The sequence below is a fragment of the Culex quinquefasciatus genome, chromosome 2 (genome assembly GCF_015732765.1).
Source record: "Culex quinquefasciatus strain JHB chromosome 2, VPISU_Cqui_1.0_pri_paternal, whole genome shotgun sequence".
NCBI classification, from domain to species: Eukaryota; Metazoa; Arthropoda; class Insecta; order Diptera; family Culicidae; genus Culex; species Culex quinquefasciatus.
In genome coordinates this window covers 209,476,077-209,686,076 of record NC_051862.1, presented here as the reverse complement: position 1 = coordinate 209,686,076, position 210,000 = coordinate 209,476,077, and the positions used below count along the sequence as shown (strand labels likewise).

At 35.0% G+C, this 210,000-nt stretch overlaps 8 protein-coding genes across 8 annotated transcripts; 3 read left to right on the top strand and 5 right to left on the bottom strand.

Annotated features, from left to right (window-relative positions):
- Nucleotides 1-5,815: 5,815 nt before the first annotated feature.
- LOC119766616 (potassium voltage-gated channel protein Shaw-like) lies at nucleotides 5,816-180,661 on the bottom strand. The gene is made up of 13 exons (XM_038251566.1): nucleotides 180,102-180,661; nucleotides 101,563-101,625; nucleotides 94,386-94,821; nucleotides 63,352-63,501; nucleotides 59,943-60,075; nucleotides 53,858-54,037; nucleotides 52,958-53,359; nucleotides 38,505-38,801; nucleotides 31,101-31,310; nucleotides 16,844-17,021; nucleotides 6,800-6,895; nucleotides 6,562-6,669; nucleotides 5,816-6,504 (listed from the first exon to the last, which is right to left on the bottom strand). Exons 3-13 carry the CDS (start codon nucleotides 94,427-94,429, stop codon nucleotides 6,260-6,262), a joined length of 2,043 nt encoding a protein of 680 aa, XP_038107494.1. The 5' UTR covers nucleotides 94,430-94,821; nucleotides 101,563-101,625; nucleotides 180,102-180,661; the 3' UTR covers nucleotides 5,816-6,259.
- LOC6053610 (endochitinase At2g43610) lies at nucleotides 77,723-78,410 on the bottom strand. The gene has a single exon (XM_001869631.2). The coding sequence runs from the start codon at nucleotides 78,374-78,376 to the stop codon at nucleotides 77,771-77,773; it is 606 nt and encodes a 201-aa protein (XP_001869666.2). The 5' UTR covers nucleotides 78,377-78,410; the 3' UTR covers nucleotides 77,723-77,770.
- LOC6054050 (chitinase 5) lies at nucleotides 83,643-84,531 on the bottom strand. Its single transcript, XM_038251569.1, has one exon. The coding sequence runs from the start codon at nucleotides 84,473-84,475 to the stop codon at nucleotides 83,876-83,878; it is 600 nt and encodes a 199-aa protein (XP_038107497.1). The 5' UTR covers nucleotides 84,476-84,531; the 3' UTR covers nucleotides 83,643-83,875.
- Nucleotides 115,636-117,849, bottom strand: LOC119766485 (trypsin-4-like). The gene is made up of 3 exons (XM_038251058.1): nucleotides 117,394-117,849; nucleotides 116,154-117,351; nucleotides 115,636-116,096 (listed from the first exon to the last, which is right to left on the bottom strand). The coding sequence occupies exons 1-2, from the start codon at nucleotides 117,847-117,849 to the stop codon at nucleotides 116,827-116,829; spliced, it is 981 nt and encodes a 326-aa protein (XP_038106986.1). The 3' UTR covers nucleotides 115,636-116,096; nucleotides 116,154-116,826.
- LOC6053607 (transmembrane protease serine 9) lies at nucleotides 117,955-120,889 on the bottom strand. The gene is made up of 3 exons (XM_038251564.1): nucleotides 120,367-120,889; nucleotides 118,618-120,313; nucleotides 117,955-118,562 (listed from the first exon to the last, which is right to left on the bottom strand). The coding sequence occupies exons 1-3, from the start codon at nucleotides 120,419-120,421 to the stop codon at nucleotides 117,959-117,961; spliced, it is 2,355 nt and encodes a 784-aa protein (XP_038107492.1). The 5' UTR covers nucleotides 120,422-120,889; the 3' UTR covers nucleotides 117,955-117,958.
- Nucleotides 121,127-122,466, top strand: LOC119766484 (serine protease gd-like). The gene is made up of 2 exons (XM_038251057.1): nucleotides 121,127-122,312; nucleotides 122,413-122,466. Exons 1-2 carry the CDS (start codon nucleotides 121,335-121,337, stop codon nucleotides 122,464-122,466), a joined length of 1,032 nt encoding a protein of 343 aa, XP_038106985.1. The 5' UTR covers nucleotides 121,127-121,334.
- LOC6053608 lies at nucleotides 122,177-123,669 on the top strand. The gene is made up of 2 exons (XM_038251567.1): nucleotides 122,177-122,965; nucleotides 123,024-123,669. Exons 1-2 carry the CDS (start codon nucleotides 122,505-122,507, stop codon nucleotides 123,562-123,564), a joined length of 1,002 nt encoding a protein of 333 aa, XP_038107495.1. The 5' UTR covers nucleotides 122,177-122,504; the 3' UTR covers nucleotides 123,565-123,669.
- LOC119766615 lies at nucleotides 128,975-131,158 on the top strand. The gene is made up of 2 exons (XM_038251565.1): nucleotides 128,975-130,510; nucleotides 130,567-131,158. The coding sequence occupies exons 1-2, from the start codon at nucleotides 128,994-128,996 to the stop codon at nucleotides 131,111-131,113; spliced, it is 2,064 nt and encodes a 687-aa protein (XP_038107493.1). The 5' UTR covers nucleotides 128,975-128,993; the 3' UTR covers nucleotides 131,114-131,158.
- Nucleotides 180,662-210,000: the final 29,339 nt, after the last annotated feature.

Genomic DNA, 210,000 nt, shown 5'->3' with positions numbered 1-210,000 from the left:
GTTCCTTTAGTTCCTTTAGTTCCTTTAGTTCCTTTAGTTCCTTTAGTTCCTTTAGTTCCTTTAGTTCCTTTAGTTCCTTTAGTTCCTCTTGTTCCTTTAGTTCCTTTAGTTACTTTAGTTACTTTAGTTCCTTTAGTTGCTTTAGTTCCTTTATTTCCTTTAGTTCCTTTAGTTCCTTTAGTTCCTCTAGTTCCTTTAGTTCCTTTAGTCCCTTTAGTTCCTTTAGTTCCTTTAGTTCCTTTAGTTCCTTTAGTTCCATTAGTTCCTTTTATTCCTTAAGTCCATTTAGCTCCTTTAATTCCTTTAGTTCCTTTAGATCCTTTAGTTCCTTTTGTTCCTTTAGTTCCTTTAGATCCTTTAGATCCTTTAGTTCCTTTAGTTTCTTTAGTTCCTTTAATTCCTTTAGTTGTTTTAATTCCTTTAGTTCCTTTAGTTCCTGTAGTTCCTTTAGTTCCATTAGTTCCTTTAGTTCCTTAAGTTCCTTAAGTTCCTTTAGTTCCTTAAGTTCCTTTAGTTCCTTTAGTTCCTTTAGTTCCTTTAGTTCCTTTAGTTCCTTTAGTTCCTTTAGTTCCTTTAGTTGCTTTAGTTCTTTAGTTCCTTTAGTTCCTTTAGTTCCTTTAGTTCCTTTAGTTCCTTTAGTTCCTTTAGTTCCTTTAGTTCCTTTAGTTCCTTTAGTTCCTTTAGTTCCTTTAGTTCCTTTAGTTCCTTTAGTTCCTTTAGTTCCTTTAGTTCCTTTAGTTCCTTTAGTTCCTTTAGTTGCTTTAGTTCTTTAGTTCCTTTAGTTCCTTTAGTTCCTTTAGTTCCTTTAGTTCCTTTAGTTCCTTTAGTTCCTTTAGTTCCTTTAGTTCCTTTAGTTCCTTTAGTTCCTTTAGTTCCTTTAGTTGCTTTAGTTCCTTTAGTTCCTTTAGTTCCTTTAGTTCCTTTAGTTCCTTTAGTTCCTTTAGTTCCTTTAGTTCCATTAGTTCCTTTTATTCCTTAAGTCCATTTAGCTCCTTTAATTCCTTTAGTTCCTTTAGATCCTTTAGTTCCTTTTGTTCCTTTAGTTCCTTTAGATCCTTTAGATCCTTTAGTTCCTTTAGTTTCTTTAGTTCCTTTAGTTCCTTTGGTTCCATTAGTTCCTTTATTTCCTTTATTTCCTTTAGTTCCTTTAGTTCCTTTAGTTCCTTTAGTTCCTTTATTTCCTTTATTTCCTTTAGTTCCTTTAGTTCCTTTAGTTCCTTTGGTTCCATTAGTTCCTTTAGTTCCTTTAGTTCTTTTTTTCCTTTAGTTCCTTTAGTTGTTTTAATTCCTTTAGTTCCTTTAGTTTCTTTGTTTCTTTAGTACCTTTAGTTCTTCATGTTCTTTAAGTTTCTTCATATTTTTTTTATTTTACATTATTTATTTTTATTTTTCCCCCTATTTAAGAACTGAGATGTTGGCATCCTTGAATCAAACTTTTTTTTCAGATAGACTTATATGAAGTACATACTAACAAATTTATAGATACTCACCACTCTGTTGGAATAAATCTGCAGGAAGGTAAGGTGGTTTTATCTGCATTTTGAATAAGAGAAATTACAGATTATATCCCAGATAAAGGATGATTTATTGGGTTTCATCCCCAATCCACAAGCTACAAAGCCGGAAAATCTTTTCGGAAAAGTCACCCTCGCCAATTGTTTTCAAAATTTACCCTCCAACAAGTCCAACAAACAACCGCCCCCCACAAACAAAAAAAAATAACTTCTTCAAAACACGAAATCCAACCAACTCGAAATTTTCCCCCGTCAAAACAACATTCCCGGAATGTCAATTGCAGTGTGACCGCGTAAACTTAACTTGCAAATTGGAAAACCAACTCACCACCACAGTCTACAACAAGGATTTCCCCCCTCTCATTGAAGTGAAAAGCTTCTTGATAAGAGAGTCCAACCCTCCTCAAAAAAAAATTAAATCCCTTTTAGCTGGCAAATTCGTGAATCCAACCAACTTCGAAAGTCATTATCTTGCCTGCAGCTTGGGGGAGGGCTTCTTCACTTTTTTTGTTGGCGCCAATTTTAATCGAATTAGCATTCAAATGGGGACGAAATCCTTGGAATCGAACCGAACTTGCTCAAAAATGCAAATTTCTGCAGTCGAGTTCAAAGCTGATTTGGGACTTTCTCATTGACTTTCACCGAAAAAAAGGAGGGAATTATTTTGATTCGATGAAATCTGTTTTATTTGGCTGGTTAAAAAATTTCTTCCATGACATCGTAACTTTACAGTAAACATCTTTGTCTTGCCCAGTGTTAATTGTGTTCTGCTATGTCGTAATAGAGTAGGTAATAATAATGATCTTCGCTGGTGAAGTAATAGGTTTGAAATCATCTTAAAAAATCTCTCTTCTTGTGGCATCCACGGATAAGTTCACTTTTCGTTCACTTAGTTTTTTGTATCTACAAAATTGTTCACCATTTCTCTAGGCTAGTTATCATAGTACTTCGATTAACAGTGGTACGTTTCATTCCCAGTGGGTACAATTTTTTGCTTTGTCTCAACCAGTTCGATGACAATTCCTTTGTGATCGATACATTTAGGTTTCGTTACCAAATAACAGACGATTCGAGAGTTCTTTTACTTCTTAACAATTTTCTTAGAATGGAGAGCTTTGATAAGTGAAATGATTGTAAATATTTGACTGTTTAAACTCTTTCTAGTAACTCATAGCTGTACACAACAAAACTTTTTAGATAGAACATTTGTGTAAATTTCACAAATTCTCTTTTTTAAAGAACATGACAGACGTTTTCATTTAAAGTTGGGTTGATATCCACGTTTATGTAGTTAATTTAAAACTGTCTCAGGTAAGTTTAGGATTAAAAACAAACTGGATGGATAAAATTTGTTATAAGAAAAAAAAAATCAAACTCATCAACATCAACTCAGTGTTTTTCAATTTAACCCTAAAATTTGGAAACGCAAAAAAAAAACATTTATTTTCGACCACATCAAACGTTATATATCATATTCGAAAGCTATTTGCCAAGCTATCGTCACATAAAAAATCAACAATATTTTCGTGATATAAAAATAAACCTCGTTTTTCTAGTGTAGTTTTCTTTCGGTATCTTAGCATCCTTTGGTCAATGTTTCATTACGTTCCGAGCAAATAAATAGGGAATTTTCTTATCTTTTTGGAAGAAAATATTATCAGAGATTATATTATATATGATAAGGGCTAAAAAATTTCCGCGATTTCACGGATGCTGCGTCATTCGTAAAGTTTGCCTATGACCGTGAAATTTCGTAAATTCCGTGAAATGCCGTGAAATTCTTATTCATTTATTAACAAAATGTCCCAAGGGCATTTGAACATTGAGTTTTTTATTTAAGCAAACCTCAAGATTTTAAACAGGCTTTTTGAAACTCATTTTCGAAAATATTTGTCAATTGCAATGCTCTACAAAAAGTATCAGCGAAATTAACTTTGGTTGTAACATGCTTTGGATAATTAAATTGGGATGTTCAAAACATGTAATACATGATTTTTTCTTTTCTTTTTTTCTTAACATTTTACAAAGAATGTGAAAGAACGATATTCAAAACTGCAGGAAAAAAAAAAACGCAGAGCAGCTGAGCTATTTATTTTTCAATATCTGTAAAATGTATATGAATAAAAATTGGCAAGTGGCAGGGAAAGTCTGAAAACAATTCTATACATAAATAAAGTTTTTTTTATACTGTTCGAAATTTTTTAAAGCACTTTGCCACATTTTATAATTTTCCCACACATTTTGCCTAAATTTTGGCTGAATTTTTTGAAAAACTCAAATTTGTTGTTTCCTAAAAATCATTTTAAAAAAAATTAATATCTCTTTAATAACAAATTTTACTTTCCTCTGAAAAATGTAACGCACCGAACTGACTGATGATCGAATAAAATCGGGGTGACAAGCATGATATATGATTTATAGATCAGAGATTAAAATCAAAAATATAATATTTTTTAATGTTTCTACGGTTTTCAATAATTATGATTTAATCTGAAAAATGGCATCACTTGCACATGAATTTTGACCATCTTGTGCCATAGTTCAAAAATTTATTCAAAAATCAGATAACTGAATAAATTCTTCAAAAAAAAAAAAAAAGAAAAAAAAGACGACGACGAAACAATATTTCTTCAAAGGAAAGAAAAATTAAAAAAGGTCATTTTTTGTAGTTTGACTTTTAACGGGTACTTTGTCATAGATCAGAAAAATTCCTTGTCGAGATTTTTTAAAATTTTAGTAACTTTTTGTATAAAAAGCTGCCAAAATTGTATGAAAACTTGTAAAGACGAACTAATTATGAAAAATAACTTTTGTGGTTATAGAAAAAGTACACACAAAGTTTCATCATTACAAAAAAATATTAATAAATGTAGTCGGAAGTCTCAGAAAATTACTCTCGTAACATAGATAAATAATATTTTTTACAGTTTCTACTGTCTAAAGATATTCTAAATACTGTGAAACGGAAACTTTTGTTTAAATTTTTATGTATTTATTGAAATTTTATAATCTTCTATTTTTGCTCAGCAAATTTTATCAAATAAAATATACATAAATTCAAAGGAAGTAACTGCTAATTATGTACTATTAAAAAATGAAAGAAGATGAAATTTGCATAAAAATCTTGAACAACAGAATAAAATAAAATATGAAATATGATTCATATGAATATAATAGTAGTTTATGCAACAAGTTGCAAAAAGAGGATTTTTTCAGCACGAGTCGTACATTTATCCAACGAGGTTCACCAAGTTGGATAAATACGAAGAGTGCTGAAAAAATCAAGTTTTGCAACGAGTTCCATACAACATTTTTTTTGCAATTCCAAAAAACACACACTGAGTGAAATTTTATGTCAAATTTTCATGTATTTTGTCAATAAATCGTTTTAATAAAAAAAAATGTTGAAAAGTGTAACTTTTCGAAACAAGTGCTGAAAAGTTCAACTTTTCAGCACCCATTTGAGTGCTGAAAAGTTGAACTTTTCAGCATTTATTTTGAAATGTGTTGCTATTCGATTCTGTTATTTTGGATACAGAAAAGTAGGCTATTTCGTCGTTCAAGAATGACAGGAAAAGTAAATAGTGGCACGACGGAATTCCAGAAAATAAATTAGACAATTGTTTATAAATTCACACCTATGCTTAAAAATGACTAGTGCACAGCGAGAAAAAAAAACTAAGGTCTAAAACAACAAATAAATTTATCAAAATTAGATTTACAGAAACCCTGAACAATCATAGCACAACTTATGTTCAAAATGAATTTCCCAAACTATGATAAAAAAAAATATATAAGCATTGAAGCAGAAAAATCAGATTTAAACTTCTTTAAAACTAGTTGAACTTCATTTCGTGTTTAATACATTTGAGAGGAATGGTCTCTTTTTACTTTTTTGCAAACTACTGTTTAAAATTGATATTTAAAAAAAAAAACTCAATAACTATTTGAAACTTTTCGCAACAGCCACACTCATTTGGTTCGGATGTTAGAGCATTTGGTCCAAAATTAAGATTATAATATTTTACATTTTCAACGATACAATTTGCGAAAATTTTTATCAAATAATCAAAATTCTATACCAAAGTGCATGAAAAGAGCTAAGACAAAAGCCACAAAAGGTAATAAAAGGTTAAACGATGGTTGAGAACCGGCTAGAATGCGTGAGTGCTTTGCTTTAGTAGGTCTAAAATAGGGTTAACTACCCTACAATAAAGATCTTCGACAAAATTTCACTATTGATCAAAACTTAATGTTGAATACTTCAAAACTTGTTCTATTAAAATATTTTACTCAACAAACAACAATTTGATGATATTTTGTTTAACAAAAATGATTTCAAAGTATCAATTATCTCCAGTCTAAGCATATATTACTTATCACTATACTTTTTTTAAGATACTTATTATGTTAGTTGGCAATAAGTACAAATCTTTATCTACACTTATAAGCATATTAAAACGATTCGCTAGAGGACGCTTTTGTATGACAAAAACATTTAATTTTACCTCTATTTTTAAGTGTTTACTTTTTACTCATTTCATTCGTCCTTTTATTCACAATCTGCCTCCAAATATCCAACAGTTTTTAAAGCTTTTACTTGGTTTCTTTGACTAGAAAAAAAAAACTCGCCCTCAAAACACACTAAACATTCGCATCTAACCCTGCCTCCGTTCCACGCAACATCAAGTTGGCACAAATCAGCTGCAAGCTCCTAACCTCAACGCCAACTCCCAAACCATTCCTCAAACTTCATCCCCCGAGGGCGTATCGTGGCCATCGTTGAACGACGTGGGCGTCGAGATGGCGCTGTCGTTGTGCAGCGTCACTTTGGGCTCCAAAATGACTTCCTCCGGGGCCGCCGGACATGGAACCGGTGCTGGACTCGGCATCGTCGCCAGCGTGGACGTCAAACCAAAGCCGCCGGTCAGTCCCGATCCTCCCAGCGTAGATTCCATCGGGTTTCGGTTGGAGTCCCTTCGATCCATTGCTGAAACAGAGGGAGATTGTGGCAAATATTCTAGCGTGAAATTCTGACGGTTCTTACTCAGCGGAACCAGCAACTTGGGTTGTAATGGAAGCAATAAATCCACGTTTCCGGTCGTGGGCTGCCGCGGCTGGAGGGAGTTGAGCGCGGGGACATTAATGAAGTCACCTGGGTTGGGAAGAGAGACACACGTAAGATGAAAGCCGAAATTTTATCTGATTAATTAGCGATGGTTAATCACACACTGACACACAAGCACACTCTCAAAGGGAGGGAGGCTCGTCGTCGTTGTCCGTACCTTGCTGCATGATGGAGGGGGGCTTGAGGACGGCCAGCCCCGGTACAGAGGGACCCTGCAGGGTGAGACCTATCACGTTTACGCCGTTCACGTGGCCTTTGGGAGGGAGGGAGAGAAAAGTAGAGTGGATTAATGGAATGAGATATTGTAATCAATGCGATGGAGAATGACAAGGTTGGTCATCAAGAAGGGAGTTGTAAAAAAGAATTTGCTATTGTGGATAAGGTTGTTCAAATAGCTGTTTTTTTTTAATCTCCAGATCTGTTTCGATGTATGCAAGCTCAGTTAATAAGAATCACAGGATGTTCTTCAAAATGCTTTTTTTAACAAATAATTATTTATTTCGTTAGTTGATAGCTAAGTTCACTCAGATCAATCATCAATGACATCGCAAATTGATTTTTTTAACACGATTTAAATTAGAATTAAAAAAAAGATGAATGTCAGAAAAAAAATGCATAAGGAATCAACTGTTAATAATTTTGTTGTGCTAAATTAATCTGCATATTTTGTTTATTAATTTGTACTGAAGTTTGTACTTAGTAGTTCTTAGAATTTTTGATTAGAATTTTTTCGAAATCTTCTAATTTCTGTTTTTTGTTTGGATGAAACTTTGTCCATGAATACCCTATGTCCGAAGAAGCCAGTTTTCGTTACAAGTCACCAAAAAATTTTGCGGAATGTTCGTACAAAATGGTCATTCAAAATATGTATCTTGAGAAGCGATTTCGTGACTGATTAGGTGCTTTCGATCAAATTATAGGTTATGTTGAGGATTTTTTTGATTTTCCATTTTTCATGAGAACAGCGGTTCTCAACCCTGTTGTTTAATTCAAGCTTCTTTTTTTACATTACAAATTTTTATGAAAGAAACCTAAAGCTTTTAGAAAAAAATGTTCTGTAACCGTAGCTCGGGTGATAATAATAGAATTTTAATCAACTATGGTTGAAAGGGTAAGTCTTCTTCTAGAGTTGATAGAAAACGTGTGTAACGTCCATGTACTTTTCTTCATATCTGTTTTTATGTTTCAATAGGGCGTTCAATAAAAGTTGATTTATAAATTGTTATTTGGTTTGATCTCCAAGATTATTAAAAAAATGAATCAAATGTGTGCAAATTAAAATTACTTATTTTTTTTTCATTTAGACCATATTCAATATTTAATATTTATCTTTTGAAATTATCAAGGAATTTAGTGATATCAAACTCTTTATCATTAAGATTTTCATTGCATATTTTCATTTGAATTTTACAAACTTTCCTCCCATGAATTTGTATGATATTTTTATCTGGAATTAAATTGTAAATTCATGACCAATAGTGTTTGGCGGAAGAATTTGTGTGGGCATTGCTATTAATGTTTGATTCTTTTACCCAATATTTTGTTATTTCAGATTTAAAATTTATATCTAAAAGAAATCATGAGATTTTGACCCAGTGAACCGTTTTCAAGTTGTAACATTCTTCACTAAAAAAGTGAATCCTTTTATATTTCTTTAAAAATGTCATGGTTGAAAAAATGTTTTACTACTTTCATTTATGAAAATTTTTGATCCATTCTTTTGTTGCTGCAGATACAGATCACGTAAAATATAAAAAAAAATGATAATTTTGAGGAAAAATCTTGATTGCATTTATGTTTCAATAATTAAATTACTGAAATAAAAAAAACAATTCAAAATTTATATTTTTGTAAAGCTAATAGGAAAGTAATTTAAGGTAAGAACAAACAAAAGTAAAAACATGAAACTTGAGATACTATTGGCAACATTTAGAATGTTATTATTCCCACATTTTAAACAATAAATTAATGGAAAATTAAACAAACATATTAAAAATAAAAATTTAATCCGTAAAATGTCATTGAAATTGCATTTTAAAGCATTAATTTTTTATATACTGGATGTTTGAATAATGGATAGTTTAAAGAAAATATTGCCATATTTTTTTACTCCAAATAAATATAATGTTTTTCCTCTCAATTGGGCCATTGCAAATATTTTTGAAAAATTTGAGAATTTTGAAAAAAATGCGTTTAAAAGCAAAGCATTACAATAATTTTGGTTCATTGAAAAAAAAAAACTTTAAAAGGAAAAAAAAACATACAAAATTTCACTTTGTCTGCTATCCATAATGCAAATTTTTAAAATTTCAGTATTTTCGAGAAACTACAGTTTTTGGAAAAAAATTGAGAATTTCTGAATAATTTTTTTTTAAAGCATTCACAATTCCGCTTCGTTTAATACTTTGAAAATCATAGAAAAAATTTAGTATTTTCAAAAAATTACGGTATTTTGTGAACAATTTTGAGCATTTATACTTTGAAACTTACATTTTCAAAAAATATATTCTTAGTGAAAGCATTGAGAATATAACATGATATCTTTAAATTGAATAAATTTTAGAGATATTAAAAAAAAAGTGTGATCGTCCATCATCGGCGGTAAAATTGACAATACTATTATCGACGATAATTTTATCGAAAAAAGAAAAGGTTCTTATGTCTTATATTTAGAAAATAATTTGAATACATTTTAAGAATAAATTTATTTTTGAAAACTTTTTAACATGTTTTTTGAAAAATAATTTTATTTATTTTAAGCGATTTGACAATAATCATTTTGATTATTTGTTTTTTTTCAAATCTGTGTTATACGTTTTGATCAAGAATTACTACATCAGACATTTTTCACAAAATCACTATTTTTAAAAGTCAAATAACAAAGGGGCGTAAAAAAATACTGACAAAATTTTGAGTTTTTATTCGAAAACCATATCAAGAACGATTGTCAATTAAACACTGTTGTTCTGTTCCACTTATTCATGTAATTTTAATCAAATTAAAACATACACACTTTTGAATTATGCATCTCCAGATCAGAAAAAGACGTTTGAAAAGTTTTAATAAAAATGAATATTTTGATAATTAAATTATTTTACTTTTCCTAAATTTTTGATAGTATCATAACTGTAGTTTTGTTTGAAGCAAATCGCAATATTTTTTATTTCGTGATTTCGAGAATATGGCACCAAATTTGAAATTCAAAATTTGTGAATGGTTGCAATTATTTGTTGAATGTTATGTCTTTCGACTCTGACAAAAGTCGAGGAGGAAGCAGTATAAAAAATACAGGCGAATTCAAACTGTTTTAAAATTCATTTAACACCAGTCCCGTTGTTTTGCAACACCAAGATTTAAAAAAAATCTAAGTTTTGACAAACATTTATTTGTGAAAAAATAAACTTTTTGTGGTGCATTAGCGTGATCCGTTTTGCTAAAAGTTTCACGAATCTTTCTGATTTTTTTTATCAATTGTGCTGGCAAATAGGCTGATAACCGAAATTCGAGCTAAACCCATGCAAGGAAACCCATCTGCTAGGAGTTTCATGTTTTTATTATTAAAAAAATGATCAAAACATATATTTAACTATTTAATCAAAGTATTCATTTTGAGGGACAAAACAAACCCTTGTGATAATTTTAAGCAAAATCGGTGAATATTTGATGATTTTGTAAAACAAATCACCCTAATCGTACATGTACATCGAAATTCAACAATATTTCAAAATATAAACTAGCCCAAATTTGATAATCAAAGCAGGAAAATGCATTTCAAATTGTTTTTAGTTGATTGGACATCCAGTTCCATTGAAATTTTGAATTATAGAAAAAAAAAATGCTCCTTATTTTTTTAGGTTGATTGAAAGCCATAACCGAAATTCTTAAATAAACATTAAATTCCATGAAAAAAAAGAGTTGCTGTCCATGCCAAGGAAATCAACAATTAAAACAACAATATCCAAGTGATACAAAACCAAAACATTCACTTCAAAGCCGTGCCTGATTTTCTCAGAATCTCTCCAATTTGCCCCCACACTCTAATGAGTACATTTCTTCCAGGGTCGAGTGCCCACAAGCAGCACAAAACACTTGAGGTTAAGTTTCTGACTTGTTTTTTTTTCTCGTTCCTTCAACTGATATGTTTCCCTCTGAATGGACGCCGTTTGCGAGCGCTCATTACCTGTACGCTTGGGGTGCAACTTTTTTGTTTACGACCTCCAAATAAGGGGGCACGTGCTAAAAAAGCACAAAAGTAACTTGCTCCGTTTCCATTTCGCACACTTGAACACAAACCTGCCCTCGACCATGTGTTGCTTCTCAGGAGGGAGAGAGAAAAGTTATTCAAGTTCTACAAATGGAGTAACATGAGTTAATGGGAAACTTTTTCGCATTTGTTACATTCCGTGTTTGGAACTTTGAAAAATGGAAAGAAATGCAATAAAATGCTAAAGAAAGACAAAAAAAAAATGTAATACTTTTTCCACATTCCACTAAAGGAGAAAAAAGTCTCAAGGTACGTTAATGCTTTCCTGCAGCTTTCGTGTGCACACAAAAGAAACCCAAAACTCGTTGACTAGAGTAGCTTTTTGCTAATAGTTTACCGACGATAATTTACTGCTAATGGTTCGCGTTGTAACTGGCTATCTTGTTGGCCCTGTTGTAGGATTACTGCACTACTCAACACAGCAGTACATGTGAAGTACGGTGAAAGTGAAGCCCACTGTGAAGGAGTGCAAATGTCAAACGGAAACCCGATGTGGTTTTGTGGCAGGTGAAAGTTTTTCCAAGTTGAGAGGTAGGACGGATAACGGCATAAACTAAGCATTTTCTTGGTAAAACAATGGGCAGTTTAGGGGGAAAGTGACACAGCGTTTTTTGGACTAGTTTGGAAAGTTTGTTACTTAAACCGCACGCTACTGTTAAAGTTGGCAGACATGTTTATTCAAGAACAAGTTTTGAAAGGGACTCTTTGTTGAAACATGTACTCATGAGTATTTCGAGGGTAAACCTGAATTTTAAAATGCGAAAACGTCTAAAAACATTTTGTCTTTTAGATAAAATGTTAGGGTTTGAAGCTGATATCAAGAAAAGAAAAACTTTGTTTGCGAACTAGGCAAGACTCAAACCATTGGGCGTTTGATAGTATGATTTCGCTTTACAAACAGTTTTGTGGCATGGCAAAATGTGTTAAGGTAAAAAAGTAATTTACGCATAAAAAAACCTTTAGAGCTCAAAAGGTTAGAGTCTTGGCTTTTTGGAACGAAAAAAAAATATGAGCCTTGACTTGCAATTTCCAAGAAATTTTGAAAATAAACTGTGATTTTTTCGCTTTTTACACATAAAATCCCCAAAATTGATTGTCCTCCAGGTTTCAAAACAAAACAATAAATTACTCTGCTTATTATTTTGTGAATTCTATCTAAACATACAGCAATTCCCCACGAAAACAGCATGGAAAAAAACAAAAGTGCTCGGATCGGGCTCAACATTTTTCTGGGGGTTCCCTGGCCGAAATAATTAGACCCGTATTTTTTTGTTTGGCCATTAGGGTGACCTACGCCGTGTTAGGGTGGTCTAAAAAATGGCCATTTTCGTCGATTTTCGCAAAACCACTTTTTCGAAAATCATAACTCCTCGCCATTCTAACCGATTTTAATTGTCTTATACGCAAATGAAAGGTGATAAGTTGACCTTTCAAAGAAAATAATAAGAAGTTTCAAAATCTAGTCTAACATATGAAAAGGCGTATGAAACTTTAAAATGTCGTTTTGACAGTGTCTGGACCAAAGAGCCTATGTCTGGAAATATTTTATCGGATTTTCCGGACATTTTTACATACCAAAAATGGGAGGAGTTCATTAACAGGATTCCGAGATATGATTTTTTGAAAATAAAATCCGTGTTTTTTGACGCACCGCGCGCAAAAACCGGAGAATGACGAAATTGGCAAAAAAATCAACTTTTTTCACTAAAACTGCGATAACTTTAAAATTTCAGTGATGACCTATAGATGTCTGGGTACCAAAAGTTGCGTCTTTTAATTACAAAAATTTTGGTACCCAGACATCTATAGGTCATCGCTGAAATTTTAAAAATATCGCAGTTTTATTGAAAAAAGTTGATTTTTTGCCAATTTCGTCATTCTCCGGTTTTTGCGCGCGGTGCGTCAAAAAACACGGATTTCATTTTCAAAAAATCATATCTCGGAATCCTGTGAATGAACTCCTCCCATTTTTTAGTATGTTAAGTAAAAATGTCCGGAAAATCCGATAAAAATATTTCCAGACATAGGTTTTTTGGTCCAGACACTGTCAAAACGACATTTTAAAGTTTCATACGCCCTTTTCATATGTTAGGCTAGATTTTTGAAACTTCTTATTATTTTTCTTTGAAAGGCCAACTTATCACCTTTCATTTGCGTATAAGACAATTAAAATCGGTTAAAATGGCGAGAAGTTATGATTTTTCGAAAAAAGTGGTTTTTGCGAAAATCGACGAAAATGGCCATTTTTTAGACCACCCTAACACGGCGTAGGTCACCCTAATGGCCAAACAAAAAAATACGGGTCTAATTATTTCGGCCAGGGAACCCCCAGAAAAATGTTGAGCGCGATCCGAGAACTTTTGTTTTTTTCCATGCTGTTTTCGTGGGGAATTGCTGCATAGTTAGATGAGACAAAAGATTGATAGTTTCAACTACAGAGAAACCTCTTTTTTATAATTTGACGATTGCTCTGGAACGATGCAACATTTTTGCAATCTTTTAAAAGCAATTTGTAGGTTTTGTTCAGATCTACAAAACGCTTTTTGAAGCATGCAAAAATATCGTTTTAGAGACAATCGACGAAACAAAAAGCGTAACGTAACCACATAAAAATAGGGTTTTCTGAATTTAACTGAGATTTTGCAGATTTGTGTAAAAACGGCTGATTTCAAAGGAAAATCAAAGGCAACCTAAAGTTGAGAATTGGTGAATTGAATGAATACAAAAATTTTCAAACTTTAAAAATCCATTAAGGCTTAAAGCCTTATAAATTATAAATATACAGCAATTCCATTTGAAAAGAGCCTAAACCAAAAAAAAAGTTCTCCGATCGGGCTCAAAATTTTTCTGGGGGTTCCTTGGCCAAAGTAATTAGACCCGTATTTTTTTGTTTGGCCATTAGGGTGGCCTACATCGTGCTAGGTGGTTCAAAAATGGCAATTTTCGTCATTTTCGCAAAACCACTTTTTCTAAAAATCATATCTCCGCGCCATTTCATCCGATTTTAGCTGTCTTAGACGCAAAGAAAGGTGATGAGTTTGCTATTTGGGAAAATAGTAAAGTTCCAAAATCTAGCTTAACTATTGAAAAGTCGTATGAAAACTTAATGGCGTTTTGTGTGTCTGGACCAAAGAGCCTATGTCATATTTATCGGATTCCTCGAAAATTTCACATAACATATCAAAATTGGCGATGTCGAACCGTACGTTTTGGAGATACGATTTTTGAAAATAAAACTGCAGCGACGCGCCACGCGCAAAAACGGAAAATGACGAAATCGGCAAAATCAACTTTTTCACTAAAACTGCGATAACTTTAAAATTTCAGCGATGACCTATACATGTCTGGGTACCAAAATTTTCGTAATTGAGAGACGCAACTTTGGTACCATAACATCTATAGGTCATTGCTGAAATTTTAAAGTTATCGCAGTTTTAGTGGAAAAGTTGATTTTGCCGATTTCGTCATTTTCCCGTTTTTGCGCGTGGCGCGTCGAAAACGCAGTTTTTTTTTCAAAAATCATATCTCGAAACGTACGGTTCGACATCGCCAATTTTGATATGTTATGTGAAATTTTCCGAGGAATCCGATAAAATATTTTCAGACATAGGCTCTTTGGTCCAGACACGGTCAAAACGCCATTTTAAGTTTTCATACGACTTTTCAATAGTTAAGCTAGATTTTGGAACTTTTACTATTTTTCCCAAATAGCCAAACTCATCACCTTTCTTTTGCGTCTAAGACAGCTAAAATCGGATGAAATGGCGCGGAGATATGATTTTTAGAAAAAAGTGGTTTTTGCGAAAAATGACGAAAATTGCCATTTTTTGAACCACCCTAGCACGATGTAGGCCACCCTAATGGCCAAACAAAAAAAATACGGGTCTAATTATTTTGGCCAAGGAACCCCCAGAAAAATTTTGAGCCCGATCGGAGAACTTTTTTTTTGGTTTAGGCTCTTTTCAAATGGAATTGCTGTATAAATACATTTATACAGCAGTTCCATATGGAAGTTTAAGAAAAAAAAATTCCTTGGCCGAAATAATTCGACCCGTATTTTTTTGTTTGGCCATTAGGGTGGCCAACGCCGTGTAAGGGTGGTCCGAAAAATGGCCATTTTCGTCGATTTTCACAAAAACCACTTTTTTCAAAAAATCATAACTTCGCTCCATTTCAACCGATTTTAGCTGTCTTGGGTGCAAATGAAAGATGATAAGTTTGACTTCCAAGAAAAAAAATGTGGAGTTTCAAAAATCTAGCCTAAAATTTGAAAAAGTCTTATGAAAACATCAATTGCCGTTTTGACGGTGTCTGGACCAACGAGCATATATCTGAAAATATATTTAACGGATTCCTCGAACAATTTTACATAACAAATCAAAAATTGGGCGAGGTTCATCAACAGGATTCAAAGATACGATATTTTGAAAATAAAATCCAGGGTTTTCAACACGCCGCGCGCAAAAACGAGAAATTGACGAAATCAGCAAAAAATCAACTATTTTCACTAAAACTGCGATAACTCGAGAATTTCAGCGATGACCTATACATGTTAGGGTACCAAAAGTTGCGTATTTCAATTACAAAAGTGTTGGTACCCTAACATGCATAGATTATCGCTGAAATTCTTGAGTTATCGCAGTTTTAGTGAAAAAAGTTGATTTTTTTTGCAGATTTCGTCAATTCCTCGTTTCTGCGCGCGGCGCGTCAAAAAACCCGGATTTTATTTTCAAAAATCATTCCTTTGAATCCTGTTAATGAACCGTCCGAGGAATCCGTTAAAAATATTTTAAGATATAGGCTCTTTGGTGCAGACACCGTCAAAACGGCAATTGATGTTTTCATAAGACTTTTTCAAATGTTAGGCTAGATTTTTGAAACTCTACATGTTTTTTTTTCTGGGAAGTCAAACTTATCATCATGTATTTGGTTTTTTTGAAAATCGATGAAAATGGCCATTTTTCGGACTACCCTAACACGGCGTTGGCTACCCTAATGGGCTAACAAAAAAATACGGGTCTAATAGGGGGATGGCGTCGCTATTTTTAGACCACGTTTTCCACTTTTTCTCATCGAAACCGACTACTTTATCGACTTCATTTTGCTGGGCGAGATAGGAAGCTGTCTATTTTTAGACGATGACTCAGCACTTTTCCACTCTTGCACTTAAAAAAACCAGGTGGCAGCACGATGTAACGCCACGTCCCTATTATATTGGCCAAGGAACCCCCAGAAAAAAATTGAGCCAAATCGAAGCACTTTTATTTTTTTTCTTTAACTTTCATATGGAACTGCTGTATGTATTATATCAGAGACTAAAACCGTAAGTTTCTCTATGCAATGAAACCTCATTTTATGCGAAGGCGTTACGCTTTTTATTTTGTCGATTTCTCGAAAACCGTGGAATATTCTTGCAAGCCTCAAATTTAGTATTGGTTTTGGGTTATGGGTTATGGGTTTTGGGTTTTGGGTTTTGGGTCTTGGGTTTTGGGTCTTGGGTCTTGGGTTTTGGGTTTTGGTTTTGGTTTTGGTTTTGGTTTTGGTTTTGTTAACAAGTGTTTTTGAACTCAAGCAGATTCAAAATGATAAAAAGACGGGTTCAACAATATTTATGCAATTTATAGATATTCTTCTTTTTATAAGATTTGTAGAGTTTTTTTTAAATTTGAACTTCCTTGTTTTGAATAAGTTTTCTTATCGTTTTAATTTTAAGATTAAGCTTTTCCCATTTGAACATAATTCTATATCATTATGTTTTGTTTTAACACGAACTTTTTATTACCTCCATTAAATAAAAGATAATATACCTTTGTCCTAAGCTGAAATAAAAAGCATTCTTCAGATTATCCAAAGGCTCAAGCTTTTATCTAAAGCTCTTTTCCCTTTCGCCCTATCCTGGAAAAGTTTTCCCAATTACACAAAAGCTCCTCTACTCACCGATTTTCGCCCCGCCGAAAGCGTCCTTAAAGATGGCCGGGTGGCCCGTCGGGTGGGTGGTGGCGTGCTGGTGCTTCATCGCGTTCATCCGCCGGTTCGCCACCCCAACGTCCCGCTTCCGCCGGGGTTGCTCCACGGGCAGCACCCGTCGGCGCTTCTTCGGCAGCTTGGAGCGGGCCTGCAAAAGACGAGAAATTGTTTAGGAGGGGGATCGGAAGGAAAGAACCGTATAAACCACTGTTCGGAACGAGACTTTCACATTTTTTCTTTCGAGGTTAGGTATGATGTCGGGAAGGAAAAATCGAGAGAGGAAAAAAAGGTGAAATAAATAAAATATACTAACAAAATGTATGAGCGCTGGCCCGGCGTATTCAAATTGTGTGAAAACGAGCGATCAGATTAAAAACGGTTCAACCGTTGAGGCAGGACCAAGAAACAAAAAAAGGTGAAAGCAAAGACAAACCTTCATTTTCCCTCCCCTTCCCCACCCGGCGGTCTAAATTGTGTGGAAAATTTAAATACCAAATCTCCCCCCTCTGTGAAGGAAAGCCGCCGGGTCTGGGAGAGGTCTACCAGCAAAGGTCTAACCGAACCGTCTGCCGCCGTCTTTTTGGGTATTCACAGGATGGCCCAGGTGGCTAGTCGCGTACGTGGGAGGATCGGTTCCGCGTTGAAGTTCGTTTAATTTACGAGCTCAAGTTTTTTCTTCGGTGTTTTGCTTGCTTGTGGCAGGAGGAACTAGTTAGACAAGGGTGATGTTCATTTTGAAAAAGGTTCTTGTTGGGTAAATGGGGCTTGTTGTTTATAAATTAACTTGAGAAAGAGTAGAGAAAAATCTATTGGGATTCGATTTGAGCTGTATCGCGAACGTTAATAATAAATTTATTTCAGTTATAGTTAAGCAATAAAGGCTTCTACTACCCTAACATATTTGAAATGCATTTGAAAGGAATTTTTGAATCTCCGAAATTTTAAATTTTGATAAACTTATTGAATAGAAATCGAAAATCAAAACAGCTGAAATGATTTTTCATTTAACCATTTTTGATCGATCGATAAAAAAATGGATGAAGTTTTTTTTTAATCATTTCCTATTTTTTCTTCAGTTGATGATGTTTCCTTAATCAGAAGTTATTTGACCGAACAATAACAAATAACAAAAAACAAAAAACAAAAAACAAAAAACAAAAAACAAAAAACAAAAAACAAAAAACAAAAAACAAAAAACAAAGAACAAAAAACAAAAAACAAAAAACAAAAAACAAAAAACAAAAAACAAAAAACAAAAAACAAAAAACAAAAACAAAAAACAAAAACAAAACAAAAACAAAAAACAAAAACAAAAAACAAAAACAAAAACAAAAACAAAAACAAAAACAAAAACAAAAACAAAAAACAAAACAAAAACAAAAAACAAAAAAAACAAAAAACAAAAACAAAAACAAAAAACAAAAACAAAAACAAAAAACAAAAACAAAAACAAAAACAAAAACAAAAACAAAAAACAAAAAACAAAAAACAAAAAACAAAAAACAAAAACAAAAAACAAAAAACAAAAAACAAAAACAAAAACAAAAACAAAAACAAAAACAAAAAACAAAAACAAAAACAAAAACAAAAAACAAAAACAAAAACAAAAAACAAAAACAAAAACAAAAACAAAAACAAAAACAAAAACAAAAAACAAAAACAAAAACAAAAAACAAAAACAAAAACAAAAAACAAAAACAAAAAACAAAAACAAAAAACAAAAACAAAAACAAAAAACAAAAAACAAAAACAAAAACAAAACAAAAACAAAAACAAAAACAAAAAACAAAAAACAAAAAACAAAAAACAAAAAACAAAAAACAAAAAACAAAAAACAAAAAACAAAAAACAAAAAACAAAAAACAAAAAACAAAAAACAAAAAACAAAAAACAAAAAACAAAAAACAATAAACAGAAACAAAAAGCTAAAAACAAAAAAAACAAAATAAATCAAATGTGGTGTGCAAAGAATAAAAATTGATTCGTTGGCGCAGGATAAAAGCTTTTATTGGTTGGTTGCATTGCCTTAATTTACAAAAAGCTTTGTAATATGAATCACATAAATTAAGTTTTGTGGTAATTACTCTGAAAATTGCTTTCTTGAAAACTTATGTTACAACTTTTTCCGACAGTATAATTGATCAAGTTCAAAACCAGTCCATCCCGCCCACAATTTAATCCCCTTGATAAGGGTTAACCTCGATTTTGGCCAAGGTTGGCTGGTTAAAACAAGCGAATGGGGCCACCAACCAACCGAATCCTGCTGCTGCTGCTATTGTTTATTTGGCCCGATGACTCCGTTCGGTGAAGACTTTGCGGTTACTTAATCGATTGTTCTGCTCGGAGAAGGATGGAATTAATTATCGTGGTGGGAGGAAAAAGGTTCCGATGAGATAAACATCTCCTGCAACCTCACATTTCTAGCATTTACTCAAGCGGGTGTTGAAACTGTTGATCCTTTTCTGGTGTTTAAAGTTTTTCCTTGTGAAGCTAAAGTTTTAAGTTGGCTTCATACATGATCCTTTCAGAAAGTTTTTTAAAGTGTGCAATTAGCAAATATGCAAGCTCACTCTTCTCTCAAGTTTGTCAAACTTTCTAAACGACGATAAATCCTCTGAAAAAGCTCATCCAGCAGTCTCTGCCAAAAGCATCCCCAACACGGATTGCAATTACTCATCCTTTTTCTTGGCCCTGCCCGAAGAAGAAGTTATCTGCTATCCCTTTCCTCAGGCAGTTCAACTCAAAACCAGAAACGATTTGCACAAAACTTTCAAATTTTCACCCTTAAAAAGTTTTCCCTGGGGGGCAGACGAGAGCTCCCAATCTGCTTTAAGGATTTTGCAGGATTAGAAGCAAATTTTCCGTTCTCTGGGTGCCATTGTGGCGAAGAGAAGAGAAACTTCAGCCCAAACTTAACAGACGGTTGCAGTAGCAGCCTAATGAAAGTGCATTTTGCTATTGAAATTGTTAGTTCAGAGTTATTTCATGCACTGTTGCAAATTCAGAGTCAATTGAGTGTTTCCCTTAAGAATAAGCTTTTTCGTTCATTTTATTACCTGAAACTTTGCCACTCTTTGTCACTGCTCCGAAATCACAAACTTTTCACGAGTCTCGTAAAATTAAACCACGAATCAACTCAGCCGTATAAATCACTCAAAACTCGAGCGAGAGACATCGCCGGCATCGAAAGTAGAACGTTAAAGTTTACAGCCCCTTCAAGAAAAAGAAAAAAAAGCAAGAACATCCCAGTCCCAAGTGCAGTGGGCCAAAGACAAAGTTCCCTGCTTGTCTGTGGTCACCACAGAAAGTTTCGTTTCGGGAAAAAGTGAAAGAAGAAAACAAAGTTTTTCCCGCCTTTTTCCGGCTTGATTGATGGTGAAAAACACGTGTTTCTTGGGGACATGAAATTTAGAGTCTTCTGTCTTCTGGAGGGATAGGTGGAAGAAGATGACTTCACCTTGGGGTAGGGTTTTTTTGCGGGAAGGCATTTTCGCCAGCAATCGAAAGTGAAGGCGAGTGAAGAATTTTGTGACGACAAAAGTTTTAAAACAATGTTAGTCATAAGCGGAATTGAGATTCCGGGCTGGAAAAATATGCAAACCAGATAAATGGGCATGAAATTGTGCGGATATTGAATGTATAAAAGTCGACTACCACGATAGGCTGTTTTAAATTTTAACTCAAAGTTTAAGTTTCTTTGCTTTGATCGAAATCAAAAGGGGAAGAAAAATGAAAAAGAACTACATTTTGAATATAATACGCAATTTCCAAATTTGCAATAAAAGTAGCACAAAAAGATTTAAACAAAAATAAAAACCCGATTTCAGAGGTGAAATAGAGCCTGAACCAAAACCGGAAATGGATTTTATTTATTTTTTTTTATTTGGCTCAAACTTTGTGGGGACCTTCCCTATGACCAATGAAGCTATTTTGTGTCATTGGTTCACCCATACAAGTCTCCATACAATTTTGGCTGCTGTCCATACAAAAATGGTACGTAAGGGACCATCCATAAACCACGTGGACACTTTTTATGAAATCTCGTACCTCGCCCCCTCGTGGACAATTTCCCATACAAAAAAAAAATTGTATGGAGCGTGGACAATCGCCATACCCCCCCCCCCCTTAATTGTCTACGTGCTTTATCGATGGCGCCTAAATATTCAAACAGCTGTAACTTTTGAGTAAATTTTCGGATCAATTTGGTCTCTTCGGCAAAGTTGTAGGTATTGTTGAAAAAGAAAGAGGGACACGAAAAAAAAATTACGGATTTTTTTATAATTTTTTTTTTCACAAAAACTCAATTTCCGAATATACGTATTTTTTTATTTTCGAGATTTTTTGAAATGTTTTAGGGGACAAAAACCCGCAACTTTTGAGCCATAGAGAAACATGGTCAAAAAATCTGCCGCCGAGTTATGATTTTTTGAAAAAAATGTGATTTTTGGAAAATAAATGAAATTTTATGCAAAATCAAATTTCACGTAATTATTTAATGTAAAATTAAATTTCCAATCGAAAAGTACTCTACAGATTTTTTGATAATGGGCTCTGTTTTCAAGATATAGCCACTAGGGTGTAATATCAAAATCGATTTTCCAGCACAGCAATTTTTCAGTTCCTTTTGGGGTCCTAAACAACTCCCCAAAGTTTGGGCACGATTGGTTTAGTCCTCACTTTGCGCAAAGGGATTCAATTTTCCATATAAATTTGTATGGGAAAAACCATTTTTTTGGATTTTGATATTTATAAAATCCACGTTTCACGCTGTACTAAAACCGGATTCATATTCGGATGCTCTGGAAGGTGCTCTACAACTTTCCCGAAGAGAGTATGGTGCTAACAGCGTGTTCAAAACTCGTCTAAAACGTGTTTTTTGCTCGAAAATCACGTTTTAGACGAGTTTTGAGGACGCTGTATCTTCTTTCAGGGACATGCTACCACCATACTCTTTTCGGGAAAGTTGTAGAGCACCTTCCAGAGCATCCGAATATGAATCCGGTTTTAGTACAGCGTGAAACGTGGATTTTATAAATATCAAAATCCAAAAAAATGGTTTTTCCCATACAAATTTATATGGAAAATTGAATCGCTTTGCGCAAAGTGAGGACTAAACCAATCGTTCCCAAACTTGGGGGAGTTGTTTCGGACCCCAAATGTAACTGAAAAATTGCTGTGCTCGCTAAATTTGGACAACTTTATTTTTTTCCATCCAACCATATTACACCCTAATAGCCACCGAAAGTTTGATTTTAGCGAAATATTTGCAGTTTTTCGTTTTTTTTTAAATAGTGACCATGAGTGACCATTTCTAAAAAAATATTTTTTTAGATGTTAAGAATTTGACATTGAAGATTGGAGCTCTGGTTGCTGAGATACAGCGGCTTAAAGAAAAATAAACATGAAAATTGAAGTTTTCTAAGTCTCACCCAAACAACCCACCATTTTCTAATGCCGATATCTCCGCAACTAAATTCGTAAAATTTTCCGATTGTTTCGAAAAAAATATTTTGAAAAAAAAATTAAGACTTACTTTTTAAAAGAGCCAAACATTGAAGAAAGTGGATTTAGTGGCATATTTCTTTAACTAATGTTAGGGACCATCCACAAACTAGTAGGTCACTTTTTGGGAAATCTCAACCCCCACCCCTCATGGACAAATTTCCATACAAAAATAAAAAAAAACTTTTTTATATGGAGTGTGGACAATGGCCATAACATGATTGATATTTTGTAAATTTTTGGAAGCAGAGCAAATGTCAAAATTAGGCTTAGTGATTTTTCACGCTTGAAAATTGCAAATTTCACGGGGGCCTCTATTTCAGAACATTAAATTTCACGCAAATTTCGTGGAGCGTGAAAAATGTTAAAATAACTCTGAAAATCTTTTGTTTAAATAACTGAAACTACTTTTCATGCTTCATTATATATTATTCTTCAATAAACTAAAACAATCTTCACTAAATTAAATCATCAATTTTTGAACGTGACACAACAAAATCTCCTAATTTTCAAAAAAGTTTTCATCTTTTTTATGGATGGGCTATATAAATATAAATTTTGAAACAGAATGTAGGGCATACGTATTCTTATTTACTGAACTGCTTTTTTTAATATTCGACTAATAAAGCTAAGTTTTCGCTGATTCACTCCTGTTATACATCATTTTACATTTTATTTAATTTCATATCAGAACAAGATTTAACTATCTTGTAAGGCCTAAATGAGTAAAATAATTTGAACTTTCTGTGACTTTTAGCACATTTAAAATAATTTTCAAGGTTTTCATCACACGTTTCAAAAACTAAATGTTAAAGCAATAGGCAAAAGTAATCTTATTTGTAGCGAAATCGAAATTTTTATTCAAAATGTGACAATAAAACAATAAAAATAGTTTTTTTACTTTCACGGGAATAATTCACACAAATTTAATCAGGACTCAGAAAAAACGGCAATTTCAAAGACAAAAAATACTCTGAATTTTTTTATTAAGTTTTCGATTGCAATCTTATAAAATTTACTTAAATAGTCTTTATGGATGAAATATTGTTTGTGTTGATATTAAAAAAAAATTGAGAAATTGATAAATTTCACGAATTTCACGCCGTCCACGAAATCGTCAAAAATCACTAATCCTATATTAGTAATTCAACCGAGGTATTCACTCCCTTAAATCTACAGTAGTTCATAAGATTATGTTTATTCCTATTTGAGTTTGATAAATTATTTTGAGAAAAATCCGCGAAAATCGTGAAATTTCACTAACCCTAGTAATAATGTATAAAGCAGAGGTGGGCAGAAAAATAGCGAGCCGCTCAAAGAGCCGGTTCTTTAAAAAGAGCGAACGAATCATGGCTCACAGAAAAAAAGAGTCGCGGTTCTTGTTGAAACTCCGAGAACTTAATCATCATATTTCGTTGTTGGGGGTCTATCCCAAATTTCTTATTCAAATATATTGAAAGACTCAAAATAGCATTGATGCCCATATTTGAACACCATTTAAAAGTTTTCAAACTCGTATTTATCAGCTTCCTAGTTTTGAAATTCTAAAAATAAATAATTTTTCAAACAAAATAACTAAAATTCCATTGTACATTCAACCGTAAATGGATTATTACTCGATTATAAATTTGAGCATTTCAAAATGTCTAACTTCGAAAATTTAACCAAAATATGACAAAAAATTAATTCCTCTTGCCCGATTAAACTTTAGGATTTATCGACATATAAGATTTCATCAGAAAGTAGAAAATAATTCCAAGAATAAAAAATTCCAAGAATATTTTCTCCAAATACCAGCATATGTTCAATTTAAGCAAAAATAAACACAATTTCAAAAATTAAGAAAAAAAATCTGAAAAATCCAAGATTTAGGGGAAATATACCCATTTTAATCACTCTAAGCCGTTTGACCAATTCTCATCACTTTTGTCGTTTTTCGCTATTAAATCAACATTTTCAGATGTGCCAACAATGGAGAGTTGCTTGCTCACTTTTATTTGAGCTATTTATTGCTTTGGAACAGTCAAAAACACTTTATTAAAGCTGTAATTCATGATCAAAGTGCTGATAGGCCGATAATAGAAATAGGCTGAAAAAGGGTATAGTTCCCCTAAGTATTGGTGCCATTCAAACCGCCATCGGGAGCGAATGACCCATAGGGTTATAGTTCCCCCAATAAAATCAACAACAACAACAACAACAACAACAACAAACCACCATATTTTTATTGAAGAGCGAAAGAGCCGTCTAAAAGAGCCTTCCCACCTCTAGTAGAAGTATTTCTTGATACTTTTTTCTGGAAATTATTGAAGGTTGGGCTTGAAATCTATAATTTGTTTTTTTTTGGAAATCACATTAAATATTATCATGTTATGAATCGATTGGTAGGACATCGAAAGACTTCCCAAATGATTTTAAAAGTTTGAAGATCTTGCAACATTGGCTCAGGTTATACAGACTTGATTGTTATTTTTTTACTTTTTTGAAGACGGATCTCACTTATCTGTACGAAAAATGCGCCAGAGACATCATTCAACCTATCATTGGATTGGTTATCCAAATGAGTTCTAAAGATCGATGATCTGGCAACTCTGTCAATAATTGTTGATACTAGATCTTAATTGGACTGAGTTGTTAGATTTTTTGCGAATTTTTTATCCAATATTTAGTTTAGGATTTAGTTTTATTCAATTAAAAACATTTTAAAATAAATTCAAACGAATATTTAAAAAATTTTACAGGAAGATACATTGTGAGATACATCACTGATCACTGATTTGTGTCCTTTTGATTGCACTTCTGAGCTCGTTGAATTGTTTAGCCATCTAATTATTTGAGACAACTTTGAACAAAAAGCGACATAAATTTTTAAAAATATTAACAGCGGCCTAGTGAACTCAGTGTTGACCCGAGCAGATGGAAATAACTTGGGAATAACATTTTTTGATATTTAAAAATACTAGGCAAATAACATTTTATGTTATTTATAACAAGATTTGTTATTCGTCGTTATGAATTTTTGGTATTAGATTGTTATTGTAATAACAGACTAATAACATTTTTAGTTATTCTTCGAACAAAACTTTGTTATTATTTTTTTGTTATTTAACAACTATTCCGATCATCCCAATAACAGTTGGCGGTATTCTTCCATAACAAAAAATGTTATTCCAAAGTTGTTTTGGCTTTCAACCAATATCAGACCAATAACAAATTTTGTTATGCTAACATAAACTTATGGGTAATTCTCTACCAACTCACACGAAATCGGGAAAAGTTGCCCCGACCCCTCTTCGATTTGCGTGAAACTTTGTCTTAAAGGGTAACTTTTGTCCCTGATCACGAATCCGAGGTCCGTTTTTTGATATCTCGTGACGGAGGGGCGGTACGACCCCTTTCATTTTTGAACATGCGAAAAAGAGGTGTTTTTCAATAATTTGCAGCCTGAAACGGTGATGAGATAGAAATTTGGTGTCAAAGGGACTTTTACGATTTGATGGCGTACTCAAAATTCCGAAAAAACGTATTTTTCATCGAAAAAAAACACTAAAAAAGTTTTAAAAAATATCCCATTTTCCGTTACTCGACAGTAAATTTGTTTTGAACATGTCATTTTTTGGCAAATTTAATATACTTTTCGAATCTGCATTGACCCAGAAGAGTCGTTTTTTCATTTAGAACAAAAATTTTCATTTTAAAATTTCGTGTTTTTTCTAACTTTGCAGGGTAATTTTTCAGAGTGTAACAATGTCGAACAAAGTTGTAGAGCAGACAATTACAAAAATTTTGATATATAGACATAAGGGGTTTGCTTATACACATCTCGAGTTATCGCGATTTTACGAAAAAAAGTTTTGAAAAAGTTACTTTTTGCGTTTCTCTTTGTTTCGTCGTCCGTGTCTGTCGCGGGTGACCATGAACGGCCATGATCGATGACGACCAACTTTGTCAAAACTTTTTTTCGTAAAATCGCAATAACTCGTGATGTTTATAAGCAAACCCCTTATGTCTGCATATCAAAATTTTTGTAATTGTCTGCTCTACAACTTTGTAAAACATTGTTACACTCTAAAAAATAACCCTGCAAAGTTAGAAAAAACACGAAATTTTAAAATGAAAAATTTTGTTCTAAATGAAAAAATGACCCTTCTGGGTCAATGTAGATTCGAAAAGTACATTAAATTTCCCATAAAATGAAATGTTCCAAAAATTTTTACAGACGAGTAACGGAAAATGGGAGAATTTTTAAAACTTTTTTAGTGTTTTTTTGATGAAAAATATGTTTTTTCGGAATTTCAAATCGGGCGTCTAATTTTACATAAAAGTCCCTTTGACACCAAATTTCTATCTCATCACCGTTTCAGGCTGCAAATTATTGAAAACACCTCTTTTTTCGCATGTTCAAAAATGGAAGCGGTCATATTATCCCTCCGTCACGAGATATCAAAAAACGGACCTCGGATTCGTGATCAGGGACAAAAGTTACCCCTTAGGACAAAGTTTCACGCAAATCGAAGAGGGGCAACTACTGTGTGAGTTGGCGGAGAATTACCCTTATGCAAAAATGGATTTTACAAGAAGAATCCATAACAATTTTTGTTATTTTAACAGTGTTTGTTATTAAATGGCATGATCGGGGAATTTTACCTATAAATTTCATATTACTTTGCTATTTTTTAATGTTATACAATAATTTTGAAAACAAGATAATCGGCATTTCAAGTCGCTACTGGAAAAAAGCCTCCATTAACATTTTCCTCAAACAAAAACGACTAAAAAAGACCAGCGTCAGTCAGTCAGTTGGTTGTGTTCCACCGTGGGCAGACCAGGGCTTGGTGTCGTTTCCATTCATTAACGGTTATGGCATAAATTAGAGCCCACGAAAGCAAGCAAGGTACTTCAGCCATTTCTGCCGCCGGAGGAGGAACCGGCCTGGATAATGAACTGAGTTGTACAAGGTTTGCTTCCTCGTTGAGGTACACAGTCACTGTTCAGGAGCGGAATGTTTAATACTTGAGAATGCAGAAAGGATAGTTGGCCACAAGCTCGCAAGCTCGCGAAAGGATGGTGCATCTTAATTGTGGAATCCTGCAAAAGAATGTCGGCGGGTAATTCACGCCTCGAGGAGCGTGGAATTCAGTTTACAAGATTGGTTGAAGCCGTGAAAGGTCGTCTTGTGGAGTACGGTTTTATGAAAGCTGGGAAAAGTTCAAATGTTAAGGGTGCAGCTCACCCACGCTAAAGTGTAATAAAATGGGTCTACGGTCATGTCGGTGAGGAAAACATTGAGGGATAAGTACTAGAAAGGTCAGCGTGATGTTTTGAGTGGGAGAAAAATAACAAGCAAAATTGATTGAACATCCAACTTAAGCACTTTAATCTTGATTGAAATTCCTGCTCAAAATCTGCGGATTACTCTGCGACACATTTTCCGAATAAAAGTGTTCCGCAGTAATTTCATCTATGCCCAGCCCTTCCCGGTAAAACCAAATACCACATAAAAAACAACAACACAGTACCAACATACAGCTTCATACAGGTCGGCAAACAGCTCACTTTCCGCCGAAAGGCAGAGGCTGCGAATGCCCACACACACGGAAAATCCCCGAAAGTTTCCTCAACCAAGATGTTTGGTCTTTTTCAGCCTCTCACATAAAAGGCAGGAAAAACACAATTACAGCCCAGCGTGAAAAATGCTTCTCCCTCCACAAACAAAGTTGGCAGCACCCCACATTAGGCTTCCCCTGCCCGAAAAAAATGTGTTCTCCAACAATGCCCGCCGGTGAAAGGTGAGAGGGCTTTTTCTGCGAGCAAAAGCAAGGAGCAATTTTCACAAACAACAATAACAAAGCGAAACGAATTAGGTGTGGAAAGACTGGGGGCGCACTGGGAGGAGGGAGGAAAAAGTAATTGATGGGTGGGAAATGTACTTTTCCAGCCCTCTTTTGGGGTGGGATTCTGAAGATGCAATATGCTTCGCATATATGCAAAGTGCATCCTTCTGTTGAATAAGAGATGATGCAAGAGAAAATGGGATTAGCTTTGTTGTTGAAATTATTTCAGAATTTATGATTTAATTTAAAGAAAGCATAACTCGACAACGTAACCAAGGCTAGAAGAAGTTTCCTGGAAAAATATCTAAACTTGATACAGATTATCCACATTGAATTGATTTATGGAAATTTATACCAAAAATTACACTTGGATAGGTAACATTCCCAAACGAGTTCTCTTTCCCGCGCATTCTGGCACAAAAAAGCTCGCACCCCACGTGAAAGCAAATCAGAAATTCATTACTTAATGAATATCTAACAAGATTCGAATCGAACCGAGTGCGAGCGCATGTTCTGCTTCTATTTTTCCCAGCAGATTTATGGGGTTTCACCGCTTCTGCGGAGCAAGAAAAAATCAAGCTTTACGAAACAGCACTTCTTCACTGCTCCCTCGAGAAGGTGCGGAAGGAAATCACATAACGTCTGATGCACACGTGCGATTTGCAGCTGGTTCCACAAGTCATCATATCAGCACCGGCGTGGAGCGCTTTTTCTGAAAAGGTCTCATTTTTTGGAAATTTACTCGATTTCATGTAAATAAAAACTATATAAACAAAAAAATTAAGAAATGCAAATATGAAATAATTTTGACTCAATTCAACGCAATTTCAGACAGTTGAAGACAATTAAAGAAAATTGAAGACAATTGAAGACAATTGAAGATAATTGAAGACAATTGAAAACAATTGAAGACAATTGAAGGAAATTAAAGACATTTGAAGACAGTTGAAAACAATTGAAGACAACCGAAGACAATTGAAGACAATTGAAGACAATTGGAGACAATTAAAGAAAATTGAAGACAATTGAAGACAGTTGAGGACAATTGAGACAATTTAAGACAGTTTAAGGCATTTAAGACAATAAAAGACAATTTAAGACAATTTAAGACAATTTAAGACAATTGAAGATAATTGAAGACAATTGAAGACACTTGAAGACAATTGAAGACAACCGAAGACAACCGAAGACAATTGAAGACAATTGAAGACAATTTAAGACAATTGATGGCAATTAAAAACAATTGAAGACAATTGAAGACAATTGAAAACAATTGAAGACAATTGAAGACAATTGAAGACAGTTGAAGATAATTGAAGACAATTGAAGACAGTTGAGGACAGTTGAGACAATTTAAGACAGTTGAAGGCATTTAAGACAATAAAAGACAATTCAAGACAATTGAAGACAATTGAACACAATTGAAGACAATTGAAGACAATTGAAGACAATTGAAGACAATTGAAGACAATTGAATACAGTTGAAGACAATTGAAGACAATTGAAGACAGTTGAGGACAATTGAGACAATTGAAAAAAGTTGAAGGCATTTGAAAAAAATTCAGGACAATTGAAGACAATTGTCTTGTTCCACAAGTTTTCTTGTTCAACCCCACGAAGGTGAATAAAATGCACTTCAATCCAATCGCGCTCCACTCCTTGCAACAAAGTAAAACCTTCCTTGTTGCGCAAAGATCTATGCTTTTAAAATTGTATAATCACATTATCGTTGCGAGACCCACGTCGCCAGGGTGCGGCTTCAGAGTATCGTACGGAAAACAGCAAATCTCAGCTCGAGTCACTTCTGGGTTTCGCTGGTATGAATTTTTCAAATGCCACACACACACACCGTGGCAAAAGCTGCCAAAATTGGACGATTTTATTTGTTTCGCACAGATAAAAGCGAAATCCTGCTCGTTTTCGGAGCGAACAAAGTGAGATGGAAATAAATTGCTTTTCTTGGGGTGACTCGAGCAAAAGTAGCTGCTGAATGAACTGTGTGTGCTATGAATACTCGCGCGCAGCTTCATTCAATAAAAAATTAAAATAAAATTATTTGACTGGGAGGGGGCGGCGGCGGGGGCACTCTGAAGTGAGAATGTCGCGTTGAATGTCACAAGTCACGAGCTGTCGAAGTGGGAAATGTGATGTAAAATTCAGTAGCAATTGAATTGGCAGTTTGACTGCGGGTTTATTTGTGGAGCTTTCTGTTTTGGAAAATTTGCAGCAAAACAGGATCACGAAATTTAAGAAGAGCATTTTCTTATTTATGTTGCTGGCTTGAATTGTCTTCAGTTTTTTTTTCGACTATAATTGATTTCTACTTTTCTCAATCGATCTCAAATTACTTTTTATATTTGTTTTCAATTGTCTCCAATTGTCTTCAATTGTCTTCAATTGTCTTCAATTGTCTTCAACTGTCTTCAATTGTTGTCAATTTTCTTCAATTGTTTTCAATTGTCTTCAATTGTCTTCAATTGTCTTCAATTGTCTTCAATTGTCTTCAATTGTCTTCAATTGTCTTCAATTGTCTTCAATTGCCTTCAATTGTCTTCAATTGTCTTCAACTGTCTTCAACTGTTTTAACTTTTCTCACATTCCGTGGAATGCAATCGTGCTTTAGTTTGCAACCCTGAAAAACTTCTCAACGACGACAATCATCGAACAAAGGATCCGGAAAACTTGCTTCCCATTGTTACAACATGTCAATCCACTTTCCTCAACTTTCAACGCGAACGTGAATGTGTGTCACGCTGCAGCAGAATGCAGATGTACGTAACAATGTAATTTCCCAGAATGTGTGAACAGTAAAGGAAACTTTTTCCCCATGAAGAGGACTCGTTCCACAATTCAAGTCACGTGACCCACCAAAATGCAAAAACCGAACTTACCTGCGTGTGCGAGTAGAACATGGAGAAGTTGCTGACGATGACGGGCACGGGCAGGGCGATGGTCAGCACGCCGGCCAGGGCGCACAGCGCCCCCACGAACATGCCGACGTACGTCTTGGGGGCCATGTCGCCGTACCCGACGGTGGTCATCGTGACGATGGCCCACCACAGCCCCAACGGGATACTCTTGAACTGGTTGTCCGGATTGTCCTGGTGGTGGTGGTGGCGATGGGAAGAGAAGAAGAGGAAAAAACGATAAGCTTTTGCTCGGCGTCAATCGAGAAAGTGCTGGTTGTTACGTAATGGAGCCTGGACTTCTTGGAAATTGGACCATAAATCTTAAATTGCTTTTAACTGTCTTAAATTGTTTTAAATTATCTTAACTTGTCTAAAATTGTCTAAAATTGTCTTAACTTGTCTTAACTAGTCTTAAATTGTCTTTAACTGTCTTAAATTGTTTAAAGTTGTCTGAAGTTGGCTGAAGTTGTCTGAAGTTGTCTTAAATTATCTTTAAATGTCCTAAATTGTCTGAAATTGTCTTAAATTGTCTTAAATTGTCTTCAATTATTGTCTTAATTTGTCCTAAATTGTTTAAATTGTCTTAAATTGTCTTAAATTGTCTTAAATTTTCTTAAATTATCTTAAATTGTCTTAAATTGTCTTAAATTGTCTTAAATTGTCTTCAATTGTCTTAAATTGTCTTAAATTCTCTTAAATTATCTTAAATTATCTTAAATTTTAAATTGTCTAAAACTGTATTCAATTGTTTTCAATTGTCTTCAATTGTCTGAAATTGTCTTAACTTGTCTTAACTAGTCTTAAATTGTCTTTAACTGTCTTAAATTGTCTTAAAATGTCTGAAGTTGTCTAAAGTTGTCTGAAGTTGTCTGAAGTTGTGTTAAATTGTCTTTAATTGTCCTAAATTGTCTGAAATTGTCTTAAATTGTCTTAAATCGTCTGAAATTATCTTAAATTGTCTTAAATTGTCCTTAATTGTTTGAATTGTTTTAAATTGTCTTAAATTTTCTTAAATTGTCTTGAATTGTCTATCCGGCGCCATCGCTCCGTGCCGTACTCAAACAGTTAAGAGCCCAGGGCGGCGAAATCCTTGTAGTTAAAAGGAAGACACTAGTGGTTGGTAATAGCAATGGTGGCCGACAGCTGTAAAGTAAACTTCGTTTTTTTGTCTTAAATTGTCTTTAATTGTCCTAAATTGTCTTAAAGTGTCTTAAATTGTCTTAAATTTTCTTAAGTTATCTTAAATTGTCTTAAATTGTCTTCAATTGTCTTAAATTATCTTAAATTGTCTTAAATTGTCTTAAATTGTCTTAAATTGTCTTCAATTGTCTTAAATTATCTTCAATTGTCTTAAATTGTCTTAAATTGTCTTAAATAATCTTAAATTTTAAATTGTCTAAAATTGTCTTCAATTGTCTGAAATTGTCTTAACTTGTCTTAACTAGTCTTAAATTGTCTTTAACTGTCTTAAATTGTCTTAAAATGTCTGAAGTTGTTTAGAGTTGTCTGAAGTTGTCTGAAGTTGTGTTAAATTGTCTTTATTTGTCCTAAATTGTTTGAAATTGTCTTAAATTGTCTTAAATTGTCTTAAATTGTCTTAAATTGTTTTAAATTGTCTTAAATTGTCTTAAATTGTCTTAAATTGTCTTAAATTGTCTTCAATTGTCTTCAATTGTCTTCAATTGTCTTAAATTGTCTTAAATTGTCTTAAATTGTCTTAAATTGTCTTAAATTGTCCTAAATTGTTCAAATTGTCTGAAAATGTCTTAAATTGTCTAAAATTGTTTTAAATTGTCTTAAATTGTCTTTAATTGTACTAAACTGTCTTGAATTGTCTCTGCTTCAATTTCGTATTTTTGTTGTTTTGATTGCTTGATAATTTTGAATATCTTGATTGTTTTGATTGATTTTATTGTTTTGATTGTTTTGATTGTTTTGATTTTTTATTGTTTTGATGTTTTGTTCTGTTCAGATTTTAACACATCCAAATTCTCTCACATGAGTATTTACAAGATGATTAATGGACCCAGTTACGACGGCTTGTGCCCGAAATCGGGGCCAAATTTTGGAGGTGTGTTTCGATGTTGTGATGGATGTCCGTCCGTCTGACCGATCAACCGGGAGCTACAACCCGGAAGACACAATCTGGATCAAAACTAACGGGCTGCGAGGCAGGTAATCAATCTTGAAATGATTGAGAGGTAATTTCCCGGCGCTGACAAGTGAGGGCAGGATGCTGTACTTTGATTGAGTTGTCGTGTTTTTACGGAGTAGAAAATGTCGGGTTATTGATCTTTTTGTAAAGGAGTATCAAGGTTATCAAATTTTGAATTTTCCAAATGAAAGCTTGAAATGTTTCATCCACATTCTATAATCTAATTTGCTTTTCTAACTCGTTCAAGCAATAAATCAGAAATAATCTACGAGGACTCAATTCAGCATACTAATTAGATAATTTGCATCCATTTTACTGTTCGCTTTGTTATTTTGTTCTAATTGAATGCATCCCACCTTTGCCGCGTCGGAAATCAAAGCAAATTTAACTCGAATCATTAAAATTAATAGACCTGCTTTCAAAACTTCGCGCTAGCCTTCCATCGGCTCCAAAATTGGAGTAGGATGAGGTAAATTATGGACAAAAGCGAAAATTCAACTTCACCCAAAATGGCACCCCACCGAAGGTGAAGTAAAATCAGAATTGGTAACGAGCCTTTGTTTTCCCTTTTGTGGAAAACATTTTCAGAGCTCCTGAAAAGGGATGAAAATCGGGTGGAAAATTTTGCACCAAACTTTCGCCTCATTTTCCTCCGCTCTAAATTGGGTGTTTTTGTGCCTACTCGAGCTTGCCCAAATCGGGGCCAGTGTTACAAATTGTGAATTACGGATCGGACGATGAATAATTTGATCAAAAGTCCGACCTCCGGAGAGGGGCTCCTCCCCCATCAAAATGGCACGCTGCGTCGTATTTCACTAATGTTTAGTTAGGGTTTCAAAGGGTTGAGCTTTTTTTATAACCATCCCCCTTTACTGGGTGAGTGCCATCTGTAACTGGCAGATTTTTGGCTTGCTTAATGCTGATGCTGCATGCCTAATCTGGCACGAAATTTAAATTAATTTTGTTTATCACTTTAATCGTGGACTTGGCTTGTCACTTAAACTGAGCTCTTTAAACACAAGGAAGCTAGCAACCAGAGAGGGATGTTGAATTCCAAAATCAATTATGCAAAAAATATGTTTTGAGCACTAACAAAACTTTTATGATTAATGACTCACTTGCAGGTTAAAGTCCAGTGCCGGAAAAAAAACTCCTCGCAATGTCAAGCAAAGTTTATGACTCCTAAAGCGCATAAAAAGGTCAACCTTGAACTTAACACAGGCATGATTTTCCTAGCTTTGAAAACAAAGAAGCACTTTCAAATATGGTGACCTCATAACACGCGGCTATTTAGGAGAGGGAAAGGTCATTTTGCCAAGAAGGACAGGCCTCCTGTTGTGAGATAAGATGGCTTTTAGGAAATTATAAACGAGTGTTGTGATGTTTTAAGATGCTGTTTTACCGTGAAAGTTAATATTTGTTTTTGACTTGAATTTATGTAATTTTTGTAAGATTGGGTAGACCTAGATAACAAATTTACCTTTTATTTATTTTTATTTGTATGTGTCTGAACGTCGATGAACTTTTCAATCAAATTGATTAAAATTTCTCGGAAACTTAAAAATTCAAATATCTTAATCTTTTTGCACAAATTTAGCAGCAATTTTAAATTATATTCAAAAGGCATCTTGTACGCCTGAGAATACACAGTTAAATAACATTTTATGGTTGAAGGTTGAAAATATGATAGTTCTCTCATTTTTGTATAATTTTACCTAAAATAATATGTACAATGTGTAGAGCGTTCAATTTCCCGTCCCGGGAATTCCAAGGATTTTCCGAAAAAAAAAAATATTTCCAGTTTCCCGGGAAATTTGAAAGTTTCCCGGGAATTCCCGAAATTCAAGTGGAAGCATAAAAAAAAACGAAACTATTGGCACTACGCCACCCGGGGCATGGCCTTCCTCTAACGTGGGATTTCTGCTCCAGCGCCTCTGACGAGACAGGAGAAAACGGGACCGACGTTTTACTTCACCATCCGATAGAAGCTCAGTGGATAAGGCGGGAATCGAACCCGCGTCTCATAGCATCATCGGGATCGGCAGCCGAAGCCGCTACCCCTGCGCCACGAGACCCACTCAAGTGAAAGCATACAGTTTCTTAATTTAAGAAACTGTATGCAAGTGGAAGCATACAGTTTCTTAATTTTTTAATACCAGTATTTTGAAAATGCTCTAAAAAAAATAATGAAAAAACTGATTTATTTTATTTTGTTTAATGATATTCATTGTTAAGTTCAAATAGGTACATATCAGAATATCACAAATTTTGATATAAACATTTATTTCTGATGAAATTAATTTCTGAAGCAATTGGGCTGAAACCAGTATGACTTGTTTTGAAAAAGATATTTGTCATGAAAAACTTAATTTCTGAAAGTTAATTTTTTTTTCATTTCAAATGTATGGGTCAAACCACACTCTCTCAAGCAAATTAAAAAGAATTGAGATTTTTGAGTATGGATTCATTTTACTCACTTGATAAAAAATACTCCCCATTTTGAAAAAAAATATTCATTTTCTTGGAGCTGTATAATTTTTTACATGAAACAAGCAGTTAATTGATCTCCACACTTATTTTAACCGTTTAAGTCGCTGTCCTTTACATTTTTTGTATAATATTAATCAGAAACAAGTTCAGAAACAATTTTCAATATGTTTAATTTTTTTTTGTTGAAAATTTCCCGTTTCCTGGGAAATTTGTAACCTCGGGAAATTGGACGCTCTAACAATCCAACAGAAACTGAAGAAAATTTCACTAAAATATTTTTTTCCACAATCTTTTAATCATTACAAAGATTTTTTTGGATTTTAATAATATAAATTCAATGTTTCATTCCTCTTGTCAAAAGAAGATTTTTTGTGATTCAATATTTCATTTATTGTCATTTAAAAAAAAGTATTCCCAAAACCATTTTCATTAATCCGTTTCTTTTTAGATATCAAAAATTTGATTTAAAAGACTTATGACTTTTTTTTAAGTTGACGAATTTCAGATTTTTTTAAAATCTAAAATGACGTTATAGAATTTTGATATTTTTTTTTGTGATTCTATATTTTTTTGTGAAGATTTGATTATCTGAAGTGAACTTCTCGAATGCATTAAAATTTCGATATCAACCCAACATATGACCAAAAATCGATATTTCGACACTTTGGCTCAATTCTGGAGCTGATTCCGATTCAGTGGGCAAAATTCCAAGGAAAAGCAAATAGTTGAACAATTTTCAATTTTTTTAAGTGAGGTCTCGTACACTTTTCTCTTGAAAATTAGACATTTTCAAATAAATATATTTCGTGTTTAAGGAAAAATAACCCTGAGATTTTTCTAACCGTTTAAATGCAAGCTGGTGCTTAAAATTTAGCTTCAGCCTTTTCGAGATATTTATGTTTTAAAATTTCATCTCTTTTTTACCTTTAAAGGGTTCCAATTTTTGAACCTTTAGTCTAAATTGACTTTTCAAGAAACGAAAATGTTTATTTTTTAGAGCTTTAAAAGTGCGCCGAATATCACTTTTAACTCGCTCTTAAAGTTTTTTCTGACTTGAAACTGATTTTCCCGGTTTGTTCAAATGCTTTCTTTAATTTTGGTTGCAGAAAGCATAGATTGCGAGATTAAATTTTGGTGCTTTTTGGAAGACATAAAAAATCCCCAAAATATTACTGAAAAGTTATAACTTTAAGAATCACCCTAGTCATGAATCACCCTCATTTAAAATCATATAAAAAGTTGCCCCTTTGCATTTGCAACAACTCTTTCGAAGACGCTCAAGCTCCAAAACTTCAATTTTTTCGGAAATTAATTTCCACTTTATTTTGCGATCTGGACCCATGTGCAATGCCTATGGATAATCAAGTCTGGGCTGTAAAGGCATTTTGAGATGGATTTTTTTGTTTTTTTTTCTATATTTTATATTTTTGTGCTCTATTTATTTCATTTAGTATCATGAATAATATTTCAAAAGGGCAGACTAGTAGTTCAAATTTGAATTATGGAAAGATGCAGAAAATTTTGCAATTTTTTTAAACAGAAAAAAATCGATTAATTTTTTTCCCGGCTTTAAAAATGGGGGCGATTTTTAGTGGCATTGAGTAAAAAAATAATAATATTAAATATGTAGGAAAAAGCCAATTTTGAAAAGATGCAAGTGGTTATGCTACACATGGCCAATAGGTAAAAGTACTTTAAATCTTTTTAAATTATAAATTAAATTTTTTCATTGATTTGTTACAATAACAACCTGGGTTTCCATGGGTTTCCATGCTCAAACTTGTACAGATTGGTCAGATTTGTAAATTACACCGTCGGAACTCTCCTGAGAACATCGGCCAATTTTCAGGTTATGGCCAATATTCAACCAAATGAGTTCCATCCTATTTTCAATTTTGTATTCCTGTTCCACCGAAAATCGGCAAAAAGTTTTTTGTGGTTGCTTTATGTGTAATTATAGTTATCATCTTTTTTTGTTTAAAAAAATGTCTGAAAAAACCGTTAAATGCCAATCTGAATCGATATTTATAACAAATAACTTACATTTTACATTCAGGTTATTTTTTGAACATTGAAACATATTTTTTTAAATAATTTTGAATTCAAAAGAAATACAATCGCATGTTAAATGGATTTAATGTTTAAAACAGAAAAAAAATGTTTTGTAAATGTTTCCCACAAAATTAGTGGATGCATGGATTATGCTAGGAAAAAGGGGTTCAAAATTTAAAAATAATCCATAGTGCATAGTTTAACATTACAAAGGAAATGTTTTTAAATTTGTTTAACAAAAAAAAAATCGACCAATTAAGGAAGAAAATAGTTTGCATTTTCAACAGATTTTTGGATCTAATTGCTCAAATTGAAAGTTTAACATAAACAGATTTTTTTTTTCATTTTTAAATCACAATTAACTGAATTAACATGTTTTTAACCTTGTAAGCTGTCGGCTTCACGCAATTGCACTTACATGACACATTTCAATTCCCAACAATAAACAACAACGTCTCCTCTTCCAGAGTTGAGCTTGATTGATAGATCTTTCCGTGTCTACAAGACATTGAATTTCGGGTGGAGCATCCTCCAAGTGATTTATGTCCTTCGTGGGAGCACGTGATTTCCGTTTTTTTTTCGTTCACCCTTTTTTCGGGCTGTATTCCGAAGCTTGTCTGAGACCCCACCGAAAAAATCCTTGTTGACACGAAACAATTTGTCACACTTCCTGCCCTTAAGACTCTTACCTGCAGCTTCTCGGCGTAGTACACGAGGCTGGCGAAGACGACGATGCCCAGGACGAGAAAAAACACCAGCAGCGTGAGCTCCCGGGCCGAGGCCTTGAACGTGTGGATCAGAATCCGGAGGCCGGGTGAGTGGCGCGTCAGCTTGAACAGGCGCAATATCCGGACGATGGAGAACGCCTCGAGCAGGCCCGTCTGCTCACCCATCCGCTGGCACACGTCCGTGTAGAAGCTGAGCGTCGCGGCCAGGTCGATGATGTTGACCGGGGATCGGATGAACACGAAGATGTTGGGGGCGACCTGGAAGGACGGATGGGAAGGAAGGAAAGTCGAGATTGAGCAAATTTATTCTGCCAGTTTGCGAGCGCGAGTACACGTAATTTATGCAGCATCGTCGGGGGACATCCTCCGAGGGCTATTTCAACACAATTATGAATCTCGGAAATAAATTGTCCACTGATCATAGCAGGTTCTGCGGAAATCGCTGAATTGGCAGTGGGAAGATGATGTATTTATTTTTTTTCAAATTACATCTATAAGTTGCTTTATATGAGTGATCCCGGGCAGACGGTAATAACAAAATTCATGCCATTTCAATAACAAATTCTGTTAAAATAACAAAAAGTGTTATGAAATCTTCCTGAAAAATCCATTTTTGCATAATGGTTTAATAACGGTTTATGTTATCATAACAAAATTTGTTATTGGTCTGATATTGGTTGAAAGCCAAAACAACTTTGTAATAACATTTTTTGTTATGGAAGAATAACTCCAACTGTTATTGGGATGATCGGATTAGTTGCTAAAATAACAAAAATTAATAACAAAGATTTGTTCGAAGAATAACTAAAAATGTTATAAGTCTGTTATTACAATAACATTCCAATAACAAAAAAATCATAACGACGAATAACAAATCTTGTTATAAATAACGTAAAATGTTATTGGCCTAGTATTTTCAAATATCAAAAAATGTTATTCCCATGTTATTTCCGTCTGCTCGGGATTTTCATAATTTGTTAATTTTATATTTGTTTGTTTAATAGTAGTGATGAGTAATTTTGTAAGACAACGAACAATTATTTTATTTTTTTGATTCTTTTGAATTGGATGATACATTGCAAGTGGGTAATTCTCTACCAACTCACACGAAATCGGGAAAAGTTGCCCCGACCCCTCTTCGATTTGCGTGAAACTTTGTCCTAAGGGGTAACTTTTGTCCCTGATCACGAAACCGAGGTCCGTTTTTGATATCTCGTGACGGAGGGCGGTACGACCCTTCCATTTTTGAACATGCGAAAATGAGGTGTTTTCAATAATTTGCAGCCTGAAACGGTGATGAGATAGAATTTGGTGTCAAAGGACTTTTATGTAAAATTAGACGCCCGATTTGATGGCGTACTCAGAATTCGAAAAACGTATTTTCATCGAAAAAACACTAAAAGTTTTAAAATTCTCCATTTTCCGTTACTCGACTGTAAAATTTGGAACATGTCATTTTATGGGAAATTTAATGTACTTTTCGAATCTACATTGTCCCAGAAGGGTCATTTTTTCATTTAGAACAAAATTTTTCATTTTAAAATTTCGTGTTTTTTCTAACTTTGCAGGGTTATTTTTTAGAGTGTAACAATGTTTTACAAAGTTGTAGAGCAGACAATTACAAAAATTTTGATATATAGACATAAGGGGTTTGCTAATAAACATCACGAGTTATCGCGATTTTACGAAAAAAAGTTTTGAAAAAGTTACTTTTTGCGTTTCTCTTTGTTTCGTCGTCCGTGTCTGTCGCGGGTGACCATGAACGGCCATGATCGATGACGACCAACTTTTTCAAAACTTTTTTTCGTAGAATCGCGATAACTCGTGATGTTTATTAGCAAACCCCTTATGTCTATATATCAAAATTTTTGTAATTGTCTGCTCTACAACTTTGTAAAACATTGTTACACTCTAAAAAATAACCCTGCAAAGTTAGAAAAAACACGAAATTTTAAAATGAAAAATTTTGTTCTAAATGAAAAAATGACCCTTCTGGGACAATGTAGATTCGAAAAGTACATTAAATTTCCCATAAAATGACATGTTCCAAAATTTTTTACAGTCGAGTAACGGAAAATGGGAGAATTTTTAAAACTTTTTTAGTGTTTTTTTCGATGAAAAATAGGTTTTTTCGGAATTCTGAGTACGCCATCAAATCGGGCGTCTAATTTTACATAAAAGTCCCTTTGACACCAAATTTCTATCTCATCACCGTTTCAGGCTGCAAATTATTGAAAAACACCTCTTTTTTCACATGTTCAAAAATGGAAGGGGTCGTACCGCCCCTCCGTCACGAGATATCAAAAAACGGACCTCGGATTCGTGATCAGGGACTAAAGTTACCCCTTAGGACAAAGTTTCACGCAAATCGAAGAGGGGTCGGGGCAACTGCTGTGTGAGTTGGCGGAGAATTACCCAAGTACTTTTTTTTGTATGACCAATGAAGTCATTTTGCAACATGTGATCGATCATACAAATTTGAATTCAATTAGTATCTTGAAACCAGATTAACTGAACGATTTGCTGTCTTCGACAGAGTTAACTGTAAGTATTGTTTATGACATCTTTTAAAAATTGTTGAAAAACATTACATACTTTTTTTTAATTCGACTTTTCTCACAAAAAGTGGATTGCGCAAATCAAACATTAAGCATAAGCATAGGTGCCCACCCGCAGTTGCTACTCCGTTATTGACCAGGACCTCCAGAAGTTACATCCACGAGCCGTGGAAGATAAGTGGGAGCTATCTTTCCTCGCTTCGCAACTTCTCAAAGGCCCCTATCATGCTGATCAATACCGGCGCCGGCCACGACCAGTGGTAGGGTCACGGGGAAGTGGATGGGAATGTTAGTCCGATACTTGAGTGATAGAGACCGCCCAATCGACTGCTTCTCCGACAAAGTATCACATGAGTTTTGAGGGGGTTAGTAGATGGGTATGAGGTCAGGATTCACGAGTGGCAGTGATGTGACCATGAGCATTTTGTTTATCGGTTGAAATTTTAAATCTTAGGCAGCCGGCTGCGGAAAGATAAATAATTGATTATTTAAAAAGTTTGTTTTAATCGAACGCGTGCCAACCGAGCGGTAGTGCTATGGGCTGGACTTATCAGTATATTTTTACTGTTGGTACAATTAAGATAACGTGAGCAAATGTCAAAAATAGTAGATGAGTTAATACTAAAGCTGCCAGTTGGAATAAATTATTACGATCAACGAATATAAACGAAAAGAAAACAGGACACCACGTAACCGATTGTAATGAAATTAAAACAATAACTTAAACGAACTTAACTGGTGGCGTGCCTTCCTATCAACGATGATAAAAGAAGGACTTATAAATTTAAAATATAAAAAGACTCCAAAAAATACGTTGCATAGTAACCGCGAAGTCCCGCTACTCACAATCGAATCCGAAAGATAGCTATCTAGAATTTTAAATATAGTATTAATTCGACCGCGATCCTCCAGAAATTCTTCGTCGGCGTGTCTTCCGATCAACGGTGATGTAAGAAGGGCTTTATTCATTAAAATGATTTTATATCATAAGCCTTAAAACATATTCGTCGGCGTGCCTTCCGATCATCGATTATATAGAAAGGACTTAATCCAGCAATACGACTTGCTTGTCTCGAAAAAAAAAGAATTCGGATCGTTTCTATCGAAAACTATGTAAAGAGAACAAAAATAAACTCATTGGCCAACGAACGCGCGAACTAAAAATAAAGAAAAAAGAAGAAGAAGAAGAAGAAGAAGACCAATCACCCCATGCACACAAATAGCGACACAAAAGAGATGGACAATAACACGAAAAAACAGGACTGCGCGTCCACACAGGCACCGCACTCGATTGCGCAAATCAAACATTTTTTCGAAAATCTTATATTATGAAATGTTTTAGATGACAAAAAATGTGATTTTTTTAAATATGACCGTGGTCAAAATTTATTTGGCAGTGTTGTCAATTTTTCAAAAAAAATCTAGAGTTTTTTAAAGACATGGGAAATTATTTTTGAGTTCTTTCATGATGAAAAATCAAATTTGTAAACGAGTCATTTGAAAATTTTGAAATAATTTCTTAAATTTATTTGGCGATGTAGAGAAAATCTCGTTTTTCATGTTTAGTTTACTTTCAGATTTATTTCGATCTGATTTACTGATCTCTTCAAATATAAATGCTTCAACAGATAGTTAAGCTTGGTCATTACTTTTTCAGATGAAAAACGAGGTTGTTGACAATTCAATTATAGAGATTTGATATCGATAGATTTATCGTCATCATCGAAACGATAATGATTATCTATCGTTATCATTATCATTTTTGAAATAAATTCTTATCCTAACAAATCATTTCAAATTTTCATTGCTTTCACTCGGAATTTGTATTTTTGATAAAGTATAATTTCTCAAAAAAATAAACAAAATACCATATTTTTTGGAAGTTGTCATCAATCTTAGTTTAATTGGGTTTGAGTTTTATTAGAGTTTTTTTTAATTTTTGCAAAGTATTCAAATCTTTACAAAAGACCGTATCATTTTGAAAAGTACTCAAACTTTCATAATTTGCAATATGGGTATCAAACGAAGCAAAATTGTGTATGAGTTTTCGCTGTATACATTTTTTTATTTTATAAAATACTCAAATATTAAAAATTTACCGTTTTTTTTATAAAATACTCGAAATTTCATAATTTGCAATATGGTTACCATTCGAAATTATTTTTTTCATGAATTTTCACTTTATTAGAGGTTTGTTTGTTTAATACTCTTGTTTACACAAAATACCGTATTTAAAAAAAAAATCAAATTTCATTGATAATAATGACATTTCCAAAATATGGTATTCTGTGAAATTTTAGTGAGTTAAAACAAAAAATAGTTTAGTGAAAATATGCAACATGCAAAATTTCGCTTTGTTGGATACTAACATTGCAAAGTATGGATATTGTAGCGTTTTCAAAAAAGTACGGTAATTTGTGAGTTTTGTTTCAAAACATTTAAATAAATAAAAAATGCCTACATAATTTCGCTTCGTTTGACACTCATATTGCAATTTATGAAAAATGCGAGTATTTTCTGTAAGGCGTCATCCATAAAGTATGTCACGCTAAAATGGCCAAAATTAACCCCCCCACTTTGTAACACAAGGTTGAACCCCCTTCAAAAAGTACGTCACATTTTGCCAGGCCCCGCTACCTTGTTTTCGATGGAATTTTTTTATTGTTTTTATATCTTAAAACTCTCATAATTTTGGCATTTTTTGCATTTTTAATATAAAAAAAATAAGTTAAATTATTCTAACTATTCATTTTTTAGCATAAACATTGCGATAAAAAAACGATATAAATAATAGTAAGCAAACAATTTTAGAAAAGAGGATTTAATTTAATTGTGTACATTTCAAATTAATATTATGCAATCATTGAAAAGCCTAGCGTGACGTTCTAATCTTGCAAACGCCCCCTACCCCCTTCGTCACATCTTGTCACACCTTGGGTAACCCCCTCCCCCTAAGAGCGTACGTACTTTATGGATGACGCCTAAAACAGCTTTTTATTGAAATCTGAGCATTTCACAAGGAAATAAAAATAAAGCGAAAATGAAAAAAATGGAGTACTGTAGACGAATACGGTAATTTGAAAAGATACAATTTTGTGAAAATTTAAGAATTCCACAAAAAAAGTTAAGTAAATAGAGGTTATAAATAAAAAAGTGATAATGTATACAAAATACATATTGCAAATTATTAAAAAAAATCGGTATTTAAAAAAAACACGGTACTTTGTAAAAATTTAGTGTTTCACTAAAGAACCTGTAAAAGTTCCAATGTTTGTAACATTTTTGAATTTCACTTGCGTATTGCAAATCTTGAAAATTTTAGTAGTTTCGAAGAAATGTGGTATTTTGTGAAAATTTTAGTATTTTGCAAAATAAAACTCTGATAAAGTGAAAATGCAAATTATGAATATTTGAGTATTGTAGGAAAAATAATTATGCTGTGAAAAATTGAGAATTTCACTAAACAAAATTCATAGTGATAGCATTATAAATTCAACTTGATATGGTCTAATTAAGTCAATTATAAGACATTAACAAATGAGCTATTTTTCATAGATTTATCGTTCCGGCGATAATGTAGCAGTCCACTTGATAAAAAAGTAACGTCATCAACAAAAAAAAATGATCCTGAGATTGTACTTGTTTTAATCAAGAATTTTTTAAAATGGTAATTTTGCGCATCCATTTTTGAGTGTGATTGGTCAAATAAAAATGGGTTGTTACTTTTTAAGCAATACAAAAAAAAACATTTCCCAAGACACAAAATCAATCAGCAATTCCGTTCACAAGATATAGATTTATGAATATTTTAATGGATTTTTTTTTTCATGGAAAGCGACCAAAATTGCATGCAAACTGAAAGAACTAGTTATGCAAAATGTCTTCTTCGGTTTTAGAAAAAGTACACATAAAAATTTGATCTTATTCAAAAAAATAAAATAAAAAATTCTAGAGAATTGCTCTATTTTTAAACACTTTTTAAATGGAGAAGATTCTAAATAAACATAAAATTTTGCAACACATGCCATTATTCTCGATCTATTAATCATTTTTAACTTTTTTAGTAATTCAAATTCAGATTGAAAAGGTTAGCAGCGTTGAAACCCCACGTGTGACCGAAAAACATAAAACAACAAATCAAGCAATCATGAAAGACCGCGGGAACTGTGAAGTGGCAAGCAAAGGGTAACTTTGTGGTCACTAAAGAGGGACGATAAATTTAAATAAAACAATTTGCCACTCATTCACCCCTTTTTTGTGGGTGTGGCTATAAAGCGAGAAGTCATTCGTTTGGTTAGGATTTTTCCCACTGACCGCATTTAGGGTGAAAGTCACACGTTTCAAGCGAACAAATTTTGTCGCATAAAAACACAGTCGTGTGACAACACATTGGTCCCCATCCCTTGTAGTTCAAAGACTCAAGCAGCGCAGGCAGAGTGATGTGAGGAACGTGCCCAGACCAAATGCCCTTTAAAATCATTACCCGGGGAAATGGTCACCGTCGCCGGATTGTCGTCCAGGGCGCACAGCAGGCAGATTCGTGGAGCCATGTCGTAGGTTTTGAAATGTGGTGACTTTTTTTTTGAGTTTTTGAGTTCTTAGCAAGAATTCCGAGTATTGAGATTTCCTGAAATTTGCTCAACTTCAAGCTCCTCCACTACAGTAGGTACACCCACACACACAGGTCGTAAAGCACGCAGTTTGACGACGCATAAAAGTTTCACCGGGGATCACTTCATCATCTGCTCGGGATGTTAATCCGGGTTTGTGTCGTCGTGTCACACGTGGTTGTTATCCCGCAAGACTCTCCAGGTACGAGTCGTAAAAGTGACTCCGGAATGACAGTTACGGCGCGTGAAGAAGACCGAAGACCTGCCCGAGAGCTGAGTTACGACATTGCTGAAGGGTGTGGGAGTGTGTGTGTGGTATAAACGATTTATGATTATTTTATGCTGCCGACGTCGGGACGAGGATTCACTTTTCGGAAGCTAGAAGATGTTCAGGTTCTGGATATGTAGAGGTATGGTAAAAGATAGGCAGATAAACGGGTTTTGCAAGCAGGGAAGATTTCGACAAACGACAGCCTGACTGGGGTTATTGAATTATTGAATTTTATGGTGATAGTTGCCGGCGGTGTGATGGGTTGAGGTGTATGCCAAGATGATAAAATTGGATTTCATCCGGATTTAATGGACTGAATTAGGTCTGGCAGTATATTTAAGAACACTATAAAATTATTCTGATGGGGCATTAGGTAATGCATTAAGATAAAATGGCAGAAATCCACCTTGATTTAGTTCTTCCGATTGTTGGAAACGAGTGTTGTTAGAAGTATTCCTTATCAACTTAATTACGACAATTAAAACATGGAATTAAAATCTTGCATTTTTTTTTATTTCATAGCTAACTTAGCAATAATACCAACTAATTTGCATTGCAATTTGCAAACTTTTTTTTTGCAAACTTTTAGACAAAACTACCTTTTCTGTATAATGCTCAAAGTTGTGTTAGGTCATGAATAAACCTCCACCCACAGAAGCCACTCAGGAGTCACAACCTCAAACGGGCAAAGTGTTGAATTGAGCCACCGCAAACACTAGTTAGTGACCATTGCAGATGGGATACCATCCCATGTTCAACAACTAAACCCCTCACACACACACACTCTGATAACAATCAACCATGCTAACGAGGTTGAACGATGTGGTTGACCTTTTCCGGGATTCAGTTGGGGGTGTTGTCTCAGTGACGGGGGGAGGTGTCATCTCTGAACTATGTGTTTTGTGTAGAAACCGGCGCGAGAGCGAGATGGAAACCACTTGACTTGGTATGATGAATTTAATGAACCTTAATTATAACCAACGCAGCAGCAGCATCGCACAAAAGGAGTCACCCCCTTGAAGTGTCTGTGGGGAAGGTCGGTCGCAGGATAGTAACCCCATATTCATTAGCTATAAATTCATTATGAGAATCGCTGGTGTTTGAGTGCATCATAATCACCACTCCCCCGAGCTCTCTTGTTCAGGGTGGTCGGTGAAGGAACAGTGAGTTTATCAAACTTGCAATGAATTGTGCTGAACGACGACGACGAGGCGTCACTAATGTGCCGTGGTGCCACCACCCACCACCATCATAATTAGTTTGGATTTATGGTCATGACCTGAATGGCCCTTCAAACGGATGATGACGGCTGAGTTGGTTTGAAGTACAGTGAATCAGCGTGCCATCGATATCGGTTCAATGGACACACACACGCGTGGGTCAACAAAGGATGCCACGGTGTTTGATAGAATAATGCAATAATGTCGGTGAAGATGATTGCATACATTTCATTGTGTACTGCGAGCTCTTGATTGGGCTTTGTTTTGAATAATTTAAATTTTGTAATTTAGTAAACCTGGATATCAACATGCAGGGTAAACAATTAATATGGCATTATTTTTGGAATTTTTCATTATTCCTCAATGAAAAAGTTTATTTCTTAGATAGATTATAAATTGATTAGATAAGATTATATAGATTATAATTAATCAAAACTGTTGCTCAGAGATATATAACATAAATTAATGATATTATTATTATTATCAATATAATCTAATATAATATAATCTTATTTAATCAATTTCTAATCTTCTAAATAAATAAACTTGTTCTTTGAGAAATAGTGAAAAATTTAAAAAAATGTACCATTTTAATTGTTAACCCTCCATGTTATGAGATTCAGTAGTATTTTTCAAACACTCAATAAGTTTTAAAAATTTTCCCATTTACCGTTACTTACTGTAAAATGTTTTGGAACATGTCATTTTTAGGAAATTTAATGTACTTTTCGGATCTACATTGACTTAGGGGGGTATTTTTTTCAATTTGAACAAATTTTTTCATTTTAAAATTTCGTGCTTTTTTCTAACTTTACAGGAATATTTTTTAGAGTAAATAAGGTTCTGCAAAGTTGTAGAGCAGACAATTACAAAAATTTTGATTTATAAACTTAAGTAGCTTGCTCATAAACATCACGAGTTATCGCGATTGTACGAAAAAAAAAAGTTTTGAAAAAAATACGCATGTTCAAAAATGAAAGGGGTCGTACCGCTCCTCCATCACGAGTTATCAAAAAACGGACCTCAGATTCGTGATCAGGGGCAAAAGTTACCCCTAAGGACTAAGTTTCACGCAAATAGAAGAGGAGTTGGGGCAACTTTTCCCGATGTCGTTTGAGTTGGTAGAGAATTACCCTATTATTTGAGCACAGTGCGATCGAAAAATTTAGTGTAGAGATCAGGGCTGCGGAGTCGAGTCATATTTCAAGTGACTCCGACTCCGGCTTTCTGAGTTAGGACGACTTCGACTCCGGCTCCGACTTTCCACAAATTGTTGACTCCGGCTCCGACTCCGACTCCGGCCTACCAACTCTAGCCGACTCCGTCTCCAGCTTTCCAAAAAAAATTTACTCCGGCTCCGACTCCGACTCCGACTCCAACACCTAATCTGTTTTTAAATATAAAAAAAACGCATTTTCACCAAAACAATTTTCTGAGTAAATTTGAATTTTGTTGTTTGAAAAATTGGAACATTTAATTTAACTACTTTAAATTTAAATTCATTTTTTTAAGTTAAGAAGCTAGCTACACTGATTTTCAACAATTTTTTTTTCAGCAAATTTTCATTTACTGAAAATTTTAGTAGTGCAGATTTCAGTAAATTTAAGAGAAATTGGTGTGCAGTAACTATCAAATTTACCCTGGTTTTGAAATAAACAATTTTCAAAGTTACTATTTTTAAAGCTTTTTTGAATTTATTTGAGAAGACGTACATGGACATTGTGTGATCCAGCCCAGTATACACTTGAAACATACAAATCATGAGAACATTCTAATATTCTAATTATTTGATTAAATTCAATTCTATCAATTATATCACCCCGATTTAAGGCATTTGCATATACGAGGCATAAGAGCATCGGTTTATCTGTATTAAAAAAAAAAAATTGCAACTTATTTTCGATATTTTTTGTCATTTTGACATGTTTTCAGCACGACACTTTGATTTGTTTTTATTTACATTCAAAATGAGCATGTCGATAATGTTTTAAAAACATAATTATTTTTGTTAAAAACTGATAGTGAGCTTTCCAATCACAATGAAAATGCTTCGAAAACATCATGGTATCTGATAAATATCTTAAACCAAAAAATAAATTAATCAAAAAAATGTCAACGCAGTACACGCAATTCAATGAATAATTTAAAAATACCAAGAAAATCGTAAATTATATTAAATTTTTTGACAACTCCGACTCTGGGTCTATCAGAAATTTACGACTCCGACTCTAGCTCATACAATTTAGCCAACTTCGACTCTGATTCCGACTCCAGCTATTAGAGTTTTGACGACTCCGACTCCGTCTCCGGCTTCAGGTCCCCAAAAAGACCCGACTCCACCAACTCCGGCTCCGACTCCGACTTCGACTCCACAGCACTGGTAGAGATTTAGTTTGGCTTTGTTTAATGTCATAAAAATCCAACTTCGGATAATCGAGTCTTATTCAACATCAAAAATAAACACCTTGTATTATTTTGTCTTTAAAATTGATTATTAAAAAACTGATTACTAAGCAAAGACGGTAAACCTCGTTGGATAAATGTACGACGCGTGCTGAAAAAATCTTCTTTATGCAACATATTGCATAAACTACTACTTTGAGATCCAATTTTGAAGGGTAGGTGACATAAAGTATAGAAAATATTGTGAAAGGCCTGAATTTTATTTAAAAATTGTTTTTTTGATTCAAAAAGTTGATTTGATCATACCAAGATTTTCCTTCCACATATTTCTCACCCAATGTCAAGGTCGCATGTTTCATCTCACCAGAACCGTCCAGTTCCCCTTCCCTTTCTTCGGACGACGACGGTTAAACAGACGAATGGGGCACCCCAAAGTGACAAGGTTTCAGGGCGCAAACGAATTGGAAAATTGAATGAAGCTCGTTTGCGCTGCTCCTCGGGGGGATGACCCTGGTATGTCTGCTTGTTCTTCTAGCACAAGATCGGAACCCGTGCAGGAATGTTTCCAGGGTTGGAATGCATGCATGGATCTCTGCTTGCAGTTGTTCAACTAACACAGTGATAAAGCCATATTTTATAGGAAAAACAACTTATAACAGTTTTCAACATGTTTATACTGTGCATGATGTTGATACCACGCTGTGAATGGAATTGTTCTTCGCCAAAAAATGAATAGAAGACGTACAATAGTTCGGGGAATGGAAATTGGCAAAGATCAAGAGTTGGAATTTTTCGGGAAACAGCCGGCGAAACAGAATGGGTGCAATATTTCCCATAAAGGAGGGTTTATGGGGCAAAGTGGGACGTGAGCAAGTTAGCCTTTTGAAATGTGAGCTTATCGCAGGGAGGAATGCAAGATTGCTTCCAAGCTCCAAGAAGTTGCTCTCCATTGTTCGCTTTGAAAGATAAGACCACTAGAGCTGGTGTTAGGGTAATATTAGAAGAAAAAAATCCATCGCAATTTGGCCTGATTGATTTGTTTTTTTTTTTGTGTTTTTTTACATATATTAATTACGACAATAATTATAAAATAAAACAAAATCAAATTTTGGCCAAGAACTCAACTGTGCCAACCCGGGTCACCACGACGATTCCCAAGAGTTTCAACTCGGTGCCATCAAGCTTATGGCTGTGGGTTTTATTGTCGCCCTATAGATGCCACCGGGTTGCTGCTGCTGCTGCATGTTTGCGGTCTTATGCTGTACCACCGCCATCGTCGTGTGCTGCATCCTCGAAGACCGACACCATCTGTTCTCTGGAAGGGTTGGTTGTTTAGCTGTGTGGCAGAATCTGCTGGCAAGCAGATTGCAGTTCCCAGACAGCCAGCATCGGGAAACAACGGAGAGAGAGATATTCATATCTATTTGTAAGATTACTTCGGTAAAGTTTTGGAGGATTTCTCTGTTGAATTGCAACTAGAATTACAAAATCAGTTAAAGATTAGAATTATTAAAAAAAAAACCTAACCTAACCTAACCTAACCTAACCTAACCTAACCTAACCTAACCTAACCTAACCTAACCTAACCTAACCTAACCTAACCTAACCTAACCTAACCTAACCTAACCTAACCTAACCTAACCTAACCTAACCTAACCTAACCTAACCTAACCTAACCTAACCTAACCTAACCTAACCTAACCTAACCTAACCTAACCTAACCTAACCTAACCTAACCTAACCTAACCTAACCTAACCTAACCTAACCTAACCTAACCTAACCTAACCTAACCTAACCTAACCTAACCTAACCTAACCTAACCTAACCTAACCTAACCTAACCTAACCTAACCTAACCTAACCTAACCTAACCTAACCTAACCTAACCTAACCTAACCTAACCTAACCTAACCTAACCTATTTTTTTTCGAAAATACTAAAATTTTCATAATTTGCAATTTCAAACGAACCGAAAATTTTTATCCTTTTTTTATTCAAGTATTATAGAAAAATACTAAAATTTTCACAAAATATTTTTTTTCCGAATAAACTCCAACTTCCATCATTTGCAATATAGTTATCAAACTAAGCGAAAATTTGTATGCTTTTTTATTGTATTTTTTCGAAATTAGTCATTTTTTTTTAAATTTGCAAAATACTACAAAAAATGCAAAATGGGTATCAAACGAAAGAACTATTGTATTTTTTTACATTATTAACGTATTTTTGTTAAATACTAAAATTTTCGCAAAATTTCGTATTTTTCGAAAATACACAATTTTTTTAATTTGCAATCTGGGTATCAAACGAACTGAAATTTCGCATGTCATTTTCAATTGATTAAAGCTTTTTTTTCTAAATACGTTTTTTTGTGAAAGTTTTATATTTTACAAAAAAAAATATTTATAAAGTAAAACAAGCAAACAAAATTTAGCTTCGTTTGTTTTTTTTCAAATACAGTGTTTTGGGATTTTTTTTTATATTTTACAAAAAATCTTAAATGAATTAAAAAGCATACAAAATTAAGCTTCGTTAGAAACCCATATCAAAGTTATGAAAATTTGATTATTTTCGTAAAAATACCATATTGTGAAAATTTCAGTATTTTAAAAAAAAAACTTTAATTACATGAAAAAGCATACAAAATTTCAATTCGTTTGAAACCCTTATTGCATTTGTTTTTAATTTGAGAATTTTCGAAAAAATAGGGATTTTGAGAAAAATTTTTGAAGTTAAAAAAAATGACAAAAATTGGAAAAGCATACAAATTTTCAATTCGTTTGATACCCATATTGTAATTTATGACAATTTGATTCCCTTCAAAAAATACGATAGAAATTTGTATTATTTTGCAAAAAAAATGTAATAAAACAAAATCGCATCGGTTGATTCCAAAATATGAAGATTTGAATATTTCCGAAAATATACGGTAATTTGTGAATAATTTGGAGTACTTTTTCATACTTTGAGACTAACTAGATTTTCAAAAAATATATTCTTAGTGAATGCATTGAAAAATTTAACTTTATATTTAACTTTATTCGATCATTTTGTCGAATACCAACCTTGGTTTTCAGAAAAAAGTGTATTGTATTGTATGTTGTATTGTATGTAAAAGTGTAAAAGTGTATCAGCCCTATTATATTGTGTTTACCGCTGAAAGGAATCTGTGAAGTTAAAATTATCAAGCTAAATGTCGAGCAAGATATCACATTCCGTTTTCCTTAGAATTTCAGTATTGTGTTGTTCCAAAGCCAGTAAATAGATTTGTCAGGCGGCAGCCCCGCCACCCCAAGAAAGTGCCAAATGCTGTACAAACTCAAATCCAGTACCCGAACCTGAACACACTTACCACAAGCCGCACCGTCAGCTCGATGATAAACCAAACGTTGCAAACGAACTCGACGTAGAAGAAGGCCTCGTGCGGTTGGCCGTACGTCTCCTGCCAGTTGTCCACGATGTTGCCACCCTTGCCGGAGTTGATCCGGTACGCGGACGAGATGAGGCGCCCCGTCCGCAGGGGTCTCGGGTTGGCCCGGGGGTCGGCCTTCCCGTCCGCCGAGTTGGTTCCACTGCTGGGTCCGCCGGTCAGCGGGCCCACGATGCTGGTCATGTTGGCCAGCAGGGCGCTGGTGCCGTTCGCCGAGATGTTCAGCAGGGATGGGGGAAGTTCCACCCGGAGACCCGGGTGTGTCTTCAGACAGAACGATATCACAGAAATGCAGATGAAGAAGACTGAGATGCCGGCGACGATCTGGGGAGGAAGGGCGGGGAAAAGTTGGTTATTAGCCGTAAATCAATTTAATTTATATCAATTAATTTATAGTTGGTCATGGAGTTGTTTTGGGTTCGACGGGAAACAAATTTATGTTGGCAGTAGAACAAAGTGAATTCGTATGTATGCCAGGTTCTGGATTCAGTCCTATTTGCGGTGAACCACTACTAAAACAAAGAATTTTGCTTAACTTTTAGTTTTCAAGCTACTTCAAAGAAAGAAATTATCTTATATTCATTTTTTATTGGTTTGTTAACGAGAACCTAGGCTGTAACAATCGGAATTAATTTGCAATAACCATACTATTTTTACACACATGTCTAGCCATCATTTCAAAAATTCAATGTTCTTGTTCGTCTTTGTCTGCCTGAAGAGTGTGGGTGTATGCGCAATTCATCAAATTTACATCCTCAATGATTGCGCCCCATTAATCTTCACACCGAGCACACGCAACGACGTTCATCAAAATGGACTCACCTTGGCGCCGGTCGAGCTCGACGGTTCGTCAAACAGGGCCCAGATCTTGGGCTTTGTCCGCTGCCAGCAGGTCAGCTCCCCATTCAGGAGGGCCTCCTCGAAGCCAAACATCCGGGCGATGGCCTCCTCCGAGGGCTGCTCGTCGTCCAGCTCCAGCTTGTCCAGGATCGCCAGGGTGCTCTGGAAGAGGTGGTGGAGGAGGAAAATTGTTTGTATTATGGGGTGGGCGTAGAAAATTGTGTTATTATTAAACGCTTCGAGCAAACAACGAAAACGACCGAGGGAATGAAATTTTGCAGCGACGCCCGAGCGACTTTCCCTGAGCCATTTAGCTTTATCTTTGTTACGGGAAAACATTCAGGAGAATTTGATGGAGCTGTTTCGTTCTGTGTGCTGTTGCAATTTGCAACTTCATTACCGAATTTTAGTTAGTTTTTAACGAAATTGGTAAATTTTAGTATACCGAACTGTTCAGCAGTTCAAAATTCGGTAAACTAAAAAACGCTAAGTGTGTATCTTTACAATTTTCTTATATTTTCAAGGTTTAAAAGTCGAACTTGAAGGTGATCAACGACTTTTTTCCATTAATTTTTTGTGAAAAAATTGTTGCTAAAAGCATTACTTAAACATGCATGCTGATACCACAAATAAACACAAAAACTCTATTCGGCAATTTTATAAAAAATCTCCATATCTCCGTACACCCAAAAGCAAAAACTGAAAATTTGTTTTATTGGATCCTTAAAAAAAACTAAAGATATTAACCATTGTCCAAAGTCATATTATTTTGTTGATACAGTGGTCTTTAAAAAAATAAAAATGTAGCGTTTTTCAAGGCTTGAGACCATTTCTATACGTAAGACAGCAAGAATTGATTTGAAAGGGCGAAACACTTTTTGAAATGCTGAGCTAGATTTAAAATTTCGAGATATATTTTATTGACAAGAGCAAAACATTTATCAACATTTTTTTTTAAGAATTGAAAATCGAACCCTTAGTACTCGTGAAAAAACTGAGCAAATCTGATTTTTCCTGTTTATAATTTTTTATTTTGTACATCATATCAACAAAATTCAAAAAGAAAATTTAAGGACATTTGCTCAGTCTGAAAATACTGCGACTTCAAATTTATTCTTAAAATATCATTAGTAGTTGTTGGTTAAAAAATATTTTCTATAAAAAATGAGGTTGCTTTTTTTAAGTTTAATTTAAATTTATTTGCATTGTAAATCAAATTTTCATTCAAATGTTAAATTTGAAATTGATTGTTGACCCCGCCCCCCTCAACTTAGTCGACACAGTCGAGAGATATAAGCTTCAAAAATATTTGCAACGGTCCAAGTCTGTCATATTTTTTTCTATTTCTAGAATTTTTTGAAAAGATGACATTTTATGTCCGGTAAATCATGAAAAAAAATATTTTTTTTTTATTTCAACTTTGATTGACAAATATCATTTAAGAATCTGTATAAAAAATTTCTTTAAGCAGAAAAAATAAATACAAAGGTAAAAAATAATTCATCATATTTTTACCTACGCAATAAAGAGATAAAATTTTACTTTTGCAACGAAAAAACGAAACTATTGGCACTACGCCCCCCGGGGCATGGCCTTCCTCTAACGTGGGATTTCTGCTCCAGCGCCTCTGACGAGACAGGAGAAACCGGGACCGACGTTTTACTTCACCATCCGATAGAAGCTTGCAAGCCACATTTAAATAAAAGCTGTATGTTGTACGACATGCTTTGACAAGATTAAAAAAGCTTCCTTTTCGTCTTGAATTGGTTGAAATTTAAGTATTCGCTACACATTTTTTGCAAGGCAAACAGGGTTGCCAAATTGCCAGATAATTTTTGAAATTCAGATTTTTCTAGTTTCGACCGGAATAATCTGCGCCAGAGTTTTTAAAGAATTCGACAGTTTCCATATTTTTTGCTTATTCTGAAAATCTTTTTGATTTAAATGGACAAGTTTATTAGAAAAGTTTAATAAATACTTTTTTTAATTAAAATGTAAATTAAATTTAAATATTTCATGTCCCTGCACCCAAACTGTATTTGCCTTATTCTTAGATTTTTGTCTGCCAGATTTTTCCAAATTGATTTGGTACTTGGTCCGATTATGTTGAACCTGGCAACTCTGGTTACAAGAAAATAAAAACAGCATTTCAAAAAAAAACATTTCTAATTGGTTTAGTTTCCCAAAATACTAAGCTCCAGATTCACTAATTCACAAGAATTAACCATTATCCAAAAATGATTATAATTACGAAGAAAAGAAAAGAAGATTTGAAGATTTGATGATATAAAGATTTGAAGATTTGAAGATTTGAAGATTTGAAGATTTGAAGATTTGAATATTTGAAGATTTGAAGATTTGAAGATTTGAAGATTTGAAGATTTGAAGATTTGAAGATTTGAAGATTTGAAGATTTGAAGATTTGAAGATTTGAAGATTTGAAGATTTGAAGATTTGAAGATTTGAAGATTTGAAGATTTGAAGATTTGAAGATTTGAAGATTTGAAGATTTGAAGATTTGAAGATTTGAAGATTTGAAGATTTGAAGATTTGAAGATTTGAAGATTTGAAGATTTGAAGATTTGAAGATTTGAAGATTTGAAGATTTGAAGATTTGAAGATTTGAAGATTTGAAGATTTGAAGATTTGAAGATTTGAAGATTTGAAGATTTGAAGATTTGAAGATTTGAAGATTTGAAGATTTGAAGATTTGAAGATTTGAAGATTTGAAGATTTGAAGATTTGAAGATTTAAAGATTTGAAGATTTAAAGATTTGAAGATTTGAAGATTTGAAGATTTGAAGATTTGATGATTTGAAGATTGGAAGATTTGAAGATTTGATTTAAATATTTCTGATATTGCAACGTTTTATCATTTTTTGTTATTTTCAAAGCCGTTGTAATGATTCATTATGTCAAGAAATTGTTAAAAACAAAATTCTGCCTTTTCATATTCTATTTTTTAAAACAGTACATAGGGAAAAAATATAGGTGGAATGATCATCTCAACCAGAATTGCTATTGTTAGCTGAACTGTTTTCACTTCCAAACCAAACACCCACCTACCAAAACACATCATCATAACCCAATTTAGTAAACTCAACTAAGATTTCCTCTTATTTTGGGTGTTGCCAAAATCTTCCACCGCGATGAGCGTACTATGCCAAAGTTGAAGTAATAATCGCTTGAAGTTGATAGCAACAGCATCAGAGGGCGGCTGCAATCCTCTCAAGGATGCGTCATCTCCCTTGGAAAAACCTTTTTCCCCTTCTTAAGCAAGCCTAAATGTACAAGTTTAATAAAAAGGCGCGCTCGCGATGATGGTGTTTGCCCAATTTTCCTCCTCCCCTTCCCCTCCCTCGAAAAAGTTGTTACTCTTTATAGCCACCGGGGTTCAAGTTTTTGTTTTTCCAAGCACTTTTACAAGTGCTGTGAAAATTAACCTCACTTCTTGAAAGCTCTTCTTCTTCTTTCATCAAAAAATGGCTCGCACAATTTCGCTCGCAACGTTTTTACGACCCCCGTTGGCCGTTGTTGACTGGGGGGCGGCGGCTCAACCTAATTAAATAGTAAAACTTGCAAAGGAATATTAAATTAAATAAGCAAAAACTGACTGACTTGACGGGCAGGAGCGACGAAGGAGTTTATATTTCAAACCGTCAAAGTTTTGCCTGCGCGTCCATCTCAAAAGAGTGGGGTTAAAGAGTGCATTAATATTCTTGACTTTTTCCGAGCGCCAGCAATAGTGACAGCTCGAGTTCAACGAGTTTGAGGGAGAATTGTGCTTGAGCGCTAATGAAGCATCTTGGAGGGGGTTATGAGAGTCGTTAAAATTGAATTGCACTTAGGACAGTGCAAACAGCGAAATTTTAGATTTTGGTTTTCAATTTCAAAGAAAAACAGTTTTTGCATATTTTTTAAGCATGTAACGTTTTTAGTGCCAACACGTATAGTATGCAATTTTAAACTAAACCAGCTTCACTGTTTATTTTTCATAATTTCCAACCAAATAGTAGGTGGCAGCACCAGGCGTGTCCATAATTAAACCTTCCCCTCTTGCTCACACAAATAAAACGAAACAGCTCTTTTATCAACTTTTCGCCAAGAAAACCTCTTCACGCGAAAAAGTTAACCCAGCAGCAGCAGCAGTCGAGGAAAAGTTTTTTTATTTTCTTCAAGCACACACATACAAACTCTGCTCCGCACTGGTTTTGAAACATTCAACAGGAGCTTTTTCATCCTCCACCCCACCCACTTAATTATTTCCCTCTTACTCCCTCCTTGGGGGAGGGGACGGGTCATCACTTCATCACCATTCCGGCGACGTGCACGTGAGACCCGTGCCAGCTGGGTTAATCTACTCAGCAAATTAGCCACGGGGCATTCCTGATGTTTGGTTAGAGGTTTGGTTTTGGGTGATAGATTGGGGAACTTTTAAAAGTTTGGACACATTTATTCAAATTTAAATTAGTAAAATTTCAACTTCAGGTTTTTGTTTGGTATTTATTTATCAACTAGAATTAAAAAAATGATATTTTTTTTCAAATTTTAAATTTGAACCAGACTATAACACTAACGCTCAGCTTTTCCCGTCACCAACTTCGAAAGCTGTGAAAGTGCACCCGTGAAAGATCGCACTCGCTCGAAAGGCTGTTTTGTTTATGAAAGCTTTTAAATGGAAAATAAACGATCCGCTCACTGAAACAGTTCAGCTGTTGCTAGCTGCTTTTGACGGGAAAGTTTAACGAAAGCTTAAATTAATTAGTTTATTTTTTGTTGAATGATTGATGGAATTAATTTTATATTTGAAGATTTGAAAGTTTGTAGATTTGAAGATTTGAAGATTTGAAGATTTGAAGATTTGAAGATTTGAAGATTTGAAGATTTGAAGATTTGAAGATTTGAAGATTTGAAGATTTGAAGATTTGAAGATTTGAAGATTTGAAGATTTGAAGATTTGAAGACTTGAAGATTTGAAGATTTGAAGATTTGAAGATTTGAAGATTTGAAGATTTGAAGATTTGAAGATTTGAAGATTTGAAGATTTGAAGATTTGAAGATTTGAAGATTTGAAGATTTGAAGATTTGAAGATTTGAAGATTTGAAGATTTGAAGATTTGAAGATTTGAAGATTTGAAGATTTGAAGATTTGAAGATTTGAAGATTTGAAGATTTGAAGATTTGAAGATTTGAAGATTTGAAGATTTGAAGATTTGAAGATTTGAAGATTTGAAGATTTAAAGATTTGAAGATTTGAAGATTTGAAGATTTGAAGATTTGAAGATTTGAAGATTTGAAAATTTGAAGATTTAACGATTTGGAGATTTGAAGATTTGAAGATTGGAAGATTGTAAGATTTGAAGATTTGAAGATTTGAAGATTTGAAGATTTGAAGATTTGAAGATTTGAAGATTTGAAGATTTGAAGATTTGAAGATTTGAAGATTTGAAGATTTGAAGATTTGAAGATTTGAAGATTTGAAGATTTGAAGATTTGAAGATTTGAAGATTTGAAGATTTGAAGATTTGAAGATTTGAAGATTTTAAAATTTGCAGATATGTTCATTTGTTCATTTGATCATTTCTGGAGTTTTTTTTTTAAAGGTCCAGTAAACCGAATTTCCAGTTTTTGCTTTTTGGGTGTTTTTGAAACCGCCTTGAGTCAGGGGTATTAAATAACACTTAAAAAGCAAAAACTCAAAATTTGGTTTATTGGACTTTTTTAAAAAAAAACTCCAGATTTGTTCATTTGGTCAGTTGTCATTTTTTATTAAATGTTATTTGTTTTTTTTTTTGTACTTAAGTGCGAAGCCTTTTCCAGTTTTCAGCTATCTTATTCATCGCACAAAACCGTCGTAATTCAATTTGTCGGTCTTCATTATAATCTAATTTTCTTCTCCCCCTCTACCTTCATTTTCAATCTCTTTCCCCAAAGAATCTCCCTCCCCATCCATCCCCCAGAAACCCCCACAGAACGAAATTGAATTATTTGTCACCAGCTTCAGGGGACCGTCAGACAGTCCAAGTCATGGCATGGCCTTCGCCGAAGACGACCTGATGCGACTTACCTGTGTGTCCCGGTGCACGCTGTACGTTGACCAGCAGCACGGTTCCACCTGGTTCGAGTCGAGGCCCCAAAACTCCAGCTCCTCCTCGAACAGGGGCCCGCAGACGTCCGTCGGGTAGTGCAGCTTGCCGGTGCTAGGGAGGGGGGGTTGAGAAATATAAACAGACAGTTAGTATGAGATTAATTCGCCTATTGGTTTCTAGAATGCATGAATAGTTGAAAATTCTAATTGATTTTTTTTCCAAGTTGACACTTCTCTTATTTTTAAACAAAATTCTGAAATCATGAATTATTATTTTGACAAATTTAAAAATTTCCAAATTCCTCTTAATCAAAAAAGTACCAACAAGATAAAAGAATCACGTGCACACGTGTCACAATGGGAAGCACACCACACTGCGCCGGTGTCTGTGACTCGGCAAATGATGAATGTGAGCCTGTACACCGTGAAATACCGTGAGGGAGTTAAACGTCAGAAACGGTTTTTCTCCTGTCTTTGTATTATTTACCCTCATTATGAAACAACGACAGCTGGTGGCGCGGTGGATTTCACGTGTGACGGAATTATTGTATCTTTTATTCGTGTTTCGTATATTTTGTTTCATTCTGTGCATGATGATAAGTGAATGCGGGATTCACTGTTTGCTTCGGAGGAAATGCATAATTTAAACCAGTGTGACGGATGACTTGCAACGATATGATAAAGAGACTTGAAAATCTTGTTTGCATACCACATTTATGGTTCAGACATGTATGACAATTTTGGAATTATCAAAACTAGACATGAAGGATGAATTCGAAATGCTGTTAGAAAATGGTTAAAATACCGTTCTGTATATATTTCTAAAAGGGTCAATCTGTAAAAGAATAGAAAAACGTTACCTAATCCACCCTAAGGTGGTTGAAGCCTTCTTCATATTGATATTTTTTATTTGATACGGTTGTTAAATCTTCAATCTTTTGGGCGAGTTGAAAAGGTCTACTGATTACCCACCTCACGATATATCCGGATAACATTTTCATCAAAATATGTGAGATCCGGCCTATAAAAAGTGTATAAATAGCACTTAAGTTATTATAACTTTTGATAAGATTGTCAGATCTTCAATGTTTTGGGCGTTTTAGAAAGTTCTTTTAAATACCTTTCTTAAAATGTATAACATGGGTTTCTTACAAAAACAACCGTTTTAACAATCTTCCGGACTTTTGTTAAAATAATATTTTTATCATAACTTTTAAAGTACTTTACAAAACCTCATAATATAAATTATGGTCTTGTGGGACCCCAAGATGGATCAAACGAGACCCGAATGGTCCAAATCGGTTCAGTCAGTTCGGAGATAATCGAGTGCATTTTTTTCGGTGCACGGACTTACAGACATACACACGCAAAGACATTTGCTCAGAATTTCTGAGTCGATATGTACACGTGAAGGCAAATAGCCTCATATTGAAAATTCACTCAAAATTTACAGCTGTTAAAATATTTACGTACCATTTTTTTATGTACAGCTGCCAAAATTGTATGGAGACTTGTATGCGTGAAAAAATGACACTAAATCTTGTTTAAAAAAATAATCTCATAATCCGTTTTACAATTTGTTAATATCTCTTAAAAGACAAAAATCTTTTGACTTAAAGAGAAGTATGCCACCAAGTTAGGGTAGTACAAATATTTTCAAAAGATGTTGTCACTCTCCTCCCACCCCCATCGTCAAAATCGGCATGCAAAATCGAGGGGAAGAAAAAAATATTTCTTCGAAATACTTTAAAATTTCAATAGAAATGAAAATGCGTTTAAAATCATTTTAAGCATGATTGAGTCATGCAAATATCTTTCGAATTTTTGAAAATATTTCATGTACAGTACAGTTACATATTTTTTTGGTAGAAATTTTTGATTACATTTTTTGAAGACTAGTAATTTCAAAACAACTAGAACTTGTGTAAAATGCATTTTAAAACACATTTTTTGTCATTCAAATGTTAAGACCATGCCTTTTTATTTCAAGTTTTATATTATTTTTCCCTCCTTTTTCCTACCTCAGACCATTGCAGAGTCGAGGGACAAAACCTTTATTAATTTTTGCATCGGTTTTATGATTTTAAATAAAAAGGTGTTTTTTGGAAAAAAAATTTACACATAAAAATTATTGACATTAAAATTTGAATAAAATCTGCAATCAAAAAATACTTAACAGCTTTTGTTGCAAAGTACGTAATTTTCAAGATAAAGCCACTTTAAAGTAAACACTTTAAATTAGTGTCCATGAGTGTCCACAAAACTTTACATTGAAAATTGGTCCATTAGTTGCTTAGACATTGACATTTAAAGTTGGAAGGCTGTTTGGGTGAGACTTAGACAACTTTAATTTATCATGTATTTTTTTTTTTTAATCTGCTATACCTTAGCAACCAGATAACCTATTTTTAATGTTTCCTAGACAAATTTATAGGCTATTTGCTGAACTCTTTAAAATGAATATCTTCAGAAATGAGCACTTCTTTATATAACATTGATTTTTACATAATTTAAAATTAAACTCTAAGTGGCTTTATCTTCGAAACGGCACACTTTATAAAAATGTCTTCAATAAACTTTTTAATTGCAGACTTGATTTAATCATATAATCTGGGGTAAAAAACTCGATAAAAATATATCTGTTTATTAATTAGGCTGGTACAAAGATTTATGAAAGTTTTTTATCACCCCTTTTTCAAAATCGGCTAAAAAAAATCAGGTCAAAATATAAAATGCATTCCCCTGCGTTTAGAAAAAAATTTAGCATGTTAGGGTTTATTAAACAATCTTTTGAATTTTTGAAAATTTTCGATACACAGCACCGCAAAAAAAGCAGAGGGACAAAAAATATTGTTTGTCAAAAAATATAAATGGTTTACCTTTTAATCTATAATGAGTTTAATGAGTCCTTAACATCTTGCACAAAAAAAAAAAATACCGCTCATGGTTTTTTGATTTTTTGCCATAGTGCAACTTTGCCAAAGACAATTACAACAGAAAATTCATCTAAGTGATACAGATTTTCAAAAATTATGTACCATTTTTGAATGGACAGTTCCAAATGCACAAAAGGCATATTTGGTCATGGAGAAGGCCAAAGTTTCGTAGAATCTTACTAAACCTCATGCATAAAAATACGAAATTTTAAACGAAAGTCCCAATGCTTAAAGGTAAGATTGAAAAGATATCAAACACCCAAAATTCTTCTAAAAACTGGTGTACAAAATGAAACCAAACTTCCTCCCTCGATCAACTGTGATATGACGAAGTGCCAAACGAAATGTTTAAACTAATCATCTCATCCAAGTTTCCAGTTAACCACTCATTGTTCACGTCATAATCTGTTTACAACGGAAACCACCCTGAAATGTGTGCGTTGTATACTCACCGGTAGTAGTTGAGCACCTGCGCAAACACCCCCGGGTGCCGGTCGAAGAAGTACTCGTTCAGCACCGGGTCGTAGTTGGCCAGGGCCTCGGTGAGCCGCGACAGCCGAGTGGCCGGAATCTTCTTGAGCGTCGCCTTGTACGTCTCGTATCTGGGTTGGCCGCCATGGTCCAATGCGGTCCAGCGATGAAAGCGCCATGCCAACGATAGATTTTGAAAAAGAAGAAGAGAAAAAATGAGTCAACTTTTCAAACAACTTTTAATAACATGACCGAAATACACCAGGGGTGGAGGTTAACGGGAAAGGGGAGGTCAGAATAAACAAGGACTAGGTTAGTGGCTTTGACTAGCGAGAGGAGACCTCAGCAGTGCACGACGACGACACAACGCAACGGAGGAAGAGTAAACATCATCAAGGATTCATACTTTAAACAATTCCAACGTGTTCGGTTGAAAACACAACTCCGGCTTACAAGAAGAACATTCCACACACCAGAGATGAAAAGTTGAAGTAAACTTCAATTTCGTTATGAGTTTATATCACAACCTCGGTGAACTTTAATACCTTAACCACAGCCAGCACCAGTCGGTGGTGTGGCAGGGGTTTGGTTCATACGTGCCGACACAACAAAACGTCGAATCTTGCTGCCAAAAGTTGGAACACCGCGCCATCCACACGGAACAAGAAGGTATGATTATGGTTACGGGTGGCGTGGGTATCATTCAACGCACAGCGCTATTATCTGGTTGGGACTCGTTGTTGATCCTTTTACTTAGCAGTGACTGTGGTAGCTAGGGATGATTAAGTTGTGTTCTAATGTAAAACATCAATATTTATTAGATCGATTCTTAGCGAAGCTACACAAAAATGTCAAATTTTTCAATGTTCAATATAATTTTTAATATGAAAAAAATCATTTTTATTATGATGCAATAATTGCAATGTAATTTAAATGCGTTTTCTTACCTTAAAAGCCAAGAAAATTGACCAAAAGTGGTCTGCAAGCCATTGTACGGGAGAGGAGTTTTTTCATAAATCTGCTCCTTTCGTTGTCCCGTCACGAAAAGAAATGGCTGGCAAAAACTCAAATTTCATCCAATTCTTTCAGTTCAAGGAGCAAAAGATTCGTTTTTTAATTTGTGATAATGTGTAGAAGAGCAAAAGTTTTTAAAAATCAAACTGGCAAAACTGTAGCGTTTTTTGTAGTGTGCCTTTTAAAAGTCCAGTTTTACGATGTTGTCCCGTCACGCTACATTTTTATTTCAGGGGAAGCACAGGTACTATATGGTTCATTCTGCATGATATTTCTTTGTAGGAAAATCAATTATCTTTCCAAATATGTAATAACATTGGGGGGTTTCTTCTTTTATTTTGCCACTACAGCCAAAACGCTAAAAAAAAACTTGGAATTTTTTTGAAAAGGAGCCGAAGAATCGGTCATTACCTCTTGAATTTCAGTACCAACATTTTTATTTGGTAAATTCATAAATTCACATGTTGATTAATAAAAAAAATAGGAGATCCAAATGAGTTTCTTGGGCAGTTTTCTTTTAAATCAAGATTTAATAAGAATAGAAAAATGCAAAATTTACGTAATTTTCTATAAATTATAACAGTGCACGAGTTCAAACTCTACCACCTTTTCGAGTTATTCACATTTCAAAATGGCGTCTTTTTCGTCGTATTTTGGCTATAAAATTCATTTAAAAGGTCCGATTTTCACTCTCTTATTTGTTATCCTTAGAACTATTTTTCGTAATTTAAAAATCAAAATTTTAGTTTTTGCTCTTAAGATTGATTAAATAAAATCAAATCATAAAATCACGCTTAAAAAAATATTTGTGCGACTTTTTGAACTTCTCAATAACGCGAAAAAAAACTTTTTTTTTTTTGCATGGATGGAATTATTGGATCAAATATTTAAGGGTGTTACACGGCGTGTTTTCTAGAACAACCTTTTCATGAAAAAATAGTCATCGCAACTTTCAAATGTGTCTTAAAGGAAATTTTCTCAGCTTTGCAATGCTTCTAAGAGCGAAATGTTACATCGAGAAATTTCTTAGGTATCTTTATTTTAAGTGTTTTGGTTTAAATTCCTTCATGATTTATTGGAAACTTTTTAATAACAGTTCAGGAAACTTGTCAAGTGATGTGTTTTATGTGTCATTTGCTCATCAAAATGTGGAAAATAAGACAAGAAACAAATTTGTTAAAGGTTGCAAACCGCTAAACATTTTGGAAATTATATTTTAACTTAATTTTTGAATGTGCGGAATTTTCCAGTAACTTAAATCATAAAACCGTATATAAATAAAAAAAATACTAAAATGAACAGATTATTATATCATTTTTGTGTACATATATCAAATGTCTGCTTGAATTTAGCTGATACAACCAAAATTTTTGCAGGGGGTAAGGGTGATATTGTTATTGGATTTCTATAAATAAATATAATATTTCCTTAAACAAAAATGAACCAGCTATATATTACTGTTGAAAGCTTCAAAAGTAATATTTACATGAGTATGAAGCAAATCTATTTTTTTTTAATATTTGACTGTTGAAAATGTATTTAAAAGTAGCAATAAAATTCGTGTGTTTCAACTGAGAATGTTTTAAACACCTTCAAAAACATTTTTTTTGTTTCGGTTGAAACAAAAAAAATAAATTTAACATAAAATCAAACAGAAGCCCACATTACAAGCTATTTGAACAAAACTCAAGGTACTTGAAAATCGTTTTAAAAAAAGATAAGACTTCTATAATATTGCTGATTTCTTGATCATTTTATACAAAGAAACTTAAAAAAAACCTTTCATACTCATGAAAAGTATTTGTCCTGAAACTTTCCACAGTAATTTGTAGTTCAATTTCATGTAAATAACATGTTTTGGTATTGGTATTTATGCAACTGAACTTTGAATGTCAAAGTTCTGACCTGCCAACATTAGAGGCACGCTGGAATTAGATGCTGTTCCCCTAAATCAATGCAGACGGCTGATATTTGTACACCAAAATAAGTAATAATCTATTTATTCTTGTGATCATATATTTTAATTCGGTTTTAGGATTTTATTATCAAAACCATTTCCACATATTCAAAAACTCGGTTATAACTTAATTTGAAAATGTTTCACGACTTGCATTCTTTTACAAAGTTGTTTTTTGTCTTATTTTGCACATTTTGCTGGGCAAATGACACACAAAAACACATTGTTTGACAAATTTTCTGAACTGTTATTGAAAAGTTTCCAATAAATCTTGAAGGAATTTCAACCAAAACACTTAAAATAAAGATATCTCAGAAATTTCTCGATGAAACATTTCGCTCTTAGAAGCATTGTAAAGCTGAGAAAATTTCCTATAAGGTGCATTTGAAAGTAGCGATGACTTTTTTTTCTCCATAAGGTTGTCCAGAAAACACGCCGTGTGTTACTTTGTTATGCTTTGTATTATGACTGTTTAATAATTACTTTAATTTATTATTACCATTAAATTATCTGTAAAATGAAACTCTTTATTGATAAGAAAAAAAAGCTATGCATTAATGGATTTCTGTTTTTTTTTTGCAATTTTCAAACATCTATCAAATACTTTCGTAGATTTAAAACTACAAATAAATTCTTACAAAATTAAAATGAAATCTGATACTGAAAATTCTAATGTGAAAAACAAGCAATATTTACCATTTTTTTATACCTTTGATGATAATTATGAAAATTGAAGATTAATCATGAACTACGATGATTCATGGAAATTTCCGTACTTTGCAATAAAAACTAAAAAAAAATAGTATTTCGCAATAAAAACTCTCATATTGTGAAATTTCTTATTAGATACCCGTATTGAAAATAATTAAAATTTGATATTTATTTTAAAACAAACTTCAATCAATTAATTGTGAATACGAAATTTCTTATCGTTTGAAACCAATGCTAAATATTATGAATAATTGAGAATATTCAATAAAAAGGGTATTTTCAGAAAATGCACTCCAAGTTTTGCATAGCTTTCACGATAATAAAAAATATGAATATTTTCATTTTTTGAAAACTCTTATGTTTTTCAAAAACCTCTAAAAAATGAAAATTAATTTAAAATTTCGCATTTTTTTGCAAATTATGAAAAAATAATCATTTTCATGCAATACAGTATTTAAAAAATCAAGTACTAATTACTTGAAATTTACTACATAATCTTAAAAAATCATTTTAGGGAAATCTGTATGAGTTTAACGGAAAATGGTTTCAATAAAACGCTTGTAGTAAGATATTTTAAATAAGTTACTATCGATTATCGTTAATAAGCTTTTTGAACTATTTGTGGTACTACACAAGGTTTTGTTAAATTTACGCAAATTCAATTACCAACCCTTCATATCCAGCACTTTGCCTTCCCCATTTCCAGAACATTTCAGTTAGCAGACCTGCCCTGAGCAAGCATATCTGCCATCGAATTCCACCTTATTAAAAAACTTTTGCATCAATTACACACTCGGTAATCATCGAAGGTGATAACAAGACAAAGTTTCTCTTTCCTTCGACAAACAAACATTACGGAGAGTAGTCCCAGCGGAGGGAAATTGGAAGGCAAAGTCTGTAGTCAAGACAAGGTTGTAATAGTGCACATTGAAAATTTGACTATTTGTTTTAACTTAAATTATCCTGACAGTTGAGTAAGCACAGATTTTTTATCTGATTATCATATTTTTGAATAATTAAACATTAATTTGCATTTTTAACTGTGCCCCGAATGAGGGTTGAAGTGTTGTTAGTTTCACCAACTTGGCTCTGCCGTGTCACCGACACGCACGACATGCAACAAACGTTACAACCTTGCGTACTCTGCTGTACACGTGGCCCCGTCCCACCTGTGGACTCTGTCCTTCTGGGGAAAACTCCGGTGGGGGTGCAGGGGGTTTAGTTGACAGCAGCACATCTCAAATTAAATACAAACAAGCCGTGAAGCAGAGGGGGTGCCGAGCCCAAAGTTGCTTTTGATTGGATGAAAGGACGTTTCTAAAGTCGGTGAGATTTGGGCTTTTGAAAGCTTGTTTTTCGAGGAAGGTGTTGATGGGAGAGCTTGGAGACAGAAGCATATTCAGAAGTTCTTGATTTCAAAAGTAAGAAATATTCAGCTTGACTTGATTAAATTTTTTATCCACTTTGCATTGTACGATTTCCATGGCAAATGAGTTATAGTTAAGGGGTTTTGATCAATTGTTTTCTCAATGTTATGAATACAAAAATCAAAATGTTGAAACATCTGTGTACATAACCACTTCCGTTTGTTGAAGGCAAATATTATTTTGAAATTGAATCGGATGGTGTACCATGTGCTTCCTTCCTTTGAAATATAAAATTCCTTGGCGCAATTTTATATTTCAAAGTTCCAGTTCAAAAATTATTGACAATGATTGTCAAAGGGACTCAAATATTTATCTACATAAATTAACCTATGACATTAACATATAGCATAGCATAGCATAGCATTGGTGTCTACCCGTAGCTGCTACTTCGTTATTGACCAGGACCCCCAAACATTGCTCCGTGGACCACAGATGAAAAGTAGGAATCAATCATCACCCCTTCGCAATTTTCAAAGGTCCCTATCGTGCTGATCAATACCGACGCCGGCCACGACCAGTGGTAAGACACGGGGAAGTGGATGGGAATGTTAGTCCGATACTTGAGTGATGGGACCGCCAAATCGACTGCGTCTCCGACAAAGTATCACATGAGTTTTGAGGGGTTAGTAAGATGGGTATGAGGTCAGGATTCACTGTGGTAGGTGATGCGACCATGAGCAATTTGTTTATCGGTTGAAATTTTAAAAATCTTAGGCAGCCGGCTGCGGAAAGATACCTATCTAGGGATTTAAATATAGTATTAATTCGACCGCGATTCTCCAGAAATTCTCCGTCGGCGTGCCTTCCGATCAACGGTGATGTAGGAAGGGCTTCATTCATTAAAATTATTTTATATCATAAGCCTTAAAACATATCCGTCGACGTGCCTTCCGATCCTCGATGATATGGAAAGGACTTAATCCAGCAATACGACTTGCTTGTCTCAAAAAACAAAAATCGGATCGTTTCTATCGAAAACTATATAAAGAGAACAAAAATAAAATTTATCGGCCAACGAACGCGCGAACAAAAAATAAATGAAAAAAGAAGAAGAAGAAATCCAATCACCCCATGTACACAAATAGCGACACAAAAGAGACGGAAAATCACACAAAAAACAGGACTGAGCGTCCACACAGGCACCGCACTACTGATGCCATTATTTAATTATACTGACCAATCACCCCATGCACTCGAACAGCGACACAAAAGAGACGGAAAATAGCACGAAAAAACAGGACTGAGCGTCCACACAGGCACCGCACTACTGATGCCATTATTTAATTATACTGACCAATCACCCCATGCACTCGAACAGCGACACAAAAGAGACGGAAAATAGCACGAAAAACAGGACTACGCGTCCACACAGGCACCGCACTACTGATGCCATTATTTAATTATACTGACCAATCACCCCATGCACTCGACCAGCGACACAAAAGAGACGGAAAATAACACGAAAAACAGGACTGAGCGTCCACACAGGCACCGCACTACTGATGCCATTATTTAATTATACTGACCAATCACCCCATGCACTCGAACAGCGACACAAAAGAGACGGAAAATAACACGAAAAACAGGACTGAGCGTCCACACAGGCACCGCACTACTGATGCCATTATTTAATTATACTGACCAATCACCCCATGCACTCGAACAGCGACACAAAAGAGACGGAAAATAGCACGAAAAAACAGGACTGAGCGTCCACACAGGCACCGCACTACTGATGCCATTATTTAATTATACTGACCAATCACCCCATGCACTCGAACAGCGACACAAAAGAGACGGAAAATAGCACGAAAAAACAGGACTGAGCGTCCACACAGGCACCGCACTACTGATGCCATTATTTAATTATACTGACCAATCACCCCATGCACTCGAACAGCGACACAAAAGAGACGGAAAATAACACGAAAAACAGGACTGAGCGTCCACACAGGCACCGCACTACTGATGCCATTATTTAATTATACTGACCAATCACCCCATGCACTCGAACAGCGACACAAAAGAGACGGAAAATAGCACGAAAAAACAGGACTACGCGTCCACACAGGCACCGCACTACTGATGCCATTATTTAATTATACTGACCAATCACCCCATGCACTCGAACAGCGACACAAAAGAGACGGAAAACAACACGAAAAAACAGGACTGAGCGTCCACACAGGCACCGCACTACTGATGCCATTATTTAATTATACTGACCAATCACCCCATGCACTCGAACAGCGACACAAAAGAGACGGAAAATAGCACGAAAAAACAGGACTACGCGTCCACACAGGCACCGCACTACTGATGCCATTATTTAATTATACTGACCAATCACCCCATGCACTCGACCAGCGACACAAAAGAGACGGAAAATAACACGAAAAAACAGGACTGAGCGTCCACACAGGCACCGCACTACTGATGCCATTATTTAATTATACTGACCAATCACCCCATGCACTCGAACAGCGACACAAAAGAGACGGAAAATAACACGAAAAACAGGACTGAGCGTCCACACAGGCACCGCACTACTGATGCCATTATTTAATTATACTGACCAATCACCCCATGCACTCGAACAGCGACACAAAAGAGACGGAAAATAGCACGAAAAAACAGGACTACGCGTCCACACAGGCACCGCACTACTGATGCCATTATTTAATTATACTGACCAATCACCCCATGCACTCGAACAGCGACACAAAAGAGACGGAAAATAACACGAAAAAACAGGACTACGCGTCCACACAGGCACCGCACTACTGATGCCATTATTTAATTATACTGACCAATCACCCCATGCACTCGACCAGCGACACAAAAGAGACGGAAAATAACACGAAAAAACAGGACTGAGCGTCCACACAGGCACCGCACTACTGATGCCATTATTTAATTATACTGACCAATCACCCCATGCACTCGAACAGCGACACAAAAGAGACGGAAAATAGCACGAAAAAACAGGACTACGCGTCCACACAGGCACCGCACTACTGATGCCATTATTTAATTATACTGACCAATCACCCCATGCACTCGAACAGCGACACAAAAGAGACGGAAAATAGCACGAAAAAACAGGACTACGCGTCCACACAGGCACCGCACTACTGATGCCATTATTTAATTATACTGACCAATCACCCCATGCACTCGAACAGCGACACAAAAGAGACGGAAAATAACACGAAAAAACAGGACTGAGCGTCCACACAGGCACCGCACTACTGATGCCATTATTTAATTATACTGACCAATCACCCCATGCACTCGACCAGCGACACAAAAGAGACGGAAAATAACACGAAAAAACAGGACTGAGCGTCCACACAGGCACCGCACTACTGATGCCATTATTTAATTATACTGACCAATCACCCCATGCACTCGAACAGCGACACAAAAGAGACGGAAAATAGCACGAAAAAACAGGACTACGCGTCCACACAGGCACCGCACTACTGATGCCATTATTTAATTATACTGACCAATCACCCCATGCACTCGACCAGCGACACAAAAGAGACGGAAAATAACACGAAAAAACAGGACTGAGCGTCCACACAGGCACCGCACTACTGATGCCATTATTTAATTATACTGACCAATCACCCCATGCACTCGAACAGCGACACAAAAGAGACGGAAAATAACACGAAAAAACAGGACTGAGCGTCCACACAGGCACCGCACTACTGATCATTAACCTATGACATTAACATATTTATCAAAACTGCGGAATTATTACCATATCAAACAAATAATAGCTGACAAAGTGGAATTTTTTTGAACTTTATTGAACCAGCTGGAATGTATCGACTACCTCTTTGAATATTTGTTCGATAGCTATAAAACATCCGTTCATTCAAACCACCATTCAGTCTTCTTGGAAACTTCCAGCTAAAGCAATGGCAAAGATATCAACCGCAATCATCACCCTCATCGGAGTGTCCTGCCTGTGCCAGGTGGCCACGGCCGTCACTAGCCAAGAAGTGAACCGAGTCCTGGCGGCTACCGGTTATCGACAAGTCAACGCCAACCTCGCCGGAGTCATCGCCAACGGCATCAACGGGATGACTTCGGATCGTAACGAGGTGGCCATGTTCCTGGCGCAGGTCATCTACGAAAGTGCTGGATTTCACTATCGGGAGGAAATTGGAGGGGCCAGCAAGAAATATGCTCCGTACTATGGACGTGGATACATTCAGTTGACGTGGGACTACAACTACCGGGCTGCGTCGCGGGACATTTTCGGGGATGAGCGGTTGATCCGTGATCCGGGTCTGGTGTCACGTGATGTTAACCTGTCGATGCGGGTGTCCACGTGGTTCTGGGTGAAGAACGTTCGTCCGATGGGTGGTGTTAGGCAGAACAACTTTGGCCTCACGACCAGAGCCATCTGGGGAAATCCCAAAGGAGGTTCTAGCAATCCGGTGTCCATCAAGCGATATGAGATGTACAAGCAGGCCGCTAAGGTTCTGGGAGTTACTAATGTAGGTATTAACCGTTTCTAAGTGAATTCTAAATTCTTTTAATAAAACTTACTCTGAACACAAAATTTGCAAATTAATAGAAAATCACAAACCACAACTTTCACCATCAGTCTCGCAAACATGTCGCGCAAAAGTGACACAGTCAAATTACTTTACTGACACCTTTCGAAGTCACACCACAGCCAAGAAGCTTCACTATCAATTAAACGTCTCGTCTCGAGAAGCGAAAACTTCAAAACCCTTCTTCAGTGCCGACACGCCGCCGCCACACGGTAACGAGCATAAATTAATCAACTTTCTATTTCCTTCCACGGTGAAAGACAGCTGGGAGAGAGAATGTTGGGTTTGCAAAGACGAAGGACTTGTGTCAGGCTTTTTGCATATTGAAAATGGTTGTAGCCAGAATTGGCAAATTTCTTATTTGTGACTTTAGACATTTTATTGTTATTATTTTTGGGCATGTTAATCGTGATTATAGAGTTCTGAATACTTGTTTTTCAAAAAGAAAAACAAAACACGATGGATTATGTTTTTGACATTGGTAATCAAATCAATAGTTTCCAAGTTATCGTCGATTTAAAAATGAGGGCTGACTAGTAGATAGCACTTGAATAAATTCGTAGTTCATGCAGCAAGGTGAAAGAACTAGGTTTTTTTCAGTACGAGTCGTATTCAAGTTGAATAAATACGACGAGTGTTAAAAAATCTTTTTGCAATTCCGTCGTGAAACTTCTTACTTTTCCTGTCATTCTTGAACGATGAAAAAGCCTACTTTTCTGTACCAAAATTGACAGAATCGAATAGAAAAACTTTTCAAAATAAATGCTGAAAAGTTGAACTTTTCAGCACTGAAATGGATGCTGAAAAGTTGAACTTTTCAGCATTTGTTTCGAAAAGTAATACTTTTCAACATTATTTTGTTTTAAACGGTTAATTGACAAAATACATGAGCATTTGACTTATAATTCCACTCAAAGGGTGTTTCTAGGAATTGCAAAAAATGTTGTACTCGTTGCAAAAATTGATGTTTTCAGCACTTGTCATATTTATCCAACTCGGTGAACCTCGTTGGATAAATGTATGACTCGTGCTGAAAAAATCTTCTTTTTGCAACTTGTTGCATAAACTACTATTAAACAAACAAAAATTGAAATAAGTCAAATAAACACATTTTTGAAAGGTATCTTTGTTTTCCATTCATTAAATCAAGGATATATGAATCCTATTTGCAACACTAGTTCTTCTATTTATTTACTTTAAAAGAACCCAATCATAGAAAAAACTATTTTTTTCAACTTTTATTAAATATTAATTCCGGCCCGCCACTGTTTTAGAAAAATCAGATCTGGCCCGCAAGGCTAAAAGTTTTGGCACCCCTGATCCAACTATTCGATTCTTCGATTTCAGGAGACCGTTTCGTCTTTTTTGAAACTTTTCTTAGATCACTGTTTTTAGTGGAGGTTGACTCTTAACAAAGCCAAGAAATTGAGGCAAAAAAAATAAAAGAGGAAAAAAAAGAGGCTTTCGATCTGGATAAATACGACGAGTGCCGAAAAAAATCAAGTTTTGCAACAAGTTTCATACATTTCATTACATTTCAGAAAAACACCCATTGAGTGAAATTAAAAGTCAAATGTTCATGTATTTTGTCAATAAATCGTTTATATGAAAAAAAGTTGAAAAGTTTTACTTTTCGAAACAATTGCTTATAAGTTTAACTATTCAGCATCCATTCCAGTGCTGAAAAGTAGAACTTTTCAACATTTATTTTAAAAAGTTTTTTTTTTTTGAAGATTATGTTATTTTTTTGGTACAGAGAATAAGGCTATTTTGTCGTTCAAGAATGAAAGGAAAAGTAAGTAGTTTCACGACGGCATTGCAAAAAATATGTTTTAAAATGCAATTTACATCGTTCCTTATTTTCAATAATTATGAGTTCACAAAATATTGAAAAAAACAAACAAAATATTTTTTTGGTACAGAGAATAAGGCTATTTTGTCGTTCAAGAATGAAAGGAAAAGTAAGTAGTTTCACGACGGCATTGCAAAAAATATGTTTTAAAATGCAATTTACATCGTTCCTTATTTTCAATAATTATGAGTTCACAAAATATTGAAAAATTTACAATAGAAAATAGAAAGTGCAAAAAATTTTGGTATTGTACTTTGTAATTTAACAAAAAAAAAAAATTTTGTACTAAAAACTGTTTTCAGTCTTTGTAATTTTTTTAAAAGTTTTTTGATAAAAATAAAAGTAATTGCAGCGGCCTAACTTTGTTGAAATACAAATTTGTACTATAGCTAAAATACATAAAATTGAAGGAGGTAAAGTTTGTTATACTTGTGTTTTTTTTATTAAAGTTCAATTAAAAAATGATTTTTTCGTGTACTCATAGATTTTTGAAAAGTCCTAATTCAAACTCAGAACATTGTCGCAGATTCCAAATCGATCAGGAAATCCCTTCTCATGATAAGATGTTTTATAAGCACTATTGTATTGACATTTCCCATGTTTGCATGAATACTTGTATGAAAAACAATTGATGCATAATTTGGACATAAGGAATCGATGTAAAAAGTTTCATCCAAACTTTAAATAACTAAGATCAATTAATGAAAACGTAAAGATTTGTTCAATGTTTCTGAAAATTCAAATAATCAGTACTTTTTTTTAATATTCAGAGTTTTGCGGAAATTTAAAGTGATTTTTTATTTAATGTGTACTTTGAATAGAATTCCAATAAACAAGTGAACAATTTGTCTAATTCTTGAAGAAGAAAAAATTTCTGAGCAGTCCCTAAGAGCATGAAGATTTTGAATTAAAATTTAATTGATGGATGAATTTTTAACAATGCCGATTTTTTTTTAGTTTTTGTAAAACTCTGACAATGGTGGTGATAAGGATTTTTTTAATTTCACTTTGTTTGACTAAAATTACATTTCCCAAAATAAGTTTCTACATATTTTGATTTTTCACATGTTCTAGAGAACCAATAAAAATGTTTTGCAATTTATGCATTAAAAAAAAGATTTAAAAAAATGTCGAACAAATGACACAATCAGATTTTCAAATTAATGTTCAATTATTTAATTGAATATGCCATTGAAGACATGATGTAATTTCCAAAAATCGTAGACAGTTTATGAGGTTATTTTTTTTTTTCAAATATTTCAAATATTCATCATGAAAAACCGCACCAAAAATATGGTAAAAAAGCTGCAAAACTTTCCCACTGCTGATTACTGATACATTATCTCTTAAAATTAATATTTGTGAAAAAATAGTTATTCTCAGTATCAATATCATCTTGAAAACTTTTTATTATTTTTTCTATTATCAACTGCAAAACTGTTATGTTAAATTCAAATTCAAATTTAGTGTAACTTATTTGTAAAAGGTTGAGTTTTGAATAATCTCATCAATTACGGCTCAGCTTTTGTAAATCAAATCCATGACTTTGGACTTTTTTTGAAACGTAAACTAATATTTTAAAACCAGGCTGTTTTTTTCAAGCATTCAGTTGTAAGCAAATAAAAATACATATAAAGCATTTGAAAGTGATTTCATGAGAAAGGTATGAATCACTGCAGTTTTATGATTTTTTTTATGTTTTTATTAATTTTATATGTGTTTTTTTTTTCATTCACCAAAATGATCTCAATAATAAAAAAACAACTCTTACTGTTTATTCTCTAACTGAATGTTGTTGATTTAAATTTGGTAAAATGTCCAAATGGCAATTATGCGCAGTTCGGCAGTAAAGCTTAAATATGAATTTTTAAAACTCAATTAAGGAATGGAAATACATTTTTATACCATAAAAATTGTATTGGCAACACTGCCTGTCTCCCATAAATATGAATACGAAAACGACAGACACGAACTTCTGTAAGCTTCTTCGCAAAGCTTTTAGAACCTACTCGGTTCTGCGCCCTCCTGTGACAGACAGGTCGTGTCACCGCCGTCTTTCAGGCAGGCCCTGAAAGAACTCTGATGAGTGTGGCAGCCAGCAATTCATCTATCGACGTGCTCCAACAGGTAAGTCTTACTTCTGCTCTTCTTCTTCCCACAGGCCATCAGCACTACATTTCATTAGCTTGAGGACTCTCTTTCAGAAGCTTCGTCGTCACACCGGAGTGTCTCTGCCAAAGAACCCCGTGATAAGGTTGACGGTCCCCTCTTACATACAGAGTCAAGTAAAATAATCTGCCTCTCTCAAAGGGAAGGCTCTTCTTGGTAGGTCGATGACAACAGCAACGTCGGCGACGACGACGATGAAAACATTGAGGAGGTAATTAGGGGCAATTAGTACGCTCCGATAAGTGTGCAGTACGGTTGTGCTGCAGCCGGAAATGGAGCTTCTTTGGAGGAAAGTGTTGCAGTGTTGCCAGCAGTCGTTGCAGCAGCAGTGACAATTACCGGACTAAGAAGACAGATGGCGTTGCTGAGTGTGCGGCGAAATGACGATACAAACGCCTCAATGGACGGCAATTGGAGACTTCTTGTCTTGTCTTGTAACGAGGAGTGTGTGTGTGTGTGTGTGTGTGTGTGTGTGTGTGTGTGTGTGTGTGTGTGTGTGTGTGTGTGTGTGTGTGTGTGTGTGTACTGGAGCAATAAAACAGAACGTTTCACGAGCTTACGTAGTAAGCTGCTTTGGAACTTTGTTAAATTGAGTTGGTTTGCGTTGTGGCACTTGGTTGGATGGCATTAAAGACTTCTTCAAAGATTACTGTGGCAGAAGCTTTATTGTATGACTTTCAGAAGTAAACATTCTTAGAAACTGTTAATTCCAACATTTGTAACTCCCAGAACCTTGGCGGCCTTCTTGTACAAGTCATACCGCTTGATGGACACTGGATTGCTCGAACCACCGACAGGATTGCCCCAGATAGCTCTGGTCGTTAGTCCAAAGTTGTTTTTGCTAACACCACCCTTCGGACGAACGTTCTTAACCCAGAACCACGTGGAAGCTCTCATCGACATGGTAGTATCACGTGACACCATTCCGGGATCCCGAACCAGTCGATCATCATTGAAGATATCCCGCGAAGCAGCCTGATAGTTGTACTTCCAAGTCAACTGAATGTATCCACGTCCATAGTACGGAGCGTAACTCTTGCTGGCCCCTCCAATTTCCTCCCGATAATGAAATCCAGCACTTTCGTAGATGACCTGCGCCAGGAACATGGCCACCTCGTTACGGTCCGAGGTCATCCCGTTGATGCCGTTGGCGATGACTCCGGCCAGGGTGGTGTCGACTTTTCGATAACCGGTTGCCGCGAGGACTTGGTTTACCTCTTGGCTGGTGACGGCCGATGCCACCTGGCTAAGGCAGGACACTGCCAGCAGGGCTGAGATCGCGAAGAAGAGCTTGACCATGGTGGTGGTTGTTGGTTCGGAAGATCCGAATTGACTGCAGAATCGTTCGAAAAATCTGTCAATTTATAGCGACGGAACACTCAGCTTGATGATGCGAGAAAAACGAAGTTCATTGTGCTGGTGTTTCGATGTTTTTTTTTCAGAATCTGTTCAGCTGTTTGCAAAAAAAAATGATAAACCTTTTAAGAATGGATTTATATAATTTCAATCAAATGCCATGTTTTTTAATTTCATTCATTTACAAAATCTTATGCTTTGACTCGATCCTTTTGAAGGTGCCATATAATGTATGCTTGAATGATTGCTAGATTTTTTTCACGATGAAATTATTAAAGTTGGGCCTGAAAGGGTTATGTAAACTTGACACAATTGAAACTGGAAATGAAACGCAAATCATTTTATAAACAGAAATTCACCTTCCTTGTTGACAACCTAGATCTGTTCAAAGCAGCTATCTGTTCCGAAATGTTGTTTTTCATCCACAGAGGCATAACACGAATTCAAATTGTTTTTTTTTTTTAATTTATCCTTTTCAATATTTTGCATCGTATCCGTAGTATAAATGAATGTATCCTTCTTTATTTGCTGAATTTCCTATTGTTATAACATTTATGAAAACATGTTTAAAATCTCAATCTTACCAATAAATACACAGATTTCACAACCGATTTCAATTCAGGCTGCACAAGGTCTATGCGTTATTTTTGGAAAAAAAGTTTTTCGATGGTGTTTTTGAAAATAGTGTTGGAAATTATAGTTTTCAATTTTCGGGGGACATATTCAGGTTTTAATCGGATTAATAATGTGCAAATATTATCTTTGACGTTTAATGTACCACTTTTAAGGTTGCTGCTAAAGAATTTAACCCTCTACAACCTAACTCTGCCTTTAGACGGGCTTCGATCTGAAAATCGCCAAAAATCAAATTTTCCAACCAATATTTGATTTTTAAAAATCATTGGAAAGAAGAATTCTTAAATTTTTTTGGGAGTCAACTTTGGCTGTGTTTTAAACTAACTTTTTGCAATTCCGTCGTGAAACTACTTACTTTTCCTGTCATTCTTGAACGACGAAAAAGCCTACTTTTCTGTACCAAAAATAACAGAATCGAATAGCAACACTTTTCAAAATAAATGCTGAAAAGTTCTACTTTTCAGCACTGAAATGGGTGATGAAAAGTAGAACTTTTCAGCACATGTTTCGAAAAGCAAGACTTTTCAACATTTTTTTAGATTTAAACGATTTATTGACAAAATACATGAAAATTTTACTTAAAATTTCACTCAATGGGTGTTTTTCGGTATTGCAAAAAAAGTTGTATGGAACTCGTTGCAAAACTTGATTTTTTCAGCACTCTCCGTATTTATCCAACTCGGTGAACCTCGTTGGATAAATGTACGACTCGTGCTGAAAAAATCCTATTTTTGCAACTTATTGCATAAACTACTATTTCCTATATTTTAAGTAAAAAGAAGTATGCAGTAATTTTTTAGTGTCCCAGACTATGCCTCTACGCATTTTTTTTTACAATTTCAATCATAATGGTGATGTTAAAAACAAGCAAAAATTTTAAGAACTGACTGTAAAAACAAGAAAAAATTAGATAGTCAAAATGTAATTATATTCGGTGGTAAAAGGTAAAATACTACTAAAAACAAACATAAATTAAACAAGATAAATGCAAATTAAAATACTAAAAATGAAACAAGAAAAGCATAAAACAAGAGAAATGAAGTTTTTCGTAGAACAAAAGTTGCTCAAAATGACCTCTTGAAACACGACAAAAATAGAAATTTTCGAAAAAAAAAATTACCCAGTAAAGGGTTAAGCAAAAAATAATTGTCATTGTAATTAAACTAACTGAAGAAAACTAAAGTTTTTTTAACGGGCAATTCTCTGCCAATTCACACGAAATTGGAAAAAGTTGCACCGACCCCTCTTCGATTTGCGTGAAACTTTGTCCTAAGGGGTAAGGGTAATGTTTTCATTTAGAACATAAATATTCATTTTAGAGTTTGTTTATTCCAAACCCCTGATGTTTATATATAAAAAACTTTGTGTTTGTCTGCTCTACAACTTTGTAGAACATTATGACACTCTTAAATACAACCCTGCAAAGTTAGAAAAAACACGAAATTTTAAAATGAAAAATATTGTCAAATTTAGTTCTCGGCTTATCAGTCCCAGTAGCAAGTAAAACGAAATTTTGTTTTTTATGCCCGACGTTTCGATATATAAAAATAGGTCGAACACGATCGAAGGTTACCATTTCTTGACATGGTTCTGGTTCGTCAGCCTGACCAGACCATAAAAACTGAATGGTACTGTAAGCCAATGGCCTCAGGACGGTTCATTGACTTCTTCTCCAGCCACCCACTACACATGAAGACGAACATGGTGAGCAACTTCATCAGAAGGGTGAGAGAATTCAGCACGAATTTAACGAGAGAAGAGATCGACAAAGTCATCGAGACACACCTTAAGGTCAACCACTATCCAGCTACACTCAGATACCGATACATAAACCAAAGAAACACACCCACCAGGCCACTAACCCACCCAACCACCCCAACTACAACACCTGCCGTGTATAAACCTATGGTATTTGTGGATCAATTAACGTCCCGTTTGAGAAAAACGCTCCGGGATGACTTTCCACAAGTCACGTTGGCCACAAGGAATGAGCGCACGGTCAAGGCCGTCTTCAGTAACACCAAGGATGCTATCCCCAAAGAGATGCGGTCAAAGGTCATCTACCGCATTCCCTGCCGGGACAGCAAATCCAGTTATGTAGGACTAACATCGAACTTCCTGAAGACACGGATGAGCGGACACCGCTCGGACGTTACGAAGCTGGACACCTTGACGGACGAAGCTGATCAGCAGGAATTGGCCGTCTACGAATTGGAGCGGCTAAAAGAGAAGACCGCTCTGATTACACACTGCATGGAACAGCAACACCGTTTCAATCTGGAGGAGGTCAAGATCGTTGATCAACACCGGAGAGTACGTGCGCTGCCGATCTTGGAGGTTTGCCATATTGTCAACACGGAGATGACCGTAAACAAACGGTCTGACACGGACAAACTCAGTTCGATCTATGCAGGGGTCTTACACACACTTAAAAACTGTAATTTACTACATAACACACAAACACAACAACCCTCCACTAATGTCAATAGTAACCCCCAATAGTTTGTTGCCCAAAACAGTACCCACTGTCCATACCCCATACAGATATCCCAATCCAATGCATAAGATTTGACCGTTGTTCCGCCATAGTTGAACACGAATTCAGCGAAAGTGTTTTTAGAACTTTTTCGGTGCAAAAGTGTTCTATTACCACCGATTGATGCTAGTTGTCCCTCAGGATGTGACTGTTTTTGCTGTATTACTAAAGCCACCTGACAAAAGACGAACCATTTTTGTAAGATTTTTTTTTTTTTTGTTTGTTCGCTTTATGTAATTCATGTATGTTTTTAATTAAATCATGTATTATGTCTTGTTTGTAGAACCCTTGAAAATGATATTATATATATCGAAACGTCGGGCATAAAAAACAAAATTTCGTTTTACTTGCTACTGGGACTGATAAGCCGAGAACTAAATTTGAGAATTGATCCACCAGTCGATAGCACTCCTCTGAAAAATATTGTTCTAAATGAAAAAATGACCCTAGCAATATAGACTCGAAATGTACATTAAATTTCCCTTTAAATGACATGTTCCAAAAAATTTTACAGTCAGGTAACGGAAAATGGAAGAGTTTTTAAAACTTTATTAGTGTTTTTTTCGGGGTCTCGTGGCGCAGGGGTAGCGGCTTCGGCTGCCGATCCCGATGATGCTATGAGACGCGGGTTCGATTCCCGCCTTATCCACTGAGCTTCTATCGGATGGTGAAGTAAAACGTCGGTCCCGGTTTCTCCTGTCTCGTCAGAGGCGCTGGAGCAGAAATCCCACGTTAGAGGAAGGCCATGCCCCGGGGGGCGTAGTGCCAATAGTTTCGTTTCGTTTTTTTTTTTCGTGTTTTTTTCGATGAAAAAAAAACAATTTTTTTTCGTAATTCTGAGTACGCCATCAAATGGGATGTCTAATTTTACATAAAAGTCCCTTTGACAACAATTTTCTATGTCATCACCGTTTAAGGCTGCAAATTATTGAAAACACCTCTTTTTTCGCTTGCTCAAAAATGAAAGGGGTCGTACCGCCTCTCTGTCACGAGATATAAAAAACGGACCTCGGATTTGTGAAGAGAGGTCGGGGCAATTGCTGTGTGAGTTGGCGGAGAATTACCCAAGCATAAACACAAATTTTATGTTGATTAAATTAAAAGATAGAATTTTATCTAAAATTCTATTTTTTTACAAAAATACCGTTTTATTTTGCATTTTAGACTGAATTCGAAGCACGAAGCATATGTTTACACATTTTATATGAAACTAGTTCAGCATTTGAATGCTTATAATCTGTAGTATTTTTTTCTTATTTCGTTTCAAAAACAAGTAAAATTGCAAAAACACGTGAAAATAGAAACTTATGGTAAATCATTTTCTTGACAATATCATGACATTTTGAGAATATCGAATAAATATTCTATTATTTGATTAAAATTTTCGATTATTCAACAATTTCGTAATTAAAGTTAACTAAATTTTAAAAATTCTCAAAATTAATAAAAGATCATTTTATTAGTAAATTGAACACTTCTCTACCACAGTCACTTTGATTCCATACCAATTCCAAAAATATTTAATTTGTACTCTTATTTTTTTTTTCTGAAATATTTCAACTCTTTTTAGTCACCCCATTTTTTAAGAGGAAAAAAAAGTTTTTCAGACTGTTTTCTAAGCGTGTTTTTATGAATCCTTTATGAAATTTTAAATTGTTGCGTTTAAATCAATAATTTGATAACACTTAAATCTAAATAAGTTTTTTTTTTTTATTTTAGTTTCTTTTTTATATATCCTTTAGGTGAATACAACAGACATTTTTTCTCCTAGAGTTTGGGAAATCTTGTACCAGAAAAATACTTAATGTAAAAAAAAAAACAGTTTTTTATTTAATTTAAATTATTGTCAAGCAATATAATTGCAATCGAATCAAATCAAATCAAATATGCAGTGAAAAATAGTTGAATTTTTTTTAACGAGCTTAGAAAATTTTCTGCAATTTACCTTCCATGACATTGTTGGTCGGACTGCTGATTGCTGAGAAGCAGCTTCTAATAGTATACTTTTTCGAAAAAGTAAGTTTTCGTGGTGTCATCAAATAACCCCCTCATAAACTCCGGGGTAGCCTTGGAAACTATTGGATTTTGTCAGTAAACGCTGCAGTTTGTCAAGGTATTATAGATTTGGGCGAGATTCTAACCGGCTTCCTCTGCTATAATACGATTAAAACACAAATAAAATGTTTAACTAGAGATAAGAAAGTTATAACTTGATATTATTTTGAATTACATGGTACAGTAGCTCAGCAAAAATCACTTAAATACGTCGCCTAGAATCGATTGATGGCGACGTTCCTAATCCCCAAAACCTGAGCAGCCGTCCTGTACAGGTTATACCTCCTAATGGCCACCGGATTGTTCGATCCACTCTCAAGCGCTCCATTTATAGCCTTTGTCGTAAGCCCAAAGTTGTTCTGACTGACTCCACCGGCCGGCCGTACATTCTTCACCCAGAACCACGTGGACACCCGCATCGACAGGTTCAAATCACGTGATACCATTCCCGGATCGCGCATCAAACGCTCATCACCGAAGATATCCCGCGAAGCAGCCCGATAGTTGTAGTCCCACGTCAACTGGATATACCCACGTCCATAGTACGGGGCGTAGTTCCGACTCGCGCCACCAATCTCCTCCCGATACTTGAAACCACCACTTTCGTGGATGACCTGCCCCAGGAACATGGCGGCCTCGTTACGGTTCGTGGTCATCCCGTTGATGCCGTTGGTGACGATTGTGGACACAGTGGCGTCGATCTGGGGGTAACCGGTAGCCACGAGAACTCGGTTCACCTCCTGGCTGGTGATGGCTGCTTGTGTCAGGGAGGAAATCTCGAGGAGGGCGAAGAACGCGACGAAGAGTTTGGCCATGGTGGTGGTTGGTTCGGAAGATCCGAGTTGATTGGATAGCTCGTCAAAAAATCATTCATTTTATACTGATTGAAAATATTCTCCGAACTTTCCAGAATAGACGATTGACTGTTCTAAAATTTTACATAGTACACATTTGAAATAGATGATCAATAACAAATCCAGCTGCGTAAACAATTTTTAAACAATCAAATAAACCATACTTTTTCCAAGTCAAGCGGTGCACACAGAAAATGAATGATTAATTAAATCATGAACAAAATTATAAAATTTTGCCAATAAAAATTTTGTCGCTTAAAAGTAAATTTCTTTTTGAGCAAGAAATCAAAAAGCAATTTTGAGTCTGCGATCAGCAGAGAAGCGAGTCAGACGTGCGTCCCTCACAAACCAAAAAAGTGCTAAAAAGTGCAAAAAATGCCTCACGGCAAGAAAAAGAGGCGGTCCTCACCAGCAGGATCGGCAGATTTGAAGAAGCTAAAGAATGCCGAAGCGCTACCTGCAAAGCCAGGCAGTTTGAGCAAGGACGCTCAAAAATTGTCTGGAAACCAGTTCGCTACCCTTCCTGTGGACGTGAGCGAGAAGGAAGAATTTGAACGACGGGAAAAGTTGCCACCCATTTTTGTGAAAACATCGTCATCGGATTCGGTGCGAAAGTGGCTGACCGGTTGTGGTTTGGTTGAGCGTTTTAGCAGAATGCATTACTGTGAATACAAAGAGACGAGTTGTTCCTTTTAATTCCGCTATATATTTTAATATCTTGACAGATACGTATTTCGTCTACTACTTGCAGACTTCATCAGTGTTCTGTTCTCGACTGAAGGTTCATCGCTGGAGTATCCATATTTGTAGTTACTGTAGGTACTACCTCCTCGTTCTTCTTTTGTGCCTGTATAGGTAACAGCTTAAACAGCCACGTTGAGCCGTTACCGCAATAGGAACTCTACGGGATTGGCTGCAATCACAATACGAGGGAGAACCATGGAGACAAAAAACGATCCAGTATATAACATTCGTCAAATTATGCATGGAACAGAGCTACTTCCAGTTCAGGGATTGCATCTACCAACAGAGGATGGGAGCATCGATGGGTAACCCACTGTCACCGTTCATGAGCGATGTTTATATGGCAGCTTTGGAACACGAACTACAAACCAAAACCTACTACCAGAACGTTGGTGGAGATACGTAGATGACATCTTCTGCATCATCAAAAGGGACTCACTAACAACGGTACTGGACACCATAAACAGTGCACGCAGGAGCATCAAGTTCACTTACGAAATGGAAGTCGAAGGAAAGTTACCTTTCTTAGACATCCTGATCCTAAGAGAACCAGGTTGCCCATCTTCGTTTTCTTTCGAGATCTACAGGAAGCCAACAAACACCAGAAGAACAATCTCAGCCACGTCAAACCATTCATTCCAACATAAGATGGCAGCATATCATTATTTTATACATAGGATGACAACTTTACCCCTCAGCGAAGCAGGAAAACAGAAAGAATTGGAGTACATATTTGAAACAGCGGAAATCAACGGTTACAGCAGAACAACTATCCAAGCAATCATCGATAAGAAGGAAAGAAAACTGCACAGAACTTCACTCACAACCCTTACGCCATCAGCAGAGCCACTGCGAAGAGCAGCAGTAGAATTCGACTACAGGATAACACGCCCATTACGACAAAAACTGGCTAAATTTGGCATCGATTTAGTGTTCAGCAGTAGAAACAGCCAGTTGGAATCCATCTTAGGTTCAACGAAAGACCCCATACCGACTTTAGGCAAACCCGGCATCTACGAGGTATCCTGCGGCCACTGTGATATGAGCTACATTGGACAAACTAAGAGATTGCTGCAAACCAGGTTGGATGAGCATATACACACATATGTCAAAATTGCCATGGAGGAAAAACGGAAAGGTTTTGTCCCCCATTTCAAGTCAGCAGTAACCGAACACATCATCGAGGAAAAACATAACATCACAGCTAGCGACGCGGTCATCTTAAGACACATCACTAACCCATCGAAGCTGGCTGTCGCTGAAAGTTTGGAAATCTTCAAGGCAGGCAACAAACGTTTACTCAACAAGGATTCAGGTAACGGCTCAACGTGGCTGTTTAAGCTGTTACCTATACAGGCACAAAAGAAGAACGAGGAGGTAGTACCTACAGTAACTACAAATATGGATACTCCAGCGATGAACCTTCAGTCGAGAACAGAACACTGATGAAGTCTGCAAGTAGTAGACGAAATACGTATCTGTCAAGATATTAAAATATATAGCGGAATTAAAAGGAACAACTCGTCTCTTTGTATTCACAGTGGCTGACCGGGTTTATCAAATCTGGTGCTTTACGAGCTTCCATTCGCTTGTGTGCTGATGGACTCAAAATTCTGCTACCTACCAGAAAGGATTACAACTACGTTCGGGATTTCCTGAACAACACAAAGATTGAATACTACAGCCATGACGATCCAGGTAAACGCCCCATGAAACAGGTCCTCCGAGGCCTGTACGACATGGATGTGAGTGTGCTGAAAGAAGAGCTCAAAACTCTGAAGTTGAACGTGATCGAAGTCTTCAAGATGACGAGACACAACAAGGACATCAAGTATCGTGATCAACTGTACCTGGTTCATCTCGAGAAAGGATCGACAACGCCGTCTGAGCTGAAAGCAGTTCGGGCAATTTTCAACATCATCGTGACTTGGGAACGTTATCGTCCAGTGCACCGTGACGTGACGCAGTGTTCGAACTGTTTGCAGTTTGGACATGGTGGAAGGAACTGTTTCATCAAGAGTCGTTGTGCAACCTGCGGAGGTGAGCACAAAACTCAAGCTTGCAACACAATCAACGAGAACATCGAAGCGAAATGCTTCAATTGCGGCGGCGACCATTCGACCAAGAATCGAAGCTGCCCAAAACGAGCTGAGTTTGTAAAAATTCGGCAGCAAGCGACGACGAGGCATCAACCAAATCGTCGCAAAACACCACCAACTTTCACGGACGTGGATTTTCCTGCTTTGGCGTCACCTGGAGCGGGATCTGTTCGAGTGGTTCCAAATCTGCAGCCTTTGCCGTTGAATCAGCGGCAAAAAGTTGCAGAGAATACAACACCTCCAGGCTTCAGTCAGCAACCGAGGGAAAACCAACCAGCATCAACGGATGAAGGCAGTAGTGACCTGTTTTCACCACAAGAACTTATGAACATTTTCATCGAGATGACAACAACACTGCGTGGTTGCAAAACTCGTGCGGAACAAGTAAGAACGCTTGGAGGATTTATCTTAAAATACAGTTCGTAGTTTACTCGTTCTAATGATTTTGAATATTTCAATGAATTTGCTTTTTTAGTTTTAAGTTAGGATTAGTTATTAAAGTGATTTTTTTTTCTTTTTTACCCAAATGTATTCGATTCAATGCAAAAATGTAAAACAATTTGAAGTAAATAAATGAATGTGAACAGTTAATAAGAAAACGAAAAATATAACAAAGATGAAGAGCATTAGGCCATACCACTTAGAATGTAAATGAAATGTAATTATTATAAGAAAGTTCAATAAAGACATATTTAATTTCAAAAAAAGCAATTTTAATATCTTGGTAAAAATTTTCGTTTTTTCTTGTCGCGAAGTTGGCATAAAACTTAAAATTAAGACATTTTTTTACCTCGTCAATCAAACAGGTGATTAAATATTGTCAAAAAAAAAAAATTGATGCTGAGAGTGCGAAACATTTTTTTATAACATGTATGGTAAACTTAAGCACTATTTTATTTAGTACAGTTTAGAAATTGTCGAGTTGGAATCTTTTATATTTAAGTGCTGAACAAATATGTTTTCCAAAATAGTGTATCAATCATCATAATTTAAAGGATCAAAATGAACGAGTCTACACTAATCAGAAAATTTCATTCAACGAGGCCACTAAGACTGAATGCCTCATGAAAAACACCTGTGCTAATAATATTTTTGCAATCTTAAATAAAGAAGCAAACAGTCTGATCCAGTTGCTCCCAAACTTTTTCTGCCAACACATAACATTAAGGTACTAATGTCAGCAAAATGTGCAAGTTCTTGACAAAAAAATCTGGATAGTCTATAAAACTTATAGAAAGATAGAAACCATCAAAAAATGTTTTTTTTTTCAAACTTTACAAGAAATCCGATAAATTTATTTAAACTTCAAATTTGTCTTGTTAATTGTTAAAAAGGATAGTTATTAAAATAAAATCTAACCAAGCTTTAATTTTCTTCTTTTTTTTGGAATTGAGTGGCATCGAACCTTCAAGATTTATTTTTTTAAATAGTCATCGAAACACAAAAAAAATGTATTGCATTTCTTTTTGTAAAACATAAGCATAAGCATAAGCATAGGTGCCCACCCGCAGTTGCTACTCCGTTATTGACCAGGACCTCCAGAAGTTACATCCACGAGCCGTGGAAGATGAGTGGGCGCTATCTTTCCTCGCTTCGCAACTTCTCAAAGGCCCCTATCATGCTGATCAATACCGGCGCCGGCCACGACCAGTGGTAGAGTCACGGGGAAGTGGATGGGAATGTTAGTCCGATACTTGAGTGATAGAGACCGCCCAATCGACTGCTTCTCCGACAAAGTATCACATGAGTTTTGAGGGGTTAGTAGATGGGTATGAGGTCAGGATTCACGAGTGGCAGTGATGTGACCATGAGCATTTTGTTTATCGGTTGAAAATTTTAAATCTTAGGCAGCCGGCTGCGGAAAGATAAATAATTGATTATTTTAAAAGTTTTTAATCGAACGCGTGCCAACCGAGCAGTAGTGCTATGGGCTGGACTTATCAGTATATTTTTACTGTTTGTACAATTTAGATAACGCGAGCAAATTTCAAAAATAGTAAATAAAAGACGCTTTAATCTTCATAAAATCGATAGTTTGACGAGTTAATATTAAAACTGCCTGATAGAATAAATTATTACAATCAACGAATATAAACGAAAAGAAAATAATGTTTTCACCATAAAAATTTAACACATTATTTGGATTGTATCAATCTACTGGTACAGTTGACAAACTAACGAAACGACAGCAAAATGATCAAGAACGCGTAACTAAATTATTAAATAATGACCCTTAACGATTAATTTCAATAAGATATGATTTGGATTTAGCGACCGATTTTGTAGATTTTACGCGGTAAAAAAATATAAAAACAAATGCATTTATATAATAAGAACGCTCTCACCCAGATCCAGCATCCACCTTGGCATACAGTAGTTGATAAGCGCCTCCACGGCGCCTGGCTGGTTGGTCGCTCAAAGCGATCGAAGATTACAGGTAGCTGCTGTTTAACCCTGCTCCCCCGGGATGGCACCACCCATTTTACGGCGACATACATTTAGCATTCATATTTTTAGCTAAGATTTTCGGACTGATTTTTTTAATTCCTTCTCACTTCACTGTAGTTAAGTCTGCAGATTTCTTCTAAAATCTGTATAACCCGATTTCGCCCTTACGAAAAATTCCACTCTTCCTTAGCTGTCAAACATTAACTGCAGAAAACATCTCTTGTGATTCATCAACCACTACCAATACACTCACACTTCAGGCAAAGCCTGCTTCGACTGCTTTGACTCAGCCAAAAGCGATGCGTTCACACACTCACACACGCATTCTGCTTTCCTGGCCCCTCGCTCCGTCCGTCGTTGATGGACCGTTGATGGACCACGACTCCAAAGCACCCGGCCAAGACTGGGGAAACCTGGACCCCTTCTAAATGGGGCAGGACAATCATGTGGCAACTTCCATGGAAACAATCCGATAGGTCGGCCAATCCAATGCACTCCCACAAACTCACTAGCACAGCAAGCTTGAAACAAAACTGCTTCCGAGAATGAGAAAAAAAAACCACAATAACCGAGGAAAATCCGGATTTTACACCGCTTTGGGTCAAAAGCCGACGAGAAACCGATCGACCTTCAATTTCAGGGACACTCCCGGGCCGTTCTATCAAATCTTCCGGATGAAATCCATAGAAAAACACCATTTAAAACGCGCGCACTAGGAAAACGAACCGCACTCCACTTCAGAAATTCACTTTTCCCTGTGCATTTCTTTTTTTTTTTTTTTTTTTTTCTTTTTGTAAAACATGATGAAAAAAAATTAAACCAAAATTGGAGAGTTCATTAAATAAGAAACAAGTAACGTGAAAATGACAAATTTTAAAATATTTGACTTGCTAACCAAAATGTTGGTAGTTTTAAAAGTAAGCTGCATTGTTTTTTTCTTTTTCTTAACAAATTTTAAATGATAAGGTTTTCATAAGGATTTATTACTTGCCAGTCCTCCAATCAATTACTCAAATTACTGGGTAAAATGATTGATTACTATAATTATTAAATTAGTTAGCCCTATAAAAAAATATTTAAATTCAAGTATTTCTTTCAATGGCCCAAAACGGAATATTTAAAAAATATATAAAAAAAGCTTCATCCAGAAGAAAAATTTGCTATCCATTTTGCAAAAAAAAAAACTTAAAACGATACTGTACAACGATTTTTCACAAATTGAAAATATTTTTTAACTGGTACTTTCATGCTCGATGTGTTAAATTTTATTGCAGTTTTGAAGACCTTTGACAAAAAATTACTCTCTGTGTTTTTTTCGAGCAACACATGAACTTTAAAAAAGATTATTTGTAGCTCGTAAAATTGTTAGTTCATTTTCGATTCCAAATTTGAGTCTGCATCTAAAGGTTATTTTATAAATTTTGTTTGACAATATTTTGTTTTTATCAAATCCAATCAAAACTAATTCCAAACAATTTATAAAATAAATGAAAAAATATTGAAATTTATTAAGTGAATAAAACAAAATAAAGTTTTAACTTCAGCTTCTGCATAAAAGCCGATTAAAAAAAATAGAGGAGTTATTATAAAGAGTGCGTTTAAAGAGACTATGGATAGTTGTAAAAATGATAAAATTTTATTCGAATCGTAGCAAAATTTCGAAAAGTTTAATTTTTAAGATTGAAAATTTGTCTAAGAAACAACAAATATTTTTTTTTTTAAATGAGGCCAAATATATTAAAAATTAAATACAACGTAAAAGATGATTTTCGAATTAATTTCAATTGATTTTCCTTCTTTTCTTGAAATTTTTTGAAGCGCTTTGATTTTCCCCTCATTTTGAAATATAATGACTTACATTTTGAATAATATTTCCAGCGGCTTTTTGGAGATTGAACCACTTAATTGTTAAACAATGCCATTGGAATTAATGCAATCTTTATCTTTCTTTTCTCAACATCAAGAAGAGTAGATCACGCACATCAATTTCTTGTCAACATTGTATCAAAGTTTTTATAGAGATTTTTGATGGATAAGTTCCATTAAGCACCAGTTTTTTTAATCTTTTTATGTTACTTTTTTTTAAATTAAATTAGTTCATTTACCAAGTTAAAATTTTATAATTTCTAATTACTTTTATTACTCAATCATTACTTTTTTTTCATCAATTACATTTAATTACTCTAATAACCATTAATTACCAAATAATTGATGAATTATCGTATGACAGATTAAAATAAGATTAACTAATAATCATTTGCCATTCTGAGGCCAAATTGGAAACCCTTGTTGAAAAGTGTCCACATTTAACTAACCAAACATGAAAATTAGTCTAGAACGCCCAAAAAAAAATGTGGGGTTCATGAAAATCTAAAACAGTTAATTGTTAAGAATACAATGCAATTTTTTTATTTTTTATTTTTCGAATCTGGCTTTTCCATGCTCTTTATAAATTCTGAGTTTCAAGAACACAGTGCGATTTTTTTTTAAATTACGAATTTAATTTCTGAAATTTGAAATATTGTTCTTATTTGACTTCTGCGTTTGTCAAAGAAAAAAAAAAGTATAAATAACACTATAATTGCATATTTTGCAACACGTTGAAAAGAGAAAATCATGCATGCATGAATTGTACGTTCACCCAATGAGGTATACCGAGTTTGATACAAACGACGAGTGCTTAAAAAATCAATTTTAGCAACGATTTTTCAAACACCCTTGTTTTGTCTGTTCTCCATTCAAATCATAATAAGTTTGAAAGGTATTAATTTTCGATACGAGTGTTGAAAATTTCAACTTTTCTGCACCCATTTCATATTCATTTTTAACTTTTCAGCCCTTGTATCTAAAACTACAGTCTAGACTCGATTATTTGAAATTTTTTTGTGTTTTTTTATTTTCTCACATAAAATTTGAGCTCCACGACCCCATATTAGTCCAAATTTAAATTGTAAATAATCAAATGCATTTTCTTAACATTTCATCACCGCCTAAAATTCTATGTTGAAATGAATAAATACAACAAATATTGAATAAATTGTATTTTGCCACCGCACGCAACATTCTGATGTAGATTTTTGATAAAAGAGACAAATTTGTTCAAAAACAAATTCTTACCCGAGCAGACGGAAATAACTTTGGAATAACATTTTTTGATATTTGAAAATACTAGGCCAATAACATTTTATGTTATTTATAACAAGATTTGTTATTCGCCGTTATGAAATTTTTGTTATTGTATTGTTTTTGTAATAACAGACTAATAACACTTTTATTTATTCTTCAAACAAATCTTTGTTATTATTTTTTGTTATTTTAACAACTAATCCGATCATCCCAATAACAGTTGAAGGTATTTTTCCATAACAAAACATGTTATTCCAAAGTTGTTTTGGCTTTCAACCAATATCAGACCAATAACAAATTTTGTTATGCTAACATAAACTGTTTTTAAACTCTTATGCCAATACAAAGAGACGAGTTGTTCCTTTTAATTCCGCTATATATTTTTAATATCTTGACAGATACGTATTTCGTCTACTACTTGCAGACTTCATCAGTGTTCTGTTCTCGACCAGAACACTGATGAAGTCTGCAAGTAGTAGACGAAATACGTATCTGTCAAGATATTAAAAATATATAGCGGAATTAAAAGGAACAACTCGTATCTTTGTATTCACAGTAATGTATTCTGCTAAAACGCTCAACCAAACCACAATCTTATGCCAAAATGGATTTTTCAAGAATATTCCATAACACTTCTTGTTATTTTAACAGTATTTGTTATTGAAATGGCATGAATTTTGTTATTACCGTATGCCCGGGTACTAAAATGCCTCTGTTCAAATCATGACAGCTGCAAATATCATAAAAATACGATGATAAAAAGATAAGTCAAAATTACCCAAGTTAAACCGCAAACTTTTTCCCATTACTCACCGAGATAGTCCCGACTTTAGTCGGGATGACTCCGTGATTTTTTTTTCTCTCCCACCCACAGCACATCCAACAAGACAAATTCGTTACAAAATGTCTCACCGTTATCAGGCTTCCTTCTTCCGGCATGAGTGAGCCTGACGGAGTGTCCAACTCCGCAACAGGTGACTAATGAAAAATATACGGAAAAACGTGCGCTTCATCCTGAGATGGTCACCCAAATGATAAAGTACAGTTTTCTCTAACTGCTGGGAAACTGGACTTAGATGGGAGGTGGGGGAGGGGAAGTTTGGTCATTGCTTTTCATGGAGCGAAAAACAAAAACCAGAAGTGTATTTCATACTTCCGGGTGTCATTTACAAAAACAAACAGCAATATACGGTTGAAGTCTACTCAGGAGGACACCGATAAAAGTTTAACTTTAAGCACATTTTGGACATTTTGGAATCTGAATTTAGACAAACAATTTTTTCTAGTTTTTTCAAGTTTTTTTGATAAATTCTTAAATTAAAAATGTTTGCAATTAAAAATAAGCTAAAACAAGCTTTTTGATGAGCTCTCTTCCTCCTTGTGGTCAGTTTGCTAAATCAGTGTAAGAGGATCATCATGTCCTGCACAGGAATGAAGAAAAAAAAAAGACTCACCTGATGCCTCCAACGTTGAGAATGATACGGTTTTCCCCATCCATCGCGTGCTGCTACTCGGGCTGCTGATGCTTGGCTCCAGCGTTAAATCATTTTCATAATTCATGACAGTCCATTTGTTCAGCCGGCGGAGGAGGTTATTTTTCCTGTCTTGGCGGGCAGCAGCGCCGACCTGCCTCTCACTTTCACTCGGGGGGAAGGATGATTTCCAATTTTCGACATGCACAAAAAAGAAACCTCCCCAGCTCAACCAGGTAGATAAAGGTAGTCTCACTTTTTTTCTTCTCGAACCACCACCCCCACAGGTTGCACTGAAAGCCACCTCCAAGGGGTTAGAAGCTTTTCATTCCGCGCTTGGTTCACTCACTTTTGCTGGTTTTTCCTGCGCTTGACTTTCGACACCGCCAGCCAACCACCCCTTGTGATGATGACTTTCCTGGAAAAGTTACACGAGTTTTATTATGAAGCTCATTTTTTACTACCTTTTGTGTGTGCGAGTGTGTCTGTGTGCAGGAAGTGGATTGGGCGTGGGGATCAAGATATGGTGTGGTGGCTCGGGGAAGTCACCTCACCGTCACCGGCTTGGGATGAAAATATCGGAACAAATTTCCGGGAAGTGGAAAAATTCAAAACGATGCCTCTCGGAATTTATTGCTGAGAAGAGGAGAAGAGGGGAACACACGTGCTCGGGAGATTTGTCAACGGGTGATGAATTTCGTGAAGAATTGCAAAAGTTTAGTGTTCTTGCAGGCGTTGCCGATTTGTCTTACAAGAATAACATTGTTGTAAGTCTTCGTTATTGGTTTCAATCTCTTAAAAATATTTCGTTTAAATAGCTGTTGTTTTTATATAGATATCAGTTGACCAATTCGCTCTAAATTTAAGATGCCAAATTCGAAGATTTCTTTGAATTATTTTTTTATAGAAAAGATCTAAAATTTTCAGATAATGGTTGTACACTTTGGTAACAAAAAAATTATACTCAAATCTCACTATGGCCATTCTGTAATATAAAGAACAAAACATAACAACAACATTATAATATTCAATATTACTTCCTTTTAATGTTTTAGTCCTGGTTTATTTTTGAAAAGATTGGAAAATTTCACACATGTTTCATATATTATCATTGAAAATCGGACCATTAGTTGCTGAGATATCGACATTAAAAAATTGTTGGTTGTTTGGGTGAGACCTAGAAAACATCAATTTTCCTGTTTTTAAACATTTGCATGGCAACATTTCAGCAACCAGGTGCCGTATCAAAAAAGTGCAATAAAGCAAAATATAGAGAATTTTCTCAGCTCTTTAAAAATATTTTTTTCAAAAGTGGGCAAACATGTGCACTAATTTTAGAAAATGAATAAATGTGACTATTTCCAAAAAAGTTACCTGAAAATGGCTGAAAATGGCGCACTTTATCAAAATTTCACTAAAGTACTTTTTGATTGCAAATTCGATTTCACATAGAAAAATAAAGTAGAAATATTTTTGCGACCAATATTTCGATTTTTTGAAAAATCAGTATTGTTTAAAAAATCCATAACTTGGTCAAACGTTTTTTGCTCATTCTGGAAATTTCTGAAAAGTTGGCAGTTGATGTCCTCTAAAAATTATAAAAACATAATAAGAATAAATATAGTGTTTTTTTTGCAAATAATTTTTTAGTGACGAAAACTGGAATTTAAAATCAACCATTTTTTACAGTGTACCATTTTTTCAGGGTAGTCCTTATTCATACCTAAGGGAGTTTGGGGTAGTGTGGACAGTAAGGGTAATTACACCCCTTTAATAATCACCTTTTCTTTTGATATAAAGTTAAAACGGCAATCTAAGTGATAAGGCTAGTACTATTAATGGCTTAGGAGTATGGAAAAACCAAAAAAAGTTGGAATTGGGTAAGTAGGTTTGGTATAATATGTAAAAGTTTCCAAAGGCCGGTTGACACTGCCTTAAGTTCTAATATTTGGGGGTTGGGAATAAGGGTTTTGCAAGGATTATTTGGCAAAAAGTGGACAATTTTTGAATAAGGGGGTTGCTTGGACGATGCCTGAGATATGTAGGTACTTTTCACACAACATATTGAACTGTTCAAAATAACCATTATTGAAAATCTCGTTTTGGTTGATATAAAATCATTTGGCAGTATTGCCAATAGTTACAAAAAATTATGATTCAAAAAAACGTGGGATTACGTTAAAACTGTTTGAATTCGATTTTCAGATGTAAAACCAATATTTTATTTATATAATATTTAAGGATTTTTATTTTCTCTCCTCGCTTGTTCGATTTTTTAACCTCTATTGTAAACCATATTTCAGAACAAAATGTAATATTATTATAATATTAAACAAAAAAAATCCCAGAATTTTTTTATTCAAATGATGTTCAGTTCTTTATGATTGCTTAAAGAAAAGGATTTTGTTTCTCATTTTTTCCTTGATGTTTTGTCTATCATTGTTTGAACTCAGAGTTTTCTTAACTAGATCATTAATCAGTTATTAATTGTTCAGGAGTTCCTATTATTATTAACTTTTTGTTATACAAATTTAAGTTTTTTTTGTTGTTTATGGTTTTTCAAACATTTGCTTCAAATTTTTTTTAATTATTTCGTATTTGACCTCCCTCCCTTTCAACTCGGGCTTAAAAATCAGGAGCAAATAATATTATTTTTTCAAAAGAAAACAAAAGTAGTGGCAACAGAAGTTTTATCATTGATAATCAATTTGAAGTGCATTTTTCTGCGTTTTGTTTTGTTTCGAAATATTTTGAACTTTTGTGAAATTCCAATACATTTTTCTTTTGCAAAAAAAAATAGTCAATGCATACAATTTTTTGAAAATCATTGATTGCAATCAACTGGACTGGTTAAAAATGCATATTTTATCACTTATTTTACAAAAATGTTTTAAAAAAATCGTTCAGTGTAATTTTATTTTTTATTTTTCTATAATAAATAAAAAATGATAGTATTTTTTTCTACATAAACAAAAAAAAAGAAACTTTCCATCAGAACCTTCAAATAAAATAATGCAAATCTATCTGTAGCTGAAATTCCGTTAGAAAAAAGGCAGCTATGATCTCAGAACAGAGAAAATAATTTAAACTGTTTGTTTGAAAACAACATTTTTTTCCTTTTTTATGTATGATGCTTTTTTAAATTTAAATATTAAACTCTGAAATAAGATTTAACCATAAATATTACAATCATTAAAATTAAGCACCGCTGCAAAAACATATTTTTTTACATTTCCAAGAACAGAAAACATTTCTTTAGTTGGAAGATTGTGCAAAAAAGCAACATTTAAATATGAAATTTTTAAAAAATTAAATATGTTTCATGATTTTTATTTTATTTTTAAACTGAACGAAGCAGAAGATATTATTTGCTCCAAAAATTTAAATATATTGAGTAATAACTAATTAAACTATGTTATTATGCGAGAATAAAAATATCAAATTAATTTGACAATTTCCAAAATTGGAAAAAATAAAAAAAATTGTTGGGCTTCATCCATAAAGTACGTCACGCTAAAATCAGCCAAAATTTACCCTCCCCTCCCTTTGTCACGCTTTTCCTATACTTATAACACTCACACTTGCTCAGACCCCCTAGAGCGTGACATACTTTATGGATGACGTCTTGGCAACATGCAAAAAAATAAATAAAATAGTAGTTTTTTGCAACAAGTTGCAAAAAGAGGATTTTTTCAGCACTAGTCGTACATTTATTCAACGAGGTTCACCGAGTTGGATAAATACGAAGAGTGCTGAAAAAATCAAGTTTTGCAACGAGTTCCTTACAACATTTTTTGCAATTCCAAAAAACACACACTGAGTGAAATTTTATGTCAAATTTTCATGTATTTTGTCAATAAATCGTTTAAATCAAAAAAATGTTTGAAAAGTGTTACTTTTCGAAACAAGTGCTGAAAAGTGTTGCTATTCGATTCTGTTATTTTTGGTACAGAAAAGTAGGCTATTTCGTCGTTCAAGAATGACAGGAAAAGTACAGTCATCCCTAAGGCTACCAACTGTACGGATTTTTTCCTTACTATACGGATTTTCGAACCTTTTCGCGGATTTTTAACAGGCCGGAATTTTTGTAGGGAATTTTATGCATAATACGGATTTGTACGGAATTTTAACAACTTTTCAATCATTGAATTGCTTTTTTGATTTGGTCGAGCTTTTGTTAACTAGAAATTTGTATTTTTCTGTGAGTTTGATTTAAAAAGGGAGTTTTCCGGGGTTCCCTCAATTAAAACTTGATTATCAATAATTCTAGAGTTTTTGAACTATTGTCTTTCATATGTTGAAAGAACCTTTAAAAAACTCTAGAATTGTTCTTTTAGAAATTCCTTACCAAATATATTTATCCATTTCCAAAGGCTTTCTAAAACTTGTGAAAACATTTCAAATAACAAATCTAGAGTTTTTTTTAAAGGTCCTATAAACTGTTGTGTTTCACACGTTATAGGATTTGTTCAATAAAAAAAAACTCTGGAAAAGTGTTCGTGAAAACACTAAGAACGATATTATTCGTAAAAGCAAACTTGATATTTCGTAAACTTTTAAACGTTAAGCAAAAAAACAATGAAGAACTTAATGATTCGATTCAATTCACGGTTTATTTTATGAATACTTTTAAACGTGCAAGTCAAAAGCACTCTGTTAGCATTTTGTGAAATTTGTTAGCTGTAAAAACGACACAGTTTTATATTTTTAATTCTCAAATTTATTAAATTTAATTTATCTAAATAATTCATTGACAGTTTTTGTTATACCATGGTGTCATATCGGCAAACTGTACGGATTTTTGCTCAGCAAGAGTTGGTAGCCTTAGTCATCCCACATATTCGGAACACCCACAAATTCGGAACACTTTTATGATAATTTGTCAATAGCATGCCAAAAGTAGTTTTTCTGTCGACCTTACTATTTTTAGAACCTTCATTTGGACATTATCTTGCTTTTTCGCTAGTAAAAGTAGTACTTTTTGAACAAAAAACTTCATTCCAAGACTATTTTGTCCAGAGCTGCAAAACACTGCCTCCAAATGGCCTGTTCCATAATTGTGGGATGTTATTGTGCCTCCCACTATTGTGGAACACCTGAATTTAACTGATATTTCACAAAAAAAAGTTATCAAATCATGTATAAAACATCACTAAGGTTGAGTTTGATTATTTTCAGTGTGAGAAGCCATTATTTGGTAATAAATATGTACTCCTGGAGAGATCCAAAGTTTGTTTACATTCGTAAGAAAAAAGTGTTCGGAATTTGTGGATTTCAAGGGTCAAAGTAATTCTTCAAAAGCTTCATATATAAGTTAAAATTAGCAGATGTTCGATACAGCATTCGAAACATCGCAAGAAAAGCTTTCAAATGAAGGTAAAAGCGAATCATTAAGTTCAATTATCGATTTGCTATGATTTTTTGAACATTGGCCGATCTGGAAACCGTTCCGAATATGTGGGATGACTGTAAGTAGTGTCACGACGGAATTGCAAAAAAAAATTAGGCTATATTTATTTTCAAAATTTGAATGGAAAAGGAGTTTTAAAATGTTTTATTCAACTGTACATGCATTTTGCAATCATTTTGCTTATGAATAATTTCCATGTCTTGACAATTTTTTTTTTCGATAAGTAACTTTTTGGCAACTTCACTTTGAAATACCACAAAAGATCAAAATTTGTATAAACGATTCTAAACATTATTAAAATGAAACACGGGAAAATGCATTAAAAATGGTTTATAGCTGAAAAATATCCTCTTTAAAAAAATTTAGTTTTTGGAAAAATGTGTGTTGCCTCCTGATTTTTTAGATGATTTTGAAATAGCAATAATTATGTGTGTGTGTGTGTGGTCCAATCCAATACCCACTAACCGGTAGCGATATTATGGGAAAGTATAATTTGTATCAGACTTTGTATATGCCGAATGCTGATACAACTTATCTCAGTCCCGGGTATTAGGTGGTGATAGCCCTCGCGCTGCTTCCAGCGACCCGTTTCAGAATGACAGAGCTCCTTGCGGTCCAATTCCGAGGTCGCTGGGCATTGTTCGGCCCCGACTAAACATAGAAGCAAGCGTCTGAAGGAAACTCGATCTATATTTAGACTTCCAATCCCATCAGGCAAATCAGGGACCAGCACGTATTTAATATGAGAAGATGGCATGTTTCAACACTACGGATCAACTCACTACTGGAGTGTAAACCTTCTGATGGCCGTCTGTTTAGCGTCCCAGACCACCAATCCAAAGGTGTGAGTTCGAATCCCACCTGATTCATTTTCGTTTTTGTTCATATTCAAAGTTCAAATTCCTGATTCCAAATTTCAAAGGTACCGACCGGGATTTGATCCCTGAACCTTCTGCTTGTGAGGCAGAAGCCGTAACCATTAAGCCACGGAGCCGGTTATTTTTGAAATAGCAATTATTATGTACACATAAAATATGATTTTTGATATCTGACTCAGATAATCTGAGATAAGAAATGTAAAATCTAGTTATTTTCTTAGTATTTTCTTTTCCATAAAATTTTAAACCACACCACCCTTATCCATCACTCATAGTCACTTGCAATGTTTTTCCACCCAGAACACTAGAACCAACAACAACTTCTCTCCACTATCGTTCTAGTAGTTGCGCTGCCGCTCTTCTTCACTTTACCGGTGTCGGTGAGTACAAAAAATTGCAATCAAATTTACGTCACTCTTCATGCAATTTTCCCTCGTGATCCACAACACGGCCCCACTCATCTAAACTCGCGCGCACACTTTACAGTGGTGTGTGACACGGCGTGGAAAAGCGGTGAACACTGCGCACCACGTGTGAATGAAAATTCTTTAACGATGTCGGTTTTTCCACCGGCTTTGCGCGCAAATCCACCTGGATGAAGAGTCTCTTCCTTTCACACACGTGGTATAGAACTCAGGTACGACGAACAGACGATGTTCGCGCAGGTTGCAACAAGGTTTATGATTTATGCTTTATTTATTTATGCATTCATTTTGTTGAGTGCATTTTCTCTGCAATGCATTTTTATCGTCGTGTGCAGGAAGGTGCTCTTGTGTGTGTGTGTGTGCGACTCTGACTTTTCTCGACGGTGAGAATGGATGTTGATTTGCCAACGCTTGGTGGCACAAGTGGTGTTGTAGCGAAAATTTACATTCAATTCAATCACGAGTGGTACGTTTTTCCGGGTGGCATCTCGGCGAGATGGTGATGAGTTCTGGAATATGAAGAGAGAGGAAAATGTAAATTGTGAGAAGTATGTCAATCGGTTATGAATAATTTGTATTCATTTCTGAAAATTGAAAGTTTAGTGAATTAGAGTACCTTCCACTATCATGTATGTAAGAATGTTAATTTATTGAATAAAAATCTAGGTTATGAAATTCCCACTGAAAATGTTAAATTGAAATCCAATTGCCATTACAAAAAATAGTCCTTTTCTGTTCACCTGATTCTTCCCCCACTCCTCACGTACCAATTCCATGGAAACCACCACAGAGCTCGTTCATCACATCCTCAAAGAATGGTCGGTTGGCATCCAATTTCCGCAATCAAAGCCTCAGAGCTCTTGACTGATGGACGGGGAACGGAACGTTCTGATCGGATTAATTTCAACATCGGAATCTGTTCGCGTCCACTGATTTGGCCGCATCCTCCCCCAGTTGATGGTGACATGTCCAACGAGGGGCTGCCATAGAAACGTGATTCCCATTGAAAACAAAAAATCCAACCCCGAGAAATTTGAGTCTGAGTCTGGAATTACTTCTGGCAGGGGGGGGGGCAGGGTAGAAAACGGCTACATAAGCAATTCTAATAAATGTAATGACCAACGAAAGAACAAGGAATCTCGGGGCGGAAGGCAAAATCCGTGGAATTGGTCGTTTGTACCGATGTCGTTGACGTCCGGTGGAAATGTCCTTGCGCGGAAAACACGACACGGCGTAATGATTACGGGTTAGAGGTGGAATTAAACTTTAAAGAAGGGAGGAGAAGCTTCAAAGGAAGGATTATCTTGTTGGGATTGCCTTAAAGCTTCAGTTTTTTTTATTTCAATGAAAATGAGACAATGATATTCTATAAAAATCAATTTCAATTTTTAAAAAGGACAACTTCAAACTCATGCGAAGATCCCGTTTCCCTCAAAAGCAGCTCACCTTGATCATATTTCCACTTTTTTCACGCACAAGGATGGATGTGTGTCAACCATCTACCATCAATATTCCCAAAGGTGGGGACCAAAAGCACTGCGAGCTTTCACCTTATTTTATGAAGCTATGAGACCCATTTTCGTCTTCCCTCCCGTCGTGAATTCAAGCGAAACTTTTAACACCATCCCTGAAGAATCTACATTTAAGGTGGAAGTCGTAAATTTTGAACCAATTTAATTTTAGGTAAATCTAATTTAAAATAAACTGAAGTACTCAGAAATGTTATCGAAAACATCAAACTCAACCTTAAATTTCCACTTTTCCGCCAAAATCACGTCACCTTTCATGCTTCTCCATATGAATATGAAAATGGCTTCCTGGCATCCAAGTTTTGAGCGTACAACGAACTCCAAGGAGGAAGGAAGCAGCAGTAGTAGTTCAATCATGCGGAAAAAGGCAGCACACATCCATCACAGACACACGAAGGAAGATGGAAAAGCGCGCGAACTTTTGTGTCATTTTCACAGTAGCAGAACAGCAGCCAAGGGAAAACATTCTTCTGAAGCGATGAAACGAAACGGTTATTGTATGCAGTGTGCGAATTCCTTGGGTGCAGTGAAATTTGTAAAATTGATTTTTTTAGTGAGTGGTTGAAAAGTTAAAGGTGAAAAATAACATAACTCTTTTTTCCTCGCCAATTCAGACAGCAGTTGATCCGACCCCTCTTCGATTTGCGTGAAACTTTTGTCCCTGATCACGAATCCGAGGTTCATTTTTTGATATCTCATGACGGAGGGGCGGTACGACCCCTTCCATTTTTGACCATGCGAAAAAAGAGGTGTTTTCAATAATTTGCAGATATTTGATGTCAAAAGGACTCTTATGTAAAATTTGGCGCTCGATTTAGTGGCGTACTCAAAATTCCGGAAAAAAACGTATTATTCATCGAAAAAAACACTAAAAAAGTTATAAAATTTTTTGCCATTTTCCGTTACTAAATTGTAAACAATTTTGGAACATGCCATTTTAAAGTAACATTAGTGTACTTTTTAAATGTACATTAAGGGGTTACATACATGTAAATCGGCAAAAATGTCAAAGGTTGGTTTGAGCACAAACTTAACCTTTTTGCCTTCCTCACCTCACTGAGGCAAGGCTATAAAATCACTCGAAAAATGAACTTCTTAAATACGACTCCTAGATATACCTTCACGTATACCTATCGACTCAGAATCAAATGTTGAACAAATGTCTGTGGGGATGTGTGTAGACATGATTTTTTTCCACACGATTATCTCAAAACTGGCTGTACCGATTTTGGCCGGATCCGCCTTATTCTGTTCGTTTTGGGGTCCCCTAAGACCCTATTAAATTTTATTCTGTTTAGTGAAGTACTTTTAAAGTTATGCCAAGAAAAAGTTTTTTTGTAGCTACAAAAAGGGTGATTTTTGCATAACCTCAAAGGCCGGGTCTTTTTACTTTTTTGACTTTTTGACCACGCGGGGGATTGGCAGCCACACCCCCTTGCATGCGTATCGCCCGGTTGCCACACCGTTTAAGCAGTGTCTGCGTCTCTTCTGGAAAAAAATCTGTATTAATTATGTTGCTGCATCATTTTGTCTCGACAAAGATTTACATGAACCTTTTACTGAAACATATAACTCATGAGACTTTTCACCTTTATTTTGAAGAGTTGGTAAAAAAAAGAATTGAAAATTGCTGTCCAAGTAAAATCAATAATTAAAAAAAAACAAATGAAAAAAAATAAAAAAAAAACTCTTGAATTAATTTGTAAATACCACCTAAAATACAACATGAATGCGAGGAAGGCACCAACCACATTAAGGTGGATTAAGTAACGTTTTTAAATCTGTTTTCAGGACAATAAAATATACATTTTCAACTTTCACCAAAATAAATTTGAAGACATTTGGTTATATCACTGCCTAGATACAGCGATATGAATTTAGCATTTTCAAAAAACGGGTGCCTCAACACTGCCTACACCAGGGATGCTCAAAGTTTTTGGATGCCGGGCCAAAATTGAAGCTCAAATGAGCTTGCGGGCCATATGTATAAAGTTTGTTATTTTTAAAAAGAAATTACGTTATATAAATTTAAAGACTAAAAAACACATGAATTACTTGAAGTTTTTCCTAATGTTTTGTTATACTTCAACATTTTCGTTATTTTAATATAATAGAAAACGGAAAATCACAATTTTCCATCAGTTTTATTAATATTATTGTTTTCGATGCTTGAAAAAAAGTTTTTCGTTGAGTGTACTTGTGGTTCCGTTGAAATTTCAAGTTTGTTCTATATTTTTAAATTGTGACATAAAATCAAAAAAAATGTTACGGCATGATTTAATCTTTAAAGTGAGTGTAACAAATGATTTTTTTCATTTTTCAGCAGTTATGCCGATGCAAAAATTAAAAAAAAACTCTGGCCATGGTCGAGAGGAGGCAAAAAAATCAAAAGAAATATAAAAAAATTAAATTACAAGCCAAAATATTCAACATTTCACTGAAAAAATTGTTGGAAAATCTCAGAAAAACACATTTTGATTTGCCATCATTATTTTCAAAATATGATTGGACGAAAACATTTTTTAGTGAAAAAACACTTTTTCTTGTTCATTAAAAGTTCACAAATATACAAATTATTTTTGAATATACCCGAGCATGCTGAAAATGATTCTAAGCGTAGAGGAATGCATTTCAAATGGATTTCAGATGATTGCACTTAAATATCAAAAGCATTGAAAAATATTTGCAACCGCCTTAGTTCTCCGATTTCAGAATTTTGTATGTCTGAATTAGATGTTAATCAATCAGATTCATTATCCAACTTCAATGTTTGATGAACATTTTGACAATATTTACTAGTTCCACTCATATTGAAACGTGTGAAAATGTTTCAATTAGAATGATTTTTGACCAAAATATTTGTATCTTAGAATAAGGATTAATCATATGTTTTATATTCATGAAACTTTCAGGAGTGATTAAAAATCATCTTTTAAGTTGATTTAATAAATTTTCCGATATACTAAATTTTGTGATTTTCTACATATATCAAATCAAAATCAAATTATTCACTCTACAGCATTGCCTTGGCGTTCTCGATTGCGAGATTCCTACTCGAAACTAGGTGTTCGAAGGCTTGATTGTTGAGGCAATTGCAAACCTCTTTTTACACCTAAGCTTCCATCCACCCCGGGATTCGAACTGACGACCTTTGGATTGTTAGTCCAACTGCCTACCAGCGACTCCACCGAGACAGGACCCAGGGAGACGACTCTTAACACCTGGACTGAGCTAACGGTTAGTCCGGGACCAACATTTACTTCCATTCCGACGGAAGGCGTGATCAGACAAATCTCGTCTCGAAAAATGCCACCGGGACCGTCTGGGATCGAACCCAGGCCGACTGGGTGAGAGGCAATCACGCTTACCCCTACACCACGGTCCCTGTTTTTCTACATATATGTAACCCCTTAACCCAGAAGGGCAATTTTTTATTTAGAACAAAAATTTAACTTTTAAAATTTCGTGTTTTTTCCAACTTTTTTGGGTTATTTTTTAGAGTGCATCAATGTTTTACAAAGTTGTAGAGCAGACAATTTCAAACATTTTGATACAAAAAAACACCAGGGGTTTGCTTGCGATTTTACGACTTTTTGTTGAAAAAGTTAGTCGTCGTTGATCATGGCCGTTCATGGTTACCCACGACAGTCACGGACGACAAAAAAAAAAAAGAAACGCAAAAAGCAATTTTTTCAAAAAAAATTTTTTCGTAAAATCGCGATAACTCTAAATGATTATGAGCAAACCTCTTATGTTTATAAAAAATTGTGATTGTCTTTGAGAATATTTTTACACTCTAAAAAATAACCCTGCAGAGTTAGAAAAAACACGAAATGTTAAAATCATTTTTTTCCTTATTGAAAAACGACCCTGCTGAGTTAGAAATGAAGTAGATTCGAAAAGTATATTAAATTTTCCTGAGTGCACCGATTTGGGTCAAATTTGTCCGGAGAGTTCCATGGCAAAAAATTGTGACCTATATTTTTTGTTTGAGGATCAGAGTGGTCCTTGTGTAACATTATCCAAAAAAATATGAATAGGTATCAATAAACAGAATTTGGAGACATTATTATTTGTGAAAAAAGTGGATTTCGATACATTTTTAGAACATAAGACACCATGCGTCTCTAGGAAAATGTAATGGGAACAACTTTCGATGGAGAAGCATGGTACTTTGAGTTAGATTTTAATACCGAAATCTGATATTATTTCAAAAATTCATATATCAGAATCTTGTTAAATGGGTATTCAGTAGCATGGTTGACGGATACATGATGAAGACAACAGCGTGTTTTTTTTTAATTTGGAGCGCATTAATCAGAATTTTCAAGCACTGAGGCCCCAGAAGCTGGCCTGAAAATTTGAGCTCATTTGGCTAACGTTTGGGGGTTCCAGTTTTGACCTGAAGTTAGTATGGAAGTTCAATCAATTTACTATGGGGAATGCTCACTTTTTACATATTCTATCATTTTTTTCTATTCTTGATTCTTAAGTTTCATATAGGTTTGTTTCCAGTCACTTGATTTGCAAAAAACACTATTTTTTCATTTTCTGATATGTTTTAGAGGACATCAAATGCCATCATTTCAGATATTTCTTGAGTGGGCAAAAAATCTTTGACCGAATTATTAATTTTTGAATCAATACTGATTTTTTTCAAAAAATCGAATTACAGGTGGCAAAACATTTCGACTAACATTTCAAAAGGACCAAAAATTCAATATTACACGCTTTTGAAATGTTAGTCTTGATTGAAAAAATAGAAAAATATTGTTTTCGAAAAGATCGGAAAATTTTACGAATATTTCATATTTTAACGTTGTAAATCGGACCATTCGTTGCTGAGATATCAACATTAGAAAATGGTTGCTTGTTTGGGTGAGACTAAGAAAACATCAATTTTCCTGTTTTCAAACCTTTCCATGGCAATATCTCAACAATGAAGGGTCATATTAACAAAGTTCAAAAAAGCAAAATATAGAAAATTTTCTCAGCTTTTCAATATTATTTTTATTGGGTAAACATGAGCACTAATTTAAAAAAAATGAATAGCTGTGACTATTTTCAAGAAAGTTACCTGAAAATGGCTACAACTTGAAAACGGTTCACTTTATTAAAATGTCACTAAAGAACCTTATGATTTAAAATTAGATTTTACATCGAAAAATGAAATTGAAAAATTTTTGCGACCAATATTTCCATTTTTTGAAATAATCAGCAATGATTTAAAAATTCATAACTCGGTCAAAAATGTTTTGCCCGCTCTGGAAATTTCTGAAAATTTAGCATTTGATGTCTCCTGAAACATACAGGAAAATTTATAATATAAAAATAGAATCTTTTTTGCAAATTAAGTTTCTGTGAGAAAAAGTGAAATAAAAAATCACCAAAAAAATTTTAACGTGTAACATTTTTTTTCAGTGTAGTCTTTATCCATGCCTTCAACTTTTTCCAACACACCAAATAGATCTAAAAATTCCTTCAAAAGATACAGATTTTGAATTTTCTTATACCATTTTGTATGGACAGCTGCCAAGTTTGTATGGAAAAAAAACTATAAGGCACCAATAAAGTTTCTGCTGGATTAAAAATTACAAAAGATAAATAACAAATAGGCTAATTTCTACTGTCAAAATGCAGTAATTACTACTGGAATAAAGGTGTACGGAACCGGCTATTTATGACGTCGTTTTCATCATCAGCTCACTTTATTTCCTACTTGTTTACCCCCCAAATTTTCCGACTCAATCTCACCCGAAACGAGCACCACCCTTCAATCTTTTGCAGCCTCCCAAAAACGCCCTTTCGCCCAGTAACATGAAGTCAACAACACCTGATAAGGTAATAACCTTCCGTTGTTTGTTACACACTCTTTTGAGCTTCTTTTCGGCGAACCCGGTGTGTCACATCTCCATCATAACTTGATTACCTGTCCCGGGGTTTGGGGTTTCGTCCTTTCTTCCTTTCGTGCACAAGACTTGTTGAAAGTTCATAAAATTGATGAAAATGTCAATAGGCTTACCCGGAGTTGTTGCTTTTCTATTACGTTTTTTTTTGGTTTTATCAAAGTTGATAATCAGATAAATTTCGATGGAGACGCCTGGTATCCCATAATATTCTTCTCAATATCAACAACGAAAAACTCACAAAAAAATCCAATAATCACATGTCGGACACGCTGTTTACCCAAAGTCCCCGGACAAATTAAATTCAGCCTGCCAGAGTCGACGTCCTTGGAGGAAGGAGATTGATACCCGTTCCGAGGCCGGGCTCCAATTTGTCTTGTTCTGTCCCGGAAAAAGGTGATTTGTCTGGCATGAGCTGCAACGACTCGGTGCGAGTTGCGTGCGAACACAATTTACACCTTTTCTCTGGACCCTGCTCAGATAGAAAAAAAAGAGGAAACGACGACCAGATTGATGACCATCCCGGTGAGGGAGCCCAGCTTTCCAGGAAATGTGAGCGTAATGTGGTTTTTCAGGTTTTACAGTAGGAAAAAATGGTCACACCTTGGAATGCCGGGTCCCTTTGTCTACACGTGCATGAAGTTAAGGGAGGAAGTTTATTTTATGGCACTGTCCTTCCAGTTTTACGACTTTACAGCACATATTTCATATCATTGTCCAGGGGATAACATTTTATGTTGACAGTTTGTGTGGGTTCACATGTTTGTGATGGAGGGTGATTTTGATTAAAAATTGCTCTATTTGAGCGAGGCTCAACTGGTTGGGCGCGTTGATGAAGGGAAATTAATTTGATGTTTATGGAAATTTTTGCGGCAATGTAAAACTAATTAAGGGCAGCTGCGGTTTTTGCTTATTAGATTCCACACGTTTGCACGCGAAAAATCAATATTTCCACAAACCACAAACATCTATGAAACAAAAAATAAATAACGATAAACTGCCCCACCATCTGCAACGTTGACAGACAGTTGCAATTTGCAGCCAATCGTGCAAAAATCACAAGCTTCAATCTGGTTCCAAACGTGCGGTATCCGTTGCGGTTTATCCTGTTGAGCTCTGCTGCCAGCTGGGCGCTGTAACCGCAGAGAATAATTCACGCGACGATGTTACTCCCACTAAAACCTAACCGCCACGTGTCCCTTCTCCGTCCGGGTTTGGGCCACCGACTAGGCGTGGTAATGTTGCGTGCGTGATTTCGATCCATCGATGGTGGGATTTCAGCTGGGAAAAATAACGGATATGGAAGTCTGGTTGGGTAAAATAGCTTATTATGGCCAGTGAATCACGCCGTTTTCAAATATTTTCTCAATGGTTTTTTAAGATTTGTGTTAAAAAAAATACTCCATCTTTTTTTTCATGACCATTTTGTTGAATAAACACTTCTTTATTATTTCCATAGTAAAAGCAATGCAAAATTTCCATTTGTTTTTGTTTAATTTAATTCACATTTTCCAAGGGAATCGATTTTGTCTCAGTCTTCAACTCTGGCTTCTGAAAAGTTATCGATTCCAATTATGATTTGAACTCCAGATTTTTACCGTTTTTGACTTCATAGCCAATACCTAGATTCTTGTAAAGATGCTGAACGAAACGACAATAATTATAACATAACATGTTAGCGGAATAACATTCTTGATCGATTGAAGACCGTTTAGGGCGGAAATGTATAAAACTATTTTTGCAATTCCGTCGTGAAACTACTTACTTTTCCTGTCATTCTTAAACGACGAAATAGCCTACTTTTCTGTACCAAAAATAACAGAATCGAATAGCAACACTTTTCAAAATAAATGCTAAAAAGTTCTACTTTTCAGCACTGAAATGGGTACTGAAAAGTTGAACTTTTCAGCACTTGTTTCGAAAAGTAACACTTTTCAAAAAAAAAAATTGATTTAAACGATTTATTGACAAAAAACATGAAAATTTTACTTAAAATTTCACTCAATGGGTGTTTTTCGGAATTGCAAAAAATGTTGAACCTCGTTGGATAAATGTACGACTCGGGCTGAAAAAAATCCTCTTTTTGTAACTAGTTGCATAACTACTATTTTCAATAATATTTAAACATTCGTATGAAATAAAAGCATGTTGACTTGTATGTATAAAAAAACGATTTCAGGATCAAACAATGATATCGTTAGCTGATATTTAAGGCTAATGGAAAACACTACTCAACTATTTTTAAATTTCTGCAAGGCTGTAACTTTGTTTTCAATTTTCATAGTAAGGCCGTTGCAAATATTCTTCAACGTTTATGTCAACACCCTCCCCCCCCCTTCAAATGAAAATTAATTATTAATGAACAGAAAACCAGTTAAAATGCATTTCTCTGCGTTTATAATCATATTTAGCATATTTGAACTCCTTTGGAAATAGGTTTAATTTTCATGAAATATTAATGTACAGTCCGACGAAAAGTTTTTTTTTTCGTGAAAATCAAAATCCGTGATACCTCGATATTTTGAAAACTAATTATTGGAAAGCAACTAGGCGCGTGTAAAATGCATTTTAAAATACTTTTTTCATCTAAATGTTGAAACCTGGGCTTGTAATTTCAATTTATATATTTTTTTTTTATATTTTTGCCCCCCTCCCCTCCAGCTACGACTTTGGACAAAGTCGAGGGATATAAACTTCTAAAAATATTTGAAACGGCCTGAGTTATTCAGAATTTTTTATGAATGAACATGAATAAACACTTTTTGCAAATAAATGGGCTATGACATAAAAATGATGCAGTGAAAAAACAAGTTTTTATTAACGTAAACAAGTTTGGCAAAACTTACAAAAAGATTATTGAAGTTTTATTAAGACAAAAAAAAAACATCACAAAAAAGTTGCAAGGCGTTACGTCACACATTTCCAATTTGTCAAAGAATTTTGCACAATATTTATAACATCTATTCTATTGTGTTCCATATTAATAATATTATTTTTGAATTTTCGGCAACCACTGTTATAGTTTCATTTCAAATTACTGATAGGAGGTGTAGCTTTTATTTTAAATTTCAGAACTTTTCCAGTATTTATTTCAAAATTTCGACGAATTTAATTTTAAATCTTAAGCCATTTTCATATTTTGTCTTACAGTAAAAAATACTATATTATATTATGGCGAAAATTAAAAAAAGAAAATTAAAAATTAAACGTATTTTTTATTTTTAAATCGGATGTTTCATACTGTTTAATTTGAGTGATATCCAAAAAACTTCTAAATTCCTTTTTCTTTTTCTAAATGCATCAGAACTGTAAACCGGGGAGTACTTTGATAGGTTTGAAAATTTTCCGCAAAATAAAGTGTACAAATTAAGTACGCAAGGAATAGTACGGAATAAAATTTTAAAAGTTTAAAAAGTTATTTATAATAATGAATAAAATGTTGATAGATAAGATTACTTAAATATACTCACAGTGCCTAAAGAAATAAATTTGTTGAAATCGAAAAACGAAATGCATTTTCGTACTTACGTGTTTTTGAAACATGATTCGAAAAAAATCTTCAAATTTAATGGCATTTCCAGCAGATTAAATTAAATATAAAATTTATGCTTTCAAATCAATTGAAATGAATTTTTTTTAAACAAAAATGGTTTAAAACAATTTTAAGTAAAAATCTGACTTTTAAACAATGTTATCAAGTTATATGTATTTTGTTAAAAAACTAAAAAAATAACTCAGTTAACAAAATAAAAACATTGATTTTTCGAAAAAAAAACTATGATAGCAACCAAAGCGATCTTATTTGCCTTTAAAATAAAATTTTAACACTTTAAATTCGATTATAACAAGAAAAACTAGGCTACGACTTTAAAAAGAAGATTTTTTACGCGTCTATTTTTTCAAATACTACTGAATAAAAATTATCAGAAAAAGTGTATGCAATAGTTAATGAAACATGTTTCAAACAATAATATTACTGAGCAATTCTCATTGAGCAATCCGATTGAATTTTTTTTGGTTATTCTATATGCCCAAAGAAGCCATTTTGCATCATTAGTTTGTCCATATAATTTTCCATACAAATTTGGCAGCTATCCATACAAAAACGATGTATGAAAATTCAAAAATTCGTATCTTTTGAAAGAAATTTTTGATCGATTTGGTGTCTTCGGCAAAGTTGTAGGTATGGATATGGACTACACTGAAAAAAATGATACACGGTTAAACCAAATTTTGGTGATTTCTTATTTAACTTTTTGTCACTAAAACTTGATTTGCAAAAAATACTATTTTTATTTTTTTTTACGATACGTTTTAGAGGACATAAAATGCCAACTTTTCAGAAATTTTCAGGTTGTGCAAAAAATCTTTAACCGTGTTATGAATTTTTTAATCAACACATATTTTTTCAAAAAATCGAAATAACGGTCACAAACATTTTTCAACTTCATTTTTCGATGTAAAATTAAATTTGCAATCAAAAAGTAAAAAAAAAGTTTGAGTGAAATTTTGATAAAGTGCACCGTTTTCAAATTAAAGCCATTTTTAAGTAACTTTTTTGAAAACAGTCGCAGTTTTTCATTATTTTAAATTAGTGCACATATTTGCCCACTTTTGAAAAAAAAAAAATTAGAAAGCTGAGAAAATTCTCTACATTTTGCGATTTTGAACTTTGTTGATAAGACCCTTAGTTGCTAAGATATTGCCATGCAAAGGTTTAAAAACATGAAAATTGTTGTTTTCCAAGTATTATCCAAACAGCCCACCATTTTCTAACGTCGTTTTCTCAGCATTTTCCGATGTTTTCGAAAATAATATTTTCAATTTTTTTAAATCAAGACTAACATTTGAAAAGGGTTAAATATTCAATATTACGCACTTTTAAAATCAAATACCAAAAAAATTACATCACTGTTAAATTTTGTGTACCTTTTCTGGGTCATAACTTTTAAAATCCTTTATATTAAATAAAAAATAACTAAATTTTCAAAGATAATGTTTTTTTTTAATAATATGATGACTTTTTGGTTAAGAAAATCAGTCCATGGCTTATATACGCTATAACGGAAACAAAAAAGTAGAGTTTCAACTTAAGAATTTCAACCATTCAAGTATCTTATAATTTTTCTTGTGATGACAAGAAGCCACCTACGCTTTACGGAGATGCTTTTATCACATACAATTTACGACAAATTTCGAATTTTTCGTCAATTTTTGCATCACTCACCCTACTATCAATATCACAGATCGATCCCATCAGCCAGGGAGTGGGATTTGAGGGGAGCTTTGTTGCTGGGAGGCAGGTCGCGCGGATGCTGCGAAGCTTAAACGAGCATGTAATGGGATATGAATAATTCTAGGGGGATGGTGGCAGTGGATTGGATTCCTCGTCTATGGAGTTAAATTTGAAACCAATTGACTGTGATGGCAAACCCCCCGAAATCGATTTTTTTCTTCCTCGGCGCTGATTGAATTTGGCATTTGTAATGAAGAGATTATGAGGGTGTGTGTGTGTGAGAGGAAAATTGATATGGGATTTATTTAGGAACGGTGGTCATTGCAGCATTGTTGAAAGTTATTATAGTATTGAATCAACAGTCAAATTTAAATGAAAACGCTACAGATTTTCCGCGAATCAACCAGAACAACACAGCTGAGTAAAGCTTTCGCGGGAAAGCAAAACCCATCTTCCAGGAAGCCTCACAGGGTCATAATAAAGTGGTTTCGACCAAAGTTGCCGCTGTTCGATGGGGTTGGTTGGTGACCTCGGGGCATTAACGACGATGACGACCCCGAAAACGCTGCTGGTCCACTGGAGCATGTCGAACAACACCGACCGGCCCCGGAGGATCCGACGAGGTCGACGTCAGCACCGCCGACGACGACGCTGTTGCCGGGGACTTTTGAGATGTATATATTTATTTACGGTTGGTTAGTCAGATAATTGAATCTGGCCGGAGCAATATCGTTTACTTTCCGAGAAATTTGCTGTTATTTTTGCTCGAAAATCATTCAGCGATTCACGTCATGAGAAGCTTTTATGGAAAATTGAATTTCTATTGATGAAAAAAACCATTAATGATTAATGATTCAATTCTTTTCCAAGAAATCCACGAGGTTCATCGAACTCGTCGTCGACGAAGGATCCGACCTCTCCGATAAAGATATTGAAAGGGCCAAACGTTTTTTTTTTCTTGTTACTGACGCGACGACGGTTAAAGGACACGATGCCGACGACGGGCTCCAGCTGTGGCCTAGGATTGGATTCCGGTTCCAGGAAAGTGGCAGATTTATGCATGCGGCGAAGGCGTTTGCATCTTATTTATGGACGTCGTCGTCGAGCAGAAACAATTGAGTTTCGATGGGGTTTCCCGAGCGGATATTGAGTCTTTGATTTGTAGCAGTTGGTTGAACTTGGTTAATCGAAGTGGAGGTTTAAGTATCGTGGCATGAAATATCCGCAAAATTGATATATTTTGTTATATCCTAATAGAAATCATGATACAATTAGATGAAGCTATTTTAGAAAATAGTATTTAACAAATATTCCACCAAAGAACCGTAATCATCTCGATACCATTCCATATCTTCATCCGAAATCGAGCCATCCTAATGGCCGCTTAAAGACCACCAGCAAAAAGTGACTTTCCTGCATTTTCTTGCCCACGTTCCCCCAATCTCTGCTGAGCGATCCAGACATAATTGATTAATTAAACCGAATGGCTTTTCTTGCTCGAAGGAGCCACCATTTTCCTCCCGAATTTCCCTGCCGCCTTCTCGCCAAAAGTGGGTCATCACATTGAGGAAGGATTTAGTATCGAGCGGAGTTGTTTTTTTCCGCTTCCAAGAAGTAATCCATTTTATCTGGCCAGGACGAAGCTTAACGCCCCACAGATAGATACGATTCCGAGCTCGATTTAATTGGTCTTCGTTTTGGCCAATTGTTGCTCGACCCACCCACAGCTGGGAGTGATCGATGGTTGTCGTCCCCCGGTGCTAGACTGACGCGATGCCGAGATTTATTGGCGGTCTTTTTTGACGCAAATTTTGGTTAGCGCAAGTGATAGATACACCAAAGTTATACAATGATTGCGGTCAAACGTTTATTAACTCCTACGCTAGAATCCTCAGTACGGTGCCCCGAATCCAGCCTGCGTAGAACATCACGTCGACAAAAACTTCCGGCAACTCGGGTTGCTCGCAGTGATCTTCTTTGCCAGCGACCAGCAACCCGCGAAGATACACCCCACGGCCGTCTCCAAAGTCATGGAACAGAGGACTACCGTGAAAGTTGCCTTTGCAGGAGGGATCACCGGAATACCTGGCGATTCCTCTGAAGTGTCCGCAGACGTGACCCTCGTTGCAGGGTTGACGCTCGTCTAGGTCAAAGAAGTATTTCTTGTGAGTTTTAGTGGGGAGAAGCAGTCTGAGTCGGGAACCAGTTCGGGAGGTGTCGAAGAGAACGCAGAAGGGAGTGGTGTCCAGAGGTCTGTCGAGCTGAACGATGGCAAGATATGAGAGGTTTGGTCACCACTTGTGCCGTACCTGAAATGAATAAGGGTTGTACAGAGAAGTTACCAATGTAATGATTAAACAACTTACAAATCCGGAACAGAGGAGTTCTCAAGACATGAAGCTAGAGTCAGCATGAGTGATGGACTGACGAGCGTAGCAAAGCACTTTATTTCACCAGCTCTTGTAGATATGAACGGTAAGGAGCAATCAACATTGTTGAGCAGATTTTTCGTGCTGAAAACGGTGTTGTTCTCGATCCACCCTGTGTAGCGTGCGACGTCTAGCAGAAGAATGCTGCTACGTTGATCTTCTTGAGATATGGTGGTTGTTAGTCCTCGTAGATACCACGTTTCTTCATCTTCAACGTAGAATGTACTGTTGAAAGTTGGTGGAGAGTTTGTATTAATACAGATGTAGTTGATTCCGAGGGTGCAGTTCAACTGAAGTTTATCTACTGATCTTCCAAGATTGGTATTGTTTACAACAAGATCCTTCGGATCACCTCTCCATAGACATATCGGACGCAGCATCTCAGTGAACTTCAAGGGAGAGATCAGCTCCAGCAAAGCTATGTTGTTCCTGCCACTAGCTGCATCGAATTTCTCGTGTCGTATGATCCGACCTATTCGTTGGTGGTGCAACAAGCGATACCTTCCCTTCTCCAGAATCTTGAAGGTCAGTATCAACTTGGAGGGATTCCGAATCTCTGCATTCCGATATACCTTTGCTGGCGATACCAAGAACAGCTCGCTGATGATCGCTACGTCACACAATCGATGTATCCCACTAGCGTTCCGATACACTTCCCCCTGCCAAGGCCACGGTCGTTGTTGTCTGACCTCCGGAAGCACGTGGAGAAGTCCTGGTTGAACAGCGCCGTGTCCTCTCCATCCGCACTGATGTTGCTGCTCTTCCTAATCCATGGTAGATAATACGCCACATCAACAAACACAACGAAGCTCTTCGGATCCACCAACCGAGTCTCGGCCTCGATCTTCCCGTTGCTCAGAATCCCTCGCAGTCCCCACTTGCCGTCCTTCCCATCGATGTACAGTCCTCCTCCGCTGTCTCCGGAAGCCGGTGTAGATCCATTCCGGAACCCAGCGCAAAACATCTTCCGATCGTACAGGAATCTCGTGTAATAGTCCGGATCACTATCCCGACAGCGACGTCTCGACACGATCAACATCGGAACGTGCTTCAACGCGCCAGTCAGCTTATGTTCCTCATTCTCACCCCAGCCAGCAGAGCTTCCCTTCTTCCCGATGATCAGCTCCTCAACGCTACTTCCACTTCACAAACAAAGCGATTTCACATAGTCCGTAGCCTCAAAATCCACCTCCACCTTCAGCAGCGCAATATCATCCTCCAACGTTCTTGTGTTGAACTCCGCATGCCTCACGATCTCCTCAACTCCAACCTCCTGCAGCGAGTGCTCCAAGTTGTACAGATTCGCAGTCCCCGCCCGTACCAGCATCTCATTGGCCCGCAGCGGTCGAGTCTTGTACTCGGGATAGGTACAGTGCGCCGCAGTTAGTACAAACTTCCGCGATATGATCGTACCTCCACAGGCGTAACTTGAGTCAGCTTGCGCGTTGATTTTATGGAACACTGCGACATGCCAAGGCCATTCTCCCGATCGGGATTGGTGGCCGTGGTATATCAACTCCCGAGCTAGCTGCTTTCGTTGACCACATTCCGTTTGTTGATTGCTGGGACTTGCAGTGATGCTCTTACAGAAGATGACAGTGACAATGAAACTGACAATCACGTTCCACAACATTTTCCAGAAGTAGACTATTCGACGTGGTTTTTAATGCGCTTATCATTTGTTGAATACTACTTGTAAGTGATAAGGAATTTCTTTTGAAATAAACAGTCTGTCAAGTAATTTAATCACCCTTCTGTCTTCTCCACTCAACCCTACCCTCCGGAACCGGAACCACCGACAACCCGATTTCCCCCACCCCAACTTCCACGATCCAATCGGCATAGTGCAGCAGATCCACGTACACCTCCGGCAAATCATCCCTCGCACAATGGTTGGCCTTCCCAATGTCCAGCACTCCGCGCAGCAGCACCTCCTCCCCCACGCGGTACACCAGCGGAGCGCCGTGCAGGTTCGACTCACAGTAGAACCAGAAGCCCTGCTCGATGCCCACCATCTGGCCACAGATGTGACCGCCGGCGGTGTCCACCTGGGCACCCTCGCGGCGCCAACGATCGGCACAGCCGCCCACGTTGGTTGTGGTGAAGTTGGCCACGTGGAAGGCCACCGGATTGGCGCGGGAATAGGCGGACTGCCAGCTGACGGATTGGAGGGGTAGTTGGGATGGTTTTAGGGTTGCTTTGGGTAGGCAGATGGGCTGTTTTGGGAGGGGTTGGGCCAGTTGGATGAGGGCGATGTTGTTGGAGAGGAGGAGGTTGTTGAAGGACGGGTGGACGTGGATTTTGCCTGCCGTTGCAATGGTTCCGAAGTGGTCGTTGACAATTTTCCTGGAAGAAAGGTGAGGATGAGATTTTGGGTACAGTTGGTGATTTGGAAACTTACAAAGATTCTAAAGGCAATCCGTCTACACAGGACGCAGTCGTTACTAGTAGGGTTGGCGAGATCAAGGAAGCGTAGCACTGAAACTGGTAGCTGCTTTTGATCTGGTACATCCACTGGCTGTACGATGTCTGGGAACACTTTCCAACGTCAAGTAAATCTGTCGACTTTACTACTGCATTTTTGTCAATCCAGGACTTGTAGTGAGCAACATCAGCAAGCAGAATTTCAAATACTGATTGCTCCTTAATCAAGCTGTAGGTTATACCTCGCAGATACCAGGATTCACCGTGCTTCAGGAACAGCAGATCTCCAAGCATTCCACTGAATCCGTACGTTGAGATTTGATAGCAGAATCCTCTACCGCCAAGAGCTTCCTCTGGAACATTGTAGATCCTACGACAGGTTTCCTCACCGTAAATTTCTTGATCATAGTCGTCCAGATATCCTCGTACTCTGGACAATGTCCAACCGGCAGGATCGCCACCCCAAAGACAGACCGGATGTATGAGCTCGGTGAACTTCAGAGGAGCTTTCAGCTCCAGCAGGGCAATATTGTTCAGTCGGGTGTCCCTCTGTAACTTTTCGTGACGAATGATCCGTTGAATGCGTTGCTCCAGGAAGACTTGGCTTCTACCGTCTTTGAAAACTTTGAATTTTACCATCAATTGCGCTGCGTGCTGAACGTCAACTTCATCGTAAACCTCGGCGGGTGATAGCATGAAGTAATTGCTGATTACAGCTACCTCACCAAGTCTAGTCGTGTTGTTTCTGTAGACTTCCCCATGCCAGGGCCATTTTCGCTCTTCCTTAAAGCCGGTTCGCTTGAACTGTGGCTCTTTCTTCTTCCCACAAACGGAAAAGTCTTGCAGCGGTGTTGTCCCCGGAAGATCATCAACGATGTTTAACTTCTGTTTGATCCACGGCATAAAGTACGCCACATCGGTGAACACGATGAAGTTGGAAGTGTCCAGCAGACGCGTTTCGGCCACGACCTTACCGTTGCTCACGATCCCACGAAGGATCCACTTGCCTCCCACTTCAAGGTACAGTCCTCCACCGCTATCCCCCAATCCAGGAGACGTCCCGTTCCTAAACCCAGCACAAAACGTCTTCCGATCGTACAAATACCGCGTATAGTACAGCGGATCGCTATCCCTGCACGTCTTCCTCGACACAATCGGCATTCCCGCATGCTTCAAGTTATCCGGCAGCTGCTGATTCTCGTCCCTTCCCCACCCAGCGATCGTCCCAACCTTCCCCACAACCTCCTTCTCATCATCAACCCCACTCCACAAACAAATCGGCTTCACGTAACTCCCAAACTCAAACTCCCCCGCCGTCCTCAGCAACGCAACATCACTCTCCACCGTATCGGAGTTGAACTCGTCATGGCGCACGATCTCCACCACTCCAACCTGCTGCAGCGAGTGCTCCAACGCCTGCAGGTTGGCAATCCCGGCCCGGATCAACATCTCCGCGATCTTCAGCGGCCGGGCGCGACTCTGCGGGTAAGTGCAGTGCGCCGCCGTCACGACGTAGTTCTTGGCCACGATCGTGCCACCGCAGGCGTACGTCGGTGAGGCTCGGTTCATCCGGTGGAAGAGCGCCACGTGCCAGGGCCATTCTCCAAGACGCGAAGCATTGCCGAAGCTGACCAGCTGTTGGGTGATCGGAATGCGTACGCCACAGTCGTCCGCTGAAATGGATGTAATTGATCAGTTGCGATCACCTATTGAAGTGATGACCTACCTCCCAGTACGGATCTTCCAAATAGGGTAAATAAAACGAATTTCAGCCAGAACATCCCGCAAACAAACGACACTTGTTCGGCGAAGCCTCAACGGGAGAATGAGTGACGAAAACGTCGCACGTACTCATTATCGCGTCAATTTCGTTGCGTTTGCGTAGAGTTGAAGATCGCGAGGTTATCGCCGAACGCCGAACTTTGGAGCGTTGACCAAAATGTTCACTTTCAGTCGCAGAACAACCGGCGCCGATCGCGTGCCACCAAACGAGCGTTCTGCGTCTCAACTGAATCTTGCTTGAGCTGTGCAGTAGTCGTCCGCAAAAACTGGTTTTAAACGAACGTTCTAAGCCGGCTGGTGGCTTGGAGGTGTGTGCGGTGAGCTCCAATGTGGATTGCATTGGGGATGACGTTCGGTGACGTCTTAATAGCTGCGCGACACTTTGAAAAATGTTTGCTGGAATTTATTGGTTTTATTATTCTCGTAGCTGGTTGGACTAATTAATTATGCGTTTAGTGGTGAGTTATGATGACATTGGCATTATCTAGAGATGTGCATTTTTATTTGCACTATTTTAATCGTAAGATCGCTGAACTGTTACAAGTATTCGGATAAAACAAGCTATAGAATTAATGTTATATTTTGAAGAAGTCTCACGGTGACTGTAAGGATAACCATCAAATACAACAGTCAATGTTTTATTCAGATAATTGCAACGTTTATAGTCCTACTAAATTTCACTAAACATGCCAGTGCAGCAATTATAAATCGTGCAAAATCCGACATTTAATAGGATCTCGTTATCTAACGCTCACTTGCCAGCCAGCCTGTCTGAAAGCCTTTAGTAGCATACTGGCGTTACATGACCGCAGTTCACTTCTATCGCAGTCCTGCGATAATGTTCCGCAATCAAGTTGCGAACCTGGTCGTAATTTTAATCACCTACAAAATCATAACCGTCACTGAAGCTGAATGTGGCTATCGGAAGACCCTAGCCAAAGAGTTGGTTCACTACGGGAAGAACTCCCGCCTTGGCGAGTGGCCATGGCACGTGGCCCTGTTTCACAGCGTGAACCAGGCCGAACCCAACTACGCCTGCGGGGTACGATCATCTCGCGCAGGTTTGTACTAACTGCGGCGCACTGTACCTATCCCGAGTACAAGACTCGACCGCTGCGGGCCAAGGAGATGCTGGTACGGGCGGGGATTGCGAATCTGTACAACTTGGAGCACTCGCTGCAGGAGGTTGGAGTTGAGGAGATCGTGAGGCATGCGGAGTTCAACACAAGAACGTTGGAGGATGATATTGCGCTGCTGAAGGTGGAGGTGGATTTTGAGGTTACGGACTATGTGAAATCGCTTTGTTTGTGGAGCGGAAGTAGCGTTGAGGAGTTGATCATCGGGAAGAAGGGAAGCTCTGCTGGTTGGGGTGAGGATGAGGAGCATAAGCTGACTGGCGCGTTGAAGCACGTTCCGATGTTGATCGTGTCGAGACGTCGCTGTCGGGATAGTGATCCGGACTATTACACGAGATTCCTGTACGATCGGAAGATGTTTTGCGCTGGGTTCCGGAATGGATCTACACCGGCTTCCGGAGACAGCGGAGGAGGACTGTACATCGAGGGGAAGGACGGCAAATGGGGATTGCGAGGGATTCTGAGCAACGGGAAGATCGAGGCCGAGACTCGGTTGGTGGATCCGAAGAGCTTCGTTGTGTTTGTTGATGTGGCGTATTATCTACCGTGGATAAGGAAGAAGACCAACATCAGTGCGGATGGAGAGGACACGGCGCTGTTCAACCAGGACTTCTCCACGTGTGGTTTGCTTCCGGAGATCAGACAACAACGACCGTGGCCTTGGCAGGGGGAAGTGTATCGGAACGCTAGTGGGATACATCGGTTGTGTGACGTAGCGATCATCAGCGAGCTGTTCCTGTTATCACTAGCGAAGGTATACCGGAATGCTGAGATTCGAAATCCTTCCAGGTTGATTCTGACCTTCAAGATTCTGGAGAAGGGAAGGTATCGCTTGTTACACCACCAACGAATAGGTCGAATCATACGACACGAGAAGTTCGATGCAGCTAGTGGCAGGAACAACATAGCTTTGCTGGAGCTGATCTCTCCCTTGAAATTCACAGAGATGTTGAGTCCGATATGTCTGTGGAGAGGTGATCCGAAGGATTTTAGTGTGAACAATACCAATCTTGGGCGATCAGTAGACAAACTTCAGTTGAACTGCACCCTCGGAATAAACTACATCTGCATTGATACAAACTCCCAACCAGCATTCAACAGTACATTCTTCGTTGAAAACGAAGAAACGTGGTACCTGCGAGGACTCACAACCACCATATCTCAACAAGATCAACCTAATAGCATTCTACTGCTGGACGTCGCGCGCTACACAGGGTGGATCGAAAACAACACCGTTTTCCGCACGAAAAACCTGCTCGGCAACGCGCACTGCGCCCGGCGGTTCATCAACGACTTCACGTTCATCTCCAGCGGTGCAAGGGAGGCGAAATGCTTCGCGGCGCACATTAAACCGTCACTTTTGCTGGCGACCGCTTCCTGCTTGGAGAACTCTTCCGGGGCTGATTTGTAAGTCAATGTGCAGTGATTTGTAGAGTTGCTCATGTGAATTCTCAATCGTTTTCAGGTTCGGAACGAGTGGTGGTCAAACTGCTCAAGTCAAACAGATCTTCGTGCATCCCTCGTATGAAACATCGAGAAGATTGAACAACGTTGCGATTGTTCAATTGCAAGAAGCGCTGAAAAGTGTCCCGTTCTGCATTCACCTGGACACCTCTCGAAATGGTTCCAGATCGCGCGTTCTTCTACCAACTCAAGGTCCAGAAAAGTACTTTAACGATTTCATTGACTCCGAAAGTTGCGAATCCTGCGAAGATCGATTGAACTCCTCAGGAATCCCGCTAGACATCACTTCAGGGGGTCACATCTGTGGTGACTTCAAGGGGGTTTCCAACGGCGCTGGAGATGAATTCTGCACGGAGAGCTTTCAGGGTAGTCCTCTGTTCCACGATTACGGGGACGGCCAAGGGGTGTATTTGAGGGGGTTGCTGGAAGCCGGCAAACGAGACCACTGCGAGCAGCCGGAACTGCCGGAAGTGTTTGTCGACGTGATGTTCTACGCCGACTGGATCCGTGAGATTGTGCTGCGGATTGTTGCCGGGGGCTAAGCTTCAAATTCTCTGTCGGATCGCTTGGTTAAAGCACTGTCGAAAGTTTACCATCTGTTATATATCCAGAATGAATAAAGTATTATTCCACTCGATGAAACTTCCAAAAACGTTCTTATGAAGTCTTCACAAATCAATTGCCCCCACTAAAGCGAAACTAATCCACACTAATCGGCTCAAACTTTGCCTCCCTGCCCAGAAATCAAAGCTTATCGCACCCCAATTCAAAGTTTGGCCAAAATTTCCCAAATCCTGATTCCATCCGGCGGGGGACCTGCTGCCTTAATTTCATTTAAATGAATCCCGTTCGAGAGCGTCAAGCCGGAAAGCTTTGGAGGGAACTTTTGCTTCAGCCTTTAAAATTCGAATCCGCCAGAGGTCAAACACTAACGATCGCTTGATTTTTCCTCGCGTTTAATGAGGCTTTAATTTTCACGACTCCAGCGGGACTTTTTTTCCCCTGCACTAATGACGTAAAACAAACACTAAGCATTACAAAGAGGGGGCAAAATCAACAGCATGAATCATTAAGGAGGTGAACTCCACCAGGTTTCGTTTGTTATTCGTGCTGAAAATAGTGCACAAAGAGTAGGGTAGGGTAGTCATCAATGAGACACTTTTGGTTTTCAACTTTCAACGATTTTTCTAATTTTTTCATCAGCATGTTTTAATGAGCTTTTTGTTGCATTTTATTTCTTTTAGTGTGTTCCAACATTGACCAAAATATGAGATCGATCCGACATCTACAGCCAGAGTTATTCAACTGTCTCATTGTAGACGCACTTGGCAGGAACAATGAGACAGCTGGGGAACAATGAGACACTCTGAGAAAATCAATACTTTTCTAGTAAAACATCATGTTTTTGCATTGTTCCATTACAGGTGACTTGCCTTGAACATTTTAGAGCAATTTTGCCAACATGAAACTTTAATTAACAAAAGTTATACTAAAAAGTATTTAAATTTTGTAAAATCCATATATTTATACCAAATAACTTTGTATGTCTGGTTAAATGAAGTTAAAACTCTATAAATATGCCAAAAATCACTTTCAATTTATATTTTGGAAGATTTCCATAGATTTTGAAAAGTTTAATGAAGAAAAATCGAAGTGTCTCATTGTTACCCATGGGCTGAAATGAGTGGGGAACAATGAGACAGCCCTGGATTCTGGGTATATTCTAAATTTTGGCCAAAACTAATCAAGGGACATTGTAGCCCAACTCAATCCCTATGGAACGTCGAAAGAAATTTGAAGAAATATTAGTTTTGGTGTAAATGGCAGCCTACGAGCGAAACAGTATTTTTTGTCCAAAATTTACTTTTACACCCCAGAATCAAACATTTATGAATAACTTTGTAAGGGAGCGTCCATAACCAAAGCCACTATAATGGCAGACGGTGTATCCAGTAGACACACCTTTCCCCCAAATATGAGCCTGATTGGTTGAAACTACGACATGTGAGAGCCATTTTATCATTGTTCCCCGTGTCTCATTGATGACTACTCTACCCTAAGTTCCAAACTAAATTCCCGGACAGAAACGAACTCCAACAGAAAACAAAAATCCTTAACAACAGTAGTGGAAAACTGTGCAAAACTGTTTCGGCAGCTCTTTCCGAGCATGATGCTGAAAAGTTTTCCCACTGAGTTTTAGTTTTGTCGAGTGCAAGTGTCAAGTTCAGGAATGTTGCTGCTGTGTCGACACAGACTTCATGTCTGGTGTCCTAAATAAGCAAAGTTAGTCCGGGTGAAACGGGTGACATTTGCCGCGTGGTGATATTTGCTTGCTGGGAAAAGGTTGTCGTAGAAGTTAATGATTTCAACATTCAGTTTTAGTTGAGGCAAAAAAAAAAAAAATGCCAAATATTTTTGTAAATAAGGAATGCCTTCACAAATTGCTCCAAAATCAGCTCGACATCAACCTCCAGTGTATATATAATCTTATCCAAACGCCTCCATAATTGCCAGATCATTACCATTTACGATCGATTCGCTTTGCCGTAACGCTCGTCACAGGGAATAAAGTATCAACATCATGCTCGATAAAAAAAAACTCTCCTCCCTTCCAGCTCATCAATCCGCCATCATTTCCAACTCCCACGCAAAAATGACACACGTGGCGGAAATCTTAAATCAGCACAACAAAAGAAGGGGGACGTGGGAAAAACCGCTCATAACAGTAAAAATTTATCGCCCCACAAATTTGACTGTGCCCACCCACCAGTGTCGTCACAGTGGGTTGGCGTAAGGCCTCTCTTTTATGATGCTTCTCCTTAAAAATGAACAGCCCCCGTGGCGAGAAATCAAGGTAAATGAGCCGATCGCTTGGGTTTGGAATTTTGGAATCTCTTTAAAAAGTTAGAAAAATGTAAACAGGATAATTCACCATTCCAGCGAGGTCTTGAACGTAAAAATCATCAAATAGCATCAAACCCTCAATCCCAAAAATACATAGATGTCAAGAAAACGAGGAAAAGAAGTTCAATCTCTTAAAATTTCAAGTCCGGAAGGTTTGGAAAGAGTACTTCCGCCCTTTTCCCTCTCCATTGTCCGACCTTCAAAATCCTTCAAGACACTTGTTCCGCAATTCATCTCGTGGCCTTTTGTTGATCCGTTGAAGGATGCCCGTCTGGACTGGGCCGCTGTGCTGCTCTCTTGAATTTCCTTGCTTGAGTTCGCCAAACCAAGCCGAACAATCCAAGGTAAACAAACTCTTCCGCAGGCCATTGTTGCCGCACCAAGGCAGTGATGCCTTTCCGAACTCTTTGTCCTCATCCTTGGCCGCCACTTTCTTCGAGAACTGGGATCATTGCGATGGTTGAACCTTAACCCTCTACTGGCCAGTATTTTTTTATGATACAAACTTCTGACTTCTAAAATTAGAAAAACTTGAAAAACTTGAAAAACTTGAAAAACTTGAAACACTTGAAAAACTTGAAAAACTTGAAAAACTTGAAAAACTTGAAAAACTTGAAAAACTTGAAAAACTTGAAAAACTTGAAAAACTTGAAAAACTTGAAAAACTTGAAAAACTTGAAAACTTGAAAACTTGAAAACTTGAAAACTTGAAAACTTGAAAACTTGAAAACTTGAAAAACTTGAAAACTTGAAAACTTGAAAACTTGAAAACTTGAAAACTTGAAAACTTGAAAACTTGAAAACTTGAAAACTTGAAAACTTGAAAACTTGAAAACTTGAAAACTTGAAAACTTGAAAACTTGAAAACTTGAAAACTTGAAAACTTGAAAACTTGAAAACTTGAAAACTTGAAAACTTGAAAAACTTGAAAACTTGAAAACTTGAAAACTTGAAAACTTGAAAACTTGAAAACTTGAAAACTTGAAAACTTGAAAACTTGAAAACTTGAAAACTTGAAAACTTGAAAACTTGAAAACTTGAAAACTTGAAAACTTGAAAACTTGAAAACTTGAAAACTTGAAAACTTGAAAACTTGAAAACTTGAAAACTTGAAAACTTGAAAACTTGAAAACTTGAAAAACTTGAAAACTTGAAACACTTGAAAACTTGAAAACTTGAAAACTTGAAAACTTGAAAACTTGAAAACTTGAAAACTTGAAAACTTGAAAACTTGAAAACTTGAAAAACTTGAAAAACTTGAAAAACTTGAAAAACTTGAAAAACTTGAAAAACTTGAAAAACTTGAAAAACTTGAAAAACTTGAAAAACTTGAAAAACTTGAAAAACTTGAAAAACTTGAAAAACTTGAAAAACTTGAAAAACTTGAAAAATTTGAAAAATTGAATAAAAGCTTCAAAAACTCAAAAAAAATTATAACTTCGTTTGAAGTTTGAACTATAATTTTTTTTTAAATTAAAATAACAACAATACTTTGAAAACAATTAAAATCTATAAAAGACATGAAATACTTAAGGAGCCATTACACTACCACAAACAAACTTGCACTGTTTGGTGATTGACAGTTTGCCAAACTCGCAAACTAGGCAAGAAGTATGCAGGCTGACGTTCGTACAAACAAATCCAAGCAAACAAACAAAGCAGGCAAACTGGCAAACTGTCAAAAAGAGCGAGTTTGTTTGTTTGTTTGCCGTAGTGTAATAACTCCTTTACAAAACTTCAAATTATTTAAAAAAAATAAAAAATGTAATTCTCCGTAAACTCAAACGAAATTTTTATCCTTGGTAACGCATCCGAGGTCCATTTTTCGGTACGACCCCTTTCATTTTTTTACCAAGACATGTTTTTCAGTGAATTGTATCTCGAACTTTTATTTGGAACAAATAGTTTCATTTTAAAATAACAGTCGACTCTCTGGTTGTCAATATCCAAGGGACCGTCGAGGAAGAGAATCATCAGTTTACAGTTACAGTTTGAAGTATGCAGTTTGAAGGGACTGAAAAATTCATCGATAGATGGAAAATTATTGATATCGAGAAGATCGACAGCCAGAGAGTCGACTGTACTTGTTTTTTTATAACTTTCCTGGGTTTTCTTTTAAGAGTGTATCAATTTTCTACAAAGTTGTAGAGCAGACAAAAACAGACATTTTGATATATTTCATAAATTCATTAATATCTTATCAAAGACAAACACAAAAGAAGTTTAATCAGACCTCCAAGGGTTACGACATCCCTGAAAACCATCCTGTTGGAGTCAAAGTAATGGCATTTGGGTTGGGCGTCGCGACGCCCCTCGTCGTCGGGACGTCGTTTGTTGGTTTAATGCCCGTCGGTATTTCTTAACAGGGAAGCGGAAACGACGGCACGATTGTTGGCGAACTGGGGATCATAAAGGCCCCGGGATTTGTTTCACCAAAAAAAAAAGAAAAAGAAAAGTCAAGAAAAAATGTGGTCGTTTTCGGTGACTGTTATTTTGTCGTAATTTTTTGTGGGGCTGCTTTTCTTTCTACTTTTGGTTGATTTTCTTTCTTTTGCTCATGAAGAGCCATTTGCTCCAGCTTTAGCCGCAAGAGGAGTCTCTCGTGCTAAGTGATAGTAAATTAAGAGTTAAGCAGCCTTAATACTTTTGGCTAATAGATAAATCAGGAGTGTGATGCAAAGCTATTACAAGGGTAATGTTTTAGTCATCAGATTTCAAACAATCTTAAACTAAAGAAGGAAATTATCTTTTAATGCATTTGCAATAATTCTAATGGTACTGCCATCACAACGTATCACTGCAACAATTATTCATATAAAACATGTTCCGCTACTTGACCAGGGCTGAACACATCCCCTAGCAATCTACCATCAATTATTTACATTTGAAGCGACTTGCACCCTGACAGTGGGAAGTAATCTCGTACAAAAAAAAAAACACACCAACTGGTTAGACTAGCGCCGATAGGAATTACCGATCGGGAATACCCCGCATCAAATGCTACCGCGGAGACTTGATAAGCTCCAGGCGATCGTAAAGAAACAAGCACAGTTCACTCGCTGAAACGATGCTGATCACCATGTTCTTTAAGAGTCTCTACTTACTTTTGCTATCGTTGAGTTGCGCTTTTGGGGAGTGCATTCAAAAGCCGGTTGAAACTTTGGAAGCGCCATTGTTTGGCCAGTGGCAGGTTGAACTGTTCCAGCGGATTGATCCGGGTGATCTGAAGAATGTCTGTGGTGGAACGATCATCGGTAAACAGTTCGTGATAACTGGAGCAGATTGCATTGAAACTTCAAACGCCGAAGAGGTCTTCGTTCAAGGAGGTGATTCGCAGCAACAAGTGCCAGTGGAGAAGATTTTTAGACATCCCTCGGGTGATGTTGCGCTGTTGAAGACTGATCAGGATTTCAATGTAGAACCGTTGTCATTGTGGAGTAGATCTGGGGTGGAGGAGCTGATTGTTGGCAAGAAAGGTTGGGCCGAAGATTATCAAAGCTACTCGGAGTCTTCAATAGTGTCTAGAAGAAACTGCCGCAACAGTGATGCTGGATTCTACACGGAGTATTTGGTAGAGAAGAAAAAGTTTTGCGCTAAGCGTCTCAATGGATCGCTTGCTCCCACCGGAGGTGGACTCTACATCGCAGATAAAGGCGGCAACTTGAGTCTACGAGGTATTGCCAGCAGTGTCAAAGTTAAGCCAGATAGCTATGCACTGTTCACCGATGTAGCGACCTACCTTCCATGGATCCAAGAACAAATCGGTGGCAAAAACGTACAAGCCACCTCTTCTGAGTGTGGTAAAAGGTCAGCGATCGACGCGGGTCGACCCTGGCCCTGGCAGGGCCAGGTCTACCGCAATGATTCCGGTTCAATACAGAGAGTTGCCAGTGTGGCGATCATCAGCGAACTGTTCCTGGTATCCCCAGCTGGTGTCTACAGCTCATCGGAACTACGCGATCCCACTCAGCTGTCCCTGACTTTCACATCGCATGAAAGTGGACAAGCTAAGGTGTTTCACAGCCAGCGAATCGGGAAGATCATTCGCCATGAGAAGTTCTACCCGGAAAGTGGAAGCAACAACATTGCTTTGCTACAGCTGCAAACTCCGTTAAAGTTATCTGAACGGCTAAGTCCGATATGTCTGTGGAGAGGTGACCCAAGGGAGTTCAACATTGAAGTTAGAAGAGGTGGTACAGGAGGATTCACTCCAGTAAAGGATTGTGACGGTCCGCAGAACCACTTTTGCATCGAAACTAGTGCGCCAGTGGCTTGGAACGATACGTTCTACTCAGAAAGGGGCGGTTCATGGTATCTGAAAGGTATCACTGCTAACGTTTCCACGGGTGAAAACGGATCTAGAGCGATGCTGCTAGACGTGCCGCGGTACACGGAGTGGATCGATGAGAATACCGTGTTCCGCAGAAAGAACCTGCTGGGCAATCTGAACTGTGCCAAGCGGTTCATAAATGATTACACGTTCATCTCTGATGCAGTCGGGAAGAAGTGCTTCGCCGCTCATATCAAGCCAACGATTCTGTTGACTACAGCAACATGCTTGGAGAATGTCACCGCTTCGGAAATGTGAGTCTATCTTCCAAAGTTGAAGAATTTCAAGAAGTTAATCCTTTCCTTTTCAGCACGGGAACCAGCGGCAACCAAACCTCCCAGGTCAAGTCAATCCACGTCCACCCCCGCTTCAACAGCTGCAACCACGCCAACAACATTGCAATCGTTCAGCTTGAGCAACCGCTGGACAGCACCACTCCATTCTGCCTGCATCTGGACCCTCCGAAGCGGAAATTCCGACTGCGTAGTTTGCTTCCCAACCGGGGCTTCGAGAGGCACTTCTACGACCTGGCACCAAGCCCGGGTGGAATACTGGAATGTGCCGACCAGTGGCGTCGCGAGGGCATCGAGTTGGACACTGCCGGGGGCCATCTGTGCGGGGAACTGGAGGGAATCTCGGAAAATCGAGGCGACCCATTCTGCGCGGAAAAGTTCGAGGGGAGTTCGCTGTACTACGACTACGGCGATGGGCAGGGCGTGTACCTGCGCGGGCTGCTGGATTTTGACAAGCGGAACCACTGCGAAAAGCTGCTGGAACTTCCGGAGGTGTACGTCGACGTGACGTTCTACGCCGAGTGGATCCGCGACATTGTGGGGGCGTTCCGGGAGGACAGTTAATACCGAAAATAAAACGAGCAAAACTTGTTTCATCCAGAGTGCAAATTTATGAGCGTCCATGTTGTCCAATCAGGTCCGGAATGCCACGGCGAGCTCAGGTGCATTACAATGTGCACTCCCGTGGAAAATGAATCCCCGCCAGTCCGTCCGCAGGGCGGAAAGGCGCTGATGGATGTTCTTCATCAGGTCATGAATCATTCAATCCCTTGCTAGAATGTGACTTTTCCGCCAGCAAAAGTTCACTTTCACAGTAAATTGAAAAAGTTGCAGCACGTTTCGCTGGCTGAGGGAAGCGAGAAGGGTGGTGTTGTAAATCCCAACGCAGCTGGCAGTTTTTCCCGTGCGAAACTCGCGCCAGATGACCGGAAGCGCGTAGTGGCGCGCTGCTGTTGCTTGTTGGTCATTGTTGCGCGCGCGCTTCCGGTCATGATTCCCACTTTGGAGAAGTTTTTTTTCTATTTTCTTTTGCTCTCGCGCCCTTTATCGCTGTTCAAAATGGACCGGTGTGATGTATTGGTTGGGGCAGGGATTGTCACTTGGTAACGATGGACCGGGTTTTGTGCTGCCGAATGGAAGTGATTTATCTAAAAGTGTTTGGAAGTGCTTTTTGCGGGGGTTTTGTACAATGGTTGCTGTTCCGATAGCAGGATGCATTATTATTCGATTGTATATTTTTGTGCCACACCAATAGGCATTGAAAGAAATAAACTAGATAAAAGATAACCGTTTTGTTTTGTTTTGATATGCTTAAAATATCTTTTCAAACAGTACTTTTTAAAGTTATTGTTGCATTTTTGCTTCTTTTAACCAATAGTTTCAAAGTATAATCATAATCAATCAAATCAAATTGTTCGCTCTACAGAGCAGTTCTCTACGAAATCGATCTTTTTTTTAATTTTAATTTTTGTTTTTTTTTATGCCTTCGGTATGCCCAAAGAAGCCATTTTGCATCATTAGTTTGTCCATATAATTTTCCATACAAATTTGGCAGCTGTCCATACAAAAATGAAATATGAAAATTCAAAAATCTGTATCTTTTGAAGGATTTTTTTGATCGATTTGGTGTCTTCGGCAAAGTTGTAGATATGAATAAGGACTACACTGAAAAAAAAATGATGCAAGGTTAACATTTTTTTGGTGATTTTTTATTTAAATTTTTGTCACTAAAACTTGATTTGCAAAAAAAAAACACTATTTTTATTTTTTTTTATTTTATGATATGTTTTAGGGGACATAAAATGTAAACTTTGCAGAAATTTCCAGGTTGTGCAAAAAATCATTGACCGAGTTATGAATTTTCGAATCAACACTATTTTTTTTCAAAAATTCGAAATATTGGTCGCAACTTCATTTTTTGATGTAAAATCAAATTTGCAATCTAAAAGTACTTTAGTGAAATTTTCATAAAGTGCACCGTTTTCAAGATATAGCCATATTAAGATTATTTTTTTTTAAATAGTCACAATTTTTCATTTTCTTAAATTGGTGCACATGTTTGCCCACTTTTGAAAAAAAAAATGTTTTTGAAAAGCTGAGAAAATTCTCTATATTTTGCTTTTTTGAACTTTGTTGATACGACCTTTAGTTGCTGAGATATTGCCATGCAAGTGTTTAAAAAGCAGGAAAATTGATGTTTTCTAAGTCTCACCCAAACAACCCACCATTTTCTAAAGTCGATATCTCAGCAACTAATGGTCAGATTTTCAATGTTAAAATTTGAAAAATTCGTAAAATTTTCCGATCTTTCCGAAAACAATACTTTTAAAATTTTCAAATTAAGACTAACATTTCAAAAGGGCCAAAAATTCAATATTACGCCTTTTTGAAATGTTAGTCTTGATTTAAAAAAAAATGAACATATTTTTTTCGGAAAGATCCATTCTTCCCGGGATTCGAACTGACGACCTATAGATTGTGAGTCCAACGCTCACCATCTGGATTGAGCTTACGACCTAACCTCTAGGTTAGACCTTGGCCAACATTTACTTCCCGGTCCGACGGAAGGCGTGATGAGAAAAATCAGACTCCATTATCCGAAGCCTCGATTATCAGAAGTTTCGATTATCTAATGTTCGATTATCCGAAGGTTGTATGGGACTTGGGATAATCGAATCACGAACAATTTTTTTTTTGTTTCGCTTATCCGTAGAATCGATTATCCCGAATGAAATTTTTCCAAGGTTATCGGATAATCGAGTCTGAACTGCAAAAAAACTGAATTTGATATAATAGTGCATTTCGAATATTTCCCCAAATTTGAAGCAAATATGAAGTAATTTTCAGATTTATTTTGATTATTTTAAACTTTTTGCCTATTTTTCAAAGGTCCATCTAACAATCATACATCTTGATCTAAATCAGAACCGTGATTTTGAACAAACGAAAACAAAAAAAAAACTAAAATAAATTGTAAATTGCGAGCCTGACTTAAGAAATTATAAAATTAAGTTATAATCACATAATGCTAGTTTTGCTACCATCCAAAAATATCAATGAATTTATGAGCAAACCGCGAAGAAAAAAAAATGAATAAAGATTAAAATGTGTTTATCGATTTAAAATACATCAAACAACTTCAAACCATGTATTCTGTTCAGTTAACAAAAGATTATTCGAACGGTTTCCAGAAGCATTTATTACCTCCTTGCCCTGATATACAGTGTAAACTAACAGGATATCGTTTCAATAAAATTACAATTACAATTACAATTTGGATTGAAATAGCCGTAAAATTGTCCCCGTGGTTTCTGTTTGATTTACTTATCAGTCTGCCAATCAACTATTTGAATTACCAGCTAAAAAAATCAATTTCTTTTATTACCCAATTTTTTTCGCTCTTATAAACAAATATTGATTTTTACAAAATAATAAGAATATCTGTTTTAATGGCTCTAAACAAAGTATTATTGAAAATCAAACTAATAGTTTCCGATACATCGGTGGTTGAAAATGCGGACGAATTTAAGAATTTCCCAAATTTAAACTTTTGGGGGACAAAAAAGTAAAAAAAAAAGATTTAATGTATACCAGTGCAGTAGTTATGCATTCAATTAAGTTTTTAAAAATGAGTTTTGAGGAAAATACGATTCACAAAAAAAATTATGACACTGTACAGTGAAACTTCATTATAATTCTAAAATTGTTTGGGTGGTTCAATCATGCTCAAAACGATGTCAAAACAGAAAAATAAATGTTATATTGTTTTCATGTTATTACAAATCAAAGAGAAAATTTGCCCGTTAATTTTCCGAGGCAAGCTCAAAAAAAAAAATTTGCTACGGCCTAACATGAAAACGGTTTTTTTTCGCAAAAAAAGTTCTTTTGCTATTTCAAATTTGATTCTCCATCATTTTTTTTAATTTAATGACATTATTTTCGTTTTTAATTATGAATCTTTTTTCAGGTATCCATAATTTTGGTATTGGAAATATTTTACTTTGAATTATACTAAAGTCTCAGTAAAAAATCGGATTTTATTTCGGTGTACCTTACATAAGGAACGTACAAACAATGTTTCATCCAAGTAAAAAAAAAATATGGGAAAAATCAACAAATGAAAAAAGCAGGAATGAGGGAAAAAAATCATTTTTACTCTGACATAAACATTTTTGTTGATTCTAACTGCTAACCTGAACGATAAAAAAAATAATTCCAAAATTTGAAAAAAAAATATTTCTAAAATTATGTAAAAAGAAATTTTTAATGTATGGTTTGATTAAAAAATATAAAATTATACTCGAATCGCACCAAATTTACAATAAATCTCACTTTTAACATTAACAATTTGTCTCAGAAAGATATGCATGATAAATTAAGAATAAGTTCAGCTGAATGCACTTCTATTTTTAGTTAATTCTGAAACATTCCGATTTCTATCACTTTTTTTTAAATATTTAAAAACATTTACTTTGAAAAATATTTCCGATGGTTTTTTGGAGATTTAATCAATTAACCGTTTTTTATTTAGATTTTTTTTTGTTATTGGATTGATGCAGTCGAATGTATGATAGAAAATTTTGAAATACATTTGATGCTAATAAATTGAAGAAAAGCCAGTTAATTTATCTATATCATTCTTTTAGCATCAAAAACAGTAAACTGAATAGAAAAAAAAAACAATTCGGGTATAATTTTAGGTCCATTTTTGAAAAATTTCTTAAACCCATTTATTAGTTTGAATTACTCCAATAACTCTTAATTTAAATTTAAAAAATAATAAATTACTTAATTACATGCTAAAATCAAATTCGTTTCTCCTTAGTTGTCAGTCTGAGGCCTTGCTAGAAACCCTTGGATTTTACTGTTTAACCTTATGAAAATTTAAAGTTTAGTTATAACTTTTTTACTGTTTCCTTATTTTTGTGGAAAGTTGGATGTTTTTTTTTTGAGCTGGAAAAATATTTAAATAAAATTTGAACTTATTTATTATCTATTAGCATACATAACAATTTTTACGTTTTTAATTCTACCTTTGTTCGTCAATTTATTGACACCAAAGAAACCATTTGTCATTATCGTTTTATCCATAGAATTCTCAAATTAGGGAAATGGCAAAGGAAACGAATAACTTTTGTTTAGATTGTAACGATTTTGCCTTCCTCACTGAGGTCTTGCTCTGAAAACAAACTTTTCACAGAAAGCTCGTGGACTCACCTTCATGTATACCTATCGACTCAGAATCGAAAACTGAACAACTCACGATTTTGGTCAAACCAGTTGCAATGGATTTGGTTTAAGGTCCCATATACCTATTCATTTTTATAAAGTTTCGATTTGTAGTTCAAAAGTTAAAAATGTATTTTTGTATTTATCCAGATGTTGGATAAGTGACGAGACCATTTAAGTGATATTGTGTACTTTTTTATGGCGGATTTTCAGAAAAAAAAACTAGATATAATTTGTGTCCAAACCCATCGAATCACCAATAGTTGGTGAAGAGTGAGGAAGGCACCAACCACAAAGGCGGATTAAGTTAGTTTTTTTTAATTGTCCTGATCGAAAGTAGTATCTTCACTGAGGACACCGTATCTACCAAAAAATCTCTTTGAAAGATATGGATATCATTACACTTTTGCATGAATGCCTCCCAAATTTATATGGAATGCAAAATGTCTCTTTGTTACATTATGATGAACAGACAAATGCAAATAAGAAAAACTAAAAATAAATAATGATAAAAATTGCGAATCGGTAAGTAAGACTTCATTTTTCAGTAAAATTTAAAGATTTTTGAAAGTGTATAAAAACATAATTTCTAAACGCTTTAGTTAAGATGATTGTCATTTTAAAAAGTTTATTTGAGGTGGGTAAACTATTTTAAATTATAAATTCAAAATTAAATAATAGGTTTCATTTAAAAAAAAAATAAAAAAAGAGAATGAATAAGTGGTTGGACAAAACAATCAGGTTAATTTTCCAATTAAGCCAAAATGACTATTATTTGGAGATTTTTTTCATCGGCCGTGGCATAGGTAAATAAATGGGGTTTTCAGCCATTTTGGTTAAAAACGATATTTGGAAAAATAATATAATTAATTCTGTAATAGAACGTTAGCCGTTTTGGTAGTGTCTTGATAAAAGAACTCTTTTAAAATGTGTCTATCAGATTAATAATTATTATAATTTGTAATTTGTAATTTGTTATTTTATTTGTTGTTTTATTTATTATAAAGGATAATTAAAAACATATAATGAAAACTTTTACGGTACCATGATGCAAGACTAGAATTAAGTAAATGGATGACAGTACGATTTTGGATTTTGATTCTATCCTTTTTTATTTTTTAGATAAATATTTAAATTTTGGTTCTGAAATCAATTTGGAACTCCATAAGATTGAAAAAACTTTTCAAATTTAAATAATAAGTAATAAATACTTTTAATTTTAACTAATTTCTATTTATTATCTTTGCGTCATAAAGTGTTTCGTTTTTGTTCGTGATTTCCTTTATTTCCAAATATTTTGAAACACTTTGAACATCTTTCACCGAAAAAAGAAAAGCAAAACAACCACACTTCATTAAACAATTACTCCCAAATCTCGTCACCCGATAACTTTGCCCAAATCCCTTCCGGCAATTTATATCACACAAATTGTGCCAAAATCTGCGCCGCGTCCTTTGCACAATCAATGACCGCACGAGATAATCGCCCCAAGCTCTTTTTGTACGCAATTGACCAACCAGGGGCTTACAAATGAGCACCAACCCAAAGCCCAGTCAAGCGTTCCATGTGAGGTTGGCTGGCCCGCCGGCAAAATAGGCAATATTCATAACTTTTCTCCCGTCCCCAGCACTAACATGAATTTGGAGGGACTTTCTTGGCGCGCTATTCTCCTTCAGTCGACAAGAAAGTTTGCACATTAGCTCGGCTCTCGGCAAAATGTGAATTCAATAAATTGCTCCCCCGAGGCCAACATTGCAAATTCATTAGGTCGAGAGAGAGAGGCAGATTCAGAGTAACTTCGGGAAAAGCCCACACAAGGGGTTAGCCCCTGAAATTAGGCAGCGCCGTCCATGCCATGCCCGGGAGGTAATTGAAGATTTCCCGCACACCCACTTTGTGACACTTTCTTGTTTGCTCCACAATTTAATTATTTTGTGCCCTCAGAAGCGCAACACTGTGTTACATTTTCATGCAATTTTAATTGGATTTGCCGTGCGGTTACAAAAAACCCGATAAACTTTTCTGTGCGCTCTGTGATCTCATCTCAAATTATAGCATTTCCAGCATTGTGTTTTGCGCCCGAGAAACTGACCACCGCCACAAGTTGCTCGTTTTCCCACCAAATTAGCAACACGATCTCTCACCATCACCCGAAGGGAAGTTTCTCAACTTCTTGCCGGAAGGGACCGACGATATGTGTGGGACCACCCCCAGCTGGCGACAACATTGTCTATCTGTGGGTTTGCAAGGGACGATTGGAAAGTGTGGAAAAGCGTTTTGAACTCTGCTGCTCGGGGCAAAACCTTGCATGCAAATTAAGTGCATAAATTAAATTTCCGTTTTTCCTGAGGTGCGATGCTCTGCGGACTACTTTGGTGACGCATCACTTGAAGTTTGATTTTCGCAAATTCAGTGTTACATGGATTTTTTTTTGAATTATAAAAATATATGTTTTTTTTTTCAATTTCCAAAAAAATACCGGGATTTTTTTTCATTATTTTGACACGGAAATTCCCGAAACTGAAATAGACTTTCAAATTTTGGTCTGGAAATTCTGATTTTATTGTGGAAATAGAAAACATAGTAATCGATAAAAATTCTGTAGCATTTAAATTTTTAATTTATTTACAGATCCGCAAAGTGCCAAGTGATTTTATTTTTTTAATTCAATTTGATATATTTTTGTAAATTTTTTGAATATACCTGGGTAATTCTCCGCCAACTCACACAGCAGTTGCCCCGACCCCTCTTCGATTTGCGTGAAACTTTGTCCTAAGAGGTAACTTTTGTCCCTGATCACAAATCTGAGGTCCGTTTTTTGATATCTCGTGACGGAGGGGCGGTACGACCCCTTTCGTTTTTAGGCATGCGAAAAAAGAGGTGTTTTTTAAAAATTTTCAGCCTGAAACGGTGATGAGATAGAAATTTGGTGTCAAAGGGACTTTTATGTAAAATTAGACGCCCGATTTGATGGCGTACTCAGAATTCCGAAAAAACGTATTTTTCATTGAGAAAAACACTTAAAAAATTTGAAAACTCTGCCATTTTCCGTTACTTGACTGTATATTTTTTTGGAACATGTCATTTTTTGGGAAATTTTATGGTCTTTTTGAATCTACATTGGCCCAGAAGAGTCATTTTTTCATTTAAAACAAAAATTGTAATTTTAAAATTTCCTGTTTTTTTCAAATTTTGCGGGATTATTTTTTAGAGTGTAATAATGTTCTACAAAATTGTAGAGCGATCAATCACAATAAATTTGATATATAGACATAAAAGGTTTGCACATAAACATCACGAGTTATCACGATTTTACAAAAAAAAAAGTTTTGAAAAAGTTACTTTTTGCGTTTTTGTTTGTTTCGTCGTTCGTGTCTGTCGCGGGTGACCATGAACGGCCATGATCGACAACGAGCAACTTTTTCAAAGCTTTTTTTTCGTAAAATTACGATAACTCGTGATGTTTATAAGCAAAACCCTTAGGTTTTTATATCATTTTTTTGTAATTGTCTGCTCTACAACTATGTAGAACATTTCTAATCTAAAAAACCTTAATAACCCTGCAAAGTTAGAAAAAACACGAAATTTTAAAATATTTTTTATTGTTCTAAATGACAAAATGACCCTTCTGGGTCAATGTAGATTCGAAAAGTACACTACATTTCCCATAGAATGACATGTAGAATAACGAAAAATTCAAAAATATAACGAGTGTGTCATATTTTAATATTGTAAATCGAACCATAAGTTGCTGCGATATTAAAGTTAGAAAATGGTGGGTTGTTAGGGTGAGACTTGGAAAACATCAATTTTCTTGTTTTTAAACCTTTGCATGGCAATATCTCAGCAATTAAGCGTCATATAAACAAAGTTCAAAAAACAAAATATAGAGAATTTTCTCAGCTTTTCAAAAATATTTTTTTCAGAGGTGAGCAAACATGTACACTAATTAAAAAATATGAAAAAACTACGACTATTTCCAAAAAAGTTACATAAAATTGGCTGTAACTAGAAATTGGTGCACTTAATCAAAATTTTCCTGATGAACTTTTTGATTGAAATTTTGACTTTAAATCGAAAAATGAAGTTCAAAATTTTTTGCGACAAACATTTAGATTTTTTGAAAAAAAAATAGTTTTGATTAAAAAATAAATAACTCGGTCTAAGATTTTTTGCACAACCTGGAAATTGATGAAAAGTTGGCATTTGATGTCCTCTAAAACATATCAGAAAATGAAAAAAATAAATAAATAAATGTTTTTTTGCAAATCAAGTTTTAGTGACAAAAAGTTAAATTAAAAATAACCACATTTTTTTACCGGGTAGTGTAGTCCAGATCCATACCTACAACTTTGCCAAAGACACCAAATCGATCAAAAGATACAGATTTTTGAATTTTCAGGTATGATCATTTTTTTTAATGGACAGCTGCCAAATTTGTATGGAAAATTATATGGACTTACTAATGATGCAAAATGGCTTCTTTGGGCATACCGAAGGCACCAAAAAAGTTTCAGCAGGATTAAAAAAAAAACGAATGACTGAGAGAATTGCTCAAGAGTGCTTCTTTCCAATGCTTTTGAAGATCAATAATTGGTAAAAAAAATTGATTTTTGGCGATTTTTTTTAATCGAAGTCCGTCTAAAGGCGGGTTTGGGTTGTATAAGGTTAACCGTAATCTAAGTTGCAAAAAAAGTAATTCCTAATTTTAATACTTAAAGTAAGTTCAAATGCAATAGACTTATAATTTTATATCTAAAGGCCAAAAGTTTGAAAAACTGTAGAAAATAGTATTTAACTAATTTGTGATGTTGAGGAAATATCACACTTAGACAAATTTGGACTAGAACATGACAGATTTTTTTTGGCCTTCAAACAACTATCGAATCATGATTTTGAAAATATATTTAATTTGAAAGATCGGTAAGTTTTACGAGACTTGCATTTTTTGACACTGAAAATCGAACGCATATTTGCTTGAGGAGGTATTAGACTACGACAAACTTACACCCAGAACTGGGCATTGGCATACGAGAGGATAAAGAGCACGATTCGGTAGTAAAATGGTACTGTGTGCGGACGGAGAGGATAAATCCCGAAATTAACGAGAGTACTTTACTCATGGTTCATTTTCCAAAAAAGTTCATCTATAAAAAAAAGTACCGGTACCGAGACTCGAACCCAAGACCTTCGGCATATTGAACCGTGCCTTTGCCGTATGGGCCACCATGGTTCGCTGACTAAGTGGCGGTCGTTTGTCCATATAAGCCACTCATAGGATGAACTGTTCCAATGAACGAATGAACACGCGAGAGGACTATACTCTCGCAATATAGCACTTTCCTCACGTTTCTTTTCGTGAGGACTATCCCCTCGTTCTTTAACTTTGGGTGTATAGACAAACCAGTTAAATTTTCAAAAAATGCATTTTTTTTTTTTTTTGAGAAAATCATTTGAATATAATGAATCCAAATATATTTTTTTAAAGACTGATAAGAAAAAAGATTTAAAAAGCGTCGAAACGAAATATTCTATAACAATCCTTCGATTTTACTAAATTCATACCCAGCGTGTCTTCCTTTCTCCTTTCTGATATTTTTAGTACAACCCGCCACAGGACATGACCTATCGAGCAAAACCTTGTTTGTATGTAAAACAGTGAGAGAGAGAGAGCCAAAGTCATCGGGTAATTGGCAGTGATTCTGACGCCGCGAGCTTTTCCGAACCAGGTCAGCGTCAAGTTTGTTGCTTGTTTTCGTTTACCAGGAATTAGAATCGTGAAGAGCATCACGCGCGATAATTGCTCATCAGGGCTCACGTAAATATGCTCTCTCTGTGTGTGTGTTTTTTGTTCTCATCTCTTGCAAACAACAATATTTCCATAGTTTTACCGCAAATGTTATGCCAGCGATGTTTTCGAAACGCAAATCGAGCTATTAGCATGCTGGGAAGAGCGCACTTTTCCACAACCGGGGTGCACCGAGGTCGTTGCAATAAGCAGTAAATTAAATCTTTTCCCGCGGAAAAGTGAAATTTGTGCTCCCTTTGCGGGGTTGGAATCGTCCAGACAAATATTTTTGGTTTTAGTGATATTTCGGGTTGTGGTGTTTTTAATTCTAAATTTGTGCTAATTTTAAGCTTTCTTTTGTTTAAAAAAATAAGATTTTTTTTAGATAAATCATTTTAAAAGACAACCCTAAAATTGTGTTGAAGTTCATACCATTCCCACTAACTTCCGGGAAATTGCAACTACGCATTCTGTGGACGAGAGCTTCCCGTGTAGGTGGGCGAGGCAGTTCATTTACCCAAGGGTCACTAGTTCTCATCATCGTTCTGGTACTGATGCAAAAGTACTTTTACAATGGTGCTAATGGGCTGCGGTTGTGGTAACTGAACCCCATGTTGGCCACCAGCAGTTGTGTAAGGCCAGCCTCGTTTAGGGGTTTTGAATTTCAGTGCTAGAAATTGATACCCCGAGAAAAGTTTCAAGTTCACGTTTTGAGTAAAATGTTTCAAAGCTCCAAAATCGAATGATAATCAAATTTAATCGTAGCAAATCGATTTTTGAAGCACCCCGAAAACACTTTTTTTGCATCGGCCGTTAAAATTAACGACCTAATCCCACGATTTCCCCCGTTCTCCTCTTTAAAAATCAATCCAATAACAATTTCCGTTTATCGCTCAATCAGCGATCGAGCAGAAAAACGGCCTCGCCGCTTCTCTGCTCGGGATCGGGATTCTGCTGGGCGCCCCCAAAATGATAGAATTTTCCCATTAAACTCACACGAGAGCATGCTCGAACGCCCCTCCCCCAAACGACTCCAACTGACAGCTCTCAGCTCGCAAATTGCTCAATCTAGTTTGGTTTTGGGCCGCGCGCTAATAAATTCCAACGAGTTGGGAGGGTGAGGAGGGATGCTCCCTCACTCGACATTATTCGCACATTTGCATCGCGTTTCGAGGGCACGGTGAAAAATTAATTTGTAATTTTATCATTAAATTATATTTTTTAAGTTTTATGAAACTAGGTAACATTCGAATAAAAAAAAGATGTTTTCATATTTTTCAATGTTTAACCAATAGTTACAGAATTTTCCACAGTGTTGAACATGAGAGGAACGAAGCTGGAATGCTACAAACAGCCAAAGGGTGCTGTAAATCAATTTACAGTCTGGCGGCCATTACCGGAAACTACCCGCGTAACCACCTGCAAATGAGAGATAAAATCCACCCTGATGGAGGAACGTGTGATTTGATGACGATCCTCAATTTATGTTACAATTTTTCAAACTGTTAGTAAAAAAAGTGTCAGGGGTTTGATGCTGACTCCATTTTGAGGATTCAATAAATTTTAATTTGGTAAAATTGGTTTTTGATTTTATTTTTCTTTAAAATTTTTGTTTGAAGCTTTTGGTAACTCCTTCAAGAAATCAAAAGATTTTTAAAAAGGTAACAAATAAACCCCGAATTTCAAACTGCATATAAAATATATCTGTGGCAGTGCGTGGCCGAATGGTTACGCTGTCCGCTTTGTAAGCGGATGATTCTGGGTTCGATTCCCTCCTGCTGCAACCTTCCATCGGATGAGGAAGTAAAATGTCGGTCCCGGCCTTGGTTGTTAGGCCGTTAAGTCATTCCAGGTGTAGGAGTCGTCTCCATGCCATAAGTACAAACAACACACCAAACCAAGCCTACTCCGGTGGAATCGCTGGCGGCGGTTGGACTCACAATCCAAAGGTTGTCAGTTCAAACACTGGGGTGGAAGGTTCCTTGGAGTAAAAGAGGTTTGGGTCTCTCCCCATTCAAGCCTTCGGACTCCTAGGTTCGAGCAGAAACTTGCAATAGAGACCACAAAAGACCCGGGGGTCGTTAATGTGGATGGTTTGTTTGTTTGTATAAAATATATCTGTAAACCTTCTCATTTCCATCGCTTCAAATTGTTTGTGAGGCTGTATAGCAGAAACTTATCGTCCGATTTTCAATGTCTCAGATTCATTGGAAAAAAATTAATTGCATTCTGTCGGCGATAATCTTATCACCATAACGTCATGATTCGAAATCCGGACACTTAGTACCATATTATTTTTGTTATAGCTGGCAAAAAATCATGAAATAAGTTGGAAATGTAGAAATATCATCAGGATTTAGTATAAACAGTTAGTTTTAGGAGACTGCATGCAAAATATGCCTTTTCTAACAATTTTTCATCAGAATTTGAAAACTAAAATGATTTGTTGTGCTTCGAATCCCGGACACTGTTAAAAGCTGATTCGAAATCCGGACACTTTTGCTTCGAATTCCGGACACTCGATTTTGCTTATGAATCGCACAAATTTGGACTGAAATGTTAGTGAATGGCATTCTTTAGGTCTCACATAAGCTGTTAACATCAAAATAATCGATAGTTTATATAAAAAATGGCTAGAATTTACCAAAATCAAAAACATAAATTTCTGCTTTGCCTTCCCGGTGCTTCGGTCGCCTATGAAATATTTCCGTTGAAATGTTTCGCATTTTTGGTAAACTCATATTTTTATTTAATTTAATTGTGTTGGCATTAACTACAGCGTCCAAACAAACTTTAAATGAAAGTTGATGTTAGAATTCATCAAATAACACAGTTTTGACATTCATAATGCGAACTTATATCAAAATAATTGATAAAAAAAGTTGAAGTGTCCGGGTTTCGAAGCGTCCGGGAATTCGAATCATGACATTATCATATAAAATTTTCAATGCTTTCACTAAGAACATTTCTTTTTTTGAAAATCTAGTAAGTTTCATTGTACTCATTTTTTTTACAAAATACGTTTGATACCCATATCGCAAATTTAATAATTTTGAATACTTTTGGAAAAAATACGGTAAGGCCGTTGCAAATATTTTTCAAAGTTTATGTCTTCCCCCCTTTAAAATATGTCCGAAAAATCAGGGGGTGAAAAATTAGGTTTTCAATAAACATCCAAATTTTAATGAACATAAAAGTTAAATCAACTGAAAACAATCTAAAATGCATTTTTCTGCATTGATTATCATATTTAGCATGTTTGGGCTGGATCAAAAATCTTTTGAATTTTTGTGCAATTCCAATGCACAGCACCGCAAAAACTTTTTTTTCGAAAAACATAAAATTTTCTCCAATACTTAAATTATGGTTTGGTTGTGCGTTTTAGCAGAATGCATTTCTATGAAAACAAAGAGGCGAGTTGTTCCTTTTAATTCCGCTTTTTATTTTAAATATCTTGACAGATACGTATTTATACTTAAATATTTTGGAAACTAATGATTGCAAAACAACTGGACAGGTGTATAATGCATTTTAAAACACATTTTTTCATTCATATATTGGATCATTTAATTGTTAAACCATTTTTAAATTGTTGTGCCCCACCCCCCTCCCCACCATATAAATTTAACAAACATACGAAATTTCAATTCGTTTCATACACGTATTGCAAATTTTAAAAATTTGAGTATTTAAAAAAACGGTAAAAAAGTGAAAAATCATACTAAACTTCGCTTCGTTTGAAACGCATTAATGGTGAGGAGTTAAAGGGAGTTTATCTTAAAAAAATTAAATAAACGCGATCGTTTTTTTTATACATACCGCTATGTTTTTAAAGTCAGATTTTTCTTAGCATCTGTTGTGACCATCAAAAGATAGATTGAAAAAGGATAGAAAACATGCAACAATATTTCGTCGCCGTCGTGCTAACTTGTCGTACGTGCATTTTGGGCCAAATTGAGCTACGAACACCATTTTGTGCAGCTCACAATGCCTCACCTTTTGACCGTTACAGATCCCCAAAATTCGATTTCAATCCTGAGATATTCAACAAAAACCGAAAAAACTCCGTGCATTTTTATCACTTTTCAAATGAAAGTAGTTTCAATCTTGTCGTGCTATCTTGTCTGAAAATTGATGTAAGTGCGACAAAGGGCAAAGGGATTTCCGGTCAGAACGCGTTTGACGCACGTACAAGTTAGAGTACCGTAAACATTCGTAATTATAACTCGGGACGCCAGCAACCAACTTTAACTAAACTTCGGGTCAATGCATAGAATGGTCAGCCAAGCAAAACGTGTTTGTTATTGTTTACATTGCGTGCTTTCGGTTTTGTTTATTCAAGGTCAAACATTAAAACGCGTTTTTCTCGGAACGTCGAAATGGCGGGTGCGACAAGATAGCACGACGACGTCGCTTTAAAAAGCAAGACTGATTTCTTTTTTCGAATCTATTAAAATTTTAATTTGAGAGAATGTCTTTAAAATATTCCAATGATTTTTATAAATGAAATAAAAACTTACAAAAAATAAGTAGTATTTAAAAAAACCGCTTATATTTCAAAGAATGGAAAAATTAACAAAATCATTACGACAGTCACGAAAAGGTTTTAAAAAATAAAATTAAAACTTTAAAAATGTAAAAGATGTTGACTTTTTTTTAAGAACAGCTCATGTTTGAAAGAATGTAAAAAAATCACAAAAGGGTAATTCTCTACCAACTCACACGAAATCGGGAAAAGTTGCCCCGACCCCTCTTCGATTTGCGTGAAACTTTGTCCTAAGGGGTAACTTTTGTCCCTGATCACGAATCCGAGGTCCGTTTTTTGATATCTCGTGACGGAGGGGCGGTACGACCCCTTCCATTTTTGAACATGCGAAAAAAGAGGTGTTTTTCAATAATTTGCTGCCTGAAACGGTGATGAGATAGAAATTTGGTGTCAAAGGGACTTTTATGTAAAATTAGACGCCCGATTTGATGGCGTACTCAGAATTCCGAAAAAACGTATTTTTCATCGAAAAAAACACTAAAAAAGTTTTAAAAATTCTCCCATTTTCCGTTACTCGACTGTAAAATTTTGGAACATGTCATTTTATGGGAAATTTAATGTACTTTTCGAATCTACATTGTCCCAGAAGGGTCATTTTTTCATTTAAAACAAAATTTTTCATTTTAAAATTTCGTGTTTTTTCTAACTTTGCAGGGTTATTTTTTAGAGTGTAACAATGTTCTACAAAGTTGTAGAGCAGACAATTACAAAAATTTTGATATATAGACATAAGGGGTTTGCTTATAAACATCACAAGTTATCGCGATTTTACGAAAAAAAGTTTTGAAAAAGTTACTTTTTGCGTTTCTCTTTGTTTCGTCGTCCGTGTCTGTCGCGGGTGACCATGAACGGCCATGATCGATGACGACCAACTTTTTTAAAACTTTTTTTCGTAAAATCGTGATAATTTGTGATGTTTATGAGCAAACCCCTTATGTATGTATATCAAAATTTTTGTAATTGTCTGCTCTACAACTTTGTAGAACATTGTTACACTCTAAAAAATAACCCTGCAAAGTTAGAAAAAACACGAAATTTTAAAATGAAAAATTTTGTTCTAAATGAAAAATGACCCTTCTGGGACAATGTAAATTGAAAAGTACATTAAATTTCCCATAAAATGACATGTTCCAAAATTTTACAGTCAAGTAACGGAAAATGGGAGAATTTTAAAACTTTTTAGTGTTTTTCGATGAAAATACGTTTTTCGAATTCTGAGTACGCCATCAAATCGGGCGTCTAATTTTACATAAAAGTCCCTTTGACACCAAATTTCTATCTCATCACCGTTTCAGGCTGCAAATTATTGAAAAACACCTCTTTTTCGCATGTGCAAAATGGAAGGGTCGTACCGCCCTCCGTCACGAGATATCAAAAACGGACCTCGGATCGTGATCAGGGACAAAAGTTACCCCTTAGGACAAAGTTTCACGCAAATCGAAGAGGGGTCGGGGCAACTGCTGTGTGAGTTGGCAGAGAATTACCCAAAAATATTACGAAAAACGAGATAACGTAGTTTTTAAAAATAAAACAAAACATTTTAGAAGATGAACTTATTTTGGAAGAACTGCTCATGTTTGAAAGAATGAAAATCTTCTAAAAAAAATGGTTTGGAAGTTATTCTGTTTATTTAAAAAAGGTCATTACTAAAAGGATGGATAAACCATCCATGACTTACAGAAAACAAATCAAACTTGTGTAAAAGAAATTTATTTTTTCAAGATTTTTTTTAGAAGTTTATGGCCGTTGCAAATATTTTTGGAGTTATTTAGTATGTTTTTTTTTTTCTTCGACAAAAAAAAAAGATTCCCTCAATATTTTGATATTTTGAAAACTAAAGATTGCAAAACATCTGAGTAGTTGTAAAATGCATTAAAACTTTTTTCATTCAAATCTAGTTTTTTTAACAGGTCCTGTAAACTATTGTCTTTCATATGTTTTTGAGACCTGTTAGTTAAAAAACTCTAGAAATGGCTTGTTATTCAAATTTTTGTATTTTTTTATTTGTTTTTCTTCTATTTTTGTTCATTTTCTCTTGATCTCCATTTTCATTAAAATTTTCGAAATTGGATGGAATCAGAAAAAACATCTTTTTTTGTGGATCCGTAAAATTTATGTTTCCAACTTTGTAGTCATTGATTTGTTTCCAAGAAAGAGAATCATTTTTATTTATCTTGAAGAATTTGGTCAAATCTTTCAAAGTGATGGTAATGCTTGTTTGTGTATACGACCATCATTAGAAATATCAAACATTTCCAATTTTATCTGGTACACCTGTAAAAGGTAAAAATGAATATCCAAAAACGCAAAAAGACAATTTATGATATTTAATTCCGTTCCGTGTTTGATTTTTATCATGAAATCAAAGACCAATTAAAATAAAAAATAATCCACCATATTATTCAAAAATTGGTTAGCAATACAAATCAACAAAGCAGCAAACCAAACACTACCCAACTCACAACTCATGCTAGCAACAAGTTTATGGCTTTTCCGGGCGCCCCTCCGGACACACTATTCGCCGATAACGGAAAATCCGCAAATATATGGTCCATTTTATCCGGTTGTTTATTTGCCTCTCCTAGATTCCTGCCATGTTTTGGGATTCCTGTTTTTTTTCCTCGCCATGAACAAAATGATCAATCAAACCCGAATGGAAAAGCCTTTTTCCAGGGAAAGTGTCCTTCAGGGCACTTTGCTTGACATTTCGCAAACGATTTATTGCTTCGGGACGGATTTGGATTTGCCTTATCATAACTCATGCAGAAGATTACCACCTCGCGGTTACTTTTTTTGCGGTGGGCGAATAAGGAGGAAAAAAACACAAATTATCATCACCAGAACGATAAAGATAAATGATAAGCCTTTCCCCGGATTGTTTCGGGGAAACCCGCGCCTTCGAGGCAGATGACTTCAAGCCGAGAAATCATTCGTTTGCGGTCGCTAAAATAAAACCCCGTTTTTTTTTGACGTGGGTCAGCGGGCCATCATCTCCGAAAAGTCATCAACAGCAGCCGGAGCTTTTGCGCTGGGTTTTTTGGGGGGATGGCATGGAAAATGAATGGGAAAAGTTTCGGTCGCTTATCGGCGGAGAGCTGTTGCTTTTGCTATCGGAACAACACCATCATCGGCCGTCAAACGACGAGGAGCGCCGATAAGGATATTCTTAGACTAACGACGAGGTTTGAGTACGAAGGGGGTGCTGCCAAATGGTTCTCTGAGGAAAAGTTTTGTTTGAGTTTTTACTTGCCAAAGACGCTGAAAGGCAAAGTGTTTAAAAAGCTCTTTGGCATAATTATTGAGCCATCAATCAATCAGGAATCTCAGTCCATAGAAAATGTTATGGTTTGTTGTGAGTTCAGGAAACATAGAACTTATATAATTAATTAAACTGAAATTGTCAAACTATTTGCCCACAGAATGAAACGACACACCATTGAATTCACAGTTCCTTCACCGTAAATTCAAATCCAGATCCAACACCCAAACAAATACCAACAATCCGGTGCGTATCTTCACCCAGCAGTGTACATGACTTTATCGGATGCCCTTGTCGACATCATCCGGGGGCGGAGCGCTCCCCACCGGAAACCAGTTAATTTGAATATCGACAGCAAAATGCAAACCACCTGCCAAAACGACAACGACAACCTTCATCGGAAAACGACTCGAGAGCCCCCGCCCCCCTCAACCCCCTCCCCCTTCCAAACTTTTCCGAAGGGTCCGTATCGGTTTTGAATCAAGCTGCCAGCTGCCGGCTCTGTGTCGAGAAACGAGGACCCAATTTCACCCTAATTTGCATAAGAAGCGACACAATCCGGGAACAACTCGCCTCTTGATATCTCGATAGTCAAAGAAGGTTTGGTGTTGTTTTTTGGTGGATGGTGTAGGAGAACATTGACGCAAAACTTTCCCCACGGGGTGCGGAAGGGATAAACCACGTGTTGTATCACATTACAGACACATGAGGAGGACTGAACAGTAACTTTTAATAATAAAAGTTATATTCCCAAAATACATATTCTTTAATTTTGAAAATTTCTTGATTTATTTTAGAAAATTGAAGAAGACAATTTCTGAACCTAGTGCATGATGGTGCAAAATCTGGTTTAGGAGACACAAATAAAAAACAACAAAAAATTAAAGAACATTCAACCCCGGACAAAGAAAAAATAAAAATAAATCTTATTTTTTAAATTTTTTTAGTTTTTTTTATTTTATTATTTTGTGTAAAATGTACCGTTTTCGAGTAATATCTACTTTTTAGTATATATTTTGATTTAATTTCGTTTTGCTATGTGTTAAAATACTTTTTGAGAGAAAGGCACTTTTGAAAAGAAATATTTCTGAATTGCTTAGAAAACTTCCTTTAATTTCTTCCTGGAACATTCCAAAACGAGCAGCAATTAAAATCAATACAAATTATTTTTTTTTCTGGTAAGCCTGTAATTTTCAACTGACGATATCTTGGAAATTATTGGTCTGATTTTAATTTTTAATCAAACCTTATTTCTGAAAAAGTACAACACAACAGCACAACAAATAGATAATTTCAATGATTTCATAGTTTAGACCAAATCATACAATTATAAAACTATTTAAAATATTAGAAAATCATGCAAAAGTTTCAAGTTAAGAATGTAAGTAAAATCTAGTGCCGAAGAATGAGATATTTTTTTTTGAAAATTTGTTATTTAGCATGGTATAGCATTACACAGTAAAAAAAATCATGGTAGTATTACATCTGGGAATGGGTACATCATTCATAGGGTTAGTGAAATTTCACGATTTCGCGGACAGCGTGAAATCCGTGAAATTTTTCTTCTTCCGCGAAATCCCGTGAAATTTTATGTTTGTGTGAAAGTGTAACGATTCTTTCTCAAAATATTTTATCAAACTCAAATAGGAATAAAAATAATTTAAAGAACTACTGTAGAATTAAGCGAGTGAATACCCTTGTACAATTACTTATATAGGGTTCGTGAATTTTCATGATTTCGCGAATTTTGTGAAATTCTTTAATTTTATAAATTTTTTCAAATCATTTTTTTCTTTTCAATTAACGTAAATTTTAAAAGTTTTCAATTGAAAAGCTTGACATTAACCATTTGAAGAATTGTTTAGATTTAGTAATATTTTGTTAGCTTTAGTAAATATTTTACTACTATTTTATTCAAAATGTAAAATTTCAACAGGAATTAAACGAAATAAGCTTTGTTTTATCCAAAGTTAAATGAAGAGTTTTTAATCTTTGAAAACACCTTTTAAAAACATTTCAGATTTTTCTAAGTTCTGTTTAATTTTAACGATATTTGATTATTTTGGTGGATAATTCCCGTGAAAATTAGAAAATGCCACATTTTTTTTATATCTAATCTCATTTTGAAAAAAAAATCGATTTCGTAACAAAGTATATTATTTTTGCCTATTAATTTTAAAATTAGTTTTTGAAAAGAGAGATGGAATCCCTAAAAAATATTTTGAATGGGCTAAAAATCGCAGAAAATTTAAACTATTTTGCTCATTCTGGCTGGACAAGATTGTTGAATCTTGCTTTGATATGAAATTCAATAAAATGTAAACTGATTAAACAAAAGCAAATCAGCGAAAACGTTTTTTTCTTTATTAGCCGAATATTTGAAAAGTAGTTCAATAAGAGATTATACGCATGCCCTACATTTTGTTTCAAAATATAAATAGAGCTCATCCATAAACCAGGAGGAAACTTTTATGAAAATTATGAGATTTTTTTTTGTGTCGCGTTCAAATTTAGTAAAGTTTTTTTTTAGTTGAAGAATAATATATAATGAAGCATAAAAAGATGTTTCTGTTTCAAAAAACAAAACATTTTCAGAGTTTTTTTTGAACATTTTTCACGTTCCGCGAAATTTGCGTGAAATTTAGTGTTTTGAAATTGAGGTCCCCGTGAAATTTGCTATTTTCGAGCGTGAAAAATCATTAAGCCTAATCATTCATGTCAGAAAAAATGTGTTATTTTACCACTAAACATGTTAAAATTGTCACTTTTCAGTCTGCTTCAGGGGTGACCAAAGTACGGCCCGCGGGCCAAACGTGGCCCGCGAGGTGATTTTTTGTAGCCCGCGGACCCATTTTTAATGATCATGTGAAATGGCCCGTTGACCACTTGTGAAGTGATTTTATACATTTTTGAAATTCAGGTTTATTTCAAACTTTTTTATGCTCGTCTTTTTTTATTTTTTATTAGCAAAAAACTTATGATTTATTAATATTTTGATCCCCATTTTACTACACAAATATGTTGTTAAAACAATCTTAATAATTAGAACAATTCAATCCGTTTCTATGTTAGTGAAGCTAGTAAATATCGTCAAAACTTTCATTAATTAAGGTAGAAATCTGTAATAATTTCAAAAATATAAGTATTTCATATTCCAATTTGAAAATCATGATGACCCTTTTTATGAACTGACCCTAAAACTTACTTTGCTCTTAGAAACCTTCCCCCGAGAATCGAACTGATTATCCTGATTATTCTCTACAAACAGTTGGCTAACGAATCTGATTTACTACCATCTGATGGAGGCAGACAAAATGTTGAAATCGGAGGAATAAGGCTGTTGCAAATATTTTACAAAGTTTTGTCGACCAACTCGTCCCTCCCCCCTCATCATTAAATATTGGCTTGAGTAATTGGAGGCAAACATAACTTTATTCAAAAAAAAAAAAACCTTCAAAATATCAATGACATTTAAAGTACAATCGCTGAAATTTATTAAAAATGCGTTTCTCTGCGTTTAGAATCATTTTGAGAATTATTTGGAATTTTAGTGAATTTCCGATGAACTGTTAGGCTGTAAGAGTTTTTTTTTTTCTAAAATGTTGTTTTCGGCGAATCTTACATTTTTTGAAAAAAAAAAAAAAAAAAAAAACTGAACAGCTTGAATTACAAAGTTAATTTCAAAATTGCTTGTTAATTATTACCATTTTTCTCCCTCGTTCATATTGTTTTATCTTATAATGATTTTTTTTTCTAAATGCTGTTATTGAAAAGTAGATTTCTCAATTTAAAAAATATAGAAAAATCTAAAAGAAAAAAAAATAGAAAAAGAGATCAACGAATTTCAAAAAAAAAAACATAGATGAAATCACAGTACATTACAAGTTGAAAAATCACACAAAAATCGAATAATATAAAGAGAAAATCTTGAAAGTACATTAAAAAACTTTATCCACTTTTGACATGAAATTTTTTGAAGCTTGTTTTAATATTTGCAGGAATTTTTTGGGTCTTTTATTTTTTCAACTTTTAACTAGTTTTAAAATTATGATTTTTTTTAACCAAACCAAGAGATTTGATTTTTTCATAAACTTGTATTTTTATCATCATCAAATATCTCGAATCAGATAATTTTTAAATAAAAAAACCCTTAAAACCTACATCGCTTACGCAATTCTCCCCAAACCACACTTTCAAAGCAGAACAGTTTTTTTCATCCATGCTTAAAATTTCAAATTTTCAAGATGTCGTTCTTCCATTGCGGTTTGCGGAGAAAACAAGAAATTTTTTTTATGATATTAATTTTATGAAATTCTATGTAATATTACACCCTAAAATATTTAGCAAGATCAGTATGGGAAACCTACTTGACCGAGATGTCAAGCTCATAAATGCGTTTATCCTTTCCATTTTACATCGATCTGATGACCGAGCTGGTTAAGGCGCCAGACCTTACTGTTTGTGCTGGGTTTGAATCCCGTCGGTTTCAACTTTTTTTTGTTAACGAAAATTTTACATGCAGTGTGTAATATTAACTGTCTTTTTTGACAAAGGTGATGTGCATGCTTTTGCATGTGATTTTATCTTTGGATTTATATTGGTGCAGTAATCATCAAATGATAGTTTTTTGTATCACTCATTTGCAACACTTATTGAAATAAGCTGTTAGAAAAGATTAAAAATTCCATCAAATAAACAAAAAAAGAAACCACAGACCGCAATTTGAATCGTTGATAGTATTTTTTTCTTCGAAAACTTACTTGACTGAATCATGTTTTCATTTAATTGAATAACAATGTGTCTTTCATTTTATTTTGAAGGTAAATTTCTTAGAGAAAATTGAATGTTGTTTTTTGGTCTGTGTTTGAGCTTTGGGAATAACATTTTGAAGATCTGTTATGTTTTTTTGCTTCCTTTGATGGTGACGACTTTTATTTATTTTTTTTTTAATATGCATTCAAGACTCCGGAACGTGTTGAAGATAAGGTTATATTATTTTTTTTGCAGGACAAGTCTATTAAAATGTTGCTTTGATCTTAATTTAAATGATCTTTAAAAGAGATAAACGTGAAGTGAATCAGAGTAACTTTTTAAGCTTTATTTGGTAGATAATGTCAAATTAAAAAAAAAATCTAATGTTTCTTGTTAAAACGAAGAAATTTAGAAAAAAATGTTCTTTTAGTAGCACGTTAAAATTTTTTAATGATAATTAATAGTTAATTCAAGAATAATCTAAAATAATGTATAAAAAGTGCAAAATAGCAATGTTCAGCGTGAAAAATCACCAAGCCTTCATATCATTGTTGTTTACCCGTAATTGCTGCTTCATATTGATCATGATTTCCAAAAATTGCTCGGTGGACCACAGATGAAAAGTAAGAAGCAATCATCACTACTTAACTATTCTCAAAGGGCCTCCTTAACCTAACTATTCTCAAAGTATCATCCTATTTTTTTTGTTGATATTTTTAACGGTAAATCAAAAATTATATCAATGCCATCAAAAATGGGATTCTGAAATTCCACTTGAAATTGTTGAAATCAATCATCATTTTTTGTGAATTAATTTTTTTTTAATCATGTTCATGTTACAAGATTAATCAAGAATACAATTCAAGAAGTTCGCAATTCCGTCTGAAACCCCTTTTAGGGGCCGCAACGATTAGTTTGGTTCATTTCAATGATTTTTTACGATTAAAAACGCGTTTTGTTATATATTACCAAAGTGCTAAGCCAAACTTGAACGGTCAAAATCCTCGTAACATACATACGTTTTTTTCTAACGCGAAAAGTATAGCAGACTGAAAAAAAACAGGAATTCTGACATCACTAACTGATAATGCAACGTGTTGTGTATTCATTGGGAAAAACATGTATAATACAGCTGAGTTCAACTAATCGTCTGAATTATTATTTTTGAAATATTATTATTTTGGTTTGTGTGGGAATAAAAGCTAATCACAATTAATTCAATAGCAGAGTTTCAAAACGGCGTATATGTTTCATTTGGGAAGACCAAGTGTAAAATGTTCTTTACTTTTACGAGAAAAAATATTTCTTGTGTTCAAAACAGAAAAACAAAATTAAATGTCTTTTAAATAAGCAGTCAAGAAAACCCAAGGAAGTTACGAATTGAGCTGTCTCATTATCAGTACTGAATGATGAAGGCCATGGTGAGGACGGTGGTTTTAGCTAGTTTGATTTGTGTGATTTTAAAAACATCATCTGGTAGTAAGTTCATAGCAGCAAATAAGAGTACTCAATGAACTAATCACGATTACATTTCAGGTGCACAATGTGGCATAAAAGAGCCTCCACTTCAGACCCGCATCTATGGCGGATGGCCGGCAAGTTCTTGGCCGTGGCATGGTTCCGTTTTCCACCAAAGGAATGAATCGCCTTGGACGTACGCTTGTGGTGCATCGATTATTACGGAGAAATTTGTGGTTACGGCACGGCACTGTACGTTTACTTTTTATAATGTAATGCTTGATGAGAGTCAAATAACAGTTAAGGTTGGATATACCAAACGAGACGCTTCAGATGCATTGGTACAAACGTATCAAGTGGTTAATGTAGTTAGACATCAAAACTATTCAAAAGGTCAAAATGATATCGCGTTGCTGGAAATTGATGGAAAATTTACGTTCACGGAACCTAACGTGCAGCCAATTTGCGTATGGAATGGTGAACCAAATTTTGAAAAAATAGTCAACGGTGTAGGTTATTTGGCCGGATTGTTCAATGGACAAGTTGAAGATTTGCAAGAAATTACGGTCCCTATTATATCTTATGAGTCATGCAAGGCCAATTATTCACGTTATCGAAATTTCGTTTTAGACTCTTCAAAATTTTGTGGAGGCTATTTAAATGGAACCATGACTTCTAGCGGGGATAGCGGTAATGGATTGTACCTGAAAGTAGGAAAAACATGGTTCCTCAGAGGAATTCTCAGTGTGGGGATTCCTGATGGCTACGAGTTATTCATGGATGTTGCACATTATCAACAGTGGATCGAAAAACACATTCCAGATTTCAAGAGATTTTTCCCAGCTGTGAATGTAACAAATCAATGCGGATTTAGAAGATTGCTTTCAATTCACAACGAAACCGTTCCAATCGGTTTGCCCTGGCACGGGGCCATGTTTCATCGGTCCTGGAATGGTGAGCTCATGTATCAATGCGGGGTAACTATTTTGACGGAATTCTATGTAGTTTCCGCCGCACATTGCACTTTGGATGGATATTTCTATAAATTACCAGCAAAAAGGATTTTTGTTAAAGTAGGATTGTCTAAGCTCAATGCTTCGGAGCACGTACAGTTGCATCAGGTCGAACAAGTTATTCGGCACGAATTTTATTATAAAAGTAATCACGAAGATGACATTGTGTTGCTACAGTTAAAATCCAAAATAGTGTTTGAAGATCCTTACGTACATCCGATCTGCCTTTGGAATGGTGAAATGTGGCTGAACAGTGTCGTCAACCAAACGGGGCACATCGCCGGTTGGGGTTATAATGAGAGAGGAGAAATATCTAACGAACTCCAGGAAGCGTCCATGCCGATAGTGTCCAGAAGGGCTTGTCTGGATTCCGACCCTGACCACTTTCGATTGCTTTATCGAGATCCAAAAACATTTTGCGCAGGCCACAAGAACGGAACAAATGCTGGTGCTGGAGACAGTGGCGGAGGACTTTATCTGAAGATTGGTGAGCAGTGGTTTTTAAGAGGAATTGTAAATAATATTAAACGATTTAATTCAACATCTAACGACTTGACAAGCTACCTATTGCTATTGGATGTAGGATTTTATCAGTATTGGATTAGGGAAAAGATACCGTCGGATCAGTTTCCACCACAGTAAAACATGTGTTCAATTAGGAAGTTAGAAATTCATTGACACTGGTTGAAAATGAAACACGATACTTAAAAAAAATGTGGCAATCTGAATAAATGAAGTTTCAGAACAACCTAATAAGTTTCCTTTTTTGAAAATGTTATCAAAATGTCAGTTAAGTGATGAAAAGTTAAATCAAAAAAACATTTTTCAGTAATTTGTAGCTCAAAGCCATGCAGAGATAGAAATTTGGTGTCAAAGGAACTTTTAATTGGACTCCCGATGGCGTACTCAAAATACAAAACGTTACTTAATCCACCCTTAGGTGGTTGGTGCCTTCCTCACATTCAGAGGGTAATGCTATCCAAAATAGATTCAAAAGGGCGGACGCTTCAGTGTTCTATCAACATGATTCATTATTCATTCCATCAGATTGGGTAGTCTGATCTTCATAATTCAGGGCACTTATGTGCTTATAACTTTTGATAGGGTTGTCAGATCTTCAAACTTTTGAACTCATTGGAAAGGTCTTTTTAATACCTTTCTAAAAATGTATAACATGTTGGGGTTTCTTACAAAAACCACCCTTTTTACAATCTTCCGGACTTTTGTTTGAATCGTATTTTAGCATAACTTTTGAAGTACTTTACTAAACTTTATAGTTTTCAATAGCGACTTATGGGAACCCAAGACGGATCGAATGAGACCAATACGGTTCAAATCGGTTCACCCAGTGCCGAGATAATCCAGTGCAAATTTTTTTGATCAACATCCCACCACACACACAGACATTTGCTCAGAATGTGATTCTGAGTATACATGAAGGTGGGTCTAGGAGGTCAAATTATGAATTTCGTTGTTCGAGTGATTTTATAGCCTTTCCTCAGTAAGGTGAGGAAGGCAAAAAAAAAAGTATTTGGGTAATTTTCTACCAACTCACACGAAATCGGGAAAAGTTGCCCCGACCCCTCTTCGATTTGCGTGAAACTTTGTCCTAAGGAGTAACTTTTGTCCCTGATCACGAATCCAAAGTCCATTTTTGATATCTCGTAACGGAGGGGCGGTATGACCCTTTAATTTTTGATTACGACAATAATAGATTTTTTGTAAAACAAGCCTTAAGCTAAGAACAAGATTGTCCGTTCGACGAAGTGGTGAACGCAGGACGCTGTGCCAGTTCGATTTTTCCAACAACTGTCAGTCGAACAATCTACAGGGGTTGCTTTGTTCAATGGTCGATGACTGGCAGGCTATGATGACAGGCGCAAAATTTTGCGTTTGCATCCAGGTCTGACGGACAATCTTGTTCTTACCTTTACCCGGCAAACTTCGTCCTGCCCTTGTTTGGTTTCCTGACGTTTCTTGCTTGTTTGCTAATTCAGCCTCCTGTGATCTAAGTTTGAGTTTACGTAAATTTTTCCATACAATCCACAGATTTTCCGGAATCGGTTCCAGGGTGGCCAAAGTTGTAACTTTTTGGCGTAAGAACCTTCCTTGGACTTATACGAACCCAACGCAACAAAGAGCACCTCGATCCGACGTTCCGTGTTGAATTGATTCGCGTTCGAACAAAACCGTCGAATTTTTATATATATATATATATATATATATTGGACGCCCGATTTGATGGTGTACTTATAATTTCGAAAATACGTGTTTTTCATTAAAAAAATCAAAAATGTTTTAAAAACTTTGTCATTTTCTGTTACTTAACTCTATTTTTTTTAAGCATGTCATTTTGAGGAAGATTCAATGTTCTTTTCAAATCTACAACATAGAAAGGTATTTTTTTTCATTTAGAACAAAAAATTTCATTTAACAATTTCGTGTTTTTTCTAACTTTGCACGTTTATTTTTTAAGAGTGTAACAATGTTCTACAAAATTGTAGAGTCATAAGTTATCGCGATTTTTAGAAAAAAGAAAAAAAAATCCCGATTTCGTATGAGTTGATAGAGAATTACCCATTTTTCGTCAAAACAAGATTTTCAGAAAACTATTAGAAAAAGGACCAGTTTATAATGCATTTTTCAACACAACATTTTCACTGCAATGTTTTTTTATGATTAATCTTGAAAATAGATTTACATAAGTAATACATAATTTTACAGGAAATATTTAAAACTTTAACCCAAAAATAATGAATCTGTACCAAAATGATAAATTTGAGGTGGTATGACGGGAGACCACAAGCAAACCCAAGAAGCAAGATTTTTTTTTTGAAAAACATTAGTACTCGTTTTCTTGGAATTTAATGGAATAGTAGTCTGCCTGTGTGGATCAATCGGACCGCGCACTGGATTCACAATCCAGAGGTTGCCGGTTCGAATCCCGAGGCGGACGCAAATAAATTCTAAGTGTAAATATAGGTTTTCGTTGCCCTCTCCCCGTGCCATACCTTCACACTTAGGAGACCCGGGAGGCGGAGTCTTGTCGCAAAAAGAACGATACACGCCTGTGGATCCGTTGACGAAACCGCAAGGTTTAAGAGGGCCACATAATAAGGTGTTACGTCGATTCCGTTTGTTCATAGATGGATAGGACTATTTTTAAGCTTTAGGATTCGTTCTTTTACATTATTTTCATTCAGTTTAAAAAAATACTTATAAAAATCTTTAAATTTTCCTTTTTTGTTATTTTGTTTCATAAAATTTTGATAAAATTTTTGCCTCGTCTCCCCAAAAAAAATCTAAAATGGTGAGGGGTTTTTTAAAAGTGGTTTTGTGCATTTTATAGTATTTTTAAAAAAGGTTGTTATTACATTAGAAATGTATGAAAAAATTCCAATGATTTGATACTCATTTTGAGAAAAACTGCAATTTTGTGTATGTTTCGACAATACGTAGTTTTGTGAAAATTTTGAGAATTTTCAAAAAATGTTGTTACTACATTACAAATGTATGAAAAAGTCCCGAACATTTGATACGCATACAGCAAAAAACTGAAATTTTTGAGTATTTTTTTTCGAAAATACGTAGTTTTGTGAAAATTTTCAGTATTTTCAAAAAAATGGTATGACATTCGAAATTTATGACAAAGACACGATCATTTAATACCCATTAGTTAATAACAAATATTTTGAGGTTTTTCAAAAGTATATTATTGTATTTTAAAAATATAGGAAAAAATTGTATTTCTTTAAAAAAATTCATGTAACTATAATAACAATGAATAGCTGACATCATCCCGATTCCAAAACACTATATGTTTGCATGAATTTTCATTTGATTATAGCCAATCCCTAATGCGGTGCTTAACCTAGGCATGACTGTATTAGACTTTTTGAAAGTTTAACACTTTAAGATAGCAGATCTTCAGAAAAACATAAACACTTTGGATTTTTTTTCATAAATTGATTTAAATGTTTAAATTTTTCGGTAGTACCATTGTTGCAATAATGTAGAGAGATTTTTGAGATTCTTTTTGCTGTAATATTTTGAAAGTTGTTATCTTAAAAAGATGTTTTCTCAAAAAGATAGATAAAAATGGTATTCTTAATACGGTACGTTGTAAATTGTTGTTAACGTCACATAGCCAAATAAATGAAAACTGTAACCTATATACTCTTTATCTGCATCCACAGAGGTATGAAAAGGGTATAAGAAACGGTTGAAGAAAAATTCAAACTAAATTAAGCACTTTCAGAAACAATCAGACATTAGAAAAAAAAAGTTTTATTTATTAATTTGCAACTCAAAAAAATATGAATTGAAAATTTGATTGCAAAAAGACTTTTATGCCTAATCTAATCTAATCTAATCTAATCTAATCTAATCAGACCCTAGCGCAACCAATCTTTCGAAGGGATCCTGGAGAGTGCCTTAGGTTAGATGACGTCTAGCACTCTTCTTGTCTTTTATTAACGTTTGTAGTGCGCCATTGCATTAGCAATGCATTGAAACATCACAAGCGTTAAAGCGGCCAGGCCTACTGCGCAAAGCCGTATCGCATAGATGACTCGTAATTGGGTTGAGTTTGAGCACTGAGTGTTCGAACAACAACACAATTCTAAATCGACAGGGGAGGAAGAAGCGTGGGGACACACCACCATACGCTCCGAGATTTTTTGGTTGTATTCGTTGGGAGCACCATGCTAAGAAGGTTTGGTACTCCGGGACCCTCTGGGATGGGACATTGTATTTCCACGAATGCCCTGGACACTATTTGCCGTGGTTATAGCGCCACAACTCGCTCTTGATTGCAAAAAGACTTTTATGTAAAAAAGTCAACTGGACTTCGTCGGCAAATTCAATACAGTTGACTCTCTGGTTGTCAATATCCAAGGGACCGTCGAGGAAGAGAATCATCAGTTTACAGAACGATGCAAAATGAAGACTCGATTGAAGAATTTTTTTTCTTGATATGGGAGAGAATCATGGCAACGTCCATCAAACAAAAACAAACTAATGTCAAACACCCTTCAAAGCTTCGTTTCGCCAAGAAAAATGTCAATGCAAGCCATGAGAAAGTGAAATTATTGACAACCGGAAGAGATTTTTAAAGCAAACAGAATTCAAGGGACCGTCGAGGAAGAGATCCTTCAAGCAAGGGAAAATATCGAGGAATGAAGATAATTGAAGTATGCAGATTGGGGACTGAAGAATTCATCGATAGATGGAGAATTATTGATATCGAGAAGATCGACAGCCAGAGAGTCGACTGTATTTGCGAATTTGCAATTACTCAGTATGGTCATTCTCTCATGTTGCATAAAAATTAAAAATTATTTTTTTTTAATTTGAGTATTTTGTAACTTTGCGGAAAGATTTTTTCATACACTGTGTGAAAATGTTCTTCAGAGTTGTAGAACAGACAATAATTATTACTGGTGTAAGATATCTAAATTTGTGTTTATTGTGAACAAGAATCCGATCGGGATGTATAAAAGAGAAAGATTTTTTTGCTAAATGATAAACAAACTTGATAAGCAAAACAAGTGAAATCAATCACTGCCCAGTTCCGAAAAAAAATTCTGTAAACCTCTTCCACGCAGCATCTCTAATCCGCTAAATTCTCAACACAACTCGATTTCAATTTCCCGAGCTGATGGTTTGGGGTAGGGCAACTCGCTAACTTTTTCCGTAAATCAGCCCTGAAATGTCAAATGTGTTGTGCCAAATGCCATTCCGACGACCCGAAATGGCTGTTCCCCAGGAAGCAAGCAAAAGCAAACAACTCTTCCCCTGCTTCTCTACCATCACCCTTCTTCTTTCAAGTTTTTTTTTTCACTCCTCGGAAAAGCTTTCTCACGTACACCACATTTGCAGATTTTCCGGAAAAAGCAGAAAGGGGGTGTGGGGGAGAGGTCGCGCGTAGTGTAGATTTCCGGCCCCAAAAGCAGGAAATGATTGCAATTTATTAGGCACTAATTTGAAGTGAAATAAGCTTCCCAAGCTGTGTCGCGGAAATGTTTGTGCTTTTCTGGTGGGACGATTGTGCGAAAATCTGCGGCAAATGCAGAAATGTGATTTTCATGCGAGAGGGCTTCGTCGTATGCAAACGAGGGCGACACACATCCTTCGCAGGGAAGCTGCGGGATCGACAAGGGGCAGAGGATTTATTGCCTGCAAAAAGGGAAGTAAAACGTCACAGAAGAAGTAGCTGACTAAGCCGAAAGACTGGAAGCGGCTGTTTGTTTGCAACAGTCATTTATCTTGTGGCGTGTATAAGCAGTTTATTCGACCTGACACAGTTGGTGGCTTTTTCAGCGAAGTTTTTTTTTTAAGGGTTGAGGTTTTCTGAAAGGATTATTTGAGTGCTTTTTTCGTTTGCCTTTGAGATGTTTCTGAGTGTAAAATATCAGTGTGTTGCAAGGATGTAATTTTTTTCCGCAAGGAAAAGGAACATTCAGATTTTCCAGATGCATTAGTTAATAATAAGTAAGGGTTTAAATGAACCTTTCCCCTACACCAGGAAACAAAACGAGAAAAAAATCTTTAGGATCTTTTTTTATAGCTGTCTACCCATTTTTTCATCGCTGACACCGCTCCCAGACGGCTCTTCCAAAAAATCCACCAATTTACCAAATGATCCGTGCCCTTGCGTCTGCGAACCCATTCTTTCTGCACAAAAACTCCCAAGAATCACTTCCACCCAAAAAGAGACGATGGGTGGATGCGATTTCCATTACGCATGATAAGAGACCGACCGTCGTGGAAGTCCTCTTTTTTCCAATCAGCCGGCAGCGTCTGGGAAGGTCTTTGGCAGCAATTCTTGGCAAAACGCCCTCCGAAAAATCAAAGCTCGCCAGGTTTCTCCTCTTTTCATCTGCTGTAATCAGCTTACGCCACTGCTGATGCTGCTGCATTAGTTCCAGGAGGGACCCCAGCCCCCCGAGGAGGGAAAGGCTCTCTTGTACCGGAGAATTGGAGAAAGGCCTTCGTGTCGGTTTTGCAGGGAAAGGAAAATGGTAAAAAGGAATAAAGCACTTCGCAGGAAAATCAATACCCCGGCACCAGGTGGGGAATTACTTTCATTTTATTTTATTTCACTTTTGTTTCTCTTGTTTTACGATTGGGGTCTTTTACCTTTTGGTTGATACCTTTGGGAGGATAAATATCTACTCAAAACATGATCTGTTTCATGGAACACAAAATACTCTGCCGGTTTTTGTTTAATTAAATCAATTTAATTTAAACTTTCCATTTTGATGACCATCAGTTTTAAATTAAAATAAATTGAAAGTATTTATATTTCGATCAATTTTTAAGAATGTAGATTCCTTAATACAGTGATTGTACGTCAAACATATTTTGCTCAATTATGGCCTGGACGTTCCTATTGAAATTAACATAAGTACCAACATAAGTAAACAAAATTACCAAAATTACCAGAATTACCAAAATTACCAAAATTACCAAAATTACCAAAATTACCAAAATTACCAAAATTACCAAAATTACCAAAATTACCAAAATTACCAAAATTACCAAAATTACCAAAATTACCAAAATTACCAAAATTACCAAAATTACCAAAATAACCAAAATGCCAAAATTACCAAAATGCCAAAATTACCAAAACTACCAAAATGCCAAATACCAAAATTACCAAAATTACCAAAATTACCAAAATGCCAAAATGCCAAAATTACCAAAATTACCAAAATTACCAAAATGCCAAATTACCAAAATTACCAAAATGCCAAAATTACCAAAATTACCAAAATTACCAAAATTACCAAAATTACCAAAATTACCAAAATTACCAAAATTACCAAAATTACCAAAATTACCAAAATTACCAAAATTACCAAAATTACCAAAATTACCAAAATTACCAAAATTACCAAAATTACCAAAATTACCTAAAATACCAAAATTGCCAAAATTACCAAAATTACCAAAATTACCAAAATTACCAAAATTACCAAAAAAAAAAACAAAATTACCAAAATTACCAAAATTACCAAAATTACCAAACTTACCAAAATTACCAAAATTACCAAAATTACCAAAATTACCAAAATTACCAGAATTACCAAAATTAAGAAAATTACCAAAATTACCAGAATTAAGAAAATAACCAAAATTACCAAAATAACCAAAATTACCAAAATTACCAAAATTACCAAAATTACCAAAATTACCTAAAATACCAAAAATACCAAAAATACCAAAATTGCCAAAATTACCAAAATTACCAAAATTACCAAAATTACCAAAATTACCAAAATTACCAAAATTACCAAAATTACCTAAATTACCAAAATTACCAAAATTACCAAAAAAAAAAACAAAATTACCAAAATACCCAAAATTACCAAAATTACCAAAATAACCAAAATTACCAAAATTACCAAAATTACCAAAATTACCAAAATTGCCAAAATTACCAAAATTACCAAAATTACCAAAATTACCTAAAATACCAAAAATACCAAAAATACCAAAATTGCCAAGATTACCAAAATTACCAAAATTACCAAAATTACCAAAATTACCAAAATTACCAAAATTACCAAAATTACCAAAATTACCAAAAAAAAAAAACAAAATTACCAAAATTACCAAAATTACCAAAATTACCAAAATTACCAAACTTACCAAAATTACCAAAATTACCAAAATTACCAAAATTACCAGAATTACCAAAATTAAGAAAATTACCAAAATTACCAGAATTAAGAAAATAACCAAAATTACCAAAATTACCAAAATTACCAAAATAACCACAATTACCAAAATTAGGGAAATTACCAAAAAAAAAAAAAAACAAAATAACCAAAATTACCAAAATTACAAAACTTTTCAAAATTACCAAACTTACCAAAATTACAAAAAATACCAAAATTACCAAAAATTACCTAAAAGACCTAAATGATCTAATCAGGCCTGCCCAACTTCCGGCCCGCGGGCTGGATCCGGCCCGTGAAGCTATTTCAGCCGGCCCGCGACGGCTTTTCAACATACTACTATGACCGGCCCTTAAGGCTGTTCATGAAATATTAAATAGATCATCTGAATGAAAAAATTAAGCTTGCGATCAAAATTTAACATTTAACAACAACATTCTTCATGTTTGAATTTGAATCTCATAATTTCTATATTGATATTTTAAAAGTGAAAAATGGTGCAAAAAACAAAATTTATCCATTTCAATAAATAGTGAAATTTATGATAAAACTTGGATTGTTATCTAAAAATGTAAAAAAAGCTTAACAAAACGACATTCAATTTAAATTTCTTTCGGTTTTAGCTGTGATTACTTAAATTGATTTTTTTTCCTATTTTCTGTTTTTTTAAATAAGCATGGAATCAAATAATAATGAATTTTCCAGAACAACTTTTCTGTAATAAAGTTTTTTTATTTTAATTTTAAAAAGCAAATTTTTCATACTGGAATTAGATCGCTGCAAATATTGTGAAAATATTTAAAAGAAATTAGGAAGCAAAAAAAATATTTTTTCATAAACATAATTTTGAAGAATAACGAATCAAAAATGATACAATATATATTTTTAAAATTTCAAAATCATTTTAAAATATTTGAATAAAGGTGCACAACAACGCAATTTTTTTTTCTGAAGGATATTCGTATCCAAATCACGTTTGAATAAATTTTATTATTTCTCTTTGATTTTTTTATATTGCAGTGTTGAGGAAATTAAACTTAAAAAATTGCAACGACTATTGAAATTTAAATATTTAAAAAAAAATTATCAAGGTAATTAATTGCAATCGTCAAATACATTAATAATAAAATTTTAAACATATAAAAATTAAAATAAGTAAAATGAACACATTTTTGAACAAAATCTTTGTTTGCATTCTTAAAATCATGTTATATGAATCTCATTTACAACACAAGTTCTATTTAATTTAGTTTAAAAAACCCAGTCATACAAACAAATTTGGTTTACTTTACTTTTTCAATTTTTATCAGATCTGACCCCTGATCTAAATGACCAAAATGGCCAAAACTAACAAAATGGCCAAAATTAACGAAATGATCACAAGATGATGACAAAAATGACAAAAATGACAAAAATGACGAAAATGACAAAAATGACAAAAACGACAAAAATGACAAAAATGACAAAAATGACAAAAATGACAAAAATGACAAAAATGACAAAAATTACAAAAATTACAAAAATTACAAAAATTACAAAAATTACAAAAATTACAAAAATTACAAAAATTACAAAAATTACAAAAATTACAAAAATTACAAAATTACAAAAATTACAAAATTACAAAAATTACAAAAATTACAAAAATTACAAAAATTACAAAAATTACAAAAATACAAAAATTACAAAAATTACAAAAATTACAAAAATTACAAAAATTACAAAAATTACAAAAATTACAAAAATTACAAAAATTGCAAAAATTACAAAAATTACAAAAATTACAAAAATTACAAAAATGACCAAAATGACAAAAATGAAAAAAATGACAAAAATGACAAAAATGACAAAAATGACAAAAATGACAAAAATGACAAAAATGACAAAAATGACAAAAATGACAAAAATGACAAAAATGACAAAAATGACAAAAATGACAAAAATGAAAAATGACAAAAATGACAAAAATGACAAAAATGACAAAAATGACAAAAATGACAAAAATGACAAAAATGACAAAAATGACAAAAATGACAAAAATGACAAAAATGACAAAAATGACAAAAATGACAAAAATGACAAAAATGACAAAAATGACAAAAATGACAAAAATTACGAAAATGACGGAAATTACAAAAAACTTTTTTTTCATACGAGTGACACACCTTTTCCTGTTTGGATCACTCAGCCCCATTCCCCGCGTCCCATTCCGTAAAGTCCTGCGCAATAATTTGCAACCGTTTCGCGACGGGACACATATCAATTTACCGGTCCCGGGGCGGAAATTCCATTATCTCCCGTGGAGTGGTCCACCGTTTTTCACCTGACGACGCTCGCCGTCGTCGCCATGTTTACGTTTTGCCCGGAGATGGTCAACGGTTTCACCTGACGCGGCCTACCAGTCCAGGGGGAATCAGCTTCCGTTGGCTGGTGAAGGCTCTAGATTGAATGTAAATGGTCCATTCATTTACCGCAGCAGAGTCAACCATCAACCAGCTGGTCGATTGGCTTCCTGGGCACTTTCCATTCAATTCGTTGATGTTTCATCGGTGAAGGGGTTAATGAAACGACGCAGTTAGTTGATGTTTGTGATTGAATTGTGGTGCTGACAGCAAGTAAATGTTTATTTAGTGTAACAATTTGCAGCCAGGAAAATTTTCAAAATAAAATCGCCTAATGATTTGGGTCAATAAATCAAAATTAAAACATAAATCATACTTTCCCCCTCCCTGTACAAACAATTTATACAAACAACCACACACATGGGATTCATTCAGTTGAGCAAACATCGCACTGAATGAATAGCAGCGCCATCGTTGCGGTTTGCAGCTGATAAATTTAATTACACTGCAATAATTACGACCGACACGGACCTGGTCACGGGTGGTCACTGGAGAGCTAAACATAGAATATTATGATTCCAAGCGCAGAGATCGTGTTCAATTGTCGAGATAAAACGGTTCCGGGACCTTCCGCTCCCTGCGGTAGGCAGTGTTTGATTTGTTGAACAACACGAACACATAAATGCAATTATGCAGGTTGATTTGCGCTGTTAAAAGGTTGCAATTAGTTGATTTTGTGTGTGTGTGTGTGTGTGTTGGGGGGGGGGGGGGAATTGAATTATTTTAGATAAGTGGTGATTAATTTAAAGTTATGCTTGATTACTTTCAAGGGTTATATTTACCTTCATTTAGCATAGAGTTATTTTTAAATTATTTTCCAAAATGCATCAACTATTTACCAGAATAGTTATTGAAGTCTCAATAACGTCAACAAAATTATAAACAAATTGCATTGAAATATCTTTTCAGAACATTTTTTTCTATGGCTATAGCTTTTAACAAATTTTGAAAATTTTAAAGATTTGAGGATTTGAAGATTTGAAGATTTGAAGATTTGAAGATTTGAAGATTTGAAGATTTGAATATTTGAAGATTTGAAGATTTGAAGATATTAAGATTTGAAGATTTGAAGATTTGAAGATTTGAAGATTTGAAGATTTGAAGATTTGACGATTTAAAGATTTGAAGATTTGAAGATTTGAAGATTTGAAGATTTGAAGATTTGAAGATTTGAAGATTTGAAGATTTGAAGATTGGAAGATTTGAAGATTTGAAGATTTATTCCTGTCTCTTTCATCACCCAATATTACCTCAATTAAGTAATTACAATATTATTACCCCCACCTCCTCCCAACTCCCCCATTCTTGAGTACACAAATAATTGCATCCAACACAAATATATATTCATCATTTTCCTTCCCAGTTGGCAAACTACACCGCACTGTAAGCTCGCCCACGCAAACTGTTTACACAAATTAGCATCTTGCTCCCTCCGTGACGACGACAGTTTCAAACGAAAACAACAATAAATCTAATCCAGGGCGCCACGCGATCGGATTTCCTGACAGCTGTGCGATTTGTTTACGCGCAATTTCCTAAAATAATGCAACAAATTTCAAGGCGAATGTGTGACCACGACAAAATTTTGTTTTATTAGACAAAATATTTCTTTAAATAATCTTTTTTTTTTGTAAATTTGAAATCAATCAAAAAGCTCAAAATTATAAAATAGTAATGTTTTATTTTTATTTAAAGCACATTTTTGACACACCGCGATTTCAACCACCCTGCCATGCGTTTCCAGACGAAAATTAAGATGAAATGTTTTGGCAAACTGCAGCGGCAGCTGTTGCGGTTGCATGTGCAGCACAGCGGTGCTAAATCAACAATTTTCTCCTTCATTTCCATTACCAACTTCAAACGATGCATTTGCACCACCACACAAGAGCAAACCCTGCGGCAGCTCGAGCTAAAAAGTGCTCGAGAGGAAAGTAAACTCACGTGTGGAAAAATCGATTTTTGTTAAATCTTAAATCATGTGTTTGTATGTTTTTATAGTTTACAATGTTAAATTTAAATCCCATTAAATATACATTATTCAATTTCCATGCTAGATTCAAAATCTGCCCAACTTAAGTTCTCTCGCACAAACTCTCATATGAAGTAAATATGTCCCAAACTTTGAGAAAAGGGATAACCCTTCCCTACAAACTCCTTTTCTTCATTATTCTCATACCATTTTAACTCAATTTTACGAGCAAAGAGGAATTCCAATACGGAAAAAGAAGGGTCTCTAGAATCTTACTCTCGGAATTCTCCAAGAAAAAAAAAAATAAAGCCAAAAGGATACACGCCCTAACTTTTGCTTTAACCCACGGCGGTGGTCGGCACAGACAAAACTTTTAACAACAAGTCCAGCAAAAAGAAGCTTGGGCTCGGACACAAAAAGTAAAGATTTTTCCCTGACCCACCACAGGCGCTCTGGTGTGGTAGCTGGCTGTTGGAAATCCGACACGGACTTTCAAGGAAAAACTTATGGTTGGTTAAAAAGTAGAAAGGAAAAAAAAACGAACCCCCCTTACAAACAATAATAGTAATAATAATAGCAAAGAAAGAAAAGTCTGCCACAACAAAGGGTTTGGACAAACCAGAAAAGGAGTAGAAAAAGCCTTCCCGAGAATACTCAAGATGGCAAAGTTTATAATACAAATTGAATGCTGTTGAGAGGTGCTTTTCAACTTTTTTTTTTTACTTTTTTGTGTGTCCACTTTCCGAACAGAAAAGACAGCCCAAAAGAAAAACAGCTTCCCACCAAAGAAAAAGACGCGTGGGTTTTACCGAAAGTTGGGGGGCCTTATGAAGGGAATTAATTATAAATTCATGGCAAAACGTCGGCTTAGTGTTTGGTTTGCTTGGGGAATGGGTGGGGGTGGGGGTGGTGTTTTGCTAAACTGCCATCGAGATGATTGTTATTGTTTAAAGACAATTGAAGAATTGGGGGAGGTTCGTAATAGGGAGGTGTTCTGAGGAAAATTTAAAGTAATTTTTATTGATATTTGAGGGCAATTGATTCGCTTAAAAAGAGATGAATAATATTTACTCTGTGTTTTATTAAGAGTCAGACAAGTATTTTTTTTCTTTGAGACCAAAGAATGTGATTTAAATGTTTTTTGTTATGCGTCAAAGAATGCATGCATTTTGATTTTATTTATTAAATAGTTCCCGGTGTGTCTCAAAGAACAAACAAAACATACAATATTCAGCCAGTCTGATAACGTCATGATTCGAATTCCCGGACGCTTCGAAACCCGGACACTTCAACTTGTTTTATCAATTGTTTGGATATAAGTTCACATTGTGAATGTCCAAACTGTGTTATTTGATGAATTCTAACGTCAACTATCATTTACAGTTTGTTTGAACGCTGTAGTTAATGCCAAAACAATTAAATAAATTAAAATTATAAGTTTACCAAAAATGTGAAACATTTCAACGGAAATATTTCATAGGCGTCCGAAGTACCGGGAAGGCAAAGCAGAAATTTATGTTTTTGATTTTCTTAGATTCTAGCCATTTTTATATAAACTATCGATTGTTTTGATGTTAATAGCTTATTTGAGACCTAAAGAATGCCATTCACTAACATTTCAGTCCAAATTTGTGCGATTCATAAGCAAAATCGCGTGTCCGGAATTCGAAGCAAAAGTGTCCGGATTTCGAATCAGCTTTTAACAGTGTCCGGGATTTGAAGCACAACAAGTCATTTTAATTTTCAAATTCTGATGAAAAATTGTTAGAAAAGACATATTTTGTATGCATTCTCTTAAAACTGACTGTTTATACTAAATCCTGATGATATTTCTACATTTCCAACTTATTACATGATTTTTTACCAGCTATAACAAAAAGAATATGGTACTAAGTGTCCGGATTTCGAATCATGACGTTATCAAGCATCACAAAAGAGCGGCTAGTTCTTGACATTTTTTGGAGTGCATCAAAATAAACTGTCGGGGATCTTAAACTACTTTTATTTTTTAAGATTTTTTCGAAGATTTTATTTGGAATTTCTTTTAAAAAATCTCTTAAAATCGATTCGTCAAACTTTCATGAATATGCCATCAGAACAGTGTTACTCAATCGGCGAAGAATTCAAAAGGATGCTGTAGAAATTCTATGTTTTGAACGTTTTTGCTAAAACTTTAAACTTTTTTCTTTCACTTCCTTTGGTGAGTTAAAACAAACTTTTTTTAAGAAATCCGTTGATGTAAGCTGAAAACAAATCAAGGAAAAATAAAAAAAAGTTTTTATATAAATAAAAACGATTTTAATTTTTTATGAGTTTACTCATTTATTCTCATAATTGCAGTTCATTGAAAAATATTTTTTTAAATAAATTACTTTGAATGTGTATTAGGATGTAACAAAATTGACTTTTTGGCGGGCATTCAGGGGTTTGTTCCGGATGGCATGCTGAGCCCAAATTCCATATATGAGCTTGATTGGACGTAACAGGAGCTGGCGCTTCGCCCTTCAATTTTAAATGGGATTTAACTCGTAAAAATACTTCAAAATCAAATGGCGTCTCGGGCATCGCAAGGTGCGACGCATATCTTTTTTGCCGGGACCGATTTTTCGAAAAAATGCCAAACTTTGAAGGTCTTTATCGAGCTCCAGGGTGCTCCAAACTTCAATGTTATGTGTATCAAAAGATGCGCAAGGATGTGGCCTACACGCCAGTGATGTTTTTGATAAACGCGTTAGTGGCCAAAGTACCTCAAAAATAGACATTTTTGAAAAAAAGTATTTTTACGGGATAAATCCCATTTAAAATTGAAGGGCGGAACGCCAGCTCCAGTTACGTCAAATCAAGCTCATATTTGGAATTTGGGCTCAGTATGCCATCCGGAACAAACTCCTGAATGCCCGCCTAAAAGTTATTTTTTTTACACTCTAATGTGTATATTGTTTCAAACATGAGGAGGCCTTGAATATTTTTGATCATTGATTGATTGAATGAAAAAAAAAACACATTTTGGTAATCAAATATTCAAATTTAACTTAAATGATGACACAGACTTTTAAAAGAAAAATAAACAATAAAAAATGCGATTTACTTTTTTGTTTGCGATTTGATTATTCGAAGTCTCATACCTTCGGATTATCGATTCTGAACTGTACTTTTTTGGTACAGTATTCGTAAGTTTCCACATATTTTTTTTTTTTAGTAATTCCCTCGAGTTTTGGGTTGTTTTCGATCATAAGAGTTCTTATGATTTTTGTTAGAGATTTTCTAAAAGATTTTTGGTAATTTATTTTTTTTTCTAAGAATATTAACTGTTTTTTTAAAGAATACTTGTGAAGTGTTCTTTTTAATTATTTTTGCTTCTGAAAAAAAGATGAGTTGATTTTTGTGACATTTTGCATTTTCTTCTAACAGGAACAGTTAGGCCGTTGCAAATATTTTTTGAAGTTTATGTCCCTCGACTCTGACCAAAGTCGAGAGGGCGGCAAAAAAATAAAAAAGTATAAAAATTTAAATTACAAGCCATGGCTTCAACATTTTAATGAAAAATGTGTTTTAAAATGCATTTTACACCTGTCCAATTGTTTTGCCATCATTTGTTTCCAAAATATCTAAGTATTGACGAAAACTTTTTTTTGTGATTTTTGTACACTGGAATTTCATAAAAATGTAAAACATTTTTAAACAAGCCCAAACATGCTACATACGATTATCAATGCAGAAAATGCATTTTAGATTGTTTTCAGTTAATTAGATTTCTATTTTCATGGAAATTTTGAAGTTTTTTGGAAACATATTTTTTTTGCCCCCTGATTTTTCAGACCATTTTTGAAGGAAGGGGGGGGGGGGCGACATAAACTTTGAAAAATATTTGCACCGGCCTTAGTAAAAATTAATCTTAAAAAAATTTATGAGGTTTTGCATTCATTTAACATAAGCACACAGAAAAAATCGTGATAATGCTTCAGAAAAAATGTGTAATATTAGTTCTGAAAATCTGTATTTTTACCACTAATGTCACTTTTTCAGTCTAAATTGAGGTGAAATTACTTAATTAAAGAAGTAATAATTCAACCTTCCAAAACTTCACCTTCTAAATTTACAGCATTTTTTACTGTGCAGATAAAAAAAATTGTTAAAAACGATAAAAAAAGATAAATTAATTCCATAGACATAAATTAACACCAAAAATCCCAAGCTCGTGAAAATTGGGGCATTTGTATGGACTTCCCCAATTTTTGGAACTTGGGAGTTAAGGTGTTAAAGTCAAAATTATGATTCTTGTGAATTTAAAGGTTAGTTTGAATAAAAGGGGGTGGGTGAAGGAAAGGGCTAATGAAATTCATGGAAATAAGCCAAGGGAGAAAGGATCGAAAAGGTTGCGAACCACTGCTTCACTGCCAATGTTCGCATAAATGTCCCATATGCAAAAACAGTAAGCTGATAAAAACGCATTTAAAGTTTGTCCCATACATAAGGCTACGTGTTAAGTTTTCGCAAAAAAAAACTGGATTTCCTCCTGATTTCTAGAAAAAAAATACTGGATCTTATAGGCTCTTTTGAAAGAGCACACGATTTTGAACCAAACTGCATCAAAAATTCGAAATCGATGAAAATGCATATGGGACATTCATGCGATCAGGGGCAGTTCAGAGACTCCAAATAAGATATTTTTTTCAAATTATATCAGCTTTAAACTAATTTTGAGAATTTTGAAAAATTATAATTTTTTAATTTTATGAAATTTTTCATATCTCTGCACATAACGAACCAATAAAAATTTGATTTGCATAACTTGTTCTTTAAAAAAATGTATGCTAATTGATTGCGTTTATGGTGCATGACAGCTTTTCTAGAGAAATATCGTATAAAATTGATTATAAATCTTTACAAACATTGTTTTTTGTATAATTTTTATGTTATTTTTGAATAAAAAATCTAGAATCTTATGTTTGTTTGATGCAATTTGAAGAAAACTTCATAAAACCCATTAATTGTTAAAGGTGGGCAAAAAATGCTTTGCACTTATCGGATAATGCTGTTTTCGCATAGTTTTCGAAATTTTTTTAACAGTTTTGTGTCCGTCAAAATTATGTTTTAGCACAATTGTTATTAACTCTTGATAGCGTTGCCAGATCTCCAATGTTTTGGGCACGATAGAAAGGTTTTTTGATTACCTAGATGCAAGCTTTTTCTTCCAAATTATTGAGATCCGGCCTCGGATAATACTGTAAAAAGACTAAAGTGACATAACTTTTGATAGAGTTGTCAGATCTTCAACATTTTTGATGCGTTGGAAAGGTCTTTCCCACGCTTTTTACATTCTTCCGGACTTTAGTCAAAATAGTTTTTTAAGCATAACTTTTTAAGTTCCGTAAACTGGGGTCAATCGGGACAAATGGGGCGAATTGGGACAGCAGTTTTAACCATGTTGGAACACAGTATTTTGATTTTTCTGGTTTGTTTCGGTTAGAACAGACTCAGGCCAAAAAAATGTGTACATTCATTTCCAAATTTAAAAGTTTTAAGTGCTCTAAAAACTGCTGTCCCGATTCACCCCAGATTACGGTACTTAACTAAACATCACCATTTATTGATAGAGACTTATGGAAGCCCAAGATGGATCGATAGGGCCAAAAAGAACAAAATCGGTTCAGCCAGTCCCGAGATAATCGAGTGATATTATTTTGATCAACATCCACCACCCACCCAGACATTTGCTCAGAATTTGATTCTTAGTCGATGTGTATACGTGGAGTCTAGGGTCTAGGAGGTCAAATTAAGGAGTTCATTTTTTGAGATATTTTAAAGCCTTTCCTCATTGAGGTGAGGAAGGCAAAACACTCCGAACCCATAAGTTGAAAAATTGCTTCATTTAACCTGTAAATTAATATTTTCAGATATAGAACATTCATGCAAACAATCATTGGCGGCAAAGCCGTATTTGAAAAGTAATGACAATTACACATTATGTTTCAATCTTTTTAAACCAACTTTAGAACCTTTCCATCTTAGTGCAAAGTAACAATTTTTTTAAAGTATTAGATGGATTAAATATGCTCTAAACATTGCATTTTCTTTTTTGACTCCGAGATAACAATACAAAAAAAATTATACAAAAGATCGCAAAAAAGAAACAATGTTCTATTATCTTCTGTAAAAAAACCCTTCCAACTGACCGAACACTCGCCCAGATTAATCTAATTCTTGTTTTCCCCCCACTCACCCAACCCAAGTCCAGTATCCGGTTTCAGCTGGAGCTGGAGTTTCTGTGTTTTTTCTCCGTTCCCAAGCAGACTAATGTAAACGGAAGCGTGTGCAACAGCAGAAATTTGAGCAAAAATTAACGATCGATCACACCGGACTCGGGGTTCGGAAAAAGCCAATTCTCCCCTCTGGCGTGCTCCGTGCGAAGGATAAATAAATAATTTCGGAAAATCAGATTTTTTTTTTGCGCTGCTGTCTCGCCCGGTTTGCTACATGTTTGAGTGCGATTTTATTGAATTCTGAGGCAAAAACGCTTCCGGCAGATATCTTTTTGCGCTCTTGTTTTCGGAAGTGGAAGTGGGCAATAATTTTAATGGGCAAAAATAAACCATCGCACGGGGATGGTGGCAGGAGGGCAGGGATGGACACAAAAATTCGACCCTTAATTTAGCGAATGAATGCAACATTAAGCTTGCAGAATTATGTCAAAAACAGAGCACATAGAAACGGGAAATAAAGCTCTCTCCAGGCTGGGGACGACGATGTCGAGGGAAATCAGAGGTGCGAGCAAAAGTAGCAAACTTGTAAAACAAAGGAAATGATTTTCCGGCAACATTGGGACATGGAGAGGTTCATATTTTGTTGGCAGAGTGGGGGAAAAAAGGGTTCCCGGAATGTGGGTTAGGAGGGAGGACTTAATGGACTATGGTTTAGTCAATTGTGGCGGTGTGTTTCTGGTAATAGCAGGTGTAATCGAGTCTTTTTCTAAACGTAATGAGTTTGACCTTTTTTGCTCTGTTTGCCAGAAATGGCATAATGAGGGCTTTTTGGCGTGGAATAGATGCTCGTCAGCAAGTTTATTACGCTCGATTTATTTTTGGCAATACAGTGAAAATCACAAAGTTGAGTAGACAAAATAAGTAAACAACACAGGAAAACCAAGGCATAAATGACCTTTTAAAAAGTACTCTAGATTTGTCAAATAATATTTTCTCAACGTGTTTTTTCAAATGCAAAATTTAGTCTTTCTAAGCGATAACGATAATGGGTTTCGTTATCGTCGGGACGATAACGATAATCTATCGTTATTGGGTATTAAACGAAGCAAATTTTTATGCTCATGCTTCAAACATACATTCAAATTTTGCTTTATATAAAACTTTGCTTCGTTGAATACCAATACAAACTAAAAATAATAAAAGTTTAAGTATTTTCAAAAAATTACTAAATTATGTGAAAATTTGAGCGATTTACAAATAAAATAATAAAGTAAAAATGCATTAAAATTTAGGATCTATTGCAAATTTTGAAAATTTAATTGTTTTTGAAAAAATACTACATTTTGTGAAACATTAGTGTTTCAACAAACAACTGTAATAATCGAAAAATGCATATCAAATTTCGCTTCATTTGATAAACATGTTGCAAATCATTAAATTTGAGTAATTTCGGAAAAATACGATTTTTTTTAATGTTTAAAAAAATTAATAATGCGCAAAAGCATACAGAATTTCGCTTTGTTTGAAACCGATACTGCAAATTTATAAAATTTGAATTATTTCGGAAAAACACAGTTTTTCGTAAAAAATAGAATTTAAGGGGTTACATACATGTATATCGCAAAAAAAAAGTCAGAGGTTAGTATGAGCGCACCCTTCAACTTTTTTTAATTCTTTTTTCAGGACATTAAAATACACATTTTCACCTTCCAACAAAACAAATTTGAAGATATTTGGTTGCATCATTACCGAGATATAGCAATTTCAAGTTAGCAGTTTCAAAAAACGGGTGCCACGATATCTCAACACTGTCTTGACCAAATCGGCTCAAAATTTTGATGAAGACTCATTAAACCGGTCCCGTGTGCATGACGAAACCCGATTTTCGAAAAATTTATTTAAAAAAAAAGATAAAAATATTTTTGTGTTTTTCATATAAAAAAAACGTTAGTTTTTGATTTTTGTATTTTTTTAAAAAAGCAAATTTTAAATATTGGGCTTCGTCATGCACACGGAATACATCTTGAGAGTCTTAACCTCAAATTTCAGTCAATTTGGTCCACCCCATCTCGAGATATCTTGGCACCCGTAAATCATCTTGGGGTTTAGAGAAAAACGCCAACAAAGTTTGACAGCCCGCTTTGCTCATGGCAACATTTTGAGTTTAAATCGTCTCTTACTCAGTTTAATCATGAAATATCTTCATGAAACTTCCAGGAGTGATTGATAATCATCTTTTGAGTAGATTTAACAAATATTCTGTGATATAATTTTTTTGATTTTCTACATGTATGTAACCCCTTAAAAAAAATAATAATGTAAAATGCATGGCAAAATTCACTTTGTTTGATACCTCCTATATTGAAAATTTGAAAATTTGATTGTTTTCGTAACTATACGCTATTTTGTTAATTTTTTGTAATTAAAAAAACTCAAATAAAGTGAAAATTCATGCATAATAAACGCATACTGCAAATTTAAAAAAAAATGAGAACTTAAAAAAAAACGATATTTTGTTAAAACTTTTGTATTTTATAAAAATAAATCTCTAATGAAGTGAAAAAGCATACGAAATTCCGCTTTGTTTGATACCTGCTTAGAGTTAAGAAGAAAATATTTTGGATTGAAGCAAGAACACAATGTGTTATTTGATGTAAATCATATTTGAGTAGGGCGAACCTATTGCAAATTTTAGAAAATTTGAGTAATTAAAAAAAAACAGTAATTTGTAAACAATTTTGAGTATTTATAAATTCAAACTTACTACATTTACAAAAAATAGTTTTATCGTTAACAACCTTGATTTGCTTACATTCTTTCTAAAATTTTAAAACCCCGTGAAAATTGCTTTGTTTGACGTCATGTTTCTTGGAAAATTTAAAATTTACGCAAAATTGTTTTGACTACTGTTTTAAATGGATAATTAATTTTGCAATCGAAATTCTTTGGTCTGTCAACATTATTACAGGATTTGCTCAAAAATTTAATTATTTTCTTAATTGACATTTATTAATCTACATTATTTTTGAAATTTTTAAACTCCGTGAAAATCGCGTAATAAACTAACTTTACCGCCAAGTTTTGATTCTTGTATAATTGTGTTTTTTTAAAAGAAGGTAAATCTTTCCCCACCTAATTTTTGAACTAGTTACTGTTTCTAATGAGAAAATAAATTTACAATTGATGATTTTGTTTAGGCCACATCTTAAAATTCGCGAAACGGAAATTTTTTAGTAAAAATCAAACATAAAGTCACTATATTTCCAAAATATTTTTCGATTGATAATTTCGCATTGAAAGCAGTAATCATAAAGTAAGTTCAACAATTTCTATTTTTTCTTCAAAAATCATCGCTGAAAAATTGCAGGAGATTGTACTGAAAAACATATAAAAAATCGTTAAAAAATTAAAAAACGGTTTTTGGAAATAGTTTTTTTTTTAAAATGAAAATTGCTAAATAATTCCATGCAACTATTTTTTTTTAAAGTCCCCATTATTACCTACATATTTGCCGAAGACACCAAATCGATCAGAAAATACTTTCAAAGGATTCAGATTTTTCGATTATTTGCGTACACAAAATGAACTATTTGGTCAGAGGACAGACCTTCAAAAAGTGTTATTTTTTCAAAGAAACTTTTTCTTCAATACATTTTTGTGCATTTTTTTTTGAAATTTATCAATAAAAAGATCACTTCTTTTAAATTTGATTTTAATTGTAGATTTCACTCAAACATGACTCACAGTGTGCTATCAGATTTCATATTTATTAGCAATTTTGTCTAACGAATTCTATTTAATGTGGTCATTTAACTGAGATCTAGATAATAAACATAACCACTTACAATACTTTTACATCTCATAATTACAATCTTTTTTCACAGACAATATGATAATGCCTCACGATGCAAAATAATTATCTCATTACATCAAGCAACGCGAGAAAGAGCGCTGAAAATCCGTCGGTATCTTTCCCAGTACCATGTTCAGTACACACCAAGACCTCCCATTACAACATTCATGAACCTTGAAGTCCTCCTGCAAACACACACACTGATTCACCGGGTATCATAAAAATCTTAATTGCATCGCGCTATCTAGGCAATTACACCAACCAGAGAGGACCAGTAGACCGGAGTCGGTTCTCGACGGCCAGACCATGTCGTCCAACACAATGGTTAGCCCCGGCTTTTTTTGTTGGCCCCCCATAATTAACCTAGTTTTATGATTTTGACGTGTAACCTACCTTCCGTTGAGTTGCTGGATTCTCCTGCTTCTAACAAGGTAGAACCGGTTGCGGTGACCCACGACCTTATCCTGTGTGAAGCTGTGCTTCCTATCTCCGTTACTGAACTCCCCGACAATATGACACTTGCAGGAATTTTACTGCTCCCGTCGAGATTATCCGCTAGCGGTAGATGTTTAATGGCACTCCGTGTAACACAATCCGTAACGACTCCCGACCCACTAATGGACTGTAACCAGGTGTTTCCAGCAGATCTTCACACCTCGTTCCGGCCGAATCGCCACAATCGACACAACCCTTAATTATGGACGAGAACCATTCCGCGGGAAATCACTCAACGGCAGGCACTAATTGCGCTCGCAGATCTTCACATCTTCAACACCTCAACCAGACTCTTGAGAGTTAACTTGCTCCCCCACTCCCACACGCGTTCAACACCCACCAACTCCAATGTAATCCATTTGCCACTAATTGACCACTTGGGCAGGACAGGCCACACACACCGGTGACTTCAACGGTTTCAACCGACGACCATTTTTCCACGACCGGATCCGCGCGAGTTTCGAACTGAACTGAGATCCTTAAACCTGCCCGTCCAGCATCCAACGCAAATCATCCCAGAAACCTTCCAACATTCACCATGAACTCTTCCGAAAAAGAAACCCGCTGAAGTTCATCCGAGCTTTGCGCAGAATCGCAAAATTCACCCGAAAGAAAACGTGTTTGGTTCGCACGTGGACGTCTACGTCACACGGGAAGCCGGCTAAACTGTTGATATTCGTGTTCCCTCTCTCAATCTCTGGCGGCGTTTTTGAGTTTTTTGATTTTGGTTTAGCTTGTTGGATTTTTGTTTATACTGGTTCTGGCCGCGAGCGGGAAGGTTGGTTCGATGGTTGTGGGAGACGTTTTCCTGGTCTTTGTTGGTTCTGGGTAGCGAGGGGGATTTTTCAATTTTTCCTGTTAGTTTTTGGATTTCGACATTTTCAAGGGGAAGGCAGTGGTGTTGGGATTTGAATTTAGATGTTTTCTTTTTGGGTTTCAACTTTGAACAGAGTGATATTTTAATATGATTTTTTTATGTGAAAAATCAATCCATAACAAAACACAATAAAAATCTGATTATAAAAAGATAATCTTTCTCAATATTTTACTATACCTTCATATTTTTTTTTAAATGTTTAATTTTTAATATTAACTGAGCAGAAATCTCTTATCTCTTAATCTCTTAGAAATCGGACTTTTTTTAAATTATAATTTTTGTATTTTTTGATCTGACTGAAACTTTTTTGGTGCTTTCGGTATGCCCAAAGAAGCCATTTTGCATCATTAGTTTGTTCACATAGTTGATGTATGAAAATTCAAAAATCTGTATCTTTTAAAGGAATTTTTTGATCGATTTAGTGTCTTCGGCAAAGTAAAAGGTATGGATAAGGACTACGCTGGAAAAAAATATACGGTAAAAAATGGTGATTTTTTATTTTATTTTTTTTTTGTCACTAAAACATGATTTGCAAAAAAAAACTATTTATCTTTTTTTTTTCATTTCTGAATATGTTTTAGAGGACATCAAATGTCAATTTTTCAGCAATTTCCAGGTTGTGCAAAAAATCATTGACCGAGTAATACATTTTTTAATCAATACTGATTTTTTTCAAAAAGTCGAAATGTTGGTCGCAAAATTTTTCAACTTCATTTTTCGATGTAAAATCAAATTTGCTATCAAAAAGTACTGAAGTGAAATTTTCAAGAAAAAACAATTTTTAGGTTTTATAGAAAGTAGTCGCAGTTTTTCATTTTTTTAAATTAGTCCACATGTTTGCCCACTTTTGAGAAAAAAATATTTTTGAAAAACTGAGAAAATTCTCTATATTTTGCTTTTTAGAACTTTGTTGATACGACCCTTAGTTGCCATGTAAAGGTTGAAAATTGTTGTTTTCCACAAGTTTTCCAAGTCTCACCCAAAAACCCCACCATTTTCTAACGTCGATATCTCAGCAACTAATGGTTTGAATTACAATGTTTGAATATGAAACATTCTTGAAATTTCTCAGTCTTAAAAAAATACCTATACATTTTTTTAAATCAAGACAAACAATTAAAAAGGGCCAAACATTCAATATTACGCCCTTTCAAAATGTAAGTCTTGGTTTAAAATTTTTGAATAAATTTATTTGCGAAAAGATCGGAAAATTTCACGATTGTTTCATATTGTAACACTGAAAATCGGACCATAAGTTGCTGAGATATCGACATTAGAAAATGGTGGATTGTTTGGGTGAGACTTGGAAAACATCAATTTTCATTTTTTTAAACCTTTACATGGCAATACCTCACCAACTAAGGGTCGTATCAATATAATTCAAAAAAGAAAAATATAGAGAATTTTCTCAGCTTTTAAAAAATATTTTTCAAAAGTGGTCAAACATGTGCATTAATTTTTAAAAATTAATAGCTGCAACTATTTTCAAAAAACTAACATAAAAATTGCTTTAACTTGAAAACAGTGCACTTATTAATATTCGATTTTTTTTTAAAAAAGCAGGATTGATTAAAAAAAAATCATAACTCGGTCAAAGATTTTTTGCACAACCTGAAAATTTCTGAAAAGTTGACATTTGATGTCCTCTCAAACATATAAAAAATAGTGTTTTTTGCAAATCTTGTTTTAATGACAAAAAGGGAAATAAAAAATTAACAATTTTTTTTTCCAGTGTAGTCCTTATCCATACCTACAACTTTGCCGAAGAGTTGGCGAAAACACGATCAAAAAATTCCTTCAAAAGATATAGATTTTTGAACTTTCATATACCATTTTTGTATGGACAGCTGCCAAATTTGTATGGAAAATTATATGGACCAACTAATGATGCAAAATGGTTTCTTTGAGCATACCGAAGGCACCAAAAAGGTTTAAGCCGGATAAAAAAACACAAAAATTAAAATTTACTAAAAAAAGACCGATTTTGTAGAGAACTGCTCCAATGTTAAGCATTTTTTAACTGAGGTTCTAAAATTCTGATAAAACTAAATCTATTCTGAAAATCAGGAATGTTGAGTGCCTGAAAAAAGTAGAGAAAGAAAACTTCTAGTTTGCAAACATTCTTCACTGTTTTGCAACTTTCTCGAACAGCACAATTAATTTAATATTTTGAACTTCTCCACCCTGCAGTTCATATTTTTTTATTTGCATATTTCATCCTTTTGGTTTTTTGCATTTGTTTGCATGTTAATCTTAATTGTCTACTAGGTCCCTGCAAAAACTATACTTTAAAAAAAAATTGGCACAGTCAGACGAACAAAATTAAATCATAATTTTCGGCAAAACAATTATTCATTAGAAGGAGGTCTTTTTCTCCTGACAGAAAGCTCCAAAGCCTCCATGAAAGTATCTATTTCCAATCACTTTTATGGAGACGCAAGGTGATTTAAGTTTGTTAATATGGTTCAAAACAAATGATTTTAGGTCTTCAAATGTAAGGGGTCTCATCGGGACTGGCAACACCAGCCAGCAACAGTCAAGTGTTCGGAGTTCTTCAAATTTTTCGATTTTTTCGTCGTAATTTACCGTGATTACCCGCGAGTTGCCAAGGGCCGGCCCAGCATGCCAAGGGCCGGCCGTGGCCGTGGCAGTTCGAGTGCGGCCTCGAAAAACCCGCGAAGCTCATCTACCGGCAGAGTGCAGAAAGGTAAACACACCAACGCCGCATCGACCGCCATCGCGCACGGGAGCATGCCCAGTGACGTCACCGATCCATCGTTTTTACACGTGTCATACCGTTCACGTGAGTCCCCTGTACGGACGAGACAATCGACTCGGGCATCCGGAAGCACTTCCGGCCAGCAGCAGCAGCAGCAGCCGTCCACAAGCACCACGACAACAACCACTTCCAACGTTCCCACCAGCAACGAATTTGAGATGCTGAGTGGAGAAAACAACACCGCCAGTGACAGCAGCAGTGCTAGCGACGACGATGACGATGATGAACTTGCGCGCAAGCAAGAAAAGAAGAAAAAATGTAACTCTCCGAAGGAACGACGTCCACCTCCAATTTTTATTTTGGATACGCAGGCAGACGATGTTGACGAGTTGCTTTAGGGCCTCCAATATTGTCTGAAGATAGGTAAAACGTCAGTGCAAGTTATTACACATAACAAACTGAATTTCGACATGGTGGTGAAGAAGTTGAAGTTGCGAAACTTCAAGTTTTTTACATTTGACCCTGCAGAGAAGGTCCCAGTGAAGATCGTCCTTCAGGGATATCCCGACCGCCCGATCTCCGACCTGGAAGAACACCTATCGGGCATCAAGGTTAAGCCTCGAGAGATTAAGGTGCTCTCAAAGACGATAACGGTGACAGGTACGTACACATTGTACCTCCTGTACTTCGATCGTGGGTCCGTCAAAATTCAGGACCTTCGGCGGATCAAAGCACTGGACGGATTATTTGTGACGTGGCGATTCTACATGAAGAATCCCGCCGACGCAGCCCAATGCCACCGCTGTCAAAAGTTCGGACACGGTTCAAGAAACGCGTCGGCACTCCCCCGGGACAAGCTGATGTTACTGGTGATGATCTCTTCACGCTTCCTGAGTTTTTCACCCTTGCTGGAGAGATGCTCACGCGCTTTCGTGCCTGCCGAAACAAGGCAGAACAATTCCAAGCTCTCAGTGAGCTGATGATGAAGTACATCTACAACGGATAAGCTGCCTTGTGCAGCGAAGTTTTTCGACGTCAACAGACAATACAAACTGTGATTTAGTTTTAAGCTTTTCCTATTTCTATCCTTTTCCTTAGCAAATCTCGAAGGTTTTTTTTTTATTTTTCCTTCTCTTGCCAAATCCATTGTTAGAATATCCAATTACATCTAAATGAATTATAGTGTAAACCATATTTGAAAGGAACTCCAAAACTCTATTAGGTTATAAGAAACACTAAATTGTAAATTGATTATTTACTAATAAACACTAATTGAATTGAAATGTAAGGGGTCAATTTGAAAATATTGAAAATAATGTTATTCAGGAGATCGCAAAATTTTAGGATACCGTCAGTAGTTGTGACATTGCGTGTGGGGGTGAGATTGGGTCGATGTGTTTTTTTTACGGATTTTGCAATTTCTCTGGTTCTATTCAATGACACTTAAATCTGTTCAAATGCTTGTGTAGAAAACCTTAATAATTTTTTTGTGGAAAAAATGCTAACTAAAACTCCCGTCTCTTAAAAACGAGATCTACAAACTGACATGGCGGGTGCCGTTGGTGGCCAATAACTGTTACCTATTCGCAACTGATCTAGTTTCGACAATCATGGTGTTTTATCTTTTTAGCGCATTCATACATGCTGTTGATAAGGGAAACACCACTTGATCTCCGAAGCCTATGATCAGTAGTGCTGAAAGGATCTCGAGGAATCAATTATTTTTTTTATTGCTTTGAAAAGTACCTAAATGTTTACAAATCTCCACATCTGAAATTGTTGCATGGCAATACGATTCCCTCTGTTGGATGACTTGTTTTGACTCATTCTTTGAATTTTAGCAGCATTGTTGTTTCATTTGACCAAATGTGATTAACTCTATGATTGAGTCGGTTTTAAAATAATTGGCATTTAAGTTAGAGTTCATTTAATTTCTCCATATTTTGGGAAAATATTGGTAAACTTATGGCAAAATAAAAAAAATATTTTAAGATGACATTTTTATCGGGTAATTTGTTCGTGCAGATTTTATTTTTTTATTTTTTCTACTAAATACTTACAGTTTGTGTTTTAGAGGAATTTTTAAAAATCTAAAAATCTGGCCAGCATGGATTACCAAACTTTTAAATTATATTTCCCTTTTAAAAAGGTGTCAATGATCTCAAATAAATAATTTCACAATCTTTAATTTTAACATATGGTTTTTATTTTTTATAAACATATTCTTGATTTCCACCACGCCAATGCCACCATCCCGTCGAAAAACAACACCGGTGTGTATTTCGCGCCGCCGGAAGAGACACTCTCTCCAGTTTCCACTCTTCGCACTGCACTTGTCTCTTCTGTGCTCGCTACTGTGTTGCTTCCACCACTGTGCTTACAATCAAACGCTTTCCGACCGACGGGGGGAAAATCTGCTACCATTGCCACCGCCTGCCGGCGGGAGGACTTTTTCCCTCTGTTTGCACTCGAGATTCGCTCCGCCGACGATAGCTGAAAGAAAAAGCGGTTTGTTTATATTCTTTATCGTGTCGCCACCGACCGACCGGAAGCACCTACCTACACATACGTTGAATTTCAAACACAGAGTCACACAATCAACGGATGATCATCAACCTGTTTGGAGTAGAAGAAGATGTGGAAAAAAGGGAAAGAAGTAACACAAACAATAAAAGTTTGCTTGTTTTCTTTTTCTTTTGTTTTTCTTTTGACGGTTTTTCTTCTACGAGTCGAGACGCGACGTCCGTGTTTTCCTTTTAGCGTATTGTGATAGTAAATTGCATTGACATGTCCCGGGCGGAAACCGGGACACGACACGTGTTGAATACTGATAAGAAGTGGGAAGAGGTGACCGTAACCGAGACACGTTTCGGAATGTTTTTTTTTCTGTGTTTGTTTGTACGGACTTCTTTGGAACGGATTTTCTTTGCGGTTAAGACTGTGTAAATACTAATCATAGAGACAGCGCAACATATTGCTGTGAATAAGAACAAGAGTTGAGCTACTGTCTTAAATTTTCTTGAATTTCTTCCAGTTGAGCAGCGTTGTTCCAGTTGATTGAAATAAACGCAGAGATCTGTTTCATTTCCATCAATTTTCCATTTCCATAATCTCAACGGAGGAAACCGACCTTGGTATCTCGATCCAATTGTCTTGTATTTATGCAAATGCGTCTTACCTTTTACCATCCAAACTCAGTTGCTTCTCAGCCAGCCCAGGTGAGTGTATTCAAATCAGAAACAGACCGTGTTAGTTTTCATAATAGTTCGACGTTGAGTCCGTCGCCCTGGCTGTGCCTGACTTTCTTGTCTACATTTCACTAGATTGAGATTCGAGCACTACTCTACTCGATACTCTCGAGAATATTGAGCCAAATCTCAGCTGTGCCAATGCTGACTCTCGAAGGAATTGATTTGTGAGCTTGAAGTAGCTTTTATTGTGATTTGTTTTGCTTGGATTGAGTTTTTGCAACTAAAAAAGCAAAATTTCTCAAGTAGATAATTTGTATCTAAAATATGCCCGGTAAGGTGATTTGATTATGATCAGGCTGTGTGACTTGGACTAAATGGAAATAATATACACGTAAAGCTAAACATCATAAGGACTTCCAGACGGCAAACTGGATTTTATCATCACGGAGCTTGGCTCAGTTCCACCACAGCAATATGAGTGATAATAAAGGTTTCATCGAATATTCATGGACACCGGTGCGGCGACGTTTGTGCCAGGTGGTCAGTGATGGTTAAATCTTTTAAATTGAGGTCATATTTATATAAACAAATGTTTTTTTTTCTTTAGACATTTTAAGTTGTGCAGCATCCAAAATTGGTGAAGATTTCGATCCAATTTTCCAAAAAAAAATAATATTTTTGTCATTGATAATACCAGAGACAAGTGATTTTTTTTCAAAAACTTAATTTCAAAAATCAACTGATAAAGCATTGTCCGAAATAAAATGTTGTTAAATTTTTAATTATAGCAAAGAACCATCAAAACTGTCTCACAACAAAGACCTACTACTAAGCAGGGTGCTCAGAAAAAATGACCCCTGCTCCACATGCGGTAAACGATTTTTTGGGTTATTTTAAGCTTCGGTGTAAATTTTGAGCGCAATTGGAAGCTATTAACCCATTGATACCCGAGCCTAAAGTTGGCGAAAAAATGTTTGTTTTTTTTTTTGCACAAATTACTTTTTTAAATCGCTTATCACTTTTCAGGATCGAGTTTCACAGCTTTGGTATGTTGTACAAAATTGTAGAGCATTAAATTTGCAATAAGAACCTCACTTTTTGGAATATTTGGATAGTAGTAGTAGCGCACCGTGCAGACCAAGCCGTAAGAAACTTGGGTTATCCATACATTTTTTCGATTTTTTTTTTTCAATACAGACTTCACCTCCGAGTATCAATGGGTAAATGATGACCGATTTTGCTCATATTTGGCCCATAGTTCTAAAAGGACGAGCGAGGTTTTGAAAAAAAGTCCCATATTCTGGGCAACCTAATGCTTAGTCAAAATATAATTGAAAACAATAAGGATAATTTTAAATCTCAACTTTTTTTCCAAAGTGTTCAAAGTTTTTTTTTATGTTTTGATTTTGATTTCGATTTTTTTTAAATAATTGATTCAAGATACCAAAATGCATTTTATAAATGGCTATTTCAAACTTGTTAGGTTTTACTATTAAATACTAATCATATATTTTTTATCACGAACTTGTGTTATCGATTTATTTTAGATTGCTGAAAAAATATGGAAGTATCATTGTTTTTTTTTTCGTCATTGTTTTTTTTTTAAATTTTCGTATGCGTTGAGAATCGAAAATTCACCTTTAAAATTAATGAAAAAAAAAATAAATTTCTAGTATGTCAACATAATTTGGCAATAATAATCACCAAGTACTAAACACGTCGTTGAAATTATGTTTCCTCCAAAAAGATATAATTTATCTACAAGTTCAAGAAAAAATGATCTTCATCTATTTCTTTTGAAACATTTTTCATCGTTGCAGAAAACTCCTTTTTGAATTAATAAGCAAGTTTAAATTCAAGCCGAACATTAATTTAGATAAAGAAATGCACTTCTATATTTTAAAAATTTAAATAAACAATTGAAAAAAAAATAAGAAAGCGTCAATAAATAAATACTCATTCGGTTTCAAATTATTGCATAAGCTATTTGAAATAAATATTTAACGATAGGTAGGTAATTTTATTGTCAACAGATTTAAGAAAAAAATAAATGAGACTCAAACATTAGAAAGAAAAAAAAATTACCTTATATAGAATAAGGTGAAAAATTGAAATATTTCATAATCAAAATTCGAATAACCTTACTTAAGCTAAATTGAAAAGTTGAAATATTTTGCATGTAACCTTCTCAGGACATGTATCGAAAAAAAATTACCTTTCGATTTTTCAATTCAATTCAAAGGTTTTCCGGAATATCAAAAGAAAATACCTTAGGGATTTCTCGGGGCTACCCGCTGAAATCATAGATTGACCCATTACTAGGCTAAATCCCAAATTTTTCCCATTATGACCACGGGAAACCCATCTCTCTAGTCGCTTGAAGGTTTGTATGGGAAAAATTGTCAAAACGTATGGAGAAAAGTAACTGTTTCAGTGTTTTACCTGTATAAGGCGTAATAGTCATCCAATCTTTATCAATCATCAGCCGTCTGCGCTAATAACTTTTCAGAAAAAAATCTAAAAATATGATGTATTGGGGAGAGTTGGTCACATTTCATGAAGGTCCAACATCTGAGAAATAATAAAGATTGGATGACTATTGCGCTCCACACAGGTAAAAAATAGTTGCTTTTCTCCATACACTTTGGCGATTTTTTTCATACAAACTTCAAGCGATTAGAGGGATGGGTATCCGTGGTCAGAATAGGCTAAAATTTGGAATTTAGCCTAGTAATGGGTCAATCTTTGATTTCAGGGGGAAGCCCCGAGAAATCCCAGATTTGGACCACCCTAACACATATCCAACTTTTTGCAAAACTTGAATTTTTCATCATTCTTCGTATTTCAACTTGGTAAACATCACTTTTTTTAAACGGTTTGGTATTGATATTTTTTTCTTTTGAGCGCAACATTTTGCATCATTAGGTTTTCCATGGAATTCTCCCTACAACTTTGCGAGCTGATCAAAATACGTTTTCCACCATGGATATAAATTGATAAAAAATAAATGGGTAATTCTCTACCAACTCACACGAAATCGGGAAAAGTTGCCCCGACCCCTCTTCGATTTGCGTGAAACTTTGTCCTAAGGGGTAACTTTTGTCCCTGATCACGAATCCGAGGTCCGTTTTTCGATATCTCGTGACGGAGGGGCGGTACGACCCCTTCCATTTTTGAACATGCGAAAAAAGAGGTGTTTTTCAATAATTTGCAGCCTGAAACGGTAATGAGATAGAAATTTGGTATCAAAGGGACTTTTATGTAAAATTAGACGCCCGATTTGATGGCGTACTCAGAATTCCGAAAATACGTATTTTTCATCGAAGAAAACACTAAAAAAATTTAAAAAATCCTCCCATTTTCCGTTACTCAACTGTAAAAAATTTTGGGACATGTCATTTTATGGGAAATTTAATATACTTTTCGAATCTACATTGACCCAGAAGGGTCATTTTTTCATTTAGAACAAAATTTTTCATTTTAAAATTTCGTGTTTTTTCTAACTTTGCAGATTTATTTTTTAGAGTGTAACAATGTTCTACAAAGTTGTAGAGCAGACAATTACAAAAATTTTGATATACAAACATAAGGGGTTTGCTTATAAACATCACGAGTTATCACGATTTTACGAAAAAAAGTTTTGAAAAAGTTACTTTTTGCGTTTCTCTTTGTTTTGTCGTCCGTGTCTGTCGCGGGTGACCATGAACGGCCATTATCAGCGACGACCAACTTTTTCAAAACTTTTTTTCGTAAAATCGTGATAACTCGTGATGTTTATAAGCAAACCCCTTATGTTTATATATCAAAATTTTTGTAATTGTCTGCTCTACATGTTTGTAGAACATTATTACACTCTAAAAAATAATCCTGCAAAGTTAGAAAAAAACACGAAATTTTAAAATGACAAATTTTGTTCTAAATGAAAAAATGACCCTTCTGGGGCAATGTAGATTCGAAAAGAACATTAAATTTCCCATAAAATGACATGTTTCAAAATTTTTTACAGTCGAGTAACGTAAAATGGGAGAATTTTTAAAACTTTTTTAGTGTTTTTTTCGATGAAAAATACGTTTTTTCGGAATTCTGAGTACGCCATCAAATCGGGCGTCGAATTTTACATAAAAGTCCCTTTAACACCAAATTTCTATCTCATCACCGTTTCAGGCTGCAAATTATTGAAAAACATCTCTTTTTACGCATGTTCAAAAATGGAAGGGTCGTACCGCCTCTCCGTCACGAGATATCAAAAAACGGACCTCGGATTCGTGCTCAGGGACAAAAGTTACCCCTTAGGACAAAGTTTCACGCAAATCGAAGAGGGGTCGGGGCAACTGCTGTGTGAGTTGGCGGAGAATTACCCAAATGAGTTTTGTAAAAAGTCAAAACAGATGCCAAAAAAAGTTTCAAAAATGATTTTAATATGCCAAATAACTTGACACCATTTTTGATAAGTTTTGATAAAGTTGAAGGCAATTTTGGATGATTTTTTTGAAACCTGTTAAGGTTTTTCCAATTCAAAAACTTATTGAAGAAAATTTCATACAAATTTCTAATTTTGATCTTGTTGATCGAACTGCTGATTCCTAAGATTCTGCCTTTTACAGTAAATTTTGTGAAAAATTGGTTTTTCTTAGAGTTATCTAATGTGCCCTCAATTTTCAACCCACGATATTTTGGAAACTATTAATTCGTTTTTCAATGTTAAAATATTAAGATTTGTGAAATTCTCAGTTTTTTCTTTAAAAATAATTTAAAAATATCCCTTTTAAAAGAACTCAAATAACAGAATTATCTGGGCTTAATTTTACAATTTTGAAATGTTTATAATAGGAAGGACCAATAATTCCACATAAGTTTCATTGTTTGATATTAAAAACTGAACGAAGAATTTCGAGTTGAAAAATTAGGGCGAATTAGAGAAAATCCAATTTTCACGAATTTGAATCTAATGAGACTGAGTTTCTGCAACCAGCAATCCGATTTACAAAATAGGAAAAAAAGAAAACTGCAGAAAATATTCGGTGTCTTCCAAAATTTCTATTTTTTCGTTTATTTTTCTCCAATAAGTTTTTTGAAATTGCTTGACTTTTTTATTCCAAAAATCTTTTTTTTGTAAATACAGCTCTTGTACCAGATTTTTTAATTCTTATACAAAAGATGCCTTTTGAATCCCGCGGTGGGCGCTCTAAAATTCTTTGTGTCAATATGAGCATTCAGCGTCGTCGCTACGTGTCATACTTTCATTCTCTTAGAAGCCAATGGCGGTGAAGTCCTTGTAGATAAAATGAAGACATAGTGGTTGGTACTAGCAATGGTGGCCGATAGCTATAAAGTCAACTTCGTTTTAAGGTAAAGATTTTTTAATATTCACAAGCCCATTTTGTTTGACCAGCCCGCAAAATTGTATGGAAAACCAAATTATTCAATTAAATTAGCAACTTTCGACAGAAGGAAAAGTTTCATAAAAAAATAAAAGCCAATTTGCAAGAATGTACAGCATTTGTCAAATAAAAACCAGGTAAGATTTCTATAGTTTGTGGTTTGGTTGAGCGTTTTAGCAGAATGCATTTCTATGAATACAAAGAGACGAGTTGTTCCTTTTAATTTCGCTATATATTTCTATAGAAACGATTTAAACTTCAAACTTAAAGTAAATATGAAGAATCGAAAAAATATAAAAAAAACTCAGCCTTCCAAAATTAGAGACCCTATAATATGTAATCAATTTTCTCACTAAAACAACATAAATGCTTTATTTTAATTATTATTTTTCATAACTGAAAACAATTTAAAAATATGTATTTATTTTGAAAATAAGCTTATTAGACATTGTCAAATAATTTGCATGTAATGAAAGTTTATATGAAATCAGAAATTGTTAAGTTTTTATTGAGATTTTTCTCAAAAGGTAATACATTTTCCATCCCTGCCGTCAAAGCTTCTCTCTGCACCGATTCGACGGTTACCTTCAGTGTGGATGATGTCCCGCGGACAAAATCTACCAAAAGGTTCCATTTTTTGATGATGTTGCACGGAGCGAATGGCTTGAACCACACCTGTTCGTTCAACCGTGTTCAAGTTGTGCACTATTTAGAAAAAAAATAATCCGATTGACTTTTGGAAAAAACTTTTTTTTTTTTTGAAAATTCTATTCCAGTGAATATTTTTGAAAAATAACCATGATTTAAAAAACTGCATTTTTAACTGTGTTCAATTTCCCAAAATATGCCCATGAAAATCAGAATTTTGTGCAGGTGGGCCCTCCAGCTGCCTGATGGAGGAGAAAATTGAATTTTTATCGTGGATTTGCATCGCTCACGAGCATTTACAAAGGTGGGAGGGATAACTCGCGGAAAATATTGTTGGGACCAAATTTTGTAAAGGCGGACGGTTTTTTTTGATTGTGTGAGTGACGGTGAAATCGTGCGTGATTACCAGTGCATACAAACATTGTCAAGTGGGTGGCTTTTTGACAACAAATTTGACGGGTTCATTACCTGAAAGAGATTATCGTAATGGGTAGGTTGATTTCAAATTCATGTTTTTTTTTTATTTTGATGGATTTTTAAATAAATTTCAAAGCAAACAAATATCAGCTCTGCTGTATGATCTTCTATCAAATTGAAAGCGTTCAGATCAAACTAAATCCCTTCAAATTGAGATTTTCACGTGGTTTACTTTTGCCACACATCACGTTCTAAATCTCTGTCAAATCACCTGGAAAAGCACCCACCGAGGGGAAAAAATAACTAAAAGCTCCCCGCAAGCTTTCCGGCAAAGCTTCCGCCCACAAAACCCCATTCATATTCATACACCTGCGGAAAAATCTTTAATCCCTTTCCAATGCCAGAACGCTTCGCACATCAAAGCATTTTCTCCCAGAGAGCGTTGGAAGTTGTGCTTGTGCGCGAATGTGTATGAAATGTAGAAGCAGCAGCTTAAGCCGGCAAATTCTCGTTTTTCTGACGGTGTTTACTTTGCCGTAAGCTTCCAAAGTACGCCCGGGGAAAGGCGCAATCCATCGTCCGCGTGGAGTAATTCGTGGAATCTGTTGGTTTTCTGTGTTTTGTTCGCGTTCGGTTTGTTCAGCGTGGAATTTTCCCCGGAAAAACCTTGAAATGCTTCAAATTTTTCCGACCACCAAAATGGGTCAGCCCCTTGTGTTGAGCTTTAATGGTGGAAATTTGACTCTTTTTTCCAGCCAGATTCACCCCAACTGTCTCCCACTTTTAATAATATTGCACTCCGAAGAACTGTCACACCTGTTTGCCTCAAAAGGTGTTAATATTTTAGTGGGAAATGCTAGAAATAGAACCTCTTACGAGTCTCGAGCGCTGATTCAACACCAACGCCAACACCAAACAGGCAAAAGCTTTTACGGCGGCACTCCCTGATTCGATGGTGGTAAGTTCCTCCCACACAGCAAAAAGTTGATTTTTTAACTGAAGTTGGGAAAATAACCGGAATTGGTGGTGGGTGTTTATGACGGTTTTATGGTGGCGTTTGAAATGTTTGCGCTTCTGATTGAGCGGCTTTGGGCGATGGGCTTGGCGTCCCACTAATGTAGCACGCTTGATTGATTAAGCTGAGCGGAGTGATAGTGACACCGATCGTGATTTTGAGATTGCGATTGAATGGGGGCGAAATTTGAAGGTTTTTAGTTGTAACAAATTCGTAAAATAATAAGATTTGTTTCAAGTCGCTTGTTTTTGTATTTTTAATCAAATAGGGATCTTTTTGAAAATTAAGAATAAATAATAAAAAAAAATGGAAAAAAAACACAAAATTATAAGGATAAGGTTAGTGATATTTTGCATTTTTTTTTACACGGAAAAGAGTTCTATCCAAAATTTAACAATTCAAATTAGCTGGCTTCAAATTGGTGAAACAGTGATTTTTTTGGTTAAATCAGCTAAAATTACAGCTAAATTTACCAACCTGTGATTGGTGAAATAGCTAACCCTGATTGCTGATTTGCTTTCCAAAACTGACAGCCCAAATCAAAATGACAGGAGAGGTTTTACCAAAAATAATGGTGTTTCAGCACAATTTTGCGTAATTTTACCAAAAAATTAGCTGGAACCGGCAGCATGGATTTTTTGACAGGTCATCAGTTCGAGACCAAAACAAAGCATATCGTCTTGTATCGTGTTCGATCCTGTTTGAGCCGCTCAGTTCGCGAAGTTTTTTGATGGTTATGTGTGCTGTTTGAAAGCAAGTGCAAGTGCAAAAGGTGATAGAATGTGTTGTGTGAGTGAATAAATCAAAAGCCTGGAAGGTTTTCTGCGGATCGGCACCTGAAGGTAAGTTTCAGTAGATAAGGTGAGATGTTTTTTGTGTTGAGAGAAAGTGGTTAGAAGTTGAGCCTCTCGTTATTGTTTGGATGATGCGTAGGTAAAAACATGTACTTAACATAAAGTGGGAGCATCCCTAAACCACGTAAACACTTTGGCAGGGAAAGGGGAGGCTGGCGATTGTCCACAGTATACTTTTTTGTATGGACATCTGTCCACCTGGAAGGGCGGCGGGTACAGAATGTCTAGACATAGATTGGCCAATGTTTGACAGCTCCGAACAAATAGGGTGCCTAATGCCTTTTAAGCACATCCATAAATATTGTTAAATATTGTTAGAAATGAAGTTAAATTAAGTTCAATTAAGTGAAATTAAGTTTAATCAATTTAAGGTTACTTAAATTAAGTTACATTTGGTAAAATTTAAATAAAAATGTAGAATTCAGTTAAAATCAGTTAAATTGATAAAATTTAGTTAAAATTAGTTAAATTTAGTTGAAATTAGTAAAATTTCGTTAAAATTGATTAAATTTAGTTTAAATTAGTAAAATAAAGTAAAGTTTAGATAAGTTCAATTAAATTTTGTTGAATTAAGATGAATTTAAAAAAAATAGTTAAATTAAGCAAAATTTAGTTAAATTCAGATACATTCAGTTGAAATTAGTTATTTTTTGTGTGATTTAGTTGAATTTGCCCAAATTTGGTTAAATTAAGTTGTGTTAAGTTAAATTTAGTAAAATTTAAAAAAATAGCAAAATTAAGTAAAATTAAGCAAAATGAAGTAGAATTAAGCAAAATTAAGTAAAATAAAGCAAAATTAAATAAAATTAAGCATAATTAAGTAAATTATGTAAAATTAAGGAAAATTAAGTAAAATAAAGTAAATTTATGAAAAATTAAGTAAAATAAAGTTAAATTAAGTTAAATTGAGATGAAATTATGTTAAATTCAGTGAATATATGTCAAATTAATTAATTAAGTAAAATTAAATTAAATCAGTTAAATTGAGCTTAATTAAGTTGAAAATGGTTATATTTAGAAAAATGTAGTTGAATTTAGGTAAATGCAGATGAATATAGGTAAATGTAAGTACATTTATTCAAATGTTATTACATTTGGCAGAATTCAGTTAAATTGAATGTAATTTGGTAGAATTTAGTTAAATTTAAAGTTATTTGGTAAAATTCAGTTAAATTGAGTTTAATTAAGTTAAGTTAACTTTAATTAAGTTAAAATAAGTTTATTTAAGTTAAATTAGGTTAAACTAAAATAAATTAAGTTAAATTCAATTGAATTAAGTTAAATTAAGTTGAATTAAGTTAAATTAAGTTAAATTGAGTTAAATTAAGCTAAATTAAATTAAATTAAGTTAACTTTAACTAAGCTAAAATAAGTTTGATTAAGTTAAATTAAATTAAGTTAAATTTAGTTTCATTAAGTTATATTAAGCTAAATTGAGTTAAATTGAGTTAAATTAAGTTAAATTTAGTAAAATTTAGTTAAATTAAGTGAAATTATGTTGAATTAAGTTAAATTTAGTTAAATTTAGCTAAATTAAGATAAATTAAGTTAAGTTAAGTTAAATAAAGTTAAATAAAGTCAAATAAAGTTAAATAAAGTTAAATTAAGCTAAATAAAGTTGAATCAAGTTAAATTAAGTTTAGTTAAGTTTAATTAAGTTAAATTAAGTTAAATTATGTTAAATTAAGTTAAATTAAGTTAAATTAAGTTAAATTAAGTTAAATTAAGTTAAATTAAGTTAAATTAAGTTAAATTAAGTTAAATTAAGTTAAATTAAGTTAAATTAGGTTAAGTTAAGTTAAATCAAGTTAAGTTAAATTTAGTTAAATTATGTTAAAGTATGTTAAATTAAGTTAAATTTAGTTAAATTAAGTTGGATAAAGTAAAGTTATTTTGTTAGAGTGAAAGTAATTTGATGTTATATTTAAACTTTGTTAAATGCAAAACATAGTTCAAATTTAACATGAATTTACTATAATTTAACCAAAATAACTTTTTGTAAGTTTTTTTTTGTATTTTTGTATTTTTGTATTTTTGTATTTTGTATTTTTGTATTTTGTATTTTTGTATTTTTGTATTTTGTATTTTTGTATTTTTGTATTTTTGTATTTTGTATTTTGTATTTTTGTATTTTGTATTTTTGTATTTTGTATTTTTGTATTTTGTATTTTTGTATTTTTGTATTTTTGTATTTTTGTATTTTTGTATTTTTGTATTTTTGTATTTTGTATTTTTGTATTTTTGTATTTTTGTATTTTGTATTTTTGTATTTTTGTATTTTGTATTTTTGTATTTTTGTATTTTGTATTTTTGTATTTTTGTATTTTTGTATTTTTGTATTTTGTATTTTGTATTTTTGTATTTTGTATTTTTGTATTTTGTATTTTTGTATTTTGTATTTTTGTATTTTTGTATTTTGTATTTTTGTATTTTGTATTTTGTATTTTGTATTTTTGTATTTTGTATTTTTGTATTTTTATTTTTGTATTTTTGTATTTTTGTATTTTTGTATTTTGTATTTTTATTTTGTATTTTTGTATTTTTGTATTTTTGTATTTTGTATTTTTGTATTTTGTATTTTTGTATTTTGTATTTTTGTATTTTTGTATTTTTGTATTTTTTATTTTTGTATTTTTGTATTTTGTATTTTGTATTTTTGTATTTTTGTATTTTGTATTTTTGTATTTTGTATTTTTGTATTTTTGTATTTTTGTATTTTTGTATTTTGTATTTTTGTATTTTTGTATTTTTGTATTTTGTATTTTGTATTTTTGTATTTTTGTATTTTTGTATTTTGTATTTTTGTATTTTGTATTTTTGTATTTTTGTATTTTTGTATTTTTGTATTTTTGTATTTTTGTATTTTGTATTTTTGTATTTTTGTATTTTTGTATTTTGTATTTTGTATTTTTGTATTTTTGTATTTTTGTATTTTTGTATTTTGTATTTTTGTATTTTGTATTTTTGTATTTTGTATTTTTGTATTTTTGTATTTTGTATTTTTGTATTTTGTATTTTGTATTTTTGTATTTTTGTATTTTGTATTTTTGTATTTTTGTATTTTTGTATTTTGTATTTTGTATTTTTATTTTGTATTTTGTATTTTTGTATTTTTGTATTTTTGTATTTTGTATTTTGTATTTTTGTATTTTGTATTTTTGTATTTTTGTATTTTTGTATTTTTGTATTTTTGTATTTTTGTATTTTGTATTTTGTATTTTTGTATTTTGTATTTTGTATTTTTGTATTTTTGTATTTTTGTATTTTTGTATTTTGTATTTTTGTATTTTTGTATTTTGTATTTTTGTATTTTGTATTTTTGTATTTTTGTATTTTGTATTTTGTATTTTGTATTTTTGTATTTTGTATTTTTGTATTTTTGTATTTTTGTATTTTTGTATTTTTGTATTTTGTATTTTTGTATTTTGTATTTTTGTATTTTTGTATTTTTGTATTTTTGTATTTTTGTATTTTGTATTTTGTATTTTTGTATTTTTGTATTTTTGTATTTTTGTATTTTTGTATTTTGTATTTTTGTATTTTGTATTTTTGTATTTTTGTATTTTTGTATTTTGTATTTTTGTATTTTTGTATTTTGTATTTTTGTATTTTTGTATTTTTGTATTTTTGTATTTTGTATTTTTGTATTTTTGTATTTTGTATTTTTGTATTTTGTATTTTTGTATTTTTGTATTTTGTATTTTTGTATTTTTGTATTTTTGTATTTTTGTATTTTGTATTTTTGTATTTTTGTATTTTTGTATTTTTGTATTACTGTATTTCATTTTTTATTTGTCAATAGAATATCGCAACAAAGCCGTACAATTAGGATGATCAACTATAACATAGTTTAAAAGCCTGGAAACTATTGAAACATCCAAAAAACTTGCTGGACTACCAAAAAACGTACCAAGAATAGCGGAAAATCATGCTACACCAGCAAAAGTCTTTTTGATAATAAAAAACAACTTAACAGGCAGCAAGGGATTTTTAAAAATGATTTCGAAATTACCAGTTGAAACAGTCGAAAAATTAGCTGGACCTACCGAAAAACGAAGCAAGAACAAAAAAGAAACGAGCTAAATCAGCCAAAAGGCTGGGTGAATAATGCGTGCTTTGCAGGCAGAAACGGAGGCTTTTGAAAGAAAACTTGTAGAAATAGTGGAAAAATTAGCTATACCAACCAAAACACCTACCAAGAATAGTGGCAAAGTTGGCTAAACTAGCTAAAAAGATGTGTGAAAATACCTGGCTTCGCAGCCATCATTGGAAAATTTTGAGAATGATTCCAAAAAAACTGGTTGAAACAGCCTAAAAACTCGCTGGGCTAACTATAAAACTTCCTAGAATACCATAAAATCTAGCTAAAATAGCTAACAGACCTTCTCAAAACATACAGCTTTTGAGACTGACAGCATTTTTCCAGCTTGCAAATTAGTAAAATTTACTAAAAATTTAGCTAGATTTATCATTTTAGGACCTGGATCCAGCTGTCAAATCCAGGATTTTTTTTAGGATTTCCAGCTAAAAAAAATCGTGGTTGGAAAAACAACCAATTTTTTTAGGGTTTTTAACCGAAAATTAGTAAGATTCACGATAAACCTTCTTTCCGTGTACGAAATATATATTTTAAATGTTTTTGAACTAAGACTAACATTTGAAAAAAGGTAATATATTCAAATGTTAAAGTTAATTCGAAAAATAAAAAATATTTTATTGAAATAATCCGAAAACTTCACAAATGATTAATTTTTCAACTTTCAAAAAAGTACCATTTATTTATGAGATATTGATATTAGAAAAAAATAGACTGTTTGGAAGAGCCTTCAAAAACAAAAAAAAATCTTGTTTCGATTACTTTAGATGTTGTAGGTATTTCAGCATTCAGAAGTCGAATCTTCAATGTCCCTCAGGCTATTTTATTAGAAATTTTCTCAACTGTTCAAGAAAATATATTCTCTGGAATGAACAATAATGGAAAATACTTTAAAAATCAAATATCTGAAATTTTTCAGAAAAAAATAAACATTGAATGGCTTTATCTTGAAAACGGTACACTTTATCAAAAATCTTCGAAGCTCAATTTTAAATTAGAAAATTAAAAAAAAATGAGTTACATTTCTATTTTTCAAAAAACAAAAAAAAACTGGAATCAAAATTTTTGTCCATACCTTTCATGGTTCAAAAGTTGCGATTTGTGTTTCTAAAACATGCAAAAAAAAAAAAACAAAAAGATGATGGAAAAAATTGAAAAAATTTTTTTTTCGTGTTTCAAAACAGAATAGTCCTCATCATTACCTTAAACATTACCAAAGGCACCATACCTATCAGCAAATACTTTCAAAAGATACAGACTATCGATTATTTACGAAGTAATTTTGTATGGACAATTTGAGCCAAAATACTTAAAATAAAAATGCCCGGGAAATTAATTTTACTAAATAAATATTTTCCAAAAAAAAATTATTTAATAATGTTTTTTAACAGTTTAAAAATCCATTTAGAGCATAAATTCTTTTAGGTTACAATTTCGCAAAAACCACATTTAATAATAAATTTAAAAAAATAGATTTAGCACATCAAATAATGTTAATTTTTATTTTTTAAAAACAAGAAAGCAGATCAAATTCAAAAATTTCATAATAATTCAAAATTGAAAAAATAGAAAGTTTTAGGATGATTGAGAGTGGAAATAAGCAAATACTTTCAAACCGACCAGGACTGGAAAAATGGCAAAAATCATTTTCGCTAGCGAATTTTCTTCACCCACAAAAGAATAAAATCAATATGCTGAAGATTTTTTTTGTTACCTTCCTTGTTAACACCACTTAAAGTTATTTATTTCGTTTTTTACAAACATTGCTCATTTACAAAAAGTGACAGGTGCAAAAATGGGTCCTTGAGCCCTATGCAAATTTTTATATAGATCAGTAAAAAACACGTTTTAAAACCATTTTTGATCAACATTTTTTCGATGGATCAACTATAGTCCCCTAAGAGCGAGCTGACAGGTAGGAAATTTTCTGTTAGGAAGAGCCGTGAAGCAATTTCTTTAAAATTGATTTCAAATCCTTTGCGGTTGTACAAAGAGTAATTGTATACAGAAAATAAGCTTTATCGTTTTGAACAATAATATCACAAATTCAAGCTTCATGTGAGGATCCAATTGCACATAAAGACAACAATTGAATTTCTTGTTATTTCATGTGTACTAAATAATCAATTGATTAAAAAGTATTTACTGCCAGCTTTTCAGTTTTAATTGAGGAAAATGTTTATCGTATTATATCTCCCACAGCTGATGCTCTCCCAACAATCATTTCACCGGAATCATTAATTGAAGCAAACATACCGGTTGACGGTTCAATTACCACACGCTCGTCGGCTGTTGTAGACTCAACGACCTGCAGCAGCACTCTTCAATTATCTTGATGAAAAATCCATTTTCCGTCCACTTGAAGCTTTCGATTGGGATTCACGCAGACCAAACAAGTGAAACAAAAAACAAACAGAAAAAAAAACTTTTCAGTCATCATTGTATTGCCCCTCACAGTGTAGGGCAAGTGATCTGAGTGTCGACTCAAATTGACACAATCGTAACATGAGTCGAAATTTGATACATTTCCCCTAAGAAAACAAAAAAAAAAACACACAAGGGCCAGAGCAAACAGGCATTCTCGCCCAGCAACAGCCAATTAAAATTGATTGGATTACAGCCGATCGACAAACAAATGCGAGGAGAGAGTGCTTAATCCAGAAAAAAAACACAGAAAAACTATGGCAATAGCTTGATTACTTAAGCATGGGATTTACTGGATGAAGGAGAAGCGGATTTTGTTTGTTTTTTTTTACGAGGATTTTCGTGTGTTTTCAGTTGGATGAAGCTCAAATTTGTTTTAAAAAAATAAGCTGTTACAATGAACCCTTATGCAACTGACAGTTTCAATTACACGGCAACAACTTTTGCTAATGAGAAATTGAAAGCCACCATAACTTTACTGATTGCTGTCAAAACCAGTCAAGTTTAATCGATTGAGTTGACCCCAAGCTGACGTGTCCATTTGGCACCAGCTGTGCATATTGAGTTGTTGTCCCTCTTTTTTTTTTTTTTTTGAATTAAATATACTTTATTGAATCTTTCTTATAATAATTACATTTGGTTTACATAATAAGTGGTCAGCTGTGGCTCTTCAGCTTTAGTTTGCTTTTCGTGATTTAAACACTGTTCATTTTCTTAACTTTAAAAGTATATGATTTATCATTTTTGTAACACTAGGTACAATGAGGAAAAAAATGTTAAGAAAACATAACCTAACCTAAAACTAACTTAAACTTACCATAAACTAAACCAATCCTTGAATCAAGGGGTATTCAGATATAGCACATTTTTCCCTGAATTTCAAACATTTTTCTTGAATCTTCTGATCCAACATTTTTACTTCTGCTAATTCATGAACCTCACTTGATCTTGTCCAGCCAGGAACATTCAAAACCATTTTGAGTACCTTGTTTTGGACACGCTGGAGCTTCAATTTATGAGTTCTAGCGCAACACTCCCAAACAGGTACTGCATACTCAATAACGGGGTAAATTATTTGTTTGTAAACTGCTAGCTTATTTTTCAAAGATAGCTTTGATTTTCTGTTAATTAAAGGATACAAACACCTGATGAGAATGCTGCACTTGTTCAATATTTTATCTACATGCTGCCGAAACAATAGTTTCGAGTCAAGTATGAGACCTAAATAGACAACTTCCTTTGACCAGGGTATTGAAACATCATTCATTTTAATCAAAACATCATCCTTTGGGACAAATCTGGCCGATTTGGAAAGTGGAAAAATGATGGTTTGAGTTTTGGCTGCATTTATGCGAATTTTCCAGTCGCCAAAGTATTCGGAAAGAACGTCAAGACCCTTCTGAAGACGGCCAACTAAATATCTGGTTATTTTACCCTTATAAATAACGGCAGTGTCATCAGCAAAAAGTGACAACACACCATTACCAGGAAGAGTAGGCAAATCAGATGTAAAAATATTGTACAGAAGTGGGCCAAGAATACTTCCTTGGGAACCCCAGCATCAATGTTGAATAATCCAGAAGCAATCCCATTCAGAAAAACCCTGAACGATCTCTCCGAAAGATAGTGCTGGATAATTTTGATAAGATACATTGGAAAACCGTATAAATACAGTTTATGTATCAAACCATCATGCCAAACATTGTCAAAAGCCTTCTCAACATCCAACAAAGCCATAGCAGTTGATTTAGACTCAAGCTTGTTCTGCTTGATGATTTTAGTTACTCTCGTAAGCTGATGAGCAGTATTATGTCCCTTTCGGAAGCCAAACTGCTCGTTCAAAATTATATTATTATCGTTGGTAAAATCCAAAAGCCTTGAATAGATGACCTTCTCAAAGAGTTTGGACAGACTACTCAAAAGACTAATGGGACGATAACTTGTTGGCGATGTTGGATCTTTTGAGGCTTCAAAATTGGTATGACTTTGCCCAGTTTCCAATTGGTGGGAAGTAACCAAGTTGCAAACATTTATTGAAAATATTGGCTAGATGTTGAAAGAACTGATCACTCTGTTTTTTCAACACTAGATTAAAATGTTATCAAAGCCTGGAGCTTTCATATTTTCATTTGTTTAACTGCAACTTTGACTTCCTCACCAGAAACATGGGAATCTGCAGGAAATTCAAAGGTAGAGTCATTGATTGTTGAAATACTATTGGCAACTGATGTTTCTTTACGGCTGGTCATGGAAGCGCCAAGATTATGTGAACTAACAAAATGAAGCCCAAGTGCATTTGCCTTTTCCTCGGATGTAATCAAAGGAGAATCCTCAACAATAAGAGGAGGAATAGGCTTTGGTTTGTTTTTAAGAACTTTTGAAAGTTTCCAAAATGGTTTTGAATAATTCCCAAGCTGGCTTACATGTTTTGAAAATTCTTGATTTCTGATATTGTCAAGTCGGTCTTGTATGATTTTGTTCAAATTGTTCACTGAAATCTTTTGTCATAGTCCCCAGTCCGTTGATATTGTCTCCTATAAACATTCCTAAGTCTAATCAAGTGTTTAGTATCTACGTCAATATCAGTTACCTTAAAATTAACAGGAACCTCCCGAACGTTGGCAGCCTCTGCTTGGTTGATAGCCTGCTGGATCACCTCCAGCGAACGATCAATATCAGCAGAAGTTTCCGGGTGTTGATCATAGTCGATGTTGCTGTCTACCACTTGCTGAAACTGCTGCCAGTCAACGTTGTGGTAATCTTTCCGGGTTGGTTGCCGCTGCGGAGTAACGGAAGCTCCAACCTCCACAACCACCGGATAGTGATCAGAACTCAACTCTTCAAACACCTCAGGATGAGCCACGTTCTCAGCCATATTGGTAATGAAGAAGTCGATGATTGAGTGATTCCCAGACCGAGCCACCCTCGTTGGACGATCCGGACTCACAACGTTGTAGTATCCGTTTTGCAGATCGTTGTGCAGAATCACTCCGTTCCGATTCCTCCTGCTGTTGCCCCAAACTTCATGCTTCGCGTTGAGGTCACCAGCGATGATGTACTTTGCGCTCCGCCGTGTCAGCTTCTGGATATCGCTCTTCAGTTTTGCTGCTGAACCATCTCTGGAATTCACCTGACGTGGGCAGTATGCAGCAATGAAGAGTACTGGGCCAACCGAAGTGGGAATTTCCACCCCAACGGCCTCGATGATGTCCAGCTTGAAGTGTGGCAGCCGGCGTGGCTTGAGATCACGATGAACAGCGACAAGCACACCTCCTCCTCCAGAGGTGGTCCTATCGAGCTGCGTCGCGATCTTGTAGTTTTGCAGATAAACTTTTTCACCGGGCTTCAGATGAGTTTCCGTGATGGCAGCTACGTCGATCTCCTTCTCGCGAAGAAAATCCACCAGCTCTAAATTCTTCCTCCTAATGGAGCAAGCGTTCCAATTCAGCAGCTTGAGGGACCTACGATCCATACTGGATGACGAACGAGGTCAGCACTTCAATCTGCTGGGTCTTGGTTTTGCATCCACGCAGTGCAGCGGACATCTGTTTGAAAATATTGAGGAGTTCGGTTGAGGTGTAAAGATCATTACCATTTTCCTCAACTGCTGGTTCTTGGGTTGGTCTTGGCTCCTGGCTGAAGCCCGGTGGTGGCGGTCTCGGCTCCTGGCTGGAACCCGGCCGTGGATGATTCATCTCAGCTCTCTTCCTGGGATCCAACGGCAACGGTGCCAAGTTCGGGACCTGGCGTCGCGGTTGAAGAGGTGGAAAATTTTGCTCCACCAGGGCTGGAGGAGTTCTACGACGCTGAGGCTGATTCTTCGTCGATGCTTGCTGCCGAATTTTCACGAACTCAGCTCTCTTGGGGCACTTTCGGTCGGTTGACGAGTGCTCACCGTTGCAGTTGAGGCACTTCACCAGCGAATCTTGGATGCACTGGGATGTGATGTGCGCATCGGTACCACATTTGGCGCAACGACGCTTCAGGTGGCAGTTCTTACCTCCGTGCCCGAAGCCCAGGCAGTTGAAGCATTGTGTGACGTCACGATGCACTGGTCGGTATCGCTCCCACGACACGATAATGTTGAAAACCGCTCGGATTGCCTTCAGCTCAGGAAGCGTCGTCGATCCCTTAGCCAAATGCAGCAGGTAGAGCTGGTCACGGTACTTGATGTCTTTGTTGCGTCGGCTCATTTTGTGCACGGCCAACACATCCAGTTTCAAAACTTTTAGCTCGGCAGCTAATTCCTCCACTGGCATGTCGTACAGACCTCTGACGACGATTTTGTACGGCTTATCCATGACGACATCATGGGTAAAGTACTCCGCCTCGTTTTCGGTCAAGTAATCCTTGACCAGTTGATAGTGCTGCCTGGATTGCACCAGCACCTTAAATCCGTCCTGACACAGACGAATGTTGCCTTGGACTTTCCCAGACTTGATGAGTTCAACCAGCCCCGCTCGAAAGTCGATCGTTGCTGCTGATTGCCGCACATAAAAGGAGGCAGTTTCTCCTTTCGCTGTTTCACTTCATTCTCCTTTGCTTCCGCTACCTGGTCCTCGTCAGGCAGTCCAGCAAACTTGTTGTTCTTCAATAGCTGCTCCTCGTGCGACGAAGAGTTCTCCTCCTCCTCATCCATCGGTACAGTACCGTCGCTCTTTTTCGTCTTTTTGCTGTTCGATGTCACTTCCAAAAGCACCTTCCTTTTGGAAATTCCCGGTTTTTGGCCATCAGTTGAGGCCTCAACCTTCCTTTTGGAAATTTCCACTTTTTTGCCTGCTTGAGCCGCAGGTAGGGCAATATTGCCGGCGTTTTGCGCCGGGACGCGACGAGTCATGTTGATTCAGACAACCTTCACCAACGAATGCTCGGATAACAATGTGTTGTTTTCCCTCTTTTTTGTTTTGGCTTCCTCAAGCTGTGACCTCCAAGTGGATTAAACGGCACATGTCAGAAGCTAATCAAGCGTAACGCACCAGAGATGAAGCTGTTAAAAAGGCTTCCTCCTTAAATCATAGTGGGTGCACTTTATGAGAAAGGGATTATTACAAAGATTTGGGTAAGTTCATGTTTTTAAGTGAAAGTTTTAAAATTGTGAATAAAAGCTGATTTTTACCAAACCATATTTTTTTCTTATGAAAACCATTTGAATAAAAATTAATTTGAAAATAAAAACGTCCGCTAAACAGGTGACATCAAAAATTAAATAAATCATAAAACATACTCAAAATATGTATCAATAAACATATTTAAAGACTCAGAAATTCAAAATTAAGAATTTAAAACTAGAATGTACGATGAATCCATACAAAAATTAGCGTAATTTTAAAATAATATGGCAAGTTTGAAAAATTTTGGTATTTTAAAAAGAATGATGATTGGTGCAAATTTCAGAGTTTCGAACTAGTAAGGTTTGATGATAGTTGATTAGGTTTGATTTGGAAACAAGTGAAGCCGTTGCAAATATTTTTTTGAGGTTTCGGTTTTTTTTTCTCTGACTAATTTCGAGGGAGGGCTAAATAAAAAAAAATAATAAAAATTTAAATTACAAGCCAATTGTTTAGCGAGACATCAATGTTTTTGCGATGCTGTACATTGGAATTTCATAAAAATAATAATTATTTTAAAACGAGCCTGAAAATGCTTAATTATGCTTATGTTCAGCCAGGGGCTGACTTCAAATTCCCTACGTTGTGTTTAACTTATCCAGGTATTCAAATATTTGCAACGGCCTATCAAATTTTTAAAATTTATATGTTTAATAAAAATAATGTTATTTTGCATAATTTTAAACACCATCATCAGGGGTGACATTGGGTCATAAATATTTCAGCAGTATTATATGACTCAAAATCTACTCCCAGACCCAATATCACGCAATAAACCTGAGCAAATTAAAAATTTAAGTCGAAAAAATAGGATTTTGTGAAAAATTCAGTATTTTGCACTTTTTTTTTTTATTTAGTTTTAAACAATCTTTTATTTTGAGAAAATTTTAATATTTCATGTTTGATTTGATTTACTAAAAACATGAGTTTGAAGGTAAATCAAAGTATTTTTCACAAGAAACTTATAAAAGTTTAAGTTTAAAAAACGGTATTTTGTTAAAATTGAGCATTTTAAACTAAAAACTTCTTAAATTCAGGTAAAAAGCCGTATTTTGTAAAAAGTATTATTATACAAAAAAAAAGTACATAGTGCAAATCTTTTCAAAATTTCCCTTTGTTTGATTTGAATAGTTTTTGAAGGAAATTGGGATTCAATTAAAGATAAATATATTTCAAAAGGAAAACAAAACTAAGTACCGTAAAACGGATTGACTTTGACAATCATAAGTTTTTTTTTTGCAATTTGAAAAATGCGAATGAAATATACGAATATGATTGGGCAAATATTGATAAATAGCATTATTTTAATGCTCACAAAGTACCATGTTTTTCTCAATGAAAATGACTTTGAATCTGAAAACGGATTGCATAATCGGATTTTTTGGACAATTTTGCACTAAGAACAGTTTAAATCAGTTGTTAAACTACAAGATGTAATTGTTATTGAGACAGAATTAAAAAATATTTTCTGATTTAAAGGCATTTCCAGTTAAACAAATTGTAATGCATATTTTAAGAAAAAAAATAGTGGTTCTTGCTACAAAATTGGTTTGGAAGACATTTTTGCCTTCCTTACTTTACTGAGGAAAGGCTATAAAATCACTTGAAAAACGAAATTCTTAATTTGACTTCCTAGACCCACCTTCCTGTATACATATCGACTCGGAATCGAATTCTCAGCAAATGTCTGGGTGGGTGGTGGGATGGACTGGATTATCTCGGCACTGGCTAAACCGATTTCGATCGTTTTGGTCTCATTCAATTTGTCTTGGGGTCCCATAAGTCGCTATTGAAAATTAAAAAGTTGAGTTAAGTACTTCAAAAGTTATGCTAAAAAAATTATTTGAACAAAAGTCCGGAAGATAGTAGAAAAGGGTGGTTTTTGTAAGAAACCCCGTCATGCTATGCATTTTAAGAAAGGTTTTTAAAAGATCTTTCCAACAAGTTCAAAAGATTGAAGATCTGACAACCCTATCAAAAGTTATACGCACCTAAGTGTAATTTATGCACCTTTTAGAGGCCGGATCTCATATATTTCGATGACAACGTTGTCCGGATCTATCATGCAACTTGTCGTTGGATAGGTAATCAAAAGACCTTTCCAACGCGTCCAAGACATTGAAGATCTGACAATCCTATCAAAAGTTATAAGCACTTAAGTGTTATTTATGCCATTTTGGAGGCCGGATCTCAGATATTTTGATGAAAACGTTGTCCGGATCTCTCATGAGACCTATCGTTGGATAAGTAATCAAAAGATCTTTCCAACGCATCTAAGACATTGAAGATCTGACTACCCTATCAAAAGTTATAAGCACTTAAGTGTTATTTATGCCATTTTAGAGGCCGGATCTCATATATCGTGCTTTCCATTTCATTAGGGCACAAAACTTTTGTAAACAAGAGTGTATCCCTCTCACACCTTATGCAAACTGTCATACGAGTGAAAGGGATACACTATTGTTTACAAAAGTTTTGTGCCCTTTTGAAATGTTAGGCTCCATATTTCGATGAAAACGTTGTCCGGATCTATCATGCAACTTGTCGTTGGATAGGTAATAAAAAGACCTTTCCAACGCGTCCAAGCACTCTATGTTCACGGGTGTTCCCCTCAGGAACAGGAAAAGATTTACTTCAATGTGAGGATGGCACCAACCACATAAGGGTGGATTAAGTAACGTTTTTGAATGAAATTAATGAATTTTGATCAACTATAGAAATTTTAATATACTTAACCTTAAATTATATATATTATATAAAATGTTGCGAAAATAGATTCAAAAACATTTTATTGTGAAATTTTCTATTTGAACATTCCAAGTCTCTTACCAATGATCAATTTTACGAAATGAATTCAAAATGCACAATTTTTCTCTAAATTTTCTCTTAAAAAACAGCAACTATCAAAGTAACCGCCATTTTTTAAATATAAATTATCACCAAAACCTTTTCCAAAGCACTATTAAAAAAATTGTAAAAAATTGTGTGGCCTATCCCAGTACATGTTTTAAAAATATAGTGCTTGAGACACCATTGAAAAAATAATTGAAAATAATCTGAAATCCTT

What these genes read in the sequence shown, in the direction of transcription:
- LOC6053610 (XM_001869631.2), bottom strand. Translation starts at nt 78,376, where the DNA reads ATGGTCAAGCTCTTCTTCGCGATCTCAGCCCTGCTGGCAGTGTCCTGC.
- LOC6054050 (XM_038251569.1), bottom strand. Translation starts at nt 84,475, where the DNA reads ATGGCCAAACTCTTCGTCGCGTTCTTCGCCCTCCTCGAGATTTCCTCC.
- LOC119766616 (XM_038251566.1), bottom strand. Translation starts at nt 94,429, where the DNA reads ATGGATGGGGAAAACCGTATCATTCTCAACGTTGGAGGCATCAG. An exon ending in ACTACGCCGAGAAGCTGCAG is followed by an intron (nt 31,311 to 38,504) that starts GTAAGAGTCTTA and finishes CACCACCACCAG; the next exon opens with GACAATCCGGACAACCAGTT. An exon ending in TGTTCTACTCGCACACGCAG is followed by an intron (nt 17,022 to 31,100) that starts GTAAGTTCGGTT and finishes CGTCTTTTGCAG; the next exon opens with GCCCGCTCCAAGCTGCCGAA.
- LOC119766485 (XM_038251058.1), bottom strand. Translation starts at nt 117,849, where the DNA reads ATGTTGTGGAACGTGATTGTCAGTTTCATTGTCACTGTCATCTTCTGT. An exon ending in AGGTGGAGGTGGATTTTGAG is followed by an intron (nt 117,352 to 117,393) that starts GCTACGGACTAT and finishes TGAAGTGGAAGT; the next exon opens with AGCGTTGAGGAGCTGATCAT.
- LOC6053607 (XM_038251564.1), bottom strand. Translation starts at nt 120,421, where the DNA reads ATGTTCTGGCTGAAATTCGTTTTATTTACCCTATTTGGAAGATCCGTA. An exon ending in TGGAAGATCCGTACTGGGAG is followed by an intron (nt 120,314 to 120,366) that starts GTAGGTCATCAC and finishes CATCCATTTCAG; the next exon opens with CGGACGACTGTGGCGTACGC. An exon ending in GGATTGCCTTTAGAATCTTT is followed by an intron (nt 118,563 to 118,617) that starts GTAAGTTTCCAA and finishes CCTTTCTTCCAG; the next exon opens with GAAAATTGTCAACGACCACT.
- LOC119766484 (XM_038251057.1), top strand. Translation starts at nt 121,335, where the DNA reads ATGTGGCTATCGGAAGACCCTAGCCAAAGAGTTGGTTCACTACGGGAA. An exon ending in TCCTGTTATCACTAGCGAAG is followed by an intron (nt 122,313 to 122,412) that starts GTATACCGGAAT and finishes ACCAACGAATAG; the next exon opens with GTCGAATCATACGACACGAG.
- LOC6053608 (XM_038251567.1), top strand. Translation starts at nt 122,505, where the DNA reads ATGTTGAGTCCGATATGTCTGTGGAGAGGTGATCCGAAGGATTTTAGT. An exon ending in AACTCTTCCGGGGCTGATTT is followed by an intron (nt 122,966 to 123,023) that starts GTAAGTCAATGT and finishes AATCGTTTTCAG; the next exon opens with GTTCGGAACGAGTGGTGGTC.
- LOC119766615 (XM_038251565.1), top strand. Translation starts at nt 128,994, where the DNA reads ATGCTGATCACCATGTTCTTTAAGAGTCTCTACTTACTTTTGCTATCG. An exon ending in AATGTCACCGCTTCGGAAAT is followed by an intron (nt 130,511 to 130,566) that starts GTGAGTCTATCT and finishes TTTCCTTTTCAG; the next exon opens with CACGGGAACCAGCGGCAACC.